At 42.8% G+C, this 229,372-nt stretch overlaps 1 protein-coding gene across 3 annotated transcripts; it reads right to left on the bottom strand.

Moving 5' to 3' along the window:
* Nucleotides 1–33,202: 33,202 nt before the first annotated feature.
* On the bottom strand, nucleotides 33,203–154,910 carry melk (maternal embryonic leucine zipper kinase). Of its 3 annotated transcripts, none has more exons than XM_041185412.1 (18): nucleotides 154,274–154,910; nucleotides 140,383–140,475; nucleotides 134,518–134,603; nucleotides 134,170–134,286; nucleotides 119,325–119,468; nucleotides 112,293–112,361; nucleotides 104,293–104,385; nucleotides 86,989–87,087; nucleotides 85,769–85,837; nucleotides 79,622–79,720; nucleotides 76,538–76,624; nucleotides 65,309–65,437; nucleotides 60,452–60,580; nucleotides 59,038–59,263; nucleotides 57,024–57,120; nucleotides 51,780–51,948; nucleotides 46,014–46,117; nucleotides 33,203–34,165 (listed from the first exon to the last, which is right to left on the bottom strand). In XM_041185412.1, the coding sequence occupies exons 2-18, from the start codon at nucleotides 140,441–140,443 to the stop codon at nucleotides 33,988–33,990; spliced, it is 1,956 nt and encodes a 651-aa protein (XP_041041346.1). In that variant the 5' UTR covers nucleotides 140,444–140,475; nucleotides 154,274–154,910; the 3' UTR covers nucleotides 33,203–33,987. The 3 variants fall into 3 exon arrangements, with proteins under 3 accessions (XP_041041346.1, XP_041041347.1, XP_041041348.1); XM_041185413.1 differs by having other exon boundaries at nucleotides 154,335–154,910; XM_041185414.1 differs by lacking the exon at nucleotides 60,452–60,580.
* Between the last annotated feature and the right edge of the window lie 74,462 nt (nucleotides 154,911–229,372).

Genomic DNA, 229,372 nt, shown 5'->3' with positions numbered 1-229,372 from the left:
ACTCCCAGGTGCTGGGGCTCTTCACTGCTCCAGCCCGGCTTGATGGATGGCTGCTGGGTGTCAAGGGCTATCCCCTCAGAAGGTGGCTCATGACGTCTCTCCGCCATCCAAGAACAGAGGCTGAGCAGCAGTACAATAGGAGCTACGGCACCACAAGGGCTGTGGTGGAGAGAACCATCAGTCTTCTCAAGATGCGCTTCCGATGCCTGGACTGTTCAGGGGGCGCACTCCAATATCCCCCAGATCGTGTGTCACTGACAGTGGTTGCATGCTGCGCTCTCCACAATTTGCCACTGGAAAGGGGTGACGCAGTGGAGGAAGAGGATGTGGACGCAGATGCTCTGGATGCAGGCGATGGACCCAGCAGTGAGTTCGAGGACGAGCACGCTCAGGAGAACACCAAAGGGACAGACACCAACCTGGGCAACCTCCAAGGAGGCAAGGACACCCGGGAGGCTTTGATCCAATGAACTTTCAGCTAGTCTACCACCGATGGACCTCTAACACATGCCAGGGCTGCAGGCTCCATACTCGATACCCGAGAGCAACATCTGCCTGGTTAGGACCATTAACTAAGGGTCTTGTCAATAAAGCTCAATGACAAATAAATCACTCATGACATCATGGGTTCCTGTACTCCTGCAGAAATAATGAGGCACCCAAAGGCTTGTTGAGAAATAAAACATTTAATGATTGCATATTAGCATACAGAAATGAAAGTGCATTAAAAGGTTTTGAGCAGCACACCTACTGAAAAACAACTGAAATGGGGGGCAAAAGAAAACCACCAGTGATAAGCCCTTGTTGTGCCTAAGGTGCTTCACGTTCACACTTGCGGGTGCTACATCTAGGTGCTCTCCCCTCGCTGGCACTGGCATTGGAGACAGCTGCTCACTCTGCTGTCCTGTTGGCCTTGATGGCTTTGGCAGGTGTCCTCTGGCCTGTGGAGCCTGTGCTGGCCCTGACTGGGAGGGAGCGGCCAGTGCCATGCCTGGCATCTCCCCAATTGCCACAGTCTAATCAGATGCCACGGTCACTAGCAGAGGGGCGGAGAAGCTGCTGCCCTCATCTGGAGCGCACTGAGAAGAGCCCGCTCATGCGCCAATGTGAGGTTGCTTCAGACCTCCCTGCACAATATTGATGGATGGGCACCTAGCTGGGATACTTGGTGCCCAGTCCATCTTGCACACTGACACTGACTGCCTGAGGTCAATGTCGCTGTGAAGTCTTGCAGGTCCGAGCGCATCCCCAGGAAGCCCTGATTGTTCTTCTGGAGGAGCCTCTCCATGAGACTCGCCACTCTCTCAATGGAGGAGGCAGTGCACTCAGCCATGAGGGTCAACGCAGTGCTCATGCTCCTCATGGACTCCTCCATCATGGCACACATTCTCTCATGTATCTCTGCCAGATCGTCCTGCACACCCTGCTAGACTTCCAGCATTTGCTGCCTCAAGGACTCCAGAGGAACATCATCAGCCACCAACTGAGCATGTTCCTGGTCCCCAGCAGTCCTCCAGCTGCCAGCACCCTGAGGACTCTGCCTCTGCCCGCACCTCAAGCGAGTGTGAGGTGCCCTCACCGCTGTGCACCTAGACACTAGCCGACAATCTTATCCCCACTGGGTGCTGGTATCTGCGCTGGTGCAATAACAAAATTCCGAGTTGGGGGTGGGGACAGGGGGAACAACCTAACTGCTGTGCTAAGTGACCCATGCCAACAAGGTACTCACCCTTCCCGATCACAAGAGGTGTTTGAGCCGCTTGTGGCACTGCACCCAGGTGTGTCTCACCACATTGTGGGAGCTGACCCTTTCTGCCACCTCCTCTCTGGCAAGTTTCGTCATTTGGGAGGTCTCCTCCTCCTGTCTCTTGGCACAAGGATGTTGTGGTGTGCTACGACCTCCTCGAGGAGGGCAGTGAGGCACTCAGCCAAAAATCTTGGGGCACACTGCCCTGCCGACGTGCCCTCCCACCTGGCCTGCTCTCCGAAAGTGCTGTCGGACAACGTCCTGTGTGACATCGGTGGCAGCCTTCGGAAGGCTGCCTGTGCCATTTTTAAATAGGTTGCCGCCATTGGACCCGGCGGTCATTGGACTACCGATGCTGCCCGCACCTTCCCGCTGTTCTTGGGAGCCGCGATTCATGCAGGGTGGGCCTTAACTGGCCCGCCCGGGTAAAATGGCAGTGCGGAGTCGATCGCGGGTATCAATCGGCTCCGTGCCCATGCCCGCTCCCGAACAGCCCACCCGCCATAGGAAAAATTCACCCCTAGGAGTGTTCAAAATTATGACGTTTTGGTAGAGTAAAGAAGGAGAAATTGTTTCCAACGGCAGAAGGATCAGTAAGCAGAAAACATAGATTTGAGGTGGTTGGCAAAACAACAAGAAGCAACATTTCTTATGTAACAGGTAGCCTGAAAGGCTATTGGAAACAGATTCAGTAATAACTTTGCAAACAGAATTGGATCAATACTTGAAGGGGAAATATCTACAAGGCTATAGGGCAAGGACAGGGGAGTGGTAGCCAGCACAGACATGATGAGCTGAATTGTTTCCTTCCCTGTTGTATCATTTTATAATTCTATATCATTGCACCCAATGACTCTTAAAATGATTACTTTGAGAGACTGGGCTAGATTTTACACCTCCCCCCACCCCCCACCAGTGGGTTTAAAGGCAGGGGTCATGTAAAATCCAGCAGGGGAAAACCTCTTTGTGGGTCTTCTGGGCCCATCAGAGCCATGTCCCCTCTCTCAAGGTCATCTCCCCTTTAAACCTCCTCACACTGGCTTCTTGAACACGTCCCTCGTGCCCTCCAGTGCCCTCATTGGAACCCCCAATCCTGGACCTGGGCTCTTTGCCATGGTGGGACTGCTGGTGGTCCCCGCAGTGGCCAGCACTTCTGGTTGGTGCTGCTGGGACTACAGAGCTGCTGGCCATCTGATTTTCCTGTCAGATCTCTAAGGCGGGACTTCCTCCTGATGTAGGGGCGGAAGTCTCACCTTAAAACAATTAATGTAGCTCCCAGCATTAAATTGCTGCAGGGCAACTATTGGGATTGTGGGTGGGCTCTGCCTGACAGTTTAGCAAGGGTGGGGGGGAGCTGGGGGTAAGGGATGGCAGCGGGGGACTGCAGTGCCCAGTAAAATCCAGCTCACTATTTCTGCTCGCAAACCACAGTAAACTTTTTTTAAAGTAACTGTAGTTCATGATAATGATGCTTTGGGGATCTGGGGAAATATCTCTGTGTTCCTCACTTGGTGACAGTCTTCAATGCCCTTGGCCCCACCCTCTGAAATCCTTATACCCTAAACTTCTTGCTGTTTCCCTATGAATATGCTCCTTTAAAATTCTTCCTTTGACCAATTTTTCCAGATCCTTGTTCTCTCTTTCTCTCCTGTGTGGAGTAGCTTGGGATATGTTATGTTAAAAGTAATATACAAATGGAAGTTTCGTTGTTACTCAAAATTAATAATGCAGATACTATTATAATCCATTTAAAAATGTCTATATTACCTTCTGGATCACCTGTCTTCTTTGAGGCCCCTCCTACTCTCCCTCCACCCACCTCCTGCACCATGTTTCTTTGTGAACAAGCTTAAATGGTAGTGTTAGAACTGGTCTCCTTCTTCTACCTCAATAAACTGCTTATTGTGCACAATAAGCTGTGATACTGGAAGAAATCGCAGTAACACTTTAAAGCCATATCTGTTTTAGACAACTTCACTCCATTCACAATTGAACAATTTCAATCATGTCAAATCGAAGATAGAGGAGAGTTAGGATTGTGGCTGCACATTTCCTTGCAATCCTGGTAAGCATGAGATAAGGTTGCCACCCTGAGTTGCAACAACTTGGAGCAGCCCGGAGCTAGAGTATCTCCTTCCTGCATTCAAAAATAAAGAGAATAACTTGTATTTATTTCACACCTTTCAGGACCTCAGGATGTTTCAAAGTGCTTTATAGCCAATGAAGTACAGTACTGTTGTAATGTAGGAAATGTGGCAGCCAATTTATCACAGCAAGGCCCCTCAAACAGCAATGTCCAGGTGACCTGATCTTGTGGTGTTGGTTGAGAGATAACTATGATAGTGTAGTGGTTAGGGTAGGTGGTGACAGTGTACTGGTAATGTCATTGGACTAGTAATCCAGAGGCCCAGGCTAATGCTCTGAGGACAGGTTCAAATCCCAAAATGGCAGCTGGTGGAATTTAAGTTCAATTAATAAATCTGGAATTAAAGGGTAGTCATAGTAATGGTGACTATGAAGCCCTTTTTGATTGTGGTAAAAACCCATCTGGTTCATTAATGTGCTTTGGGGAGGAAATCTGTCATCCTTTCCTGGTCTGGCATACATGTGATCCAGACCTAGAGCAATGTGCTGGACTCCTAAATACTCTCAAACTACTACAAAGTCCTAAAGGGGATGAAACTGGACAGATCAACCTAGGTACCAGAAATAGCAATGGCACATCCAGCCTTGTCAACCCTGCAAAGTCCTCCTTACTAATATTTGGGGGCTTGTGCCAGAATTGGGAGAACTATCCCACAAAGTAGTCAAGCAACAGCCTGACATAATCATTCTCAGTGAATCATACTGTTATGATCCTAAACCAGACCTCCGAGTTTTTGCTAAGATCTGGGCCAGGACCAATAATGTTTTGTTTAAAGTAGACAGAGTTTGAGATTCAAGACATCTGCTCAGAGAATAAAGCCACAAGAGTCCATGGATTTTGAGCAGACAGAAATAAACTTTGCTATATTAGGTCAAAAAGATAAAACCATTTACAATATCTATTTTATACTCTAACATTCAGGGTTAATATGAGGTACCTGTGAATTAACAGGCAAACTGTGGTCGAACACACCACACTGTACAATAAATAGCCAATGTGACCAAGACAAATCCCGTGGACTTCTCAACAACCTACCCAGATGTCAGTAAACACTGTGAGTCAACTAATCTCATTGAAACTCTACTTTTCTTATGAGGAAATTTAAACATTTCACTTTCAAATATCAAGCCTCTGAATTCCCTCAAAGCCAATCCAACTCAGACTGCCTCAAAGACTGTATACTTCCTAGGGTTTCAATCTCGTCTCCTGAGATTCAGTTCCCATGGATTTCCAAGTCTTTTCTCCAGCCTCTATTTACTTGAGTAATCCCAGTTCTTTAATAGCCGGCTAGGTTCACTGAACTGGCACTGTCCCTGGGTTTCACCAAGCTCCACTCTCCCCAGCTACTCCAAGCTATTATTGGTTCCTAGGTCTTCTTCTGAGCCCTAACCCTTTCCAGCATGGAGCCAGTGACCTTCTGCCACCTTCTCAGCTGCCTAAGAATTCTCCTGAGCCCTAACTGCACAAGGCTATTAAATGGCTCCTACAATTTCTCCTGAGCCCCAAGCACAGAGCCAGCTAACAGCAGCACTTCTTCCTCTGATGCAGAACACTCACTCCCCCCACAAACACACCGATAAATTGAAACCCTAGAACTTTCTTAAGCTCCACCCATCTCCAGGACAAGGTAGCCTTCCAGGGTTCACCGAATGCTTTTAAATTAATTGTAGCTTTCACTCCCAAAACAGAACAACTCTCTGGGCTGCATTTCTTTGCAAGCAGTGTAAACACCTCATCCCCAGTGGTCCCGAAAAGTAAACCCATCTGTTGCTTTATGATCTTACCTTTCTAGCTGTTAACCTCTTAAATCAACATGGTCCCAACCTTTTAGTATAATAGTCTTCCAAGCTGCTTTAGTTGAATTTATCCCATTTTCTACAGTTTAACTTCAGTCTTCCCAGAAATAAAACTTACCCCCAAAATATTACTATGAACCATGAACTAGGTATTTATAACAATACCTTATAATGTTCCAGACTCCACCATCACCAGCTCTGGGTATGTCCTCTCCCACCAGTAGGACAGAGCCACCAGAGGTGATGGCACAGTGGTATAAGTCTGGAGGGAGTTGCTCTTGGACATTACCCTCAACATTGACTCCGGACCCCTAAAGTTTCATGGCATCAGGTTTCCTTGCCCAAGTTTTACCTCCTGCTGATTAACACCTATGGCCACCCCCCATCGTCCCCAAACACCCCCTCCACCACCACCACCCACCCCCCACCCCCCCCCCGCACCCCTCCACCCCCCCCACACCCCCCACCCCCACAGCTGATGAATCAGTACTTCTCTATGTTGAACACCAATTGGAAGAAGAACTGAGCGGGGGCCAAGGACGCAGAATGTACACTGAATGAGGGACTTCAATGTCCATCACCAAAAGTGGCTCGGGGGCACCAATACTGACTGAGCTAGCCAAGTCCTAAAGGACACAGCTGCTAGACTGTGCCTGTGGCAGGTGGTGAGGGAACCAACAAGAGGGAAAAACTTGTTTGACCTTATCCTCACCAATCTAGTTGTCACAGATGCATCTGTCCATGACAGTATTGGTAGGAGTCTTCACTGCACAGTCCCTGTGGAGATGAAGTCCACCTTCAAATTGAGGATACCCTCCTTTGTGTTGTGTGGCACTATCACCATGCTAAATTGGAAAACTTCAATCAGGTCTAGCAACTCAAAACTGGGCATCCATAAGACATTTTGCCATCAGCAGCTGCAGTATTGTATTCAGTCACAATCTGAAACCTCATGGCCCAGCATATCCCCCAGTCTACCAGTACCATCAAGCCAGGGGATCAACCCTGGTTCAATGAAGAGTGCAGGGAGGGCATGCCAGGAGCAGCATCAGGCATACCTAAAAATGAAGTGTCAACTTGTTGAAGTTACAACACAGGATACTTGAATGGCAAACAACAAAAGCAGCGTGTGATAGGCAGGGTTAAAATGATCCCATAGCCAACAGGCCACCTCTAAGCTCTGCAGTCCTGCCACATCCAGTCGTGAATGGTGGTGGACAATTAAACAACTCACTGGAGGAGGAGGTTCCACAAATATCCTCAATGAGGGGAGAGCCCCAGTGCAAAAGAAAAGGCTGAAGCTTCTGAAACCATCTTCAGCCAGAAGTACTGAGTAGATTATCCATTTTAACCTCCTCCAGAAGTCCCCAGCATCACAGATGCCAGACTTCAGCCAATTCGATTCACTCCATGTGATATCATGAAACACTGATATCAAGATACTGGATACTGCAAAGGCTATGGGCCCTGACAATATTCCAGCAATAGTACTGAAGGCTTGTGCTCCATAAATATCCACACCTTAGCCAAGCTATTCCAATATAGCTACAACACTGGCATCTACCCAACAATTTGGAAAATTGTCCAGGTGTGTCCTCCCACAAAATGCAGGACAAATCCAACCCGGCCAATTACCGTCCCATCAGCCTACTCTGGATTATCAGCAAAGTGATGGAAGGGGTCATCGACAATGCTATCAAGTGGCACTCACTCAGCAATAACCTGCTCACTGACACCTAGTTTGGGTTCCGCTAGGGCCACTCAGCTCCTGACCTCATTACAGCCTTGATCCAACCTTGGACAAAAGAGCTGAACTCAAGGCAGTATTTGACCAAGTGTGACATCAAGGAGCCCTAGCAAAACTGAAGTCAATGTGAGTCAGGGGAAAGCTCTCCACTGGCTGGAGTCATATCTAACACAAAGGAAAGGTTGTGGTTGTTGGAGGTCAGTCATCTCAGTTCCAGGACATCACTGCAGGTGTTCCTCAGGGTAGTGCCCTTGGCCCAACCATCTTCAGCTGCTTCATCAATACTTCCCTCCATCACAGGGTCAGAAGCGTGAATGTTTGCTAATATCTGCAAAATGTTCAGCAACATTTGCGCCTCATCAGATACTGAAGCAGTCCATGTCCAAATGCAGCAAGACCTGGACAATATCCGGGCTTGGGCTGATAAGTGGCAAGTAATATTCACTCCACACAAGTGGCAGGCAATGACCATCTCCAACAAGAGAGTTTCTAATCATCTCCCCTTGATATTAAATTGCATTACCATTGCTGAATCCCCCACTATCAACATTCTGGGGGGGGCGGGGGTTACCATTAATCAGAATCTAAACTGCACTAGCCATACAAATACTGTGGCTACAAGAGCAGACCAGAGATGGGGAATTCTGAGGTGAGTAACTCACCTCTTGATTCCCCAGAGCCTGTCCACCATCCACAAGGCACAAGTCAGGAGAGTGATGTAATACTCTCCTTTTGCTTGGATGAGCGCAGCTCCAACAACGCTCAAGAAGCTTGACACCATCCAGGACTCAGCAGCCCACTTGACCTTATCCACAACCTTAAACATTCAGTCCCTTCACCACCATCTGACAATGGGCAGCAGTGTAGTATAATCTACAAGATGCATTGCAGCAACTCACCAAGTCTCCTTTGACTGCACCTTCCAAAGCTGTGATCTCTACCACCTAGGACAAGGGCAGCAAGTGCATGGGAACACCACCAGCTGCAAATTCTCCTCATAGCCACTCACTATCCTGACTTGGAAATATATCACCGTTTCTTCACTGTCGCTGTTTCTTCACTGTCGCTGTTTCAAAATCTTGGAACTCCCTCCCTAACAGCACTGTGGATGTACCTACACCACATGGACTGCAGCAGTTCAAGAAGCTGGCTCACCACCACCTTCTCAAGAACAAGTAGGGATGGGCAATAAATGCTGGCCTAGCCAGTGATGGCCACATCCCATGAACAACTAAATTTTTAAAAATCAAATAGGACATTTGAGTCAGAAAATCATGGGTTCAAGCCCCAGTCCAGAGACTTGGGCACATAAGCAGCCTCATACTTCAGTGCCATACTGAGGGATGCAGCGCTTCCTTATCTAGTCAATACCACCATGCACATGTGTGTTACCAAGGCAATATGGGGAAGTGCCAACAGAGAGCACTTGCCTCTCCAAATCTTCATACCAGCCTACAACTAAGTGGGGGCTGAAGCATCTAGTGACACTGAGTTGGCAGTTTTAAGTTATTTTACTCCATATAAAGGAGTACTCAGCTTTGTCTTCAGCTGTTGGACCCTGCTGTGTCAGGGAGCAGGAAACGGAAATGTATTCTGCCTGTCAACTTTAGCTTGGTGAAAGATTATCTAGATTATTATTTCCAAGAAAGCCAAATAACTTCTCAGGTTGATGAAAATTTTCCCACAGTTACAAAAACTGCCTCACATGCACATAATCAGCCATGCCCCCTTTAAGTCAAAGAAATGCATAGAAGTATGTGAAACTTAAGCACCTTGTCTTCTTCAGACAAGTCAAACTCAAGATACTCCTTTTGGTAAACAATGCTGATGGAATTGACAAACACTCCTGACCCCATTCAAGGACGACGAAGCAGCATGATGATGCCTTTTGCTCCAAAGTAAATATCATGAGTACAAAAATTCTAAATTGATAAAACCCATTGGTTTACAATAATAAAATTAGGAAATGTTGGAAATACTCAGTGGGTCAGATAGAATTTATGGGCCAAAATTTTCCGTTTGGTGGGCAGGCCGAGCAGGAGTGGACGCGGGCGGGCGTGGACCCGATCGGCGCCCGTAAACAGAACCATGCTGCCATTTTGCGCGGGCAGGCCAATTGAGGCCCGCCCAGTGCATTTCTGACTCCCGTGGATAGTGGGAATGTGCGGGCTGGTGCGGGCGTGCACAGACCGCTAATTTCAATGGTGTCCCAGCAGTCTGTTTAAAGGAAGACCTGGCAGCCTCCTGTAAGTGTTCACAATGGCCACCTCGAGATCAAACCGCAGGGGTCTGCTGAGCAGGGCAAGCTGGAGAGAATGGCAGAGGAGCAGGGCAGGCTGCAGGGTAGGCCAGCAGGAGGCCAGTGTGCTCCTTGCTTTTCTGATGATTGCCTTGCTGCCCTCCTTGAGGAGGTGGCAGCATGGCAGGAGGTGTTGGTCCCCCAGGATGGGAGGAGGAGGCCCCCCCCCACATGATGAAACGTGCCTGGGAGGAGGTGGCGGAGGTGGTGAGTTCCCGCGAGGTGGTGCATCGCACCTGGACCCAGTGCCATAAGCGCTTCAATGATTTGTTGCGATCTGGAAGGGTGAGTACCATGTTGGTGTTGGCCATTTAACTGAGCAGGTAGCCTGAGCCTTTGAGGGCCCCCACCCCCCAAGTCTTACTGTCGTGACTGCATTGAATCATGTTGGGCATTTCTTGTATGTTGGGTGGGTAAACAGATAGTGCCCATGCTTACATCAGCCTGAGTGGTTCATGAGGAGATGAGTTCTCCCCTGCACCATGTGTTGCTCTCAGTCGCACATGACTAGTCTGGGGGCAATCGGCTGGAGATGCAGCTAGGCGCATACTCAGAACTCCAACACATGTCCTATTCACGGTGATGAGATTGTGGAAGGGGACCATCAAGGTCTTGTGGCCAAAAGCCATCTGCTGTCCTCGACGCTGCACGTAGCTGCATCTCCTTGCTATGGGAGCTAAGACCGTGTGTTTCCTAAAGTGATGGATGCAGAATGTGTCCAAGGCTGCCATTGAGGGGGGTTGGAAGCAGGCGTACTATCTTTGTGTGACTGAACAGCAGTAGCGGGGAGAGGAAGCACTGGAGGTCTGAGATGGGTCACTGTGGTTGGGATGTGGTGTGCGCATGCAGAGTGCATGTGCGATTAGCCGCAATGAATGGTCTTCTCAGTTTTTCAGAAGAAGAATGCTCACAAAGGCTCTGAGCGTTTGCAGACTGGAGGCGGCCAGGCCCAGCTGATGATCTTAAGCCTCGAGCAGGAGGCCCTGGAGCTTGTGAGGCGCCATGTGCCCAGGTCTACTGGTGTCGGTGAGGCTGGAGTGGAATGGCCAGGTATTAGAGGTCAACAGTGAGATCCGCTCTGTCTTCCCACCATCCATAGCACTGATGATTGTTTGATTTGTTATTGTTGCAACTTTGCTCAGTCACAGACTGATAGAGTCAGACGTGTGGGTCATAGACAAAGGTCCCTCTGCTTTTCAAAGATGTGCGTGTCAAGCACCTTCCAAAGTCGCCTTATCTCATTTCCCAGGACAATGCCCATGGCCTTGTATGCCATGGCATTGAAACTGCACATCCAAATACTTATTACATGTTAGGAGGGTTTCTGCATCCACCACCTTTTCAGGCAGTGTGTCCCACTGCAAAAATTCCTCATCACCTCATCTGTCAACCTGATGCCCCTTACCTTTAATCAATGCCAACAGGTCACACAACCCTCCACCAAGGGGATAAGTTCCTTTCTGTTGACCCTATCTATGCCCCTCACAATGCTATAATGCTCAATAATGTCACCCCTCAATCTCCTCTGCTCCAGGGGAAATATCCCCAGTCTATGCTATGTCGCCTCATAAGTCAAACTCTCCAGCCCAGCCAGCATCCTGGTCAATGACCTCTGCACTCTCTCCACTCCAATCACATCCCTCCCATGAAGCGCATATCACAACTGCACGCAGAACTATAGCTGTGGCCTAGACAGCGTTTTCTGCACTTGCAACATGACCTCCCTGTTCCTATATTCTATTCCTCGGCTAATAAAGGCAAGTATGGCATTTACCTTCTTAAATGCCTTATGTACCTGTCCCGCTTCCTTAACGGGCCTGTCGACATGCCCAGCAAGGTCCCTCGGATCCTCCTTACTTTCCACAGTCCTACCATTCTTCGTGTATTCTCGTACCTTGTTTCTCCTGTCCAAGTGCATCACCACACACTTATCCACAAAATATTCCATTTGGCATTCCTTAGGCCATCTGACCAGCCTGTCTGTATCCGCCTGTAATGTTAAGGTCTCCTCCTCACTATTTGCCACCCCACCAATATTTGCCTCCATAGGTTCTGGAAGGTTGAGCGCATAATGAACCAGGGGGAAAGGGATGAAGTGTGTTACTGTGTGGACGCTAACTGATCCACTGTCCTTGTTGTTCATTTCAGCATCATCAGAGCCTGTCCACCAGGAGCAATTCCAGATGCCCCCTCTCACAGCTGAGGGCCCTCAACCTGTGTCACACCATTTCTGCCAGGCAGGCACCAGCACAGATACTAGCACCTTGATGGGAATTACAACATCGGCTAGTATCCCGGGGCACAGTGGAGCAGGCACTTCACGATCACTGGAGGAGCTGGCAGAGACAGAAAGTGCTGATGGTGCCAGCAGTCAGAGGACTGCAGGAGACCAGGCACCTGCTCAGTCGGGGCGTGATGATGTGCCTCTGGAGTTGTCCGCAACGCAGCAGCTGCAGGAAATGTGGCCAGGTGTGCGGGAGCATCTGGGAGTGTTACATGAGACTGTGCTTCGCTTGGTGTCCGTGGTGGAGGAGTCCATGTGGAGCATCAATGAAGCAATGAGCCTCATGGCAGAGCATCATGCTTCCTCCATGGAGAGAATGGCGACTCTCGTGGAGAGTGGCTTCCAGGAGACCAAGCAGCTTCTCCTGGGGTTACACTCGTACCTGCAAAGCCCTCACAGCGCCAGTGGCCACAGCTGGTCATTGCCAACGTGGGAGATGGTGTGGGCTTCAAGCTTCCCGGCTCATTGCCCATCCATCCACGGTGAGCAGGGAGGTTCAGGGTGACCTCACGTCAACGGGGCAGCTGCCTGTCATTTCTGCGGGCTTCTCTCACGGCGCTCCGGATGAGGGCAACAGCTGCTCCGCCCCTCTCCCAGTGACCGCTTCATCTGGTGAGGCTGTGACGACTGGGGAGATGCCAGCTCTGGACCTAGCAGATCCCTCCCAGGCAGGCCCAGCACAGGCTCCATGGACCAGAGGACGGCCACCAAGGTCATCGAGGCCAGCAGGACAGCACAGTCAGCAGGCTGTCTCATTTGCCACTCCCAGTGATGGGGTGGCACCAAGACGTAGCACCCGTAAAATGTAAGCATAAGGCACCTTAAGCACACCACAGGTTTCTCACTGGTGCTTTTGTGTTGGCCTTAGATTAGGGAATTATTATTTGTTTATGCTTGAAAAACATTTTGGTTTGATTTTGTCTGACCTTATGATGGCGAAAATTAAAACCAGATGTGTTACCATGGCTGAGGTTGGCTCTTTTGTTCTGCATTTGTATGTTTTACATACATTGTCATGAGTGTTTGAGTGGACATTGAGATTTCTGTCCAAAGCCCTTGGTTGCAGCTGATGAAGTGGCAGATTTAGCACTTAAGTGCCGAGTATGGAAGCACCAGGCAAGGCTGTTCCTCCTGATCCATTTGTGTGGAGCTAGCTGAAGGTTCATTGAATTGAAGTGTCTCGGGTGTCCCTGCCTCCTTGGTGTAGTCCCAGATCAGTGTTTAGCACCTCATCATTCTCCTGTGTTTCCTCATCCTCGGAATCAGTGTTGGACTCATCGTGTGCAGCCACATCCACTGTTTCAATGTCTTCATCATCCACTGCGACCCCCCTTTCCAGCACAAGATCGTGGAGGGCACAGCATGCAACCACTATCACAGAGACACGATCTGGGGGGTACTGGAGTGCGCCCCCGAGCGGTCCAGGCATCGGAAGCGCACCTTGAGAAGACCAATGGCTCTCTCCACCACAGCCCTTGTGGAGGTGTGTCTCCTATTGTACCACCGCTCAGCTTCTGTTCTTGGATGGCAGAGAGGCATCATGAGCCACCTTCTGAGGGGATAGCCCTTGTGACCCAGCAGCCATCTAGTTAGAGCACTGAAAAGCCCCGGCACGTGGGAGCATCTGAGGATGTAGGCGTCATGGGAGCTGCCTGGGTACCTTGCACAGTCTTGTAGAATCTGCATCCTGTGATCACACACAATCTGCACATTCATGGAGTGGAAGCCCTTCCTGTTGACAAAGGCACTGGGCTCACCTGCTTGTGGCCTTGGTGGCCACATGTGTACAGTCTATTGCACCTTGGATGCGGGGGAAGCCAGCAATGACCGCAAAGCCTCTGGCTCGCTCTGTCTGGCTTGCCTGGTCCCAACAGTGGTCGATGAAGGTCAATGCCCCTCTGAACAGAGCATCTATAACCTGCTTGACACAAGTGTGGACAGTTGATTGGGAGACACCTCAAAGATCACCTACTGACCACTGGAAGGAGCCAGAGGCATAGAAGTTGAGGGCAACTGTGACCTTCAGAGCCTCTGGCATTGGGTCCCCCCCACCAACACAGTTAGGAGAGATCTCAGGCCCAATCTTCTGACAGATATAGTTGATGGTCTCCCTTGAGAGATGGAGCCTCCTTCGACACTGCACCTCAGACATATTGAGGTAGCTGCTTCGCCGCCTGTAAATCCTGGCAGCAGGATAGTGGCATCTTCTGCAGCCCCTTCCACCTTGTACTACCTCTTGGGCCTGTGCCCGTTGTGTCTGTATTCCCAAAGGTGGCTCCCCTGGAGGCTGAATGTGCACTCCTGGCCTTTTCCTTATTCTAGCCCTCCCTTCCTCCTCAGAGGAGCTGCCTCCAGTGGACATGTCAGAACCCATACCCAGGCTAAAGGGAGGTCTCCAGAAAGCTGTAGGCCCGATAAAGATTACTGACTGCAGAGTGCTGACCTGAAGGTTCAAAGTACACAGAAAGCTGCTGGAATTCGTTCTGAACTGCTACAGATCACACATGCAAGTTTAAAAAACTTTCTGCAATAAATACTCACAGATCATGTTGACAACCCCACTGAGCCCACATATCATGCTTGTGGATGAGTTTTGTTAAAAAGTCTCTTACCCGCCTGCCCGTTGTGCCTGTGAAAAGTACCTAGGTGGGCTCCATGAAAGGGTGAATGGCGCAAAGGGGGGACTCAGACATCATGAACCAGGTGCTGTTGGGGCAGCACAGATTATAGGGAGAGTAGGCAGTAAGCACTCGGGCAGTGCAGGAGGTCATCGCGCTGCTGGCATCATGGGGGCATAAGAGCAGGGGAAAAGGCAGCTGAAGACAACTGGGGGACCACTTGAGCACAGGGAAGGCAGCTGTTGGCAATGGGGGCATGACTTTCAGATTTTGGGTTTAGTAGTGATGAAGAACAACACCCTGCACAGGAAAGGCAGAGGCCTGTGCATCAGGAGGGCGGAGAAAAGGGATGAGAGGCAGGAAGGAGAGAGCCATACCCTCAGTATAGGATCTACCACCAAAGCAGGGGCTACCTTGAGATGACCAAGTGCCGCAGGAGACAGTGACTCTCCAAGGAGATTGTTACAGACTTTGTCACCGAAGACCTCACAGTTCATAGCATCAGTTGCCATGCCCTGCCAGTGGTCATTAAAGTCATTGTGTCTTGAATTTCTTCACTTCTGGCTCCTTATAAGGATCAGCTATGGATCTTGGTGGCATTTTGCAAATGGCTGCACACCACCATTATGAACAATGTATAATTTTAAGTTGAATTTATATATATATACATATAATTGTGTGTTTAGGAAGGTAAAAATGGTTTTGTTTATGAACCTTGATGCCTGGGATTCTGGATAGACATGTGACTAAAAGGCTTCAAGTCTTTTGGATTTGTTTGTACATATACATTTTTAATGAGGTCTTACAATCCCTCAAGTTAAAAGATGGGTTAAAAGGGGTTGAAAGTTCAGTGATTCTGAAAAAAAGAAAAAAAGTAGAATAGCTTCACTATTGCCTAGCAACAGTGATCCAGTGACACAGACACTGAAAAGACAGGAGTGGAGAGAGGGGCTATTCAGTGTGAGTGTGTATGTGTGTGTGTGTGTGTGTCAGAGAGACAAGACAGGGACTTTAAGCTCTTCGAGAAGAAAAGAAAACTACAAGGCTATTGGGACAGTAATTAACTGAATAATCAGTTATAGGACTCAGTTAAGTGATCAGTTTAGCAGAGGTGCTACTGAAAGATTGGGTTTAAGGAACTCATTTGTTTGCTCTGCAGTTGAAGAAACAGTAAGTTTAGAGTGTGGTTTTTTTGGTGTCTCAGGGAGAAATACAAATTGGCTGAAAAGCATCAAGCGAATGCTCAGAAATTCATCAGAAGAAAACCGTTTGCCATTGTGCCAGTCTCAAGCGAGAAGCCTTTGTGTCAAGCTAGTGGTAACTCTTCACTGGCTTGTGTCTGTAAAGATATTGCTTGGGTAAAGGAATAGTGGGAATTTGAATCGTTGTCTTCTGTTTGTATTGAGATCTTTCCAGCCTGTTTGTTTGGTGCAATATAGTTCACTTTTTTTGTTTTAATAAGGGTTTTATTCTTTGTATTAAAAGATCATCAGCAGATTCCTGTGAATTTATTCAGCAACTCTCCTCCATGGTTTTTTAAAAAAAAAGCTAGGATCTATCATGGCAGATTTCACACTGGGATCTGAATTGTCCAGTACTTGCAGCAGCTGGGACTGTAACACCACTGCTGGTCTAGCTGGTTACTGATGCCCTCCTTGCCAGAGCTGGATAGTAGATTCAATTCCAGACAGACATGGTCTTGCAGGCATAGTGGGCAATTGTTTTTTCTGACATTATTGGATTCCCCTGGTGCAGGGCAGCATTGATTGCACCCATGTGGCCATCAAGGAACCAACTGACGGTGCAGTGGGATTCATCAACAGGAAGAGCTTCCACTCCCTCATTATTGAGCTGGTTTGTGACCACATAAGACCTTCCTTCCCGTGTGCACTTGCTTTCATGACAGCTCCCACGACTCCTTTATCCTCTGTCAGTCTGGGATGCCATACCTCTTCACTTCACTCATTAAACTCTGTGGATGGATTCTAGGGATTAAGGGAAATCTCTTGAAGAGATGGCTACTCATCCCCCAATGAGAGCCCAAGACAGGTATAGAGATGATACAACCGGAACCATTTGCTCATGAGCGCAGCCATTTTGAGCAGGTCATTGGGCTCCTGAAGACAAGGCCCTGGTGCCTGGTCTGGTTGGGTGGCGCCATGCTCCTGCAAAAATCGTACTCATTGTGGTCATCTGCTGTGCTCCCCATAATATGGTTCTCCAGAGAGATATGTACATTGAAGAGAGTGAGGCCCTGGTAGGATACAGCTCATTGGAGGAAGAGGAGGAACAGGATATGGAAGAGGAGGAAGAAGAGGAGGCAAAGGGGGAAGATGCAGAACACTGGGGTTGCTTGGCTGGAACAGGGCGGTGGCCAGCATGGAGCAGGGTTCAAATGTCGTGTCAGGATACCATTAACATCAGAGTTCATCTGAATCAGGATTGGTTCGAGTGAGCCCCTCTGAGTGCCATGATATGGAATTCACTCTGAGCTGTCTGTGCTAACATTTCCATTGAGGATACAGCCTGTAACATATAAATTCTTACCACCAATGAAGGATGCGCATCTGCCCAGAGGTTTTGCATCACTGTTGATGTACCCTTGTTCTCCTTCACCTCTTCCCCTGGCCGATCATTAATAAATGGAGGCTCACATGCCAAGTTCAGGTGTCAATATCTATATGGTGCTCATGAAGAAGACAAGTGCACAGTTACAGGTAGAGGACACCTCTGTGACCCACTCAGTGCTCTGCTCGAAATACTGGCCTCCATGCTTGGCCACTTCCACATGGTGCTCCCCTGTGGTCTCGGAGGAGGTGGAGGCTGCCTGCTCACTTGTGGCTGAGATGCATGCTGTGGTCAACCTTGTCATGGAGATGCATGTGGAGCATCACAAGAGGCTGCCGCACCTTCATCATTCAGATCAACCATGTTCTTATTGAATGGTGAACCAGGCTTGATGGACTGACTGGCCTACTCCTGCTCCTATTTCTTATGCTCTTATGAGTCTGACTGGCACAGAGGTTTATGTGACGAGATCGCTGACTGAATTTGGAGATCAACCCGGGCATTTTGTGACTTTTACAATTTCCTGACCATTAATTGTAAGTGGAAGAGAAACTGTGCAAACCTTGATTATTTAACACTGACCTCTACGCATAAATTCCAGAAATGTGTTCCTCCCTCGCAAAGTACTGCAATGAGAGTGCTGTCACTTTTTGACTGTTAAGGTGGGCTCAGTTCAGGTGGACTTTAACCAACACCATCAAAACAGATTAACTGATCATTTACCTCAGCTGCTGTTTGTGGAACCTTGCTGTGTGTAAATTGACTTGTGTTTGTTTTTAAAATGGTAATTACACATAAAAAATAATTAATTGGTTGTTATATGCTTTGCTGCACCCTAAGGATGTGAAAGGTGCTATAGAAACATATGTTTCTATTAAAAATTACAGAAACAATAGTCTCAAATAAACAAGTGGTTTGTCTGAGGAAACCTGCTTTAATTATATCTTGGTTCTTATATGAGAATCAATCAAAACTGGATAATTTCTGAAAGTGGATGAGGGGCAACTGAGTGTTAACAAATAGAGTTGACAGCAGAAATGTTTTAAGCTAGATCCAAACTGATCTTTATAGCCTTGTTTTATTCCTGAGAAGCAAGAATACAGATGATCTAGCCTGAGATGCTCTGCTGTGTATAATGCAGCGAGTCTGACTGACCTATATAGTAATTATATTTATAGTAGGTGGACATACTATATTTGGATCAGTTCTACCATTCACATAGGTCAGTACTCAGGAACTGTCACTTCATATTGTAGCACATTTGTCTCGCTGCTGTTACATTTCATAACATGCAAATCGCAGTACAATCAATTTGCAAATACAAATGCACCACTAATTATACCAGCAATCCAGTGTAAGCTGTAACTTTATCTCAATACACGTTGGCTCAACAAGAGTTCATTTGACAAGTATGCCCAAATCTAGTTTTTCAGACTGCTGATACCTTAAATGGTATTGAGAAATTACAGGTTTTACAATCCCTATACAGACTGATAACTTTTAAAAAGAGATGAATTTCCCAGCAACGAGGGAAAAAAACCAAAGGACAAAATTCCACGTTTTAAGATTTTTACTGTAACAAACAAATTGAAATCAACATAGATCAAAAATTTCTTAACAAGCCATTAATAGATTGAACTAAAGAAAGGATAATTTTGCACTAACCAACTAATGCAACTGAAATATGTCTTACAAAACACTTCCACAATTTCTCACTTCTGGCAGATATGTAGCATCACAGGAAGTGCTCCACAGTCACTCCCAGCCCACCAGCAGGTACACTTCTCCCTGCTACACTAGGTTGAAACTTCCAGTGTCCTTTGACGATTGTTCCAATCACTGTTTGAGTTTTCTGGATCTGATTATCTCCCGCAAGGCATGCTTTGTCAACTCTCCATTCTTAATTTTCAAGAGCCCCAATTGCTCTGTTGCCTTTTTTCTGAACAGAAACTGAACTGTCACCAATATTCTGCTTGATCGATAGCATAAAAAACAGTCCACCTGCTTCCCCAAATCAGAACTTCTTTGTCTACCCATCTCAAAATATCAACTGTCTTTTTACTGTGAGATACTGAGTAAAGGTGCTAAAACTGGACACCAATTGTTTAATGGGTGTCTGTTCAAGTTTCTCTCTTTATGGCAACTGGATCATGTGGGCTGGCCTCCCTGTGTAGATGTTTATTTGGATTCCACCATCCCCCCTTTTAAGAATGTTCTGTTTCACCTTAAGCTAAAGGGGACATTTTAAAACATAACCTCCCTGTAAAGTCCAGCGTTCATGACACAGATTCATTCAGTTATCACCAAGTGACTAATTTATGGGCAGAATAGTGCAGACAAAATCCACACAATGGTTTTAGCACTGCAGCTAATAGAATTGGAAATTTAAAGCTAATGGGATAGAGCTTCCACATGGGTACAATTGAGAAATTGCACCCAAAAAATATGCTGGGTAGGTTCCACTTCAAGTTTCTGTTAAAATTCATTGACCTAATCACTAACATAAAATCCAAATACTAGCACAATCAGGCAGAATGACAGATTGCAATTGTTTCTCTTTTTCCATTAAAAATGATTCCTTTACATTTTTAAGGCCTGAATTTTGCACTTGTTGGGCGTGCGCTATCGGCGGGCCCAGGAGCGGATGGGAAATGGGCCCCCGACTGTGATTTCACGCTTGCTGGCTAATTAATGGTCATGCCCGACGTCTTTTCACGCTATTTTACATGCATTCGGGTCGAGTGCGTGCCTGACCTCAGAACGTACGATTCAGGCCTAAGACACTTTTATTAATACAGCAGAAAATTGGTTTTTCATTTTAATAAGAGTGTCCAGTCCTCCATCCGTCAGCAACCTGATATAAAATCACTGAAAATGACTTTAAAAAAATTGTACTAAAGTATTTAATTGTTTTATTGGTGTATGCCAGTCAGTGTTAGTAAATTAAACATTTTCTGAAATGAAAAAACGTTTAAACAGACCCTACTAATGTCTGCACAGCTAAGTGAATGAGCACAATCTGAAGAGTCTTCCCGAGCCAGTGCTGTTGACACAATCTCGCAAATTTGACCTGGGAGGTTTGGTGAGCTAATGGTGGGGCTTGATTCAGGCAAACTGAATCTTGGTAAAAGCAAGATACTGTGGATGCTGGAAATCTGAAATAAAAAGAGAAAATGATGGAAAAGCTCAGCAGGTCTGACAGCATCTGTGGAGAGAGAAAGTAGGGCCATACAGACTCGAAACGTTAACTGTTTCTCTCTCCACAGATGCTGTCAGACCTGCTGAGCTTTTCCAACATTTTCTGTTTTTAATAAACAGACTCTTGAGCTCATGTAAAAGATGGTGGACATGCAATTTCTGAAGAGCTCACTTAGCATAGAATCACAACTTCAAAAATAACCTTACAGCCTGTAAAAAATATTCTATGTTTGCACCAACCCTTGACTGGCCATTGGCACATGGACGAGCCATCCAGTCAACGCATAAGGAAATACACTGAAAGAAACCCGTTCCTGATATGGATAGTAGCTTGTACTGGTGGATTATTTCTCATAATGTTCTGGCTATCACCTGGAGGTGTAAGCGAAAGAATTTCAAGACCACTGGATGTCTCAAAGCGCTTTACAGCCAATGAAGTAGTTTTGAAAGGCAGTAATGGTTGTAATGGTGGAAACACAGCAGCCAATATGTACACAACAAACTCCCACAAACAGCAATGAGATAATGACCAGATAACTGGTATCTCGTGCTGTTAATTGAGGGATAAATGTTGACCAGTACACTGGGAATAACTCCCCTGCTCTTCAAAATTGTGCCATGGGTTCTTTTACATCCACCCGAGCACTAATAAGATGGGGTCTCGGTTTAACATCTCATCTGAATGATGGCACCTCCAGCAGTGCAACATTCCCTCAGTACTGCACTGGAGTGTCAGCCTCAAACAATGAAACAAAAATGTTGGGAGTATTTTTGTAACTATTCTTCACCATACCCACAATTGCATTTGGGTAGCAAGATCATAGATGCTTCAATGAATGATGCAATAATATAAGCTTCATACTACTACCAAATATTAATGATTATTTCACAGATGAATTACATGTGTAGTGCAGGTACCATTCTCACTGAATAAGATGTCCTATAGTAAAACTGAACATTTGTATTAATTGTACTTCAATTGCATCATAAAACTCAGTATAAACAGCAATAGGCTAAGATTCGAAGGAACTAAATAGGAGAGTTGAAGAGGTTTTAAATTGGTATTATGGGGTTTGGAGGGGTTGGGTAGATGGGGCAGAGCAAAGGAAGAAAAGTGGATATTGGGGTAATTTTTACAATTTAACATTCCTGGCACAGAGCTGTGTGTGACGGGAATCCCATCACAGCAGATGGTGAAATTTGAATCCAATAAAAATCTTGAATTAAAAGTCTGATGATGACCACGAAACAATCGCTGATTGTCGTAAAAACCCATCTGGTTCACTTTAGGGAAGGAAATCTTCTGTCCTTACCTGGACTGGCCTACATGTGACTCCAGACCCACAGGAATGTGGTTGAATCTTAAATGCCCTCTGAACAAGGGCAATTAGGTATGGGCAATGAATGCTGGCCTAACCAGCGACGCCCACATCCCATGAACAAATGAAAAAAATTCTTTCTTTGTTCACCACCTTCAGCATTTGCTAGTTTTTCTGTCCAGCAGATCATTTCCATTCTCCTCCAAACTCATATTTTAAAACTATTTTTGAATAGTTTGAATAGGTCTCCTTCCCTAAGGTCCAAATCTCACATTGGCCCAGATCTTCTGGTCTCCGGATTGTCGGTGTAGCCCCCAAGATTTGTTAAGCGATCCTTCAGATGTCCTAATGCACTGACTCCATGGGAATTGCCAGGGAAGTTTGAACTCCTAATGGGCAATTCCCTTGCTCCTGGGATCCTCCAAAAAAAGTCTGCAACTCCAACATAAAGTTGGACAGTTTCGCCTTAATTTCTTGAATAGTCACCCAGGAAATGTTAATAAAAAAACCCTATTGTACCTCTTGGGTAACTCTACAACTGACTCCTTCAACCACCTGACTAACTCCCAGACTTGACCTGACTCCACCCCCTCCCCCACCCCCCCCCCGACCACTTGAATCCCCTCCAAACCGATCTGACTAACCCCCACCATCCAAATACTCCCTGAGCCCCTGACTCCTGACCTGACCTGACTCAACTTCACCACTCTATCCAGCTGCCTCCCTGCCCAGCTGCCATCCTACCCTCTTTCCCGCTTACCTCACCCACCTTATTCCCTTCCCCACTTACCTCATCTACCCTACCTTACCCACGCACACCTGCACATTCACTCCATCAATAACACATTGACACACTGAGAAACCTTGGGACATTTCAACTCTTAATTACCAGAATATGGCAGCTAGTGCTGTAAAAAGGGGTGTGGCTTCTATGCAGAATCTCTTTGCTAAGGTTTCCTGTGCCGAGTAAGCTCTGCAGGACCCTCCATCAGAAGATTGGCCATAAAAATTGGAGGAAGGTAAGTGGGTAACTTTTTGTCTGATCAGTGTCCGAAACAGGGGTTCCGACCCTGATCAGAAGACCTGGACTAATCATACAACTCTCTAAATCAAGTTGGCTTCTTGAGTACTTTATTCAGCTATTTGGCTAATAACTGTCTCTTCTTACTAAATACAACCTTTCTCATCACTATCCTTGTTTTTATTTCTTTGTTGCATCTTCCATCTGTAGGTATTATGCTTCCTAAACAATTGAATTCTTGCACCTATTCTAGTTCTCTTCCTTCTATGAATATTTCTTGGTCATTTTGAGATAGGCATCACTTTGGTTTTGCTGGTGTTCACTTTCATTCCAAAGTTCATACCTACTGTTACTAGTCTATCTACTGGTTCTTATAATTCTTCTACGCTACAAGTGCTTTGTCAACTGCAAATCTAACTGTTATCATTCACACTGCCCACGCCCCCTCCCACCCCATCTTAACCCCAGTTTCTGTGTCTTCACATGCTTCTTTGATCATTGGTTCTGTGTGGACATTAAAGAGGACTGGTGATAAAACTACACACTTGTGGGATTCCTCTTCCAATTACACATGGTTTCTACTCCCTGTTGGTTACTCTCACTGTTGATGTTTGTCCCACGTACAGATTTCTTCTGAGTCGCTTATATCTCCAGTCTACACCAATGTCTTTCAGCACTGTCAAGAGCTTAATCCAGTCAACCTAATCGAATGCTTTTTTCAATATCTACAAAACAAACATATAATTCCATTTGTAACCTGAAACTGTGTTCATTCATTAATCTTATAATTGCTTCTTTTGTCCCTCTTCCTCCCTGGAATCCAAACTGGTCATCTCCAATGTAGCTCTGCACCTTCCCACCCACTCTCTTTGTTACAACTCTCAACACAACCTTTGATACATGTACAATCAGCCTAATTTTACAAAGTCAGAACATTGGCATGCCTTTGGCTTCATTCTTAGGGTGATCTTTCTTGTCTGCATGAAGTCCTCTGGCAATTATCCTGATAAACAGATATCTTTGCATAGCTCAGTAAGCATTGATGTTACGGTCTTTCCCATGTTTTTAATCAATTTTGCAGATATTACATCTATTCCAGCCACTTTTCCAGCTTTCATCTCATTCATTGCTGTTCTTATTTCACTCTCTAGCATTTCTAGTTCAATGAAATTGATGTCAACATTATGCTGTTCTTCTCACTCAATTATTTTCATTTTTTGCATATCAATATTCTCTTCTCATCTTTTTCTTATTTCATCAGGGTTTGTTAATCAAACACTTTCCTTATTCTCTATTGCCATTGTTTTCAGTCCATTATGCCGAGTGCCACCTTTGCTTCTGCATACATAAGGTTACCCTTCCTAGCTGATCTAATTCTCCAAGCACTGCTCTTTAACCATTGTTCTCATGCCTTTTCTGTTCCTCTTCTTAACTCGTGCCTGTATTTCAGCTTTATTTCTTCAGTATTGATATTGTTCCATTTTCTGTTCTTCCATGTTTTGCAACTTTGAAGTTGTAACCCATGGTTTCTTGATAAATTTTCCTCTTAAAAACCCTATGCCATTCGCCCCTCTTTCCTTAACAGATTCTTTAATCTGTTTCCATTGTTCATTTGTACGAGTAGCATCCTTATCTCTTCCAGCTACTGCTTCATTTACAGAATCTTCATCGCTGTTTCCATTGTTCATTTGTACGAGTAGCATCCTTATCTCTTCCAGCTCCTGCTTCATTTACAGAATCTTCATCGATGTCTTTAAGTCTCAGTAGGTTCCACTGTTTTTTGCGTATTCCACCTTGGATCTTCACTCGGAATACTGTTTCCATTTTCACAGGATTATGGCCTGCCTGTGCTGGCTCCTGGCTGTGCTTTCAAGCTCTTAACCTGTATCTTTGCCTCACCATTATATAGCTCAGTTAAAATCTTCCTGGATCACCAAACGTTTTCCAATTATACCATCTTCTTTTATGATGCCAAAACTACAAATTTGTTATTATGAATCCTGTTCTCCTGCAAAAATCTACCAGTTTTTGGCCTCACTCACTTCTTTTTCCAAGGCCATATGATCCTACTTTGTTATCCCATCCTTCTCCAAAAAAACCATTCCAATCTCCTGTAACAATTGCATAGCTTCCGTAGTACAGAACTCGAGTATCACTGAAGAAAAAGACAGGCTGTCGAAGCTTTCTATCTTGCACTCATCAGGATAGAAGCAAGAATGCCAAATTTCAATGGGAGCAACAATTGACACTGCATGAGAAAAGGGTGCTGATTTGTTGGCAAGTTGACTCTGATTGGTTGAGGTGTTGCCATGGAGAATGCATCAGGGAACATTTGCGCCCTATCACTATATCAGGGCAATCTGGACATGCTGCCATTTTCCGAATCTGTATGAATGCTTATGAATTTAGCAACTTAGAGTTCAACTTTAATGACTCTATGTGTGTCCAATAGATTGTGATGCCGTGGGATCCTTTCTAGGCCTAGCTGTCATTAACATTTTCGTTGATTTCCACGAGAAATGCATTTTCGGTAGAACAACCTCTAACCTCCTACCCCTGCATATTTCCAATATGTAGATGATATGGTTGTTATATTTGAATCTGCAATTGCGTGTAAGAATTTCCTTGCACACCTTAACACAATACATCCTGTGCTCAAATTCACCTTTGAAATGGAGCAGTCTAACAAACTCCCTTTTCTCGGTGTGCTAGTTGAGAAATCTGCCAATGGGTTCTCAACTACTGTCCACTGTAAGCCTATCTTCACTGGTCAATATACTTGCTGGGCTTCTACAGTTCCACATACTATAAGATTGGCCTTATCAGCATTGGGCTTGAGTAATTTCCATATAAGTTTGACGCTGAAAGAGGGCACATCAAAGCTATCCTGTGAGATAATGGCTTTCCTGTTCAGACCACTGCTTGCTGTGTATCAGACATACTCAAGAATGGGCCTAAGACTGCCACTTTTGGACCTGAAAAGTGCCCAGTCTACCTCAAATTACCCTGGAAGGGTAAGATATCTCAAACATTTGTGCAACAGGTGAAGCTAGCTGTTTCACCCTGCTACCATGCAGTAGCAACACATGATATTTTCCACTAACAGGATGCTGCCGTCAAGCCAAAACAATTTTACAAGTTAATAATGTGGTATATGAATTTCAGTGCCGTTGTGATGCCAGGCACGTAGGCCATATGTCCCAATGACTGGCGAATAATGTCAAACAGCACATCCCTTCGGCTATTTGCAATAGGCAGAGTACTGACTGTACTCAGTCTGCCAGTGCATGAAAAACTCTGAATATAATGTCTAACGTTAGATATGATTCTGTGATTGGACAGCACTTACTCAATAAGCCAGAGTGTGCTCGGAACTACACTAATGGTCAATTTAAAATTATCAGTTGGGCTCGTTTATGTGGCTTACTTTCACTTCCTCGAAGGTACATATTCATAGGTAGGGACCTGGCCTCTGTAGACAAAAGGAATAAGTTCAGGTATTGCACCTTTTTTGAATTAAACAAAAGGAGACAGCAGTTCCCCGATGCATCCTCCATGGCAGTGCCTCAACCAGAGTCAACTTGCCAACCAATCAGCACCCTTTTCTCACACAATATAGTGTTCCTCCCTTTGAAATTTGGCATTCCTGCATTTGTCCTGATGAGTGCAAGATGAAAAGCTTCAACAGCTTATCTCTTTTCAGCAATAATTGCATGGCTCTTTCATTCTCCTGTTTGTGATTAGTTCTTTAATTCTATCATACATTTCCATCAATCTCCTCCTTTAGATGTTCACTTGTGGGCATACATACTTTAATGATGGCAATGTCCACCGGTTTCTCCTTTCGTTTGTCCAGCATTAGTCTATTGATTTGCATTTCACTTCACTCACATATGGTTAATGGCTTCCTTATTGAGCGTTATTGCTACTCTCCATTCCTTTTCTTCCTGAATTTATTGTTCTCATTTCATCACTCAAATTCACCTTCTCTTTTCCACTGTGCTTCACATAACTCCAGGATCTTTAATTTCTTCTTTTCCATTTTTGCTTTAGGTGCTCTAGCTTTCCTGTCCATTGTTCATATATTCCACATTGCTATTCTTTTGATACTAAAAAGCTTGTGTATGAGGATTTAGCTGGATGTCAATTTGGGAGGCCTCATTCCCTTCCTTGCTGAGTGCGACGACACCCATCCTTTGACAGGAATTCCCGCCAACCCAATGGTGTCGATTTGTGCTGATGCCATCCTGAGCCATTTTCTTGGATGTTTTCAGTGGTACTTCACATTGTCTTTCACTGTGGTGCCAGTTTAGTTGTCAACAACTTGACCATTGTGACAGGTAGTTCTGGGCTAGTGATGTCAGGTCAGTTGTGTGAACTCCGCTACTGATAGTCAGGTAGGAGGACAGAAAGCTGGAATTTATTTAAGGCAGGTCTAATTAACTAAACAGAATCTCGGGTCAATTGAGTTTACATTTTTGGTGAGGGGACACTAAACTGAGGTCAACTAGTTTACTTGCTCTGCAAGCTAGATCCCAGGACAACCTTTGGCTTTATTTTTAAGTCACCTGTATCAGTAAGCTATTTTCTGTTGGCAGAAACGTGGCAAACCTCTGTACATTCTAAAACATTTTTTTTTTTGGAAGCTGGTTGGAAAAAACTTGCATATGACTCTGTTACAAAAAGTTTTCCCATACTAAATTTGTCGACAGTAATGGCAGAAGTATGACATAGGAAGTGTGATGCAAAGGACAAGAAATGTTAAGCTACAGACTGTGCTTGTCTTTTAAAACAGTTTACTCCAGGCACTCAAACAAGCTACACTACTTTCACATGACCTGCTGCAGAGACTACGCAAGATCAGATGGCAAGACAAGATTTGTAATACTGAGATTCTCTTCATGACTGACGTGCCTAGCATCCTCAGTCTGCTGAAGAGAGCTTAGATAAGGAGGGCAGGGCATGTTGCCAGAATGCCTGATGAGCACTTACTAAAAAAGCTCTTTGACAGTGAGCTAATTGAAGGAAACATTCACATGGTGGCCAGAAAAAGCACTTCAAGGACACCCTGAAGGTCTCACTTAAGAGTTTCAACATCACCCCTGAGACATGGGAGAACCTCACAAAGAATCGATCTAAATGGAACAGTCTCATCAGCAAAGTCACCACCCTCTAATGAATAGTGCAGAGTTGCACTGGCTAATAGGAAACATGAGCTTTGCAAGTGCAGAACCATAAGCAGAAACAATACATGCCCAATGTGCAAAAGATCTTATCCAGTTCAAATTGGACTGATTAGCCACCTTCCAACACATCGCACCTGAAACTTAAAAAGTTCCAGTTGATGTCATCTTTGACTACTAAGGACAAATGCAAGTTTGGTGTGGTTGGACTGTTTTTTGGTCTGGAGGAGAAGGAGGGGAGGAACTGCAAGGAAGATGCAGAGAATAGGGTGTGACAATAGGGAGGAGGAAGGGGAACTGCACAGGCTATGCCCACAGTAGGTATTCGGAGAGCACTTTTAAATTAATTTTTCAGAGCAGCAGTGTATGAAGCCATTTCACTTCACCAAGGAGGCCAAGAGCAAGATACGTCACTTGCTGCCACCACACACTGGGCTCCACACCAGGGCACGGAGAGCACTGCTTGTAGCCACAATAATTTGGCCCTTAACCTTTATGCCATTGACTCCTTTCAGGTTGCACAAGGTGACATCAGTGACATCTCCCAGTTTGCAGTCCACCACTGTATCAGGGAAGTCACTGAGGCACTCTACAGCAGGATGAACGCCTACATTACTCTCCTCATAGACAGAGCAAGGCGGAATAAGGAAGCAGTATATTTTACCCATGTGACAGGCTTCTCGAAGCTGCAATAGGCAATGGCCTTGAATGCTGCCCAGAACCAGCCTGCCATCTTTCAAGTGAAAGAGATTCTACTCCCTCAATCTCTAGCTGGTTTATAACGATGGACATCATATCATGTAGGCCCGTACCTAGTTTCCTAGCAGCATGACTCATTCAACGTTTGTGCTGCCTTTATTCCGGTCAGGTTACAGGATGGCCACTGGACAAGGGTCATCCCCTCAACATATGGTGCTGCAGGAGTTTTGCCATTTACCTGAGCAGTTATCTAGATTTGTGGTTTCATAGAAACATAGAAAATAGAAGCAGAAGTAGGTCTTTTGGCCCTTCAAGCCTGCTCTGCCATTCAATATGATTGTGGCTGATCCTCTATCTCAACGCCACACTCCCGCTCTCTCCCCATACCCCTTGATGGCTTTAGAGTCTAGAAATCTATTTCCTTCTTAAATATATTCAGTATCTTGGCCTCCAGAGCCTTCTGTGGTAGAGAATTCCACAGGTTCACCACCTCTGAGTGAAGAAGTTTCTCCTCATCTCAGTCCCAAATGGCCTACCCCGTATCCTGAGATTGTGACCCTTTGTTCTAAACCCCCCCAGCCAGTGGAAACATCATCCCTGCGTTCAGTCTGTCTAGCCCTGTCAGAATTATATTCCTGATGCATAACAATGTCATCATGGGGGAGCGGAAAGGGCAGCAACATGTGCAGCAGGGAGGAAAAGTATAAACACAAAAAATAGGAAGAGCAGAAGTGGCACTGACCACCAATACTCCTGGCTGATCACTCCTATCCCTAATCCTTGCATCCATCATCCAACACTCTTTGTTCAGCCCAGTCTTATAGATCTTATCCTCACTTCACTACTAGCATGGACACAAACGTCAAATCCAGAACAAAAAAGGAATCATAAAATAAGCTAATTGCATCCGTATCCATTAGTTAACAGAAATAATTAAGAAGCACCCTTAGTGCCCAACTTCTATGCTTTTTTTACCTATCTTAGTGTTTCTCCAAACTGCTTCCCCAGTATTTATAATTTGAGAGTTGGAAAGTTGTGAAGCTTCAATTGATGATACTGCAGACAGCCATGGTGGGCAACCTCTACATTGGAGAAACCAAACGTAAACTGGGCGACCGCTTTGCAGAACACCTGCGGTCTGTCCGCAAGAATGACCCAAACCTCCCTGTCGCTTGCCATTTTAACACTCCACGCTGCTCTCTTGCCCACATGTCTGTCCTTGGCTTGCTGCATTGTTCCAGTGAAGCCCAACGCAAACTGGAGGAACAACACCTCATCTTCCGACTAGGGACTTTACAGCCTTCCGGACTGAATATCGAATTCAACAACTTTAGGTTGTGAGCTCCCTCCCCCATCCCCACCCCCTTTCTGTTTCCCCCTTCCTTTTTTTTTCCAATAAATTATAAAGATTTTCCTTTTCCCACCTATTTCCATTATTTAAAAAAAATAAAAACCCCACTAGAGCTATACCTTGAGTGCCCTACCATCCATTCTTAATTAGCACAAACGTTTAGATAATATCACCAACTTTAACACCTATGTGTTCTATTGTACTATTGTCGTTGACATCTTTTGATGATCTGCTTCTATCACTGCTTGTTTGTCCCTACAACCACACCCCCCCCCACCTCTCTCTCTCTCTCCGCCCCCCACACACACACCTTAAACCAGCTTATATTTCAACTCTTTCTTGGACTCGAACTCAAGTTCTGTCGAAGGGTCATGAGGACTCGAAACGTCAACTCTTTTCTTCTCCGCCGATGCTGCCAGACCTGCTGAGTTTTTCCAGGTAATTCTGTTTTTGTTTTGGATTTCCAGCATCCGCAGTTTTTTTGTTTTTAACCTCAAGCAGCTCTGGGTTATGATGGTTTGGCTACTGTCTGCAACATCAGAGTGGGGCAGACTGGCCCAGCTAGCTGTGAAACTCTAATGAGGTCATTGGGTGGCAGGGAGGCAGACATGCAGTCACCCTTAGAGAAGCCAGCAAACAGGAATAATGTTCAGGAAACCCTATCAACAGCAGCTCTCATAGCCAAGACTTTCGGTCTTCCACAGCATTCGTGAACTGTGAGGATGAGGGAGTTGACTGTTTTGTCTGTATGGAGAGAAAGATCTTGTTGCTTTGTGAGAAAGCTTGAAATGCATGCAGTGCTAGTATTTCTGCTGGTGCTTGCAGGTTAAGACTGAGTGACTTCCCACCATCAGAAAAGCTGGTCTTCTCTTCCTGACGTGACACAGGTATGTCCATATTATTCAGCACCTAAAATGAAAGAGGGGCAAAGGATATCTTTTAGGATGTCTCTAGCAGAGAGAAGTGGCTGATAAAACATTTGCAGTTTGTCGTGCAGAGTGTATAGGGCAAGATGAAAGAACAGAAAGTATATAAGATGAGGAAATCTTCCATCTCCTCTGATGTTGTTAGTCACCAACACCATGAATTACCCAGCACACGACAGGAAACAGGATCTTCCTCCTGCTGCCCTCCATCTATACGAAGGCCACCAAATCAGTAATGGAGAGTCTGTGTTCCGTGTCAGTGTTCCTTCCAGTCATCTTTCTGTTCAGAAATATTTTCTTGCTTTAAAAAAGATGCTGTCTACTATTAAAGGGTGCCCTTTAACAGAGATGCCCAATTTCCAGCCCCTCAAATAGGTAAGCAGACAATGAAGTGCATGGGCAGGGCTGGCGGTACACCCAACTCATTTTGAGGCCCCAGCACAAACTTGCTGTCTAGGACCACACGTCTCTGCCCTTACACTTTTTTTTGCAGGCGTAATTGGATCTCAGGGCCATTTTGCTCAGATTTGAGTATTACACATCATGTACTGCACATTAGGAAAGATCTAAATGCCATGGAGAGAATGCAGAAGGATTCCAATGGTGCAGGACTTTAGTTATGAGACAAGTAGAGAAGTTGAGGCTTTTGCATGGAAACAAAATGGCAAACAAATGTAATGTTTCAGAACGGAGAAGTTTTGATATTGGAAAATACTATTTTTGACTGGTGAGTGTCTCAGTAGTTAGATAGCAGAAACATGTGATCTCCAAAAGTAGAAGGGGAAAGGTTAGAATTTTATTATGCAGAGCATTGGTTAAGAAAAAGAATTCAAAAAAGGTGCAGCAAAAGGGACTAAGTGAATAGCTCTATTGAACTGCTGTTGAATCTGCGAAGGGCTGGATGGATTCCTTCTGTGCAGTTAAAGTCTATGATTCTAAAATGATATAATCAGCACAGGATAATTAAAATGCCATTGAAAACAACTCCAGGGTATTTCCCTGAATTTGTGGGTTAAAACCTTTTCTAGTGCTAAGCTTAAATAGCTGGTGTTCAAAAGTTTATAATCAGTATCCAACAGTTTAAAAATTAGAAAAATTGAAGGTTTTTGTAAGCGCTGGATTTCATAACAACAAGGGTAGATGCAAACTTCTTCATTAACTGAAGATGCTCACATCAAAATTACCATGATGCTTGAAGGATAATGTCAACTAATCTTACACAAAAAGAAGGGCAAGAGAAAGGAACCAGTTTGGAAAATGTGAGCTCACCTCAGGAACAAATATCCTCAAAGCCAAATTGTTTGGATGGAGAGAAAGTGTGTGAGAAAGGAAGAGTGCAAGCACGGAGTGTGTGAAAACCTTGTAATCCAAATTTATACTGCATCGACTGAAATGCGCATTTTTTACCCTTGTGGAATTAATGCTAGATTATGCAACACCACATAGTCTCTATGAACTAAACATTCAGTCCTATTGGATATTCATGCCACTGCTGGGAACTGTCACACATTAAATGGCCTTGTGCTACATGTTAAATATATGTAAATCAGTGTGCTCATTCATCACTTCATTGATTGTTATAAAAATCAGATTTATTTTAACTTTATAGTTGCACAATTAGCTGAAGTGTGCTTGAGAACTGTAAACAGATCTCAGTACCGTAAATTTAATCAGACACTTCGATATCCCCTTCAATTGCCTCAAGGCCTTATCTGTTCAAGGATGGTGATATTTTTCGACTGGTAAGCCTGCCAATTTATTGTGCATTGTTTCATCAAAAAGTGAAAATGTGACCAGTAACAAGGAATGTTGAAACAGGAAAAATAGAAAATTAGTAAATATTCTACAAGTAAATGTGCTATGCACATCCTTATTGTGTGCCCCCATAGTTACTGTCACAACTCACTGATAAGCTGGAAATATACATTGTTTCCAGAGGCAATTTCCTAGTGTCACGTCAGTCCATTTTAGATCATTAGTTTGTAAATACGGAATTTCATTTAACATTCAGAAAGAGGCGCAAGTTATTTAAATCAACTTAATTTTATGCAACATACTGAGTGTATAGTTCAACTGTGGTAACCACAGCTGTGACTCTTTTAACGATCCCAATAAATCCTCTTTAAATCACAGACAGGAAGAGAATTATGCAAATGATATATTAAGCAATCTTTGACTGAATGTAATGCTCTGTGAATACTGGATTCTCCAAAAAAATAGGATAGTCACATCTGAAAGTTAATTGTTAATTTTGTAATTAAGATTTAGAATTAAAATGGTATATTAAAATAAAAAGCAAAGAATATTTACAAGTTTATTAAGGAATGATAGCATAGCCACTTTGTATGGATACAATGAGTGCATTATTTACAAATTATACAAACAAGCTACATGATGAAAAAGTATACTAAAATAAAAATGGAGAACTAAATGTAAACACAACTATTAGAGCTATCTTATACATTTATTCATGAGTTTTCTTTGTACTGAAAAGCTAATTATGGCCCAATTTTCAGACAAGGAGATTGAAGCTACTTTACAATGTAAGAGAACACTCCATTCTAAACTTCTATGATGATCCAGAGTTACTCCACTTATAAATATTCCTATTTAATCCTTCATTATATTTTGGTGTATAAATGAGTTCTTAAAACTTACTAACTTTCGGCTAATTCCAGTCAGGAACTGACACTATAATATTTCAGGTCTTGGGAACACAACCATATTTTTGTACCTCCTAACCCTTCCTTGCCCTCTATAGCTTGTACATTTAAAGCAGCGTCTCAGCTGACTCTCTTAAAGCTGTTTCAAAGATCGAATTAGCAGACTGCTTTTTAAGAGAATCACTAAAAAGGGGTTCCCCCTACATGAACACATTTCTAAAACGTGATCCAACATGTTACCAATGCTTCTTGATCCAGTTGGATCCAATTAAATTAAATGTATTTTTGTGGAAAAAGTAAGACTTTCTAGAATAGGGAATACTTTGGAGTAAAGCCATTATGACAAAGGATTCCTTTAAAAACAATTAAGCGTTGTTAAAAGCTATATTTAGACCACTTTAAGTTTTCAATGTAAACATTGATTAGACATTGGAACTGGATAAAATATCTTCAACTAAACGTTTGTAAACCCAGGCATCACCCTTTAGTCGCTGTCTTCTGATTCCAATCACCTCAGGCTTGCTGAGCTGACATATCTCCAGTTCAAACTGCATGGTGACCTTTCCAAAGTCTGACCTAGTCCGACATTTTAAGGTATATCTGTTGGAAAACATGGTCAAGATTACACAATATGAATATGGGATTATAAAATGCAGATTATTGTAACATTCTATTTGTTATTGCAAAATCAGGGCAGTTTAAAGAAACTGGCATTTGCATACAGTATGAAAGAAGATCACCCATTTGTGTGAAAATCAATCTTTCCTTGACTGTATGTACACAAACTTAGATCTTTTATACTACTACCATGTGAAATTTCATAAAAATTGATGGAAGAGAGATCTTTAAAGACTGTGATCTTACCTTATGGCCCATATAACAGTAAACTCGACTCAGTGATATAGTTTGGGACTCGTGAACCAGTGATATTACTGCTTAGTGTTCACTCTCCAATTAACCATATTTACTTTTTTTAAAAAAATGAGAAAGACAGAAGAGAATTCTCCACATTTGACATTAGTTTACCAAATCCAACAATGATCTAACACCCAAGCCCATTAATTGGTAAACAAGGATTATATTTTACATATATAGTTTAGTTAGATGTGTCTAAATTAGTGGGGTAGACTCTGTTTTAGGCAACATATCCAATTTTGTCACGAATTGCACCCTTTTTGAAAAGTGTAGTCCCCCAACAACTCCCCTACTGAATTTCTGCTTAAACTGTTTTGCACATCAAATGCAAAAAAATCTGCCAAGCAGCGCAATTGGGGCTAGTTTTAAAATGTAATAAACATATAAAGAATTTAATATAAGAGTGGTAACAAAGTTTTAATTAAAACAGTTGAAAACAAGTTTATCACAAAAAGAGCATTTTTAATCAGTGTCAATTTGCCACCCCTGAACAACCCAAAATTAATTTTGAAACATATGCAAAAACCATTTTCTAATTATACAGGGGTACATTAATCAATTTCTCTAATTTAAAACAAAAATCACATTGGAAAAGCTTTTAAAACTCACCTTTCAGTTGTCTTTGTAACCAAAATAACAAAGCTTATTTTTTAAAGCTTCCTAAGGGCCTGCAAACGAATGCAATTAGTGGAACTTCCCAGTGGTGATTAATTCATTTTGGGCATAACCAATTTTGTGGGTTGGTCCAGTTTCCAGTGTGACACTTTTAAAATGAGTGCAAAAGATCGCGGAAACTTGAATTGCATCAAATGCAAACAGTGCTTAAAATTCCCCAATCTTTTGCATCTGTTACACTGGTTTTGGCCGAATTGTGCTGAAAAAAAACAGTGTAATTGAGCGAAGGCTCCAGGCCATTGACTTTTATTTGATAATTAAAGGAGAAAAGGTAGGTGAAACAACTAAATTTAATGTTCACATAGTGCAAACAAATGTGCATTAGATGGCAGAGAGAGGAGATATCTAAAACTTGTTGGTAGCTGTGAGGTATTGGCTGAAGATCCAAACTTAGAAGTTGCCTCTTGTGAAAATCTGAATGTGTGTGTTTGGAGTTTTGAAAGCAGAGATAGCTTAAAACTACTGGGGCACAAGTACACCTAACAAAATGTTATTCTTGTATTCTTGAACAATGAAAAGACGACAATTATAAATTGGCAAATGAGTTTCAATCCAGATAAGTGAGAGGTTGTGTATTTTGGCAAGAATAAGAAGCCCACATACTGCTTGGATCATGAGTCTGGGTCTAAATGGGGTAGAGGAGCATCTGGATCTAGGGGTAGAAATAGACAAATCACAAAGTAGTGAGGCAGGTTAATAAGACCATAAAAAAGCAAACCAAGTATTGTTGTGCATTTCTTGGGGGAAAGCATTAAAAAGCAGAAGTTATTTTATACTTATATAGAACCTTTTTAGGCCACAATTGGAGTGCTGTACGCAGTTCTGGTTTCCATGCTACAAAAAAGGTATAGAGGCATTGGAAAAGTGCAAAACAGATTCACAAGGGTGATTCCAGAACTGAGAGGATCTTTTCATCAGGAAAGACTCAACTGGCTGGAGCTCTTTTCTCTAGAGTAGAGAAATGAAGCAGCACATGAGGGATGACCTGACAGAGGATTATGAAAGGGTAGATGTAGAGAAATGTTTCCATCTGAGGGGAAGATCTAACCTAGAACTCATAAGTAAGTTAGTCACAAATAAATCCAAGGAGGAATTCAGGAGAAACTTATTTACCCAAAGGTTATTAAGACATGGAATGAACTACCAAAGGAGCAGTTGAGGTGAATAGCATTGATGCATTAAGGGAAAGCTAGATAAGCACACAAGAGATAAAGGAATAAAAGGCTATGCTGTTAGAGTTATAGAAGGATGGGAGGAGGCTAGTGTGGAATAAACACTTGCATGGACCAGTTGACCTGAATAGCCAGTTCCTCAGTTGTAGACTCTATGCAATTATGATGCTGTCAGACATTCTAGAGAGTTTCTTAGAACTGTCAACCATGCGTTGACGTGTAACACTCAGCCAGTGCTTTAGAAAACCATTGTCAAGCAAGGAAAAGGCAATGCAATTTGCACGGGGATCCATTCACCCAGCCTGGCATGCTAATGATCTATCCGACAGTTTCAGCCCAGTACCTCCTCACTAACATTTGGAACGTCGAAGAGCTTACCATAAAGTGTCCACAGGTAGAAGTTAATGGAAGTAACAAACATAGGCAACAGATATTTTGCATAAGTACTTCCTGTATCAACCATGTCTAAATTTTGGGAGTCATTAATACAACAGCACCATCTAGAGGAAACAAAACTAACTGAATGCTGCAAAGTGGAGGAATGGAAAGGAAAGTTAATTGTTGAAATGCTTAGAAGGGCCAACATATAATGATGGCTATGTTGAGAAAAAATGAATTTCCAGAAAATCACTCTCCAACCATGAGCAAGTTAACAATAGAATGGCCAAATCTTGCATTCTTCTCAACTACTTTGCAGAGTCTATGAATCCAAGCAACTTCAGCTTTTTATGGGTCTGTGACGTAAATCTTCTATTTTATGGTAAAAATATCTTTCAATAACTTAAAGTTGCCCAAAGGAGGTCTAAAAAGGATATTTTCTGCAGTGATTATGTTGACATTTCAGAAACATCACATTTTAGGTTGCAATCTAGATATAGTTTGAAGAAGATAACTACTCCAAGTCTTAGTTTTCCCAGTAAAGAGGTGGATAAAAATTGTGCAATGAAGTAATGGCACTTTTAATGTCACAAATAATGGTCCCATTTACCCATCACTTTTAAATCAAACATTAGTTGCACTTTTTGGGATAGAAATGGAAAGTTTCACAATCAGTTTATTTCTCATTTTAGCCCTTCATGTTAAAAATCAAAATATATTATTCCTCTGTGCCTTCAGTATCAGTGGTTATCACAGTATTAATAGAGTGAACCAGGCTTGTGTGTGTGACCACTTAGAGAGCAGAGAATGTTTTGCAAAGATGAAACAAACACATAAGGTCAGATAGAGTTGGAACTGAAGTGTTTTAATATCATGTGAAACTCAGTTACACTACATCCTCAACTCCAACCTATCTAACAGATAGCTTTAAAAAAAAAAGTCACAGGTTTTTCAATTTCTGGTATTGAAAATAACCAGCAGGGTGTAACCTACAAGACCGTTTAAATAGTCAAGCACAATATAAAATTATGCAAAGTTGAAGAAAATTCAAACTTCATGAAACTTACAATTTGCCATGAAGTTACAAAATCACATCTGAATTTGGAAAAGTGTCTTTTTTTAAAGTTTGGTGAATCTTTCCCTGGATATGTTTGCTATATAGGAAATCTAACTAACTGCAAACCTAGGGAAAGTTCACAGCACCATGTCAAAATAAGTGACCAAAGACAATTTGGCCCTCTCCTGCATAACAGGACTAACAGCTATGTCAAAGACTCTTTCATCAAATGTCAAGGAGCCCATGTTACATGAGTTAATGTTGGGATAGTGCAGCAAGTAAAATTCAGAAGTAGTAACAATGAATTGCTGATGTACAAAAATGTGTGCTCCGCCAGTCTTATGTGCTATTTGACAGCTCCGATTTAATTGTTTTTTAAAAAAAATCAGATAGTACTAACCCAAGGAAACAAGGTCTTTAAAATTTTATTCACTGTATTTTCTACCAAGGCCTCTTGTTACGTAACTAGCTGGGGTCATCTCAAAAGGTGGCCATGGAATCAATCAGGCAGCAGCGAGGAGTCCATACTCAAAAACAGGACTTTTAGAGTAGGGGAGGAAGGATTTTAAAGGAACACAACCTACCAATAGCTTTAGCTCCTAGCAGATGCTTAACACCAACCTTTTTCAGTTTTGCTTTTCCATATTAGGACATTTGCTCTTTATTAATCTTCATATGACCTAGATCTAGATGTTGGAATAATGGTTTGCCAGTTTGTGGACAATACCAAGATATATGAGACTTTCAGGCATGGGGGATGGTCACTACTGCAAGAAAATCTCCGTGTTTGGGGAATGGACAGTGTTTGGCAAATGATTAACATGCTAAAATATATTTACATTCTACAGGGAACAGAATTGAAACCAGTTGTGAAAGTAAAATATCTGGCTGTTATATTGAATCACTCTTGAAAGATCATGGCTAATACTGTGAAGCTATAGCTAAAGCAAACATGGGTCCAGGTTGTATTCACAGAACAATTCATGACAAACCAAAGCCTACCGTAGTGTCCTAGTGTAAGACCTTGATTAGCCTCAGTTAAAATACTGTATCCACTTTTGATCCCCTCATATCAAGGTGGATATTGAAGTTTTTGAAAAGGATGCAGAGAAGATCCACAACTGATTACCAGCTTAAAGCAACTTATAGAATTATATAGTATGGAAAGAGGCCATTCAGCCATTGTGTCTGTTCTAGCTCTTAGCTACAAGGATAGCCTCAAAGTGTCGGTCTGTATACTTTTACTGAAGAGTGGACTCAGGGTGATTTGATTGAGGTTTCTGAAACAATAAGGGGACTAGATTGCATTTATGTGGATTCAGCTGGATAGGATAAGATGGATCAGGAGTCATTCATACAATTTATATTAGAGAAAAACTAGTTTGGATATTCTGCAGTTCCTCTTCTCAACAATGGACCGTGGAACATGTGGCTCGTTCTTATGGTGAATTTGCTGTATTCCTTCAAGAGAGCACTGGAGAGAGTGTTTCTGGCTGGGGCAGAGACCACATTGTACAAAAGGCAAGTATCTCTACCCTTGTATCTTATAAATCAGGATCAATGTGATATCCGCTGGACTAATTTCAAATCACTTAAAGGGACCAGAGGGGTTTTCCTGATTTTCTTTCCCTAATAGGCCTGGATTTTTCTCTGTCCTTTTACTTCCTGAGGAATGATTACATGGCTCCATATTGGTAGGAAATGTCTGCATTGTGATGCATTAGGCAGCACAACTATAGGAAGAGTTTAGACGGACTAGTTGGACTTTTCCTAACCATCATTTTCATACTTTTGTTTTGTTTAATGCCAGGTGAACCTCTAATTAATAGGCTGTTCTTAGCCTGGGCCATATATATTTAACCAGATGTTTACCTAGCCAAGAAAAAAAAAATCACCCTCTCAAAGATATTTTAATGAAAATACTCCCAAATTCTCAAAGCAATATGATGACTGAACCATGGCTTATGTAGTATCTAGAAATCTGAATTCCTCTAGGAGCTGAAGAAAAGCATCCAAGACTAAAACTAAAAATGTTACTCGCTGGATCCTGAGATAAGTCATGACTTTGCACAGATAACTGCAGCCTCAGACTTGTGTATTCAAGTATAATCTCAATCACAGACGGGGTACCACTGACCACTTCCTTGTATCCCTCACCACTCACACTGTTCCTTTCCCCTATCAACTTCACTCCCTTTTACTTCTGCCGTGAAAAATGTATCCCTAAAGTTCGCTTACCATTGAGCTTTTAAGCTGCCAACTAGCTAGCCTTTGCCATTCCATTTCCACAATACTTCTGAAGCGAGCTGATCTACCACTGTACAACCCTTACTCTCTTCTATTCCAGTTGGTTCCCATGGTACATATGCTGTCCTGACCTCCACAACTCCATGTGTACCTGTGTTACTTTTAGGAAAAAGATGGGGGAGGAAAAGAAGAGCCAACCTGGTGAAGCTACAACACAGGACTACATGCTAGGCAGCAGAAATAGCATGCAATAGACTGAGCTAAGCAATTGTACAAATAATGGATCGGGTCAAAGCTCTGCAGTCCTGACAAATCCACTCCTTGAATGGTGGTGGAGGATTAAACAACTAAATTAAGCATTGCCATTCTCAATTATGGCAGAGCCGAAAACATGAGTGCAAAAGACAAGACTGAAGGATTTGCAACAATCTTTAGCTAGATGTGATGAGTGGATGAGTCATCGCTACCTCCCACTGAAATCACTACAAAATAGTGTTGATGTGCTTGCACAGACTCAGTGTCAGCTGTGCCCCAGACTCAAAAGGCAGAACAATTATGTTTGGCATTTTATTCCTATAGCCTTCAGACAACAAAGAAAGTATGGCTTTAGTAAAACACAGCAAAAGAAAATCCTCGAGGAGCCAGTTTGATTCACTCCACATGATATCAAGAAAAGGTTGAGGGCACTGGATACAGCAAAGACCATGGGCCTTGACAACATCCTGGCTGTTATGCTGGACTCGTGCTCTAGAACAAGCTGTAATCGAGCCAAGTTCCAGTGCACCTGCCTGACAAAGTAGAAAATTGCACTATGTCCTGTCCATTTAACAGAGAACAAATCCAATCTGGCCAATTACAATTCCCCATCAGTCTACTCTCAATCATCAGCAAAGTGATGGAGGTGTTCGTTGACACGGTTTTCAAGTGGCACTTACACAGCAATAGCCTGCTTGTTGATGTTCAGTTTGAGTTCTGCAAAGTTCACACAGCCTCAGACCTCATTACAGCCTTGATCCAAGCGTGAACAAAAGAAGTGAGGTGAGCGTGACTATCCTTGACATCGGGATGGCATTTGACTGAGTTTGGCATCAAACAGCCCTAGCAAAATTGAAGTCAATGGGGCTTAATGAAGAACTCTCCACTTGTTGAGTCATATCTAGCACAAAGGAAAATAGTTCTGGTCGTTGGAGGCCAATCATCTCAGCCCTGGAACACCATTGCAGGAGTTCCTCAGGCTAGTGTCCTAGGCTCAACAATGTTCAGCTTCTACACCAATGACTTTCCCTCCACCATAAGAACAGAAATGGGTATTTACTAATTATTGCAGTGCTCAGTTCCCATTTGTGACCCCTCAGATAATGAAGCAGTCTGTGTCCACTTGCTGCAAGACCTTAACAACGTCTAGGCTCAGGTTAATATGTGCTAAGCAACATTCATGCTACACAAGTGCTGAGCAATAGCTATCTCTAACAAGATTGAAATCTTTTGAGTTAAATCAATCAAACCAAATCAACAAAATGAAGGACAAATCAAGCACAGCCCCTAATTCAGGTCAGCTGTAAAACTAAAGACAAAATTTAAAGGAAACTTACAACTTTAAACCAAAATGTGATTAAGGGGGTCAATAAAGCACCCCAGTCCCCGTGGTGCCCACCAGGCACAGAAGGCCTCGAGAGTGCCGGCAGACACCGTGTGCTCCCTCTCCAAAGACACCTGGCCGCGAACGTAGCCATGGAAGAGGGACAAACAATCAGGCGGGACTCCTCCATCGATTGCCCGCTGTCTGGGCCTGTTAATGGCCAACTTGGCCAGGCCCAGGGGCATGTTCACGAGGAAGTCCTCCTCCTTCCCGACACCCTTCCGCACCGGGTGTCCATAGATCAGGAGTGTGGGGCTGAAGTGCAAACAAAATATTAATAAAAGGTTTTTCAAATAACTAAAAAGGGAGTGCAGCCTACCACACCCTATGTAAGCATGGTCCACAGACTCCACAAGACCGCAAAAAGGGCAAGTGTCCCGGGAGTCCGTGAACCTACACATTCTACGATTATAAGGGACTGCTGCATGCAACACCCTCCAACCCAGGTCACCGATAGAAAGGGGTCTAACAAGATTGAGTCTAACCATCTCCCTTTGACATTCAATGGCATTATCATCTCTGAATCCTCCACTATCAATGTCCTGGGGGTTACCATTGACAAGAAACTCAACTGGACCAGCCATATAAATACAATGGCTACAAGAGTAGGTCAGAGGCTGAGAATTCTGCTGCGAACAATTCACCCCCCAACTCCCAAAACCTGTCCACCACCTACTAGGCACAAATCAGGAGTGTGACAGACATACTCCACTTGCCTGGATGAGTGCAGTTCTAAAAACACTCAGGAAGCTTGACACTGATGCTGCATTGACCACTTTAAACATTAACTCACATCACCACTGTTGCACCATGGCTGCTGTGTGTCCCACTTACAAGATGAACTTCAGAAACTCGCCAAAGTTAATTTGACAACACCTTCCAAACCCATAACATCCATTGCTTAGTAGAAAAAGGACAGCCAGCACCATGGAAACACCGCCAACTAAATGTTCCTCTTCAAATCATATACTCTCCTGACTTGGAAATATATCACCACTCCCTCACTGTTGTTGAGTCAAAATCCAGGAACACCCTCTCACTAACAGCACAGAGTGTACCACATGGACTGCAGCAGTTCAAGACGGCAGGTCATCAACACCTTCTCAAGGGCAATTAGGAATGGGCAAAGAATGCCGGCCATGCCATCAACACCCGCCTCCCCATGAACAATATACGAACATACTAATTAGGAACAGGAATAGGCCATTTGGTCCCTTGAGCCTGCCCTCCCATTCTATAAGACCATGGCTGATCTGATTGTTGCCTCAGCTCTTCTTTCCTTTCTACCCCCTATACAGTACAACTCACTGTCAATCAAGAATCTTTCTAACCTTAAAAATATTCAATGAACCTGCCTCCACTGCTCTCTGGGGAAGAGAATTCCACAGACTAACTACTCAGAAAACATCTTTCATCTCCGTCTTAAATGGGAGATCCCTTATTTTTAAACCGTGTTCCAGTCTCTCCCACAAGGGGAAATATCTTCTCAGTATCCATCCTGTCAAGTACCCTCTAGATCTTCTATGTTTCAATAAGGTCATCTCTCATTCTTCTAAACTCCAACGGTCCAATGGATACAAGCCCAGCCTCTCCTCAAAAGATAATCCTTCATCATAAGAATCAGCTGAGTAAACCTTCTCTGAACTGCTTCTAATGTAATTACATTCTTTAAGTACGGAGACCAAAACTGTACACAGTACTCCAGATGTGATCTCACTCTGTATAACTGTAGCAAAACATTCCTACTTATATATTCCATTCCCCTTGCAATAAAAGCCAACATTCCGTTTGCCTTCCTAATCACTTGCTGTACTTGCATACTAACTTTTTGTGATTCAAATACCAGGACACCCAGATCCCTTTATATCACCGGATTATACAATCTTGCTCTATTTAAATAATACACTGCTTTTCTATTCTTCTTACCAGAATGGACAAGTTCCCCTTTTTACCACATTATACTCCATCTGCCAAATTTTTTGCCCACTCACTTAATCTATCTAAATCCCTTTGCAGTCTGTTTTCCTCAATTTACTCTCTTACTTGTCTTTGTGTCATCAGCAAATTTAGTAACCATACATTCGGTCCCATCATCCAAGTCATTGATATAGATTGTAAATGGTTGAGGTCCCAGCACTGATCCTTGACAGTCCCTAGTTACAGCTTGCCAAGCTGAAAATGACCCATTTATCCCTACTCTCTGCTTCCTGTTAGCTAACAAATTCTCTATCCATACTAATATGTTGCCCCCAACACCATGAGCTCTTTTCTGCAGTAACCTTTGATGTGGCACCTTACCTAACACCCTATGGAAATCCAAATACACATCTATCCACATTGTTTGTTACTTCCTTAAAGAACTCTAATAAGTTAGTCAAACATAATTTTTGTTTCACAAAACCACCTTGACTGCATTAAGATTTTCTAAGTGACTTGCTATAACTTCCTTACTGATTCTAGCATTTTCCCTATGACAGATGTTAAGCTAACTAGCTTGTAGTTTCCTGCTTTCTGTGCCTCCTTTCTTGAATAGAGGAGTTACATTTGCTATTTTCCAATATGATGGGAACTTTTCAGAATCTAGGGAATTTTGGAAAATTACAACCAATGCATCTACGATCTCCACAGGAACTTCAAGATCCTAGGATGAAGTCCACAGGTCCTGAAGACTTTTCAGCCTTTAGTTCTAATAGTTTTCTTAGTATCCTTTCCCTGGTGATTGTAATTGTTTTAAGCTCCTTCCTTTCACTTCTTGACTTACAAGCATTTCAGGAATGTTTTGTGTTTTCAACAGTGAAGACAGACAAAATATCTGTTCAACACTTCTGCTATTTCCTTATTTTCCTTGATTAATTCCCCAGACACACACACTCCAGAGGACCTACATTTACTTTAGTTAGTCTTCCTTAAATACTTGTAGAAACTGTTACTGTTTTTATATTTGTAGCTAGCTTTCCCTCATAGTCTAATTTCACCCTCATTAATTTTTAAGCCATTCTTTCCTGGTTTTTAAATTATATCCAATCCCCTGACCCATCACTAATTTTCACAAAATTGTACACTTTTCTTCTTTCAATTTGAAATCATCTTTAATTTCCTTAGTTAGCCATGTGCGCCCTTCTCCTAGAATCTTTCTTTCTCATCGAAATGTATCTTTGCGTTGTGTATAATGAAATATCTTCTTAAATGTCTGCCACTGGATCTCTATTGACCTACCCTTTAATCGAATTTCCCAGTTTAGTTTAGCCAGCTCTGGCTCATACTCTTGTAATTGCCCTTATTTAAATTTAAACACTAGTCTTGGGCCCACTCTTTTCTCCCTCAAACTGAATGCAAAATTCAAACATGCTGGGATTAATGCTACCTAGAGGCTCCTTTACTCTGCGGTCATTAATTAATCTTGCCTCATTGCACACTACCAGGTCTAGAAAAGCCTGCTCTCTGGTTGGTTCTAGAACATGCTGCTCTAAGAATTTATCCCAAAAACAATTCTCTGAATTCATTTTCCAGACTACCTTTGCCAACCCGATTTGTGCAATCTAAGTTTAGCAACATACATTCTCTTCACATATATTAGCAAAAAGAAAACAGGTTCAATGGATCTCTCAATATTAGTAAAATAAGATTTGAGCCTCAGGTAATCAACTGCAATACAAAAGCTCTGACGTATTTAGATTCCTCTTGAGCCATTGTGTCTTGTACTGAACTATGTGGGACTGGCCTACTTGATTCCACTTTTGCCCGTTAGAGGCATTTCAGAAACGACTTCTCCTCAAACGTAGATCCAGAGACTCCCTCTTTACTTTCTTCACAAAACTAGTGAATTTACAGTAAACTGATTTTGAAGCAAGAAATAGACTGAGAACCTTTAAGTGTTCAGGTTACCTTGCAAATATTGCCCAGAGGGAATAGCAGCTCTCTGTATGTTCTTTCCCAAGCTCTATGTGGAAAGCAAATATCTTTCCTCTAAAAAATAATAAATCTCCTGAAACTTCCATCGCCTCTGATATCATATTTCTATCGAATACATCTTACTATAACCCTTCCACGTGTGGCTCCAAAACACCAGCCCCCAAAAATGGCCTTGTAATCCTGCCAATCTCTTCCCCATCTGAGACATTTAACAATCCCCAGTTCCCTCACTCCTCCCGTCAATTCTAGCCCTCTTCATTGGTACTATATTGTAGCCCAGCCTAACTCCTGCTGAGAGTTTCCCTATGTCTGCACCCATCTACTCTTCTCGTCTTCCCATTAGTTCAATCATCTCCCTATCTTCTAACCCTGTTTGGACTGAATGCTGCACATGGTCCCAACATCCTACGTGTAACTTTACAGGAAACTGACTATTATATAAAAAGAACTTACCCCTTTTGCACAAAGTCAACTCGTTTGGTAGGTAGAACCAGAATTATTTCATTCAAAACTTCATCTGCATTCAGCATGGTTGTTGTAGTTACATTATATTGAGCCTGTGAAAAGGTGAACATAATTTTATCTCACAGTAGGGGTAACTTGAAGTTGCTACGTTAAAATTAATTTGTATGGTACTGTTGTGGTTCTATTATAAACTTGTATAATGGCAATAATATAATTTGCTATCCTTTAACTAAGACAAGTAGAAAGACTATGTCTGAGGTTGTGATCTATTCTTTTTTGAATGCTACAAATTAGAATTGCACCTTCATGTGTCCACAAGTAAATAATGGATGGTAGTGTTGGATAAAGTAAATATTTGAGATCCTAGATGACCTCTTATTGACACAGCCCCTCACAATTGAAAATGTTCCGGTTGGGTTTATTAGCTCGTCTAAAAAAAGACTTCCGGTGTGTGCACAATCTGCATCAACAGATTTGTTGGGATGGTGAGGTGCATTGTTGTGCATCTGATGTAGAATTGAATAAACTTATCAGTTTGCAATGAGACTGTGAAAACAAAACAGCATGTCAGTCAGCATTTTGCAGATGAAGCAGTCAGATGAAGCTGTGCATTCCAACTGTTAATGTCTCGAGTGTATGCAGTCCTACAAAGACTGTTTTAATACTATGCACGGGTTACCAGAGCACCAGATGCTGGAGTAAGCATTTCACTAAGGGTATATTGCTGTTTGTTACAAAAAGGCTACAGCTACATTTACTCTCCTGTCTGACTTAGAAACACTTAAAAGCTAATCTGCTGTAACTGATATGAATAATGATCCCACCAGCTCTGAAGGCAATTCAATTTTAGTTTAGATGAAACTAGATTAACCTTTAGGAAGAAAGGAAGTGAAAACTACAGGCTTTTCAACACTTGGTCATATTGTTACAATCCCCATAGAGATAGATAACTTTTTAAAAAAAATTGAATCCCCTGTGGCCAATTTAAAGGAATTGCACACAAGGTTTCAAGTTTTAAGACTTTTACTGTAACACACAAACAAAAAGCAACATTGTCTAAATAGTATTTCAGAGGCAACTTATCCTCAACTACAGAAAAGATCTTCCATTTAACATTAAAACAACCAGAAATTTCCCTCCACAGTCACACTTTACTCTTCCTTTAAATAAACGCTCTATTCTCCTGGAACTAGTCCAAAGTTATTCTTCGCTCCTTAGGGCTTGCTTCCTTTCTCAGCCAGGTAACTCTTACTCCTTGAACTGACTTTCAATTGGAGATTCTTTCCTCTAGCTAAAGATAGGCGAATCTTCTAGTCTCGCTTAAATCCTCTCAAACCCGATCTCTTCAATCCGAGCGCAGGCTTCAATCCATATTCTTGCATGGTGAACTTCTATCTCTTTGCTTTCTCTCTCAGTCTTGGATCCTTGCAGACTGAACTGGACCTGTCTTAAGTTCAGTGAATCACATGGGCCTTGTATCTGGGTAGAAATGCTAATTAGCTATCCTTTCGACTCTCAATTTCATTTCGCCTTGAAACTAAATACAATAAGTCTTCGTTTTAAGTTGCCCTGTTTTACATAATTCCGCTTTGATGTCAGTTAATAGGGCCTGTATTCACATTTAGCACCAGGAGTTTTGTTTTAACATTGTGTGATGGGCCTGATGTGGGGTCAAGACTCCCAGGCCATTTTGGACGCCCTCTCCTGCTCCCTGGTCACCACCAACCTTGCCTCTTGCTGCCTCTCCAGTTTGCAAATTACCTCTGAAACCCTGCAACTCGAAGTTGCTCTTCCTGCCTCTTGCCACGCATCTCCCCAGATTCACTTACATCATTCATTGCACTTTTCAGAAACGTAGCTACAACATTAAGTAAGGACATCGTTTAAAGTATATCCATTTACAGAACCTAACATTCCTAACATTTTCTTGGGACTTGAGACTAACAGTCTATCCAGCAACTTTTGTTCACAGGTGTGAACACCTTGGACTTTCTTCCCAGTAAAACAGCCTGGACTCCCCTTTAATCTAACACTCAAGCCACCCAGGCTGTCAGAATTCAGAACAGGTCACATGACCCCCCATTTTACCCTAAAGGCTGAGTTCCAAACATAAAAAATTTATAAAACCTTGCATTATTAACAATATTTTAGAAATTTTCTACAAATTAGAATTTCAAAACAAAATCTACAAAGCAGACATTTCATGGTATTCCATGATCAGGTAAATGTTAGAATTTAGTGCACTAACAACTGAAAACAAGGTTACAGGTTTAGTAATACTTTGCATATGATGGGAATATTTAATAGTCAGAAATTTCATTGACTGCTAATAGAATAGAATGACAAATTAGTGGCAATTTTAGATCCCAAGATGTCAGTTTTATTAGGCATGCACATTTATTAACCCCACACAATTGCACTTGCGTTTCCATAAATTGCATTAGTGTTCCCTATCCAAAGTGTATCAGTTAGTATAAGCTATATACCAGAATAGGTAACTCAGTCAACTAACTGGGTTTGATGCTTTAAGTGAATTATTTAACACAATTTGCTTCAAATAATACAATCTCACACTTTGTTTGCTTGACTAATCCCAGTCGCAGCGATAAGCATGTTTCTAATAGGGATTCCTATCTTGAAAGAAAGAATTCTTTTGAAGGTTACAGTTAGAAAAAAACTTCCTGTCAAGGTTTAAGCCATGGGAGCATAGAGGGCAATGGAAGTGCTGGGAATGGAGAACAAAGGGATAAAGCTGGGACAAATTTAGATGCAAATGCTGTGATGGCAAAGAATGCCTTGGTGAGGCAGAGAGAAGCTACAGATTTGGCCAGGATGGGTGTGCAAGTGGATCGAGAGTAACAGTGATGACAAAGTAATAGCATTTTAATATCAGCTGCAGAGATGGTCATGGGTGCATTGTTTGATGCAGGAATTCAGTTCAGGGAATCACATGGGAGAGGTCCAGCCAGCTGGGAAAATTATACTGATGGGTGGGGGTGGGGGTGGTGGCGAGAGGGCAGTGTTGGGGAAGTTTTAAGCATGAGGCAGTACCAAGAGTCCAACAAAGGTGCTGGGGAGACAGGGTCCAGAAAGAGGTTCCTAGGGTAGTCAAACATTTTCCATCCTTAAGACATATACAAGAAAGTTTCTTTAAATAAAAGTTTCAAAATAAAATACACAGAATGCAACTTCATATCATTTCAGGATAAGGTAAATAATTATAATTTTATGTAATGGTTAAAGGTTTGTGATCATTGTTCTTGAGGTCTACAAAGAAGTGGCTGGCAGCTCCAAATGTCTGGGTGTGGTCAAGGAGTTGGGAGCATGAGCAGTGCCAAAATGGAGTCCAATTTATGCATTACTAAGCTGAATTACTGAACAGTGAGATGTAGAACCCTGGAGGATTGAAAGGTCGACAAAGGTCTGTGAAAAGTGCCAAGGTGAGATAGAATAAAGATCAGCAGCATGCAATGAGGGGCACTCATGCGGAGTACAGCAAAAAATAGCCTAGATTGTTAAGGCCACCACAGCAACATTTCAGGGTGGGAGGGACAGGAAGGGGGAGGTTAACAAAGTTAGAATTGGATAAACACTGGTAAGGCAGTGCAAATGCTGCAGATTTGAAACATTGTCTAGGATTCTAGACAATGAAATGACAGAGTTACCAGTAACAACCCTTAATTAGAAACATATCACTCACTCAGCTCTTCTTTCCTTTATTTTATAATTTAATCTGAATTTGTATCAATAATTGTTCATTGTTAATTGTTGAAAAAACTAACAGCCTACTAGGTGGACTCCCGTTCCTGATTGTTATTCATTGACCCATGCTGAAAAGAATGTCAGTGGGTGTTGGGTGAGGACCCAATTGGCTTCTGGTTTAATACCCCAGTTGTCCAAAGGCTGGCCAATTCGTTCATCTAGCTCACACATGAATGGGCAGCTGGGAAAGACTCTGGAGAATTGCCATTCAACCATACTTCGGGTTTAGTCACTGTTTTCAGGAGACGCATCAAGAGAATTAGAGTCTTTTTTTAGGGTTAAGTTTGCAAACTAAGTATTTGTTCATACAATAATCTAAAGAATATTCTGGATCATCTTCCCTACCAAAGACTTCAATCATTGCTGACAAATATTCAGCAATTTTCTCTTGGTTTGAGATCCTTATTTCAGCAAATTCCCTAAAATGTAATGTTTTGTATCACTTAAAAAAATATACACATCAGATTTGAAAATTTCAGAATTGAATGTGCTGACATTTTCTACTTTCAGTTTAGAATTCATAGGTTCACAGAAGAAGCAGATAATATAACCTCATTTAACTCCAGGATATGTGGTGGTTGAATTTTATCACTCTCCATATAGAAGTCCAGAGTCTTAAGAACTGAATGTCATTAACCTGGTAGATCAAAGTTCAGTAAATTCCTTTATTCAACCATTTTTCCATGGCACAGGACAAAACTTATCTGATTATAGCATATTTGGAAAAAAAATTACCTTTTGCTTTACATTCTATACTCATGTTTTTCAATTCATAGAAACACTGGAAGTTTCACAGCTTTTGAACATAGCACAATGAAAGCTTCTAATCTATGATGTACCATAAGCTAATCAGGAGGTAATTCAAATATTTGATTCAGCACTATATAAAAATTTGAAGTTTTGGAAAAGTAGAGTTTTAGCAACCATTGTCACATCCTCAACAGCAAATAAAAGTTTCCTAACCAACCAGCTCTTCAGTGATAGGAATTTAACTGGCGACAAATTGCCAAAATGGACAATGTTAATATGCACAATAGCTTGCAAGTGCCCTGAATGTTGAAAAAAAGCTGATGAAAAGCTGAGAAAAATGAATACCAAACCAAAGGAAGGATTAAGAGAGGTGACCAAAATGCTGGTAGAAAATTAATTTTAATGAGGGTCTCAAAGAAAGTAAGTGAAAAGGCAGACAGGTTGAAGAGAAATTAAGTTGCATTTGTAAATCGCTTTTTATGTTCTCAGGTGGATGAAGACGAAATGATGAAAGTGAAATCTTCATATGGAATGTTATGGAATCAGAGACTCAGCTTGGGTCAAACGATATGTCAAGGTGTATGGCGCAGCCAGTCTGGTTCGGCCAGAGGCAGTAGCCTGGGAGTTAGTGCACTGGAGTTTGTAGCAGAGCCTGTAGTTACCAGCTTTGGTCTTTCCAATGTTTAGCTGGAGAAGTTAAAGATCATCCAAAACTAGATGTCACAGAAGCAGTCTCATGGCAAAGAGGCAGTGGAGGGGTTGAGAGAAGGGATGGTGTAGAGCTGGGAATCAGTGTGCACACAGAAGCAGATCAATATCTGCGCATGAGGTCACCAAGCATAAATAGTCACATGAAGAAAAGGGGGCCAAAGAGCGTTCTCTAAGGGATCGACTTGATTGTGCAGGGGTAGTAAAGGCTATTTATGGCTATAACTGAATAATAAGATTAAGGCAAAGGCAGTCCAATGGAGCTGGGCAACAGACATGCTGGAGGAGGATTTCAAAGGCTGCACACACTCTCAAAATGGAGGTGGAGAAGAGAAAGAGAATAATGCACTACCGCCACAGTCGGAGTATGTCATTCTTGACTTTGCTCACATGTAGCTCAAAACTATTCTCAAGTATAAAGTTGTCAAATGATATTTGAGATAGTAGCCACAATAGAGTACATTAAACATAGTTGACTTTATTCTTTAAATATTACATTTGAATGAATTAATCATATTAACGCTAAAAACTAACCTTGATTCTTCTTGGTCCATCTTTAAAGGGCTTTTTCCGCTTGCTGGGTGTTAACATTGTGATCATCTTGTCCAAGCCCCGTTCTAAACTTCCAAACACCTTGGCTCCTTTTTTCTTCTGGCTACTTTCGCCATTAGCCTGATTTAAATCCATGTCCAATGAACGGGTCCTGTAAATGCAAACACTTAAAAAGCTCTTATCCTATAATGGAAGTGGCCTCATCCATTAGAAAAAAATGCAACATAGAAATATAATATTGCAAATATTGGACAAACTACATTTCATAAAATACTCTGGGCGGGGGGGGGGGTCATGTGTTAATATACAACAGGCGTGGAATTATGTTGCCTAATCAAGCTCATCAGGGGCTCTTGAACTGCTTTATGGCAGCGATTGCACATCATCTGATCAATTGTTTTCAAACATGCATAATGGCCACTAAATAGGAGATCTGCATGTCTTATTCTGTTTTCATAAATTATTTGGAGTTAGAAATCACAAGTACAATGGCTACGTTTTTAGATAATACAAAGCTAATGAAAGTGGTAGACTCCAAAGCTGAACTGGATAAGCTACAGGAGGATTTGAATATATTTGGAAAATAGGCAGACAGGTGGCAGATGAAATTCAATGGACAGAAATGCAAAGTGCCTTAATAGGGACAAAAAAATTCAGAAAGGGACTATTATTTAAATAGAAAGAAAATAATGTACATGTTAAAGGAAAGGGATCTGAATGTCCTGGTTGACAATAAATTGAAGCTAATACAACAATGCTCAGAGGCAAGGAGTAAGAAAATCAGAGCTTGAGCTGAAATAATGAGGTAATCCTATACAAAAAGGATATGCAGCTGTTGAGGGTACAGAAGAGATCAAGCAGAATAACTGAGGGGATGAAGGGATTGTATTATGAAGAATCATATAAACTGGCAATATTCTAACTAGAAAAGTGAAACTTTAGACACACTTATGCTTGCTGTTTTTAGGATTCTAGAAGTAATGAGATAATATAGATGACAAGCTATCTCACAATGTCCAGAAGAGTGGAACCAGAGGACACAGCCTGCACTAGAGGAGGGTAAATTTAAAACCAATCTGCGGAAATATTAATTCAGTGATTGGTCATGGAACAGGCTCACTAGGGAAATGGTGGAAGCAGAATTTTGATTAAAATTTGATGGATTTCTTTCAGAAAATAATATTTTGGGATAAAGTACATGATTAATTTGAGACCCCCCTCCAAGGCCAAGATATCCTTCCTGAGGTGTGATGCCCAGAACTGAACACAGTAATCAAAGTGGACTTGAACAAGAGTTCTGTGCATAGCTTCCAACCCCTTTGTATTCCAGCTGTCTTGAGATAAAGGTCAGCATTTCGTTAGCCTTTGTAATTATATCTTGTACCTCTCTATGAGCTTTTAGTGATTTCTATACTTGGGCCCCCAAAAGCTCTTTTATACATAGTCCCTAGCTTCTCATTATTTAGAAAACATTTTGATCTAATTTGGGTCCAAATTGACAAAAGTGGGGAGCTGAGGAAGGAAAACTACAACCCAGAAACAGAGTGTAAAATTGCTCATGAATGCACAGCTGATTCTAAGCTTTTTAAAAAAAGGTATTGCTCTTATTTTCAGTTCAAATGATGACTTCTAGTTTTTGCAGATGCCATTTGACAGTGATTAGAGAATAGATGTAAATTGTCTGAGCTTGATAAGATTTCAGTCTTCTGCTCTAGGTCTCAAACCTTCAAACTGCAGTTAACAACCAATGTCTTACCAGGAATTGCATTTACTTTAGTAATATGCTGTTCATAGTTACAAGACCTATTCACTGTCAGATACATGCTACAACCCCACAGCAACAGAATCAGATGTCACAAAGATTACCTTTTCAAAAGCCAATGATGTATCCTCATTACCTAGTTTCCAGATTATATTTGTGTTGAGCCCTTCATTTGGAGCATTGAATGGGTGCTCAAACATTCAAATAAAGTAAGGATGTAAGCATGACAAAGGTCATGGTAATAGGTTACAGAAAAACTGATTTTGAGGCGCTGAGACTAGAACTTGGGAAAATAAAGCGGGCAACAATATTGGCAAACAATGTAGAACAGCAATGGAAAATATTTAAAACAATGTTGAACAGGGTCCAAAAACAAGAACAAACTAATGAGACACCATGAATGAGTAATGACATAGGGGCCAGAATTTTTCGCTCGTCAGGGCTTGGTGGGAGGGGGCAGTGATGGTTGGGAAGCTGACCGCCGCCTGTGATCGGCTCCGGATCGCGAATAGCAGCGATGAGCACTACCTGTGCAGGCGGGGGGAGAGCGGCCCTTGCGCACAATGAAGATAGTAAAAATGAAAAAAAAAAACATGTCCCCTCTTGTGATTCTGTCGCATGAGCTGGGACAGTTAATGTTTATTTGCTTTAGGAAACCTCATCCCGCTTGTGGATGAGGTTTCCAAAAAACAAAGGCCGCTTGGCCTTTTTGCCTGCCCGCCAACCGTAAGGTTGGATGGGCAGCATAAATTTGATTTTAATGAGCTTGTTAATGGTCTTAAGACGTCTTTCAATTATCGGCAGGTGCGCAGCCGAACAAAATATCGCGCGAGTGTGCGATGAGGTCGGGACTCACGCTCGACGTTATCGTGTGTTATATTATGCCCAGGCATGCCGGGCATGCACCCGCATGTAAAATTCTGGCCAGGGAAAAGTTGAGGGTAAGAAAAGGGACATACACTAAGTACATGAACAGCAGAGGAGAGCAAGAAAAAGGAGAACACAAAGAGATAAGGAGAAAAGACAAAAACACAATAAAGAAGGCAAAGAGGAACTATGAAATCAAATTATCAGGCAACATAAAACAAGAGTCAAAAATTCTACAAGCATAAGAAAGGAAGGAATTTCAAATTGGAAATAGAGTCATTAAGGGACAGTCAGGATGAAAATCAGATAGAAATAGCAAAACAGCTGGAATATTAAATTATTTTGCTTCAGTATTTACCAGGAGGATGGATCAAATGGATATGAAATTAGAAATGATATAACTACATTTAAAATTAGGAGAAATATTAAATATTAGGAAATGCTAAAACCCCTGGGTCTGGACAGTTTGCACCCCCACATTCTAAAATACTCTAAAGAGATAGTACAGGCACTATTAAACATATTTAATAATTTATTAGAGAAAGCTGTAATGCCAGAGAACCGTGGATAGCTAATGCTATTCTTATATCTTAGAAGGGAAATAAAATATGTCCAGAGAACTTTGGACTAGTCAGTTTAACATCAGTAGTAGGAAAAATAATAGAATCCTTAGAAATCAAAAATGTTATAATGAAGTCAACATGGATTTCAAAAGGAAAAGTCCTGCTTAACCAACTACATTGAATACTTTAAAGAGGTAACAGATAGTAAGCAAGTATAATGTAATGGATGTAATTTATTTAGATTTCTAAAAGGCTTTTGAAAAGGTGCCACAATCAACTAACAAATAAGGTCAGAGAATGTGGAGTCAGGGGAGAAGTAGCAAAATGGCTAACCGGTTGGAAGTTAGGAAGCAGAGAATAGAGGTAAAGGGTAGCTGTTCAGAGTGGCCAAAGGTGAAAGTGGGGTCCCGCAATGATCAGTGCCAAGACCGCTGTTGTTCATAATTTATATCAATGATTAAGACTTTGAAAATCTAAAACACAATTTCTAAATTTGCAGATGATACCAAATTGAGAGGGACAGTCAACACTGAAGAGGTCTGTAATAAATTACAAGACATCATTAATAAACTTGCAGTATGGGCATCAAAGTGTAAGTTAATTTCAGAGTTAAGCGTGAAGTAAAACATTTTAGTAAGAAAAATAAGAAGTTGATGTTACTTTAAAAATAAGAATCTAAATGAGGTACAGGAATAAAGAGATCTGGGAGAATGAATACACAAATCACGAGGAGTTGTAACCTAGGTTTATCACACTACAGCAAAAGCAAATCACGCATTAGGGTTTATTTCTAGATGGTTAGAAAAGCAATGCTAAACTTGTATCGAACCTGGGTTTAGACCATACTTGGAATAATGTATACAGTTCTGGTCACCGTATTACTTAAAAAAAAGATGCAAATGTATTGGAGAGGGTGCAAAGATTTGTAAGGATGTTACCAGAACTGAGGTTATACTCATTAGGAAAGTTTGAACAGACTGGGTCTCTTTCCTTTTGAAAAGACAAGGCCAAGAAGTGACATAATAGAGGTCTTTATCATGAAAGGTTTTGACAGAGTAGACACAGAATGTGTTTCCACTTGTGGGGAAGAACAAAACTAGAGGCTATCAACATAAGATTGCATCTTATAGTAGTGACATACTTATAGTGGTTTAATGTAGTGAAACATTCCAAGGTGCTTCATAGGAGTGTTACTAAAAGAAATTTGATACTGAGCTACATAAGGAGATATTAGGGCCAAAGAGCAAAAGCTTAGTTAAAAAGTTAAGTTTTAAAGGAGGAGAGAGAAAGAGGAAGAAAGGTGGAGACGTTTAGGAGGCGATTTCCAGACCTTAGGGCCCTGGTAGCTGAAGGCATGGCCACCAATGAAGAAGTGATTAAACTCAGCAATATTCAAAGAGGTCAAAAGCAGAGGAGCGCAGGTATCTGAGGTTTAAAGGGCTAGAGGAGATTAGAGAGGGGGAGGGGTGAGGGATTTGAGAACAAGGACAAGAACAAGAACTTTAAAATCGAAGTATTGCTTAAACTGGGGCCAACGTAGGTCAATGAGCATGGGGATGATGACTGAATGGGTAGAAGTTTTGAATTACCTCAAGTTTACAAGGGGTAGAATGTGGGAGACTGGCTAGGAGTGCATTGAAATAATCAAATCTAGAGGTAGAGTCAAAGGCACGATTGAGGGTTTCAGCAGCATTTGAGTCTAGACCAACACAAGGTCAGGTAATGTTATGGAGGCTGGAATGTGTAGTCTTAGCGATGTTGTGGATGTGTGGTTGAAAACTCATCTTGGGGTGAAATACGACACCAAAGTTGCAAACAGTCTGGCATTCCATTAAAATTAGACACAGCAGATAGCAGTGAAACTGCTATTTTCACTGCCCTGCATGGCACAACTTGTATGGCATGGGGTGTGGTGGGATGGGATACAAGAAACATAACAGAAAATAATTCTAGAATAAGGAAATACTGGAAGAGCTTGTCTAATAACTACAAGAATAACTTGGTGCTCACTTCTGTATCAATTCAGCTACATACCGTCTTTCTGGACTAAATGATGTGGCTGTTAGTTCTTCTGAGAAAAGCTGATTTGTATCGCGCTTTATAGGCGTCTCCTTGTTGCAGCTGATCATGGCTGTCAGTTAAAACAATGAGAAGAGAAAGAAGTTAAACCGCATTGTCTTATTTTATAGCATTTACTTCAAAATCAGCTTGACTTTCAATGGTTTTGCATCGAACTTGAGCAGTCTTACAAAAAACAAATTGCAATTGAGTTCCAATATAAGTCAGGATTGGAGAACATATAATGTTTTTCTGTGAAATGGATATGTAAGCATTTAATATTAGCCAGAAAGCAACCTTTGCACTATTTAAGCAAAACATTGATCTATTTTTAAGTGAACACAATAGTTTTCAACATTACAGTTGTGCAATTTTACTCTGCATGCTAAATTGAAAAGGTAGTTGGAAGGCAATGCAAATTTGGGGCTGTAGGATAATTGTGAATGGAGAGCGATAAATAGGCAAGGAAACTGAGGAGTTTGAAGTGTTCTAATACTCCTGATTTTTATTCATTCAAATGTGGATCTTCTCACAAAAGGAATGTAAGATTCTCTCTATACTTGCTTGAAGTTTGAAACACACAAATGGTCTGAAGTAGTATAACTAACTTATATATTTTTTCCCCATATGATGCATGATGTCTGATCCCACAAAAACATTATATTAACTAAGACTTCCTATATATTTATGGGCACCTAAATGGTCCAAGCCCATCCTATTTTTCACCAATCAGCCCTGCTGACTTGATTGCTCAGCATCCCTCAATTACTTCTGTCAATACACTAGTAATTATCACCGAAATCCAATTGTGCCATCTTCCACTTATTCTGCAATTCACTTCTTAACTATTAATCTTATTTTTAAACTAGTCTTTCATGGGGTTTGAATAATTTGTTGGGATCAATTGACGTTTAAGATTATATCTCCTTGAAGTATCCTCTTTTCCAAAGAAAATATTCCCAACCTCCCTAGTAATTCATCAAAACTTACATTCCTGACATCTGAAATCATCTGTTACTTTATTCTGCAGTTTAAGAGCAATAATGCCCTCTAATTATGATCATCTAATGATGAGAGCCCCAGATCTAGGATAGAAGATAACTGCTATGTTCACTACTTGTAGTGAAATCACATGTTCATGAATGTTTTAGAATTTTGTTACAAATAGCAACTGCAGGAAATCCACCAACAACACCCCCAGTGCCCCCGGATCTGACTAATACATTATAAACCAAAAACACAACTTCTTTCATACACTCATCTATTCATGTAATTTGGTATCATATCTGGCTTTTCTGCATCCAAGAACAGTGCTAACGGTTTGATAGCTTTACATACAATAATTCCTAGATCATCTTCATGATTGGCATGGTATTAACGCCAATGTTCTCTTGAATAACAGTTTTTTTAGTCCCGTCCTTCCATGCTAAATTTGTTTCTGCTTATCTCTGCTTGGTTGCTCCTGTAAAGTAGGTTCCATTGACTAATGGGATTCAGCACTCCCAGTTTGAGGTCAACTTGGGGTTGGGGGGGGAGGGGGTGTGGAGAAATTATTATTGGCTGTACGTGCTACAAACATACAGCAGGGTCAGGCACCTCTCGATCAACCTCTTGAGTGATTAACAGAACATGATCAGAAGTGATAAAGGTTACCATGCATTGGTTTTAATGGAGCAGGCAACTCAGATCAAAATGCGACCTGAATTCCAGGTCAACTCACTTTACTGTTATTTTGTACAATCTGTGTGCTAGGCAACTGTCGCAAAATGAAGATACAACATTAAGGGCAAGCCTTTGATTGCGATATTGGACCTGAAGGTAAATCTGGTATTAAATGGTTTACCTGTTAATAATAGTTATGCTGTCAAAATTAGAACCATGATATTCTTCTTCAGATGAAAAATAGTGACAATCTAGCTATGCAGGAGGCTTATTACTCTTGCAATCTACAGATATGAAAATCTAAGATTTAACAACTAACAAAAGTTACCTTTACAATGAATATCTGCATTTTCTTTGGGATTGAATAGACTTTTCTTTTCATAGCTTTTCTTAACAACTGGTGTTTTGGCTTCAGGCTGCACGAAGTGATCATCGGTTTTCACATTCAGCTTTTTATTTTCTTTGTTTTCAGATTTCTTTGAAGTAATTTTTTGTTTACCTAGAGATCGTAAATTATCTTCTGAAGAATCTTTAAGTGATCTACATCTTGCTCGCTGAAGTACAAAGATAAAGTTTATTTTACAGAAAGAAAGTTTAGTCATTGGCAGCATTTTCTCTGAGGAAACCCAATGGCTGCAAAGAATGGATTGGAGTGAAATAATATGAAACATTGGCGTACCACTGTACAGTACTAGATTTAACAAGGCGACATGGCACACAAGACACAAAGACCCCTCCTTTGATAAATACATGCAGCAGCTGAATGTTCCCCAACTCCATTTTCTAGGTTGCAATGATGTAACAATTGAAACAATGGGTTTTCACATTGGTCATTCCAACAGGACTTACCTTATTGGGGTTCAAGCCAAAAAAAAAGTTTTAAAAGTTCACCATTTTAAAAGAAAATAATTTCAACATGAATCTGTACAGACTACTTAAGGACTTCACTACAAACACACACACACCATTTTTCTGATTAAGAAAGGAGTGATGGACAAATGTACCAGAGATTGAAAGAATAATAATAGTGGCAGTGAAACGTTATCAAACTGGCAGATGTTTTGCATTGTTTGAATTATATGAATGCTTCATATATCACTCTCTCTCTAAGTTGTGGGGAAACATATGCCAAACAAGCAAATTGGCAGATGTTGCATGTGGTATCTGGTTTCCACTTTTCAAATAAAGCCACAGCTAAATAGAAACTAGCGAATTATTTAATATTAACTGTAATAATACTATGCAGGATTGAAACTATGGTGATTATAATGTACAAAAATTGAAGACAACAACTGAAGGTAGGCAATCTTCCTTCATCCTTCCATCTTTTGCGTGTGGTAGCAGCCCAAAATAATGCATGTTTAAGATGTGCAGGCCTGATAACACCAGCTTCCAGGACCAATCTTCTAGAGGAACGCAGTTGAATCTAGACAGCAATGTTTAGTAAATATGTGAGGATTGCTCAAATGTGATTGTGTTGTGTATATTGTCCAGGAGTGTGAACATTTTCCATCTTATAAATTGACAAGACAGGATTGCGTTATCTTTTTAGGAACTAAAACTGTTTGGAGTAATGTGCATAATATATATGACTCAAGTCTATTGTTAAAAGGTAGAACAAATGTAAGAAAGAGGTGGTATGGTGTTTGATTTTTCGTAAAGTGTAGTGGATCTGAAGTGCAAGTAGTTTTGGTAAAGTAATACAACACTTTATAAAAAAAACTAGAAAAAATTCTGCAAACCTCTGCAACTTGGGGCGTGACTGCAAAATGCAGATCCTCAGAGATGGCATAATCATCTGGGAATTCCACTGATCTGCACATATAGTGGTCATTATCTTCCATATTTTCAAAATTTACATTCGTCTTGGACTGGTAGAACAATTAGAGCTTAAGTTTGCTTCAAAGTATAAAGATTAAACAGTAATAACACAGAAACAGTTTAACATTTTCATCTTCTTCAAAAATACATTTGAAGGATTCACTTCAAACCCACATTATGAAACAACCATTTTCAAATCTAGCTTTTGGAATTCCTACACCAACAGCATAAACATTGACTATTGCTGAAAAAAGTGACATGTTGAAGATGATGATGATAATAATAATGACGTTATTAAGTAGAAGACACTAATAGCATTCCTAAAATACTAAATAATAAAGGGGCAAAAGGATGGGGGGGAGGGGGTGGGGAGGAATAAATACACTATCACTTGAGAAAAACTACTAGGGAAACTAATGGGGCTAAAGGCCGATAAGTCACCTGGGCCTGAGGGGTTGCATTCTAGGATACTAAAGGAAATAGCTGCAGAGATAGTGGATGCAGTGGTAGTACTCTTCCAAGAATCCTTAGACCCTTGAAAAGTCCGAGGACTGGAAACTTGTCAATGTAACACCCTTATTCAAAAAAGGGAAGGAGACGAAAATACAGTTAACTATAGGCTAGTTAGCTTAACATCTGAAAATGGGAAAATGTTGGAGTCTATTATAAAGGATGTAATAGCAGAGCATTTAGAAATGCATCATCTAATCAAGCAGAGTCAGCATGGCTTCATGAAGGGGAAATCATGCCTGACAAATTTATTAGAATTCTTTGAGGAGCTAACAACAAGGATAAAAGGAGAACCAGTAGATATAATATATGCGATTTCCAAAAGGCGTTCGATAAGGTACCACAAATAAGGCTACTTAATAAGAGCCCATGGTGTTGGGGATAGTATATTAGCATGGGTAGAGGACTGGCTAATTAATAGATGGCAGAGTTGGGATACAATGGGCATTTCAGAATGGCAACCTGTAACTAGTGGAGTGCCACAGGGATCAGTGCTGGGGCCACAATTATTTACAATATATATTATTGACTTGGATGACAGAAATGAATGCACTGTCGCCAAGTTTGCAGATGACATAAAATTAGTTGGGATGCAAGTGGTGAGGATACACAAAGACTCTGCAGAGGGATATAAACAGGTTAAGTGAGTGGGCAAAAATGTGGCAGACTGAATATAATGTGGAAAAGTGTGAGTTTATGTACTTTGGCAGCAAGAATAGAGGAGCTGAATATTATTTAAATGGAGAAAGACTGAAGAAAGCTGCAGCACAAATGGATTTGGGGTCATCGTGCATGAATCCAAAAAAAGCTAGCATACAAGTTGAGCAGGTAATAGGTAAGGCAAATGGAATGTTGGCCTTTATTTCAAAGGGAATGAAGTATAAAAATAGGGAAGTCTTGTTAAAACTATACAAAGCGCTAGTTAGACCACACCTAGAATACTGTGAACAGTTTTGGTCCCCTTATCTTAGTAAAGATGTACTGGCATGGAAGCAGTCCAGAGAAGATTCACTAGGTTGATCCCAGGGATGGAAGGATTTTCTTATGAGGAGAGTTGAGTCAGTTGGGCCTGTACTCATTGGAGTTTAGAAGAATGAAAGGCGACGTTAGTGAAACATATAAGATTCTTAGGGGGCTTGACAGGGTAGATGCTGAGAGGTTGTTTCCCCTTGTGGGAGAGGCTAGGACCAGAGGGCATAATCTCAGAGTAAGGGGGTGCCCATTTAAAACAGAGATGAGGGGGAATTTCTTCTCTCATAGGGTAGTGGATCTGTGGAATTCTTTACCGCAGAGGGCTGTAGAGGCTGGGTCATTAAGTATATTCAAGGCTGAGATAGACAGATTTTTAATTAGTAAGGGAATCAAGGGTTATGGGGAAAAGGCAGGAAAGTGGAGTTGAGGATTTTCAGATCAGCCATGATCTCATTGAATGGAAGGGCAGACTCGATGGGCTGAATGGCCTACTTCTGCTCCTATGCCTTATGGTCTTTTTGTCTGGCACTCATCAGGACACTTCGCAAAAACACCAACATCAGGGGAAAATAATAATTTATATTGTATGAGAAGAGTTCTGATTAGTTGGCAAGTGGACCCTGATTGGTAGAGGCGTTGCCATGGAGAATGCACCAATTGATGGTGACTGACAGCTCACTGCCAAGCATTGCTTGAAATTTAAACCAGGCAGCTTGACCCTGATTAGTCAAAGCATTTCCCTTAAGAATGAGTCAGTGAATGGCTGTCGCTTATTTTGTTTAGCTGAAACAGGCGCAATGTGTGTACATGTTCGTTCTGTCTGCAAAAAACAGGCCCTGTGTATTAATATATGTAGCTTCCAGTGCATGCAAATACATCATACCATCGACAATTTTAAATTGGTTGTCAATGTAATTCTTAGCACACAGGGTTATTTAGCAACTGTTGTCCAATTGCAGAATCACATCTAATTTTGGACACTGTTTTGAGTTTTGTAAGCACAGGCTGGTTGGGTACAGTCTGTACCTTGCCCATCGCAAACAAACAGTCTGTTGAGACATGATGTTTGACATGATCCGCCAGTCTTTGGGATGTGCAGTCTACATAGCTAGCATCACACCGGCACTGAAATTCATATACCACATTACTCATTTGTGTGATAGGCAGAACATCTTTTTGGCTTGATGGCAGCATCATGTTAGTGGCGAGTACTACTTGTGCTGCTACTGCTTAGTAGCAGCATGAAACAGCTAGCCTCACCTGTTGCTCAAATTTTTGAGATACCTTGCTGTTCCAACGTAATATGAGGTAGACTGGGCACTTTTCAGGGCCGAAAGTAATGACCTTAGGCCCGTTCATGAGTTTGCCGCAGGATGCCTTTGCTGTAACCTATTTCAGCATCAATCTTGCATGATGAGCAAATGACTCAGGCCCTATTTACAAGGTTGCCGATAAACCGATCTTATAGCGTGTGGAACTGTGAGAATCCCAACGCATATATTGACAAGTGAAGGTAGGCTTGCAGTAGACCATGCTAGAAAACCCCTTGCCAGATTTCTCAACAAGTATGTCAAGGAAGGGGAGTTCATTTGACAGCTCCATTTCAAAGGTGAATTTGAGCGCTGGATGGAGCCCATTAAGACATGTAAAGAGATGATTACATGCAGCTGCGGATTTAATTTTACTAAACATATCATCCACATATCAGAAATATGCAAGGGGTAGGAGGTTAAGTGTCATTCCATCAAAGGCACGTTTCTCATGGAACCCAACAAAGATGTTTGCAAGAGCTGGGCCTAGAGGGGATCCCACCACCTACCCACCTCCTCCCAGATTAAGTCCTTGTTGGGAAAGCTTGTAGTCAGCCTTCCCACTGTGCCACCAATTAAGGCCCTTAAGGGGCAATTAATGCCCAATAAGGGCCTCTACCTACCAGTGCTGGTATTAACCCATTGGCAGGTGGGCCTGTTGCCATGTGGGGAGCACAACATCCAAACTGTGGGGGTTTCTTGTGGTGTCCCAGGGAAGAGTCTGCTGAAAGACATCACCTGCCCTTGCTGCTGAATCCCCTCTTCCACAACTCCCACCCTGCAAAACCCTTCCCGCCACCACTCACCTCTGACCTCAGTCAGTCCATGATCATGGGCTTCTGGTGGATGTCATTCTGCCAGGTGGCTCTGCTGAGCAAGAGCTGCCAGCCTCTGATTGGTCAGCAGATTTCAGCAGGTGGGAATTTCCACCCCCAAGCGTCTTAATCGAGTGCAAGGCCCGCCAGAGGCCTGTTAATTTGTTGACTTGTAATTTGGCAGGCCTTCCAAAAAGGAGGCAGCATGGGTCTCCGTCCTATGATGGGATGACGACAAGATCTCATAGGTAATAAGTTAAAGATTTGTATTCCATTCTTCCAAAATGTAATATCCTGCTCCATGAAGGATGGCACAACCCAGATATTAATCCATTAATTTCACTCTCTTAATCCCCCAGAAAAATTGAAGCAGTAAAAACAGCAGCTAAGTTTTCTGATTGGAAAGGAGGAGATGGAGTGTAAAAGTCGAGATTGAAATTTAAACTCAAATTTGATCCAAGTGCTTTTTTAAAAAAAACATGCTTTTTTAATTAAGCAGCAGTACAGTTACGTTTAAAGAGCTTTATATCATTGCGTTAATTTACAAACAATAATCTTAAAGCTTAGAAAAGATCCTAGAGTGTGGGAAGGACATAGAAAGGACGCAGAGCCTACATATATGTAGAGTTGACAGTTTGTTTCAAGCTCTCTCCTGGCATGGGAATTAAAGAGCAGGTGAATGAACATAGCAATTTCAACTTTTGCAAGCATTTTTCTCGCTGATGGGAATACAATGAATATTCTAGATTGATTTAAATTGTGTGTAAAGTTGATAAGGACTGCAACTCAGTCTAATCTGCAACACTGGCTCTTTTGTAAATCAGGGAGCTGTACCTACAAGATAAATATCTCTTCCTTCCCTCCTCCTCTCAAAAGTATCCCATTTATTTTTAAATATAGAAGTGGATTCTGTAACTGCTGGCTTCATCATTTCTCCTTCAAACTGCTTGCACATCTCTGCACATGCATCTGTGTGCAGTAACGTGGAGACCTCAAATTGAGAATTAATGACCCCATGTCTTAAATTTGCAGTTGGGTCTCTCCTTCCAAAAATGGAATACGCATATTCTCTTTAAAAGTTGACTTTTTTCATTTAGTTACCATATTTACATTGTGAACAAAATTAAATTGTTTAGATTCATTTATGAAGTTTTCAAAATGAATATCTCACCTTCAGTTCCCCCAGAGGTGTTGAAGGCATACTACGCTCTTCATTGCAAGAGAACAAGCGGACAGGCTTGCCATGGTTCTTCTTACGTAACAGTAGCAGGTAGGCAGCTGTTATTCTATCATACTTCCACTAAACAAAAGAATATAGAGATAAATTTTAAAAAGTAAAAAGGTGCGCTATTTGAGAAAATCATAGCTTTTAATGGCACATTTGCCTGTTAACTACTATCTTCGTAATCTCTTTAGTCCTTTTCTATTGAGAAACCAAAGTCAAAAAGACCAGTAACTGTCATGCAGATCACCAAAGCTGAAAAGATTAAAAAGGGTGCTAAAATAGGAAGTTGTGAGTTAATGACAACTAAGATCTGGCTTTGAAAGCCTATCGATTGCAAGATGAAGGAGGGATGAAAGGGGTAAAAAGTACTCGCTTTCCAGTTCCTGGAAAGGAAAAGTTAAGAGTTGAGAACCAGAGGTGAATCTGGTTTTAATTGCAACTAAGAAACAAAACATACAGGGAGTACTCAAGAGCTGGAAGAAAGGATTGCTAGCTGATCAATGAAGGTAGTAAATTTGGAATTTATATATTTTATGGAGGATGGAAGGGCTACCTCAGGAGCAGATATCTTTGAAGTTCAGCAAGCAGAAAATCTGACAGGTTGGGCAGGAATGAAACTTGTGTGGCCATTACAGTACAACAGAATGGGCTATAGAGGGAGATAATTTCAGATCACTATCAACTGTAGCATTAGAACAGCAAATTGAGAAGGACAAGTTACAGACGTAACCACGATCAGCCTTTGAAAGGGACCAGAAGGACTAACTACTGGATGGTCAGGAAAAAAGCAATTATTCAATATGGTTGCACATGCCATATTTAACAGTGAATTTATAGAAGTTACAACAAGCAAAGATAAAAAGTTACCTTAGGATGTTTCAGACTCATTAAGGTTTCACGTGAAAATGAGAAATTTTGGAAAAGAGAGGAACATGGAAACATAGAAAATAGGAGGAGTAGGCCATTTGGCCCTTTGAGCCTGCTCCGGCATTTATCATGATCATGGCTGATCATCCAGCTCAATAGCCTGCTCCCGCTTTCTCCCCATATCGTTTGATCCCTTTTGCTCCAAGAGCTATATCTAACTCCTTCTTGAAAACATACAATGTTTTGGCCTCAACTACATTCTGTGGTAGCAAATTCCACAGGCTCACCACTCTCTGGGTGAAGAAATTTCTCCTCATCTCAGTCCTAAATGGTCTACTCCGTATCCTTAGACGGTGGCCCTTGGTTCTGAACTCCCCGCCATTGGGAACATCCTTCCTGCATCTACTCTGTCCGGTCCTGTTAGAATTTTATAGGGTTCTAGGAGATCTCCCCCCCCCCTCATTCTTCTGAACTCCAGTGAATATAATCCTAATCGACTCAATCTCTCCTCATATGTCAGTCCTGCCAGCCCAGGAATCAGTCTGGTAAACCTTTGCTCCACTCCTTCGATAGCAAGAACATCCTTCCTCAGATAAGGAGACCAAAACTGCACACAAAATTCCAGGTGTGGTCTCACCAAGGTCCTGTATAAGTGCAGCAAGACATCCATGCTCCTGTACTTGAATCCTCTCGCTATGAAGGCCAACATACCGTTTGCCTTCTTTACCGCCTGCACCTGCATGCTTACCGTCAGCGACTGGTGTACGAGGACACCCAGGTCTCGTTGCACATTCCCCTCTCAATTTATAGCCAGATAATAATCTGCCTTCCTGTTTTTGCTACCAAAATGGATAACATCATATTTATCCACATTATACTGCATCTGCCATGCGTTTGCCCACTCACTCAGCTTGTCCAAATCACACTGAAGCATCTCTGCATCCTCCTCACAGCTCACCCTCCCACCCAGCTTTGCGTCATCTGCAAATTTGGAGATATTACATTTAATTACCTCATCTAAGTCATTAATATATATTGTGAATAGCTGGGTTCCCAGCACTGATGCCTGCGGTACCCCACTAGTCACTGTCTGCCATTTGGAAAAAGACCTATTTATTCCTACACTCTGTTTCCTGTCTGCCAACCAGTTTTCTATCCATCTCAATACACTACCCCCAATCCCATGCGCTTTAATTTTACACACTAATCTCTTATGTGGGACTTTGTTGAAAGCCTTCTGAAAGTCCAAATAAACCACATCCACTGGCTCCCCCTCATCAACTCTTCTGGTTACATTCTTGAAAAATTCCAGTAGATTTGTCAAGCATGATTTCCCTTTCGTAAATCCATGCTGATTCTGTCTGATTCTGCCACTGTTTTCCAAGTGCTCAGCAATTAAATCTTTTATAATGGACTCTAGAATTTTCCCCATTACCGATGTCAGGCTGACTGGTCTATAATTCCCTGTTTTCTCTCTAGCTCCCTTTTTAAATAGTGAGGTTACATTAGCTACCCTCCAATCTGTAGGAACTGTTCCAGAGTCTATAGAATCTCGGAAGAGGACCACCAATGCATCCACTATTTCTAGGTTCACTTCCTTAAGTACTCTGGGATGTAGATTATCAGGCATCACCAAAGCAAGATCCACCATTAGCTTTAATAGAAGGGGAAGAGTGATGTGCAAAACCTTCCATGCTAGCTATGACAACATTAGTTACTTCAGTGGCATAGACCAGAGGGTCAAATAGTTTTTTTTTTTTAAAAAAAAGAGCTGTTAGATTAGGGAAAAGCATTAAAGAATTCTCAAAGACTATTCCTATAAGTATGTCTGAATCTTAAATGCTTTTACGGAAGGCATTTTTAACACCCCGTCACACTCTGAGCAATTTACCAGTTTACTAACTTATGTCAAATAAGAAAAGATTGATCTACTATTTGATACAATAGAAGCAATTTAATCAAAACATTTAATTGGAAACCAATATGTCTTGATTACTTGAATATTCTGTGCTATCTTCTGACCTGTTGGTATTTGAGTTAGTTCTGAGATTCAGTTCAGCATACAAACAAAGCTAACCCTTAAATATCCTATAGCAATTCTCCTGCTAACTCGATAGGTAGGATTTTACCATCTCATTGAACCAATCAGCTGAACCTTAGGGCATCAAGGAAAATTGATACTGAACTTTTGTCTCTTTAAACCAGACATTTCTTTATCGCATTTTTGTGAAATTACTTCAACTGTAACACAGCCCATCTGAACCTTCATTTACTTTGTGAATGATGAGTGAATTTTGAAATTAACTTTTATTCATTAAGTTTTTTTAAAGCCGGTATAACCGTAGCTAGATAGGAGAGTGTTTATTAAATAAATAGTCCCAAATTGAATGTGGACTTCTGCTGCATTTGGTATTACAAAGATACATCTGCAATAGCTATCAGATAAAACACACAAATCAGAGTTGGGCTTGAAAATTTTCACCCACCCGTGTGTCCACCCAAAAGTACTTAAATGGGAGAAAATATCCTAGCTAAAGCTGTAACCCTCAACATTTTATGTTGACGAGCTGGGCAAATATCTGGTTAGGAATGCCACTGAACATTAAAGACAAGTATAGATAGAGAATCTTTAATAGCTTAACATTGTGGTTCTTGAGCAGCTGAGAATATCCAAGGAATGGAACTAACTGGTTAAGGATTAATATCTATGGCATAAACTGCATGCTCGCTAAATACGCCGGAGTTTTGACAGATTTATTTTATGTGGAGAAATTTTGCACAGCCTTTGCACAGTTGGGGGGTAGAGGTGCAATTGGGCTCAGTGGTAGCTGTTTTGTTGGGCGCTAGTTACAAAATGGCATCTGTGATGTAAGCATGTAATCTCTGATATGAGGTGCAACGGAAATTATATTTGTAAAGAGGGTAGTGCACACGCACACTATAATGTCCACTGGAAGTATGCAGAGCAAGCAGATCATGATGCCAATTAGCATGTAACGCCAGAGCTGCTCTTTTGAAACCCCATGCTCCAGCCTAAACCCTCTCAACCTCACAACTGGATAACTTTAAGCAGCAGGGGGGAAGTGTGGGAAGTTCCGATCGGCACCCCAGATTGGGGGCGCGCTGCTGCTTTATGTGGGCGGGCCAATTAAGGCCTGTCCCCAGCGTGGCGTCTGCCAGGAAGTGCTGTGCAGGCGGTGGGTGGGGGAAGAAGATTCCGTCAGCCAGGAGTGTGCTCTTTTGCACATGTGCGCAAAAGAGCACACAGATCTCTGAGGCAAAGTGCTGTCTCAGGGAGATCGGCTCCGATTTAAAACTTTAAATAAAGGAGATTTAAAAATTTCCCTGCCAGGTCCCCTCATGTGACACTGTCACATGAATTGGGATATGTCCATAACTTTTATTTAAACATTTAATAAAAATTTAAATACCCTCATGGAACCTCATCCTGCCCGTGGATGAAGTTTCATGTTTTTTCAGAAGCCCGCCTGGGCTCCCAGCCTGCCCGTCAACCTTAAGGCTGGATAGGCAGGTCCATCATCATGTTAATTAGTTTTTTTAATGGCCTTAATAGGCCGAACTGAAAATCTAAATGACACGGGGTGACGTCGGGACACACGCCCGATGTATCCCTGCGTCATTTTCCACATCGGTGAGCAGGCCCCTCCCCTGCTTGCCGACCAGAAAAACCTGCCTTAGCAGTTTGTGTGTTGAAAGTACACCAAGAGTGCTGTTAAGTAGGAAGTCCAGGATTTTGATCCAACGACAGCAAAGAAACCGTGATATATTTCCAAGTCAGAATGGTGTGAGACTGGAGTGGAACTTGCAGATGGTGGTATTCCCGTGCACCCACTGCCCTTGTTCTCATCAGTGGTAGAGATCACTGGTTGGATGGAGCTGTTGAAGAAGCCCTGGTGAGTTGCTGTGGTGCATCTTGTAAGTGGTATACACTGCAGACACTGCATGCTGGAGGTAGAGCGAATGAATGTTTAAGTTAGCGACTGGGATACAAATTAAGTGGGCTGCTTTGTTCTGGATGACATCGAACTTGAATGTTGTCAGATCTGCACTCATCCAGGCAAATGGGGAATATCTCATCAGACTCCTGAACTGTACTTTGTGGATGATGGATAGGTTTTACATAGTCAGGAGGTAAGTTACTCATTGCAGGATATCCAGCCTTTGACATTGTATTTATGTAGCTTGCCCAGTTAAGTTCTCGCCAATGGTGACACCCATGATGTTGATGGTAGGGTATTCAACAATAGTAATCTTATTGAATATTAGGTGGTGTTGGATAGGCTCTCTTGTTGGAGATATTTATTACCTGGCACTTGTGTGGCATGTATGTTACTCGCCACTTAGAACAAGCTTGAATTTGTCCAGGTATTGTTGCATGCGGGCACGGACAGTGTTGTTAGCCAAGGAGTTGCAATTAGAACGGAACACTGTGCAATCATCAGCCAACATTTTATTTCTGGTCTTATGATGCAGAGAAGGTCATTGTGAAGCAGCTGAAGATAGTTGGGTAGGACATTGCCTTGAGGAACTCCTACTGCAAAATCCTGGGGCTGAAATGATTGGCCTCCAACAACAACCACCACCTTCCTTTTGTACTAAATATAAAAAACTCTAGTCAGTGGAGAGCTTTCCCCGATTTCCATTTACTCAGGCATTTTAGTGTTATGTTCAGTTAAATGATATCTTGATATCAAGTACAGTCAATGCCATCTCACCGACAGAATTCAATTCTTTTGTCCATGTTTGGCCCAAGACTGTAATGAAGTCTGGAGCTGACTGGTACTGGAGGAATCCAAACCGAGCATTATTGTGCTTAACTGCATCAGAGTGAACACATCTGCAGTAGATGTCTCAGTCTCAAATCTATCTGGCTCAGAGTGTTTGAGTTGGAGTGCACATTAGAGACACTCCAACGAATGAAGGAAGGGGAACAGTATATGGACATTTTGCCCCCAACTTTGATCACACCTTATGGTTCAGAATGGGCTTGTTGTGACAGAGTGCACAGTGTAAGAAGAACCCAGGTAAGATAGAGAATGAGGATCTGATTGTATTCAACAGGTACCATGTACTTGCTACCTGTGAGGATAAGGATGAAGAATGTCAGAAGGATAGCCATGGCCCCTGGAGGACAAGGCTGGTTGAAAGGTGGAAAGGGGCAAGGAAGCAAAATGTACTAATTGTCGGAGATTCAATAATCAGGGGACCGATAGCATTCTTTGGAAGCATGATCAAGAAATCCACATAGTATATTGCCTGATTGGTGCCAGGATAAGGAACATGTCGGACTGGCTTGTAAGGATATTAAGACAGGGACTGGGAGGATCCAGTCATTGTGTCCATGTTGGGACCAACAACATAGGAAAGAATGTTGTTGGCAAGATGTCTTGTTTAGAGAGTGCCAGGAACTAGGAGCTAAATTAAAGCACAGGATCTCAAGAGTTATAATCTCTGGATTTTCACCCACGCCAAAGGCAAGTTAGTGTTGTGAGAAGCAAATTACAGAGTTGTACACATGACTAAAGGATGGTGTGGGAAGGAGGGGTTCAATTTCATGAGATACTTGCTCCAGTATTGGGACAGGAAGGAACTGCATCGTTGGGACAGACTCCACTTGAGCTGGATTGGGATCAGAATCCTAATGGAAAGGATTAATAGGACAGTCACAAGGACTTTATAGTCATAAGTATGGGGGTGGGGGAAGGCTTGGTTGCAAAAGATAGTATTAATAATAATTCAAAAACAAACAAAAGGGAAGAGAGTAGAGTAACCATTACAAATTATGCAAAAGTGAAACAGGTACATAAATTGATTAAACCAAGGAGAGAGAAATATGAAACATGTGAATAAAACATTTGAGTCCAAAATAAGAATTCTGTTTACAAACACAGAATATAAACAAAAAAATTGAGTGAATTGGTGGCATGGATTCTACTTGGAGGTTATGGTATGGTAGCCAGTATGAAGACATGGCTGCATATACCAATTTACAAGGTCTGTTGGAAAGATAGGCAAAATGGTATAGGGGAGGAGTAGCCTGAGTAATAAGGATGAAATCACTTCAATGATGAAAGGATATAATAGAAAAGGATATAATAGGAAATGATTTAAGACTGTAGTTGGAAATGCATATAGGTCCTCTGGTAGCAGTTGTGAAGTGGTAGATTGCATAAATGCAAAGATTAGATAATCATGCAGCAAAGAGTGGTTTTATGGGGAATTTTAACTTTCATATAGATTGGGACAAGTAGACCAGCACACGTCTGGAAAGTAGTGAATTTCTTGAGTGCACCCGGGAAAGTTTTCTGCAACATTATATCCTAGAACCAAGAAGGAGCATGCTATATTAGATCTGGTATGAGCCAGATTTAGTTAACAGTCTAACCATATGTGAACATTTATCTAATAAAGAGCATAATATGATTGAATTCAACGTAGTGTTTGAAAGGGAGAAACACAAAACAGCTAAGATTCTAGATTTAGTTAAAGCTGACTTCACTGGGATGAACCAGGGACTGTCCACAGTAAACTGGGCAAATCAGTTAATGTGTAGAATGATAAAGGATCAGTAACTGTTCAAAAAGGAATTTAGCATAATAGAGAACCAGTTCAAACCCTTAAGTGTCAGGAACTCTGCTTGCCAAACAAAGTGTCAGAGACAACTAAAAAGGTAGGAAATCACATAAAATTAAAAGAAAAAGCATTCCCAAAAGCACAGATCCTGGCAATGGGAAAAGATACAAAAAACAGCAAGGACTTAAAAAATGGTAAGAGCTACAGCAAGGGAATAAGAGACGAAAATTGCAAGGTATATCAAAATCAAAAATTTTTACAACTATATTAGAAAAACGGGTGGTCACGAGCAATGGAGGCCTTTGACAACTGCTAACTGTGACACTGTCCATGAAAATTAGGAACTGATGGACATGCTGGATAAAGAACACAAGTACAAATCAGGAGTGTGATGGAATGTTCTCCACTTGCCTGGATGAGTGCAGCTCCAACAACACTCAAGAAGCTCGACACCACCCAGGACAAAGCAGCCTGCTTGATTGGCACCCCACCCAAAAACAGTCACTCCCTCCACCACCCACGCACTGTGGCAGCAGTGTGTACCATCTACAAGATGCACTGCAGGAACTCACCAAGACTCATCAGACTGCACCTGTCAAATCGACAACATGCTGCCAACTAGGAAGACAAGGGAACACCGCCACCTGGAAGTTCCCCTCCATGCCACACACCACCCTGACTTAGAAATATATCGCCGTTCCTTCACTGTTGCTGGGTCAAAATTCTGAAGCTACCTCCCCAACGGCACTGTTGTAGCTACACCACATGGGCTGCAGCGGTTCAAGGCAACAGCTCACTGCTACCTTCTAAAGGGCAATTAGGGAATGGATAATCAATTCTGGCCTTGCCAGTGACACCCAATCCCATGAACAAATATCAAAAACAAAAACCTTAGAATGGTTACGCAGCACAGAAGGAGACCATTTGGCCTGTAGAGTCTTTGCTAGCTCTCTGCAAGAACTCAGCTAGTCTCACTCATTCACCCTTTTGAGTAAGATCTTGCATTTTTTGCCATTCGCCTTCTAATCTTGTCCTCTAGTTCTCGATCTTTCCATCAATGTGAACTTTTACTTCATATCCACTCTGTCTAGACCCATTATGATTTTAAACACTCCTGTCAAATCTCTTCTCAAGCCTCTCTTCTCGAAGGACAACTCCAACTTCTCCAATCTATCCACATAACTGAAGTCTTTCATCCCTGGAGCCATTCTCGTTAATCTTTTCTACCCCCTCTCTACAGCCTTCACATCCTTCCCAAAGTGCAGTGCCCAGAATTGGACACAATACTCCAACTGGGGCTGTAGCAGTGTTTTATAAAAGTTCATCATAACTTCCTTGCTTTTGTACTCTATGCCTTTATTTATATGTCTTATTATCTGCCTTCTCACCCTGCCCTACCACCTTCAACTATTTGTGCACATAGAGCCCCAGGCCTCTCTGTTCCTGCACCTCCTTTAAAATTGCACCTTAAGTTAATATTTCCTCTTATTCATCCTACCAAAATGTATCATGTCACACTTCTCTGCATTCAATTTCATCTGCCAGGTGTCTACCCATTCCACCAGCCTGTCTTTATACTCTTGAAGTTTATCATTATCCTCCTCATAGTTCGCAATGCTTCCAAGTTTTTTTGCATCAGTATTTACTGTAGAGGAAGCAGTCAGTATGCCAGACAGCCCAGGGAAAGCAACATTGAATCAGGGACAGGGATTCAGCAAAATAAACATAAGCAAAATAATATAAAAAATAACAACATTAAAAAATGGCAAATCTCCAGGACCAGATTGTTTCCATCCCAAGGTCTTAAAGGATATAGGTGAGAAAACGGCAGATGCCCAAATGATTATCTTCCAAAGCTCTCTTCGTCTGGGAACCATTTCTTTAGATTGGGAAAATTACACATGCTGCTCCATTATAGTAAAAAGGTGAGAGAGGAAAAGCAGGGAATAATAGACCGGTAAACCTAACATCAGTTCTCAAGAAATTGCTGGAGTTTATAATTAAGAATGGGGGTGACTTAACACCTTGAAAATTTTTAGGTGAACTGAGTAAGCCAGCATGGATTTAAGGGGTAGGTCATGCCTGACAAATCCATTTGAATTTTTTGAAGAGGATAGTGGACAGGGAAATGCTGTGTATGTTATTTATAGGGACATCCAGAAAGCATTTGATAAAGTCCCTCATAAGAGACTGTTAGCTAAGGTTGAAGCCCATGGAACTGGAGGCAAATTAAGGAACTGGTTAGGAAACTGGCTGAGCCACAGGAGACTAGTGACAATGGAAGGTACACTAATTGGCAGGATGTGACTAATGGTTTCCTGTGAGGATCTGTGTTGGAGCCTTAAGCCACTTGAGCGTACAAGACATCTCTCTCTCTTTCCACTTCCTCCACTAAGACCTCCAGTTTAATGTCTGAAAATCCAGGTACCTGCTTTCTCCCATGGTCAGCCACTTTTTTCCAGGTCAGATTCAGTTTTAGAACAGCTCCAGAACTTGCACAAGTGAAAATGTTCCCACACCCCACCTCCTTTAAGAGGTGCAGGCTAGCTTTAGATAGTGCAAGTTAATAATGATATTTGGCACAGTTAATGCTGACTTCATTCAGAAATTATTATAATGAACAGGCAGCATGAAGTTGGCATGCTGCTGGTATTACAGAGGTATGGATGGGTTAATCACACCATGATCCCTGCGACTGTTTGCGGGACTATCCAAGTTTAACTAAGGGGCTTGAAGTGCTGAATGATCTTTATGTTCTTATGTACTGTCTGGGTATATCGCACTTTGGAGGCCAGAGGGTATCGGAAATAGATAACAGTCAGGTCATTGATGTGCAATGGATTCCTACTCTTGATAAATTTTGTACTAAAAAATTTAAATTATCCAATAATTTTAAGTGAGTGACATGAACACAACAAAATGGGAATTCAGTGCTTAAAAAATAGAATCCTCTGATAATTTGAATTAAGTGATCTTTCAACAAATTATAGTAAATGAGGCAAAGGAAAACAGCTCAAGTGGCTGGTTTCAGTCTGGGTTTGCCAAAAAATCTAGTTGGAGTTGTAAATGGTCACTATCATGAAACTGCTTTGACGCAATTAATATACCACAGTAATAGAATGATTGCACAGAAACCAATAACCCATGTTGCAAACATCCAGTAGAAGCAATTAAATTTCAAAAATATGCATTGGCAAATCCAAAACTGGTATCAGAATGAAATCAGTACAATTAACAAATGCAAAAAACTTTCAATAATATGGAAGAAGTTTTCTACTGCTGACCCAGAATAATTAGCAAAACATGAAATGGGAGCTTTGGTTGCTGCATAAATAAATGAAACACTGATGGCTGAAGACATAGCCCACTGCTCCTTGTTAAAAATACAAAACTAAAACTCAGTTTGACTTCAAGTACCTAGTAACTAACTCCTACAGCAGACATGCTATTTCACGGTAAGCGAACATGATCACTTGAAATTTCACTATAAAATAGATGGCACAAGATCATGATAAAGCAGAAAGTCCTCCTTTAATATTGAGCACAACATAAAAACATTGGGAGGAATAGTCCAATTGTAGCATAATTGTAGTCCAATTTAAGCATAAATCAGTACAGGAGAATAGCTGTATCAGGACTCTAGATATCCAAGACAACATGAGGAACCATTTATTTTACACACAAGGACTATTAACCTTGGAGGCAGATTCTTACCTCTGTCACCAAATTGGACATACTCTTTTTTGAGCGTTTGAAGAACACAGATAACTCTGTAATGCAGTCCTCATCAAGATGGCCAATCTGCAAGTTAAAATATTCATGAAGAAAAAGAAAAGTAAGATTAACTTAATACTGCAGGTACTCTATTTTTTTTTAAAGTGTTCAATGACTGAAAGCACAAAGTACATCCTGTAATTCACAATAGCCAGTAGATTATTAAAGCATTGCTACTTAGCAAAATTACAGGATTAAAGGATTGCTTAGTATATCTAGTTGCCGCATTGAATGAATGAATGCAAATATGATTCATGCTTTACAAGTAGAGGCACAACTCTAGAACAAGTTGATGAAGATGTAGAAATAAATGCACTAGGATCCTAAGTATTAGTTAGAAAAAGAAAATAAGTGGAACAGTAAAAAGGTAATTTATAATACTATACAAACCTGTGGCAATTAGAACATGGTTTCCAGTTCTGGGTGCCCTATCTTTAAAAATGACGATGCAAAGAAAACAGCAGAGGATAGAAAGATTTACTGTGATGATGTCAGTGATGAGATGTTCTAGTTATGGCTGAAACAAAGAGAAACTAGGGTTCCCTTTCACTAGATTGGAGAAGGTTAACAGTAGATTGATATAAAACTTAGAGGTTTTAATAAGGTAAATTGGGAAAATCTATTTCCACTAATTGGTGAGTTCAGAACAACAAATTGTGTTTACAGAATAGCTTTAATATAGAAAAAGATCCTGAGGCACTTTGATGCAAAATAGTTGGCAGAAATTGAATATCGAGGGACAGTTTAGAATTTTTTATCCAGGATTGGTTAGAACATGGAATGCCCAACCAGGAACAGTGGGAGATGCAGGATAGCTTTCAACAAGTTATAAAATGTTGTAAAATGTACTCAGGAAAGGCAGGAGAATGGAACTAAGTGAAAGTAGTGCTTTGCAAAAGTTGCTGCAGGCATAATGAACAGAATAGCCTCCATCTATGTTGTAAAATTATTTGGTTCTATGACCTTCTCAGTTATTTTAATTCTCAGTTGACTAAGAACACATTTGTGTCTGAGAAAATTGTTCACTCAGCAGAAACCTACTGAACTCCACTGTCCATCCCAACCATTTTATTTTGCTGACAGATGCTGATCAAAAATTTCTTAAGTAAACAAATATTGGTGCTGACATCACAATGGCAGAACTTTAGTATCACATTGCTGGAAATTACAACTGGAGCTGGGAACATTTTACAAATTCTTGAGTTAGACTCCTACAGCTAATCTTGCGCTGATGATTATTCACTGGATAATGGAGATTAAGGACAAGATTCCAATCAGAAAGCCAACCGAGAGGAACTTTTTTAAAGTCATGTTTCACGTATTATATTGGTAGGCTTGTTAAGGAGCAAATCTACATTCACAATGCACCTCTCCCAGTTTGTCCATTGGAGTTTGCACTGGCTGGTCCTATTCTTCTTGGTTCTAGTGATGCAAGTTGCAGTGCACTAAAAGTATCAGTTCCATAGGAGCAAGGTGAAAATGATATTTTCCTTCTTGTGCCGCTAGGGTGCACAATTTATTTTCTACAACAGCTGGAAGTTTCTTTACCTACACTCGTTTTGTTGCTCTTACTATCTTATTTTTTCCATTTTATTCTTTATATCTTTCCCATGTGCCAGGATCTGTGATTTAAAAAAAAAATTTGTATGTTTTTTCATGTTGTCTCTTGCTTCTTTAGTTGTTCATGTTTTTCTTTTTTGGCAATTAAACCTTTCAGGTGTATAAACCGGTTCTGTATCATAATTTTATTTTTATTGCACACCTCCTATCAATCTGTCATTTTATCCATTAACAGATTTGCCCAGTTTACTGTGAACAATCTCGGTCTCATCCCATTGAAGTCAATCTTACCTAAATCTAAAATCTTATTAGCTGTTTTGCATTTCTCCCTTTCAAATACTATGTTGAACTCTTTCATATATTACGCTCGCTATTAAGATAAATATTCACTCACTGTTGTAGGCTGTTAACTATATGGAGTTTGTCTGCACATCAGCTATGATCTCATTAAATGGAAGAAAAGGAGACAGGGGCTAAATTGCCTACTCCTATGTTTATTCATTGTTAAATCTAATATGACATACCCTCTTATTGGTTCTAGGCTGCTTCAAGGAAACTTCAGTACCTTGGATATGCAAAACCAATTTACTTCAACAGGAGGAGAGAAATAATTTCTTTGAAATTCAGGCACAATGTTATTTAAGCTGTACTAGCAGAGCTAAAAAATACTAGTGGTTGCAGAATTACAAATAATTGTACAATTACAAAATGATACAATAATTTGCAAACCTCATTCATTATACTAGTCCCTAATGACTAGTGAATCTTTGAAACACAAATGCAACGGAAATGAACAACTTAAAGTAATCAAGTACTTCAGTGAACTTCAAACTGTGTTAGTTTACAAGCAGATTGTGCCCATTACTTTTTGAAATGGCAAGTGCTCCTTCCAGTGGCAGAAAAAGGTAACTTCAATAACCTGGAAAATGAAGTCTGCAAAATAATACAGCATCTATTTGTGCCAGTGAAGGCACACTTTCCACCTGTTCCTTAAAAGCTAACTCACTACAACAAATTTAAGACAATGCATGATTCTTGGGGGGAAAGTTAGTCATTGGCATGCATTTAACTGTTATTAAATAACTTTATAATAATTACAGATTTATTTTTGATTCTCTAAAATTTCAAACTAGTCAACCCAGCCTTTGGGAAAATTAATTCTGTATCAGATTTGGGAAATAACTCCCCAACTTTTACAGACCATATTCTGATTTGTAGCAGAAAGTTCCTGAGCAAAGATTTTTAAATTAACTAAATCCTAGGAGACACCCACTAATAACCATTAAGATTGTAATTACGAAACTTATTAAATGTCAATGTTATCCTGAAAGTCAATACTGCTGCTTCTAAATTTAAGAAGTAAATCAGAAGGTCAGACAACAATTTAGTGTAGAAACTTCATTAATCAGGAATTAGACCTTTATCACAAAATACAAATACCACATTTTGTCTTGGAACACTCACTGGGTATCTGGTGTTCCAGTCAACTGGGCAGTTGTAATCTTGTATTAGCCAAGGGTGGCTTAGAAGATGTTTCACTGTGATGCGCTTCTTTGGATCCACCTGTTGGAAGGAATAAGAACTGTTACAAGCATCAGAATACACTTCTAAATGCAAAGTAAATCAAACAGATCTCATTTAAGATCTAAACCATGAGCAGTTTTTAAGCTCCAATGATAGCTGAACATCTAGTAACATTCAAATTTATGATCATCTTTAGAGAACAATTCATCCTAAAGCTCTGTGCCAGCTAGGAAACATTACCATTAGCTGGTGTTTGTCTATGTAACAGTCACTACTGCAGCAGCATTTCGCTGTGAGAGAACTAATTTGAGACCAATCAATGAAGGCACTACATAAATGCAGGCATTTCACTTCATGTTTCAAAATTTCATTCAATACTTTTTAAATACTCAATTTAATCAACTTTTTGGAAATTAAACAATTATATGGTTCAAAGGACTGTAAAGATTTTTAAAAATCACCTATTTGTGTAAAGAACATATCTTTTTATTTTTGTGGGACTGTGGATTAAAATGACAATGGCTGCAGTTTGAAAGACATGTCTACTGGAACAGTGTGAGGGACATATACAATGTTGCTGTCCTGGAACAGAGTGTGCCATGGAAGACAGGATGGTGCTGAGGAGGAGTCTAGCCTAATGGGGAACCACCAGGCAATGTTTTAATTGGCTCCTGACCAGGTGACGTTTGTGTGAGAGCAGTGCAGCAGAATAGTTCCTAGCCTGAAAGGAAAAAGACCTAAAACTTGCCTCATGTGTGTGTCAGATTCCAGTAATTCTACAATAGCTAGCTGACTTTTTCTCCTCATATCTCTATAACCTGTTCTCTCTCAGGAAACCTCTTTCAAGAGGCAAAGGGGAAAATCACTGTTAGAGATGTGCTCAACCAGTGAACTAAAGACTGAAAGTACTGGAAGACCACCTTGTGTCACCAACAAAGAACTGAAAGAAACTTGGAAGACATTAGTTAAAATCAACCCATCAAATGCTGTACTCTGGAATTGGTGCTATTGAACTGTTTTATCCCACACTTAAAATCCAGGTTTTTGTGTATCTTGTATGTGTGTGTATTGGGATTTAAAAAAAGGGTGGAGTTTAGGTTATAGAATTAGAAATTAGCAGTTCATATTTCTTTCCTTTGCCACTGGTTAATTTAATTTGTTCAATAAACAGTTATGTACTTATTAAGTTTACAAATCTGGTGCTCTTATTCTGTTAACCTAAATTAAAAAATTAGATGGGTTGATCAAACTTTTTCACATTTGTCGTGGCTCGGGAAGCAGTGGGGCTTGATATCGCAGCGCACTATCCCCAGCGAGTTATGACATTTGCATTAAATACAGCATCAAGCATCAAAAGATTTATTCTTGTTCGAGCAGCTATCATTTATTGTGTAGATGTTGAAAATTTAGCAAACGTTCAATTATGTTGGCTAAGTTGTGTGTCTGAAACTGGTCTTTTGTTCAATCATAAGTTAGGTTTAGGCCATCACAAGATGTCTAATTTCCATGACTATTAATTTAGGTGTACACAGCTAAAGCATTAATAAAATAACGACTAGGGAGACAGAATAATTCAACTGCCCTTACATTCAATTTCACATGGGAATAACCCACCAAAGAAATTAACTGTGGTGACCCCTGACCTTCCAGTAACTCTTCAGTTCTTGGTGCATTATTCAATGCTAGGACTATCACAGCTAAACCCACTGCTGTCCATATATGTTCAGTCATTCATTCCCCCATTCAAACTGGGCACAGAATCCAACTCTGATATCTACCTTGCCCAAAGTCAAGCAACTTATAACTCTGCATCAATTCTGGAACATTCTTGGGGTGCTCAGCTTACCACATTTACCACATGGTACATTTACTCCTGAGCTAGGAGGAAAGCTCCAATTTCCGTTTGCAACCCTGAACCTCACTTGTATTTGCAATCACAAACAGTATGTTACTGCATGAGCTTGATTTATGATTGAGTAAATATTGGATATTGTAGATTAAACAGGAGTGCCAGATTTCTGCTGAAAGGTCACAGGCTTGAAACATAAAATCTGTTTCTCTCTTCAGACCTGAGTATTTACAGCATTTTCTGTTTTTATGACAGATTATCACAGTATTGAGGAGTTAAAAAGTGATATCACAAAATAAATCTGTTGCGCTTAGATCTTTAAATAATTTACTTTCTCAGAGCTAAATTAATTTATCATGGAGGACAATTAATTCTCATTTAACAATCTATTACACTAAAGTTCCAAATTCATCAGATTACCACAATTTCTTGCAACTTTCAATTATATATTTGATACAGCAAACCATTGAAGTTCCTCAGGGTAGTGTCCTAGGCCCAACCATTTTCAGCTGCTTCATCAATGACCTTCCTTCCATTATAAGGTCAGAAGTGGGTATGATTGTGCAACGTTCAACACCATTAGCAATTCCTCGGGTATGAAGCAGCTCGCGTCCATATGCAGCAAGACCTAGACAACATTCAGGCTTAGGCTGATAAATGGCAAGTAACAATTACGCTGGACACATGTAATGCAATGACCATCTCCAATGAGATAGAATCTAACCATCTCCCCATGACATTCAATGGCATTACCATCACTGAATGCCCCACTATCAATATCCTTGGGGTTACCAATGACCAGAAATGGAATTGGTCAAGCCATATAAATACTGTGGCTACAAGAGGAGGTCAGAGGCTGGCAATTCAGCAACTCACTTAGGAAATAACTCACTTCCTGACTCTCCAAAGCCTGTCCACCATCTACAAGGCACAAGTCTGGAGTGTGATGGAATATTCTCCACTTACCTGGATGAGTGCAGCTTTAACACCATCCAGGACAAAGTAGCCCGCTTGATCGACCATCCACCACCTTGAATATTCACTCCCTCCACCATTGATGCACAGTGGCAGCAGAGTGCATGTGTACAAGATGCACTGCATCAACTCACCAAGGCTCCTTTGACAGCACCTTCCAAACCCATGACCTCTCCCATCCAGAAGGACAATGGGAACACCACTATTTGCACGTTCTCCTCCAGTCTACATACCATCCTAACTTGGAACTATAGCCTGAATTTTCCTGTCAGCGATTTGGGGGCAGGACCTGCTCGCTGACGGGAAAATGAAGCGGGTTGACGTCGGGAGGAACCCCCGAAGTCATCCCAGTCCCTTTAAATTTATAGGAAGGCGGGTGGACAGCGAAATCAGCTGTTCGCCCGCCGACCTGTCAATGGCCAATTGAGGCCATTGACAGAGTAATTAAGATAATTAGAGAGCTGCCCGTCCAACCTTAAGGTTGGCGGGCAGGCCAGGAGCCCCGGTGGGCTTCTGAATACATGAAACCTCATCCACTGGCGGGATGAGGTTTCATGTCCGTTTTTTAAAACTTTAATACATTTTATGTGATATTTATTAACATGTCCCATCTCGTGTGACATTGTCACACGAGGGGGACATGTTAATAATTTTTAAATTTTTCTATTTTTAAAGTTTTCTGGACTGTCAGTAATCTCCCTGAGACAGTATTTTGTCTCAGGGAGCAGTGCGCATGCACGAAAGAGCGCACTTTGACAGATGGGGAATCCCTCCACCCCCTGCACAGGAAGCGCATAGTGCTTCCTGTCGGGCAGGCCACTGGGCGGACCTTAATTGGCCCGCCCACTCAAAATGGCGGCGGGCCCCGTTTCGATGGCGGGGGTCGGCTGTCCACCCGCTGCCGAGCCGGTGGGGCCCGCACACCCACCAAGGGCAAAATTCTGCCCTATACTGCTGTTCCTTCACTGTCGCTGGATAAAAATCCTGAAATCCTTCCCTAACAGCACTGTGGGTATACCTACACCACTTGCACTGCAGCTGTTTAAAGGCAGCAGCTCATCACTACCTTCTCGAGGGCAATTAGGGGTGAGCAATTAATGCTGGCATAGCCAGCAACAGCCCCATCCCCTAAGAGGAATAAGTTTGAAAAAAATTAAGTCTAAGGAATAAGGAAAGAGACTGATACTTCCAGTCAGAGTTCATTGCTCTCTTGCCAAATAAAAGTTATGTTCTTATAAACTTTAGGAGACTCAGGCAGCTTTCCGGTTCCAAAAAGAAACAGTCCAACCTTTTAACAATATCAACAATAACTCAGTATACCCTTTGTCAAACGTTAGCCGAACTTTCTTTAAACCTTGTCCGTGTCATGAAACACTAATTTCCACATTCATGCTAGATGTCACCAGGCAGAAGAATCTGTTACTTGTATCTCCAATTCCAATTTGAACAACAATATAGATCTCTAGTCCATTTGTAATTATATTGCATACTAAACACAGTACCCAACCATAGATGTTGATGGATACTTGGAATGTTCTGGGTTCTGAAATCAACCAAGTAAATTGAATTTCCTTAGTTATTTATGCCCTGCATCTTCAGTCGCAAGCACTTTTGGCATGTGGGCTTGTGTGCACAAGTTTAAGCCTCTGAAATCTACAGATGCCTAACAATCTCAGAGATATAATAATAAAAGCAAAAGACTGCAGATGCTGGAAATTGGAAATAAAAACAGAAAATGCAGGAAAAGCCTCAGCAGGTAGGGCAGCACCTGTGGAGAGAGAAAAAGTTAACGTTTTGAGTCTGTGTGACTTCTTCAGAAAGACTCAAAACGTTAAATCTGTAAATCTCAGAGACAGACTGCTTATATCACTTTTTAAAAAAATCATTAAGTTGAAATCCTGGAAAGGTGATTGTTCTCAGAAGTACAGAAAGTCAACAGAACATTAGACATTCATTGTTCCCTTGGTACAAGGGTCTCTGGTCGACAGTGTTAAAAAATAGCCAACTACCGCTGAAGCAAAGATTGCCTTGACATGTGCAATGGAAAGGATAACAGAGATTAAATAAATTATAGAGCACGGAATAACCAAAACTTGATTAAATTATGCAATATCTTTTTGAGGACTAAATATCCTGATAAACTTAGGGATCATTTCAACATTAATGAAAAGGTAATTTCACTGTTAATGAAGTTCGTCGTGCATTTCAAAAACTAGAGATCAAAAGTGGGAGTACTTCTTTAAAGATGAATTCAAACTGGATTCCTAATGAGGATATTTGCCATCACATGCCTTAAAAGTGTAGGGGTCTACAGAGTTAGAAGCTCAAAAGGTGCTTTGAATGTTTTGAATGAAAAACACTACATAAAAATGCATTATATGCTAAATAGATCCCAATTTTACCTGCCTTTCTAGATTACATATGCAATTCCACACCAGAGGTGCTTGCATGCAAGTTTCCAGGTGTAGTTCAACTGGATATGTGGTGTCCTCTCAGTGACTGAGATGTCAATAATTGGGTAGCATACTTGCAAATAGGATATTTAAATAAAGGAGGAGTCACAATGCCCTCTACAAATAAGGCAATCCAAACAGATACTGACACACACTAAGGTGGCTATTTTGGATCCTCTTTGTGGCCAAAACAGAGTCCAAGTTCCAAGGCATCACAGCACAAAAGAAAATTGATATCTTTTACATTTTATTGATGATTATAATTTGCTTAAATAGTCAGGGAAATGGCTTAATGGCTTTGCTGGAAGAGATAAAATGATATTTTACATTTGTAAGATTTTTTAAATATAAAGTGGACCAGGACTTCAGAAGTTTAGTACTAAGCGATTTGTTAGAACCTACATTCTTGTGAATGTTAGATTTCCAACCATACAGTTATACTGCGTAGACTACATCTGCAAAATGTCAGTCTCCAACCATATGGAGTTTTGGAAGTGTTCTTGGCTGGAATGTTGAGGTTACCTTACATATATTTATTTTTAGCTGAAGTTCACAAGTGGCATTCCATTGCATTTTTCTTCGAGAATACACCTTATAGAAGGTGAAGAACTTTGGCAATGCTTGTGATAGGTATTATTGAGAGACTCACAATATTCATCATTACTGTCACCAAGCTACCCCAACAACAACAAAAAAGCCAACATCATCATAAGCTTAATTCAAAATAGCATCTTAGGAGAAAAACATTTTTCGGGATTCTTAAAATACTTTAAAATTGATTCCAAAGTAACTGGTGCAAGAGAATTCTACCTGCAACATTTGATTCAAAACCAGTACACTTGTAGGTGAGAGCCATTTAGGTACATTATATTTTCCCCTCTGTAAAAGAAAAAAATATATAGTTTAAAAAAATACTTGCATTATAGTGTCTTCCTCAATAGGTAGCAGGTTCAATATATCAATAATATCAAACTCAAAGAGGCACATTATTCATACAATTCTTCCTGTTTCATACATTATATATAAAATATTCTGGACTCGAGGGTGATAGATAGATCAATGTAACAAAGGACAGGGGTGAAAACATGATTAAAATTAGTCAACAGAAAATTGGACAACTCCAAGTCAGACATGCTAATCTTCCACATGAACGCTACTGTCTAGCAAGGCTCCACGTCGGGAATGCAACCTCAAGTTCATGTTAAACTACCTTCCGGCACAAGATGAAAGCAGCTGCCAGCCAGGAGACCAGCATATGATAATATTACTTAAGGATCAAAATCAGAAAGAATGTGACATTCACATTACAAGTTTGCCATCTGCTGTTCTTCAAGCAGTGTATAGTCTAAGATAAAAGTGGCCAACACAGCTCAATGCTCAAAGTAAACATCTATAAAACTGAACTCTGAGTTTCTGTATTTTTAGCATGCATTCAATTTTGCTGACTCAGATTCAGAAGGAGGGGTTATAAATATAAGAATTCTCCTGAAAAGATTTAAGGAGCAACTCCCAGAAAGCACTTCTTGGAAGTATCAGATTGTGATGAAAACTTCTGAAACGTTGTTTAAAATAAACATTTTTGCCAATTGTCAGGCCTCTATCAGGACATGACTTCTTGGTGGGATATTGTTCCATTGTGCCCCTCTGGTGCTTCACCCATACAACTTTTATTCATGAGAAACTTTGAGAGGTGTCAGTAACCTATTCAACCATGTGCGCATGCACAATTTCTTCAGTTATGATTTCAATTTCCATCAGAATGTAGCTGCATAGATCTTTTACCATTATGAATAAATTATCCAAGATACTGGAATTTCTAATATCATTGCCATAAGCTCAATTGCCAAAGCAGAAATTAAACGTCGGTTCAACAGCCCCAGTATGACAACGAAGCTGCACACCATCTGGTCTAGTGCATTGGCTAAAAGAAAATACTATGACATAAGCAGTGGAGAAAGCGTAAGGATAAAGCGAATGCAGGAATGTGTTTATGCAAATACATATGGAGAACGCAAAAAAAACATCCATACCATGATTTTCTTATACAGAGTCATCACATTATCGTCATCAAATGGGAGAAATCCACAGAGAAGTGCATACAAAAGAACGCCCATACTCCAGATATCTGCCTGTTAAAGAAAACCATAGAAAAAGCTGTAGAGTATAAAATATCTTACTTTGAAGCAAAGATTCAAGCAGATATACCATAATACACAGAATAATGCCTCATTTAAGTGATAATCCTAATATTGTGTAACTCTCTCATCATGTATTAGCTTCATTCAAGTAAATCACTTTATTATATTATTTGAAGATTGTCAAGCCAAATTATAAGTCCATTTTCTACCAGAGCCACTTGACAAAATGTCAGATGAAAAACAGTCCAATGTTCATCTAGTGTTCCTTTGATCCATCATCCTGGTAGTTACATGATAGAACAATAATGGAGTTGTTGACTAATCAGAGCAATCAATTTATATCATTTAGTCTACAATAGACCCAAACACAAGATGAGGAAAACCCCAGTGGAGGAGCACTTTGCAAACCATAGGTACAAAGTCAGCTGTTTCGATGCATCTTCCAATTAAGTAATATGACAGGACAAAAATTATGTACTTATCCCAAAATATTTTTTGAAAATCAATTTAATTTGTATTAGATGAATCAAAGCTCTCAGCTTCCACCATCTTCCTACAGCACCATTATTAGTAGTCGCTCACTGTAACAATGTTTCCACAAATTAATTTTGAACTTGCCTCCCTTCACGTGTAGGCTGTGTCCTCTGGTTCTACTGTCCTGGACAAGGTGAAACAGCTTGGCATGGTCTATGTTACCTAGTCCCTTTAGAATCCCAATAACACGCAATATCACCCCATACTTCCTTTGAGAACTTGCCCAAATGACACATTTGCGCCTCATAATTCAATCCCCTCGTCTCAAAATGTTGCTTTGCTCTGTATCTTTTCAATACAATACTTTTGTACTGCAGCGAGGATACGCAGAGCCATACATAACACTGTGATCACAAATGATTTGTAAAGTGGTAGAATTACCCATTTTGTCTCAATATTGAGATTTTAATTCATCCCGACAGCAGATTTTCTTTACACACTGCACTAAGCATTTTTGCAATTTATCATCAGTCGGGATCCTCCAGATTCCTTTATTTTCAATGCATGTTTTTTTCGTTCAAGTAATAGCTCCCTTGCTAAATATTTTTTGTCCCTGTGGTAAAGCACTTTGCATCTCTCTACATTGAATTTCATCTGCCACATATATAGTATATAAATTCAAATCCTTCTGGAGCTTATCCAGTGTATCTTTGGATTCTACAATCTTTGATAGTTTTAAATGATCTGTAATTTTGTCATTGTGCTTGTGACCCCTACCTTCAGATCATTTAAAGATATAAAGCAGAGATCTCAAGACAGAATCCTTTGAGACCCCACTTGTAATATGCTCATGACTATTCAGAATCCTTGTGTCACCATCACCTGGATTCTAACTTGTTAACCAATTAGGTATCCATTGCAAAACATGGTTACTAATTTCCACTTTATTTTCAGTATCAACCTTTCCAAAGGAACAATATCAAAGACTTTCCTGAAATTCATGTACAGCAGATCCACAGTGTTGCCCTCATCAAGCTCCTTACCCTGAAAAGAAAGTCAGTTAAATTGACAAACTTTCCCTTCATTAACCTATCCTGTCCATGTTTTGAGTTTATTTCTCATCTGTAAGAGTTTCAATAACTTCACCCACAATGGGTATCAAACTCACTGGTTTGTATTTTCCTGTGTTACTTTAGCTATCTTTTAAAAAAATAACAAATAGAAGTAACATCTGTCTTTCTCTAGTCCCCAGTTCTTTCCAGGTTTGTTTCAGAATTCTTATAATTTACTCCCTTATTTCCTTAAGGATCTTTTTTACATCTATCTAGCCCCTAAGATTTCTTTACCTTAAATTTTGCAGCTGTTTTACAATCAGGCTAATAGTAATGTGAAGGGTTGCAACTTAACTCTAACATTCTCCAATTCCATTTCCAGATCAAGTTATCTGCCTCCTCTCTGGTGGGGTCTGAGGCAAATATTTATCACTTTTGCAGCCTGTGTAGCATCAGTTGTCATGTTCCTCACCCAATTTATCCTTTTTTTTCTCTTAATATAACTAACAAAAGTGAAGGATAACTTTTCTATCTTCAATTTGCAATTTCTCTTTGCCATTTTGATGCCTCCTTTACACTCCAAGTATACCTTTTGGTATTGGTTACAATTACATTTTCCTTCGTGGCTTTAAATGTTTTTTTTCTGTCATAAGTTGTTTGGTAGTCCCATTCAACTAGCCAGAAGTGCCTTCATGTTTCTTCCTCTTGCTTTGCACACATTGATACACTGCATTCAGAATCTCCTCCCTGAAAGAACTCCATGATTCCTCCACTCTCCAAACCATATTCAAACCCACTTGAAGTTGATCCTCTTAAAATTTGGCAATTTTGTTTCAGTAGCCTCTCCAATCTTACAATCTCCAATATGATGACACCATGATCACTCAACTTAAGTAGATAAACAGCTCATAAGCACTTTATGCTTCATAAGAGTAAAAGGTTCAGTTGGTATACCTATGATCGGCATTGTGAAATCAGCTAGAAAGTAGGAATGGGCAGCTGTGAAGCATCCAGAATCAAAATGTCATGATAGCAGTCACAGGAAACTATCTATATTGAATAATAAGCCAGGGGCAATTAGAGAATCTGTCATCACTTAGAGTTAGCTCCACAGAAGTATTGACTATACACAGCATTAAAAGCCTTAAATAAAAATTGAAATTAATTTGAAAGCCAAAATATGGCTATTACAAGAATTTCTAGTCAATATCAGAATAAATCAAGGGCATCTGAGCCCTTTGTTTTAAAATGCCTCAAAAGTGCATTCTATGAAGCCTTGCAGCACATAAACAAATTTGCAAATTAATGGGAATATCCAGTGAGATCTTAATGTGATTGATTTGGCCAGCAACCTAAATGATCAGTAGGTAGCAATACTATCAATTCCATGTTGCATAATGTGTACTGCGCTGCTGAGCAATACTGCGTAGCACTCAGACATTTTAAATGGCTGATTAAATAGTTGCTCACCCCTTGTTACAGATATACTGCTCAAAACTTTAATGCAAATATATTGTATTAGCACTTTTATTTTATTTCATAGCTCTCTCTCTATTCCAAACTGGCATTGTTTAGCTGTTTAAAGCCCCATGAAGACAGTTATTTGCAGGTTTTATTCTGAAGTCTAGGAGAATCAGCTATCATCGTTATTATTCCAGATTTTTAATAGCTAGTACAGTTTGCCTTCCTACAAATTGGCTGCAGTGAGGGGCTTGTTAGCTTAGATATGTAGAATGGCTGTAACCATTTGCTAGTGATGATGTCAAGAAAAACAGTAGTGAAAGACAATCGTGTAACCACGACAGTGTGTGTCAGGACATTATTATTAGTAAGAACGTGCTACTGCCAAAACTGATCCTAGGAAGACCACTGATGGTCAGGAAGATGCAGTATGGAGAGTGTTATTTGCTGTGACTTTTTAAAACAAAATTTGGCAAGTGCATTTTCGTTTCCATTAACCACCTGAGATTTGCACTACAACAACTGCTAAAAAGAAAAGCTGCTGAGGCATCCTCAGAATATTTTGCAGGTAACCAGTTGAGAATGTTAGGCTGCAGTATTCTGGACAATTCCAGGCACAACACTTCTGGAAAGAATAAAAGGACTTAAAAAGGGTACAGAGGTTTCCAGGATGTTATCAGAGATGAGGGACATCATTTAAGAGGATTTTTACTGGATAGGTCATGCTTGACGAACCTGCTTAAATATTTTAGAAGAGGGAATTAAAGTATTTGCCAGGGGAATGTCTATGGATGTTGCTTTTATGGACTTTCAGAAGGAGTTTGCTAAAGTCCAGGGATAAGAGCGACAGAAGACAAAAAAGTTTGAAAATATCGTGCAACCAAAGCACTTTTTATGACCTGTAGTGAATGCAAATGTTTGTAAGCCACTTCAGATGGGTGTAATTATTAGATCTCAAGTGGGTAGAAACGTTAGTTTTCTCTTTGTTTACCTTCTATTACCATCAAGACTGGCCATCTCCATGACAAACTATTTTCAAAGCTGCGCGTGCCCCAAGTTTCATTTTATCCTTCGGCGCATCCGACGCCTCAACAAGCAACTTTTTCTCTTTCTCTCAAGGGCTAAGGAACGCAAGCTCCAACAACTCATCGACACCAACACCCATCTAGGACCCTCCACCCCGGCCTGTCCCTCTGTCCCCACCCCATCTTCCAATCCCAACCCCAGCCGTGTATTCACTATACCCCCTGACCTTCCCCTCTCCGATGCTGAACGTTCAGTGCTCAGCAAAGGACTTAGTTTCATACCCTTACGCCCTCACTTCAATGAATTTCGGGCTCGGCATGATGCTGAACTCTTCTTCCGCCGTCTTCGTCTCCGGGCTCACTTCTTTGGGCAGGAGTCCTGTCCCAGTTCAACGGATCCTTTTACCCATCTCCAATATTCTCCCTCCACCTGGACCCCTCCCTTTGGATTCCTACCTTCTCTTGATCTTTTCATTGAGAACTGTCGGCACGACATTAGTCGTCTCAATTTCTCTGCTCCTCTCACCCATTCTAACCTGTCTCTCTCTGAACTTACTGCACTCCATTCTCTCAGGTCCAACCCTGACATTGTCATCAAACCTGCTGACAAGGGTGGTGCTGTTGTTGTCTGGCGCACTGACCTCTACCTCGCGGAGGCTGAGTGTCAACTCGCAGACACTTCCTCCTATCTCTCCCTGGACCATGACCCCACCACTGAACATCAAGCCATTGTTTCCAGGACTGTCACTGACCTCATCTCCTCTGGGGATCTCCCTCCCACAGCTTCCAACCTGATAGTCGCCCAACCTGGGACGGCCCGCTTCTATCTCCTACCCAAAATCCACAAACAGAACTGCCCCGGTAGACCGATCGTCTCAGCTTGCTCCTGCCCCACAGAACTCATTTCTCATTATCTTGACTCCCTTCTCTCTCCCCTTGTCCAGTCCCTTCCCACCTACATCCGTTATTCCTTTGACACCTTACGTCACATCAACAATTTCCAGTTCCCTGGCCCCAACCGCTTCCTCTTCACCATGGACGTCCAATCTCTCTACACCTCCATCCCCCACCAGGATGGTCTGAGGGCCCTTAGCTTCTTCCTCGAACAGAGGCCCGAACAATCCCCATCCACCACTACTCTCCTCCGTCTGGCTGAACTTGTTCTCACGCTGAACAATTTCTCCTTCAACTCCTCTCACTTCCTCCAAATAAAAGATGTGGCTATGGGTACCCGCATGGGCCCCAGCTATGCCTGTCTCTTTATGGGGTATGTGGAACATTCCTTGTTGCAGTCCTACTCCGGCCCCCTTCCACAACTCTTTCTCCGGTACATCGATGATTACTTCGGTGCCGCTTCATGCTCTTGTGGGGACTTGGAAAAATTTATTAATTTTGCTTCCAATCTCCACCCCTCCATCATTTTCACGTGGTCCATCTCTGACACTTCCCTTCCCTTCCTTGATCTCTCTGTCTCAATCTCTGGTGATAGACTGTCCGCCAATATCCATTATAAACCCACCGACTCCCACAGCTATCTCGACTACAGCTCCTCACACCCTGCTTCCTGTAAGGACTTCATCCCATTCTCTCAGTTCCTTCGCCTCCGTCGCATCTGTTCCGATGATGCTACCTTCAAAAACACGTCCTCCTTCTTCCTTAACCGAGGTTTTCCACCCACGGTCGTTGACAGGGCCCTCAACCGTGTCCGGCCCATCTCCCGCGCATCCGCCCTCACCTCCCTCCCAGAAACGTGATAGGGTCCCCCTTGTCCTCACTTATCACCCCACCAGCCTCCGCATTCAAACGATCATCCTCCGCCATTTCTGCCAACTCCAGCATGATGCCACCACCAAACAGATCTTCCCTTCACCTCCCCTATCGGCATTCCGTAGGGATCGCTCCCTCCGGGACACCCTGGTCCACTCCTCCATCACCCCCTACTCCTCAACCCCCTCCTATGGCACCACCCCATGCCCACGCACAAGATGCAATACCTGCCCCTTCACTTCCTCTCTCCTCACCGTCCAAGGACCCAAACGCTCCTTTCAAGTGAAGCAGCATTTCACTTGCATTCCCCCAACTTAGTCTACTGCATTCGTTGCTCCCAATGTGGTCTCCTCTACATTGGAGAGACCAAACGTAAACTGGGCGACCGCTTTGCAGAACACCTGCGGTCTGTCCGCAAGAATGACCCAAACCTCCCTGTCGCTTGCCATTTTAACACTCTTGCCCACATGTCTGTCCTTGGCTTGCTGCATTGTTCCAGTGAAGCCCAACGCAAACTGGAGGAACATCACCTCATCTTCCGAATAGGCACCTTACAGCCATCCGGACTGAATATTGAATTCAACAACTTTAGGTCGTGAGCTCCCTCCCCCATCCCCACCCCCTTTCTGTTTCCCCCTTCCTTTTCTCTTTTTTTTCCAATAAATTATGTAGATTTTCCTTTTCCCACCTATTTCCATTATAAAAAGAGAAAAAGAAAAAAATTATTTATTTATTTTATTTACCTTTTTTTATATCTTTTATGCTCTCCCCACCCCCATTAGAGCTATAACTTGAGTGCCCTACCATCCATTCTTAATTAGCACATTCGTTTAGATAATATCACCAACTTTAACACCTATGTGTTCTTTTGTGTTATTGTTGTTGACATCTTTTGATGATCTGCTTCTATCACTGCTTGTTTGTCCCTACAACCACACCCCCACTCCACCTCTCTCTCTCTCTTCGCCCCCCACACACACACACACCTTAAACCAGCTTATATTTCAACTCTTTCTTGGACTCGAACTCAAGTTCTGTCGAAGGGTCATGAGGACTCGAAACGTCAACTCTTTTCTTCTCCGCCGATGCTGCCAGACCTGCTGAGTTTTTCCAGGTAATTCTGTTTTTGTTTTTGTTTTGGATTTCCAGCATCCGCAGTTTTTTTGTTTTTATCCATTCCCTAGCCACTGATTTCATCCCTCTAAGGTTGAACCAAACTGTTCTGATCCTAATATGAACTTTCAATCATTTATCTGCATAATCATGAAGATAATTTATTTCCATCATTGTGTGTCTCCACCCCTGCCTCAGCTCATCTGCTGCTGAAACCGTCATCCATGCCTTTAGATTTGACTATTCCAATGCACTCCTGGTTGGCTTCCAATATTCTATCCTCTGTAAACCTGAGGTCATCAAAAACTCTGCTGCCCGTATCTCTAATCACCATGTCCTGTTCACCTATCACTCTTGTGCTCGTTGACCTATATTGGCTCCTGCTTAAGCGATGCCTCCACTTTAAAACTCACCCTTGCTTTCAAATTCCTCCATGACGTCACCCCTCGCTATCTCAATAACCTTTGCCAGCTCCACAATCCTCAGAAATAATCGGCACTTCTTAAATTTCACTCTTTTGAGCATCCCTGATTTTAATCACTCCAAAATTGGTGGCTGTGCCTTCAGCTGCTAATGCCTTAAGGTTTGCCACAACAAAATACACGATCTTTGTTTTCTAACATCACAATTGTTTATGCCAATTTTTAATAATGCAATTCAACTTTCGCTGCTGGTCAATAAAGCTGAGCAGTTTTGGAGAATACAGAGATTAGGGCACAGCACTTTATAACCAAGCAAATGAGTTTGGCACACAAAAGTTCAACAGAGCTGTTCCGCAGACTGACAGATCTGCAGGCCAAAGGTGCACAACAGTCTGAAAAATTGCTTTCACCAGTCATTGCCTACAGGGAATCTGCAGTTATTGAGAGAGAGAAAAAAAAGTTCGCCCAGGGCACATTTGACCTGGGAAGCAAGTGCCATCAGCAGAGGCAGGATGGGGAAGGGAAAATAAAAGCAGCACTCTTGTACCTCTGCACTTGAAGTTGGCTGCCAGCTGCCTGATCTCCTCCCAGTCAGCATCCATTCTCAGTGAAGTCCGACCCGCCTGGCTGCCTTGTGCTCTGGGCTACATTTGATCTTGGAACTGTCCCCGTGCTTTATGTCATGCACACACACCGGGTTCGATCCTTTCCTCTGGCCCCACATCTGAAACACACTGGCTTAGTACAGGGAGCCAGGGACAGACACACTGCTGACAGACACAAACACACCCCTCCGCCAGAATCAATGGCATGTCTGTTCCCTTTCTGTTGTTGCGTTTGTAAGTGTGATTTTTTTCAAATACACATTTGCAGCAATGGATGTTGGAAAAAAAGTTTAAAGGGTGGAATTCCATGATCCCAAAGTCAGAATTCTGCCAAGTGGCAGAAATATTTAATCCTTGAAAGCCCCTCATAAGAGGCTGTTAGCTAAGGTTAAAGAACATGGAATTGAAGGCAAACTATTGACTTGTGGCAAATGTATTGCAATGTAGGCAAGTGAGAGGTCATCCACTTAAAAAGAATGGAGCAGAGTTCTTTCCAATTGGTGAAAAGCTGAAAACTGCAGGGGTCCAGCTACAATAGATCGTTGGATATCGGCAACAGTCACAGAAAATAATCAAAAGGGCTAATGGAATTCTGAGCTTTATATCCAGAGGACTATAATACGAAGGGGTAGAAGTCACCCTTCAGCTACACAAAGCCCTAGGTTAGACCACTCCTGGAGTATTGCGGGCAGCTGTGGGTACCATAGCTTAGGAAGGATACATTTGCCCTCTGAGTGAGTACAGCATATATTAACCAAAATGATACCTGGACAATGCCTGTGAGGTACGCAGAGATTAAAGTTCAAGGCCTCCCTGAAGACAGGCCTATGGGAAGGGGGCAGGGCCATCAGAGACCGAGAGAAAAATGCATAAGACAGAACTGGGAAGCAATCTCAAGTCGTGGTGTTGTTTCCTTCATATAGCAAAGAATACAGGCAGGTAAGGACAAAGAGCAAGCTAGGAAGGCCAGGCAGTCAGAACAGAAATCAGACAATTCATTCTTGGCTGCACAGTGGAAAGCCATGCAGGTCAGCAATTGGGCTCTACGGCCATGTTATAAGACACAAATGATTTTAGGCATGCAGGAAATTCAATAACAAAGACAATGATGACTTGAACTCCAAGGATTAAATGGGGAGGAGCAATTACACAAACTAGGATTGTATTCCCTGGAATTTAGAAGATAAGGACCAATCTGATCAACATTTTCATGATATTAAGTGTGAGGGTGGGAGGTGCCTCCGATGTGCACAGTGCCCCTCACTTCTTTCCCACCTTTTTACAACTTGCGTTTTAAAAATTGCCTGCCCACTTCAACCTCATTATGGCATGGGCAGCATATTATTCAGGTCAATTAGTTTGGTAACAAGCTTAATTGAGCATTAATTATTTAAAAATGGCAGGAAAGCTGTTGGTTTTGATGCCTGCTTACCTACCTTGTTAACCTTATTATGGAGGACTGCTTGGGGTTGGGGGGGGGCGGTGGTGGTGGTGGGTGGTAGTTAGGTAGTGGGCTTGCCACCCCTCATATTTTACATGTCTCTCTCCCCCCCAGTCAAAAGCACACCTGAAGCAGGGCAGGTTGGGTGGGCAGTATCTGTAAAATCCATCACAGAGTTTGGCCGGCCATAATCTCACTACATGGAAGAACATGTTTGAGAGACCAAATGTGTTCATTTGCCCTATGCCCCGAGGAGAAGTTAGAAAAGCACTGTTCTTTTTGGAATAGGAGGTTAAGAGGAGACTTAATAGGCGATTTTCACGATGAGATGTTTTGACAGAGTAGGTCAAGAAAAAGTATTCCCTCTAGCAAGTGGGTCTTAGATGGAAAATCACTGGCAAAATATCTAGAGGGTAGATGTTTTTACTCAATTGTTAAAAAATGACATATACCAGATGAAAAGGTGGTAAGCTGATTCCATAAATGATTTTGAAGATGAGTTGGACAGGTGCTTAAGAAAGAGAAACTTACGAGGGTTATGGATGAAAAGTGGGACTAAATGCAACAGTTATTTCAAAAAGCCTGCACAGGCACGACTTGTTAAATGGTTTCTTTCTGTGCTGCAAGAACCTACGACTGTAGGACAATTAGGAGTCTATTTGTTATAGCTATTGCTCCTTCATGTGTTATAACATTAAAACTAAGGCAATTGCCTGGCAGCAATTAGCTAGTGCCACCTATGTGGTCGCTACATTCAAATTTGAATGTGCTGTATAAACAAATGTTGGAACATTATACCAGATGGCTCATGATTTTGGGAGATGGATGTTTATTAAAAGTGGCATTGATGAGTTACTTATTAAAAAACCTAAATGTTCCAACAAGAGATAATTAAGGATGTAGAATATGTCTCATATTCTACATCCATGTGTGGTAAAAGGTAGTTCAGCAAAAGCTGGAGTTGCTTGGATAAGTAGAGAAATTAAAATTAAATGTTAAAGCAGAGGCATATGACAACCCTAGGGCTAATAGAAAAGAAGCCAAATAGCAAAAAACAAAAAAGGGAACAGAAAAATGTCTAAAAGACAATTAAGGAGTTATGAAGAAAGACTAGGAGGTAATAAAAGGGAAAATAGTAAAATATTTTATAAATATAGTTAAAGGAGGTGTTGGCCATTTAAAAATGAAATTAACTTACAGAGACTGAAGGAAGGGTGAAGGTACTAAATAATTACTTTACTACATTTCCCAGAAGAGGGTGTTATTTTGAATGAAAGGGTATATGGAGGAAGTGAAGCAACAGAGAGGATAACTGTAGATAAGCAAGAGAAAGAATGGGTGGAAATCAGAAGGGTGACTGGGCCCTGGGGTAATGATCATTGAATGCTCATGAAGTCAGAGTTCTGGCCACAGCTTTTCAAAACATCCTTAGACATAGAAGTTATTTTAGAGAATTGGAGAGTTGCCAATGTCACAGCTCTGTTCAAGAAGGGGTAAAAAATGAAAAAACCTGTTAATTCTAGATCAATTAGGCCAACATTAGCAGTAAGTAAACATCCATTGCTTATAATGTAAGATAAACCCAGAAAGATATGCATTAAGTTATAGCAGAAAGTCTATTCTAGCATTCTTAGAGGAAATAATGGTGTGCATTGATAAAGGAAATGTAGTGGCTATTCTCTGTATGGATTGTTTTTTAAACTTCGTTCATGGGACGTAAGCGTGGGACGTGATCAAGGACAGCATTTGGTGCCTACCCTTGTTGTCTATACTTCCATTGGAGGTGGTACAGCGAGGGTTCACTAAATTGGTCCCTGGGGTCATAGAGTTGTCCTTTAAAAGGTCGAGTAAATTGGCCTTATATTCTCTGGAGTTTAGAAGAATGAAAGGCGATCTCATTGCCTCTGAACTCAAAACTCTGAAGAGGCTTGATAGGGATGACGCTGAGAGAATGTTTCCATTGGTCAGGGAATCTAAAACAAGGGGACACAGTCTCAGGATAAAGGGTCAATCATTTGGGACTGAGTTGAGGAGAAATTACTTTACTCAAGAGTTGTGAATCTTTGGAACTCTCTACTCCATCATTGAATACATTTAGGGCTGGGATAGACAGATTTTTGCTCTCTCAGGAATTAAGGGGAGCTGGCGGGACAATGGAGCTGAAGCCTAAATCAACCATGATAGTATTTAATGACAGAGCAGGCTTAATGGGCCATACAATCTACTCCTGCTCCTATTTCATTTGTTCTGATCCCTAATTACCCATGAAAAGTTGGTGATGAAGCGCCTTCTTGAACCGCTGCAGTCCATGTAGCGTAGCTACACCCACAATGCTGCTAGGAATAGAGTTCTAGGATTTTGACGCAGTGACAGTGAAGGAACGATGATATAGTTCCCAGTCAGGATGGTGTGTGGCTTAGAGGGGAGGGGAACTTACAGGTGGTGGTGTTACCATCCATCTTCTAACCTTGTTCTTCTAGGTGGTAGAGGTCACGGTTTGGAACGTTCTATCAAAGCAGCCTTGAGAGTTGCTCAATACATCTTGCATATGTTACACACTCTGCCACTCTGGACTGGTGGTGGAGGGAGTGAAAGTTTAAGGTGTTGGGCAGGGTGCTGATCAAGCAGGCTGTTTTGGCTTGGATATTGTTGAGTTTGAGTATTGTTGCAGCTACACTCATCCAGGAAAGTGAAAAATATTTCATTACACTCCTGACTTGTCTCTTCAAGATGATGGACAGGCTTTGGGGAGAAACTCACCGTAGAAGAGCTGACTTGCTCTTGTCACCACAACATTTTATATGGCTGATCCAGTTTGGTTTCTGGTCAATGGAAACCCCTCCCCAGATGTTAACGATAAAGCCATTGAACATCAAAGGGAAACTGTTGGATTCTCTCTTGGAGATATCATTACCTGACATGAATGTTACTTTCCACAAAAAAGCCCAAGTCTAAATTTTGTCCAGGTCTTGTTGCATATAGACAGAGACTGTTTCACTATCTGAGGAGTTGCGAATGGTACTAAACACTACAATCATCAGTGAAGATCCCCATTTCTGATATAATGACGGCGGAAAGGTCATTCAGGAAGAAGCCAAAGATGGCCGAGTCAAGGACACTACCCTGAGGAACTTCAGCAGTGATGTGCTGGGGCTGAGATGATTGACCTCCAACAGTACAACCATCCTCCTTTAAGCTAGGCACAACTCTAGCCATTGGAAAGTTTTTCCCAGTTCCCATTGGCTTCAATTTTGCTAGGGCTTCTTGAAGCCACACTCGGCCAACGCTGCCATGATGTCAAGGGCAATCACTCTCACCTCCCTCCGAAATTCAGCTCTCTGTCCATGTTGGACGAAAGTTGCAGTGAGGACTGGAGCTGAGTGGCCATGGCAGAACACAAACTGAGCATTGGTGAGCAGGTTATTGCTGCGTAACTTCCTCTCAACAACACCTTCCATCATTTTACGGAGGGTTGACCGATAGGGCGGTAATTGGCTAGATTGAATTTGTCCTCTTTTTTGATGATTGGACATACCAGGGCAGTTTTCCAGTGTTGGATAGATGCCAATGCTGTAGCTGTACTGGAATAGCTTGGCTAGGGGCGTGGCTAGTTCTAGAAACATAGAAACTAAGAGTAGGTCATTCAGCCCTTCGAGCCTGCTCTGCCATTCATCCAACTCAATAGCCTGCTCCCGCTTTCTCCCCATACCCTTTGATCCTTTTTGCCCCAAGAGCCATATCTAACTCCTTCTTGAAAACATACAATGTTTTGGTCTCAACTACTTTCTGTGGTAACGAATTCCACAGGCTCACCACTCTCTGGGTGAAGAAATTCCTCCTCATCTCAGTCCTAAATGGTCTACCCCATATCCTCAGACTGTGACCTTTAGTTCTGAACTCCCCCACCATTGGGAAGATGCTTGCTGCATCTACCCTGTCTAGTCCTGTTAGAATTTTATAGGTTTCTATGAGAATCCCCCCTCATTCTTCTGAACTCCAGCGAATATAATCCTAATCAACTCAATCTCTCCTCATATGTCAGTCCCGCCATCCCAGGAATCAGTCGGGTAAAGCTTTGCTGCACTCCCTCTTTAGCAAGAACATCCTTCCTCAGATAAGGAGACCAAAACTGCACACAATATTCCAGGTGTGGTCTCACCAAGGTCCTGTACAATTGCAGCAAGACATCCCTGTTCCTGTATTCGAATCCTCTGATTATGAAGGCCAACATACCATTTGCCTTCTTTACCGTCTGCTGCACCTGCATGCTTACCTTCAGTGACTGGTGTACGAGGACACCCAGGTCTCATTACACATTCCTCCTCTCAATTTATAGCCATTCAGATAATAATCTGCCTTCCTGTTTTTGCTACCAAAATGGATAACCTCACATTTATCCACATTATACTGCATCTGCCATGCATTTGCCCACTCACTCAGCTTGTCCAAATCACACTGAAGCATCTCTGCATCCTCCTCACAGCTCACCCTCCCACCCAGCTTTGTGTCATCTGCAAATTTGGAGATATTACATTTAATTCCCTCATCTAAATCATTAATATATATTTTGTGAATAACTGGGGTCCCGGCACCGATCCCTGTGGTACCCCACTAGTCACTGCCTGCATTTCAGAAAAAGACCCATTTATTTATGCTCTTTGTTTCATGTCTGCTAACCAGTTTTCTACCTATCTCAATACACTACCCCAAATCCCATGCGCTTTAATTTTACACACTAATCTCTTATGTGGGACTTTGTTGAAAGTCTTCTGAAAGTCCAAATAAACCACATCCACTGGCTCCCTCTCATCAACTCTACTGGTTACATCCTTGAAAAATTCCAGTAGATTTGTCAAGCATAATTTCCCTTTTGTAAATCCATGCTGACTCTGTCCGATTCTGCCACTGTTTTCCAAGTGCTCAGCTATTAAATCTTTTATAATGGACTCTAAAATTTTCCCCACTGCCGACGTCAGGCTGACTGGTCTATAATTCCCTGTTTTCTCTCTACATCCCTTTTTGAATAATGGGGTTACATTAGCTACCCTTCAATCTGTAGGAACTGTTCCAGAGTCTATAGAATCTTGGAAGATAACCACCAATGCATCCACTATTTCGAGGGCCACTTCCTTAAGTATTCTGGGATGTAGATTATCAGGCCTTGGGGATTTATTGGCCTTCAATCCCATCAATTTCCCCAACACCATTTCCCTATTAATACTGATTTCTTTCAATTCCTCCCTCCACTAAACCCTGTGTTCCCCAACATTTCTGGTATGTTATTTGTGTCTTCCTTTGTGAAGACAGAACCAAAGTATGCATTTAGTTGGTCAGCCATTTCTTTGTTCCCCATTATAAATTCCACTGCTTCTGACTGTAAGGGACCTACATTTATCTTCACCAATCTTTTTTTCTTCGCATACCTATCGAAACTTTTACATTCAGTTTTTATGTTCCCTGCAAGCTTAAGCTCGTACTCTATTTTCCCATTCTTAATCAATCCCTTGGTCCTCCTTTGTTGAATTCTAAACTGCTCCCAATCCTCTGGTCTGTTGTTTTTTCTGGCCAATTTGTATGCCTCTTCCTTGCATCTAATGCTATCTCTAATTTCCCTTGTAAGCGATGGTTTGGCTAACATTCCTGTTTTATTTTTGCGCCAGACAGGAATAAACAATTGTTGCAGTTCACTCAGGCACTCTTTGAATGTTTGCCATTGCCTATCCACCGTCATCCCTTTAAGTAACGTTTCCCAATCCATCATAGCCAACTCGCACCTCATATCATCGTAGTTTCCTTTATTAAGATTCAGGACTCAAGTCTCAGAATCAACTACGTCACTCTCCATCTTGATGAAGAATTCTATCATAATACGGTCCCTCATCCCCAAGGGGCCTCGCACAACTAGATTGTCAATTATTCCTTTCTCATTACACAATACCCAGTCGAGGATGGCCTGTTCTCTCATTGGTTCCTCAATGTATTGGTTCAGAAAAAACATCCCGTATACATTCCAGGAATTCCTCCTCTACGGTATTGTTACTAATTTGATTTGCCCAATCTATATGCATATTAAAGTCACCCATAATTACAGATGTTCCTTTATTACATGGTTCTCTAATTTCCTGTTTAATACCATTTCCAACATCACCACTACAGTTTGGGGGTCTATATACAACACCCACTAACGTTTTTTGTCCCTTAGTGTTTCTCAGCTCTACCCATACAGATTCCACATCTGGAGCACAAGTCTTCAAAAACACTGCTAGGATGTTGCCATTGCTGTATCCAATGTGCTCAGCTGTTTATATCACATGGTGTGATGGTGTGAAGGTCCAAAAGGGTGCAGAGGAAGTTTACCAGAATGGTTCCAGGGATGAGGGATTTTAGGTTAGAGAAGCTGGAACTTTGCCTTGGAGCAAGGGAGGTTTGATATGAGTGTACAAGATTATGACAGATTTAGATAAGTTAGACAAAGAAAAACTGTTTCCATTAGCTGATTGTACAAGGACTAGGATACACAGATTTAAGGTTTTGGGCAAGAGAGACAGTGGGTGAAGTGAAGAAGAATTGTTTTTTAAACACGACAGGTGGTAATGAGCTGGAATTCACTGCCTATCAGAGTGGTAGAAGCAAGACAATCAATGCTTTCAATAGGAAATTTCACAGGCAATAGGGCTGACCGGATTTACTCTACATCATAGACTCAATGGGCTGATTGGCTGTAATGACACTATGAATCAAATTGCCTGCAGCCTTGCATCTGTCTTCTGGAGACTTCAAGAGGAGACGGAGATGGATAATCCACTCAGCACTTCCGGATGAAGGTGGTTGTCTTTTGCACAGATGTGCTGAGCTTCTCCCTCATTGAGGATGGAGATGCTTGTGGAGCCTCCTCCTCCGATTAGCTGTTTAATTGTCCATCACCATTCACAACTGGGTGTAGCAGGATTATCAAAAGATACTTAAGAAGATGCCATGTGCAAGGTTTGCTGATAAAATTAAAGGCACAATTAAAGACAATGTGGCAGCATGCATAGGAAGTTGTCTAAAAGGAGAGAAAAAAAGTGTTGTGTTGAAAAGATGTAGGCTGGAAAGATCTAAACAGTGATGTTTTCTAGGACACATTTTGGGACCAATGTTAAATGATCTGGCTTTAGCTACATGGGACACAAAATCAAAATTCGCCAATGGTACAAAAATAAGTAGTTTGGTGAACTGTGAAGACAACTGTATGACCATGGAAACCTTCATTTCAACAAAAAGTTACAAGGAGATGTGATAGGTATTTGAAATTGAGGGGTTTTGAAGTCAGGAAAACTCATTTCCAATTATCTTTGGGTTAGTAACCACAGGGCATAAGTATAAGATCACCACCAAGAAAGTGAAGAGAGGGTAATGATATTTTTATGCAGAGGTTTGTTAGAACATGGAATGCCCCATCAGAAAGTCAAAGAAATAGAACCCAAAATTGTTTTTAAAAGGAAACTGAAGCAATATTTGTGAGATATTAAAGTGTATGGCAAAGGGCAAGGGAATGGAACTAAATAAAGAGTCCTTTCAAGAGAGGGCACAGGCACTGTGGGCCAAATGGAGTACTCCTAATTGGGCTGCAAGATGAATAAATAGCGTCACATTCAAGATTAGAAGAGTCAGTCAGGCAGGTTATGATGCCATATTTTGTTTCCCACATCTCAGGAGTCTTGATGGAGCAACCAAATGCAAGATTTGTCTTATGAGTAGGAAAGATCTTCACCAGATTGAGGAAGTAATCTGTTTAAAACAGTCCTTAATTTTGATATTTGAATACAAACTATTTCAATAGAGTACTTCACTTACCTCAGAGCCAATGTAAGCCTTCCCTTGAATAAGTTCAGGTGCTGCATAAGCAGGGCTGCCACAGCATGTTTTTAAATGGTAATCTAAACCACCCTGCAATAGATAAAACTGAAGCTGTAATAGACGTCTATGCACACAATCAGAATATAAAAGTTCTACAAACTCTTAAGTCAAAGAAACGTTCAGTTACATTGCCAATTTTATCCCTTATTGTAACTTCCTCTCCTAAATTCATAGGCCCCCTGTTTGGCATTCCTCAAGTACCAGCCTAGGTTACCATTCTTCATAGTTACCCTGGTCAGCTTTACCTAATGTCTACTTTCCAATAGCAGTCGCAGGGTAATAACCAGCAGCACAAAATCTAGTTAGTAGTTTCCCTCTATATTACAGATGCCAAGACCAACATATTTTACTTTACTACTAGCAAAAGAAGCTGCATAACACTCGCAAACTCTATTGGTTAATTAATAACACACCACCTTTACAGACTTCCAAAAGATCATTCAAATTAACTTGGTCTCATCATAGATGTGACAACATTAATCTATTTAGGTTGTTAAGAACTGAAGGCTGAGGCGTTTCAAGATAAGTAAATTCCTTGGCTGTGTTGAAGGGATAAATTGCAATCAACCTAATCAGCTCGATTTGCAAATAATGGAGCAAACAAAGTAGGGTAACGTCAGATATAGGGAAACTTGGTGCATAACTGCCTCCTTGATATTTGTTTCATTGGGATCAATCTTCTCTCCAGTCAATGTATGGAGATTCCATTAGATTAACCTCAAGATATAACTTACAAAGACACCAGGCATCTCAGCACCTTGCTGATGTACTTAATAGCACATCCTTATATCAGGTCCATATTAATACATCTTAGTGATAAGAGGGTTCAGGGTTTTTAAGAGGCTGTTTACCTACAAATCTTCCTTTAAAGAGAATAAATTTACAGCTGCATAGCAACCACAGGATGTCCCAAAACACTTCAAAACCATTCTTTGGTTCAAGCACTTATGTGGACGAATACACAAATTATGCTCGTAATGTTCCACAAAAAAGCAAAGAAGATCAAGGCCAGAATCTTCGAGTCGGCGAGCGAGGGCATGGCCTGCTCGTTGATGCGTAAAATGACACGCGGCGACATCAGGCATGTGTCCCGATGTCACCATGCATCATTCAGATTTTCAGTTCGGTGGGCACGCACCGGAGTCGGCTGTGGGCCCAAACTGTCAAAGGCCTATTAAGGCCATTTAAATAGTAATTGAAACATTTAACGGAGCTGCCCATCCAATCTTAAGGTTGGTGGGCAGGAAAAGAGTCCAGGCAGCCTTTGCATTTATCATGAAACCTCATCCACAGGCGAGATGAGGTTTCATGAAGTGTTTAATAATTGAATGAAAGTTTTAATTAAAGTTCATTGACATGTCCCAGCTCATGTGACACAATCACATGAGGGGACATCTTTATTTTTTTCTCTGTGCCTCAGGGAGATTTCTGCGCTATTTCACGCCGAAAAGCGCAGGCCCCGACTCAGCCAACTCCCCCCGCCCGTACAGGGAGCACTCAGCACTTCCGGGTGCGTGTCACACCGGGCTGGCCTTAATTGGCCTGCCCACATAAAATGGCAAGGTTCAGCTGCATGCCTGCAAAAGAGCACGGCAATGTCCCAGAGGCACAGAGCTGCCTCGGGGAGATTATTTGTTAAAATATTTTATTCTCTATTCAGTGTCACATGAGTTGGGATATGTTTGTGAAGGTGGGAAAATTAATTTATTGATTTTATAAAAGCTTCAGGGAATCTCATCCCATCCATGGATGAGGTTTCCTGAGAAACGCGAAGGCTGCTTGGGGTTTTCAGCTGCCCGCCTACCTTGGTTGGACAGGCAGCGTTCTTAACTAGCTTAATTACTTTCTTAATGGCTTTAATAGGCTGTTGACATTTCAGTGGGCACGCAGCTGACTCCGGCACGCGCCCGACGGACCAAATATCACAGTGCCATTGGGACACATGCCCGACGTCATCACGTGTCATTTTACGCATTGGAGTGTCAGGTCTGCCCCCGCACGCCGACCAGAAGATTCAGCCCCTGATTTTTCCGTCATCTTAATTGAGGGACAAATGGTGGCGAAGTCACTGGGAGGACTCACTACATTTCTTCAGAAAATGTCATGGCACCTTTCATGGCTACTCGAACAGAACCTCTCAGCTAAAAGGCAGCACTTCCAACAATGTAGCATTCCTTCAGTATCACACTGCAGTGTAAGATTACAAGGTGTGCAAATGGGTGTGCAGCCGACTAATTGATTGAAGACTTGGAGTTTGGTGAGAGGGGAGTTCAGAGAAGGAGTTGTTCATTTCCCCTGCTATCTTTCTCACCCCATAGGAATTGGTTCTTGCTCTACTACACGGAAAGGAGCTAACCGTTTGGTGAGTATCTGGTAAGTGTGTAAGTTCCATTCCATCCCTAAGGTTTAAAATAGTACACAATTTGGTGGTAAAGTTAATAAAATATATAAGAAAGCAATATAAGTGATTAATATAATTAGGTAATTATTTAAAACACATTAAGAATGGCAGGACAGGTGATGAGTCAAGGCTGCAGCATGTGGGAGCTAACGTTGTGATCCAGGGCAAACATGACTGCACTAAGTGTTTGTGGCTCGAGGAACGTCGGCTCAGTCATTGAGCTGGAGGCTGAGCTGCAGTCTCTGCGACACATCAGGGAGGGGGAAAGTTACCCAAATGCTTTATACCAGGAAGCAGTCACACCACTTAGAATAGGGTCTTTGATTTGGTCAGTGGCCAGGGACAGGAGGATGTGACTGTGAGTGCGGCAGGTAATGGGGACCCAGGGGGCAGGAGTGCAAGCCTCTGCAATTGTCCAACAGGTTTGAGGTTCTCTCAGCTTGTATTGCTAAGAGTGGGGGCTGCAGGATGGATAAGCAAACTGACCATGGCACCGTAGTACAGGAAGTCATCCAAGTGGGGGAGCAAAAAAGAATGTAGTGGTAGTAGGGGACAGTATGGTAAGGGGGATTGACACTGTTCTCTGTAACAACGAGTGAGAGTCCAGACAGCTGTGTTGCCCGCCTGGTGTCAGGGTTCAGGACATCTGCTCAGGGCTGGAGAGGAACTTGCAGTGGGAGGGGGAGGATCCAGTGGTCGTGGTCCATGTAGGTACCAATGACATAGGTAGAATAAGGAAGGAGGCTCTGCATAGTCAGTATGACAAGCTAGGCGCCAAATTAAGAAGCAGAACTTCAAAAGGTAATAATTTCTGGATTATTATCTGAGCCACGTGCAAATTGGCATAGGACAAATAAGATTAGAGAAATTAATACGTGGGCCAAAGACTGGTGTGGGAGAAGTGGGTTCCAGTTTATGGCGCATTGACACCAGTATTGGAGAAAGAGGGGTCTGTACTGTTGGGACAGTCTACGTATGAACCATGCTGGGGCTGGTGTCCTCGCGAGCCGCCTAATAAGGAAGTAGAGAGGGCTTTAAACTGAATAGTGGGGGCAAGGGATCAAATTTGGGGAGATGTGGTAAACCAAAAAGAGTAGAGACAAGGCAAGAGAGACCAGTATTAAAATGGGAAATGATAAATAGACTGTTGCAGGAAGGGACAGAGAGTACAAATCTAAAATCAAATCAGCAGATAAGGCTAGACAGTACAAAAATAATGACAAAACTAAAGTATCTGTATCTAAACGCAAATAGCATCAAAACAAAACAGATGAACTGATAGCACAAATAGAAATAAATAAATTTGATCTGATAGCCATTGCAGAGACATGGCTACAGGATCACATAGATTGGGACCTGAATATTGAAGGTACGTGACATTTAGGAAGAACAGGTAGATAGGAAAAGGTGGAGGGATGGCTCTGTTAATTAATGATGGCATTAGGTCATCCCTCTCTAATGTGCTAAGTTCAGGAAACCAAGACATAGAAGCAGTTTGGGTTGAGATGAGGAATGATAAAGGCAAGAAGTCACTTGTGGGAGTCATGTACAGGCCCCCTAATTGTAACTAGACAATAGGACGGAGTATAAAAGAGATGATGTGAGCTCACCGGAAAGGTACAGCAATAATCATGGGGGATTTTAATCTACATATAAACTGGAAAAATCAGATGGGCAAAGATAGCATAGTTGAGAAGTTCATAGAATGTTTTCGGGATAGTTTCTCAGAACAGCACATTCTGGAACCAACCAAAGAGTAAGCTATACTAGACCTGGTATTGAGCAATGAGATAGAATTAATTGATAACCTCCTAGTGTAGGTATCCCTAGGTAGCAGTGATCATAATATGACTGAATTTTATATTCATTTTGAGGGAGAAACGAGTGCGTCCAAGACTAGTATTTTAAACTTAAAAAAGGGCAATATGAGGGCATGAAAGCTAAAATTAACTGGCAAATGAGGTTAAGGGATATATCAATAGAAGTTCAGTGGTAGACATTTAAAGGGATATTTCAGAACACACAGAATATATACATTCCAATGGGAAAGAAAAATTGCAAGGGGAGAACCCATCATGTGTGGTTAACTAAAAAAAGTTAAAGACAGCATCAAACTTAAAGAAAAAGCATATAATTATGCAAGACAGGTAGCAGATCAGAAGATTGGAAAGAATATAAAGAACAGCGAAGTATGACAAAAAGAATAGTAAGGAGGGAAGAATTAAAGTATGAGAGAAAGCTAGTTAGTAACACATAGGCAGACAGTAAGAGTTTCTGTAGATATTTAAATAAGAAAAGAGTTAACAAAGTGAGTGTTGGTCCTATAGAAAGTGCATCTGGGGAATTGATAATGGAAAGTAGGGAGGTGGCAGATGAATTAAACAGAAATTTTGCTTCGGTCTTCACTATTGAGGACACAAATAACATCCTGGTAATAGCTGTACATCAGGAAATGGAAGGGAGGAAGGAACTCAGGAAAATTACAATCACCAGGGAAGTGGTATTGAGCAAATAGTTGGGGCTGTGGACTGACAAATCCCCAGGTCCGGATGGACTTCACCCTAAGGTCTTGAAAGAAGTGGCTAGTGAGATAGTTGGTACACTGATTTTAATTTTCCAAAATTCCCTAGATTCAGGGAAGGTTCCATTAGATTGGAAAGTAGCAAATATAACTCCTTTATTCAAAAAGGGAGAAAGACAGAAAGCAGGAAACTACAGGCCAATTAGCCTAACATCTATCATAGGGAAAATGTTAGAAGTTATTATTATTAAGATGTTACAGCAGAGCATTTAGACAAATTCAAGGCAATCAGGCAGAGTCAATATGGTTTTGTAAAAGAGAAATCATGTTTAACCTAATTTATTGGAGTTCTTTGAATGAGTCACATGTGCTGTGGATAAAGGGGAACCAGTGGACGTACTGTACTTAGATTTCCAGAAGACATTTGATAAAATGCCACATCAAAGTTTATTGCAGAAAATAAAAATAGGGGGTAACATATTGACATGAACAGAAAATTGACTAGCTAACAGGAAACAGAGAGTTGGCATAAATGGGTCTTTTTCCTGGTTGGCAGGATGTGTCAAGCGGTATACACAGGGATCAAAGCTGGGGCCTCAACTTTTTATAATTTATATAAATTACTTGGATGAAGGGACCGAAGGAATAGTTGCTAAATTTGCTGACAACAGAAAGATATGTAGGAAAGTAAATTGTGAAGAGGGCATGAGGAGGCTACAAAGTGACAGATAGGTTAGGTGATGGGGCAAACATCTGGCAATGGAGTACAATGTAGGCCAATGTGAAATTATTCATTTTGGCAGGAAGAGTAAAAAAGCTTATTATCTAAATGGTGAGAGATTGCAGAGCTATGGGATTCAGAGGTATCTGAGTGTCCTGGTGCATGAATCACAAAAGGTTGGGATGCAGGCTCAGCAAGTAATTAGGGAAGCTAATAGAATGTTATAATTTATTGTGAGGGGAATTAATTATAAAAGTACGAAGGTTATGCTTCAGTTGTACAGGGCATTGGTGAGACCACATCTGGAGCTGTACTGGCCTCTTTATTTAAAGAAAGATGTAAATGTGTTAGCAGTTCAGGGAAGGTTTACTAGACTAATACCAGGTATAGGCAATTTGTCCAGTGATGAAAGGCTGAACAGGCTAGGCTTCTAACCACTGGAATTTAGAAGACTAAGAGGTGATTTAGTTGAAACCAGTAAGATCCTGAGGGAGAATCTAGAACTAGGGGTCCCTGTTTAAAGATAAGGGGTCGCTCATTTAAGACAGATGAGAAGAATTTTTTTTTCTCTCAGAGGGTTGAGTGTTTTTGGGACTCTCTTCTTCAAAAAGGTGGTGGAAGCAGGGTCTTTGAATATTTTTAAGGCAGAGCTAAATAGATTCTTGATTAACAAGGGGGTGAAAAGTTATTGGGGGTAGGCAGGAATGTGGCATTGGGGTTGCATTCAGATCAGCCATGATCTTATTGAATGGCAGGGCATGCTCGAGGTGCAGGGGGGCCTACTCCTGCTCCTAATTCGTATGTTTGTTCATATGACATTATGCCAATTTAAAGCTTTTTGAAAATACATTTTTCATATGTCAAAAGTTATTAGCTTAAAGGATGTGTAGATTCTTAGCAGATTAGCACTCCTGATTCTCCCAGGATAGCATTTTAAATGTGAGCAAGGTTAGAAAACTGCAGCTGCACAAGTCAATCATTTGCAGAAAGGAGCTCGTGGTATGCTCAGTTTGGATCCGTCTTTAAAATGAGACTCTGTCTGCCATTTCAGCTGGACATAAAAGATGCCGATAGAAGAGCTAGGGAGTTCTCCCGGTATTCTGGCCAATACTTGTTCCTCAACCAACACTCAAATACAAACGATCTGGCCATTTATTTCATTATTGCTTTTGTGTCCTGGCCGTTTCCCACATTACAACATTGACTACACTTCGAAAAGTAAGTAATTGGCCATAAAGGGCTTCGATCTGTTCGTAGGTTGTGATAGCCTTATGTAAATACAAGTTCTTTCTTCAGTACAGCAAAGCAGGGAGATTGAAGAATTAACTAGTTACATTTAGGATTTGTTGAATAAATACATGATTTGCTGTATTCTGTCAAACGTATAATATTTCTACAACCAAGCTGAAGCACAGTGACCAAGAATAAAAAAAGCTTCTTTCCACCCTTAGACTTTTATTGTTGTCAGCAGCTCATGAAATTTAGGGCACCAAGTACTTAGCCCACAAGCAGTTGCTGCTGCTGCTTGTAGCTACTCCTACCAGATCTGCTGTCACGGTATGTCATGTCTGTCTATCTTGTGCCATCCTCACACATTCACTGTAGCTTGTCTGCAACAGCTCTGTGACATCTGTCATCAACTACGTCTAGGTCGACCCTCTTTCTGCTGCCCTCCACCTTGTCCCTCTAGAAGAGATTTCTGTAGCTTTTCAGCTCTGATCAAATGGCTGAAATACTGACATTTTCTTTTCTGAACGTCACTTTTTAGAGTTCTTGTTGCTGATGCAATTTTAAGCACCTCTTCGTTTGCCTTATTGTCTGTAAATGGAGTTTTAAGCATACACTTCAGCATCCATATTTCAAAGGCCCCTATTTTCTTTCACAGATCTTTTCCGTATACCTTAGAAATCTGTACAATAAGTAAAGTGGACAGAATATAGCATCTTACGAATTTTTTTCTGGTTCCAAGTTTGAGTACCACAAGAACCATGCAACCAGAAGTACAATGACTGTAGAAAATATGGATAATATAAACTTCCAAATACAACGCAAAAGATCAACTGCTCAGGTCACCATGATGAACATATAACAAGGTATCACTGCAGTGCAGATGCATCAGCGTTGAAGCTTCAAAGACCTTTGGCCAAAAGGTTATAAATTTAACCAATTAAATTGTTTGTTCTATGGAAGCATTGTAACCTAAATGTTACCAGAATGTTGTATTTAAAATACACCAACAACTTCACAAAACTAAATGGGTAACACAAACTTTTTGCAGCAAAAGCTGTACTTACTTTGGGTTTTGCACATAGGCCAAAATCAATTAGCTTTAAATTATGATCTTCATCTATCAGTAGATTTTCCTATGCAAGAAAAAAAGTTAGAATACTTATTACAAACACAGAAACTGAAAAGCTGGCCTTGTATCAAGATCTGGTCACCATGATCAATAAGTTCTGGAAAATCACGAGTTGAATCTCGAGCTGCACGATTTGAGGGAAAACATCTCTCCAAACCCTGAGAGAATCTGCATGTCCAAAACATATGCACCAGAACGCTGGCCCATCATTACAGCTCCAACATGTTCAACTGCTGGAAACCGTAATCCTATCAAACCTGCTTGGCAAGTTAATACATTCTGTTAAATGATCTTCATGTAGAGGCCACATGGTACCCAACAAACATACTGTTACACAATAATGAAATAGGAGTATGCATGTGTCATGGGAGCCCAGAGGCTCTCCAGGAAACGACTCATACTGCACATAGATGTGAACACAGCAAAGGAACAAAGTGGGTCTTAGCCTGGTTTCTAGCCAACAGAATATCCAGCCTGGGAGTTAAGATAAGGATAAAATTATAAGTACATAAAATTGTCAATCTTTATCTGGTTGGATATTAGAAACAGATTTCTAGGCAAGGTTCCAAAATGATACATCACTGTAATTTTTCAGTGCTTCATTGTTGTGCTGTTGAAGTTTACTAAATAAATTTACTTAATTCATGAAACTGTCGTTTCTGTTTCATACACAAACCTACATTTCCCAACTACATTCAAAAGTCACACAAGTTCAAGCTAGAATTACACAATGCTTGCAGCTGAACTAGTCTGGCTAATGTGTATATAATGTAATGAGCTACACCATATAATAGATCCATCAAGACAACCCTGGCAAAAGTCAGATTTAAAGCACTTAAAAAGTCAATTGAAATATATTTCACCCACAATATGCCATTTAAAATTGAGATATCTAACAAAATATGGATTTTTTTCTGCAATATCCTTCAGTGACTAAAATAATTCTGGCTGGAATTCTGCATTTCTTCCTTTCGTGTTCATGGAGCTCCAACAGTTTCCATAAACTGCGCGCCCTATAAACTGAAACTTGTTCTTGCGTATCTGGCATTAGTAGAACAGCATATGCAGGATTATTTACCTCACTATTCCAATGGAAATTGCATGCTTTTTTTTTAACCATGTTTCCACTTCTCTTGTGAGACAGAAAATACTATGCAGATTAAAATTACTAGATTTATTCAGGTTAAATAATACATGGGGCATTACCGGGAAGCAGAGAGATACAGCACAGTAGAGTTTAAAAAATTCCTTTCAAGAACACAGGATGTAAAGTTGAAATTAACCACATGATGCCTTTACATTTTCTCCATAGATTTCCTGCCCAACGGACAGCCAGACTGACAGATTAACTGCCTGTCGAGTGAGAACACAACCAGAGAGCGGATGCCAGTAAAGTAGGGGATTGCAGTGGTTTAGGGAAGATCACAGGGAAGTTGGCCATTGTGGGGTCTTAAACTTAGGCAGCAGAGGAAACACACTTGCTCGTCCTGGTCCATAAGCAGTGCCATAAAAGCACTTGCCTCATGGATCTGGTCCTTTTTACCTCCTTTTATGCGACAGGATTCCCAAGCCTCAGGAAACCCAGCCTTCATATGTCCTTGATACCACACTTGGTCAAATGCTTCCTTGATTTCAAAGGCAGTCACTCTCCCCTCACCATTGGAATAATGCTCTTTTGTCCACAACAAAAACAGAATTACCTGGAAAAACTCAGCAGCTCTGGCAGCATCGGCGGAGAAGAAAAGAGTTGACGTTTCGAGTCCTCATGACCCTTCCACAGACTGAGTGAATATACGGAGAGGGGTGAAATCTTTTGTCCACGTTTGGACTAAGGTTGAAGCCAAGTGATTTCAGCAGAAACCAAACCAGGTAGTGAGCAGGTTACTGGTGAGTAAGTGCCACATGATAGCACTGTCGATGAAAATCATCAGTGAACTTATGAAGATGAGTGTAGAATAATGGGAAGGCAATTGGCTGGATTGCATTTGTTTTCTTTTTTGTGGACAGGACTTACCTGAGCAATTTTCCACATTGTTAGGTGGATGCCAGTGTTTGGCTAGTTCTGGAGCACAAGTCTTTAAAACCACAGCTGGGGTGTAGTGGGGGCCTACTGCCTTTGCTATATCCAAAACTTTCAGTAATTTTTTGATATCACTTGGGAGTGAATTGAATTAGGTGAAGTCTAGCATTTGTGATGGTGGGGAATGCAGGGCGAAGGCCGAGATGGATCATCCACTCTACAATTAGAGAGCAGTGCAAAGGCTTCAGCCTCGTATTTTGCACTCTCATGCTGGACCCCACCATCACTGAGGATGGGACGTTCATGGAGCCTTCTCCTTGGTTGTTTAATTGTTCACCACTTTTACAACTGGATGTGGCAGGAAGTGCTAAATGCTGATTTCATACATTGGCCATGAGATCATTCATCTTAACCAAAATATGTTGTTACTGCCATCACGCATTCAGTTCTGCATTATAACCACAATTCACAGATTGTGAAGGAATATGATTGTTGATCGTGGACAGCGCCTCATGGATACCCAGTTATGAGCTGCTAGGTCTCTTCTGAACCTATCCCACATATAACATGATAGTGCCACACAACACGATGAAGGTATCCTCAATGCAAAGACAGGACTCCACAAAGTCTGTGCTATTATCGCGCCTACCAATGTTATCATGTACAGATGTATCTGCATCAGGTAGGCTGGAGAATATCAGGTCATGCAGATACTTCCCTCATATTGGTTCTCACACCACTGCCGCAGGTCCAGTTGGGCAGCTACATCCTTCAGGGCTCAGTTCAGTCAGTAGTGGTGTACCGAGTCACTTTTGGAGTTGGACACTAAAGACTCCAACCGGGAGTACATTCTGTGCTCTTGCTACTGTCAGAACTTCTTCCAAGTGGTGTTTAACATAGAGGAGCAATGATTCATCAGATGAGTGAGGGTAGTAGGTGGCAATCAGGAGCTTTCCTTGTCCATTTTTGACCTGATGCCATAAGACCGGAGAGAGCTATATAGGAGTGGACCTGGCAGAGGACAGCGAGAGACTGTGACTGACTGCGTTCTAAAGAAAATCAAGTGTGACATAACGGGATGAAAGTAAGTGATTGATTGTTGAGTATTTTTCTCTTCCCTCTCTCTAAACTAGAATATTTGTTTCAAATTAGGTGTTAGGGTTAGCTGTAAGTGAATTAAGAGTATATGCACATAGCAGGTCTAGCTGTATTAATTAAAATTAACAGTTTAAACAGGGCACAAACTAGATTGTTAATGAGTGAAGAGAGTTTTTTTCATACATTATGGATGGGCATCGGAGTCCTGTTGCTTCCAATTCCTGCGCCATGTGGGAACTTCAGGATACTTCATGTGTCTTAGGGGACTAAATGTGTAGGAAGTGTCTCCAGCCAGAACTCAGGATTTCAGAGCTTAAGCGGCTGGAGTCACTTTGGAGCAGCGAGGATGAGTGTTTCCTGGATCACATGTTCCGAGAGGTCGTCACCCCACAGACAGTGAGTGTTCAGGATAATGGGTGGGTGGCCATCTGGAAGAATAGGAAGGGGCAGTCAGTAAAGGAGTTTTCGGGGTGTGGGCGACTCTCAAACAGATACTCAGTATTAGAGGCTTCTGGGAGTGATGATATCCTGAAGGAGTACAGTCCAGACCATGGCGCCAATGGGTAAGTTGCTGTACAGAAGGGAACAGCAAACTGTAGCAGGAGATTCCATAGTTAGGGGTACAGACAGGCATTTCTGTAACTGTCATTATGAGTCCTGCGTGGCATGTTGCCTCCCTGGTGCCAGAGTGAAGGACATCATGGACAGTATACAGAATATTCTGCTGGGGGAAGGAAGTGAGCCAGAAGCTGTGGTCAACGTTGGTACCAACAACACTGGACCTCAATATCTGCTCTCTCTAAGATCAGATTTTTAGGAGTTAGGGAGTAATTAAGAAGTAGGACATTGAGGGTAATCTCTGGATTACTCCCAGTGCCATGCCCTAGCTGGTGTAGAAATAGGAAGATAAGAAGGATCAATGCTTGGCTTGAAGCATGGTTCAGGAGGGAGGGCTTCAGATTCTTTGGGCATTGTGACAAGGTGAAGCTACAACATGAGTACATGTATGCTAAACAGAAGCATTATGCAATAGATTCTTCATGCAATAATAGCAAAGGCATCCCAAAACCAATGGATAATCAGAGCTCTCCAGCAAAGGCTATGGTCCCTGACAACATCCCAGCTAAGTACTGAAAACATGTGCTCCAGGATTAGCCAAACCCCAAGCTATTCCAGTAAAGTTCAACATCAGCATCTACCCAACAACATGGAAAATTCCTCAGGTATGACCTGTCCAGAAAAAGAAAAAATCCAATCCGGCCAATTACTGCCTTATCAGTCTATTCTCAATCATCAATAAGTTGACAAAAGGTGTTGCCGATAGTGCTGTCAGGTGGCTCACTCAGGAATAACCTGCTTGCTGATGCTTAGATTGGGTTCTGCCAGACATCATTACAGTCTTGGCCCAGACATGGAAAAAGAGCTGAATTCCAGATAAGGTAAAAATGACTGTCCTTGAAATTGAGGCAGCACTTGACCAAATGTGGCATTAAGGAGCCCTACAAAAATTGAAGTCAATGGGAAGCAGGGAAATGTCTTCATTAGTTGGCAGTCATACTTAGCACAAAGGAGGATGGTTGAGGTTGTTGGAGGCCAATCATCTCAGCCCCTGGATATTGCTGCAGGAGTTCCTCAAGGTACTACCCAAGGCCCAATCATCTCCTGCTGGCTCAATGACCTTTCCTCATCATAAGATCAGAATCGGGGATTGCTCACTGATGATTGCAGAGTGTTCGGTACCATTCAAGACTCCTCAGATACTGATGAATTCTGTGTCCAAATGCAGCAAGACCTAAACAACTTTCAGTCTTGGGCTGATAAGTGGCAAGTAACATGCTACCACACAAGTGCACGGCATGACAATCTCCAACAAGAGTGTAACCATCTCCCCTAGATGTTCTTTGGCATTACTGTCACTGAAGCCCCGCGCATTCAAAATCTTGAAGGTTAGCATTTATCAGAAACCAAACTGGGCAAGTCATAAAAACATTGTGGCTACAAGAGGAGGTCAGAGCTTGGGAGTTCTGCAGTGAGTAACTCACCCTTGACTCCCCAAAGCTGTCCATCATTGACAAGGCAGAGTCAGGAGTGTGAAGAGGTATTTCCCATTTGCCTGGAGTGCAGCTCCAATAACACTCAAGAAGCTTAACACTAAACAGGACAAAGCAATCCGCTTGATAGTCACCCTGTCCACCACCTTAAACATTCACTTCCTCCTCACCAGATGCACAATTGGCAGTAGTGTGCATAATCTACAAGATGCATGCAGCAACTCAAGGTTCCTTCCACAACAAGCTCCAAATCCGTGACATCTATCACCTAGGACAAGGGCAGCAGGTGCATGGGAACACCGCCACCTGCAAGTTCCCCTCTATGTCTCACACCATCCTGACTTGGAACCATACTGCCGTTCCTTCACGGTCACTTGGTCAAAATCCTGGAACTTCCTTCCTAACAGCATTGTGGGTGCATCTACACCACCTGGACTGCAGTGGTTTAATAAGGTGGCTCATGACCTTGTTCTTAAGGGCCATTAGAGATGGGTAACATATGCTGGCCTTGCTAGTGCTGTTCACATCCCATGAAAGAATAAAAAATATGAGTATTGCTGAAAAAGACACATCTAAGCTTTTCATTTTGTAAGCATCAGGACACTCACAAAAATACCAACATAAGGGGGGAAATAACAATTTATACTGTATGTGAAGAAAGTGATTTGTTGGCAAGAGGCATTGCCATGGACAATGCACCAAATGATGGTGACTGACAGTTAACTGCCAAGCATCGTTTGAAATTTAAACCAGGCAGTTTGACCCTGATTGGTCAAAGCATTGCCCTGAGAAATGAGTCAGCGAATGGCTGTCACTTTTTTGTGTAGCTGAAACAGGGGCAATGAATATACATGTTTTTTCTGTCTGCAAAGAACAGGACACTGTGTATTAATACATGTAGCTTCCAGTACATGCAAATGTGCCACACTGCGAGCCCAACTGACAATCTCAAATTGGTTGTCAGCGTAACTTTGAGGATTATTTAGCAAATGTTGTGCAATCGCGGAATAAGATCTAATGTTGGACACTTTTGAGTTTTGCAAGCACGGGCTGGTTGGGTGTGGTCTGTATCTTGCCCATTGCAAACAGTGGCTGGAACATGCTGTTTGATACAATCCCAAAGACTGGCGGTCTTCTTGTGAATGACCTGATGAGTGCAAGATGAAAAGCTTAGACATGTCTCGTTTTTCAGCAATAATAAAAGACCCGCCCAGCTGTCATTAGATATACTTGCAGCAGATGTGTTCAGTACCAAGTGTCTTCTCAGATGATTTCAATAATCACATGAAAACTTCATGTTTAACAACCTTGAAGCTATGGTGCAGGAAAAAGTAAATCAAGTTACAATGGATTTTTAAGCTATTACAGCTATAACTCTTTAGAAGTTAACCAGGATGTGGTAATGTAGCGGTAATGCTACTGGAATAGCTACCCAATGTCCGGCGTTCTAATCTCAAAAGTGAGAAACTAACTTGAATAAATCTTAATATGTGGGTTGGCACCAGAAAAAAAAAATCCATGAAAATTGAAATTGTTTAAAAAACCATTGGTTCACTATTGGCCTTTGTGGGAGCGATTATACCTTCCGTTACTCAGCCTGGCCTACATGCAAATCCAGTCACATAATGGTTGTCCTTAATGTCCACTGATGCTTAGAAAGCCAATGCAGTATGGGGAATCAATGCAGTCTTTTCTCCACTGCAAGTTTTAAAATGTTTGATAATACATTAACTTCCCTTGTTTCAAATATCACGTACATGGCTAAATTACAAATAATTCTCTTTCTGGTAATACATACCGGTTTAAGATCACGGTGAGCATAGCCCTGGCTGTGAACGTAAGCCACAGCAGATACAATTTGACGGAAAAAAATCCGAGCTTCTTCCTCCGATAGTCGGTCTTTCGCGATAATGTAGTCAAACAACTCTCCACCAGGGCAATACTGCAATAAAAAATGTACAGCATAAAGAACAATTTTAAAAAGAGATCATGCAAAAATTAAAGTTAAATACTCTCAAATTAAAGATATCAATTTGACATCCAATTTGTTTCATATCAACTTTTGATAAAATTTGGATTTACTACAGGTAATAGAACAACAAATTGCATTTATGGAAAGCCTTTAACTCTATAAAACATCCCAAGACACTTTGCAGGATCATTACCAATAAAAATTCAATACCAAGTAATATATGGAGATATTACACAGGTGATCAAAAGCTCAGTTTTAAGTAGCATCGTAAAGGAGAAGAAAAGCCGACGGGCTTAAGAGGTAAATAGAAACGCTAATGATGTAACAATTAAATTGATGATGATCAAGAAGGAACAGATATGGCTGAAGATTGTAGGGCTGGAGGAGGTTTCAGAGATAGGAAGAGGCAAGACCATGCATGGATTTTAAAAACAAGGATAAGAATTATAAAATTGTAGCATTGCTGGATCTTGAGCTAAAGTAAGCCAGCAATGACAAGGTTATGGGTGCACACAATCTGGAGCGAGTTTGGAAATGAGCAGAGTTTTGGGTGAATTAAAAGTTTACTAAGGGTGGAAAATGGGAGGCCAGCCAGGAGTGCAATGGAATAATCAAGTCTAGTAACAAAGGCATGGATGAGGATTTCAGTAGAGCTGAGGCAGGGTAGAGTCAGGCAGTGTTACAGAAATGGAAGTAGATGGCCCGGGGGATAGAATAAATGAGGTCGGAAGCTGATCTTGGGATCAAATATGATGAAAAAGTTGCAAACAGTCTGGCAGTCTCAGGCAGTTGTCAGGCCAAGAGATGGAATCTGTAGTTAGGGAAGAGAGTTTGAAGTGGGAACAGAAAACAATGGTTTATGTCTTCCCAAAATTTAACTGGAGGAACAGGGAGTAGTTGAAGTGCCTGGTACAAATGTATTTAAGAGATGCTAGATAAGCCTGAGGGAAAAGGGAATAGATGCATGCAGCATTGCTGATAGAGTTAAATGAGGAAGGAATGGTAGAGATGCGATTGCTGCATGAATGCTGGCATAGACTGTTTGGGGTGAAGGGCCTGTTTCTATGTAACTTTGAAACAAAGGTGGAATTGAAGGTAAACTGGGAGAAAATCTTGTGACAGAAGAACCGTTGGAAATATTTAAAAAGGTAATCAATGAAATTCAAGAAGAACATATGCAATTAAAAGTTAAAAACAAGCAAGCTAAGTATGGGGCAGTGTAGATGAATAAAGAGCTAGAGGAAAAATTGTATCAAAAAGAAAGAAAAGCATAAATAGGTACATAGTCACCAAAAGGAAAATAACAAAGAAAAACATCCAAACGGCAATGAGAAATTATAAAATTTAAATTATCAAGGGATATTGAAAGGAATAAGGAAGTGTTGTACAGACACCTAAATAAGATGGAAAATCTGAATATGACCACTAAAGGATAGGCAAGATAAATCCGCAGGCAATGGTAGAGAAATGGCAGAAGTATTGAATAGCTACTTTGCCTCAGTTTTTAGTGAAGTAGATTATGAAATCAACACTTACTGAAGGATGATCTTAAAAAGAGCACTTACAGACATGAAATACAATAAGAAGTAGTCAGCATGGATTCTGAAAGACTGTTGTTACTAATTAACTTGATAGAATTATTTGAAGGTGAAACAGAAAAAGCAGGATAATATAAATGTTACAAATGCAAGATTCCATAAGGCTATGTTTCAGGACTGTCTCTTTAATTTTAGGTAAAGTGAAGGAATGAAGGGGACCATGCGACCTGTTCTGAATTCTGCTGACAGAAAGCCAGGGTGACGAAGAGAGCAAGAGCGCCAAAAGATACAGGCAGCTTGCACTCGGACTGAAAAGACAAAGGGCCTGAGGGTTTAAACGAACCAGGAAGATTCACCTAGCTTTATGGAGGAATCTCCAAGGTAACTCACGCCGAGAAAGCCAGTTCAGAGATTAGAAGTCATCCAGCTAGAAAAGAGAAAGAAAGGCAACAAGCCCTCGGTAGCTGAGAATAACTTTGGACTGGTTTCTTAAGAATGAGGTGTCCACTTAAGGACAGAGTAAAGTATAAACAGGGAGGGAGATTTTCAGTTGTTTGAAATGTTACATTGGGAGCCTTTTCAGTAGCTAAGAGTACAAGTTGCCTACTGAAGTAGTGTTTAGTTATGTTGCTTTTAATTTGTGTGTTACAGTAAAAGTCTCAAAACTTGAAATCTTATCGTGTGATCCTTTCAGCCATTCACTAGAAGTTGGAATTTATTTTAAAAAGCTATCGGTCTCTATGGGGACTATAACACAGAAGATGTCATATACTTGGGATTTCCAGAAGGCGCTTATGATATATCACAATCCTGTCAGGAACCATTAATGTTTAAAGAAAAATTTGAAAATGCCGTAATTAACTACAAAAATACAACACGATTTCACAGTTTTAAATAAAAACAAAAACGTTATTGTACATAATTAAACAAAGCAAGCAATATTAATTGTGTTATGAACTCAATTCCATTTTAATACTTCCTCCCAAGGATTCCCTTATATATTACGAGAATCTTAAAGGTTCATTCACTTCTGTAAGGACCAACCCACAAGGTATGCCACAACCCTCCAAAATTCACTAATTCTCCTCAATGTTCCAGCTATTCACCGAAGTAAGATTTTATGAGGATCCTTCTGTTAGTTTTTTGGCTAAGTGACACTCCAACTGTTAATTTATACCTCATGACTGCAGATGCCTCAACTCCTTGTTCTGGTTGCCAGCAGATACCCTCAAGCTTTCCACGCCAATTCTGTTGACTGCTTTCTGCCACAAGGCTCTGGGAGGACCACTGTAGATTTCCTACTGTAGCTACAAGCTATGCAAATCTTCCAGCTGCTTTTCCCTCATGAAATTCAAACGGAGCTTCAGCCCCACCCACATTCCACACAGTGAACAATAAAGTTAGTATTTTCTCTGCTAAGTGCAGGCCTGACTAAGCATCCTCCTGTTGGCTCTTAAAATCAGTGAGATGCCATCTACATCAAAGCAAAACTGCAACTGCCTGCTTTCTGAGCTTTCCTAAACAAACGAACCTTGGACCCCACAGCCCATCTCTATGGCAACGTGGCATGCTTTCGGATGTCCTCAAACAGGTATGTAAATCAAATCATTTGACCTGCAACACAATCTGGTCTATTTTTAAAATTCATTTACGCCTAGGCCAGCATCTATTTCCCATCATTAATTTCCCTTGAGAAGATGGTGGTGAGCTGCCTTCTGGAACTGCTACAGTCCCTGTGGTGTAGGTACACCCACAGTGCTGTTAGAGAGTTCCAGGATTTTGACCCAATGACGGTGGAGTAACAGTGATATAGTTCCAAGTCAGGGTGGTGAGCTGCTTGGAGGGGAACTTCCAGTTGGTGGTGTTCCCATGTATCTGCTGCCCTTGTCCTTCCAGATGGTAGCGGTTGTGGGTTTGGAAGCTGCTGCCTAACCCATAACCCAAATGAATAGTGTACATTGTTAATGTAGTTTATCATCCTTTCTCTAGAATTTCTGTCTCTATCTAGGAACTGTCTTGTTGACCAACTGCCCATAACCTCCTTTCATTTGGGAACTACATACATAATTAAGTATTTTATTGAGTAATTGGAGACCCTCTGGCTCTACCACAAGCTTAATGGTAGGTCATCCATTGTTCAAATGTTCCCACTGTCAATTCCAACTTTATTGAATAAACACGGACTACCTTTTAAGTGTAATAAATCCAGGCTTGTATGAGCTGCATTTACATCAGAGTGGTGTTTACCAGTTTTTGAGCCGGATGCCATTTATCTATAGTTAAAACTTTAATTCCTAAAACTAAAAGTTATATTCTAAAACAATTGAATTATTGACTAGATTTTCACAGTGGATATGGTAGGCTAATGGTAAAGATTGGGGCATGTGATGTCAGGGGACAAAGTGTTGAATGAATAGCAATTTAAAAATAGAAATAGGAGAGCAGATTGGAAGAAGGTAGTAAGTGGCTTCCACACAGATCTGTGTTGATCAGAAAGACCACTGTTATTCCTAATTTACATTCATGATCTGGATTTAGGATTAAATAATTCAATATCAAAATTAGATTATACCAAACTGGGGGTATAGCTAACACTGATGTACAAGACTTCATAATGCAAGGCAACATTAGGAAACTTTCAGACAGGCGGTCAAGTGTTAAATTTACTTGAACTGGACAAATGAGAGATGATGCACTTCAGTGTAAAAACCTACAACACCACCTTAGAAAATAAAAAACTGAATAAGTTAGAACAGCAAGGAGATGGGGGGGAAACAGATCACTAAAAGCAGCATCAAAAAGCAATTGAAAATGCTAAATGTGCTGAGGTTTATTTCTAATAAAATAATCTAAAACTCAAAAGTAGAAGTGTTTCCTAACTTTACTCCCGAAATGCCTGACTCTAACTTTTAGGCGATGTCAGTTCATACTAGGCTTCCCAAACAGCAGAAATGGACTCTATCTACCCCATCAATCAGTTCCCATTAATATCTTGAAATCTTTGATCAATCACCCCTTAATCTTTGAAATTTAGGGAATATAATCTAAATTTAAAACACCAAATTTGGCAATGTGTTCATGCCTTTATTCCTGCAAAATATGTTTAGCCAATACGACAACTGATAGCAATAAATTGAAGGTAATTCCTTGCCATCACCGCTGTAATAGAACCAATTTATAATCTTATCTCGAAGATTGCTGTGTGTCTTAACCAGGAAGGCAGGCATGCCAAGTGCTTAATTGATTCTCATACCATTATAATTGATACAGGTAAGGTTTTGGTATCTATTTGATTGACAATTCCTCACATTTAGTTCAAAGGCAGTATCCTAGGCATCACAATACTGTTTGTGACGGATGGTTTGGACACAACTTAAAGAATTTTTTTCTGAATAATATTCAGGGCATACAAGCTTGCTTAGTGATTTTAAAAATACTGTAGAATTCTGTCTGCTAAGAGACATTTTTGCTCCTTGATGCAATAATTTACCACTACCACTGGCAGAAATCCTTTATCAACTTAGTGATTACATCAAGCATGTCAAGGTAATTTGACACCAAGTTAAAACATATAAACATAAGAAATGTAGTGAGCCGTCTGACAGTACAGAACGTGAGTATTGCTGAAAAAAGAAATTTTGTCGAAGCTTTTTGTCTTGCAGTCAACAGGCCAATCGCAAGAATACCAATGTCGGGGGAAGCAATAACTTTATACTGTATGAGAAAGGAGTACTGATTCATTGCTAGAGGTGTTGCCATGGAGAATGATCCTGGATCAGACCCCCACATTTTTGGTAAATTCTGTTAGAGACCGATAACATTTTGTTTAAAATAGACAAAGTTTGAGATTCAAGACACCTGCTAAGGTAATAAAGCCACAAGAGTCCATGGGTTTTGAACAAAACTAAACTTTACTCTACAAGGTCAGAAAGATAAAGCAATTTACAATGTCTATCGTTTACTCTAACATTCAGGGTAAATATGAGGTACATGTGAGTTAACAGGCAAACTGTGGTCAGACACACCACACTGCACAATAAATGGCAGTTGCAACCAAGACAGAGTCAATGTATTACTCAACAACCCACACAGAAGGTTGCTTTGTTAATAAGAAATGAAATTAAATTGATAGCAAGAAATGATGTGGGGTCAGATGATGTAGAATCTGTGTGGGTAGAGTTGAGGAACAGCAAAGGTAAAAAAGCCATAATGGGAGTTATGTACTGGCCTCCGAACAGTAGTCAGTATGTGGGGCACAAGATACGCACCTTTTCTATCTCCTGGTGTAAGAAAGGCAAGGTTACAACGATCATGGGGGATTTCAATATGCAGGTAGACTGGGAGAATCAGGTTGGTAGTGGATCCCAAGAAAAGGAATTTGTAGAATTCTACGAGATGGCTTTTTGGAGCAGCTTGTGTTGGAGCCCACTAGGGAACAGGCAATTCTAGATTTAGTGATGTGTAATGAGGCAGATTTGATAAGGGAGCTTAAGGTGAAGGAACCCTTAGAAGGAAGTGACCATAATATGATAGAATTTACCCTGCAATTTAAAAGGAAAAAGCTGGAATCAGATGTAACGGTATTACAGTTGAATAAAGGCAACTGCAGAGGCATGAGGGAGGAGCTGGCCAGAATTGACTGGGAGATGAGCCTAGCAAGAGAGACAATGGAACAGCAATGGCAGGAGTTTCTGGGAGTAATTTGGGAGACACAGCAAAAATTCATCCCTAGGAGGAAGAAGCATACCAAAGGGAGGATGAGGCAACCATGGCTGACAAGGGAAGTCAGGAACAGCATAAATGGTAAAGAGAAAGCTTACAATGCGGTGAAGAGCAGTAGGCAGCCAGGGGATTGGGAAGCCTACAAAGACCAACAGAAGACAACTAAAAAAGAAATAAGGAGGGAGAAGATTAAATATGAGGGTAAACTAGCTAGTAATATAAAAGAAGATTGCAAGACTTTTTTAGATATATAAAAGGGTAAGAGAGAGGCAAAAGTGGACAATGGGCCGCTGGAAAATGACGCTGGAGAAGTAGTAGTGGGGAACAAAGAAATGGCAGAGGAACTGAATAGGTACTTTGCGTCAGTCTTCACAGTGGAAGACACAAGTGACATCCCCAAATTTCAAGAGAGTCAGGGCGCAGAGGTGAGTATGGTGGCCATTACCAAGGAGAAGGTGCTAGGTAAACTGAAAGGTCTGAAGGTGGATAAATCACCTGGACCAGATGGATTACACCCCAGAGTTCTGAAGGAGATAGCTGAAGAGATAGTGGAGGAGTTAGTGGTGATCTTTCAGGAATCATTCGAGTCAGGGAGGGTCCCAGAGGACTGGAAAATAGCTAATGTAACCCCCCGTTTAAGAAGGGAGTGAGGCAAAAGACGGGAAATTACAGGCCGATTAGCCTGACGTCGGTCATTGGTAAGATTTTAGAGTTTATTATTAAGGATGAGATTTCAGAATACTTGGAAGTGCATGGAAAAATCGGGCGAAGTCAGCATGGTTTCATCAAGGGGAGGTCATGCCTGACAAATCTGTTAGAATTCTTTGAGGAGGTAAGGAGTAGTTTAGACAAAGGAGACTCAATGGATGTTATCTACTTGGACTTCCAGAAGGCCTTTGACAAGGTGCCGCACAGGAGGCTGCTCGGTAGGATAAGAGCCCATGGTGTTAGAGGCAAGGTACTGGCATGGATAGAAGATTGGCTGTCTGGCAGGAGGCAGAGAGTGGGGATAAGGGGGTCCTTCTCAGGATGGCAGCCGGTGACTAGTGGAGTTCCGCAGGGGTCAGTGTTGGGACCACAACTTTTCACTTTATACATCAATAATCTAGATGAAAGAACTGAGGGCATCCTGGCTAAGTTTGCAGATGATAGAAAGATAGGTGGAGGGACGGGTAATATTGAGGAGGCGGGGAGGCTGCAGAAGGATTTGGACAGGTTAGGAGAATGGGCAAAGAAGTGGCAGATGGAATACAATGTGAGGAAGTACGAGGGCATGCACTTTGGTAGGAAGAATAGAGGCATGGACTATTTTCTAAATGGGGAGAATTCAGAAATCTGGAGTGCAAAGGGACTTGGGAGTCCTAGTCCAGGATTCTCTTAAGGTTAACTTGCAGGTTGAGTCGTTAGTTAGGAAGGCAAATGCAATGTTGGCATTTATTTCGGGAGGACTAGAATATAAAAGCAGGGATGTGCTGCTGAGGCTTTATAAGGCTCTGGTCAGACCACATTTAGAATATTGAGAGCAATTTTGGGCTCTGTATCTCAGGAAGGATGTGCTGGTCCTGGAGAGGGTCCAGAGGTTCACAAGAATGATCCCAGGAATGAAAGGCTTAACATATGAGGAGCGTTTGAGGACTCTGGGTCTATACTCGATGGAGTTTAGAAGGATGAGGGGGGATCTGATTGAAACTTACAGAGTACTGAAAGGCCAGGACATGGGGAAGATGCACGTTTGCCCCGACTTTCTGATCGACCTGCTCCCTGCAGGCCAGGTTGGTGAAAACTCTGCCTCTAATTTCCATTTATGATTTTATGCTCTATTTGTATCACAGTTACTGATCAGAGACAATAGCTGGAGTTTGTGTTTCGACCAGGTAGAACTAAATTTATATTACCTAGCTGAAACCTGAATACAGCTATTCTAGGAAGACGGTGCTGTGCACAAACACATACACCAAACTTCTCTTCCAGCAGTTAATGCAACAATTTGTATTCATATACCTTTCATGGATTGAAGAATCCTCATTGAAACACAATCTAAACCAGGAAGTGTAAGTTAGAATAGTTAGTTCAATATAAAATCACATACAGAAAAAGAAAAGAAAAAAAATGGGATTGTGAGAAATAAGAGGCAAAGGGAAACTTTTCTTTACATTTCCAGCAATAATTAAAGGAATAAGGCTCCACAATTATTAAAGTTAATCTTCAATGCCAGAGATGCTCTTTGGCAGCAATTTAGACTTAACACACCATTAAAAATTCACTTACACTTGAAATGGACTAACTTTCTCTGGCTCGACCAACAGGCAACTTACGGGTAAATATTGCAAATTCACGTCCTTTACATATTTGAAAGCCAGGTACTAGCATAGTGCAGCTCATGGAGGAGCAGGGCAACTTGGACAGCAACTTCCCAATTTCTGATTTTACTGTATATGCATAGGGCAGAGTTTTCTGGCTGATGTACAGGTGGCGGAGCCCGCACGTCAGCACTTAAAATGTCGCGTGCTGACATCGCGAGCATCCCAACGTCAGTGAGCAGCATCGCGATATTTCGGTCGGCGGGCGCACACAGCAGCGGGACGCGTGCCTGCCATTAATTAAAGGCCTCGTTAAGGCCCTTAACTTGCCAAATGTCCAGGGTTTTGAGGGGCCCGTGCGAACTTCAGGTCAGTGCATGGGCCCAACGGGCAGGTGGGTAGGAGATTTTTTAACAAAAGTCATGCACTGGTTGGATATGTGGACTCAGAGGGGTTGTTAGTGTTTTCCATGAAGTTTTAATTACAGAAAGTGTTTTAAAGTTGCCTGTTTGATCGTTAGCAATTCACATTGATTTCCAGGAGCTTTTTATGTACTTTGAAACCAGTCTGCAGACAATAATCTTTCTTGGGCCTGCAGCTTTCCGGAGGCCTCCATTTAGCCGGGGGTATGGATTCTGACATCTCCACTGGAGGCAGCTCCTCTGAGGAGGGAGGGAGGGAGGGATAGAATAAGGAAGAGGCCAGGACTGGACAATCGACTTCCAGGGGAGCCACTTTTGGGAGGCCAGGCGCAGGCACAAGGGGCGCAAGGCCAAGAGGTTGTCCAAGGTGCAAGGGGCCACAGAAGATGACACTATCCTGCTGCCAGGGTATACAGGCGGCGAAGCAGCTACCTCAATATGACTGAGGTGCAGTGCTGAAGGAGGCTCTGACTGTCAAGGGAGACAGTCACCTATATCTGTCAGATGATTAGCCCTGAGATATCTCCTGTGTGGGAGGACACCCCATGCCAGCGGCTCTGAAGCTCACAGTTGCCCTCCACTTCTATGCCTCTGGTTCCTTCCAGGGCTCAGTGGGTGATCTTTGTGGTGTTTCCCAATCAGCTGTACACACTTGTGTCAAGCAGGTTACAGACGCTCTGTTCAGACAGGTATAGACCTTCATCCACTTCCGCTGTGACCAGGTAAGTCAGGCACAGCGAGCCAGAGGCTTCGCGACCATTGCTGGCTTCTTGCGCGTCCAGGGTGCAATAGACTGCACACGTTGCTAGCAAGACACCAGCAGTTGAGCCCAGTGCCTTCGTCAACAGGAAGGGCTTCCACTCCATGAGCATGCAGAGAGTGTGTGATCACAGGATGCAGATTCTGCAAGTTTGCGCAAGGTACCCAGGCAACTCCCACGATGCCTACATCCTTAGACACTCCCAGGTGCCGGGGCTCGTCAGTGCTCCGGCTTGGCTGGCTGGATGGTTGGCTGATAGGTGACAAGGGCTATCCCCTCCGAAGGTGGCTCATGACGCCACTCCGCCGTCCAAGAACAGAAGCTGAGGAGCACCACAATAGGAGCTGCAGCACCACAAGGGCTGTGGTGGAGAGAGCCATTGGTCTTCTCAAGATGTGCTTCCGTTGCCTGGACCGCCCAGGGGGCGCACTCCAGTACCCCCCAGGTTGCATCTCTCTGACAGTGGTAGCATGCTGCACTCTCCACAATCTTGTGCTGGAAAGGGGGGTGGATGCAGTTGACGATGAAAACTTGACGCCCTGGATGAGACTGCACACTATGAATCCAGCAGTGGCTCAGAGGATGAGGAAGCACAGGGCGATGATGAGGGGCTGCACGCCGACCCACTATTACACCAAGGAGGCAGGGACACCCGGGACAATTTAATCCAAAGAACCTTCAGCTAGCTCCACACACATGGATCAGCAGGACCAGCATTGCCTGGCACTTCCACACATGGCACTTAAGTGCTACATCTTCCATCTCACCAGCTGCAACTAAGGGCTTAGTACAGAAATGTCCGCTCAAGCACTCATGATATGTCTGTGAAGCAGTCAAACGCAGCACAAAGGAAACACCCTCAGCCATGGTCAGAAAAGTGAACTTTATTATTTCCAACATATAACAGAAACGTCTCTATTGCAAACATAGGTATAATTTTCCCTATTCTAAGGCCAACACAATATGACATACCCGTTGAGTGCCTAATGTGCCTTCTGCTTTCGTTTGCGGGTGCTACGTTTAGGTGCCGCCCCATCGGTCGGAGTGGCTTGTGAGGCAGCCTGCTGAATCTGCTGTCCTGTTGGCGTCGATGACCTTGGCGAGCATCCTCTGCCGCGTGGAGCCTGTGATGGCCCCGCCTGGGAGGGAGTGGCCAGTTCCAGAACTGGCACTTCTCCAGTTGTCGCAGACTCAACGGAAGTAATATTGACTGGCAGAGGGGTGGAGGAACTGCTGCCCTCATCCGGAGCGCCCTGAGAGGAGCTCGCAGTGACGACAGGCAGCTGCTGCGCTGACATGAGGTCCCATTGGACCTCCCTGCTCACCAGAGATGCATGGGCACCGAGCGCCGAGGCTTGGTGCCCAGAACATTGGGAATTACCACCCGTGGCCAGTACCACTGTGAGGGCTTGCAGGTCACAGTGTAACCCAGTCAGAAGATTCTCCATCCAATTGAACCCCCTCTCCATGAGAGTTGCCAATCTCTCAGTGGAGGAAGCGTGAAGCTCTGCCCTGAGGTTCATGCCTTCACGTGCACCCTGCCTGGACTCCTCCATTGATTCCTGCCGCTTGTCCTGCAGCTGAAGCATTGGTGACAACTCCAGCGGCACATCATCAGTGCTGGACTCAGCATGTGCCTGGTCCCCTGCAGCCCTCTGGCTGCTGGTGCCATCGGCACTCTCTGTCCCTACCATTTCCTCCAGCGATTGTGAAGTGCCCTCTCCTCTGTGACCCGGGACACTAGCCGATGGCAAATTTCCCTCTGAGCTGTTTGTGTTTGCGCTGGTGCCTGGCTGGCTGAAATGATGTGCTGCAAGTTGTACGTCTTGGCCCTCAGGTGTGGAGGGGGGGCTGCGGTGTCTATGGGCGTGGCCATGTGGTGGTGATGCTGAAATTAACAACAAGGACAGTGCATCAGTTATCGTATAGTCAGTTAGACCTTTCATCCCTTTCCCCCCCCAGCCTCATAAGTCACTCACCCTTTAAGGCCCTAAGGAGACAAACATTGGTGGGGTGGAAAAGAGTCAATAGGGGACCCAAACATTAGACGTGTGTGCAGATAGGCTGGTCTGATGGCCTCAGGAATGCCACATGGCATGTTATGTGCCATTGGAGTGGGGAGAGTGCAGAGGTACCTGACCTGGTTGCATGCTGGCCTGGATAGTTGCAGGGTTGAGCAAACATCGCAAACACTTGCAACATTTGCCGTGGATCACAGGAGAGTGACAGGTCATTATTGACCTGTCATACCGTTAGGAGGGGCATAGACTGAGTGGGCAGAAGGCAACATTTCCCCTTGGCGCAGGGATGAGTAACGTGGTGGCATTTATTTAAGTTGAATGCCATGAGGTTCACAGCTGAGGTGCTGAGGACCTTTTGGACAGAGTAATGTGGGGCGCACTGGCTGAAAGGGTGGCGGAGGTTTCAACCCCCTTAAGTTGCAATAAGTCTTTGGCTGTGCAGCAGCGATGCCATAGCATGTTAGGCCATGGTGATAGTGGTCAGAAATGGGATAAGGTGACTTTGGAAGGTGGAGGAGACGGGATTACTCAAGGGAACGAGGGACCTTTGTGTATGACCTACACGTCAGAGTGTCTCAGTCTGTGAATGAACAGTGTTGCAGCATTAATGATTGCAATAGCCATCAGTGCTTTGGATGGTGGGCAGACAGCGTGGATTGGAATGTGGACCTCAAATACCTGCCCGCTGGACCGCAGCCTCGTCGCCACCTGCCTCCTGCCGCCTCCCCAGCTCCATGGCCTGCTCCTCAAAGGTCGTGAGGTGCTGGAGCAGGGTGTGCCCACCTCCAGTCCTCTGGCGCTCCCACTGATTGTGTTCAGCTTTTGCCTGCAGAACAGAGAAGAGGATTTATTGGGGCTGATCACTCATGTACTCTGCACGCGCACACCGCACCCCAACCACAGTGGCCCATCTGAGGCCTCCAGTGGCTCCTGTCCACACTACTGGTGATCAGTCACCAGAAGATAGTACAGCTGGTCGCAATCCCCTTCCCCAAATGCCACCTTGGACACATTCGGCGTCCATCACTTTGAATAGCACACGGGTCTTAGCACCCATGGCAAGGAGGCGCAACTAGGTGCGGCACCAAGGTCAGCAGATGGCACTTGGCCATGACACCTTGAGGCTCCCCTTCCACCATCTCATGACCATCAATATGACATGTTTTGGAGTTCTGAATTTGTGTCTAGCTGCCTCCCCTGCAGGTTGCCCCCAGACTACTCAAATGCAACAAACATCAACATATGCTGCGGGGAGAACCTATCTTCTCCTCAACCACTAAGGCTGATGTAAGCATTGCCCACCCAGCGTGCACCAAATGCCCAATGCAGTAACGACAGCAAGATGTGGTGGGGGGGCCTCAAAGGCTACCTTCTGGATCAAATGGCCAAGGCCGCCTGGTACTCACCCTTCCAGAACGCAGCAAATCACTGAATCTCTTACGGCACTGGGTGCCTGTGTGCGGCACATCATCATGGGCGCTTCCAGCGTCACCAAGCTCCTCCCATGCCTGCCTGGTGACATAGGGGACCCTCCTCCTCCCATCCTCTGGATACAATATATCCCGACGGCTGGACGTCTCTTGGAGGAGGACAGCAAGGCGTGCATCGGAGAAGTGAGGGGCATACTAACTCCCCGCTGGCCTCTCTTGCAGCCTACCCCCTTCCTCCTGCTCATGCTCCTGTTCTGTGACAGCTGCCTCTTTCTCTCTCCCCGAGCCTCAAGCAGGCTGCCTGGCCACTCTTTATACAGACTGCTGGTTCCCCATTGGAACCGGTGGTCTGAACACGCCCACCCCCGCGACTATTTTCCTGTTCTCCACGGGAGTCGCTAGCCTGCTGGGCGGGTCCTGATTGGCCCGTCCGCAGAAAATAGCGGCGTGGCCCATTTCAGCGGTGGCAATCGGCTGCCCGCCCGCCGCTGAGTCGGTTGGGCCCACTCGCCCGTCAAGGGCAAAATTCTGGCCATAGAGTCTGGAAATTGATAACCAATTTATTCTATAATAACTGACAGTCCTGAAAACTTACCATTACTTTTATTGCATAATCTGGGCCAATATCTCATCCAATAGATAGCATCATTCATTTCGTACTGCACTAAAGTGTCAGCGTTAAGTTTCTAGAGAGGAACTTAAAGTCACAATCTTCTGAATCAGAGGCAACAGTTAGACTTTAAATGTTTGGACATCTAGGAAGCCCAATCCTATGCCTGAATATTTAAATTGGTTGCAGGTAGGTTATATCTGGTTTGATAATACACTGGATTTCTTTTCTACGTGGTGCCAAACAGAAGTGATTCAGTATTTCACCCTCCAGCTATCTCATTCCAGCTGATGTCAGCCAGCTCCAACTCTGGACTTGTGCTGCAACTTTAGTGTTGGTGCAAAGTGGGAACTGTGTCATGTTAGTGATCAAGCTGTAAAGTGAACACAACTCTGGCATGAACTCCATCTGGTCTAGGCAATCTGGATACATCTAATTGCTTTGAATTGTTTCAAACCAAATGATATGACTATAATCTACACGGGTTATGGACTCCAAAACTAATTCTTGCCGAGTAGTTAGAAGCAGAAACCGGATATGGAAAGTAGAAAGTACAAGCTATAATTTATACTAGGGAAACAGGGCACCAACAAAACAGGAACAAGCTTTGAAGGAAGCATTTCCATTTCTGTATTTTAATTAATACAAGCCAACTCTTTAGTTGAATTTGGAAAAAGGAAATGGGGCAAAAATAAATACCTATAAATGCTAAATACTATATATTTTGGATTAGAATAAAAGTTCAATCACTCCTTACATTCTTCAATATCCTCATCAACAGATTTTCAAACACAACAGAAGTTTATTTTGTAACTTCTAGTAGAAAATGCATCCAATTAATTTTAAATGTCTTTATTCAGATAGTTACCTCCAGGATGATGAAGATTTTTTGTGCTGTCTCTACAACATGATACAAACGACAAATATGCTGGTGGCTCAAATTCTTCATTGCTTCAATTTCTGTTTGAACACGAGGCAAGTCTTCCTATCAGAGAAAAACATATCACATGTAGGACAATCTACTTTGTTTGAATTCGCCACAGCCTGATGGGATGAAAAGCTTTGCTTAATCAACAATAAGGGATTCAAGAGAAACGAACAGGCAGTCTCAAAAGTTCTTAATACCTTCAAAATTATATCTCAACATCAAACTCTCAAGACAGGAATTAGCTGCTTCAGGTTATATCATTCTTCCATTATTTTTCTGTGAACTTACCCCAAGTGTCTCTTTGTCCATGATCTTTACAGCAACTTTTTCCTTCGTCAGTATGTGACGAGCCAGCTTTACTTTAGCAAACCCTCCTGTAAGGGGAAACAAACTTGAGCAATTTACCTGATATTTGTACAAGGACTAGTAAACTTTACTTTCAACGTTGTACCTTCCACCAAACAAGAATATCAGACTTATGGGGTAGTAGGGAAAGGACAGGGGAGGGTAATTCAGATTAAACATGAAGCATATAATCAGTGGTAGTCGTAATGAGACCAAGGGCAGCCAGTCATCAGGGGAAGGGAACTTTCCCCATGGGCTGGATTTATTCGTGATCAGTTGGGGAAGGAGGATTACTGCAGGCAGATAGAAGATAGACAGCACAGCTTCAGCAAGCTGTTGCAATATTAAAAAAATACTTTCACCCACTCTATTATCCCTTTGTCTCTCCTATTTGGAGAGGGAGTGGAATATGAAATTGTGCCCTTGCTTGACATTCCCAAGCGTAACAACAAATGTCAGCAGGCTATCTTCAATTCAAAGAGAATGGCCACTGAAGTTGTCAGAAAAAAAAATGCCAACTATATTTTAGATATTCATGAATTATTACCTAGTAATGAAGTATCCCAAGTTTAAGTTACATAAAAGTTCCATCTTGTGCTCCTTCCACATCTATCAAGATTTCCAGGTGTCTGAAATGACTAATAGCTTGCAATGTTTCACTCAGAACATATTGATATCAAGTACCTACACAGTCCTGAGGCCTCAAGAGAATTGTTTTCCCTGATTCAATTATTTGCTTTTGATCCATGTCACTCAGCTGATCCCCTACATCCAGTTAGATTGTTGACAGCATGACTGGTTTGAACTTCACTTTTAGAAGTTTGTTCAAATTGCTGGGATCCACAATATGTCAGAATCCAGTACCTTTGTGGGGATCCTTTGGGACTGCGTAACTTATCTTTTGTATACTCTGTTATTGGCGGAAATAAACTTCAGCAGCAAAACAAATGTGAATGTTAAATCTGAGCTGATTACATGCTACATGCTTAATAATAGATAACATTGCATTGAAAGTATCATTCTAGAGACCCTACTGGTGTACATGATCAAATAGTTCTTGCATGAGTGCAGAATATTGTGTCTAAAGCTTTAACATCACAGCTAACTCACAGATGTTAAAAGCAGGAGTTCATAAAAATATGCCTCATATTAGACAGAAGCACCGATTGGAACGGATTCATACATTTCCACTGGGATCAAATGTACAATTTTAATTGACAAAGGCAGCCGTTTATGAACGTTAGTTTTTTCTACCAATTTATCCTTTTAGGAACTAATTCAGAAAGTATTGTCTGGTAACATACATATCAGTTGGTTCTAATCTTAAAAGCAATCTATTAAATTTAAGGCAAATGTGTCTTGCATTATCCAATAATTTACTCAGAGCTTATCTGGTGGAGATGTTAGGAAGTAAAGAAAAACAGACAATAGACAAGTATCAAGAAAATAGTTCTAGCAAAATTGGCTGGGTGTTTGCACTAACAGGACTGAATATACTGTAAAGGTTTGAAAGCAATATTGACCCAGAATATGTTGGAATTCCACAGCTCGACAGTGGTGTCAATTGGTCATTTCCCCTCACCTTCCGCACACGGCTCATTAACACCTCATTTGCGGCTCCCAACCATTTCCAGTTGGATTGCATTAACATGAAAAAGCCTAAAAAAATTAATTTAAATACAAACCACGTTTATATCTGGGAATAAAAGGCTAATCATTATGTTACATTTTACAGTGCCAAATGATTATTTTAAGGAAAAACATCATCATGCTGTAAGTGCACCTGTTCAAGTGGTATAGCTATACCATGGCGATGGATAATACCTTTGATTTGAAGAACAGGTTTAATGGTAGCAACAATTATTGTTTCTAATATAACAGAAACAATAAATAATTTAGTGTGCTATTAGAAGCTTTTTTTTTAAATCGCAAGAAGCAATAGTCAAAAATGGTCTTAATCCTAAGAATCTTAAGTTAAAGTTTGATTTACAGATGGCTTTACATACAAAATTATATCAAACAAAAAAAAAATCAGTATTTCAGAGTTAGATCTACAGTACTTTAATTTTTGTTTTTCCCTGTTGATACATAAATTCAATACATGTACATTACTTAATGTATATGCAAGTTTAATTCTACCAGAGACACTTGGCAATTTGCCAAATATTTGGTTTAGAAATGCCAAATTTTCATCTAAAGGCTCTCAATAGTTTTTATTTTAAGTAGTTTTTTAAAAAAAAAAGATTCTTCAGGTGATAAAAGATTCTGAAACCCTGGTCTACCTCCTTAACCAATGAAATTTAAGCAGAAAGAAAAGAAGTAGAGCCAATGAGGTAAAAGGGTGAATTAGAGTCAAGTTAAATACAGAAAAAATGGGAAAGAATAGATTAAAAGATAAAAAAACAAGTTTAAAAGAATAAAACAGAAAAATTACATTTAATCCAGTTGATTGGGAAATGTTGTATTGGTCCTCAGGAAGTTACTGATGAGTGAATGAGAGGGTAGATATGCCAAGTACAACATTATCACTCAAGCTCCTTTAAGAAATCTTGAGGATACTATCTAATTTGCACTTAAGTTTTAAGACAACAATGTATACGGAAAATGACACTAACAGGAGTGAGGATTGCAAGACTGTAACAAAAATACTGCCGCAGCAGATTAAGAAAGTTTTGGAAAAATCTCCAAGGACAATTCATTACCTACTGGAATAACACTCCATGGCCTCATTTGCTCCCTTTCTGGCCTCCATGGTCAAGTTTCATATTAGGGCCATCAATCATGTCATTAATAGAGTCATTGTGACATGAGTTACAAGCCCTAAAAGGATGTGGTGAAGTTAAGCAGCATTAATTGTGTAAATCCAGCAATTCCATGGTACATGGTGAATTTCATTGTGGTGGGTGGTGGTGGGCGGTGGGGGGGGGGGGGGGGGGGGGGGGTCCGTGTCAAGGTTACAATTTTTGAAGTTTTCTTAAGACTAAAAGCAAAGTGGCACAAATCATCCAGATGTTTAGGGAAACTCTGATCTCATAGCATGGGCAGAATTTTGCCCTTAATGGGTGGATGGGTCCCACCAGCTCAGCAGCGGGCGGGCAGCCGACCGCCGCCACCGAAATGGGCCCTGCCACCATTTTGTGTGGGTGGGCCAATTGAGGCCCACCCAGCAGGCTGCCTGACGGGAAGCGCAATGCGCTTTCTGTGCAGTGTGGGGGGTGAGGGGAAGAGATTCCCCAACTGTCAAAGTGCACTCTTTCGCGCATGTGTGCAAAAGAGCACACGTCTCCCTGAGACTAAGTGATGTCTCAGGGAGATTGGTGAAAGATTTATTAACTTCAAAAATAGAAAAATAAAAAAATTATTTACATGTCCCCTCATGTGACAATGTCACACGAGATGGGACATGTTAATAAAAAGCACAGAAACTTTATTAAACTTTTTAAGAACAAACATGAAACCTCATCCCGCCAGTGGACAGGTAGGGCCTTTAATTGGTTCAACTACCCTGTCAATGGCATCATTTTTGCGTTGGCGAGCAGGCCCCGCCCCCAATTCGCTGATGGAAAAATTCAGGCTCATATTTCTACTTCCGTAAATTGCTAGATTTTTAAGCAAACTTATAATGGCGGGCACCATTAATTCGCATTTATTTTCCAGCAAATATTTCATTCAATAATCCTACAGTTTATACACCACAGGTTTAGAGATAGCAAAAACCCGAAATCAATTTACCAGGAATTTGAGTAAATGCCGTAAATACTCAGCAGGTCAGATGACATACATAGGAAGAGAAAGTGGTAATATTTCTGATGACTGACCCTTTGCCAGTACTCTAAGCTTCTCTGTGAATGCACTGTTATTGTACTGCTGGTATCACCTCACTTTTCAAGTTGTCATCGTATAACAATGTCACAAGCCTACCATTTGGATGGTGACTTCCACCTGGGGAAACTACAATTTAAAAACTATATATATATATATATATATATATATATATATATATATGTTTGAAATTTTATAAAGATGTGTGAAAATTCCAGGATTTTGAAAGGGAAATAAGGGACCTTCAAGCCTTTGATGGTACTAATTCATCGCCTAAAATTATCACGTAGGTTAATGCCATAGAGCAGCAAGTCTTTTTTTTAAAGAAATAAAATCACTGCTATTATTTGAGCTTCCAGATTTTTGTTTGTAAACTGAACAGGATGCACCAAGTACTGGCAGCATAGCTGGAAATGTTACTGAGACTGGGCATGTGAAGGAGGTAAAACAGGGGTAAAAATTATTTTTCTGTAACATTTGTACATTCCGGCAATGTTAGAAATATTGCGTACACAGTGGCCAACGAACCTTGGAATATTGTATTTATCCTCTTTACACCACAGGTCGATCCACAAGACCATGTCCATTATTTTCAACAGGAAGGGTTGCATAATTGACAGAATGTTATTTTTTCTCAAGATTACACCAAAGCGTTGAATTTCAATGGGGGCTCTTCAGTTTGCTCGTCAGAATTCTGACAGTAGCAGAAACCATGGAAAAATGGTGAAAATAAAAATTCAACCCCCATGTTAACCTGAGGTCCAGACTATTCATGTCGATGTTAAAATTCATAGAAATTATAACACAATAATACCATTCAACCCCACCAGTTCACATTTAGCCTCCACATGAGCAAAGGGTCCATTTAAGGATAGGAGTCAAGAGAAGGGAATGCTGGAAAAGAGAGCGAGAGCCTTAGCAGAAGCAGAAGTTTAAACATCAGCAGCATGTTGATAAATCTGCTTCAGAAAAATAATGGAGAGTAAAGTTGTGTGTGCAAGACAGGTACTGGAACTTTAAGAACTTGGAAACAAAGTCTGAAGGACTACTGAATTGTGAACAGCACTGGACTAAACTAACAATTGAAGACCAACAATGTATAAGTGACAATGGTAAAAACAGACATAAAATTCCTCACAAAGATGACTTTCCAAGTAGGGATATTTATAAGAACAAAAACATCAGAGGTCTGAACCAGACTAAGTGGAAACAGCTAAAAGGAAGAAAATTGGTCCACCACCATTCTGGCTAACTGAACAAAAGTCCAGTTTAAAAAAAATGCACTGATCATAGCTGATTAGTTCATATTTCAGTTCAAAGGTACTATTTCTAAACATAAGATTAGTTAAATACAGAGGTATTTGTATATCTAGTTGAATTTTTAAAAAACCTTAGATGTCAACAATGCAAAAAGTACAGAAAGGGAAAGAGGTGACAATGTGCAAATAAGAAAAAGAAAAGCAGAAAGAAGTAAAATACAGAGGAAATATTAAGATGGGGTTACAGTGCAAATAAACCTTGAAACTGAGTCAGTGTCATAAATTTCAGAAAATTCTTAAGAAAAAGTTACTAAAATTGCATAGCAATAAAGTTAGAAGAGACCTCAGAAAAGAATAACTGTCAAAGTTAATTTAACTCAAGCCAGTTAGAAAACAGATTGCACCTGAAAAGCTCTGAGATTCACGACAGTGCATTCGGTTATAGGGCAAAAATCTTTAGAGGCTGGTTACCCAAATTAAATCTGCAAAGTAGTCAGGACTGGATTGAGACAGAATCTAGAAATCTACCATGTTTACTGCACTTGCTTTTATAAAATATGTTCTGTGTATATATTTTTTCCAAATCTAAATGAAATTCCTTATGCTGGCATCGATATCAAGAGCATGCCAGTTATTGTGTGTCTCCGTCTGTGCTCCTGTAGGTAAAAACATAATTTTAAACTATATACAAATCATTTTAATGGTAAATTTTCATAGAAAGACATACCTGCACCAATAGTTTCCTGTAATTCATAGTGCTTAAGCAACTCTTCATAATCAACAGCCATAGTTGGCTGGTAACTCTAAGTACAATCAGCTCCTGAAATATTTGAAAACATATTAGAATATTTCCATCTGTAAAAATTCTACTATTTTGTTCTAGTTGGTACACAGTAACAAAAAGGAAATTACAGGATGAATAAAATCCCTTTAGAAAAATTAAACAGCTTCCAAAATAAACAAAGTGATAAGCTTTTAGTTGATTTTCAAGTCTGAGCTGTTATTGATCTGATCTGGACTAAAGCATGGTATCCTCCAAATAAATAAACATGCCAAGACAAGATTGTCAATGTAAATGCAAATCAATTACCATGAATGATCAATATTACTCTAGTTACAAATATAAATGTTTCAATGTACTACATCATGTTTATCGCTTACACTTAGAATCTTACAGCACACAAGGAGGCCGTCTAGACTCTCATGGCTGTGCTGGCTTTTTCAAAGAGCTATCCAATTAGCCCCACTCCCTGCTCTTCCCCCACAACCCGGGGCAACCATTTGCTCTTCAAGTATATACATTTCTTTGGAAGGTTATGATTGAATCTGCTTCCACCACCCTTTCAAGCAGTGAATTCCAGGTTGTAACAACTCGCTACTTAAATAAAATCTCAGATCTTGCTCGTTTGGCAATTACAGTAAATCTGTGTTCTTTCACCATAAACTGGAATCATAGAATCAAGGTGCTCTAAAGAAAATGGTGGTTAATATGCTAATTGAAAGAGGCTGTTCCAGAGGCTAAATAATAGGGAATTTGTTAGCCTGTCTGGGTTTTCAGAAAGCTACCTCTTACCATTGCATTGGAAAACCCTTTCATTGCAGTCAGTCTGCAAGAAGGAACAAGCTTTTAAAAATACAAGACACCAAAGGGGCAGACAAGCAAACAAGTTCTGCAATACTAAAAAGAGAATGAAGGGCAAGAGTTCTTCCCAGGGCTAGAGAACTGAATAGAGGAATATAGTCAAGCATAGCAACCCAGTGCAGTAGGATAATGCAAACTGTTCAGCATTCTTATTATCACAGACATAAATAGAACAAATTTTGCCACTGATTAGACTCTGATCATAACCACTATTCTACTCATTTATCATCGTGGAATGAAGTCTCCCAAACCAGCGCCCATTTTTTCCATATATGAATCTCACCAGTTTCTACCCTGCCAGAGTTCCCTTTATCAAAGCCACATTACATCCTGTGCGACCATGACTACATTGCCCTAGCCCTCCTAAACTTTCTCATCCTGTTAGCACCTTTTCATGTGGTTGCCCCATCAAACACTTCTTCAGTTATCTAGCTGAATGGGACTGCCCTTGCTTGGTTCCATTTTTACCTATCCAATTGTAAACAGGGCATCTTTAGAAATGGCTTCTTTTCCAACACCCACATTGTTCCCTCTGGAGTCCCTCAAAGATTAATATTTGGATTCTTTGTGTTCCTCATCTGCATGCTGCTCCTTGGAACATCATCAGAAGCTTCCAAACATACGCTGATGACACTCAGCAAACCCATCTCTATTGATTCCTTCCCTGCCTGTTAAGAATGATGTTTAAACATCCAGTTTGAGATGAAATGTTATTTCCTCCAATTAAACTAAGGTCATTAATGTCATCTTTTACCATGAAAACAGTCACCACCAATTCCATCCCTCTATTTGTCCACTGTCTAAGGCTGAATCAGGCTGTTTGAAACTTGGTCTGCACTGGAGTGCTGCTTTGAGCTACATTTGAGTCCTCAGTTGGCGTTTGGTGAGTGAGGGAGCTCGATAAAGAGGGAAGGAGGTGATCTTTCATTTTCTACCTTTCTTCAGAAAGAAGAGCAGAGGCCTTGGTAAGTAAGACTTGGCGAGTATTTCCACTGTCCTTAATATTCTCTAAACTAGAGGAAGTAAAGGGAGTAATTGAATGATAAGTCACGGCAGGGCAGCTCAGTCACGTGAAATGCTCCTGGGTGATGTGGAAAGTCAGGGACACTTCCAGTGTCCATGGTGGCCACGTGTGCAGGAAGTGGCTCCAGCTGCAGCTACTTGAAATCAACGTTTTGAATCTGGAGTAGTGTCTGGAGTCACTGTGGAGCATCCATATATTCATGGGTAGCACATTGAGTGAGGTGGTCACACCACAGGTAAAGAGTGCACAGGCAGAAAGGGAATGGGTGACCGCCAGACAGAGTAAAGGCACTAGGCAGGTAGTACCAGAGTCCCTCTCTAACAGATTTTCTGTTTTGGATACTGCTGGGGGAGATGGTTTCCCAAGGGAATGCAGCGAGAGCCAAGTCTGTGGCACCACGGGTGGCTCAGCCACATGGTGGTAGTGGTGGGAATGGCGGTGGGGGGTGTGGGGGGAGCAATAGTGATAGGGGATTCTATCGTAAGGGGAGCAGATAGACATTTCTGAGGCCACAGACGTGACACCAGGATGGCATGTTGCCTCCCTGGTGCCAGGACCAAGGATGTCACTGATCAGCTAAAGGACATTCTGAAGGAGTAAGGTGAACAGCCAGAGGTCGTGGTCCATATCAGTACCAATGCATAGGTAAGAAGAGGCATGAGGTCCTGCGAGCAGAATATAGGGAGCTAGGAAATAAATTAAAAAGCAGGACCTCAAAGGTAGCAATCTCAGGATTACTCCCAGTGCCACGTACTAGTGAGATTAGGAATAGAGAATAGACCAGATGAATGCGTAGTTGGAGAAATGGTGTAGGAGGGAGGGATTTAGATTCCTGAGGCATTGGGACTGATGCAGGGAGGATGGGACCTGTACAAGCTGGACGGGTTGCATCCCAGCAGGAGTGGGACCAATATCCTCACAGGGGTATTCCCTATTACTGTGGGAGAGGGTTTAAAATAGAGTGGCAGGGGGAAGAGAACTTGAGTGAGGAGACGCGAGAGGGAAACAAAGATAGAAATGAAAGACAAAAGTAAAAAGCAAAAGTGGAAGGTAGAGGAAATGGGGGCTAGCAATAAATAGGGCCATAGTACAAAATAAAAACGTGTAAAAAGACAAGTCTAAAGGCACTCTATCTGAATGCACAGAGCATTCACAATAATTAAGAGCTCAAATACATGTAAACAGGTATATGATATGAGACTAGGCTGTAGGGTGACCAAGGCTGGGAACTGAATATCCAAGGGAATACGATATTTATGAAGGGCAGACAAAAAGGAAAAGGAGGTGGCATGGCATTGCCAGTTAAGGATGAAATCAGTGCAATAGTGAGAGAGGATATTGGTTCAGAAAATCTAGATGTAGAATCAGTCTGGGTGGAGCTAAAACATTAGTGGGAATTGTCAATAGGCGTATTAAACAAGAAATTAGAGATGCATGTAACAAAGGTGCTACAGTCATCATGAGTGACTTTTAATCTACACATAGACTGGACAAACCAAATTAGCAATAATACACTGGCAAATGAGTTCCTGGTGTGTACACGAGATGGTTTTCTTAGACCAATATGTTGAGGAACGAATTAGGGAACAGGCTATCCTAGATTTGGTTCTGTGCAATGAGAAGGGGTTAATTAATAATCGTGTATGTAGTGTGGGGTCCTTTAAGGAACAGTGACCATAACATGACTGAATTCTTCCTATGGTTGGAAAGTGAAATAGTCTAATCCGAAACTAGGGTCCTAAATCTAAACAAAAGAAACTATGAAGGTATGAGGTGTGAGTTGGCCAAGATAGATTGGGGAACTTCATGGCTAACCAACAGAAAGCAGAGAGTCGGGATGACTAACCAACAGAAAGCAGAGAGTCAGGATAAATGGGTCTTTTTCTGGATGGCAAGCTGTGACTAGTGGGGTGCCACAGGGTTTGGTCCTTGGCCCCAACTATTTACGATCTATATTAATGTCTTGGATTCAGGGCTAGAAGGTATTATAGCTAAATTTGCAGATGACTCCAAAATAGGTGGGAAAGTAAGTTGCGATGAAGAAATAAGAAATTTACAAATGGATATGGACAGGTTAGATGAATGGGCCAAAATTTGGCAGATGGAGTTTAACGTGATAAGTGTGAGGTTATCCATTTTGGTTGGAAGAATAAAAAGGGTAGATGCAGGAAGGATGTTCCTGATGGTGGGGGAGTTCAGAACCAGGGATCACAGTCTGAGGATATGGGATAGACCATTTAGGACTGAGATGAGGAGAAATTTCTTCACCCAGAGAGTGGTGAGCCTGTGGAATTCGTTACCACAGAAAGTAGTTGAGACCAAAACATTGTATGCTTTCAAGAAGAAGTTAAATTATAGCTCTTGGGGCGAAAGGGATCAAAGGGTATGGGGAGAAAGCAGGAGCAGGCTACTGAGTTGGATGATCAGCCATGATGATAATGAATGGCAGAGCAGGCTCGAAGGGCCGAATGGCCTACTCCTGTTCCTAGTTTCTATGTGACTTATTATTTAAAATGGAGATAAATTTCAGAATCTGGGTATCCTCATGCATGAATCGCTGAAAGCTAGTATGCAAGTACAGCAGGTAATAAGGAAGGCAAATGGAATTTTGGCATCTATTGCTAAAGGAATAGAGTATAAAAATAGGGAAGTGTTGTTGCAACTGTACAAGGCATTGGTGAGGCCGCACCTGGAGTACTGTGCACAATTTTGGTCCCCTTACTTGACAAAGGATGTAGTTGCATTGGAGACGGTTCAGAGGAGGTTCACTAGATTGATTCCAGAGATGTGGGGCTTGTCTTATGAGGAGAGATTGAGCAGTTTAGGCCTATACTCGCAAGAGTTTAGAAGGATGAGAGAAGATCTAATTGAAGTATGTAAGATGATAAAAGGGATAGACAAAGTAGACATGGAGCAGATGTTTCCCCTTGTGGGGCATACTAGAATAAGAGGCCATTGCTTTAGGCTAAGGGGTTGTAGGTTTAAATCAGAGATGAGGAGGAATTACTTTTCTCAAAAGGGCTGTGAATCTGTGGAATTCACTACCTCAGAGTGCAATGGATGCCGGGACGCTGAATAAATTTAAGGGGGAGATTGACAGATTTTTAATTAGTAACGGGTTGAAAGGTTATGGGGAGAGGGTGGGAAATTGGAGTTGAGACTGAAATGAGATCAGCCATGATCGTATTGAATGGCAGGGAAGGCTCAAGGGGCTGAATTGCCTACTCCTGCTCCTTGTTCTTATGGTCTTATTAAAAGGCATGACGGTGGATAGGCAATGGATAATATTTAAGGAACAAATGTATGCACTGCAGCAGTTATATATTCCTTTCTGGTGCAAAAACACAACATGAAAAGTGGCCCAACCAAGTTTTACAAAAGAAATTAAGGATAGTATTAGATCTAAAGGGGAGTCATATAAAATTGCTAGAAAAAGGCAGCAAACCTGAGGATTGGCAGCAGTTTAGAATTCAGCAAAGGAGGGCCAAGAGATTGATTAAGAGGGGAAAAAATAGAGTATGAGTGTAAACTTGCAAGGAACATAAAATACGACTGTAAAAGCTTCTATAAGTGTGTAAGAAGAAAAAGATTGGTGAAGACAAATGTAGATCCCTTACAGTTTGAAACAGGAGAATTTATAATAGAGAACAAGGATATGGCAGAGCAATTAAACAACTACTTTATGCTGTCTTCACAGAGGAAGACACAAATAACTTCCTAGAAATACGAGGGAATCAAAGATCTAGTGAGAAGGAGGAATTGAAGGCAATTAGTATTACTAAAAAAACTGTGCTGGAGAAATTAATGGGGCTGAAAGCTGATAAATCCCCAGGTACTGATAATCTATATCCCAGGGTACTAAAGGAGATGGCCATGGAAATAGTGGATGTATTGGTTGTCATCTTCAAAAATTCTGGAGATTCTGGAGCAGTTCTGGCAGATTCAAGGGTAGCAAATGGAAGCCCACTATTTAAAAAGGAGGGAGGGAGAAAACAGTGAATTACAGACCAGTTAGCCTAACATCAGTGGTGGGGAGCATGCCGGAGTCTATTATAAAGGGTGTTGTAACAGGACACTTGAAAATCTCAACAGGATTAGACAAAGTCAACATGGATTTATGTAAAGGAAATCATATTTGATAAATCTACTAGAGTTTTTTGAGGATGTCACTAGCAGAATAGATAAGGGGGAACCAGTAGATGTGGTGTATTAGGATTTTCAGAAAGCTTTTGATAAAGTCCCACATAAGAGGTTAGTGTGCAAAATTAAAGCAAATGGGATTGGGATAATATATTGGCATGGATTTTGGATCTGGTAATGTGTAATGAGGTAGGTTTAATAAATGATCTCAGAGGAAAGGATCCCCTAGGAAACAGTGACCATAATATGGTAGAATTTAGCCTTCAGTTTGACAGTGAGAAACTTGGCTTGGAAACAACTGTGCTAAACTTAAATAAGGGTAATTAAAATGGAACGAGAGCAGAGTTGGCTGGAGTGGACTGGGAAAGGAGTTTAGCAGAAAAGATGGTTGATGAAAGATGGCAGACGTTTAAGAAAATAGATCATGTATCTCAACAAAGATATATCCCAGTGGGGAAAAAGGATTCTAGGAAGGGGATAAACCAACCATAGTTAACCAAGCAAGTTAAGGATAGTATCAAATTGAAAGAAAAATATACAATGTGACAAAGATTAGTGGTAAGCCAGAGGATTGGGAAAGTTTTAAAAACCAACAAAAGATGACAAAAAAAATAAAGAAGGAGAAAATAAACTTTGAGGGTAAACTAGCAAGTAATATAAAAACGGACAGTGAGAGCTTCTTTAAATATATAAAAAGGGAAAGGCCCCTTAGAGAATGAGGCTGGGGATATGATAATGGGGAACCAGGAAATGGCAGAGGAATTGAATAAATACTTTGCTTCAGTCTTCACGGTAGAAGATACTAATAGCATACCAAAAATACTAAATAATCAAGGGGCAAAATGGGGGAAGGAAATAAATACAATAACTATCACTAGAGAAAAACTACTAGGGAAACTAATGGGCTTAAAGACCAATGAGTCCCCTGAACCTGATGGGTTGCATCCTAGGATTTTGAAGGAAGTAGCTACAGAGATAGTGGATGCATTTTGGTAGTAATCTTCCAAGAATCCTTACATTCTGGAAAAGTCCCAGAGGATTAGAGAACAGTCAACGTATCACCCTTATCCAAAAAGGGAGGGAGAAAAAAAAACATAACTATAGGCCTGTCAGCTTAACATTTGTCAATGGGAAAATGTTGGAGTCTATTATAAAGGATGTAATAACAGAGCACTTAGAAATACATAATCTAATCAAGCAGAGTCGGCATGGCTTCATGAAGGGGAAATCATGCTTAACAAATGTATTAGAATTCTTTGAGGAGGTAACAAGCAGGATAAAGGGGAACCCCCGTAAATGTAAGATATTTGGATTTCCAAAAGGCGTTCGATAAGGTGCCACACATAAGGCTACTTAATAAGATAAGAGCCCAAGGTGTTGGGAGTAGTATATTAGCATTGATAGAGGATTGGCTAACTAATAGAAGACAGAGTTGGGATAAGGAGGCATTTTCAGGATGGCAACCCGTAACTAGTGGAGTGCCACAGGGTTTAGTGTTGGGGCCACAATTATTTACAATATATATTAATGATAGATGAGTGGAGTGAATGTACTATCACCAAATTTGCAGATGACACAAAAATAGGTGGGAAGGCAAGTGGTAAGGATGACACAAGGAGTCTACAGAGGGATATAGATAGGTTAAGTGAGTGGGCAAAAACTTGGCAGATGGAATATAATGTGGGAAAATATGAAGTTATGCACTTTGGCAGGAACAAAAATGCTGAATATTATTTAAATGGAGAGAGGCTTCAGAAGGCTGTAGCAAAGAGGGATTTGGGGGTCCTCGTGCATGAATCCCAAAAAGCTAACACACAGGTTTAACAGGTAGTAGGGAAAGCAAATGGAATGTTAGCCTTTATTTCAAAGGGAATGGAATATAAAAATATGGAAGTCTTGCTAAAACTACACAAGGTACTAGTTAGACCACATCTAGAATACTGTGAACAATTTTGGTCCCCTTATCTAAGGAGATATATACTGGCTTTGGAGGCAGTCCAGAGAATATTCACCAGGTTGATCCTGGGGATGGAGGGATTTTCTTATGAGGAGAGGTTGAGTCGTTTGGGCCTCTACTCATTGAAGTTTAGAAGAATGAGAGGCGACTTTATTGGAACATATAAGATCCTTAGGGAACTTGACAGGGTAGATGCTGAGAGGTCATTTCCCCTTGTGGCAGAGTCTAGGACCAGAGAGCATAATCACAGAGTAAGGGGGCACCCATTTGAAACAGAGATGAGGGAGAATTTCTCCTCTCAGAGGGTAATCAATCTATGGAATTCTTTACTGCAGAGGGCTGTAGAGGCTGGGTCATTAAGTATATTCAAGGCTGAGATAAACAGATTTTTAATCATTAAGGGAACCAAGGGTTATGGGGAAAAGACAGGAAAGTGGAGTTGAAGATTATCAGATCAGCCATGACCTCATTGAATGGTGGAGCAGACTCGATGGGTCGATTTTTGTTTCTACATTTTGTGGTCTTATGGACTGAGAGTTGGTTAGCAGATAGGGGACAGAGGGTAGGAATAAACAGGTCTTTTTCGGAATGGCAGGCAGTGACTAGTGGGGTACCGCAAGGATCAGTGCTTGGGCCCCAGCTATTCACAATTTATATCAATGATTTGAATGAGGGAACCAAATGTAATATTTTCAAGTTTGTTGATGACAAAACTAGGTAGGAATATGAGTGGGGAGAAGGATGTTAAGAGGCTTCAAATCGATTTAGACACGATGAGTGAGTGAGCGAGCAAATACATGGCAGATGCAATATAATGTGGATAAGTGTGACGTTATTCACTTTGGTAGGAAAACAGAATGGCAGAGTATTAGTTAAATGGTGATAGATTGGGAAATATTGATGTACAAAGGGTCCTGAGTGTCCTTGTACATCAATCACTGAAAGCAAGCATGCAGGTGCAGCAAGCAGTTAAAAAGGCAAACAATATGTTGGCCTTCATTGTGAGATGACTTGAGTACAGGAGCAAGGATGTCTTACTGCAGCTATACAGGGCCTTGATGAGACCACACCTGGAGTATTGTCTGCAGTTTTGGTCTCCTTACTTCAAAGGATATATTTGCCATAGAGGGAGTGCAACAAAAGTTCACCAGACCGATTCTTGGGATGGCAGGATTGTCGTATGAGGTGAGATTGGGCTGACTAGGCCTGTATTCACTGGAGTTTAGAAGAATGAGAGAGGATCTCATTGAAACGTATAAAATTCTGACAGGGCTGGACAGGCTGGATGCAGGGATGATGTTTCCTCCTGCTGCGGGGGTCTACAACAAGGGGTCAGAATCTCAGGATACAGTGTAGACCATTTAGGACTGAGATGAGGAGAAAATTCTTCACTCAGAGGGTGGCGAACTTGTGCAATTCTCTACCACAGAGGGTTGTGGAGGCCAAGTCACTGAATATTTTTATGAAGGAAATAGATAAATTTCTAGACTCTAAAGGCATCAAGGGGTATAGGGAGAGTGCAGAAGTATGGCTTTGAGATAGAGGATCAGCCACGATCATATTGAATGGCGGAGCAGGCTCGAAGGGCCGAATGACCTCCCGCTGCTTCTATTTTTCTGTGTTTCTAACTTTAGCCTCCTATTTCACCCTGTGCTTAGCATCTGATCCCATAATCCTCTCCACCACAAAGACCACCTACCATGGCCTACACAACATCACCTGTCCCTGCCATTATGTTAGCTGCTTAAACCTCATCCAGAGATTTCTTGGTCAACATTCCATCTTTCGCCCTTTACTGACCTGAGCTCATCCAAATCTCTGCTGCCCATATCCTAATCTGCATCACAAGAACTTCAATTACATTAAAGAGATATTAGATCCACTCAGGATCACAACAACAACTTGTATTTATATAGTGCTTATATAATAAATGTCCCCTGATGCTTCACAGGAGCGTAACAAAGCAAAATCTGACAAAACTACAATATTAAGGCAGATGGCCAACAAAAAGCTGGCATGGGCTGGAGTCAAATGGCCTCCTTCTGTGTCATAATGACTCAGAGGTAGGTTTTAAGGAACATCTTAAAGCAATAAAGAGACGTAGCGAGGTCTGGAGGGAATTCCAAAGCTTAGGACTAGGCAGCTGAAGGCAATCAATGGTGGAGTGATTAAAATCAGAGATGCTCAAGAGGCCAGAATCAGGTAATCAAGATAGCTCGGAGTGTTGTGGGCCTAGAAAGGATCAGCGATGGGTAAAGGGGAGTCCATGGGGTAGTTTGAAAACAAGGATGAGGATCTTAAAATCGAAGCATTGCTTGACTGGGAACCTTGTAGGCCTATAAGCACAGGGGTGGTGAAATAGAGGGACTTGGTGCAAAGTAGCACATGGGCAGCAGAGTTTTCGATTACCTTAAATTTATAAAAGGGTAGAATGTGGGAGGCCTGCCAGAAGTACATTGGAATTAAGTCTAGAGGTGACGATGGCAAGGATGAGGGTAGCAGACGAACTGAGGCAGAAGCAAAGTCAGGAGATTTCAGGGAGGTGGAAATAGCCAGCCTCAGTGATGGTGTGGATATGAGGTTGGAAGCTCATTTCGGGGTCAAAGTGACACCAAGGTTCTGAGCAACCTGATTCAGCCTTAGACAGTTTCCTAGGAGAGACATGAAATCAGTAGCAAGTGCATGAAGTTTATAGCGGGGACTAAAGCCAATGGCTTCAGTTTTTTTTGAAATATTTAATTAGACCAAATTTCTAATCATCCATTTCTGGATGTCGGTCAAGCAGTCTGACAATTTAGCAACAGTGGAGCAGGTGGTATTGAGGTAGCGTACATGTGAAAACTAACGCTCTGTTTTGTGGATGATGTCAGCAAGGAGCAGAATGTAGATGAGAAATAAGATCAAGGATAGATCCTTGGAAAATCCTAGAGGTAATGGTGCAGGAGTGAGGAGAAGCCATTGCAGGCAATTCCCTGGCTACAACTGGATTAATAAGAATGGTACCAGGCTATTGCAGTCCCACCCAGATGGAAGACAGTGGAGGTGTTTATGACCCAGTAACGGACTGTTAACATTTAAAGAAGAAATCCAAACAACCAGCAATTAGCTGACAAAACCACGCCACAAGATTATATTTTTAAAAACAAAAACAGACTTTATCAAAAATAAACACTATTAACAACATGATAGCTTGTAAAAACTTATGCTATAAACTCAGTTCTACTTTCTATTTCTTCACAAAGAAAATCCCTTATCTTACAAAATCTTGAAGGTTCATTCACTTTTCCTGGGATCAACCCAAAAGGTACACATCAACATTCTCCAGAATTACTCAGATTTCTCATCAGTATTCCAGCTATTCACCAATGTACATGATTTCACAGGGGTCCTTCTATTAGCTTTTGGCTAAGTGGCCCGACCTCACAGATCCAGCATGGGCATCCCTGCAACTCCTGCATAGTGACTTAAACATCAGGAAATACCCTTGCTGCTATGGTTTCAAACTGCAACCACACTGATTACATTCATAACTCCAACTATGACAAGGTTAACTGCCTTTTGAGAATTACTGTAGATTTCTTCCTTTAAGTTCCAGCTAAACAAATCCTCCAGTTGTTTTACCCCTTTCCAACTTTGTCTTATATCGAATACCAGCTCCTAATCGCAGGCTGCATCATGGTCGATAGATAGATCTAGCATTTATTCTACCTCAGGTGTAGGTCCGGCCTTACTTTTTGACTTCCAAGGAGCTAGAAGCTACGTAAGACCCAAAGCTGACATAGTCTCTTAGCTGCTTTTCTCAACCAGTCTTGCCTGCTGGCTGTGCCCTAACTAAATTCACAAAGATAACTTAAAACAAAGAATCACACTAAGCTCCATCCATCTCCATGGCAATGTGACACATATGGCCTGTCCCAGGTAGAAATGCAAATTAAATGCCTTTTAATTCTAAAGCTTTCCTTAATTCTGGGAAACCACATGAATAACTTATCCTTTTACAGAAATAACTGAGAACGTCACATCTCCAATTCTTCAGTTAAAGTTAAGCCCACCTTCCATTTTATGATCTTAACTTTCTAGCTGTCGACCTCTAAAATCAACATGGTTCCAACCTTTTAATAATAAACTCCAAGTTTGTTTGAATTGAATTTAATTCATGGCTGCTTTTCCCAGTTTCTCAACCAGATACCCCACCTAATTTCTACGGTTTAAACTTTAATTCCTAAAACTAAAAGTTATATTCTGAAACATGAATTATGAACTAGATATTTGCAGCATGTTAGAGGAGAATGATGTGGTTTTGAGGAAGGAAGCAAAAACAGTATTCGAAGAAAGGTGACAGTAATGGAAGAGAGCGTGCTATTAAAATAACAGCTCACATAAGGGCCAGAAAAGGAAGCTGACTCCCTCTCTGTCAGGTAGCATAGGTAAAGGTTTCAATAAGGGAATAGAGCAAGCATAGTCATACAAATTAAAAGCTGGGTGTGACTTATTCAACAGTACAATGTATTAGAAATGGCAGTTACCCAAACAAAAACAGGTTAAACTTGTAAACCACCAAATCCAGTGCATTGGTTCTATAATACTACCACATTTTTCTTAGTCATTAGCATAAGAAAAGATTGTTCCCAAAATCAGCTTTCACGGAATAATGTTTAAGGAATATATAGGATATAACAGTGATCCAATCAAAAACCAAAATCGATCGTGTTAGATACAAAAATGCTGACACTGAGCCAAAGCTAACAAGGACAAGGGGCCAATGTTGAACTTGTGCCAGGTCTTCATTAAGCCTCAGTTGGAGTGTTGTGCATGATAAGAACCCAGTTATACAAAGACTAAAAAAGCAAAAGAAAAGATGCAGCACGATTTTCTTGGATGATTCTGTAGTGTTGCAGAAAGCTTTAGAGGTCGAGTAATTTCCCCCATTGGAGCACAGAAATTTGAGGAATGATCAGAACATGATTCATTGTTTTCACTTGTCCAGAAAATAATTGAGCACAAATTCACTAAGGTGCAAAAAAAAATGAATGGGGTAAGAAAGTATTTCATAAGTCCAGCTGAATGTGAACTTCTCTGTTTGCTGCAGAGTCCATGAATGTGTCCAAAAAAAGACAATTAGCTGCTTGAAGAGGATGAATGCTTGGGAGCAAACAGGGGGAGAGGGTAACTCAACATATTGGCGCAGACTTGATGAACTGAATACCCTATTTCTTCCTGTGACATTACGAATTCAGACTCATTATTCAACTTATATCACTATTTTACACTATCAGCTTGACTTGATGGTAGTTAGTGCAGTAAGAATGCTACATTGGCAGCATTCGGTCGGATGAGGCATTATGCCCGTTTGCCCTCTTTGGTGGATTCCACAAAACTAGAATGGCAGCACTCCAAAGTAGCCAATCAGTTCACTGTGACGTACTTTAGGGCATACTAGGGATGTGAAAGGCAGTAAACAACAACAGCAGTACTCCTGACATAGAATGAAAACAGACACTGTCGGCTCGGCATCTTTTAACGCAACCCTTGATTGAACGGCTCTTGCTCCATCGCAAAACCAAACTGGGTGAGACCTTTCTTTAAGCACTAGACTTTCGGTCCTGCCTCAATTCAGACGTGGAAAGGATGATCTCCCCCCACCCTTCCATAAACCGACACCGGCCAGACCCCTTCCTCAGTATCTACGGCCGAAGGGAAGTCTCTCTTCCACTCCATTCACCGACTTTGTCCCGGGGACTGTCACTTCACACCACTCCCGGGACCTCTGTTTGTGACGAGACGCGTCGGACTCCGCTCCCTTTACCCGACTCGCGGCCCCGGGGCCCCACCCCGCTCCGCTCTGCTGTCTTTACCCGGATCGCCGCTCCGGGATCCCACGCTGTCTTCACCCGACTCTGGATCTGCTCCACGTACCCGTTTGATTTTTGAATTTGTTCGACTCCAACATTCAAATCTCCCTCCTTCAACAGCGTAACTTCCGGTCCGCACTCCAAACCGGCCAATCAGATCGAGGCCAAGACGCACGCTCGGTGTCGAAGGCAGCGGTTGGGAGCAGTTCAAATTCACGGTGTATGGGATTCAGCTTCAAACGGTTCGCTTCAGATCAGGATTTTGTTAACAGGTCAAGGTGCCCTATAAACACGGAGGGAAGCCGTTTGGCTGATCGTGTCTGTGTTAGCTCTTTGTGAAAGCAGCTCACCTAGTTCGCCTTCCGTATCCTTTCTCTGTAACCCTGAGATTTTTTTCTTCAGATAATTTAGCAATTTTGTTTTTGAAGGGCGTTTGAATCTGCCTCACCATACTCCAGATCCTGACCATTTGCTGTTTAAAAAAGTTCTTCCACATGTCACCTTTGCTTTTTACAATTGCCCTGGTTCTCAACCCTTTCACCAATGGGAACAGTTTCTCACTATCTACTCTGTTCAGGTCCTTCATAGTTTTTAACACTTCTATCAAATTTTCTCTTCTCTAAAGAGAACAGCCCCAACTTCTTCAGTTTATCATCCCTGGAGCCATTCTCATGAATCTTTTCTGTACCCTCTGTGTTACACTTGAAGTCACAGGTTTAACTGCAAGATCAACATAATTTAATCTACCATACCAGCTAACTCCCTGACGTGTTGTCTGAACTTTAACCCCCAGGTCAGGTGACCCCCATATGCAGTACAGAGATTACAGTATCTTAAATAAAAATACCTGGAAAAAACTCAGCAGGTCTGGCAGCATCTGCAGAGAGGAACACAGTTAATGTTTTGAGTCTGTATGACTCTTCAACAGAACTAAGTAAAAATAGAAAAGAAGTGAAATATAAGCTGGTTTAAGGGGGGGGGGGGGTGGTGCGTAGAGTTGGATAGAGGGCCAATGATATGTGGAGATAGCCACAAGATGACATAGACAAAAGGACAAAGAGATGTTGAAGGTGGTGATATTATCTAAGGAATGTGCTAATTAAGGGTAGAAAGCAGGACAAGCAAGGTACCGATAGAAAACAAAAACAGAATTACCTGGAAAAACTCAGCAGGTCTGGCAGCATCGGCGGAGAAGAAAAGAGTTGACGTTTCGAGTCCTCATGACCCGATAGCACTAGTGGGGGTGGGGTGGGGTGAAGGAATCGAAATAGGCTAAAAGGTAGAGATAAAACAATGGATGGAAATACATTTAAAAATAATGGAAATAGGTGGGAAAAGAAAAATCTATATAAATTATTGGAAAAAAAGGGGGGATCGGAAAGGGGGTGGGGATGGAGGAGAGAGTCATGATCTAAAATTGTTGAACTCAATATTCAGTCAGGAAGGCTGTAAAGTGATTACAGTATCTTATCTGATTATCGTGTAGTATGTAATACACAAGTCCACACACACAGTCAGCTATCATCATGCGATCCCTCTCTTATTAGACCAAAAACATTCCATGATTTTTCTGCTTGGTATATGTAGCTTAGACTTCGTCCCTTACTAAACTTACTGCAATAAATTTTGGAAACAAACTTAAATCATTATTTCTCTAACTCAGAGTAAATTCAATTCTTCAATTACAAATGTCAGTTAAGTTCAGTGCATCACAGTTCAAAATAGTTTCAGTATTTTGTTCAGTATTTCTCTTTCTGGAACTGTTATTTCTTTTTCACTATTTAACTGGCCTTCCTTGTGATAATCACGGGTATGTAATGCAATGCTTCTTAATGATCCATTCCAATTGGTTTCTCGTGTACTTGCAACATCACAAACAGGAACTTTAAAATCAGAGTAACATTTGGTATAACACCCTTTTTTTTGAACATAATCATAACACATAAAACTTCACATTTAGGCACATGTTTTTTGTCAAGATTTGTTGTTTTTCAATTTAATATCACTGTTTTTAATCATAAATCGTTGCACCAAACTGATTTCCAATTTCATGTTCAGTTGCTAATCACAGAAAGTCTTTGTATCGCTTTGGTGGTCTCCTCTCGTGGCGTGGTCACTCCCTCTAGGAAGTGTTGTCATTCCCTCTAGAACCAATATTTTTCCCTCTGGATAACAAGCTGGTTTGGACTTCTGGATTTCAGTATGTCGTCTTTGCCTTAGACCCTACGTTTGATTCATCTGCTGTTGTGTCTTTGTCACCATGATACTTTTAGACAAATGGGGCTGAATTTTCTGTTCGTCGGGCGGGCACAGAGCCGATCACCACCATTTTATGTGGGTGGGCCAATTAAGGCCCGCCCAGCATGACATCCACCGGGAAGCACTATGCGCTCCCTGTGCGGGCAGGGGGACTCCCTAAAATCGAGAGTGCATTCTTTTGCACATGCGCACAAAAGAACGCATTCATCTCCCTGAGGCTAAGTGCAGCCTCAGGGAGATCGCCTTGACTTTTAAAAATATTGAAAATAGAGAAAAGAAAATCCCTTACCTGTCTCCTCATTTGACAATGTCACAGGAGTTGGGACAAGTTCATAATTTCCATAACAACTTTATTACAATTTTTAAAGCCCTACATGAAACCTCATCCCGCCGCTGGATGAGGTTTCATGTTTTTTCTAGTTACCGCCAGGGCTGCTGGCCAACCCGCCAACCTTAAGGTTGGACAGGCAGGTCCTTTAATTGCTTAATTGATCCAGTCAATGGCCTCAAGTGGCCATTGGCAGTTCGGCAGGCCCGCAGCTGATTTTGCTGCGCCCCTGCCTTCCTGAAAATTTAAATGGGGCAGGGTGGCATCGGGCGTTCCGCCCAACGTCATCCTGTGTCATTTTACGCATCGGTGAGCGGGCCTCACCGCCCCCCCGCTCGCCGACGGTAAAATTCTGCCTATGAAGAATTTCTGTCATATGGTGCTCCTTCTGGTAAATTGCACAGTCACACTGTTTCTCTTCTTAGCAATGACAGCGTACGGTTTGGGGTAAAATGGTGTAACCATCTTACTCCAGTCTCATCAGTACTTCATCACCTGACATCACATGAGACTGTATAGCTCCCCTACTGCTGCATAAAACTTTGCACCACCCTTTTGCTCTGCATCGTGACCTCGAATCTCCTGATCAACACTGCTGAGTCCCTTAGCTCTGGATTTTTGGTGCATATTTTGCATCTAAATAGCCACTCAGTTGGGCTTTTTTCCCATCATTGTGTATGGAGTTGCTCTATATATGGCTATATATGACAGCAACACCTCTTTTCAATCTTTACCCCTCAGCCTGAGCAACCCTCATCTGTTTCTTTAAGGATTGGTTTTGTTGTTCCACTTCCCCATTTGCCTGTGGCCATTTAGGGGCCACTCTCTGATGATGAACGCCTGTGACTTGCTTGTAATCTTCAAAGTTTGTGAAATGAATTGTGGCCCATTGTCTGAATACAGGGTGAGTGGTAGACCATGCCTTGCAAATATTTCAATCAATGCAGACATAGTTTTCATCACAACACACAGTAACGGCTGTAGTGGTCAATCACCACCAGTATGGACTCTCCTGATGGAAGTGGGCCTAAGAAGTCAACTGCTACATCTTCCCATAGTCCAGCCAGTAACAATGTACTGCGTATTGGTTCTGGTGGATTGGGTCTGCAGACAAGTTGACATCCATGGCATGTTTTAACAAATTGCTGCACATCTTTCCCCATCCCTGGCCACTTTACTTTGGTTCGTAAGTCTTGCTTAGTGCCAGCCACACCCAAGTGACCCTCGTGAGCGTCACCAGTCCAGGCCTAAGCATTTGTGGCACTACAAATCTGCTGCCTTGGAGAACACACTTCCCAATTGTGCACAGTTCATCTCATATAGCGATGTACACCTTGGCTGGGCATACAAGTTTCCAGAACAAAAACAAAATTACCTGGAAAAACTCAGCAGGTCTGGCAGCATCGGCGGAGAAGAAAAGAGTTGACGTTTCGAGTCCTCATGACCCCTTCGACAGAACTTGAGTTCGAGTCCAAGAAAGAGTTGAAATATAAGCTGGTTTAAGGTGTGTGTGTGGGGGGCGGAGAGATGGAGAGAGAGAGAGGTGGGGGGGGTGTGGTTGTAGGGACAAACAAGCAGTGATAGAAGCAGATCATCAAAAGATGTCAACGACAATAGTACAATAGAACACATAGGTGTTAAAGTTAAAGTTGGTGATATTATCTAAACGAATGTGCTAATTAAGAATGGATGGTAGGGCACTCAAGGTATAGCTCTAGTGGGGGTTTTTTTTTATATGATGGAAATAGGTGGGAAAAGGGAAATCTTAATAATTTATTGGAAAAAAGAAAGGGAAGGGGGAAAACAGAAAGGGGGTGGGGATGGGGGAGGGAGCTCACGACCTAAAGTTGTTGAATTCAATATTCAGTCCGGAAGGCTGTAAAGTCCCTAGTCGGAAGATGAGGTGTTGTTCCTCCAGTTTACGTTGGGCTTCACTGGAACAATGCAGCAAGCCAAGGACAGACATGTGGGCAAGAGAGCAGGGTGGAGTGTTAAAATGGCAAGCGACAATGTAGAGGAGACCACATTGGGAGCAACGAATGCAGTGGACTAAGTTGGGGGAAATGCAAGTGAAATGCTGCTTCACTTGAAAGGAGTGTTTGGGTCCTTGGACGGTGAGGAGAGAGGAAGTGAAGGGGCAGGTGTTGCATCTTTTGCGTGGGCATGGGGTGGTGCCATAGGAGGGGGTTGAGGAGTAGGGGGTGATGGAGGAGTGGACCAGGGTGTCCCGGAGGGAGCAATCCCTACGGAATGCCAATAAGGGGGGTGAAGGGAAGATGTTTTTGGTGGTGGCATCATGCTGGAGTTGGCGGAAATGGTGGAGGATGATCCTTTGAATGCGGAGGCTGGTGGGGTGATAAGTGAGGACAAGGGGGACCCTATCATGTTTCTGAGAGGGAGGAGAAGGCGTGAGGGCGGAAGCGCGGGAGATGGGCCGGACACGGTTGAGGGCCCTGTCAACGACTGTGGGTGGAAAACCTCGGTTAAGGAAGAAGGAGGACATGTCAGAGGAACTGTTTTTGAATGTAGCATCATCGGAACAGATGCGACGGAGGCGAAGGAACTGAGAGAATGGGATGGAGTCCTTACAGGAAGCGGGGTGTGAGGAGCTGTAGTCGAGATAGCTGTGGGAGTTGGTGGGTTTGTAATGGATATTGGTGGACAGTCTATCACCAGAGATTGAGACAGAGAGGTCAAGGAAGGGAAGGGAAGTGTCAGAGATGGACCACGTGAAAATGATGGAGGGGTGGAGATTGGAAGCAAAATTAATAAATTTTTCCAAGTCCCGACAAGAGCATGAAGCGTCACCAAAGTAATCATCGATGTACCGGAGAAAGAGTTGTCCTTGGGTCCTTGGACGGTGAGGAGAGAGGAAGTGAAGGGGCAGGTGTTGCATCTTTTGCGTGGGCATGGGATGGTGCCATAGGAGGGGGTTGAGGAGTAGGGGGTGATGGAGGAGTGGACCAGGGTGTCCCGGAGGGAGCGATCCCTACGGATACAAGTTTCCAGTTTGGATTCTCTGTCTGGTGTCATCCAATTCTACATCCTTGGCTGACCCACTTTCAGTCTCTCTAGCTGTCATTGCTCTGGGTGTAGCATGAACTGCCACAAACTGCACAAACGATTCAGCTTTCTTCTCTAGTGCAGAGCTGTTTGTTTGATCATCCCTCAGTAGTTGTGACTGTGGGTCAGCAATGTTCATCTTTTCAGCTATGTGAGCCACCTTGTACTTGTACTGCTGCTGAAGATTCAAAACCCATCTTTTGATTCTGACACATGCTTTGGATCTGGGAGAATAAATCATCTCTAATGGCTTGTGATCCATTACTAATTCAAACTCAATGCTGAACAAGTATGTATGTATGGAATCTTTCACATGTCCACACCAATCCTAGGGCCTCCTCCTCATCTCTACATCTGTCAGAGATCTGCTCACATAGGCAATGATTCTCAGGCCTTCAGCATGCATTTGCATCAGCATTGCTCTTAATCCTACTGGATTAGCATCTGCAATGACTTTTGTTGGTGCATTTGGATCATAATATCCCAGGATTCAAGCACTTGTCAAGCTGTCTTTCAAAGTTTTGAAGGCAGCTTTCTGTTCTTCATCAAAACTGAACCGTTCATTCTTTCTGGTGAATGTCCTCAATGGATAAGCCAGGGTAGCGAAGTTTGGGATATATGTCAAACAATAGTTCACAAATCCCAGAAAACTCCTCACTTCACTGGCATTTTGTGGTTCATGTGCCTCTGCTTGTGACAGCAGAGTTAGAGACTCTGACAGTCTTTGACAGACAGCAGAGTATAAATTCAAGAAAGAGAAATATAGCTCTGGGCAAAAATATCAACTCCAAGCCTAACATCGTGAACGTGTAATTATGATATTACAGATTTTAAGGACAGCTGTTTTAAAGGCACATTTCTGTTTCCAAACCTTTACATTGTGTTTAAAAGACTTTTTCAAAATGGAAGTATGGATAGGCAACATGACACCTTCTGGTGTTTATTCAAACCGTGTCCTACTCATATCTCTAGAGCTGGCCCCAAATAGTCATTAAAAATGCAATGACGACCTCCCCCTGCCCCCAGAGGTATCCATGGAATTCTAAAAGGTGTGAAAAACCCTTTTACTTCGGAGGGAACAGGAAACAGGAAGGGACCTCAATAGAGCAATGCTTATCAAAATTAACGTAGCTGTTTTGCTTTGATTGTGATAAGACAGCCATTTTGTGTGCAGAACCCCAGGAAGAACTTCAGAGAGGGTTCTTGGCCAAGGGAGGAGAAAGAGGAGGGTATTAGGAAATAAACTGTTCTGCCATAAGTATCCAGGCAATCTATAAATGCCGTAAGCACAAACTTAATAAGGAATAGGAAACCTCTCCCAAAAACCTGCTGCCCTGCAGATTCCACCTGGAAATGGAATTTCCACTGACTGATTGACTGCAGAAGCCATCGCAGCTGCCAAACAGAACTTCAAGTTTTCAATCACTTCACTTCGGAAAGAAGGAACTCATGCAACTGGCAACAATATCTCACGGAGATCGATTTTAAATCTTATCTTTAAGTTTTTTTAATCTTTATCTGCTTTTTAATCTTTGTACCTGTACTTCAGTTAATAACGTTATCACTTTTTACTTAAATAACTTTCAACATTTTGTAATAAACTAACCTTCAGCTTGTTTAAGACTAAAGCTTGTCTGCTGGGTTATTTTTTAAATTGAACCACTCAGAAATTAAAAGGGGGCCACATTCACACAAATTCTTATCTCACAGACCACTTTAAGGAAACACCATTTATGTGGTCATGACACTAAGGAAAATATGGAAAGTGTCTACATTTCACTTTTAAAACTCCATTTTATTTAAACTCTTATTTTGAACACCAGGAACTTCAGTTAATAAAATTCAAAGCACTTAGAGTGGATGTACAATCTGGTCACAAAAATCACATGGCAACCTACTGTACAAAAGAATGTATGACACCTTGAGCACTGAGAAGACTTATCACAGTGCCACATACAGGACCAAAAGATATTGCAGGTACTTACAATGAGTTTTTGAGGGAATATGCATTTCATGCATTGAGTTTAATGTACAGTTGAATAAATAGTGAATGTTGACTATTTCCTCATGGAGGAAACATTCACAATCTGTTTTAAACAAACTTTCTGAGGAATGCTGTAGATTAAATCTTGTTTCTGTTTAATGTTCACAAACTTATTTCCAGCAGCACTGTTCATTTTTTGTGAAACTAAAGTTCCTTTGGAATAATTTGGCCTTGCGAACAGCAGTGACAGAAGAAACCTAGAATATGTGACCTGGATTCAGTTTTTTAAAATATCAGCTGTTAGATTTGATCCCTTGATAGTCAGCACTATGCCATTGTTTCCAAGCCCAGATGCGAACATTGTGACAATAAAAATCAGACATTGACATTCAGTTCACTAAATTTAGCATTTTCAGAACTTAAGAACTCAGAACTTTGGTTAATAATGCTGATTTCAGTCGGAAGAGGTAAGCATGTATGCACTGGCTATTTGCCTCATCATTTCCATTACTCCTGCAGCATACTTTCTGCTCTATCAATCATTTTACCCAATCCATTTATGGTCAGTAGATTGACCTTGGCAGAACAATAGTAAGTTCATACAGTGACAGATGCTGGAATAGATTTATGAAGCATGACCCATTACATGCAATTTTGCCTATCCCCGGTGGTAGCAGTAAATCAGGATGTGATGATAGAGTTTCCAGTTGGATCGATGGATGAGTCTCAGTTGTGAATGTGCAGAGGAGGAAAAAGGCTGATTTTGAATGCAAGTATGCAGCCTTAGATATCTCATTGAAAGACAGCTGTGTTACCTTGTGTGCCAAGTATTTAACCACTATTTTGAGCAACCCTGCACTCAAATTAATTCAAATCAACCCAGCAGACAACACCCCTGATGATAACAGCTATGTTTTCCCAGGTGTCACAATTAATATTGCAGTATTTGAAGATGAACTTCGGTGTTTCTTTACTGAGTTTTATCTGCCTATCTCTGTTGCAATATCTGGATAACATGTTGGCATAGAAAACAGATTTGGGAATTTTATAATCAGGGATACGATTGGCGTGCCCCAGACCAACACAGCTAGACTTTTAAAATTATAAAAACAAAAAAACTGCGGATGCTGGAAATCCAAAACAAAAACAGAATTACCTGGAAAAACTCAGCAGGTCTGGCAACATCGGCGGAGAAGAAAAGAGTTGACGTTTCGAGTCCTCATGACCCTTCGACAGAACTTGAGTTCGAGTCCAAGAAAGAGCTGAAATATAAGCTGGTTTAAGGTGTGTGTGTGGGGGGCGGAGAGATAGAGAGACAGAGAGGTGGAGTGGGGGGGGGTGTGGTTGTAGGGACAAAAGCAGTGATAGAAGCAGATCATCAAAAGATGTCAACGACAATAGTACAATAGAACACATAGGTGTTAAAGTTAAAGTTGGTGATATTATCTAAACGAATGTGCTAATTAAGAATGGATGGTAGGGCACTCAAGGTATAGCTCTAGTGGGGTTTTTTTTTATAATGGAAATAGGTGGGAAAAGGAAAATCTTTATAATTTATTGGAAAAAAAAGGAAGGGGGAAACAGAAAGGGGGTGGGGATGGGGGAGGGAGCTCACGACCTAAAGTTGTTGAATTCAATATTCAGTCCGGAAGGAATTATGACCTCAATTCTAGTCGTTTGAAAAGCTTAAGGAAACCAGAGTTAAGCCCTCTGTCCAGCCACTTGATGCCAATGATACTAAGACCAAGTGTGTAAAAAATTAGAAACTAGCACATAGAGTGAAATATTGGGAAAGAGCCTCCGGGCTAAAATTTTATCACCCGTTTTTGGGTACAGGGGTGTCATGGACAGAATTTATGTGTTTCCTTTTACTGCCTATGATCAGTATATTTGTATGTAAGGGGTGTATGTTTTCTTACTCTCAGAGTGAGTGTTCCATTCGTATAATTCCAGCAGCAAGCTTTTTGTGAGTTTAAAAATTAATATTACTATTTATTACCACACACTTACTCTGAATTTACATAAGAACTGAAGAAATAGGAGCAGGAGTAGGTCATTCAGTCTGTCAAGTCTTTCCTGCCATTCAATGAGCTCATGGTTGATCTTTTACTCCAGCACCATTTTCCTGCACTATCCTCATGTCCCTTGATATTTTTAATATTTAGAGATCTATTGATCTCAGTCTTAAACATACTCAATGACCAAGCCTCCACAACCCTCTAGGGCAGAGAATTCCAAAGATTCACCACCCTCTTGAGTGAATAAATTCCTCCTCATCTCAGGCCTAAATGGTCTTCTCTATATTCTGGGACTGTGTCCCTGGTTGTAGACACCCCCCACCCCTCCGCCACTAGCCAAGGGAAACATTCTTCCTGCATCTACCCTGTCGAGCCCTATAATAATTTTGTATGTTTGAATGGGATCACCTCTCATTCTTCTAAACTCCAGAGAATAAAGGCCCAGTCTATTTAATCTCTCCTCATAGGGCAACCCCTCTATCCCAGGAATTAACTTAGTGAACCTGTTTTGCACTCCCTCTATGGCAAGTATATCTGTTCTTTTATTTGGAGACCAAAACTGCGCACAATACTGCACGTATGAATTTGACACAACATTTCACTCACTCATCTCTTTCGCACAAGCACACACACACACATATACATAAAGATTAGATACAGATGAAGGTAATATACTGTTACAGCTTTTAAATATCTCTGTCTCTTTCCTAGCAAGCCTGTAGTTTCTTCAATCAAGTGAAGATCTGTTAAACTAAAGAATTCTCGGTAAGCTGTTAGATTTCTTGTAGTTGAATTTAAAAGACGTTGGACCTCAGGTGAACTCAAAGTTGAAACAGGTTGGGGAGTCCCTCTCTCTGTCAGAATCTCCCATTTTCAAAATTTTGCTGTTTATTACCTTTATTGTTTGGGTGACTTGCAGCTAGAATGATGGCTTTCAGTTGAACTGTCCGCAAGCAGCTCCTTGCTGGTTTTGAAAGTGGAACTTTTAAAAACGAAACGGTTCCCTCATCATGTGACTTCCACAAGTTCAAAGTCCTTTTTCCGAACAAAGATGTATATTGATTCCAATCATCCTTTGTTCTCGTTTGACACCTTGAGATTCACCCAATCTAGTTTGGACGAATGAAACCACCATAATACAATGGAAAGTTGATAGGATCTATTCACATCCTTCTTACATTGAGTTTCAATGTCCCCTTTTGTCCAGAGTGAAACAGGTTGGCTGGAATTCTATAATCTTTTTTGTTTTGACCCATCCTTAAAGGGATGTGTGAATTCCCAGGATGGCTGTGAACGTCCATATTTGATTAGGTATTCACTAGAAACTTAGGACTATCTGAAGATCAAATGACAAAGGTCACATGATTCGCAGTGCCCATTTTAATAGTCTTCCTGCCAAAGTGGACAACCTCACATTTTCCCACATTGTACTCCATCTGCCAAATTGTTGCCCATTCCGTCAACCTGTCTATATTTATTTGCAGATTCTTTGTGTTCTCCTCACAACTTGTTTTCCTATCTATCTTTGTATCATCAGCAAATCTGGCTACAATACAGCTTGTCCTTTCAACCAAGTCGTTACTATAGATCGTAAATAGTGGAGGCACCACCACTGATCCCTGCGGCACTCCACTAGTCTCAGTTTGCCAACCTTAAAATGAACCATTTATCCCAACTCTGAGTCCTGTGAGTTAGCCAATCCTCTATCCATGCTAATGTATTAGCTCGTGTAGTAACCTTTTATGTGGTACCTTATCAAATGCCTTTGATCTACTGTTTCTCCTTCAATCAGTCGGTCTCAAAAGTTACAGCTTTAAAAAAAGGTCAATATTTTGATTTTCCTTTCATAAAACCATGTTGACTGTGCCTGATTGTATTATAATTTTCTAAATGTCCTGCTACTACTTTCTTAATAACGGATTCTAGCATTTTCACAATGACAAATGTTAGGCTAACTGGCCTATAGTTTACTACTTTCTGTCTGCCTCCTTTCTTGAATAGATGTGTTACATTTGCTGTTTTCTAATCTGCAATTTTTGAAGGATCAAGGGAATTTTGGAAGATTACGACCAATCCATCCACTATCTTTGCAGCCTCTTACTTTATGACCCTAGGATACAGGCCATCAGGTCCAGGGAACTTGTCAGCCTTTAGTCCTATTAGTTTTCCTAGTTCTTCCTGCATCTCCTGGCTCATGGAGCTACTTCCTTGATTCCAGGATGGTGTGATCCACTTTCTTTTTCATTTACCTTACCTTTTCCCATTATTTTTGTGTTTTTGATAAGGGTTGTATGTGTTGAGAAATGGAAAATTTTCTACTTTGGGCATCCAGTGCCAGCATCATGCACTCCTAGGTCAGATACATAGTTAAACTCCCTCTAAATGACTGCTAGCATGCTTCAACTCCAATCTTAGAATAGCACCTCATCTGCCACATCAGTGTAACATCATCTCTAATTTCTAACACTAGCGATCCTATGATTTTCCTGATTGATGTTGCCAATTTAGTCTCAATTATAAAATCTTAGAAACCATACAATTATAAAAATGCACAGCATAGGGGGAAGGCCCATGCTTGGGCTGGCTCTTTGAAAGAGCAATTGTGCTTTGTCCCACGTTCCTGCTTTTTGTCCATAACCCTGTATTTTCCTCATCTTTGTACCTGTCCAACTCCCTTTTGAAGTTAGTTATGGAATCAACTTACACCACATTTTCAGGTAGTGTGTTCTAAATCCTGACTCTTGGAGTTAAAAATATTTCTTCTAATCTCCTCAGATGTTTTCCAGTGATTTTAAAGCTAATTAATCTCTAGTTATTGATCCATTCATAAGAGGGAATGTATTTTTCCTCTATCCACTCTACCAAAACTTATCACCTTGAAAACCCTATTAGGTGACCCTTTAATTTTCTCTATTCCAAGGAGAATAGTCCTAACTTTTCCAACCTCCTCATAACTGAAATCCATCCTCTCTGGTAAACCTCTTTTGTACCCTTTCTAATGCCTTTACATCATTCCTGAAGTCTGGTGCCCAAAATTATTCACAATACTCCAGCTGAGCCTAACCACTAATGTATAAAGTTCTAGTATGATGTCTTTTCTCTTATATTCTATTCTTCCATGTATTAGCCCAAGTGGTCCACATGCTTTATTAAGCACCTTTTTGTCTTGCTCATGACATTTAAAAATTTGGGTATACAGATAACAGGATTTCTTTGCTTATTTACTCACAACCTGTGTTTCCCTTCTGTATTTACATTATCAATTCCTTCCTGTACTTTCTATATGCTTCCTGATTATTAACTGACTTTTGCTCCTGATATTTGTCATAAGCCTCCTTATTTTATTTGATTTTAACTTTTATTTCCTTTGTCATCCAGAGCACATTAATTAGCTTTGGATGCTCTATGTTTTCCCTTCAAAGTAAAATGCCTAGTTTGCACCTGAACTGAGACCAGAATTTCCCTGCGTTGCGTTGGGCATCATGGCGGGCATGAGCAGACGATATGGCGGGAAGGCCAAAAATTGGCTTTATGCTGTTGTGAAACTAGTTTGCGACTGTCCACTCTGTCTGTCAAAGGTGGGCCGCATTTCCTGCCATCAAACATCAGAAACCTAATTCAATGAACTTGCATCTCATCATCTTGCCTGCTCGCTGGAATCATCCCCCATGTCAAATTTATGCCCATGTCGGCGGGAAAACACACTGGCCAGAACATATCTTGTCAAGTGTGACGTGCAGAAGGGACTTACAATTAGGGCCTTGCTTACATCATGGACATCCAAGAAGAAGAAAATGCTGGAGCCCCTCAGCTACCAGATCCTGGAAGAACACGTACATTGCAAGCTGGGTGGATTCTCATGGACATGGCTCCACCACTAAGCAGCTCACAGAAGGTGGGAGGTCTCCGTTGATGTCTGGGTCTGCTTTGGGAGATCAGTCTTAGCCATGGGTTGCTATGGATGATTGTCGAGGGAGGGGAGAGGAAGGCCCAGCTGTGAGTGGGAGAGGAAGGTGTACTGGGGGTGGGAGAGGAAGGCCTAGGTTTGACTGGGAATGGAAGGCATACTGGGTTGGGGGAGGCGGTGAGGTTGGGGGAACGAAGGGGCATGAGGTTGTGGGGGTGAGGATGTGGCAACTGGGGAGGTATGTGCAAGTGGGGGAGGAAGATGTAAGGGAAGGAGTTTTTTTTTATTTATTTACTCAATGTCAGAGCCACTGGCTAGGCCAGCATTTATTGTCCATCCCTAATTGCCCTGGTGAAGGTGGTGGTGAGCTGTCTCCTTGAACCACTGCAGTCCATGTGGTGTAGGTACACCCACAGTACTGTTTTTGAGGGAATTCCAGGATTTTAACCCAGCAACAGTGAAGGAACGGCGATATATTTCCAAGTCCGGATGGTGTGCGGCTTGAAGGTGTTGTGGTCACTTTGACAAACGGACCACAGGAGTCTCAGGTACAGGTCATGATCGTTTATTCGAGCAATTGCAAGGGGAGGACCATCTCAATGCAGCTTGAGATAGCACTCTGCTAAACTACAAGTATTCAACATGTTTATACATTATTGGTCATGTACAAGAACAGTTTCCAGACTCTGATCTCGTCAACATATAGGTTTACATTAAACAGACATCTCATAACAGGTACATGCATCGTATGTCCCTATTTTTCACCCAGGCAGAGACCTTCCCTCCTATCTAAGCTGGGACAGTGTGTTCTTCCCCTATCTGTTGAAGAGCACACTTAATCTTAGTTGTTATTGCCATCCTCTGACTACAGTCCAGCTCCAAGGCCTTTCTGTTGTTTTTGCAGGCCCTTAAGGTTGTGCAAGGTTCATCTGGTAACCTTTAACTGCCAATGTGCTTGGAGATTTTAAGTAATCCATTCCCTTTCAATAAGTTCCTACTGAACCCCTATATTCCCCCTAATAATTACTGTATCCCTTTATTTCCCCCTAACAGAGGGGAACTTGCAGTTGGTTGTGTTCCCATGTATCTGCTGCCCTTGTTCTTCTAGACGGTAGCGATAGTAGGTTTGGAAGGTGCTGCCAAAGGAGTCTAGGTAAGTTTCTGCATTATATCTTGTAGATGGCACACACTGCTGCCACTGTTCGTCAGTGGTCGAGGGAGTGAATGTTTGTGAAAGGGGTGCCAGTCAAGCTAGCTGCTTTGTCCTGGATGGTGTCAAGCTTCTTGAGTGTTGGAGTGCTCCATCACATTCCTGACTTGTGCTTTGGAGATGGTGGACAGGCTTTGGGATGTCAGGAGATGAGTTACTCGCTGCAGGATTCCTAGCCTCTGACCTGCTCTTGTAACCACAGTATTTATATGGCTAGTCCTGTTCAGTTTCTGGTCGATAGTAAGCCCCAGGATGTTGATAGTGGGGGATTCAGTAATCGTAATGCCATTTGAATGTCAAGGGGTGATGGTTAGATTCTCTCTTGTTGGAGATGGTTTTTGCTTTGCACTTGTGTGGCATTAATGTTACTTGCCATTTGTCAGCCCAAGCCTGTCCAGGTCTTGCTGCATTTGGACATGTACTGCCTCAGTATTTAAGTGGGCATGTGCAATCATCAGCGAACATCCCCGCTTCTGATTTCATGATGGAAGGAAGGTCATTGATGAAGCAGCTGAAGATGGTTGGGCCAAGGGCACTACCCTGAGAAACTCCTGCAGTGATGCCCTGGAACTGACATGATTGTCCTTCAACAACCACAACCATTATCCTTTGTGCTAGGTATGACTCCAACCAGTAGAGAGTTTTCCCCATGATTCCCATTGACTCCAGTTTTGATAGGGATCCTTGATGCCACAATCTTCAAACGCTGCCTTGATGTCAAGGGCAGTGACTCTCACCTCACCTCTGGTGTTCAGCTCTTTTGTCCATATTTGAACCAAGGCTGTAATGAGGTCAGAAGCTGAGTGGTCCCAGCAGAACCCAAACTGAGCATCAGTGAGCAGGTTATTGCTAAGTAAGTGCCATTTGATAGCACTGTTGATGACCCCTTCCATCATTTTACTGATGATCGAAAGTAGACTGATGGGACGGCAATTGGCTAGGTTTGATTTATCCTGCATTTTGTGTACAGGACATACCTGGGCAAATTTCCACATTGCCAGGTAGATGCTAGTGTTGTGGCTGTACTGAAACAGCTTAGCTAGGGGCACGGCAAGTTCTGGAGCACAAGTCTTCAGTCCACGGAGAGAAAGGACTTCGGGGCAAGGATCGAGTTTGGTGGGGGAAGGAGTCTGGAAGAAGGAAGGAGTTTGGAGATGGAAGGCTTCCAAAGGGAGGTTGGAGTCAAGGGGAAGGAAGGAGTCCAGGGGAAGGAGTAATTAAGGATGGAGGAGGGAGTAAAGGGTAGGAATGTGCAGATGAATGTGCAAGGGAGGGGTCTGTGGAGTCAATGACTGGTTCCTGGGGAGTGAACTGAGGTTACACATGGTAGAAGGGAATAGTGAGCATAAGAGGGGCAGAGTGAGCCAGAAGGGTGGGACAGTGAGGGTGTGATGGGAGCGGTAGAAGGTACGATGAGGTCATTGGTGGGGACTCACAGGCAGACAGACACTGGCAGGGTGGGAGGAGGATATTGGGGAGGTCAGTGTGAATGGGGGTGAGATTCTTGGGAAGATAGGAAACGTGCATGTTTACCTAGATATCCTTGAAAGAAAAGGGTTCTGGTTGGTAGGTGACAATGGGGATGTGGAAGGAGATGCCAGGGGGATTGACAGTGATGGGGGAAAGAATGTGGGTGACCTGGGGAGGGGAAAGCAGGGGGAGCTGAGAAGAAACCTTACTATGAACATGTTTTTGAAATCAAAAGTGAGAGAAGCCTCGTATTGGGTGGGCACAGGTGCTGCATGGGAGTGCAACCAGTGGGTGGGCGGAGATGGAGGTCAGCTCAGCTGGACAACTGAAGGAGAACCCCAGCAGGCAGCATTGAATATATTGGAGGAAAGCTCCACATGCACGGGAGAATGCATGCATGAGGCTCCAAAAGCCCTGCCACATACTCAGTTCTTCCTCGTGGTCTGGCTGCATGCAATTGAACTACTAGTTGGTGGGGGGAATGCAGGAGAAGGCCTCACAAAACTTGTCAATGAAACTGAAAGGCACCATTACATATTATTCAGTGAAAGTGAATATATTTTCAGATTATAAAGTGACAAAATGTGTTCACCCACGCAACCACTTGAGTTCTGAGATTCTCCACTTTTCTAGTTGATGACTTCGGCGTGTGTTGGGGCCCCGGCTGGCTTTGGCTGTCCTCCTGTGGGCCAGCTGCACCCTCTGCAGTGACAGGGGACAAGGTTGAGGGGGTCACAGGCAAAAAGGATTTGGAAGGAGAGGACAGCCTCTGAGATTCCTGAGTAGATGACCCTCGGGTGTCCAGCTACCGCTCCTCCTCCCTTCGGATGCCCGAGGACCCAGCCTGACTTCTTGAGGGGAAGGAGCACCTGGAGGGACGTCAAAGTGCCCCGTTTCCCTCTCGCACTGCCATTGCAGGAACTCACTCATGGCTACCATGATGGAGTACAGGTCTGTGTGCATATCCGTGTTATGTTGGACCATGGTCTCCATGGCATGCGCCATCCTCACCATGGAGACCTCAGTTCACGCAATTTGGGCACCACTTCATCAGAGAGCAGGAGGACGCACTCCTCTGACTCACATACCACTCTATTGAGGGCTTCTAACTGCTCTGCGTGATGTTCTCCCGCCTTCTGCTGAATGAAGCATTCAAAAGAATGGCTGAAATCTTGCACCTAGCTGGGAGATGCCAAACAATGTGTTTATATTACTAATAGAATTAGTGGGATGAAAATGTTATTGTTAGAAGATGTGACGTTAAAAGCCTAGGATACAATGGAAAATTTACATTCAAAGGGGAAGCTAGATATAAACAGAAAGGAGCTTTGTGTGTGCAGTTCAAAGGCATGTAAGATCTAACCAGCCTGTAAGCCTACAACTGTGTCTGAAAAGGAACCAAATTGCAAGGAACCTTATTTTGAATCCGTAAGGTCAATTGTGCTTCACCTGGTGCCTGTTTAAAGTCTGTGGATTATTGTTGCCTTGGTGAAGTTTAACCTGGGAGTGATTAATTTGGGGATCTGTTTAAAAGTTATTATGGTTATAATTTGTAGACGTGTCTGTGTTTAATTTGTTGTGAAATTAATAAATGTTTAATTTAATTTTGTCTATAAACCCTCTTGAGGCTTGGTGGTCTTATTCCTGAATTTAGAGCTGCATCTCAAACATACCAATTGAAAACATAGGTTATGACAGTTGCTCAAGTTTCCCTCTGGGATTTCAACAACTCAGCCTTTACCAACTGGTGTGTCAAAACACATTTCGCAGAACCAGATCCAAAACTGCGTTCTTCCTTGTTGGATTGGAAACATATTGGTTGAGAAAGTTCTCTTATGCACATATCAGAAATTCTTCTCCTTCCTTATCCTTAGCACTGTTTTCCCCAATCTATACTAAGATAATTAAAGTCCCCTAATATTACAACTCTTTTTTTTACAAGCCTTTGAAATTTGCTGAGAAATTTGCCCATCTATTAGCTTATCACTGTTTGGAGGTCTCTAAAAAAAACTCCTAGCAATTTAATTGTTGCCTCTCTATTCCACAACATAAGCCAAATAGACTCAGTCCTGGAACCATCCAGTAAGTCCTTTTAATTTAGAATGTAGTATTATCCTTAGTCAATACTGCCACACCTCTTCCTTTTTATCCTTCACTATCATTCCTGAATACTTGGTAATCAGAATTATTCCTGACCTTGTTTGTGCCATGTCTCTGCTAATGGAAACATATAATCTCATGTAGCAATTTGTGTCTGCAGCTCACCAACCGTATTAGTTACACCACAGATATTGGCATACATACAAATTAAAGCCTCCTTTGTCACTTTTGCAATATTCCTCAATCTGGTCCCTGAAATTTTTTGGATATTTCTAATTTGACTGCTATTTTTATCTCTCTTTCCTCTGACATCTTTTCTGGGTCCCCTGCCCCTACCAAATTTAAAGCCCCCCCCCACCAATAAAACTAGTTAACCACTCAGTGAGGTCCCAGCTTTGATTAGTGCAACCCGCCCATCTTGTAACCTTTCCTCACAACCAGTCCCAATGCTCCAAGCATCTAAAACCCTTCCTTCTGCACCACTTCTCCAACCATGCATTTACCTGCATTATCTTCTGTTCTCTATATTCAATAGCATGTTTCATTAGGAATAATCCTGATGTTATTAGCTTTGAGATCCTTTTTTAAAAACCTTTTTCCCATTTCCTGAAACTATGCCTGAAGGACGTCAATACTTTTTCTACTTATATATTGATTTCAATATGGACCATAACTTCTGGAGGTTCTCCTTCTCCTTGCAGAATATGCTGCAACCACTCAGTAATATCCTTTACCCCAACACGAGGGAGGCAACAAATAATTTTGGAATTACATTTGTGGTTACACAAAAGCTTCTGTGTGCCCCTAACTACTGAATCTTCTATATTGAGTTTCTACTCTTTCTTTTCCCATTTGCAATCGAATCTCCAGTGGTGTCAGGGTTTTGATTCTTACTGCATTCCTTCAAGGAGTAGTCACTCTCCCTGGTGTTCAAAACTGAAAAACAGCTAGTGAGTACCATTGGTTTGGGGATTCATGACTAACTGTGCCTTCCTCTTAGCTTGTCTGGTGGTGACTCATCCCCCATCTCCTGAACCTTTTGTAGACCTGAGGTAACCACACCCGGAACATACTTTCAAGGAAACTCTCAGACTTCCCAATGCATTGCATGACTCAAGCTGCTTCTCAAGCTCGTCCAACTGGCAGCACTTCTTTCACACTTGGTTATTCAGTGTCCTGGAGTTCCCACATGAATCAGGATTAATACAGGAGGCAAACACAGGTTGTAACTAGATAAGCAGAGAAATCTTGTTGTCGTACACACACGTTTTTAAAGGTCATGAGCAAGATGATAAGGTGCTTAAAAAAACATTTGGAACTATTTGGGTTTATACATAGTAGAATAGAATATAAAAGCAAAGCAATCATACTAGAACTTTATACATTAGTGGTTAGGACTCAGCTGGAGTATTGTGGACAATTTTGGGCACTACACTTCAGTAATGACGTGTTGGAAAAGTTAGGACTATTCTCCTTGGAACAGAGAAAATTAAAGGGTCACCTAATAAGGGTTTTCCAAATGAGAGGTTTTGGTAGAGTGAAAAGGGGGACAAAACATTCCCTCTATAGGTTAATAACTAGAGATCAATTAGTTTCAATATCTCTGGAAAACATCTGAGGATATGAGGGGAAATATTTATAATTCTTGAGAATTGTTGGGATTTAAAACACACTACCTGAAAATGTGGTGTAAGTTGTTTTTTTAAATAACTTCAAAAGGGATTTGGATAGGTATGAGGATGAGGAACTTACAGGGTTACAGACAAAAAGTAGGGATGTGGGACGAAGCACAATTGCTCTTTCAAAGAGCCAGCCCAAGCACAGGCCTCTTCGTGTGCTGTACGTTTTTATAATTGTTGATTGGTATTGAGGCATTGTGTTCCAGCTGGCCTACCATGGTAGTCAGTCCATTGACTTCTAAGTCATTGAGACCCTGACCACAACAAATGCTTAACCTTCACTTCCTAAAATCTAGGAAACTAATGTCTCAGGCACTGACCTATAAAATTCCAAGCAACTGGCCTCTGCAAAACTGATACGAAGATAGTAAAAAGCAAACTAAAGGCACTGAAAATGATATCTATACATCTAAAACACAATGGAAACCACCATCAAGTGAACTTTAGCAGTGAAAAATGAACAATTTAATAAAACAAACTAACAATTGCCTGTTTACCCAGCAATCTGATTGCTGCACCACAATTGCATAATTTTGTAATTTCTTTCTCAAATTTTCACATGCAGCCCACAATCTGTTACTTATCTTCATCTCACTGACCATGTCACTTGGTCTCACACTTTTATCTGTTGTCCTGTTGCACTAACTCTTCTCAGGCTTTCTCTCTGTGCTCTCTTTCAATTAGTGCTGAATTAAGGGTAGTTTGTGTTGCAATCTCATGTTTGTGTTGAGACAGCTCAAACTCATTTTACCAGGACACTTACAAACAGATAAGTTATAACATATCCCAAAAGTGTAAAACCAGTGAGTAAAAAATGATTTGTTTTTAACAAATCATTTAGCTCTGTTTATTGCTTCAGGAGAGACAGAGGTGTTGTAGTAATGTCACTGGACTAGTAAGCCAAAGACCCAGACATCCCATCGGGATATTAGCCGATACGGCAGCAGGATTCTGTCAAATCAGTGCATTATGACGCCATGGGCTGAATTTTCGCTACTGAGGCTAGTAGCTTGAGTCAGGAAATTTCCCAACTCAGCAGACCCGCCTTAGTTTAAAGGTCTTTGTTACTCCCAATTTTTACTCTGGGGAGGTGGGTAGGAATAGAGTTGAACCCACCAATGCTGGAAGCAGATCATAGGTGGCCATTGGGGTAGGCGAGTGCCAAGGCAGGCCAGTTCTTTGTTTCTCTGGGACTTCATCCCAGTTGTTTAGGAAGCTGTTAGGTCTTTTAGCCCTCACACCTCATACCCCCTCAAAGCCCTCACACACTCCCCATGACCTAAATGCTAACTCATGCACCCAACCCACCCCATATCCCCTCATACCCCGATTCCCCCTCCATGGCTCCGCATTCCCCTGTAACATCCCCATAGCCATTCAGCCAGTATTCACTATCTACAGAAGCAATGTGAAAATGAAAAAAAAATTAAACTTCTAACAATCTAATAGAGCTCGCAGTTATACACGATGAAAAAATTCTCATTCATGAAGCCTATTCAAAGATTTTAAATTCCCTAAAGTGTTCAACTGGTATAAAAACAAACATCTATTCGGTAACCACATCAAAGAGATCTAATCCTTTAATAGTCTTTTTAAACTGTCAATCAAAATGTGAACTCAACCCTCCCCCATTGATTTAAACGCTTTTCAAAGCTCATCCAAGCATTCACTACAACCTCAGCTGCAATAACAGCCCTTGGGAAATGTCAACAATGAACTCTATTGAAACTACACTAGATGTCCTGTCGGTCAAAGCAGTATAAGTTGGTGTTTTTCTAAAATAGCAGTTTCAGCTTTTTTTTTTGTTTTCTAAAGGGCTGGGGTTTTAAAAATAACTTAAGGTCATGGCACTTAAACAGCTCTTATCGCCGCCATTCCTTCACTGTCGTTGGATCAAAATTCTGGAATTCCCTCCCTAACAGCATTGTGGGTGTACCTACACCATAGGGACTGCAGTGGTTCAAGAAGGCAGCTCACCACTGCCTTCTCAAGAGCAATCAGCGATGGGCAATAAATTCTGGCCTAGCCTGGCCATGCCATAAATGAATTTTAAAAGTGTTTAAGTCTACTCTGTAAATTTGTGACTCCCACACTGTGGTTTAAGGCCTTTGAAGCAGTGAAATTGGCATCTGTTTGAACTTAGCACTAATTTCAAACGGCCCTCCTGAGTTCGGGTTTCCTGCCTGTGTGTTCCATTCCATACCCTCTTTCCCCTGCTGGCCAAAATAAGATATGTCACAAACGGGACAGGACTTCTGCATCAGAGTCTCACCCGCCACTTAAAAAAGGCCCCGGAAATGGCCTGACTGCACAAAAATCCATCCCCATGCCCTCAGAAAATGCCACATTACGTGACTGAATTTCACACCCATTTGTTCAGATTGCAAGGGTGTCTAAGTGTGACGAATAGAACAACTTATGAAGGCTAATATTGTGCTGTTAATACATGGCATTTCAAACATTAAAAAAAAAATTAAAAGAGTGAACCAAAGTAACATTTTCCATTTTGCATTTTCTGTTCAATTCTGCATCTATGTTTAGTATCCTTGATATCACTTAAATATCAAATAGTACAAATACATATGAACTTTTACATCTTCCTGATTAGCTTCTCATGAAAACTTCAAGCACTGTGTCTACTGCCCAAACCGACCTAAGAGAAGCTCCAGGCTTGAGTCAACGGAGCCTTCTGAGGGCTGCAGGTGTAGGAAGATTCTGAATTCAAAGGAGAAAGTGACCGTCTGCACAGAATAAGGAACACCTTGAATTGGCTACTTGCCCCCTCCCACTACGGAAAATGTTGCTGTGTCAAGAGGATGTGGAATGAAAATCTAGAACATTTAATGCAGAAATGTACAGAAGAGTTACACTTTGAATAATGACAGTCACAGTTAAAGCATAGGCCAAGCATCACACAAGACTGCAAACGCTCCATTACTATTTTGCTTGGTAGCTTAAATTCTTCTAAGCAGAAATTCAGTCCATTATTCAGTTTAGGTAATTTAACATGATCTAATAAAACCCAGTTTAAAGCCTGCTCTCACTGATGGTATGATGGCCTGTGTGCCAAAGTACAGTTTGTATTACATTTTGGAATTTGCTGACCTGTGTTTAAATCACACCGTGATATTAGTTACACTTTTGTATGAAAACACTTTGTTATTTTAATGAACTCATTAACCCATTCATTTTAAAGCCACTTGTTACTAATATTTGAGAGTGCAGAGTTACATACTAAAGGCTAAAGTACAATCAGCAGATGTTCAGTAAACTGACAATGGAGATAATTTAATCTGCTGCAGGAAGATTTGATAGATTTTTTTAAGAAACTGATTGGTCTAAGGGTGGACCTGGGTTTACTGGGAGATGGAAATCATTCAAACATCCTGTCCACTGATGGGAGGTGGCAGAGTATCAGAGCTAGCAGTCATTAGCACCATCTCATTGATCAGTCCCTATTCATATTATCCCAATCAGTAGTTGGTTGTGCCATGCCCTCTTGTGGCAGTCATCATTCATAACTGAGGCTACAAAGAGAATCAACTGATTGCAGACATTGGGGATTATTTTCAACTTCACTGTCTGAGTGGTAAATTGTCAAATCCCCCACATGTTGCGGATCTCAACCAATTTTCCTCTATTGATTCGGGCGGGATGAAAATTGACGAGGTTCACAAGGCTGGCTGATCGCCCTATCAGGTGAACACAGAGGCCATGAAAGGTGAAAATTTTCATCAATAAGCCAAGTCCACAGAACTTATAATAAAGCACAAATATGAGTATAGTTTATCAAACATAGCCACATATGTAGATAAACGCCATTGTGTTAAGTATAATTTGTGGTTTTGACATATAAAAATCAAATTTCAACTAAACAACACTTTTTACACATTTCTGCATGAGGACTTCTTTAACAAGTAGACTATCAGTCACCTTGCTTACACTGAGGCAAAGGTTGTACTATTGCAAGGATTGGATGCAGGGGAAGGACTGTAAATGACCAATTAAGTGATTTTATAATTTTTTTCTTAGAGCATGTGAGTTAGGAGTTAAGAATGTTTGTGACCACCAAAGCCATGGGATAGTAAGTTCGAGGATGAATATGGAGAGGCATGTGCAGAATGGAGAGAAATTTAAGGATGCTGATAATAAGGGAAAAAATACAGGAAAATATACTGTGATGTTGTGGGTACAAAGGAGTGTGAATGCTTCAAAAGTGCAGTGCCTCAATGTACAACGTATATTAGAAATAAACAGAGGAATTAAAGACACTAATTACAACAGAAGGACATGCTGTTCTAGCCTTGACAGAATCTTAGCTTCAAGACAAGACTGGGTACTTAACATTCCCTTCTATAAAATGCCCAGGAGAGAAAGAAAGAAAAAATAAATACGGAATTCAAGCCATAAAAATAAAAGGATTTTTAGTGGTGTTGTTCAGACAGAATCTGTGTGACTGGACATAAGAAATATTGGAATGACATTGCAGATCACTGAATAATGAAGAAAAATTGAGGCCGGAATTTTTCACCCTGAAAAAGCAGCGCAGTTCGTTGGCGGGCAGGGATGGAAAATACAAACTGAGTGAAAATATTGGTTACCTGACGGTGGGAATTTACGATCCCAACCGTCATGGCCAGATAGATATGGATGGGTTGCCATTCTCACCAAAGGCTGTTCAGAAGCCATTTAGCATATTATTAAAGGGATTGAAATGAGCACTTGATTGGAATTCTCCCCTCGGCCTATCATCCATCCCGTCAGTGGGAGTTCACACCAGACCAAAAGCTGACCGGACCAATGTGGCATGCAGATGCCAAGGATTTACTGGGATAGCAGGCTGATCCACTCGGTGGAAGGTGCATAGCATGGTGGGGCTGCTGGAGCAAAAGGAGGGGAGGAGAGGGCAGACAACAGAGGGTGGTGGCTGTGTATGCCAGGGAGCTGGTGGTGGGGATGCCGGGATTGGAGGGTGGGGTGGGCATGGTGGATGCTTCAATGCAGCCTTGGTGGGGGTCAGGGTTTTGGGAGTGGGGAAGGGACTAGGGAGTGGTGCAGAGGCTATGAAAGCACGGGATAGCGAGGGGGGAAAGTGGGGGACAATGAGGACAGGGAAAGCAGGGGACAATGACGGGGGAGAGCTGGGGACGATGAGGGGGGAGAGCAGGGGACAGTGAGGGGAGTTAAGCAGGGGACAGTGAAGGGGGTTAAGCATGGGACAGTGAGGGGTGTTAAGCAGGGGACAGTGAGGGGTGTTAAGCAGGGGACAGTGAGGGGGATAGCAGGGGATGATGAGGGGGGTTAAGCAGGGGACAGTGAGGGGGGAGAGCAGGGGACAGTGAGGGGGAGAGCAGGGCACAGTGAGGGGGGGAGCAGGGGACACTGACAGGGAAAAGCAGGGGACAAGAGGGGTGTTAAGCAGGGAATAGCGAGGGTTGGGACAAAGGGGGGAACAGTGAGGGGGAAAGCGGCGGACAATGATGAGGGGGGAAGGTTCAAAGTGGGGTTTTGTGGTAACAATGAAGGAATCCTGGGGTGTAAACTGAGGGTGTTGTTAGTAAGAGGGAACTGTAACAGTTAAACGGAGCAGTGGGATGCGGTATGGTAGGAGGTTGAGGGTCCATCTGTGGCTGGTGAAGGGCCCGTTTGGTTTTTTGGAGGGGCCACGAAGGTGTTCGTGGATACTATAGGCGAGCAAGATAAGGGCATGAGTACCATGACTGGTATGGGCTCGTCGGGGAGGGAAGGCACATGAATGGTGACAGTAATGGGCTGCAGGGTTATCGGGGTGTTGTTTAAGGGTGGCTTGGGAGGTTAACGATAACACCAAGGTGAAGGGAGTGGTCATTGGTGATGAGGGAAGAATGTGGGTTACAGGATGAAGGTAGAATGTGCTTGAAAATGTCTCAAAAGAAACGCACACCATCCTGATGTTGAGGTACTGTCCACACCCTTGATGTCCAGCTCAAGAAATGCTGGTTGGGAGGAGGGACATTGGATGTGCGGAGCAGAAGGTCAGCTCAATTGGACAACTGAAGGGGAACTCTAATATGCTGTCCTGACAAGGGAAAGGTGTTTCAATAGATTAGGCAGTGGAGAGCAAGGAAACAGCATGCATAGGAGGCTTCTTGCACATGGCTTGCAAGGGCTCTGGCAAAGATCAATGCCTCCTTGCGCAGACATGATTCAGGGGGTCAAAGACCCAGCCTGGCTTGGCCCTTTGAAATATTATGGTGGGGGGGTGGGGGTGGTCGCACAGGCACTAACACGAACAGAAAGAATAAAAACCAAGCAGACCTCTGTAAAGTGCAATGAAACATATATTTACAGATGTGCACAATGATTTACAATGCTTGTACACCTGTGCTACCAGAGTGAACTTAGAACATCTTAACTTTCCTTACCCTACCACTGCATCTAGGTGCTTCCCCAACGTCCACTACGGAGGTGGAGAGAGTCTGCTGCCCACCATGCCCTCTTGTTTCCTATGAACTTGGCAGCTGTCCTCTGGAGGCCCGAGGCCTGCAGGACCCCGGTCTTCTTTGGGTTCCCTGCTCTGGGACAGGTGCACCCTCAGCAGTCCCAGAAGCTGGGAATTTGGAACGCCTGGCCACCCTTGGAGGCCCTGAGTGGAGGCCCCCGGAGTGTCCGACTGATACTCCTCTTCCCTCTAGGTGCCCGAGGGCCCCTTCCTGTCTCCTTGAGAGAAAGGGGCACCTGGAGGGAGATTGAGCTGCTCCATCCCCCTCTCGCGTAGTCACTGCAAAAGCTTGCACATGGCTACAGCAATGGAGCGTAGCTCTGTGTGCATCTCTGGCAGAAACTGGGTGTTCTGCTGGACCAGGTTCTCTATGGCATCTGCCATCCTCCCCATGGAGGCCTCCATGCATGCACATGTCGGTGCTCTACATCAGAGAGCAGGAAGACAGACTCCGCCGCCTCATGTGCCACTCTGTTGAGGTCCTCCATTATTCTGTATGGTATTTCCCTGCCTCTTGCTGAATCTCCAGCATCTTGTCCATGACTGCTCCCAGAGGCTCATCTTCTGACTTGCACTTAGCAGCGGCCTCTGCCCCAGCCGCTCTCCGAGTGCTGGGAGCCTTGGCTGTCCCTGTGTCCTCCTGTTGCGGACACGTGAGGTGACCACCAGAGTTTGAGGCCCTGCCTAAACTATATATGACCTAACAAGGTGAGTGCCTCTGGGTGGTGGAGGGTGTAGGTGACTGCTGTGATGCCTCTATAGGTGAGAAATCATTGTTGTCATGCACGTCGCTCCTCTGTATACTGGGGCTGGGGCTCAGCTCAGGGTCAGGGTCTGGCCTCACCTTCTTCCTGATGACACTTGTAATGGAAAGAAGAGAGAATGAGTAACTGCATAGGCTGCCTCCTACATTGCAAAGCGCCTCACCCTCAGGTTTTGATATGCAGAGGTTAAGCTTCCTTACTGGGTGCTTTGGGGAGGCCAACCTCGCCATCAGCACGTGCACGGTCAAGGCCCTCCCCTGCCAGCTCGGTGGCCCACTCATCACACTGTGTGAGGGGACGGACATCAGACATACCCCCTCCTGTCTTTTCCCTCTTATGCCTCTTGTGCGGTCTCTTCCCCTGCGTGAAGATAGAGGATGGTTTGCGAGCACTTCTGATGCAATGCTGTTTACATGCTGCCAATTTCCACCACTGACCCATTGGCAACTGTGTGCACCACATCAAAGATGCACTGCCGCTGGCCCCCAAGGATACTTCAGCAGCACCTTCCAGACACGTGAGCTCCAGCAGCTGGAAGGACAAGGACAACAGAAACATGGCAGCAGGAGCATCTGCAGTTACTCTCTAGGCCATCCACTACCCCTGCCAAGATTTGTGCCTTCAGCGTGGCTGGGTCAGCGACCTGTGGTTGCCTTCCTACCAGCGGACCGCATCGACTGCAGTGGGGCTATGAGACAGCACCTCAGCACCCCAAAGGGCTTTTCTGCATGGGCAGCACAGATGGTGGCCTTACCATTGAGGCCCATGTCCCAGATCCCATTCAGTGAAGTGAGTATGGGGACTAGAGGATTCACTTATCATGGTGGTGCAGGTTAGGTCATTCATTCTTTTCCTGCACTGCAGGGTGGTCCTCCTCTGAATTGAAATGGCATTGATCACCCTGGTGACCTCTTCTCAGGTGTAGTGAGACAGATGGGCCTCCTCCTTCCATCCCTTGGAAAAAGGATGTCTGTCCTGCCCTCTCAATTTCTGGTTGGCAGGATGTAATGAGTGGTGTGCCACAGGGATCAGTGCTGGGGCCACAACTCTTTACAATTTATAGAAATGATTTGGATAAAGGGACCGAAGGAATGGTTGCTAAATTTGCTGATGACACAAAGGTAGATAAGAAAGTAAGATGTGAAGAGGACATTAGGAGGCCTCAGAAGGATATGGTTATGTTAGGTGAGTGGGCAAAGATCTGGCAAATGGAGTATACCGTGGGAAAATGTGAGGTTATCCATTTTGGCAGGATAAATAAAACAAGCATATTATTTAAATGGTGAGAGATTGCAGAACTCTGAGATGAAGAGGAATCTGTGTGTCCTCATACATGAATCACAAAAGACTAGTATGCAGTGTAATGAAGATATTAATGTATAAAATGTCATTGGAAATTATTTTAAATTGGACTTGTAGTAGGATCTGTGTCTGTGGGTGTGGGTGTGTGTATCTTAACTGAATTAAAAGCAGCTAGTATGGGTGCTTTGATGTATAATAGTTTTGAGATGTTAAACAGTAAGGTAGAGGGTACATTTGTACTTTGTTGAATAAACCATTCATAGACTGGGGGTGAAATCTTGCATCTAGCTAGGAGACATCAAGTAATATGTTTATATTACTAATAAAATTGGTACAATAAAAGGGATTTTATTGTTAGAAGAGGTGGAATTCAAAGAGCCTGGTGATACAATGAGAATTTGCATTCAAAGGGAAGGCTAGGTATATACAGAAAAGAGTTTTGTGTGTGTATGTCAGATGCATGTAAGATCTAAGCAGCCTGTAAGCCCTACAGCTTCCTGCAAAGGAAACAAATTGAAAGGAACTTCATTTTGAAATCGTAAGATAAAATGTGCTTTGCCTGGTGCCTGTTTAAAGTCTATGGATTATTGTTGTCTTGGTGAAGATTTACCTGGGAGTGATTAATTTGGGGATTTGTTTAAAAGTTATTATGGCAGTAATTTATATACATGTGTATGTGTTTAATTCCTTTTTAAATTAATAAATGTTTAATTTAATTTATATAAAAACTTCTGGAGGCTTGGTGGTTTCATTTCCGAATTCAGAGTTGCATCTCAAACATACCAACTGAAAATGTAGGTTATGACGATTGTTTAAAGCTTCCCCCAGGGATTTTAAATAACTCAACCTTTACCAACTGCTGTTTCATAACAACAGGTACAACAAGTAATCATGAAAGCTAATAGAATGTTATTGCTTTGCAAGGGGAATTGAATAAAAAGCAGGGAGGTATTGCCCCAATTATTTAGGACATTGATGAGACCATTTCTGGAGTGCTGTGTACAGCATTGGTCTCCTTATTTAAGGAAAGATGTAAACGCATTGGAAGCAGTTCAGAGAAGGTTTACTAGATTAATACCTGGATTAGTTGGGTTATCTTATGAAGAAAGGCTGGACAGGCTAAGCTTGTATTCACTGGAGTTTAGAAAAGTGAGAAGTGACTTGCTTGAAACTTATAAGATCCTGAGTGGACTTGACATGGTGAATTTTGAAAGGATGTTTCCTGTTGTTGGAGAATCTAGAATTAGGGGCCTCTGTTTAAAAATAAGGTGTCACCCATTTAAGACAGAGATAAGGAAAAATTTGAAAAACATTTGAAAAAAGTGAAAGGCTATCAAGGGTAGGCAGGAATGTGAAGTTGAGGCTAAAATTAGATCAGCCATGATCTTATTGAATGGCAGATCAGGCTTGAGGGCCCAAGTAGCCTACTCCCACTCCTAATTCATATCTTCATAGATATGTTCATATGTCCTCCATGGCTGGCAGTAGTGAGTCCAGCAAGGCATCACTGTACCTTGGGGATGGTTATTGCTGTTTCCTGGCAGCCATGTCTCAGTCCAAACACCTAGTACGATGAATGAGTAGCTGTCTTGGCACCTTATAAATATGGCACCCAGAAGTGATAGCAGGGCGCTCGTCTTCCTGCCCGTACCGTCGTGTGAATTGCCTGGAAATCTCCATCTGCATAATTAATGAGCCCAACATCGTGTGATTCGGTGGGTTTACTGGCTAGGCTCTGCAGCGGGAATCCCTCTTACTCCCCACCCCTGCTACAGGACCTAGGCCCGGAGCAGAAAATCCCGGCCAGAAAATGGGATTTGTCAAGAATTTGAACAGGTCTGCAATAATTTTAATTAAGTGAGACTTTGACATTGCTAAGGTGGACTGAGATGAGACAGAAAATCAACGGTGACAATAAAGAGACATTCTTGAAAATGTACAGCAGGTAATAAGGAAGGCAAATGGAATTTTGGCATTTATTGCTAAAGGAATGGAGTATAAAAATAGGGAAGTGTTGTTGCAACTGTACAAGGCATTGGTGAGACCGCACCTGCAGTACGGTGCACAATTTTGGTCCCCTTACTTGACGAAGGATTTAATTGCACTGGAGGCAGTTCAGAGGAGGTTCACTAGATTGATTCCAGAGATGCGGGGCTTGTCTTATGAGGAGAGATTGAGCAGTTTAGGCCTATACTCACTAGAGTTTAGAAGGATGAGAGGAGATCTAATTGAGGTATATAAGATGCTAAAGGGGATAGACAAAGTCGACGTGGAGTGGATGTTTCCCCTTGTGGGGCATTCTAGAACGAGAGGCCATAGTTTTAGGCTAAGGGGTGGTAGATTTAAATCAGAGATGAGGAGGAATTACTTTTCTTAAAGGGTCGTGAATCTGTGGAATTCACTACCTCAGAGTGCAGTAGATGCCAGGACGCTGAATAAATTTAAGGAGGAGATAGACAGATTTTTAATTAGTAATGGGTTGAAGTTAGATCACCAGGTGGTGCAGCTGTGAAGCATGTCATTCTGAAGTCATGCCGATGTGGGCGATAAATTTGATGTGAGGGGATGATTCCGGTGAACAAGGCTTATAATTAGATGCAAATGTATTAAAATGACATTCCCGATGTGTGGTGGTGGGAAATGCAGCCCGCCATTGACGGGTGGAGCGGATGATTGCAAACTGGTTTCACAATGGCATAGAACCGATTTTTGGCCTTCTCGCCATATTGTCACCAGCCCCCCTCCAGCCCATCCACCATGATGCCCAATGCCAATGGGGCCGGAAAATTCCAGCCTTAACTGCCCACTGAAATGGCCTAAACAGCCGCTCAGTTCATGGGCAAATAGGAATGAGCAACAAGTGCTGATCTATCCAGCGATGCCCACATGCTATGAATAAATAACAAAAAAACCGACAAGCTGGGAAAGCTTTGACCAGTGAAACTAAAGGGCTCCAGCTATTGGACAGGTGAGAGACTGTTGTTGAAAGCATTTCTTCTCTCAGAGTGCACAACCACTGCTTGACAGATGATTGCCAGCTTCTTGAAAGGCACTTCAATCACTTTCAGCTGCCCTCACTACCCTACTGCCAACCTTCACCACAACATGGGAGCAGCCTGTGAACTTTGCTGGAGGGCAAGAGCAGTGACCTGCTGCCTTCTCCTCACCTGTATGCCCCTCCACAAGGCAGATGAGATGGACACCGAGATCAAGCTGGCAAGACCCCCATCAAAGGGTCTACAGGCAGACGATCAGCTCTTTTGACACACCTGAGCATCAGTATTTCAGGAAGCTCCGGCTCTCATGGCAGGTCACTGACAACTGTAGCCTCCTGGAACAAAACCTCTCTTCCAATGGAGCATGTGGGTACAAATTGCCAGTAGTCAATAAGGCATCTGTTGCTGGAGGGTTACTCTTTCATCCCCTCCCCCAGGACTCTGCCTCTTGCCAAGTTGTATGTCCTCTCCTCCTGCAAGGAGAGAAAGCAGAGAAGTGTTAGTGCTCATAATGGCTTGTGTGTAGAGGAGGGAAGGACACCAATTGCATAGGATCACTGTGAGACATGGATGCGAGAGGGCTGAGGGTGAGCTTTGTGGATGGGTTGTGAGCTGCCTGCACACAGAGGGCTGAGTGAAACTGCAATGTGTGTTGGTGTGAAAAGTGCTTGCAGGAGAATGTTGGGTAAGTACGAGTGTAAGGTTTGGCACCTGAAACTGTCAGCTGTGGTTCAGTTGATGGCCTCTTACCTCTAAATCATAAGGTTCTGAGTTCAAGTCCCACTTTTGAGTTCAAAAATCAAGGTTAATACTTCAGTGCAGTATTGAGGGAATGCTGCACTGCCAGAGGTGTTGTCTTTTGGATGAGTTGTTAGGCCCTGTCTGCCCTCTCAGGTAAATGTAAACAATTCCATGGCATTATTTTGAGGAAGAGCAGGGGAGTTGCCCTTCATGTCCTGGCCAATATTTATCCCGCCATCAACACCACAAAAAAAATCAATTATCTGCTGATTATAACATTGCTGCTTGTGGGAGTTTGGTGTGTGAAAATTGGTGCCTGTGTTTCCTACATTACAACAGTGGCCAAACATCAAAAGTTCTTCTTTGGCTGTAAAGCGCTTTGAGGTATGTGGTGATCATGAAAAGCATTATATAAATACAAGTCTTTCTTTCTTTCTTTCACTCCCTTGTCATACCCTCCTGAGGGCTTGGATTCTGTTGTTGCACTGTATCCGGGTTTGAGGGACCACACCTCTGCTGCTGGCTTCTTCAGCCATATCCATCCACATCTGCTTGGTTGAAGAAGTTGTCCCCTTCCTCTCATAGCTCACCTCACTGCAGCCTTTCTGATCCTGCAATCTAATCTCCAAGTAAGAGTGAGAGACCAAAGGCAGCCTTCACGCCTCTCCTCTCCATTCCTATGTTTGCTGCTGCCTCAAAAATCCAAGTGCTGATGAGTCCTTCTAATCCATGCCATGGCCCCTTTAATTAGAATGGACAGTATAGATGCGTTATCCTGCATGCCTGCCCTCCCTAATTGCTCAGGGAGCTCAGAGCTGGGATGCTAATAAGGTTTCTCTGGGAAAGAGCCTTGGCAAAGCCCAATCATTAAGAAATCAAGCTCCTAATCAGAAAATGGTCCTGCCATTACAGCCCATGAGATTCCACCCTCAGTCTCACTGTAAAACCCCTTGAAAAAGTTACGCCTTGTTGAATGAGGTGTTACTGGGTTTTTAAAGGCATACTAAATTCATAATTACTGCTAAGCAGCCTCATTGACCTTGACCTAATCCTATTTTGTTGAATATCAAATTTCTCCATGATAAAAAGAAATCCACATTTTGAAAAATGTTTTTTGAAGTTTATAATGTTTTAGCTTTCTACCTTTAATCCCATGTTTGTCCCAATAATATATTTTGCTATTTATGAAATTTGAAATTAATAAGTGAAGGAAATTCAATGGCTTTTACTTCCTGGTTTGGTGTCCACGGGAATACTTCAATGTGATTGGCCACTTACCTTGCTTGATGACATCATTATTGCTGGACACCTGGGAAGCCCCTTGACTTGGCACCAGAAACAAACTGGACGTCGGAAAAGAGGAAGACCACACCACAGAGATCAGAGAGAAGGTGAAATTTGAATTCAATAAAAAAAAATTGGAATTAAAAGTCTAATGATACCATGAAACCATTGTCGATTGATTTAAAAATTCACCAGGTTAACTAATGCCCTTTACCCCGTCCGGCCTAAATGTGAACTGCCCCACAGCAATATGGTTAACTCTTAACTGCCCTCTGAAATGGCCTAGCAAGTCACTCATTTCTATCGTACCACTAGAAATCATATTGCATCGACCTCGGCACTGAAAACTACAATGGTAAACTCAGTCATGTCGACCCTGGAAAGTCCTCCTTACGAACATCTGGGGTCTTGTGACTAATTTGGGAGAGCTGTCTCACAGACTAGTCAAGCAACAGCCTGACATAGTCATACTCACGGAATCATACCTTGCAATGTCCCAGACACCATCGTCACCATCCCTGGGTATGCCCAGTCCCATCGGCAGGACAGACCCAGCAGAAGTGGCGGCACAGTGATATACAGTCAGGAGGGAGTTGCCTTGGGAGTCCTCAACATCGACTCAGGACCCCATGATGTCTCAAGGCATCAGGTCAAAAATGAGTAAGGAAACCTCCCGCTGGCTACCATATACCACCATCCCTGCTTCAGCTGATGAATCAGTGCTCCTCCATGTTGAACACCAGTTGGAGGATGCACTGACTGTGGCAAGAGTGGAGAATGTACTCTGGGTGGGGGACGTCAATGTCCATCACAATGAATGGCTTGGGAGAACCACCACAGACTGAGCTGGCTTAGTCCTAAAGGATGTAGCTACTCAACTGGCTCTGCGGCAGGTGGAGCAGGAGGTGGGGTGGGGGATGGTGGGTGGTGGGGGTGGGGGGGGGGTGGTGGGCAGCCAACAAGAGGGAAAAACATACTTGACCTCATCTTCACCAACCTGCTTGCCACAGATGCATCTGCCCATGACAGTATCGGTAGGAGTGACCACTGCACAGTCCTTGTGAAGACAAAGTCCCGTCTTCATATTGAGGATACCCTCCATAGTGTTGTGTGGCACTACCACCATGCTAAATGGAATAGGTTTTGATCAGATCTAGCAACTCAAGACTGGGCAACCATGAGGTGCTGTGCGCCATCATCAGCAGCAGAATTGTACTCAACCACAATCTGTAACCTCATGGCCTGACATATTCCCACTCTAAATTACCATCCAGCCAGAGGGTTAGCCCTGGTTCAATGAAGAGTGCAGGAGGGCATGTCAGCAACAGCACCAGCAATACCTAAAAATGAGGTGTCCACCTGGTGAAGCTACAAATAAGACAACTTACATGCAAAACAGCATAAGCAGCAAGTGATAGGCAGATTTAAGCGATTCCACAACCAACAGATCAGATCTAAGTTCTACAGTCCTCCACATTCAGCCGTAAATGGTGGTGAACAATTAAATAACTCACTGGAGGAGGATGCTCCACAAATATTCCCATCCTCAATGATGAAGGAGCCCAGCACGTCAGTGGAAAAGATAAGGCTGAAGCATTCACACCAATCTTCAGCCAGAAGTGCCATGTGAATGATTCATCTCCATCGGCGGCCCGCAGCATCACCGATGCCAGTTTTCAGCCAATTTGATTCACTCCACATGATATCAAAAAATGGCTGAAGGCATTGGATATTGCAAAGTCTATGGGCCCTGACACTATTCCAACAATAGTACTGAAGACTTGGGCTCCAGAACTTGCTGAGCCCCAAGTCAAGCTGTTCTAGTACAGCAAAAACACTGGCATCTACCCAACAATGCGGAAAATTGCCCAGGCATGCCCTGTACACACAAAGGACAAATCCAACCCAACCAATTACTGTCAGTCTACTCTTGATCATCAATAAAGTAATGGAAGGGGTCATCAACAGTGCTATCAAGTGGTACCTGCTTAGCAATAACTTGCTCACTGACACTCAGTTTGGGTTCCGCCAGGGCCACTCAGCTCCTGACCTCATTACAGCCTTGGTTCAAATATGGACAAAAGAGCTGAACTCCCGAGGCGAGGTGAGAGTCACTGCCTTTGACGTGAAGGCCACATTTGACCAAGTGCGATGTTAAGGAGCCCTAGCAAAACTAGAGTCAATGGGAATCAGGGGCAAAACTCTCTGCTGGTTGGAGTCATACCTAGCACAAAGGAAGGTGGTTGTGGTTGTTGGAGGTCAATCATCTCAGTTCCAGGACATCACTGCAGGAGTTCCTCAGGGTAGTGTGCTAGGCCCAACCATCTTCAGCTGCTTCATTAATGACCTTCCTTCCATCATAAAGTCAGAAGTGAGGATGTTTGCTGATGATTGCACAATGTTCAGCACCATTTATGTCTCCTCAGATACTGAAGCAGTCCATGTCCAAATGCAGCAGGACCTGGACAATGTCCAGACTTGGGCTGACAAGTGGCAAGTAACAATTGTGCCATACAAGGGCCAGGCAATGGCCATTTCCAACAAAAGCGAATCTAACCATTGCTCTTTGACGTTCAATGGCATTACCATCGCTGAATTCCTCACTATCAGCATCCTGGGGGTTACCATTGACCAGAAACTGAACTGGACTAGCCATATAAATACTATGGCTACAAGAGCAGGTCAGAGGCTAGGAATCGTGTGGTGAGTAACTCACCTCCTGACTCCCCAAAGCCTGTCCATCATCTACAAGGCACAAGTCAGGAGTGTGGTGGAAAGATCTCCACTTAACTGGATGAGTGCAGCTCCAACAACACTCAAGAAGCTTGACAAGCTAGGACAAAGCAGCCCGTTTGACTCGCACACCTTCCACAAACATTCACTCTCTCCACCATCGACGCACAGTAGCAGCAGTGTGTACTGTAGAAGATGCACTGTAGAAACTCACCAAGGCTCCTTAGACAGCACCTTCCAAACCCACGACCGCCACCACCGAGAAGGACAAGAGCAGCAGATACATGGGAACATCACAACCTGGAAGTTGCCCTCCAAGCCACTCACCATCCTGACTTGGAAATATATCACCATTCCTTCATGGTCACTGAGTCAAAATCCTGGAACTCCCTCCCTAACAGCACTGTGGATGTACCTACACTATATGGACTGCAGTGCTTCAAGAAGGCAGCTCACCATCACCTTCTCAAGGGCAATTAGAAATGGGAAATAAATGCTGGCCTAGCCAGCGATGCCCACACCCCATAAATTAATAAAGACGAGAAAAATTAAGATGTTTTATGTTAGCACTGGCATGGTATTCAATCATTGTATATGGTTTTGGCACCTTCGTAAATAGATGAATCATTTCACTTCATGGAGTTCTCCAGGGTTTTTCTTGCTGCTGCTTGTGTTATTGTCTGTGTGCACTCTCTTCCTTCCAAGGGGTGCCAAGTCTGGGTCTATGTCCCCATGAATCATGCCTGCACATTGAGGCATCATGCAAGCCATGTAAGAGAAGCCTACCTCTCAAACTGTTCCCCTTCCCTCCATTGCCCTCTAGACCCTATAGAGAGATCTTTGCCTTGTCAGGATAGATTATCATGGTTCTCCTTCAGTTGTCCAGATGAGCTGACCTTTGGCTCCACCCACTTGATGACCCTCCTCCCACCTAGAATTTTTTCCATTGGACATCGAGGACGTCGACATCTTGATCTGCCTGTGCCTCAGGATGGTGCACATCACCTTCCATACAGTGTCCAACACCTTTTACCCTCCTTTTGTAACCCATCCCAATCCCCCTTCACCATTGACCCCACTGTGTTACTTTCACCCTCCCGTCGGTTACCCTTGAATCTCCCCCCTTCACCCTACATCCCATCACTGTTACCCTTTAAATGCCTTCCCTCCCTGCTGAGCCCACAGCTATCACAGTCCCCACGCCCACCCTGACTCTGGCCACTCCCCAGATCTTTGTGAAAATTCTTATCCTGTGAATGACCTCCTACCCCCCCAACAAGAACTACTCTCACCATACCCGGATCCTCACCCTCCACCCTACCACATCTCACTGCCTCCTCTCACAGTCACAGTACCCTCCTGCCACCAGTAACCTTGGTTTGCCCCTCAAGATTCCAGCATTGACAGCATTGACCCCTCCTTCTGAACAGCTCCCCCCTCCCCCACACACAAGTGTTCTGGTCACATCCTCCATGCCTTCCCAAGCACCCCCCCCAACCCCTCTTCTGTTTCTGCACCTGAGGCCATTGGAACATATTGGTGTAACAAATTCAGAAAAAATCAAGCAGGCAGGAATGCATGTCCATCGGGTATCTCATTGATGGACAGAAGAGCTGAGGCACAGGACCAATTAAAGTAAGAGACTAAACCTAATTTGCATATTTCCTTCTTTACCAAATATTTCCTAGCAGCACTTAATGTTATAAAAAAAATTGTGCTTAAATAATATGCTTAAATGCATGAATTTTATTAGCACCTTCCTCCAAACTTCAGTCCTTCCAGATTTTGCTATTGCTGATTGTTTCTGAATTCTCATTAAGAAATAAAATAAATGCTACTACCTTACGCCCTGGGCTTCAGTAATACAACAATATAACATGCTGATTCATGCTGTGCAACTTATTCCACATCTCCTGTCATGCTTGTGGCTCCCCCTGCATTTTCAGCAATTCATTCCAACCATCTGATCATCAAGCTTCATTATAGAGGTTGGCATTATATGCAGGACCTGGTCAATCTTTTTAATTTTCAGTGAGCCACTGTACACAGTTTTGCAGCCTTCATATTGCATCAACAAACCTTTTGACATTCATCTGTTATTCAGATGAGACATTAAACTGAGGCCCTGTCTGCCTGTTCAGGATCGTGTGGCACAGTTCCTCCCACAATCAGAGCTCGCAGAGGCAGATTAACTGGCTGCTCGTCCAACTTGCCGTTTGCAAGACCTGCAAATTGCTTGGCAAATTTGCTTGCGGAACAACAATGACTACACTTCAAAAGTAATTCATTGACTGTGAAGTACTTTGGTACATCCTGGGGATGTGAAAGGCGTTGTGTAAATGGAAATTATTTATATCAGATAATTTGCTCACTGGTCGTTTGCAAAGCAGCAGAGGATCATTAATGCAGATTGGCTGCAACATTTCATCAGCAATATGAAGTCATACATCACTTGGCTGCAAAACACTCTGGGGGGTCCTGAGGTTGTGAAAAGTATTATTTAAATCCAAGACATTGTTTTCTTTTCTCTTTCACATTCTTAGGAAGTGCAGATTTCAAAAGCATACATTTATGTGATTCTTCAGTAATTGGAAATTTTCTTCTGTTTTTTGAAAACAAGAGGAAGATCTATTCCCTAGATAGCCCCATTACAGAGCTTAAGCAACATCTGCTGTTTAATAGGTCTATTTGTGGCATGGAGGAACTTTTCTCATCCATCTATTCCAGTGCCTTTCAAAGTACAGTTCATATGCTATGGAGGCTTGAACTCAGGAAACTCCTGACCCATAGTATTCAAGATGGGACTTGTAGCAGATGATTTACACAGGATCCAGCATTCACTTCTGGAGGCTCGACAGAAAAATGCCACTTGGTTGTTCCCTGTTGCTTTTTCTCTTTGTCTTGGCCTTGGAGCCATTTCTCCTCACATCAGGGATCATGCAAGTATGCAAATGACATGTGTCAAAAGCATACAGCTTAAGGACCTTGCATCTCAAAACCTTACTCTTTTGTGGCAGATCTTTCACAGATATCTGCCATTCTTACGGATTACATAGGCCAGGATTTTCCCTATGGTGGGCGGGCTAGGCAGGAGAAGGCGGGGTGGGCACGGAGCCATGACCGGCTCTACATCGCCATTTTATGCAGATGGACCAATGAAGGCCTGCCCAGCATAATACATGAGCAGTAGCTACCTGTGCGGTCGGGGGGGAGAAGGGAGATTCAGGGCCAGCGCTCTTTCACACATGCACATGAAAGATTGCAGCAATCTTCTCGAGGCAAAAAGCTGCCTCAGGGAGATTGAATGTATATTAAAATAATGAAATAAATGATTTAAAAATTTATTTAAACATGTCCCATGAGTCACATGAGTGGGGACATGTTTCTATATTTGTGAAAATTTATTTATTTAATAAAAGCTTCAGGAAACATCATCCTGCTCGTGGATGAGTTTCCTAAAAAATGCGAAGGCCACTTGCGCTTCCCACTTGCCTGCCAACCTTAAGGGCAACAAGTGGCTCAATTAATTTTTTAATGGTTAATAGGACATTTACATTTCGGCGGGCGCGCACTGACTCCGGCACGCACCTGCCGAACAAAATATCACGATGGCACGCGATGACGTCAGGATGCACGGTCGATGCCATCGCACGTTATTTTATGCGTAGGCATGTTGGACCCACCCCCGCATGCCAACCGGAAAATTCTGCCCATAGTATTACATAGAATGTTCAGCATAGACATGGGACATGTTGCTCAACTGATCAATGCTAGTTTTACGCTCTACATGAGCTGCCTTCCATCTTTTTCATCCCCCTATTAATCTATTCTCCTATTCTTTTCTCCCTCATCTACTTATCTTGCTCCCCCTAACATATATCTTTGCTTATTCATTTAAGGTACTTTGTATGACAAGTTTCACAGTCTTGTCACGCTTTGGGTGAAGAAGCGTCTCCTGAATTCTCAACTGAATTTTTAATGACAACCTTACATTTATCCACTCTAGTTTTTGAGTTCCCCACAAATGATAGCATCTTCACGACAACTACCCTATCAAACCCCCTCATAACTTTAAACATTTCTATTCGATAACACCTGTGCCTTCTCTTTTTATATAAGCATATCAATTACATTTCTATCTTTTCTCAGTTCTGATGAAGGGCTATCAACTTGAAAAGTTAGCTGTTTCTCTGCACAGATGCTGCCTGGCCTGCTGAGTATTTCCAAATGTTTCTGTTTTTATTTTTGATTCCCAGCATTTGCAGTAATTTTCTTTTGTATTAATGTTATCTTCTTTTCAATTCTATTCCCCTAGAAATGAACCAAAGTGCTTTGTTTGCATGTTCTATGGCCTTGTTAGCCAAAGGATGGAACTGCTGTACTCAATCTTAAGTTCAACTGTCTACAGGGCAGGCTAGAACTTACAAGTTTTAATGAGCACAGGAATGGAACAAAACCAATTATCCACTCCTCTTCACAAGAAATATGACTTTTAATTCACAGTGACAATAAGTGAATCCAAACAAATATTTTAACATCAACAGATACTGAATACATTTGGATAGTAATTCAACAGACTTGGTGCAAATAAAGTTGGAAACACTTATAACATGAAAGTATAGAGACATCAACAGTAAAAAAGTACTGAAGTGAATTTTGAGACATGAAACTATCAAACCACACACTCAGCCTTGATTTTCACTCCAATTTTTTTGTTGATAAAAGCAGTAAAACCTTAATTTCTTCAGTTAGCTCCATCACTGAATTTAATTATCATGTGCCCTTTAAAAGTTGACTTACAACATGCAAGAACGCTTCTTACATGTGTACTGCTGTGTCTTTCAACGTTGAGAGTATTGATTGATGATTTTTAGTGGTGGTATTTAGATACCTAATGCCTGCGAAAATGAATAACTCTGGCTAAATTTATTTTGAGACACCCACTAAAAAGTGAACATTGCACTCCCACCCCTAAATCCTCCAATGTTGCCCTTCAGAGCAGCTTTGGGTGACCTTTAACATTGACATCGAATTCCACTTCAAAAACAGTGATGATTACAGCTGAACCAGGCTACACTAAAACAAGATGCCCTCAGTGTGGTGAGCACTTGCAGGCACACATGAGAAAATTATGTACTTGGCAATGATCCATTTAACCATCCAAAACTGGGACTGTAATTAAACAGCTCATTGAAACAAAGTCCCTTCTGCAATTAATGAAGAATTCAATAGCATTTGGACAGGATGTCAATAGAAAAGGCTGATAATTCTGAAATATTAAAAACATCAGTCATAAAATATGAACAATGGTAATTTCCAAAAAAAATAGACAACTAAACAGAGAGAAGGAAAAAATAAGTATAATAAACAAAATAAAATGATAAACTGAAAAATATAAATGCACAGAATAACTGAGCAAACATAATAAATTTAAAAAAGCAAATGAAGAAAAGAAGAGATTGATAAAAAAATATATACCGCTGTAAACAATGGTTCATTAAAGAACAGACAGAAAGATGAAGATAGAAAGATGAAGAGCATTTAAACGAGGTGAGGAGACAGGTCTACTGGACAGGTGCATATTTAGCTAATTGTTTCCTGGATAAACATAACTGTTATTAAATTTAGAAACAGATTTTTTGTTTTTGTACTAATAACCTGGAACAACCTAACCTGACAGTCATTGTGCGCAAATACAGTCTTTGAACTGAATGTTTAGATTTACGTATCTAATCAAGTGTTCAATACCAATGATTCTGTTGTCAGATTACATGCATGAATGCTAAAAACAAGTATGTACTGAAACAAGGGCCAGAATTTTCCTGTTGGCGTGTGGGGGCGGGTCCTGCCTGCCCGCGTGTAAAATGACACGTGGTGACGTTGGGTGAGCGTCCCAACGTCACAGCACAACATCACGATATTTGGGAAGGCAGGCGCTACAAGTTGGGATGCACACCCGCCATCAATTAACGGGCCAGTTAAGGCCCTCGGGGCAGTAAGTGATCTCGATCTGTCGTAGCCCGTGTGATCTCCAGGACGTTGCATGGCACAACGGGCAGGCGGGTAGGAGAAATGTATACAAACCTCATCCACAGGCTGGATAAGAGGGGTGAATGGGGTCGCGAATATGATGTTTGAGGGATTTAAGTGTGAAAGCAACTTTTACTTGCCTGAGTGAGCGGGAAGATTTCAAAACTCATACCAGATGTTAGGACAGGAGTAAAAGTCTTGGTCAGGACTCTACAGTAGAAATCATTTCTGGGGCCTGCAGCTTTCAGGAAGCCTTCCCTTAGCCTGGGAATGAGAGTTGTGCTCTCCACTGGAGGCACCTACTCTGAGGAGGAAGAGAGGGCCAGAACTGGGAGGAGGCCAAGAGTCCTCATTCAGCCTCCAGGGGAGCCATCTTTGGGAGGAGAGGTGCAGGCAAAGGGGGTGCATGGCCAAAAGGAAATGCAAGGCAGAAGGGGCTGCAGAAGACGCCAATATCCTGATGTCAGGGTTTATAGGCGGCGAAGCAGCTACCTCAATATGTCTGAGATGCAGTGCCATAGGAGGCTCCACCTCTCAAGGGAGATAGTCACCTCCATCTGTCAGATGATAGGCTCTGAGATCTCGGCAAACTGTGTGGGTGGGCACCCCATGCCAAGCTCTAAAGGTCACAGCTGCCCTCAACTTCTATGCCTCCAGCTCTTTCCAGGGTACAGTGGGTCATCTCTGTGGTGTCTCCCAATCAGCTGTCCACACTTGTGTCAAGCAAGTGACAGATGCTCTATTCAGGCATGCATTGACTTTCATCCACTACGGCTAGGACAACGCCAGCCAGACACAGTGAGCTAGAGGTTTCACAGCCATTGCTGGCTTCCCATGTGTCCAGGGTGCAATAGACTGTACACATCAAGGCGCCAGCAGGTGAGCCCGGTGCCTTCGTCAACAGGAAGGGCTTCCACTCCATGAACATGCAGATAGTATGTGACCACAGGATGCTGATTCTACAATTCTGTGCAAGGTACCCAGGCAGCTCCCATGACGCCTACACCCTCAGACACTCTCAGGTGCCGGGGCTCTTCAGTGCTCCAGCCCAGCTGGATGGTTGGCTGCTGGGTGACAAGGGCTATCCCCTCAGAAGGTGCTCATGACGCCTCTCTGCCATCCAAGAACAGAGGCTAAGCAGCAATTGAATAGGCGCCACACCTCCGCAAGGGCTGTGATGGAGAGAACCATTGGTCTTCTCAAGATGCGCTTCCGATGCCTGGACCGCTCAGGGCACACACTCCAGTACCCCCCAGATCATGTGTCACTGATAGTGGTTGCATGCTGCACTCTCCACAATCTGGCATTGGAAAGAGGCGACGCAGTGGACGAGGAAGATGTAGATGCAGTGGCTGCAGCTGCACATGATGAGTCCAGCAGTGAGTCCAAGGATGAGCACGCACAGGAAAATGCTGAGGGGGTAGACGCTGACCCGGGCATACTCCAGGGAGGCAGGGACACCTAGGAGGCTTTAATCCAAAGAACCTTATGCTAGTCCACCACAGTTGGATCTTCAACACACGCCAGGGCTGCAGGCTCCACACTCGATACCTGAGTGCTAAATCAGCCTGGATAATAACATTAACTAAGGCCTTTGTCAATAAAGCTCAATGTCAAACAACTCATAAAATCATGGCTTCCTGTTCACTTACAGAAGTAAGGAATCACCCTGAGGCATGGTAACATGTCAATGTTTATTGAGTGAACAAATGTAACTTCATAAAGCAAAATAAAAACGGTGTCGACTAAGTACTATGGGCCAACGTAAAAGCACCAGTAAGAAACCCGTGGTGTGCCTAAGGTGCCTTAAATTTACGCTTATGGGTGCTACGTCTAGGTGCTGTCCCCCCACTGGTACTAGCATCTGAGATAGCTTGCTCACTGTGCTGTCCTGTTGGCCTCGATGACCTTGGCGGACATCCTCTAGCCCGGGGAGCATTTAATGGCCCCGCTGGGGAGGGAGCGGCCAATTCCACAGCTGGCATCTCCCTAGTTGCTACAGCCTCATCGGTTGCCACAGTCACTGGCAGAGGGGCGGAGGAGCTGCTGCCCTCATCCGGAGCGCCCTGAGATGAGGTCGCTTCGGACCTCCCTGCTCACCGTAGATGGATGGGCACCGAGCTGGGATACTTGGTGCCCAGGTCATCTCTCACACTGGCACTGATTAGCTGAGGTCAATGCCGTTGAGCAGGCTTGCAGGTCTGAGCTCATCCCCAGGAGAACTTGATTGTTCTCCTGGAGGAGCCTCTTCACGAGAGTTGCCACTCTCTCCATGGGGGAAGCATAGCGCTCAGCCATGAGGGTCATTGCATTGGTGATGCTCCGCGTGGACTCCTCCAGCACGGAGACCATTGGATGCATAGCCTTATGTATCTCCGCCAGATCCTCCCGCCTACCCTGCTGCACTTCCAGTGTTTGCTGCCTCACAGACAACTCCAGCGGCACATCATCAGCCACTGACCGAGCATATACCTGGTTCCCAATAGGTCCTCTGACTGTCTGCGCCCTGGCTGTTACTCTGCCTGCACCTCAAGCGAGTGTGAAGTGCCCTCACCGCCATACCCTGGGACACTAGCCAAAGATCTGTTTCCCACCGAGGTGCTAGTATCTGCGCTGGTGCCTGCCTGGCTGAGATGGTGTGACGCTGGAGAGTGCATTTGCTCGGGGGCTTCAGGGGTGAGAGGTGGGCCCTCTGCCTCCTCCTTCCAGCCCTGCTCCAGTGATGCTGAAAGGAAGAAAAAGGATATTTGATTAGCTACAGTGTAGACAATGTCAACTTGCTGCCGCTCCCCCAGATCTCTATGCACTCATCCTTCCATAATCAAGGGTAAATCCATGTTGCTAAGTTCAAACATGGAGTATTCAGCAAGCTATGGCTTCTGTGACACACATGGTGACCTGAGTGCTCGGCAAACATACCTCCCCGCGGCACCCCAGCCTCACTGCCACCGGTGGACCTGGGGGTATGGCGCCTTTCAAGGTCCATGGTCTGCTGCTCGAAAGCAATAAGAATGGCCAACTCCACCAGTCCGCATTCATTCAGGGGCATTGTGCACAGTCTTTTCCTGAAAAGGAGAGAAGAGCATTGATTAGTCCAGCCTGCACCTGAATTTCTATCACATCCCGGCCAACCCAGGCAAAGTGGGACATTGCAGGACTCCAGCTCTTCGTCACCCCGCAGCTGCCGCACACTCACACAAAGAAGCCAGGGCTGACCACCCCACCATTGCCCAAATGCTGCCTCCTTCACATGTGACACCACAAGGTGCCACTTTGCTAAGCAAGGAGGCACAAGTGCATGGAGCGCAAACACCAGCAGATGGATTGGTACCCCACCAACTGGAAGCTCCCCTCCCGGCATTTTAGCACCTTAACTTTGACATGCTTTGCAGTTCCAGCATTATGCCTAGGTGCAGATCCTTGACTTTCAACCCCATTCTATACTCTGGGTGTCAGTGTCATACATGCTATGGATGCAGAACACATCCTAGCTCAACCCTGTCAGGGTGAACTGGGCATGGACAATCTTTGCTGTCATACCCAGCGAGGGATTCAATGACGTTACTGTACTCAGAGTTGGCGGGGGTGTGGGGGGGAGTGACGGGTGGATGTTTGGAGGAAAGGGTGATGGCTGCATTAAGTGACTTGAGGCAACATGATACTCACCCTTCCCGAGTGCAGGAGATCATTCAACTTTTTGCAGTTCTGGAGCCATGTGCGGCACACCACATCATGGGAGCTCTCAGCCGCCTCCTCCCAGGCAAGTTTAGTCAGGTGGGGAGGCCTCCGCTTCCTGTCCCTCGGAAGAAGTTCCTCCCGCCACGCTGCCACCTCCTCCAGGAGGGCATCTAGGCACTTGTCTGAAAAACGAGGGGCACACTGCCCCGCTTGCCTACCCTCTGGCCTGGCCTGCCCCATTGGCCTACCCTCTGGCCTGGCCTGCCCCAATGGCCTACCCTCCGGCCTGGCCTGCCCTGATGGCCTAACTTCTGGCCTGGCCTGCCCCAGTGGCCTACCTTCCGGCCTGGCCTGCCCCGATGGCCTACCCTCCAGACTTGCATCACCAACATTGCCCCTCTGCAGAGCTCTTCTCCCAACCATTGCGAGCAGCCTTTCCAAGGCTGACGGGTCTTCCTTTATACAGACCGCTGGGTCACCATTGGACCTGATGGGCTGAGCGCACCCGCTGCTGTCTACCCACTTCCACTATGCGCGGGAGTCGTGAAGTACACTGGACGAGCCTTAATTGGCCTGCCTGTGTAAAATGCTGGCGTGGAACCAATTGTGGGCAGCGATTGGGTCCACGTCCACCTGTGTCCGTTCCCGACCGGCCTGCCCAACATGGGGAAAATTCTCCCCAAGGTAAAAAACTGAGACTAAGGTAGAGCAAATAATGAAGAATATTTTACGTTTCTCATAATTAAAAGGGCTAAGTGCATTTTAGCTGTACATTGGATTTGAACTGTTCAAGACCATGCACCATTACAAGGACAGTTGGTGAAATTACATTTAGTTATGTTTATAAACCACCAAATGTTGCCTGGCCAAAACTAGTTTGACTGAATCATAGTTACCCTTCTTTGTAGACTGAGGACTTTAATTGCCATTGCACAACTTGTGTGATAAAGACAATGGTGCCTATGGTGAATGGGCTTGAATTAAGAAACAGCTACTTTTTGTTCTTACATTAAATTATGGTATATAGCTTAACAACGGGCCACTCAGTCCAACTAGTTTATTCCATACTTATGCTCCACTCTCTCATTCTCCCATTCCTCTTCATCTAACTTTATCAGCAAATCCTTTTCTTTCCTCCCTTGTGTGCTTATCTAAATTCCTCTTAAATACATAATTGCCTCACTAACCCTTATGGTAAAGGGTTCCACATTCTCAACACCTCGAAAAGCTTTTTCTCCTGAATTCCCTATTGGATTTATTAGTGACTATCTTGAGCTACATATTCCAATGCTGGAAGTGGTAAATGTTGCAACATTCGCTGCTGTTGTGCATCAGGGCTCTTCGGAAGGCAGGACCCATGCTCATGTGCAGTAATTGTCCAGGAAGTTTAACACTCTGATCAGCAGATTTGTGGTGCATGGGTCCCTCTGAGAATTTTTCCGACACTGACTTCAGTGTCAGAGATTTGGACCTGTTGCTTGATACTTATCGGATACTTGCCCTAGTGTTGTCCCGGTGTTAATTTCTCATGTAGGTCCGTGATTAACAACAGTGTCCCCTATCCACCCCAACAATCCATTCTCCTGACCTGACTACCCATCCATCGCCCATCCCCTGATTAACCAACCCCCTTACCCGACTACCCATCCCCCGACTACATACCTCCCTGACCCAGTTACCCATCCCATGACTACCCATCCTCCTTCCCAGACTAACCATCCCTGATTACTCAACCACCTAACCGCCAACCCTGACTACACACCACCCATGACCCAACTCCCCATGCCCTTAGCGCAACTACCCACCACTTATGACCCAATTACCTATGCCCCGAACCTGACTACCCATACCACCCGCTACCCACTTGCCCTACCTGACTACCCATACTTCTTGACCTGACTACCCACCATCCGACTACCCACTCCTGACCCAACTATCCATACCCTGGACCACACACACAAATCTTGAACATGTCCTGACCTGACTATCCATGCCCGCCACCCGACTACCCCATACACTGGATCACACACCCACTGACTCCACCCCCCTGACCTGGCTATCCACGCCTCCTCCCTGACTACCTATTACTCCAGCTACCCATAACCACACAGCCCCCCGACTATCCATTCCTTACGCAACTGTTCATCTCACCAAATAACCACCCCTTGAACCGATTATCCACCCCTCTGACTACAGACTATGCCCCAGACCTTTTAAATGCTGGTGATTCATTTGCTGTCATTAGAAATCATCTTCAATCTATTTTTAATTGTTCTTCTTAATTTTTTTCCATCTATGTTCTTTTTATATTAAAAAGAGAACAAGTGACTAGTTAGATCAAGTGATGTGATAAAATCTGTTACAATTTATGTAACCTACTGCTTGAATTGCAGGATGAGAGATGTTGTGAGTTCATTTGTAATTAAAATCTTGCACTTGCCCATGCTCCCAGTCTGCACCATTTGACTTCCTGTTGTGATGCTTTGTCACATTTTTCATGTCAAGTTTATCCAATTACAAAATTATGCATCTGCATTTGTGCTAATTTATGTATACGTATGTGTGTTATACTAATTGTATGGTGAATGTGGAGCATCTTTCTGAGCTTTCTGACAACTTGAATTTTCAGTTGTGTCTCCTCATTGTGTATGTACAGTCTGGCTTCCCTTATCCTGCCGCCTTCAGAGGAAGGAGAACTTGCCGGGGGGGGGCGCTGGGTTAGTATTAGCAGAGAGAGGTGATGCAGAAGCTGTGAAGAGTGGGGGATGAGGTGAGAGGGAGTAAAGGAATAGAAAGAATATTAAAACGATCCAATCCCATATCTCCTTCCTGTCAAACCATCAGCTTAGCCTTGCATTCTCAGCTCCGACCCTATCTTCCATTTCTCTCCCCCTCACTTCTACTCATACTTTCACTTTTCTCCCTTTCCTGCACCACCTCCCCTGCCCCTTGGATCCACTGGTTTTCTCTCATCCCCTTCCATCCTCCTTTTTTTCTTTCTCCCTGCCTTCACCCTTCTCTTTAACAGGTCACCTCTTGGCCTTGCCTTTTCTAGAGAAGAGAGTCTGAGTCTGTTCAGTTTTTCTGATAGTTATAACCTCTCAGTTTTACTATCATTCTTGTAAATCTTCTTGTGCTTCCAGCAATGCTTCTTTATCCTTTTATAGAGCTGTGCATAATACCCCAAGCTTTTTCCAGACCCGATTGATTCCCACTGAGCCAGTTAAAAAAAGGTCTCTGCATCCATTCTCCCCAATTTTCCTGCAGAAACAATGAGACCAATTAACAACACTGTGGACTTATTCAAAGCCCGTCTCCAACAATTTTTGCAATATTCCCAGAGAAGGCTGGAGCTTAGCAGCTGTCTGAGTCAGACCAGCTGTATGGAGATGAGGACCAGCCTGGGGAAAGTCGTAGAGTCAGGGAGAATTTAAAAAGAGCAGTACAAATGTTTTTTTTTTAAATTTAAAGGGCTTATCCCTGGAAGTTAAAGTTGCACCATCCCAACACAGGTCAGGGGAGGAGTCAACACAAGAACTTTGCCTGTTCAGGGGGTTGTCACCCTTCTGACATTGCCTGGCATTGTATAGGCTTTGGAGCAGGGGACACTGCTGCCTGGACTGCACCTGAGTACCAAGAAGGGGGCAGATGCTAATGCGTGCTGCACTCTGAGAAACTGAAGTGGAGATGAGGAGCAGCAGCCTGCACAGGAAGGGCAGAGGAGAAGGATGAGAGGCACAAAGGAGAACACACCACCCTGAGCATAGGATTTACAGGCAGAGGTGAAGGGACACATAGATGATTGAGAATCAGTGTCAAAGGAGACCGTGACTCTTTAGGCAGATGGTCACGGTTCCGACACAGCAGTTGGTAAAGGCTGAGTTATTAAAATACCAGAGGAAAACTTTAAACAACTGTCATAATCTATATTTTCGATTGGTATGTTTGAGATGCAGCTCTGAATTCAGAAATGAAACCAAGCCTCCAGAAGTTTTTTTATATAAATTAAATTGAACATTTATTAATTTTACAAGGAATTAAACACATACACATCTACAAATTACTACCATAATAACTATTAAACAAATCCCCAAATTAATCACCCCTAAAATCTTCATCAAGAAAACAATAACCTATAGACTTTAAACATACACCAGACAAAGCACATTTTATCTTACAAATTCAGAATGAGGACTCAAAACGTCAACTCTTTTCTTCTCTGCCGATGCTGCCAGACCTGCTGAGTTTTTCCGGGTAATTCTGTTTTAAAGTCAGAATGAGGTTCCTTTCAATTTGTTTCCTTTGCAGACACAATGGTAGGGCTTACAGTTGCTTAGATCTTACATGCCTCTGACTTCCACACTCAAAACTCTTTTGTATATAGCTAGCCTTCCCTTTGAATGTAAATTCTCATTGTACCACCAGGCCCTTTGAACTCCACCTCTTCTAACAATAAAACCCCTTTTATAATACCAATTTTATTAATAATATTACTTGGTGTCTCCTAGCTAGGTGCAAGATCTCACCCCCAGCCTTTGAATGATTTAGTCAACAAAATGCAAACGTACTCTTTATCTTACTGTTTACATCTCAAAACTACTATACATCAAAGCACCCAGACTAGCTGGCTTAATCCAATTAAGACACATACACCCACACCCACAGGCACAAACCTTACTATACGCCCAATTTAAAATAATTTCCAATAACATTATATACATTAATCTCTTCATGACAGCCACACAGATCTGTGCCCCTAAGACCCTTAAAATGCAGCATGTGACAGACAGCCGCACATCAGTGCATTATCCATTTGACAGGTGCCTTCTTTACCGATGCTGGAAAATACATCAGGATCAAGCAGAAAGGCAGGAGAAAGGAAGAAGCTGGAACTGGAAATTCAGACAATAGAGAAGGATAAAGAAAGAGAGGCAAGGAAAAGAGAGAAACAGAATACCAACTTAAAAGGTTGGAAGTTAAAGAAGAGGTCTCGGATTCTGAGGAGAGTTCTGATGATGATAAAACCTTTAACCTAAAATCCAGTGGGGAGATGTTTAGATTTGTACAGTCTCTTCCAAAGTTTGAGGAAAGAGATGTTGAAGCAATCGTTATTTCATTTGAGAAGATAGCTAAACAAGTTAAATGGCCACAGGAGTACTGGGCATTGTTGATGCAATCCAGGTTGGTGGGTAGAGCGCATGAAGTATATGCTTCGCTATCTGAAGAGGTATCGATGAGTTATGATGTGGTGAAAAAGGCTATTTTGGGTGCATATGAGTTAGTTCCTGAAGCATACAGGAAGAAATTTAGGAATATGAGAAAACAGCCTGGGCAAACTTATTTGACTTTGAGTAAAACAAATTAATTTTGACCGGAGGATACAGGTGTTAAAAAGAAAGGCAACATGCAGCTCTTAGAGAGATCATTCTTGGAAGAATTTAAAGATTCAATTCCTTCAGTAATGAGAACTCATGTGGAGGAACAGAAGGTTCAAACGATAAGACAAGCAGTTGAGATAGCTGGTGATTAGACCTAAACCTTCTTTCCGTCACCCTTTTAAATCCAAAAAGGATAGAAAGTGGGAAGGTGAAAGGAAGGTGGTAGTCAGGGAAGAGAATGAGTAGCTGGAAATTCCCAGGAAGCTTTTTCTCTGAATAAAAATGAAAGTGCTGAGGGTAGGAATGATATTCAAAAATTGAGGTGCTTTCATTGTAACGAAGTGGGGCATACAAAGTCAATGTGCTGGAAATTACTGGGAAAGTCTGTTGGAATTATTGGGGTGCAGAAAAGTTCTGGAAATAAAAGTACTGTGGGTTTTGATGTTCAGGCACACAAAAAACCAATGGTGCGTGTATAGGTAAAACAGGAAGAATCAGTGATAGGTAAAGAAGTGGGAATGTGTTCACAATTTACCCAAGAGAATTCTGAAGGGCAAGTTGCAAACATTTTTAAAGACTTTGTGGTGTGAAGGGAAAGTCTTTCCATGTGTACAGGGTGGAGTAAGTAAAGATGTTAAAATTTTAAGAGACACAGGGGCTGGTCAATCTTTAATGTTGTGGGATAGTGACATTTGTTGTTCAGAGGGAGTATTGCAGGAGCAGGTGATAATAAGTGGGGTTCACGTAGATGCTAAACCTATCCCCTTGTGGAAGATAAATTTAAAGAGCAAATGGACGATAGGTGAAGTTATTGTTAGAGTAGTGGGAAAATAGCCCATTGCTGGGGTTCAATTTATTCTGGATAATGATATAACTGTGTCACAGATTTGGGTGATGCCTATGGTAGTTGATCAGCCTGTAGAAATAGTTTCAACAGAGGTGTGGCAGAGAGAGCATCCTGAATTGTTTCCAGATTGTGTAACAATGTGATCACAGGCTCATAGGCTGAAAGAGGAAAAACAAGAAGGGCAGGCAGTTCAAAGGCAAGAGGTTGTTGAAATCCAATTAGCTGGCACTGTGTTTGATAACATTGTTCAGGAAGAAAGACTGCAGGATAATTCAGCTGAAGTGTTTAACTCAAGAAGGTTAGTGGAGTTACAGAAAAAATGATCTGCAATTAAAACAGTTACATCAGAAAGCTTACTCAGAAACGAAGGCAACAACTATATGTTGTCTAAGCAATTGTGCAGTTTATATTGATGACCTAATCATTTTCAGTCAGATGTGGGAAGAGCATTTACAGCAGCTGGAAGAATTATTTTTGCATTTACAAGAAACTAATTTGGTGATGATCTTGGCTAAAAGTGAATTTGCAAAAGTGCAAGTTACATATCTAAGTCGTACCATCAGACATGGTAAGGTGACTCCGGGAGATACAAAAGTCAGGCTATCATGGATTCCACAGTGCATACAATAAAATGAAAAGTTTTGCAATTTCTGGGCATGAGTGGGTTTTACTGGAAATTTGTGCCAAATTTTAGCAGTGTGGCTGCTCCACCGACTGAACTATTAAAAAGCACAAGAAGTTTCAATGGACACTGGAGTGTCAGAAGTCATTTGACAGTTTGAAAACTGTATTAATTACGACACCGCTTTTGGCAGTACCCAATTATGCCAAGCAATTTAAGCGGGCTGTTGACGCGAGCAATATAAGCATTGGGGCCGTACTATTACAAAAGGATGACACTGGAACTGAAAAACCGATAGGGTATTTTTCACGGAAGCTGAATGTACAACAGAGAATATATTTAATGATCAGAAAGAAGACCTTGGGTTTGGTGTTAGCATTGCAGCATTTTGAAATTTATGTTGCCAACAATTCATCAGAAGCAATTGTTTATACAGACCACAATCCTTTGATGTTACTGGTCAAATTTTGAGACAAGACTTCTCATGTGGTCTCTATCATTACAAACATTTAATCTACGGATTATACATGTTGCCAGTAGAGAAAATCTGTTTGCATATGCGTTATCAAGGGCAGAATTTTACATTTGGCGTGCGGGTGCACGCCCGACACGCCAGAATGTAAAATGATGCGTAATGACATCAGGTGTGCATCCCGATGTCATTGTGAAGTTGCGTAATATTTCATTCAGTGGGCACGCGCCGGAGTCGGCTGCGCGCCCGCCGATAATTGAAAGGCTTATTAAGGCCATTAACCAGGTAATTAACCTGAATTTTACGGTTGGCGGGTGGGTGAAAAGGTCTTTACGTTTTTTAGGAAACCTCATCCACGAGCGGAATAAGGTTTCCTGAAGGTATTACAAATTAAATAAAAAGTTTCATTTGAACTTAAAAACATATCCCATCTCATGTGCCATTGTTACACGAGGGGACATGTTTAATTGAATTTTTCTGCTCTTTATTAATTTTTTCAAAAAGTGCTTCAATCTCCCTGAGGCAGCCCCATGCCTCAGGGAGATTGAAGTGCTCTTTCACATGCATGCGCAAACTTCACGCTAGCCCTGGGTCTCCCTCCTCCCCCTGCCTGCACGGGTAGCGCTCACTGCTCACAATCCACGCGGCCCGCCCGTGTAAAATTGCGGTGCGCAGCTGATCGCGGGCGGTGGTTGGCTCCGCAACTGCCCCCGCCTGCTCCGGCCAAGCCCAACCAACCAATGTAAAATCTTGGTCGAAGACTCTGAAGCTTAAGGGGAAAATTGGACATTTTGAAACCTGGACACTGAACTAGAATGATTTCTGTTGATATCGAGGAGTTGTGTATATATGTATTGTTATGTTAATGCATGCATCTGGTAATGTAATGGTGTAATAAGTATAGGGAATAGTGTTAGATGGGTTATTAAAAATGAAGCCGCTTTTAAAAATTATAACGGTTCACATTTCGATAGGGAGGGGGATGTCATGAAGAGATGTTAATGCCTGTAATGTTATTGGAAAGTATTTTTAAAATGGAAATGTAGCGGGGTCTGTGTCTATGTGTTTGACTGCGTGTGTCTGAACTGGATTAAAGCCAGCTAGTCCAGCTGCTTTGATGTATAGTAATTTTGAGATGTTAATTAGATATACATAAGGAAGTTAAAAGATAAGGTGTACATTTGCATTTGTTGAATAAAGCTTTCAAGAGTGGGACTAAAATCTTGTGAGCCTAGCTGGGACATGCCAAGCAATGTGTTTATATTACTAATAAAATTAGTGGGATGAAAATGTTATTGTTAGGAGAAGTAATGTTAAAAGCCTGGTGATATAATGGAAAATTTACATTCAAAGGAATAGCTTGGTATAAACAGAAAGGAGTTTGTGTGTGTAAGACAGAGGCATTTAAGATCAAACCAGCTGTGCCTGCAAAGGAACCTCATTTTGAACTCGTAAGGACAAATGTGCTTTGCCTGGTGTCTGTTTGAAGTCTATGGGTTGTTATTGCCTTGGTGAAGATTTACCAGGGAGTGATTGATTTGGGGATGTGAATGTGTTTAATTTATTGTTAAATCAATAAATGTTTAATTTAGTTTTATATAAGAAACCTCTTGAGGCTCAGTGGCCTTATTCCTGAATTCAGATCTGCATCTCAAACATACTGATTGAAAATATGACAGTTATGGCAGTTGTTCAAATTTCCCTCTGGGATTTAAATTTTACCAACTGCTGCTTTGTAACACCTGGGATCAAGGACCCTGGGGACAGAAATCGCAATGGGAATCATAGGCTTCCAAAGCTCCCAAGTAACTCAAAAAACATCCTCTCAGCATCTACCCCATCAAGCCCCCTGAAAATCTTATATGTTTCAATAAGATCACCTCTCATTTTTCTAAATTCCAACGGGCATAGGCCCAACTTGCTCAACCTTTCCTTATAAGACAATTCCTTCATCCCAGGAATCAGTCGAGTGAACCTTCTCTGAACTGCTTCTAATGCAAGTATTGACGATGGAGAAAGGAGAGGGAACTGATAACAAAATTAGCTAACATGCCGACCAGGAAGACAAGTTTGTTGGTCAGCAGTTAGGTGGGAATTTGGATTGAGAAAGCAGGATGCTGGGCTTCATAGATAAGATGAACTTGAAGAAGGCATGAGGTGAAATGGGAGAGAAACTAAAGAAAGATGCAAGTTCAGGACTAAAGTGGGAGGGGGGTGCGATTCTTATAGAAAGTTTAACAGCCTGCTCTGATGTCCACTGGGTGGCTGGATGGATGCCACAGCATAGACATTGAGGGCTACACTAGCCTTCACCGCCACTGGTAGAGTAGTGTGGATGGGTAACTGTCCCTAAGGGTAATTGTGAGTGTGGTAACACATCAAAATCACTATGTCCTTACTCACCATGTACTGCTCCCCTCTGGAGCCCAGGAAGCTGCACTTGTTTTGGTAGATATATTCCCTGGGACAGCTTGTTCTGTACATTGTGTTCCCAAACCGCTGTCTCCTCAGACTGCAATAATTCACTGACTGCGGTCTTTATACTTTAAGGATTGAGAACTTGTTGTCTGTCAGCACCATGCAGAATTTTTTGAAATATTGGCCTCTTTATGAATTAATTCACAGGCCTCAAGGGCTCATAGGCCGGGATTTTCTGGCCCCACTCATGACCAAGCAAAGGTTTGTTGACTTCGGGCGGGAATTCTGGCCCTGCAGTGGGCGGGAGTGGAAAATCCTGGCCATAGATTTATTTATGGCATGAAAGCCATTCGGTCCATCGAATCCATGCTAACTCTCTGTAGAGCAATCCAGTCAGTCCCATTCCCCTGCTCTATACCATAGCCCTGTCAGTTTATTTTCTTAAAGTGCCTATCCAATTTCCTTTTGAAATCATTAATCATCTCTGCTTCCACCACCCTTGTAGGCAGCGAGTTCCAGGAAATTACCACTCACTTTCCTCACATCCCCCCATATCTTTTGTCCAAAACCTTGAATCTGTGTCCTGAGTCCTTGTACCATCAACTATTGGGGAACAGCTTTTCTTTGTCTACTTTATCTAAACCTGTCACAATTTTGTACACCTCCATCAAATCGCCCCTCAACCTCTTTAGCTCCAGAGAGAACAACCCCAGCTTCTCCAACCTAAACTTGTAGCTAAATTCCCTCATTCCTGAAACCTTTCTGCTGAATCACTTCTGCATGCTCTCAAGGACCCTCACATCCTCCCTAAAATGTAATGACCAGAACTGGGCCAACGCTCTAGCTGTGGCCTAATTAGAGCTTTTTACAGATACAGCATAACTTCCCTGGCTTTTGTACACAATGGACAGAATTTTATGCTGGCTGAGAGGAAAGAGGCCAGTGGGGGTGCTGAATTGGGCAAGAGTGCAAATTTCTATTTCCTGACATTGGCATAAACTTGCCAAATTATTCCAGGAGCCGCTTGGAGGCAGGATGGCAATTCTGCCGGCACATGGCAGGAATTTAATTAGAATGTATTAGCATGTAATGAATACACATTAAAGCACAAGTTTTTGAGATTAAATTATATCTTTGCGATTGATTTGGAGGTGCACAGGAACCATGGGCCTCCACTCTCGGCCGCATTATAGCTGACGTGCAGCAGGCGAGGCAGCCTACAAGATGGATTTGGAGTTTATGGGAAACATTGCTGGAGGAGGGGAGAGGAGGCTGAGACGCTTCACAGTGCAGGTCAAGGGCAGGTGGTGGCCCACAGAGATAAGGTCATGGTTGATTGAGGGAAGGTCATGATTGATTGAGGGAAGGTCAAAGTTGATCGATGGCAAGTCGAACGTGACAGAGGGAAGGTCAAAGGTGACTGAGAGGAGGTCAAGGATGATGGCAGGAGGGTCGAGGGTGATGGAGGGAAGATCGAGGGTGACCGAGGGATGGTCGAGGGTGATAGAAGATTGGTTGAGGGTTATAGAGAGATTGTCGAGGGACATTGCAGCAACACCAGGGTATGATGCAAAGGCACAAGGTCTGGAACAAGGGCCATGTCAACAGTGGTGGATATAACTTTGCATGCTTCTGTCTACAATTCACTTTCTGGAGGCTACAGGGGTCTTGTTCACCCAGTATTCCTGGAGACTCAGGTGGAAGAGGAAAGGAATCAGGAGAGGATGGCTTTGGGTTCTGCACAGCAATAATCAGAAAGCCACAGGTGCCAGCATCAGATGCTGAGGCTGCTCAGGATGGAGGTAACTAGAGGGCAGTGCGACAATGAGCAATGGCATGTCATCCAGTGCTCCATACACACATTAACTATCTGTAAACGATGGAGGGAGAATTCAAAGACAGCTGAGGCTGTCTATGTTGCCAGTCACTAATCTGCACGTCACCTTCAGGATGACCTAATCCCAGTGGACTGGGAGGCAACCCAAAGCCACGAGCATTGAAGGTGACGGTGGCATTGAATTTTTTTCACCATCAGATCCATCTAGGGCTCCACCGGGGATGTGTGGCATATCACAGGCAGCCACACATCAGTACATCAGGGAGGTTACCAATGCCCTATTTAAAAGGAGCAAAGAGTATATGCAATTCAGTGGCATTACTATCACTGAATCCCCCACTATCAACTTCCTGGTGTTACCATTGATCAGAAAGTGAACTGGACCAGCCGTATAAATACTGTGGCTACAAGAGCAGGTCAGAGGCAAGGAATCCTGTGGCGAGTAACTCACCTCCTGACTCCCCAAAGTCTGTCCACTATCTACAAGGCACAAGTCAGGAGTGTGATGGAATACTCTCCACTTGCCTGGATGAGTGCAGCTCCAACAATACTTAAGAAGCTTGACACCATCCAGAATAAAGCAGCCCACTTGATTGGCACCCCATCCACAAACATTCATTCCTTCCACCACCAACCCACAGTAGCAGCAGTGTGTACCATTTACAAGATGCACTGCAGGTGTTCACCAAGACTCCTTAGGCAGCACCTTCCAAACCCATAACCGCTATCATCTAGAAGGACAAGGCAGCAGACATCATGGGAATACCATTACCTGGAAATTCCTCTCCAAGCCACTCACCAGCCTGACTTGGAAATATATTGCTGCTCCTTCACTGTTGCTAGGTCAAAATCCTGGAACTCCTTCCCTAATAGCACTGTGGGTGTTCCTACGCCACGTGGACTGCAGTGGTTCAAGAAGGCAGCTCACCACCACCTTCTGAAAGGCAATTAGAGGTGGCCAATAAATGCTGGTCTTGGCAGTGATGCTCACATCCCATAAATGAATAAAAAAGAAGCCAGGTCGCAAGATCTTTGGGGCCTGGGAGCCATTGCGGCTTTCCCATGGGTGCAGGGGGTTATCAACTGCAGTCATGTGGTGAGCAGAGCTCTCCTGGAATCAGCCTGTGGCAATCATCAACCTCAAAGGGTTCCATGCCATCAATGACCTGAGCCAAATTCTCCCGGTGTGTACTCAGTTCCCAGGGAGCTCTCGTGATTTTTCCATTCTCTGGCACTGACCACTGCAACAGCTGTTTGAGGCACCCACACAGTTACATGGATGAATCTTGGGTGTCACAGGTTATTCACTGGATACGTGGCTAATGACATCAGTCAAGAAGCTGCAAACAGCAGCTGAGGAGAGGTACCATGCCTGTCACAGGAGGAACATTCGAGCAGATTGTTGAAGATGAAGTTCCAATGCCTGGGGTGCTCCAGAGGAGCACTAGAGTATGCGCCCCAGAAGGTGTTGAGCATCATTGTGTTCTTCTGCGCAGTACACATTATTGTACAGCAGAGGGGTGAGGACTTGCCAACCGCTGCGATGGAGGACCACAATCCTTATCGGACAAGGATGATGGAGAGGATACAACTGAGCAAGATGGCATGCATATTGGTACTTCAGTATCAGATACCAGGGCCATGGAGAGATGCACAAGAGTGGCCCATTATTCCCTCATTCTGAGTAGGTTTCAGTAAGAATAATGCCCCTGGTGGGGAACAGTACCTCCCACCATTCCTGGACAGCCTGGAGGAGAACTTGCAAGGAGGCATTGCTGAATGGTGGGGCCACACGTTGTCTGGGTTGTCATGTGCGGCCCGAAACTGGAGGTGAAGGAGATGAAACTGTGCTCAGAGTCAGAGATGCAAGTAAAGTCTGGAGGCCAGGTGGAGGCTCCTGTGGCTCTTTAGCAGAGGAAAGCAGAACTGAGGTTGCTTGTAGGCAATGGATGCATGTCTGGGTGCCACTTAAAAATGGCGCCCTGACCACAAACGCCATCAGCTGGTGGCAGGTGCAGCGACTTTCTGCCCACACCTACTGTGTAATTGGCCGGTCCTCATATCTCTGCATTTCTTATTGCCTGGCCATTCGTGATTGTGTTTGGCCAGCCTTTCCCGTCATGAGCAGACATTCCTCCCACTTCCAGATCCACCACTGGGACCCACACCAGCAACACAGAATTCCACTTATAACCCATATGCTCTGCTAATTACTCTCTCAATATGTCCTGCCACCTCCAAAGATCGCCAGTCCCTTTATCCCTGCAAATGCTTCAGACCTGCACCATTAGCTTTATGTTGCCACTCCAGATCCTTTCTGCCAAAAAGCATCGCCTCACAATTCTCTCTATTAATTTCCATCTACCACTACTCTGTCCTTTCTGCCCTCTTATCTATGTCCTGTTGCAGTCAATTGGTATCATCCTTACTGTTTATCACACCTCCAAATTTTGTAACACGGCAAATTTTGAAATTATGCTCTGCATGCCAAGATCCAAGTTATTTATATATACCAAGTGAATCAGGTACTCAGTAGCATGCATACTTTCGCCATGCTGTGTTAGCTCTATGGGCAGAATCATCCCAGAGTTGCACTAAGTGTGGTAGTGGGCAAGAAAAATGACATTTCACCCACCGGCTGCAAGGGCAGGATTTTGCACCATTTAGTCCCCTTCCTGCCACATCTTGCCTCATTAATAATGCATTCATGGGAAACATGCTGGATCATTGGTGGGCGGGCTCAGATTTGCCCACCAGTCCATCACCTCAGCACTTCCTCACTCTGGGCATCATATTTAAAGCGCACCAGAGCACAGCCAACATCATGTCTACAGACCAAGACAGGGCACCTCAATGTCCCTCCAGGTGCTCTTTCCCCTCAAGGAAAGGGGAAGTGGCTGGATATGCCTGGATCAGCCACTCAGGAATCGTAGAGTCTGTGTGCTCCTTCCGTGTCCCTTTTGCCTGTGACCTCCTCAATCTCATCCCCTGTAAATGCAGAACAAGCAGCTGACCTACAGGAGGACAGCCAAAGCAAGCTGGGACCCTCAAGGTCTTGGCTGTCCAGAGGACATATGCCGAAGTCATCAGAGGCAACCAGGTCAACCATGCACAGGCTGTTTCTACCCCTGCTGCAGATGTCAGGGTAGAACCTAGATGAAATGGTGGGCCTAGAAATGTTAAGAAATTCTGATCACAAGTGGTTGCAAATACGTTCACTTTCACTGAATAATGTGTAATGTTGTCTTTCAGTTTCATTGGCTTCACGAGTCCGCCCACTGCATCACTCCCCATTAGCAGTTCAGTTACATGTAGCCAGACCACGAGTGATTCTGGAGGGAGATGTAAGTGGTGGACCTTTTGAAGCCTCGTGCAAGCACTCTCCCATGCACGCGGAGCCTTTCTGCATCACACTCATCTCACTGTTCCAAACATTTTCAATGCTACCTGCTGGGGTCTGCTTTCAGTTGTCCATCTGAGCTGACCTGCATCTCCGCCAACCCACTGATCACACTCCCATGCAGCACCTGTTTCTGTTCCCGCCCAACACGAGGCTCTGCTCACTTTCAATTTCAACAACCATAGTTGCGGGCAAGTATATTGTTAGCTCTTTCGTCCTTTCTCCCTCTCCAGGTCATCCATTTCCTTTCCCCCATCACTGTCAACCCCCTAGCATCACCTTCCACCTCCCCAATGTCACCTACGAACCAGAATTTTTTTCTTTCCAGGATGTCCAGGTGAACGTGCACGTTTCCTACCTTCCTGAGAATCCCACTTCTATCCACATTAACCCTCCTGACCTCCTCCACACTCCATCCTCCCCCAAACACCTTCACCCCACTGCACTCCCGTCCTTACACCTTCCTCCCCTCTAACACCTACCTCCCAAATTGCAGCATTCTCCCCCATTACACCCTCCTCCCCCTATTCTCCCTCCCCCCACTCTTCCCCCCCTCAAAGTACACCTTCCTCTCCCACTCACAGCTGGACCTTCCTCTCCCCACCTCGATGATTGTCCATAGCAGCCCATGGCCAAGACTGTGATGTTCTGAAGTAGACCCAAAGCATCAACGAAAACCTCCCGCCTTCCATGCGCTGCTTTGCGGTGGAGCCACATCCATGAGAATCTACCCAGCACGTAATGCCCGTGTTCCTCCAGGGTCTGGTAGCTGTAGAACTCCAGCATCTTCTCCTCCTTCGATGTCTGCAATCTGTGCAAGGCCCTAACAGTAAGTCCCGACTTCTGAACATCACACTTGTCCAGGTACACTTGTCTGGGCTGATGTGCTTTCCCACCGGTGTAACAGTAAATCTAACATTACCGGGATGCAAATCAGGTTCATATCAGCCTCCAGCAGGATGCCCGTTATGCCATGGCACACACCATTGGATGATTCCGCTGTGCTTTCACACCACTGTGAAACCGACTTCTGCTCCTCATGCCAAATAGTACCCCCGCGCCTGCCATAATGCCCGCAGCTAACGGGATCAGAAGATCCTGCCCTATGTTATTAAAATTATACAGCTATTCCTTGAAACTTTTCCCAGTCTGCTTGATGCACTGTGGCTACCAAGCTGAGAAAAGAAATCTTTTTATTAAGAGCTTCCATCTCACTGAGGATGCTTCAGGCCAATCCACATCCAACAACTTGTTCTGAAAACTCTGCTCACATTTTGACAGCTGTGACAAATTTCACCGCAGCAGTAGAGACAATCCACAACATTATAAACAAAATAACCCAAATATATTCTGAAAGAAAAAGTCAATACACCCTATCTCCCAATGTTAATGGATCTCTTAAAAAAAATTCCGGTCTGAAAAATAGCTATTTACCACAATGTGCTGTCTTCTGTCCATATGCTATTTTTTAATCCAAGCTGACACTGACTTCCCTATTCCATGAGCCTCAATGTAGCTAAGCAGCCTTTTCTGTGGTACTTTGTCAAATGCTTTCTTATAATCCATATTGACAACATCCACTGCATCCCTTCATCAACTTCTTCTGTTACTTCATAAAAAACTCAATTGCTGAGTCAAACATAATCCATCTATCACAAATCCACACTGGTTTCCTTAATTAACTCAACTCTTTCCAAGTATCTGTTATCTTTTTCCATGATTATTGTTTCCAAAACCATATCCACCATTGATGTTAAACTGACTGACCTATAGTTACTAGGAATGTCCTTACACCCTTCCTTGAACAAGTGTGTCACATTTGCCACTTGAAAATTTTCTGGCTCTTCTCCTGTAAGCAGGGGAGATTGGAAGATGATGGCAAGCCCTCCTGCTCTCTCTAATGTCATCTGGACCAGGTGACTTATCAACTCTAAGCATAGCCAGCCTTTCCAATACATCCTTTCTATCAGTTATCATCCTACCCACTGCAGTCTCCACTACTATAATATTTTGTCACCACCTTCTGCCTTAGGAAACACTAATACAAACTACTCACTCAGTATTGTAGATTTGCCTTGCATCTCTAAGTATATATCACCCTCTTTGTTGCTAATAGGACCCACACGCCCCTTAGTACCACCTACTATTTACAAGCTGGTAGAAGATTTTTGGGTTCCCTTTCAGGTTAACTGCCATTCTATTCTCATATTCTCCCTCTGCCAGTCTTATTTTCCTCTTAAATTCGCCTCTCAACTTACTGTATCTATTCTGAAGAAGAGTTATACGGACTCGAAACGTTAACTCTGTGTTTCTCTTTCCACAGATGCTTTCAGGCCTGCTGAGCTTTTCAGGCATTTTCTGTTTTTATTTCATATTTCCAGATTCCACAGTATTTTGCTGTTATCTCCTTGTATTTGGCCTGGTTCTCACTTGCGAAATTCATCTGACATGCATCATGCACCCTCTTTTTTTGTTCAACAAGTTCTATGGAGAGGATTTTCCACTTGCCGGACAGGCGCGGTGGACAGGCTCAGGAGCGGCCACGCAACAGTCTACCACCCACAATTGGGCCCCCACTGTGATTTGACGCTGGCTGGCCAATTAATGGCCAGCCAGCATGAATCGCACGCTGAAATGCCTGGGTGGGGGGAGGGAGGAGGGCAGGCGCATACACGCGGCTGCGCTCAGTGGAAGCTCCCTGAAGGAACAGGGAGCTGAAGATTTTCCACATTGAAAATAAAGTTTTGAAAAATAAGGAAAACATGTCCCCTCATGTGACCCTCCCATATGAGCAGGGACATGTTGCAAATGAGTTCCGAAAACTTTTATTTTTAATTAACATCGGCAACCTCATCCCACCCGTGGATGAGATTTTTTCAAAAATCGAGAGGCCATTTGGTCTATTTACCTGCCCACTAACCGTAAGGTTAGAGAGAAGGGATAAATTCTATTTAATTAATCAATTAATGGGCCTAACAGCCCTTTTAATTGTTGGCGGGCACGCAGCTGACTCCTGTGCACGTCCACCGACTGAAATATCACACGAGTGCGCGATGACATCAGGACGCTTGCCCGATGTCATTGCGCAATATTTCATGCTTGTGTGTGTTGGGCACATGCCTGCACGCTGAGATAAGAATTCAGCCCTATATCTTCTTTGTCTTCCAAGGAGCCCTGGTTTTGCTTCATCTGCCTTTCCCTCTTGTTGCAATGTCCCTGAAACGTCTCTTCCTTAACCATTACCCATTGTTGTATTAAAGTTCTGAGGGAAATGAATGAATTTGTTCCCCTTTATCTAACCCTGAGGAAAAATTCCCGGGGCAGACTTCTATGCCTCGTGGGAGGGCGCAAGCTCGACCCGATTGGGCGTCAAATCATACAAGACAGTGTCTGATGTCCCGACATAATCCCGCATGTGCACAATCTTCAGGTCAGTGGGCACATGTGGGTGTCAGAGCTGCACCCGCCATCAATTAAAAGGCCACTTAAGACCATTAAAAACTCAATTGATCCCAATTTTGCATTGCCCACGCAATTTCACGCTTGTCGCACGGGCAAAATGAGCAGGCGGGCAGCCCACATTTTGCAAAACCTCATCCAAGAGCGGGATAAAAAGGGTCAGCAGCATTGCCAGTGTGAGTAGTGGGTAGATGAGGAGATATTTCGCTGCTGGTTGTTTATTGGAACTTGACAGCTTCACCTCAGTTCTGAGCATTTCCAGGCTTCAATTTAGGACTCAAAATCCCCGGAGGATTCAGACTGTGTGGAACCTTCCAGGTATCAGACAGCCTTTCTTTCCCTGGCAGTGGGGATTTTGGTCTCCACTGGTGGCACCTCCTCTGTGGAGGAAGAGAAGGGCAGAAAGGAGAGGAGGCCAGGTGTCCCAATGCAGCTTCCAGGGGAGCGATCTGCTGGAGGAGAGGCACAGGTACAAGGGGCACAGGGCCAGCAGATAGTTCAATGCAGAAGGGGCCGCAGAAGGTGCCACTATCCTGCTGCCAGGGTTTACAGGCAGCGATGCAGCTATCTCAATATGTCTGAGGTGCAGTGCTGAAGGAGGCTCTGCCTCTTCAGGGAGACATGTAACCTCCAGTTGTCAGATGATCAGGCCTGAGATCACCTCCAACTGTGTGGGTGGACACCCCATGCCAGTGGGTCTGAAGGTCACAGTGGCCCTCAACTTCTATGCCTCTGGCTCTTTCCAGCGGTCAGTGGGGGATCTGTGTGGAGTCTCCCAATCAGCTGTCCACAGTTGCGCAAAGCTGGTGACAGTAGCTTTGTTCAGGCGGGTAATCCCATTTATTCATTTCCGTATGGATGATGCCAGCCAGGCTGAGCGAGCCAGTGGCTTTGCAGTGATTGTTGGGTCCCCCCGCATCCAGGGTGCCATCGACTGCAGACATGCGGCCAATGGGTTAGCCGGGTGCCTTCGTCAGCAGGAACGAATTCCACTCCATGAATGTCCAGATAGTGTGTGACCACAAGATGCAGATTCTGCAAGTCTGTGCAAGGTACCCTGGCAGCTCCCGTGACACTTTCATCTTGAGACACTCCCGGGTGCCAAGTCTATTCAGTGCTCCAGCCCGACTGGATGGATGGCTGCTGGGTGACTAGGGCTATCCATTGAAAAGGTGCCTTTTGATGCCTCTCCACCACCAAAGAACAGAGGCAGAGCAGCGTTACAATAGGAGTCATGCCTCCACAAGGACGGTGATAGAGAGGACTATAGGTCTTCTGAAGATGCCCTTCCGATGCCTGGACCATTCGGGGGTGCACTACAATACCCCCCAGAGTGGGTATCACTGATAGTGGTTGCATATTGCACTGTCCACAATCTGGCACTGGCAAGGGGGAACCCACTGGAGGAAGAGGACCTTGATACAGCTCCACAGGCCACAAAGGATGAATCCAGTGGTGAGTCAGAAGAGAAGCACGGTGAGAAGAAAGCTGAGGGCATGGATGCAGACCTTCAGATCCTTCAGGGAGGCAGGGACACCAGGGTCATCTTGATCCAACACTCCTTCAGCTAGGCTGCCAAAGATCAGCTTCCACCTCATGCCAGGGCTGCTGCCTCCATCCCGGATGTCTGAAATGGCCCTTTCATTTGAACCCAAAGTCCACTCAGTGCCTGTGCAATAAAGTTTAGAGCTATTCACATCCAGCATTATATACTGGCGTATCCTGCACCAAAAAATCGGTGAAGCATACTCAGGCCATTATGACAAACAAAAATTATGTAATTTTCACAATCCAAACAAATTAACATAAACATCTCTGGTGTTCATTTCCACACCAGGAAACATGTAAACAAAACGTTACAGAACAGAAGATGACCTGTGAACAGCCCCTCTTGTGCTCATGGTGCTTTAAACTTATGTTTGCAAGTGCTGCTTCTTGGTGCCCCCTCCCCCCTCGTTGGCACTGGCATTGGAGACAGCCTGCTGACTCTGCTGTCTTGTTGGCCTTGATGACCCTGACAGCCGTCCTCTGGCCAATGGAGCCTGTGCTGGTCCCACCTGGTAGAGAGCGGCCAGTGCCACGGCTGGCATCTCCCCAGTCATCACAGCCTCATTAGATGCCACGGTCACTGGAAGAGAGGCGAATGAGCTTCTGCCATCATCCAGAGCGCCCTGACAACAAGCAGCTTATGTGCTAACATGAGGTCGCTCTGGACCTCCCTGCTAGCCACTGATGGACTGGTACCTAGCTGGAATAGGAAGTGGCCAGTGCCATGGCTGGCATCTCCCCAGTCATCACAGCCTCATCAGATGTTACGGTCACTGGCCGATGGGCGGACGAGCTGGAGCCATCATCCAGAGCACCCTGAGAAGAGCCCACAGAGACAACAAGCAGCTCATGCACCAACACGAGGTCGTTCTGGATCTCTATGCTCGCCAATGATGGACAGGCACCTAGCTGGGATACTGGGTGCCTCATCCATCTCCCACACTAGCACTGACCACCTGAGGTCGTTGCCTGTGTGAGGGCTTGCAGGCCTGAGCGCAATCCCAGGAACACCTGATTCTGTCCCTGGAGTCACCACTGCCTCAATGGAACAGGCAGTGCACTCAGCCATGAGGGTCAATGCAGTGCTCATGCTCCTCATGGACTCCTCCACAACTGAGACCAAGGCATGCAGACCCTCATGGATCTCTGCCAGATCCTCCCACACATCATGTTGGCCATCTGGCATCTACCTTCTAACAGACAATTCCAGAGGCTCATCATCTGCCTTTAACTTAGCATCGGCCTGGTCTCCAGCAGTCCTCCAACTGCCGGTGCCCTGGGCACTCTCTGCCTCCGCCTGCACCTCAAGTGAGTGTGAAGTGCCCTCACCACTATGCACCGACATTCTAGCTGAAGATCTAATGTGCACCGGGGTGCTGGTACCTGCGCTGGTGCCTGGTTCAGAAAGCAGGTGTGACACAGGTGCAGCTGAAGCCCGGCGGTCCTCTGGTGTCAGGGGTGGCTCTTCGGGGCCCTGCAAGTAGTGCCTGCTGGTGAATCTAAGGGAGAACAATGACATGTCATTAGTTTAAGTCATCACACTGTTACTGTGCATGCCAGGCACCCTGGTGAGAAAATGGAGATTTGCACCATGATGCCATCATCTTTCAATGATTAATGGGACTCCAGGTTTGAGGTTCCTATCAATGAAGGGACTACACAAGAATGTTTGCACCATCTGAAACTCTCACCTCTGTGCACTGCTCTCTTACCTATGCCTGGCACGCCTGCCTCTCCACAACCAGCTAAACGAGGTGCATGGCATCTCTCCACCTCCAAGGCATCCTGGTCAAATCTGGTCAATATTAGGAGGTTTGGGACCTCCGCCTGCCTGTGACCTCTCAATATAGTAATGGCTTGTCACCTCCTGAAAGGACAGAGGAGCATTGAGTAGTCCACTCTTTAACTGCAGCGCCATTGCAGCCTGGCCAACCCCACCTGAGGAATAACTTGCAGGGCACATCGAGTCATGGCTCTTGAGTCGCAAGGCACTCAGTCCAAGCAGCCAGGGCTCACCCCCTTGGCCAGCTCCGGCGTCATTGACAGTTGGCACTCAGACTCTAACACTCCTGAGCTCCAAGGGGAGACGGCCAGTCCTTAACGCTTCTCTACACTGATCCATGGCAACACGGTACTCACCCTTGCTGAATGCAGCAGGTCGTTGACCCTTTTGTGACATTGCACCCATGTGGGTTGCACAATGTCGAGGCTGCTGACCTCGGCTGACACCTGCTCGTAAGCTTTTTTTGTCTGATGCAGTGGCCTCCTCCTTCCATCTCTGGTAACGAAGGTGTCCCTCCTGGCAGCCACCTCCTCCAAGAACACTGTGAGACACTCACTCAAAAGCCCGGGGGCTGGGTGCCCACCCGACCTGCCCTCCCGCCTGACGTCTGCAGCCATTGCTGAGGCCATAGCTTCAGTCTCCAGAACGCAGAATATATGATTCTTCCTTGGTAGCCTTCAAAGAGCTGCCTTTGCTGTGTTTATACTGCCCACTGGGTTGCCATTAGACCAGGCACCTGACAGCCCCTGCCCCTGACCCCACCCGGCCCTCCTGACTATTGGAAAGATGCAGTAGATGCTGGGCTGGCCTTAATTGGCCATCCAGTGTGAAATTGCGGTTGTGACTGATCATGGTTGCGGGCCTGTTTCTCAACCGGTCCCGGGCCAGCTGATCGTGTGTGCCTGCTGAGGGTAAAACTGCGGGGCATCAATTTTGCAACATATTTTAACATGAGTGTAAGACTCTAAATAATGGGAAATGGTGGTGTATTGGTAATATCACTGTACTCCTAATCCAAAGGCCCAGGCTGATGTTCTGGGGACATGGGTTCAAACCCCACCATGGCAGCTGGTGGGATTTAAATTCAATAAATAAATCTGGGATTGAAAGTTAGTCTCAGTAATGGCGAACATGACAGCTATCACTGATTGTCTTAAAAACCCATCTGGTTCACTAATGTCCCTTTAGGGAAGGAAATCTGTCATCCTTACCTGGTGTGGCCTACATGTGCCGCCAGACCCACAGCAATGTGGTTGACTCTTAACTTCCCTTTGAGATGTCTTAGCAAGGCACTCAGTTCAAGGGCAGCTAGGGATGGGCAATAAATGCTGGCCTTGCCAGTGCTGCCCACATCCCATGAAAGAATTTTAAAAAAACAGTGAAAACCAGAAAGAAAACTCCTGGGGGATGAATTTTCTGGGTACTTCCCTTGCTGCTGTACTGTAGCTTTAGTGGAAAACTTAGGGTTGATTTAACGCTCCCCTGCTTGGCACTAATTGGGCAGGTGGGCATCTAATATCAAGCAGGTTATTTATCCATTCAGATCCTGACTGTTTCTGATGTTAACCTGCAGAGTGATGCAGGCAGTTGCAATGCTGCCTAAAGCAGGCAGGAATTTCTCATTATGGAGTCCTATTATGCAGTTTTAACCGGGGCCTGAGCATAAGGCTGCCAACTGTGATTATTTGTATTCTTGGAGATTTCATCACATGACTTGCCCCCACACTCTTGCCATTAATCGGCCAACACATCCATCCTTGAGACGTACTGTCTTCCTACGCCAGTTGGAAAGCAAATTGGATGATGCTTGACTGTCAGGCAAATAGTTATTTTCAATATTTATATATCTGGGAAAGAGAAAAGTTCAAAGAAAATGACCAAAAAGCAATCTTTTTTAATGTCTCAATGATTTTTCTCCAGGACTGTACATATCTTCAATTCCTGAGACTCCAGGCCAATCCTGGAGAGTTGGCAACCCTATCTGAGCAGGGAAGCTGCCATAGCTTTCCCACCCAGTAGAGGCAGGTTTGCGAATATAAGAGATTGAGGTAAGCAATACACATTCTTCTGTGAGGCTAGGAGGCTTAGGAATGTTCCACCAAACCCCATTCCTCAACGTAAGGAAAATCGTTGTGTTGCCTGCCTCAGACTCCTCCCACATGAAACCCACTCCCTGTCATTTACTTTAAGACGGCAAATGGCCAATGTCCACTTAACCTTCAACTTCCAATGGCTGCTCTATGCCCTGTCTATGTCTGTTCCAGGTGGAAAATGGACTGACTGTACTTAAATGAGGCCCAATAGATAAAATTGCCATGGTCTGCTGCTTTCTCTGCTGGGTGGGAAATTAACTCCCTGTAAACCCACCTCCATGTAAATGTGGCTTCTGCTGAAGTTATGTTGGCTAAGTGGGAGTAGCTCTGAGGAAATTTACACCCTATGGTTGTCTGTCAGTCTTTCTCACTGATTTATTGACATCTAGGGTTGCAAAATTTGGTTCCATGGTGCCACTGATTTTAGCACTATCGGAACCCTCTAAGGGAATAATGTCAGGAACTCCACTCCCAATACCATAGAGCATGGCTGACATTGATCACCAACCTGCAGAGGATGCCTTAGTAGGCATTGTAAGTGTATGGTGGAAGTATGCAAAGATCATGATATCAGTGTCTAATACCAATTTGGTACCTGACTTACCATTTTGAATTACGCCAGTCCTGTTAACCCCTACCACCAACCCCCCCCCACCCCCGCTTTTAAACACAGCTTGAGAAGGCATTCAGCTGCATGAGCAATATCCCAATATTATTTAAAAGCATTGCCATTGAACTTTCAGATGAGGTGCTCTTGACTTTCTACTTGTTGTTGCAGAGTTAGTGAAAGTCTCCCTACGGAGTTGTGAGAAGATTTGACAGAAGCTCTTTCAGTCAGAAGGGAGTGGTGGACCTTTGGAAAGACTGGTGTGTGTCATGCTCAATTATTCAATTGTTCTGTGTTTGATTATGTGAGTCTGTTTACTATTGATGCTCACTGTGCTTGATTGGTTAAGCCTGGTGTGGACTCAGTGAAAAGCAGTAGAAAGAGCTGGAAGCCAAAGCTGAAGCATGGAGTAGACATTTTAAAGGACTATAAATAAAACCTGTTACACACATACAAACTAGTGTCATCTCTGCATAGCCCTGCGATATAACATATACAACAGTGTGGTTTTGAAAGGCCTTTGAGTACATCACCTGCTCCTCCTCACGCTGCACTATGGCTGCAAGTCCAATTTAAGGAGGTAGCACAGTTCTTTGACTGTCTCCATGGTGAATCGTAGCTACCGCAGACAATGTACCTGGCTGAGATGCAGGTTAGGATAAGTGCTCTCTGAAGACCATAGCTGAGTAAGAGAGCCCTCCTCCTCCTCCCAGCTTCTCTTCCCAGCTGCCCCTGCTCTATCTCCCACTGATGCTCAAGAGGAATTGTAAATATAGCTAGTGGCCCTCAATTTCTACACCAGCAGATCCTTCCAGGCTGGAGCCAGTAACATTGCCAACATATCTCACTTCTCTGTCGATCACAGTATCTGGGAGGTCTCCCTAGCAGGAAAGCAGACTTCATTGTCTTCTCTGTAAACAGAGAGAAGCAGGAGGAATACATACACAGCTTTGCCAAGATGGTGGGTTTCTCCATGATGCAGGGAGTCACTGAATGCACAGATGTGACTCTGCGGACTCCTCATCTCAGTGGCGCGATATACCTGAACAGCAAAGGGGTTCACTCTCTGAACTTACTGTTGTTGGATGACCGTGGCCAGGCCCTCATTTGGTGAATTTGTGCTACCCTTTTGTCCTGCACTAGTCAGCCATTCCAGCCATTTTTGAGGCACCACTTCCTGGCAACAGGGGCTGCTCATTGTACACATGGATGATGACACCCCACTGCCTCACAATTAAATGTGGGCAATGGTCCTACAATTGACAGCAATGCTGCAATTAGGAACCTCGTGGAACAGTCCATTGGCGTCTTGAAGGCACAGTCCCACAGCCTGGACTGCTTTGCGGAGCCCTCTAGCACTCACTGGAGTGTGTCTCCCAATTTCTGATGCTCTGAGACTAAACCAGTCTGTTCACAATCTTGATGTCATATTTGACTCTGAGATGAGCTTCCGACCGCATATTCACGCCATCACTAAGAACATGTATTTCCATTTCTGCAATATTACCTGATTTTACCTTGTCTCAGCTCATCTGCTGCTGAAACTCTCATTCAGGTCTTTGTTACCTCTAACCTTGACTATTCCAACAAACTGCTGGCTGGTCTCCTACCTCCTACCCACTGTAAACATGAGATCACCAAAAACTCTGCTGCCCATACCCCAACTTCCATCACATCCCATTCATCTATCACCCTTGTGCTGGCTGACCTACATTGGTTCCCAGTCAAGCTAAGTCTTGATTTTAAAATTCTCATCAAAACTCCCCATGGCCTTGCCCCTCCTTACCTCTGTAACCTCCTCGAGTCCCACAATCCTCCAAGATATGTGCAGTCATCTAATTCTGACCTCTTGTGATCCATGTTTTTAATCTCTCCATCACTGATGGTCACGCTTTCAGTTACTGGGGCCCTAAGTTCTGAAATTTCCTCCCTATATCTCCCTGCCTCTTTACCTCACTTTCTCCTTTAATGAGCTCTTTGAAACCTACCTCTTTGGCCAAACTTTTGATCATTTGTCTTAATATCTCTTTAAGTGGATCGGTGTTATATTTTATTTTATAATGCACCTGTGAAGTGCCTTTAATTACATTAAAAGTGCCATATAAATATACGTTGTTGTTGTTTGCATTGTCCTTTACCACCTGACCATCATGAGGGCACAGCCTTTGTCACAAGGGTTTCAACAGCCACCTCACCTCTGGTGGAGGCATCTGGTCAGGCTTCCGTTGAGTGTCTAATCAGATTTTGTCTCTCTGGGAAATTTCCCACATTACTGTTGCTCCACACTTACCCACCTTACCATTCCTCGCTTACGGGCCTTCACAGAGTTCTTTTAGCCAACATCGTGAAGAGATATAACAAAATCAACCAACTTTAGTTAACAACACTTCCCATTACATATACAATGCTCAACTACTCACCCTTATGATTTTCCTTAGTGCCTGTTTTGCAGGTGCCTTTGACTGCCCTAGTGCTCCAACACCATGCTACCCCTGTGGCTGCAGCATAGCTGGTGGACTCTGCAGATTTTCATTCGGGAAGACTGCAGATGGCCTTGCAGGGTGCTCTCGAGAAATTTGCACTGCAACACCACGGTATAGGCAGCAGCAGTCTGGGCTGCTTTGCTGGCAGGCAACAGGTAAAGGCAGTGCTGAGACCTTGAATGCTGACATTCTGAGAGAGGGCAGCAGGTTGATGTAGTCAGAATCACTGGAACTTACAGCACAGAAGGAGCCATTCAACCCCTTTCTGCCCCAGCCAAGAAAAGAGCTTTGGTCGGTAGCCTTGTAGGTAATGAACTTCAAGGCATTATCCAAGTATTTTTTAATTGTGATGAGGGTTTGTCCCTCTACCACTCTTACAGGCAGTGAGTTCCAGACCTCCGCTGCCCCCTGGGATGAAAAGAAAATTCAACTCCCTTCTAATCCTTTGACCAATTGTTTTAAATCTATGCTCCCTGGTTATTGACCTCCCTGCTAAGGAAAATAGGTCCTTCTTATCCATTGTCCCTAGGCACCTTATCATTTTATACATTTCAATTAAATCTCCCCTCAGCCTCATCTGGTCCAAAGAAAACAACCCAGCCTGTTCAATCTTGCTGCAGAGATGAAATTCTCCATTCCTGGTGACATCCTTCTAAATCTCCACTGTACCTTCTCTAGTGTGACTATATCCTTCTTATAATGTGGTGACCAGAACTATGCACAGTACTTAAGCTGTGGCCGAACTAGTGTTTACAACAGTTCTAGCATAACCTCCCTGTTATATTCTATGCCTTAGTTAATAAAGGAAAGAATCCTAAATGCTTTTTTAACCACCTTACCTATCTGTCCTGCTGCCTTCAGTGACCTGTGGATATGCACTCCAAGGTCACTCTGCTGTTGTAGTTCTCAGTCTCCTGCCATTTATTGTGTTTTCCCTTGTCTTGTTTGCCCTCCCCAAGTTCATTACCTCGCACTTCCCCAGCTTTTGAATTCTATTTGCCACTTTTCAACCCACCTGACCACTCCACTGACATCTTCCTGCAGCCTACAGGACTTCCTGTACACTTCCTTCCTCACTATCAACCATATGGACAATTTTTGCCTCATTCTTAATCATGTCTCCCTACAGTTAAGTGTAAATCATTGATCATATACCATGAAAAGCAAGGGACAAGAACTGAGTCCTTTGAAATCCTAGCCTTCCAGTCATAAAAATACCCATTGACCATAACTCTTTGCCTCCTGCCACTGAACCAATTGTGGATCCAACTTGCCACTTTCTCTTCAGTATCATGGACTTTTAATTTTAAGACAAGTCTGCCATGTGGGACTTTGTTAAAAGCCTTGTCAACATCAGATAGCATGAGAGAAGAGGAGTCAGGAGTGTGAAAACAGCCTGAGAGGAGAGACAATTGGGAGATTGAAAACAGCGCGAGAGGAGAGACAGTCAGGAGTGTGAAAACAGCACAAGTGGAGAGACAGTCGCGAGTGTGAAAACAGCGCGAGAGGAGAGACAGTCGGGAGATTGAAAACAGCATGAGAGGAGAGACAGTCAGGAGATTGAAAACAGCACGAGAGGAGAGACAGTCGGGAGTATGAAAGCAGCACGAGAGGAGAGACAGTCAGGAGTGTGAAAACAGTACAAGTGGAGAGACAGTCGGGAGTGTGAAAGCAGCACGAGAGGAGAGAAAGTTAGGAGATTGAAAGCAACATGAGAGGATAGGCAGTCAGAGATTGAAAAGAGCGCAAGCCAAAAGGCAGCCAGGAGATTGAAAACAGTGCAACAGAGACAGTTGGGAGTGTGAAAACAGCACGAGAGGAGAGGCTGTCAGGAGATTGAAAATAGCGTGAGAGGAGAGGCAGTCAGGACATTGAAAGCAGCATGAGAGGAGAGGCAGTCAGAGGTTGAAAACAGCGCAAGAGGACAGGCAGTTAGGAGATTGAAAACAGCACGAGTGGAGAGACAATTGGGAGATTGAAACAGTGGAGAGACAGTCAGAAGTGTGAAAATGAAATGGGAGGACAGGCTGTCAGGAGTGTGAAAACTGTGAGAGTCCTAAAACATATACCTGTGTAATTAAGAACCAAAAAACTTTTAGTTGTATTCGTGGGTGGTACGAGCATTTAA

The sequence above is a fragment of the Carcharodon carcharias genome, chromosome 4, assembly GCF_017639515.1.
Source record: "Carcharodon carcharias isolate sCarCar2 chromosome 4, sCarCar2.pri, whole genome shotgun sequence".
Taxonomy (NCBI): Eukaryota; Metazoa; Chordata; class Chondrichthyes; order Lamniformes; family Lamnidae; genus Carcharodon; species Carcharodon carcharias.
The sequence above is the reverse complement of the archived record's forward strand: the minus strand, read 5'-3'. Positions and strand labels throughout refer to the sequence as shown.

Coding starts and splice junctions, on each gene's coding strand:
- melk (XM_041185412.1), bottom strand. CDS start 140,443: ATGGCTGTTGATTATGAAGAGTTGCTTAAGCACTATGAATTACAGGAA. Junction 85,838..86,988: donor CTCTGTATAAGAAAATCATG/GTATGGATGTTT, acceptor TTTCTTTTACAG/AGGGGAAAATATAATGTACC. Junction 51,949..57,023: donor TCATTTAGTCCAGAAAGACG/GTATGTAGCTGA, acceptor TTGCATTTACAG/GACCCGTTCATTGGACATGG.